This window comes from Neodiprion pinetum, chromosome 6 (assembly GCF_021155775.2).
Source record: "Neodiprion pinetum isolate iyNeoPine1 chromosome 6, iyNeoPine1.2, whole genome shotgun sequence".
In the NCBI taxonomy this organism is placed as follows: Eukaryota; Metazoa; Arthropoda; class Insecta; order Hymenoptera; family Diprionidae; genus Neodiprion; species Neodiprion pinetum.
Window position 1 is genome coordinate 20,505,109 of NC_060237.1, and position 243,793 is coordinate 20,748,901.

A 243,793-nucleotide genomic window follows, 5' to 3' on the forward strand; every position below is an offset into this window, starting at 1 on the left:
ACGTTTGGACTTTCACTGAATGTCCTAGTCGCGGGAACGTGACGTCTGGGGAGAGTCTGTGTTGGGACAGAAGTGGCCGAAACTGTTTACTTGCCAGACCCAGATAAAATTTGAAAATCTTTCCGTTGAAAATAATTCCAAAATCCCGGGTGTTAATTTTAGTTTCTTATTTGTGGATTGGGCGTACTAGTGATACCACGTTAGAAAAAGCGCGCCAAACACTTTACCGCTTGTAGCGGCGTGGAAACCTCTGATAGACTCACCCTCGAAAGATGAGCGGAAAATATCTCTCGCATTTTGAGATCGAAACTCGACATTGAAGTCTGAACCCTTCGTGGTCCACACCTCGGAGCCAAAGCGCGAACATCTCACGGGTAGTGGTCGTTAGTTTAGAAATACATTGAAACGCCAAGTTTAGTTCGGAAATTGCGTGAACCCCTGGTCAGGTCCCCCTTCGCCGAGGAATGGAATCCTCTGATCGGCTCACCCTTGACAGAGAAGCGAAGAATACCTCTCGCATTTTGAGATCGCAACTCGACATTGGAGTCTGAACCCTTCAAGATCCACACCTCGGAGCCGACGCGCGAACATCTCACGGGTAGTGGTCGTTAGTTTAGAAATACATTGAAACGCCAAGTTTAGTTCGGAAATTGCGTGAACCCCGGTCAGGTCCCCCTTAGCCGAGGAGTGGAATCCTCTGATCGGCTCACCCTTGACAGAGAAGCGAAGAATACCTCTCGCATTTTGAGATCGCAACTCGACATTGGAGTCTGAACCCTTCAAGATCCACACCTCGGAGCCGAAGCGCGAACATCTCACGGGTAGTGGTCGTTAGTTTAGAAATACATTGAAACGCCAAGTTTAGTTCGGAAATTGCGTGAACCCCGGTCAGGTCCCCCTTAGCCGAGGAGTGGAATCCTCTGATCGGCTCACCCTTGACAGAGAAGCGAAGAATACCTCTCGCATTTTGAGATCGCAACTCAACATTGGAGTCTGAACCCTTCAAGATCCACACCTCGGAGCCGACGTGCGAACATCTCACGGGTAGTGGTCGTTAGTTTAGAAATACATTGAAACGCCAAGTTTAGTTCGGAAATTGCGTGAACCCCGGTCAGGTCCCCCTTAGCCGAGGAGTGAAATCCTCTGATCGGCTCACCCTTGACAGAGAAGCGAAGAATACCTCTCGCATTTTGAGATCGCAACTCGACATTGGAGTCTGAACCCTTCAAGATCCACACCTCGGAGCCGACGCGCGAACATCTCACGGGTAGTGGTCGTTAGTTTAGAAATACATTGAAACGCCAAGTTTAGTTCGGAAATTGCGTGAACCCCGGTCAGGTCCCCCTTAGCCGAGGGGTGGAATCCTCTGATCGGCTCACCCTTGACAGAGAAGCGAAGAATACCTCTCGCATTTTGAGATCGCAACTCGACATTGGAGTCTGAACCCTTCAAGATCCACACCTCGGAGCCGACGCGCGAACATCTCACGGGTAGTGGTCGTTAGTTTAGAAATACATTGAAACGCCAAGTTTAGTTCGGAAATTGCGTGAACCCCGGTCAGGTCCCTCTTAGCCGAGGAGTGGAATCCTCTGATCGGCTCACCCTTGACAGAGAAGCGAAGAATACCTCTCGCATTTTGAGATCGCAACTCGACATTGGAGTCTGAACCCTTCAAGATCCACACCTCGGAGCCGACGCGCGAACATCTCACGGGTAGTGGTCGTTAGTTTAGAAATACATTGGAACGCCAAGTTTAGTTCGGAAATTGCGTGAACCCCGGTCAGGTCCCCCTTAGCCGAGGAGTGGAATCCTCTGATCGGCTCACCCTTGACAGAGAAGCGAAGAATACCTCTCGCATTTTGAGATCGCAACTCGACATTGGAGTCTGAACCCTTCAAGATCCACACCTCGGAGCCGACGCGCGAACATCTCACGGGTAGTGGTCGTTAGTTTAGAAATACATTGAAACGCCAAGTTTAGTTCGGAAATTGCGTGAACCCCGGTCAGGTCCCCCTTAGCCGAGGAGTGGAATCCTCTGATCGGCTCACCCTTGACAGAGAAGCGAAGAATACCTCTCCCATTTTGAGATCGCAACTCGACATTGGAGTCTGAACCCTTCAAGATCCACACCTCGGAGCCGACGCGCGAACATCTCACGGGTAGTGGTCGTTAGTTTAGAAATACATTGAAACGCCAAGTTTAGTTCGGAAATTGCGTGAACCCCGGTCAGGTCCCCCTTAGCCGAGGAGTGGAATCCTCTGATCGGCTCACCCTTGACAGAGAAGCGAAGAATACCTCTCCCATTTTGAGATCGCAACTCGACATTGGAGTCTGAACCCTTCAAGATCCACACCTCGGAGCCGAAGCGCGAACATCTCACGGGTAGTGGTCGTTAGTTTAGAAACACATTGAAACGCTAAGCTTAGTTCGGAAATTGCGTGAACCCCTGGTCAGGTCCCCCTTAGCCGAGGAGTGGAATCCTCTGATCGGCTCACCCTTGACAGAGAAGCGAAGAATACCTCTCGCATTTTGAGATCGCAACTCGACATTGGAGTCTGAACCCTTCAAGATCCACACCTCGGAGCCGACGCGCGAACATCTCACGGGTAGTGGTCGTTAGTTTAGAAATACATTGAAACGCCAAGTTTAGTTCGGAAATTGCGTGAACCCCGGTCAGGTCCCCCTTAGCCGAGGAGTGGAATCCTCTGATCGGCTCACCCTTGACAGAGAAGCGAAGAATACCTCTCGCATTTTGAGATCGCAACTCGACATTGGAGTCTGAACCCTTCAAGATCCACACCTCGGAGCCGACGCGCGAACATCTCACGGGTAGTGGTCGTTAGTTTAGAAATACATTGAAACGCCAAGTTTAGTTCGGAAATTGCGTGAACCCCGGTCAGGTCCCCCTTAGCCGAGGAGTGGAATCCTCTGATCGGCTCACCCTTGACAGAGAAGCGAAGAATACCTCTCGCATTTTGAGATCGCAACTCGACATTGGAGTCTGAACCCTTCAAGATCCACACCTCGGAGCCGAAGCGCGAACATCTCACGGGTAGTGGTCGTTAGTTTAGAAATACATTGAAACGCCAAGTTTAGTTCGGAAATTGCGTGAACCCCGGTCAGGTCCCCCTTAGCCGAGGAGTGGAATCCTCTGATCGGCTCACCCTTGACAGAGAAGCGAAGAATACCTCTCGCATTTTGAGATCGCAACTCAACATTGGAGTCTGAACCCTTCAAGATCCACACCTCGGAGCCGACGTGCGAACATCTCACGGGTAGTGGTCGTTAGTTTAGAAATACATTGAAACGCCAAGTTTAGTTCGGAAATTGCGTGAACCCCGGTCAGGTCCCCCTTAGCCGAGGAGTGGAATCCTCTGATCGGCTCACCCTTGACAGAGAAGCGAAGAATACCTCTCGCATTTTGAGATCGCAACTCGACATTGGAGTCTGAACCCTTCAAGATCCACACCTCGGAGCCGACGCGCGAACATCTCACGGGTAGTGGTCGTTAGTTTAGAAATACATTGAAACGCCAAGTTTAGTTCGGAAATTGCGTGAACCCCGGTCAGGTCCCCCTTAGCCGAGAGGTGGAATCCTCTGATCGGCTCACCCTTGACAGAGAAGCGAAGAATACCTCTCGCATTTTGAGATCGCAACTCGACATTGGAGTCTGAACCCTTCAAGATCCACACCTCGGAGCCGACGCGCGAACATCTCACGGGTAGTGGTCGTTAGTTTAGAAATACATTGAAACGCCAAGTTTAGTTCGGAAATTGCGTGAACCCCGGTCAGGTCCCTCTTAGCCGAGGAGTGGAATCCTCTGATCGGCTCACCCTTGACAGAGAAGCGAAGAATACCTCTCGCATTTTGAGATCGCAACTCGACATTGGAGTCTGAACCCTTCAAGATCCACACCTCGGAGCCGACGCGCGAACATCTCACGGGTAGTGGTCGTTAGTTTAGAAATACATTGGAACGCCAAGTTTAGTTCGGAAATTGCGTGAACCCCGGTCAGGTCCCCCTTAGCCGAGGGGTGGAATCCTCTGATCGGCTCACCCTTGACAGAGAAGCGAAGAATACCTCTCGCATTTTGAGATCGCAACTCGACATTGGAGTCTGAACCCTTCAAGATCCACACCTCGGAGCCGACGCGCGAACATCTCACGGGTAGTGGTCGTTAGTTTAGAAATACATTGAAACGCCAAGTTTAGTTCGGAAATTGCGTGAACCCCGGTCAGGTCCCCCTTAGCCGAGGAGTGGAATCCTCTGATCGGCTCACCCTTGACAGAGAAGCGAAGAATACCTCTCCCATTTTGAGATCGCAACTCGACATTGGAGTCTGAACCCTTCAAGATCCACACCTCGGAGCCGAAGCGCGAACATCTCACGGGTAGTGGTCGTTAGTTTAGAAACACATTGAAACGCTAAGCTTAGTTCGGAAATTGCGTGAACCCCTGGTCAGGTCCCCCTTAGCCGAGGAGTGGAATCCTCTGATCGGCTCACCCTTGACAGAGAAGCGAAGAATACCTCTCGCATTTTGAGATCGCAACTCGACATTGGAGTCTGAACCCTTCAAGATCCACACCTCGGAGCCGACGCGCGAACATCTCACGGGTAGTGGTCGTTAGTTTAGAAATACATTGAAACGCCAAGTTTAGTTCGGAAATTGCGTGAACCCCGGTCAGGTCCCCCTTAGCCGAGGAGTGGAATCCTCTGATCGGCTCACCCTTGACAGAGAAGCGAAGAATACCTCTCGCATTTTGAGATCGCAACTCGACATTGGAGTCTGAACCCTTCAAGATCCACACCTCGGAGCCGACGCGCGAACATCTCACGGGTAGTGGTCGTTAGTTTAGAAATACATTGAAACGCCAAGTTTAGTTCGGAAATTGCGTGAACCCCGGTCAGGTCCCCCTTAGCCGAGGAGTGGAATCCTCTGATCGGCTCACCCTTGACAGAGAAGCGAAGAATACCTCTCGCATTTTGAGATCGCAACTCGACATTGGAGTCTGAACCCTTCAAGATCCACACCTCGGAGCCGAAGCGCGAACATCTCACGGGTAGTGGTCGTTAGTTTAGAAATACATTGAAACGCCAAGTTTAGTTCGGAAATTGCGTGAACCCCGGTCAGGTCCCCCTTAGCCGAGGAGTGGAATCCTCTGATCGGCTCACCCTTGACAGAGAAGCGAAGAATACCTCTCGCATTTTGAGATCGCAACTCGACATTGGAGTCTGAACCCTTCAAGATCCACACCTCGGAGCCGACGGGCGAACATCTCACGGGTAGTGGTCGTTAGTTTAGAAATACATTGAAACGCCAAGTTTAGTTCGGAAATTGCGTGAACCCCGGTCAGGTCCCCCTTAGCCGAGGAGTGGAATCCTCTGATCGGCTCACCCTTGACAGAGAAGCGAAGAATACCTCTCGCATTTTGAGATCGCAACTCGACATTGGAGTCTGAACCCTTCAAGATCCACACCTCGGAGCCGACGCGCGAACATCTCACGGGTAGTGGTCGTTAGTTTAGAAATACATTGAAACGCCAAGTTTAGTTCGGAAATTGCGTGAACCCCGGTCAGGTCCCCCTTAGCCGAGGGGTGGAATCCTCTGATCGGCTCACCCTTGACAGAGAAGCGAAGAATACCTCTCGCATTTTGAGATCGCAACTCGACATTGGAGTCTGAACCCTTCAAGATCCACACCTCGGAGCCGACGCGCGAACATCTCACGGGTAGTGGTCGTTAGTTTAGAAATACATTGAAACGCCAAGTTTAGTTCGGAAATTGCGTGAACCCCGGTCAGGTCCCTCTTAGCCGAGGAGTGGAATCCTCTGATCGGCTCACCCTTGACAGAGAAGCGAAGAATACCTCTCGCATTTTGAGATCGCAACTCGACATTGGAGTCTGAACCCTTCAAGATCCACACCTCGGAGCCGACGCGCGAACATCTCACGGGTAGTGGTCGTTAGTTTAGAAATACATTGGAACGCCAAGTTTAGTTCGGAAATTGCGTGAACCCCGGTCAGGTCCCCCTTAGCCGAGGAGTGGAATCCTCTGATCGGCTCACCCTTGACAGAGAAGCGAAGAATACCTCTCGCATTTTGAGATCGCAACTCGACATTGGAGTCTGAACCCTTCAAGATCCACACCTCGGAGCCGACGCGCGAACATCTCACGGGTAGTGGTCGTTAGTTTAGAAATACATTGAAACGCCAAGTTTAGTTCGGAAATTGCGTGAACCCCGGTCAGGTCCCCCTTAGCCGAGGAGTGGAATCCTCTGATCGGCTCACCCTTGACAGAGAAGCGAAGAATACCTCTCCCATTTTGAGATCGCAACTCGACATTGGAGTCTGAACCCTTCAAGATCCACACCTCGGAGCCGAAGCGCGAACATCTCACGGGTAGTGGTCGTTAGTTTAGAAACACATTGAAACGCTAAGCTTAGTTCGGAAATTGCGTGAACCCCTGGTCAGGTCCCCCTTAGCCGAGGAGTGGAATCCTCTGATCGGCTCACCCTTGACAGAGAAGCGAAGAATACCTCTCGCATTTTGAGATCGCAACTCGACATTGGAGTCTGAACCCTTCAAGATCCACACCTCGGAGCCGACGCGCGAACATCTCACGGGTAGTGGTCGTTAGTTTAGAAATACATTGAAACGCCAAGTTTAGTTCGGAAATTGCGTGAACCCCGGTCAGGTCCCCCTTAGCCGAGGAGTGGAATCCTCTGATCGGCTCACCCTTGACAGAGAAGCGAAGAATACCTCTCGCATTTTGAGATCGCAACTCGACATTGGAGTCTGAACCCTTCAAGATCCACACCTCGGAGCCGACGCGCGAACATCTCACGGGTAGTGGTCGTTAGTTTAGAAATACATTGAAACGCCAAGTTTAGTTCGGAAATTGCGTGAACCCCGGTCAGGTCCCCCTTAGCCGAGGAGTGGAATCCTCTGATCGGCTCACCCTTGACAGAGAAGCGAAGAATACCTCTCGCATTTTGAGATCGCAACTCGACATTGGAGTCTGAACCCTTCAAGATCCACACCTCGGAGCCGACGCGCGAACATCTCACGGGTAGTGGTCGTTAGTTTAGAAATACATTGAAACGCCAAGTTTAGTTCGGAAATTGCGTGAACCCCGGTCAGGTCCCCCTTAGCCGAGGAGTGGAATCCTCTGATCGGCTCACCCTTGACAGAGAAGCGAAGAATACCTCTCGCATTTTGAGATCGCAACTCGACATTGGAGTCTGAACCCTTCAAGATCCACACCTCGGAGCCGACGCGCGAACATCTCACGGGTAGTGGTCGTTAGTTTAGAAATACATTGAAACGCCAAGTTTAGTTCGGAAATTGCGTGAACCCCGGTCAGGTCCCCCTTAGCCGAGGAGTGGAATCCTCTGATCGGCTCACCCTTGACAGAGAAGCGAAGAATACCTCTCGCATTTTGAGATCGCAACTCGACATTGGAGTCTGAACCCTTCAAGATCCACACCTCGGAGCCGAAGCGCGAACATCTCACGGGTAGTGGTCGTTAGTTTAGAAACACATTGAAACGCCAAGCTTAGTTCGGAAATTGCGTGAACCCCTGGTCAGGTCCCCCTTAGCCGAGGAGTGGAATCCTCTGATCGGCTCACCCTTGACAGAGAAGCGAAGAATACCTCTCGCATTTTGAGATCGCAACTCGACATTGGAGTCTGAACCCTTCAAGATCCACACCTCGGAGCCGACGCGCGAACATCTCACGGGTAGTGGTCGTTAGTTTAGAAATACATTGAAACGCCAAGTTTAGTTCGGAAATTGCGTGAACCCCGGTCAGGTCCCCCTCAGCCGAGGAGTGGAATCCTCTGATCGGCTCACCCTTGACAGAGAAGCGAAGAATACCTCTCGCATTTTGAGATCGCAACTCGACATTGGAGTCTGAACCCTTCAAGATCCACACCTCGGAGCCGACGCGCGAACATCTCACGGGTAGTGGTCGTTAGTTTAGAAATACATTGAAACGCCAAGTTTAGTTCGGAAATTGCGTGAACCCCGGTCAGGTCCCCCTTAGCCGAGGAGTGGAATCCTCTGATCGGCTCACCCTTGACAGAGAAGCGAAGAATACCTCTCGCATTTTGAGATCGCAACTCGACATTGGAGTCTGAACCCTTCAAGATCCACACCTCGGAGCCGAAGCGCGAACATCTCACGGGTAGTGGTCGTTAGTTTAGAAATACATTGAAAAGCCAAGTTTAGTTCGGAAATTGCGTGAACCCCGGTCAGGTGCCCCTTAGCCGAGGAGTGGAATCCTCTGATCGGCTCACCCTTGACAGAGAAGCGAAGAATACCTCTCCCATTTTGAGATCGCAACTCGACATTGGAGTCTGAACCCTTCAAGATCCACACCTCGGAGCCGAAGCGCGAACATCTCACGGGTAGTGGTCGTTCGTTTAGAAATACATTGAAACGCCGAATTTAGTTCGGAAATTGCGTGAACCCCTGGTCAGGTCCCCCTTAGCCGAGGAGTGGAATCCTCTGATCGGCTCACCCTTGACAGAGAAGCGAAGAATACCTCTCGCATTTTGAGATCGCAACTCGACATTGGAGTCTGAACCCTTCAAGATCCACACCTCGGAGCCGACGCGCCAACATCTCACGGGTGGTGGTCGTTAGTTTAGAAACACATTGAAACGCCAAGTTTAGTTCGGAAATTGCGTGAACCCCGGTCAGGTCCCCCTTAGCCGAGGAGTGGAATCCTCTGATCGGCTCACCCTTGACAGAGAAGCGAAGAATACCTCTCGCATTTTGAGATCGCAACTCGACATTGGAGTCTGAACCCTTCAAGATCCACACCTCGGAGCCGACGCGCGAACATCTCACGGGTAGTGGTCGTTAGTTTAGAAATACATTGAAACGCCAAGTTTAGTTCGGAAATTGCGTGAACCCCGGTCAGGTCCCCCTTAGCCGAGGAGTGGAATCCTCTGATCGGCTCACCCTTGACAGAGAAGCGAAGAATACCTCTCGCATTTTGAGATCGCAACTCGACATTGGAGTCTGAACCCTTCAAGATCCACACCTCGGAGCCGAAGCGCGAACATCTCACGGGTAGTGGTCGTTAGTTTAGAAACACATTGAAACGCCAAGCTTAGTTCGGAAATTGCGTGAACCCCTGGTCAGGTCCCCCTTAGCCGAGGAGTGGAATCCTCTGATCGGCTCACCCTTGACAGAGAAGCGAAGAATACCTCTCGCATTTTGAGATCGCAACTCGACATTGGAGTCTGAACCCTTCAAGATCCACACCTCGGAGCCGACGCGCGAACATCTCACGGGTAGTGGTCGTTAGTTTAGAAATACATTGAAACGCCAAGTTTAGTTCGGAAATTGCGTGAACCCCGGTCAGGTCCCCCTTAGCCGAGGAGTGGAATCCTCTGATCGGCTCACCCTTGACAGAGAAGCGAAGAATACCTCTCGCATTTTGAGATCGCAACTCGACATTGGAGTCTGAACCCTTCAAGATCCACACCTCGGAGCCGAAGCGCGAACATCTCACGGGTAGTGGTCGTTAGTTTAGAAACACATTGAAACGCCAAGCTTAGTTCGGAAATTGCGTGAACCCCTGGTCAGGTCCCCCTTAGCCGAGGAGTGGAATCCTCTGATCGGCTCACCCTTGACAGAGAAGCGAAGAATACCTCTCGCATTTTGAGATCGCAACTCGACATTGGAGTCTGAACCCTTCAAGATCCACACCTCGGAGCCGACGCGCGAACATCTCACGGGTAGTGGTCGTTAGTTTAGAAATACATTGAAACGCCAAGTTTAGTTCGGAAATTGCGTGAACCCCGGTCAGGTCCCCCTTAGCCGAGGAGTGGAATCCTCTGATCGGCTCACCCTTGACAGAGAAGCGAAGAATACCTCTCGCATTTTGAGATCGCAACTCGACATTGGAGTCTGAACCCTTCAAGATCCACACCTCGGAGCCGAAGCGCGAACATCTCACGGGTAGTGGTCGTTAGTTTAGAAATACATTGAAAAGCCAAGTTTAGTTCGGAAATTGCGTGAACCCCGATCAGGTGCCCCTTAGCCGAGGAGTGGAATCCTCTGATCGGCTCACCCTTGACAGAGAAGCGAAGAATACCTCTCCCATTTTGAGATCGCAACTCGACATTGGAGTCTGAACCCTTCAAGATCCACACCTCGGAGCCGAAGCGCGAACATCTCACGGGTAGTGGTCGTTCGTTTAGAAATACATTGAAACGCCGAATTTAGTTCGGAAATTGCGTGAACCCCTGGTCAGGTCCCCCTTAGCCGAGGAGTGGAATCCTCTGATCGGCTCACCCTTGACAGAGAAGCGAAGAATACCTCTCCCATTTTGAGATCGCAACTCGACATTGGAGTCTGAACCCTTCAAGATCCACACCTCGGAGCCGAAGCGCGAACATCTCACGGGTAGTGGTCGTTAGTTTAGAAACACATTGAAACGCCAAGCTTAGTTCGGAAATTGCGTGAACCCCTGGTCAGGTCCCCCTTAGCCGAGGAGTGGAATCCTCTGATCGGCTCACCCTTGACAGAGAAGCGAAGAATACCTCTCGCATTTTGAGATCGCAACTCGACATTGGAGTCTGAACCCTTCAAGATCCACACCTCGGAGCCGACGCGCGAACATCTCACGGGTAGTGGTCGTTAGTTTAGAAATACATTGAAACGCCAAGTTTAGTTCGGAAATTGCGTGAACCCCGGTCAGGTCCCCCTTAGCCGAGGAGTGGAATCCTCTGATCGGCTCACCCTTGACAGAGAAGCGAAGAATACCTCTCGCATTTTGAGATCGCAACTCGACATTGGAGTCTGAACCCTTCAAGATTCACACCTCGGAGCCGACGCGCGAACATCTCACGGGTAGTCGTCGTTAGTTTAGAAACACATTGAAACGCCAAGTTTAGTTCGGAAATTGCGTGAACCCCTGGTCAGGTCCCCCTTAGCCGAGGAGTGGAATCCTCTGATCGGCTCACCCTTGACAGAGAAGCGAAGAATACCTCTCGCATTTTGAGATCGCAACTCGACATTGGAGTCTGAACCCTTCAAGATCCACACCTCGGAGCCGACGCGCGAACATCTCACGGGTAGTGGTCGTTAGTTTAGAAATACATTGAAACGCCAAGTTTAGTTCGGAAATTGCGTGAACCCCGGTCAGGTCCCCCTTAGCCGAGGAGTGGAATCCTCTGATCGGCTCACCCTTGACAGAGAAGCGAAGAATACCTCTCGCATTTTGAGATCGCAACTCGACATTGGAGTCTGAACCCTTCAAGATTCACACCTCGGAGCCGACGCGCGAACATCTCACGGGTAGTCGTCGTTAGTTTAGAAACACATTGAAACGCCAAGTTTAGTTCGGAAATTGCGTGAACCCCTGGTCAGGTCCCCCTTAGCCGAGGAGTGGAATCCTCTGATCGGCTCACCCTTGACAGAGAAGCGAAGAATACCTCTCGCATTTTGAGATCGCAACTCGCAATTAGAGCGTGAACCTTTTACGTCTCACACCTCGATATTGGAGACTGAACCTTTCAAACAGGTATTATACCTTGCTGACTTCTATTCGGAATAAAATTGCGATCATCTCATAGGTGGCAAGAATCTCTAGTTGAAAACTGCACCTGCCCCACGCTTTCGTCTCTAAGCAGGCCGTGCACCCGTAGAGTCGTTCCAGACGTTACGACGTTCTGGGCGACCCCTAAGTTTCACCGTGTACTTGTGCATGGTGACGCCAGTAGGCATATCCCAGGCCTATATCTCATCTTTATACGTACCTGCTCCGACGCCCGGCCAGGGTACCGGATTCAAGCAGTATTTATGGAGGTGAGACGAAGCTGGTGCACTGCGGTGTCTCGACACCCTGGTGGCGGCGGGTTGTACGTTTGGACTTTCACTGAATGTCCTAGTCGCGGGAACGTGACGTCTGGGGAGAGTCTGTGTTGGGGCAGAAGTGGCCGAAACTGGTTACTTGCCGGACCCAGATAAACTGTAGTAATATTTCTCATAAGAATAATTATAAAAACAGTAGTGTTAAATTTAGTTGTTTATTCGTGGATTAGGCCTACTGGGGATACCACGGTAAAAAAAGCGCGCCGAATACTCTACCGCTTGCAGTGGCGTGGAAACGAGTATAATAATGATGCAAGTCCTTCCGAATTTATATCTTTCACGTCCGGCAGGATCCCGGACTGTCACTTTCATCTCTTGCCGTCACCTCATACTTCTCGTCTCGTTCCTCTATCTGTCACGTCTTTTCGTACTTACACATGGCTGAAAAGTATCTACTCACTACCATGTGCGACGCCCCACTACTCTCAGACCTCCTCTGAACATTCCCCCATCTGATATGTCTACATAAGGTCGGCCATCGATAGTCATTCCGGAAGTTTGTTGCTCCTATCGATTAAAATTTTTCTCGGTAATTTTTTTCCATTGAAGCTGAAATCTCAAGCTCTCATCTCAATCCAATTTCATGTATCAATCCCTGTGGATTTACTAGTTCGAAGAGAAAACAATTAACATAGTCCAAATTCGACTCATATCCTAATCAAGCTTTATTTGACATCAAAAAACTGTTTCGAAATCAAAGTAGTGTTAAACTTTCCTACACGGGTGGCCCAAATCATTCTTTCGATGCTCCATAACCATCAATGAACCATTTCTCATGTTATAAATGTAGAATATTGATTATACATTTTTCCTTCAATATATTTGCAAATTACTGATTACTTCGTCGGAAAAGTGAAACAATCGTTAATTACTGCTTGCATGATTTTTAGTTCTCGAAACCCTACAATTAAGCGATTAGAAATGGATGAATTTGGCCATCGGTATGGAAAAATACTTGCAAATCTTGTTTTTATCAAATTTGTTATTTTTTACCTGAAACGAGTTTTGATTATTAAATAAATATATTTCGACGATGTTAAATTTTTATCCTTTGGGTAGGACCAGAACGCTTCGTTAGTATCTTCCAGAATCAGTTTTATACTCTCGATATATATGATAAGCTACAAGTTTTGAACATTGTAATGCATTCAGTTGTAATAAATTTGACGTTGATACAATCATCCTATGACCGAGAGATCTTCCAAATACCGTACACAGGTTTCTTTTTGTATATCATAGTGCAAAATTCGCTATTGTTCCATATTATATCGTGCCAGAAAAAAAATTCTTTAATTGTACCGTCCATTTCGATGGTGTCGAGAACTGAGATCCACCCAACACTAGACATGAAGTTATTATCATTACTATAGTTTGCCTTACTAAAGTCAAATCTGGTCAAGTTGGTTAACAAGTTGCTGTAACAGTTACCATGAAGCGCCTCCCGCACGCATTGCGTATGACTGCATTATAAAACCGCACTATTGATGTGAATTTTTGATCCTTTGATGTATAAGAAAAAAGTTATTATTATTATCATTTTGTGTTTCAATTCAATGAAAATAATATTGTGTGATGAATTCCTGATTTCGTGATTCACCTCTTCGTACTCATTCCAGTACATACGTTCGGTTATAATTTTCATGTCTATACATACATAGCTTTTATCTACACACCGGTTGTACAAGAATACTTCAATAGCTCAGCTACGAGGCGTCTAGACTCTAAGCGGGGAATCACCAAGGAAAATTGTATTTAGACGCTAGCTCTATCCGACGGTGAAAACAGGTACTCAATGCCACTATCCGTTTTTTAAAAGAACGGTTCTTTTTTCCAGTGATGAAACTCCACGCACAAACAGCATGCCAAAAGCCACCATCAGCAGCCATGTTACAAAAACTGGCAGCAGAGATGTGTAGGTCTCTGCTGATAGCACGGAAAATTCCCTAGGAGTGAGATACAGCAGATACAGAATGGAGACTTGGCTGATAGTATAGGTATGATAGACTAGGTATGATAGATATAGATATATACCGATAAGATAACCTGCTCATCGAAGTTTTTGACAGTTCATAACTCGTGTAAAGTGTGTAAACGGTGGATCGTCTCCACAAGATCTCAAACTGTCTCAAAAGTTGTGAGCCCTCGCTTGATGTTTATAGATTTTATTGACTTAAACATTTGAGGATTCCGTTAAAATAAAACAATTATCACGCCCGCCATGGCATGCTAGTAAACATCTCAATCATTTTTATTCGCATCTTTCTTCCTTTTTTGAGTGTTATTCAGGATTGTTGATGCCGAAAAATCCGCTGTTCGGATCTGATTTATGATTGGCTCACCCCGAGGGGGCAGCACTGCAGACGGCGAAGACGAGAACCACGGTTTTGCCTCATTATCTGAGTCATTCCCCACCCTACTAGTTTCCGGACCTGTATGTAAGACCGTGATATATATAGTCAATTCTTACCAACTTCACCTCAGAATATTGCGATGACGGCGCTGCTCTTAATGAAATCTAAAACTACTAAAGAACAAATTTTCGAGGACAAATTTTTTCTAAGCTCCTCCATTAGAGATGAGTCTCCTTTTTACTATTAAGCGGGAATCCATTATCGAATCGGTACTACAAGTATGGCGCTGGTATACGTATGATACATGATGAATGACTTTTCATTCGATTCACTCCGAGAGTGAACTGCCTCTCGAATGAAAGTAGGTACATATCTGTATTAATTCGTATAAACATGCCTGACAAAGGAAGGATGAAAGTACGCGCATCGAGCGGCCTTGACACGTCAAATGTTGTCCGTTAGCAATCAGCTGGCCGTGCCATTTGTTGCCAAACAAATAGAATTCACCAATCCCGGGTAGTGAAAATAAAGAAAACAAAGGGGGGAAACGCTAAAACAAAATAATACAACGATGAAAAGTTGCACATCGCCACACCATTCGCAGCAACGAAGTAATGTTAAACTTTCGCTGAAATTGACAAGTAAATTAATACCAAGAACAAGAACGAGAAACCTTACGAAAAAACTACTAGTAAGCTTTGAACGATTCGACGTATTCATTTATGCGACCAAAGTGTCGTCTAGCTTGCAGTAATTATTTACAATTTACAATAGGTGACTGCAATGTTTCAGTGTCATTGAACGCGAAACGGGAGGGAATTACATGTATCAGAAGTCTTATTCATAAAATTTTACTTCTGAATAGCGCCTTATGCGTATTTTGCATCCATGCAGTCGTTATATATCTGCGGTGCTATTTACGTTCAGCTTCTTTGTTCATTACTTCAATTACATCCAGTCATACTGCCACACAATTTCACAGTTTTATTCATTTTCATGTCAGATAAACTTCTCAATTGTAGAAACGATTGTACACTTTTGCCTCGATCAGTTTGAACTGTTGATATAATCAATGCGACCTTACTGCAGTGTAATTTATTGAGAATTAGCTTATTATTCACATAATCAATTGAGTATTTAAACGATAATAATCATTGCAATAGTTATTATTTGACAATTCTAATGCCACGTTGAAGAATTAAATATTCATTGCGCTGTTTTAAAACTTCTTTAATATTAATAATCCAATTACAGATGGCATAAAGAAGCGACTCCACGCTACATCGGCACAGACTTCATAAAGAGAACAATTCATCATGGCTGACAATAAACAGACTTATTACGATTTTGGGAACTCTGAAAGTATCGAAAATTTTTTCAACGACGGTTGGACAATAATTGGTGGAAATTGTTCAAAGAAAGATGATTCCGACGAAGGCAGTAATAACGACATGTCTGTCAGTGACGCTCAGGATACTTTTGGGGTAAGACTCATTGTATAGATCAAGACTTTGTAATTCTGAACTGACAATAATCACAGCTACGATAATGTCAGTACTTATTAGGGTGATATATTGCTCTCAGGAGAGATTTGCAAGTTGTCGTAGCTTTTAGTTCGTTTTATAAAGTACTCGATTCGGAATATTTAAATTGCAGTAATGAAATTTCAATTGACTTCAAGTAATAAACTATTCTCACACAGAGTATAGAAGTGCTTTCGTCACCTGATACCGATGCTGTGGATAATGAAACGAGAAGCGATGATGACAAACCAGTTGAAGATTCTGATGGTATATCGGTAATAACTGATTGCGATGGTGATCAGTTAATTGCAACAAAGAAATTTGGAGAAATCAATGGTTGCCGAAACCATTTGTGCAGTACGATTAACAAATTTGAAAAGACTGGAGAAAAATCAAGTCCGCAGGTATTTTCTATGTTGAAAATTAATTAAACAGTAAAACAGAGAATTTTATATTATTTCGTCAGAGAATATCTTTGTTTTCACAGCAATGTGTGCAGTAAATATTATGATGTAGTTCAATATAATCTATCGCCGAAACAATTTTAATATTGGAATTTAGTTCAGGAAAAAGTGCTGATATCCCATTCTAAAACTGGATTAATCTTTCCCTAAATACTCGTAGAAATTTATGCAACCAATTACCAAGCTGCTAATTGGTTGTTTACAATTTTATCACCACTGATCCATAAATTTGCAAAACCTCTATTATTGCCATATTAAGAACAATACATACTTTTACATCAATATATTTCATATAACACAGATCCTCACATTTACATGCCTATGTAACAAAATATTTCAAAACTCGTTTTTTTAGGTTGGAACGATTTTGAACTTTGTAATTGCCTGTTCATTGGCAGCTATTATTGGACTTGGTGCAGGCCGCATCCTTAGAATGGATGACGAGTGTCCTATTACGAGTGCCATCGATTTTCATACTATAAAGGCAGAAAGTGACATGTTGATTAATCGAATAAAAGAATTAAACGAAGGTAAGCTAGAGCAGATAGAATATAACTGTACTCATGCATGGGTGACAAACTACAAGAGTTTTTTTAAGTGACTGACAGCATTATTTGTAATTTTTTTTTTCTACAGTTAAAAACGTTCTCGTCGAAATAAAAGCCAGTATTCTGCAAGTGAAACGAGCACAAGAAAAACTACCCATCCGGGGATCTAAATCAAGAACAAAACGTTTCCAACAACGTGAGAAACATTTTAAAATTTCAGACACTTACATCTTCGATCCAGATACTACGATCTTGGAACAATTACAAATATCACTGAACACATTGTGCTCTGTTATTGATGATATCAACCCAGAGAATGACTTTATAAGTTTAGACGCATCCAAGACACAAAGCATTGTTACTGATTTGATTGAATTTAAAAATATTGTACACACTGTTGTGAAAGAACTTGGTAATACAGAAAGGCCAAAGCAGATGGAGTTTATGAGAAATGCTGAAACGAGGATAAGAGATGTTTGCGAATCGCTGCTCACCGATTTAACTTATACCATACATGGATTGACTATGAAAATTCATCATAAATTAAACAAAGTTAGGCACAAGTTGAACAAGAGATTGTGCTTGTTGAAAACGTCTGGATCGTTGGATGAAAAGGTGTCTCAATCCTTAGAAGAAAATAATTCTTTTCTAAAGAGCTGCGACAGAGTATTAAACGTTACCTTAAAGCCAAATGCACGTTCTATAGAAACAAAAGAAAAACGAAAATCGAATCGAAAAATTTACCCGAAGACTACAGGTAAAGCAATAGCGAGCTTATCCGAAAACTCGTCTTCTGGAACTGAAAATGATTTTTCAAAAGATTATTCTAGCGACAGTTCAATGCCAGATTTGACTTACAATTACAATAAAAATATTGATTTTTGGAAAAAAAAACCAAATGTTCGCCTAGAAGGAAAAGACACTAAACAAGAGTCCGGGAGAATTCTGTTAGAGAATGGCATAAAACGGGGTAAGAAGAGAACCAGGATTATGAAATCAAGCAGAGATTCGCAAAGCTGTAAAAATTCTGTGATGGAAATATTAGTGCCAGCAGAAACTTGTCCTATGAGTCAAAACCTTTGGGTTGAATTAGAATCTATTTGCGATAAAATGGTCAAGCCTGAAGTACCAAATGCAAAAGAAAAACCGTTGTATTCGACCATTTTAAAATCAACAAGCAATGCTGTGCCATCTGAGCAGGGAAAATTGGATGAGGAAAAACCACATAGTGTCAAGTTCCCAAGTGAGGTAAGAAATTGATGGTTTGCGAGCATTTTATTTGTAATTTACACCTTGGGAAATCGTGTGAATTGATTCGTTAAGTAATTTGCTCTCCTTCTGAATGTTGTTTTCAATTTTGTATACAAAGGTGAGCGCCGAAGAAAAGGATAACTTGCGCGAGACAAAGCACGATGTCACCCCAAGTGAAAGTGATATTAATGTACTACAGAATGTCAAGATCATGAAAGAGCAGTGGAATGCTAACATTCGCCAGTCGGTTGTACAACATGATGTGGCTCCAGGATTCCAAGAATCTCCATTATGCGAAGAAATTTCAGAAGAAGTATACAAAGAAAAGCTGTTACAAAGCAATGAAAAAATTCCTTCATCGAACGGGTCTCTCAAACTCTGTCGAAAGGGTGAAAAATGTTCCAATGATTCTACTACATCAACTCAATCAAAGAAAAAAGTGGTATCTAATGACGAAAACAAAGATAATAACAAAAAACGCAAGAAGAAGCGCGGTAAAAAGTGGATAAAAACACAGAACAATTATGATACTGAAGATTTAAAAAAAGTTATGTATAACGAAAAAACTTTGCCGCCTCCGAAGATGAGGCCTACGAAAATTCAAAAAGATTCAAAAAAGCAAAACACCAATCAAAAGAGTAGTGGTCAGTTATCAGGCGATTGGCAACTACAAAGGTAACATGATTTACAAGAACTTACTCTAAATCGACCAGTATTTTGTATTCCTATAAATGTGTAAACTCGAAATTTACAGATCTCATGCTCGGGAGATGCATCGTGATGGTAATCATCGCTCTGAATGGTTCTTCGAACGTGCTTCTTCGCGTCAAGATGCTCGAGAAAAGGTTTTTGCGAAAGTTGGTTCTAAATGTTATGGACCAGACAAATGTCGATCGAATTCCAAAGAACGAATAGATGATGAAGAGTCTTACGATTACTGGGTCCAACCAAAGGAGACAAGAGATCGAAAGCATTGGGGTGGCCGTGCCGGTTTCACGGCAAAAAAGATGGTCAAGATGCTTCATCGAAAAAATATAATGCAAACGAAACACCATTGAGTTACGAAGTCTAAGAAAAAACTAAATGCATATAATACCTATTCTTTAATTCTTGTTCAAAAATTTGTACTTTAAAATCTATACTATATTTTATTCTACTAAGCGTTCAAACATATGGCTGTTATTATACAATAAGTAAGGAAACAAATACTTAGAGAAAAACCGTCTATACAGAGAAAAGAAAAAATTTCAGAAGCTCTCTTGGTGGTTAATATTTTCTCAGTTGAATTGTGCGATAAAATTAGTAATGATGCATTTATAAATTGTTTAAAAAATTTTGACTGTTTTTCGGTAGACCCTTCATTTTGAAATTCCTGAATGAATCATTATTATTTTAACGAAAAAGTTGATTTGTATTTCTGCAATTGTCCATTCAAAATTTAGGCATATTGGATACACTAGTCGGAGTAACTAATATTCGTTAATATCGAATCTTTTTTTAAAGAAGTGCTCAACTAAATGATCGCTAATTCAATAATATGGAAATGCCAATATACCTTATAAAATGCTCAGCATTACCTTTTGGCATCTACACAGAGATATGATGATGGTATTATCTATATTTATACAATATAACTTGAAATAAAAATTTATTATTGAATAATCATCTTGCACGAAAGAATATTCATATGGTATCGAGAAGTTATTATGGAAATACACTTATTCTGGTCATTCATTCCACCAAACCGTTAAGTGGAAGGAATTTTTCAACGTGAATGATCTTTTAAATTCAGGAGAAATCACTAAATCAGCTAAAATGAAATTTGGTTGGAAAATCTAATGTTCAGTAAAGAAGGGCTACATAATTTTGCGAACTTCTACGAACTCCGAAAATTGTAGCCACTGAGCCTTCGGAAAGTCGATTATTCCTGTAATTTCTGACAAAACTTTCGGAAGCTTCATTGCTTTCCAATTGGAAAACACTCATCTTTTTTCCAACAGAAAAACAAAATTATGTTCATCCTGGTGATTTCGAAATTTGCAAATACATCGGTTTTCCACGTGTGTTTCGATATTTCGGCAGTTTGGGAATCTACCGATAAGTTAGTAGACTGTGCTTACCCGAAAAATCCCGGCATTTCTTCACAAAATATTTCAACCAACCAACCGATCAAAGTGTGGTACGTGATAAGCGATGGCATTCGCGGCTCGAGGATTACGAGTTTTCTGTAAAATATACAATAGCAACAGGTGCGGAACGTATTCAACGCTCCGTCAACCGATTAGAAAATTATCCGTCGTTCAGTCAGCACAAAAATTTTATTACAGCACCGATCGTGAGTACATTGCGCTAACGACATAACCTCAACCTTGCGAGACTTTGATAAACGAATTTAATACCGTAGAAAAAACCGTTGAAAACTCTATTTACTGTTCTCGTATCGGCGAATCTGCATTACTACAACTCTGCATTAAAGCTAATTTTAATATCACAATTATTTTCCGTATACTCTGTCAAAAATAAGCTCTGCAAATTAGCACGTGAGGAATTAAGCCTTTGGATACGTTTTCGTCACTCAAAAAAATGTAATTCAAATACAATGAGTGTTTTTTACAGCTGAGTGTCATCTTATTCTGAACCGCTTGGGAGGGAGGCTAACTTTAATCGTACAATACAATCAGTAAACAAACGTTAAATGTTTTCCTTGCAAAACAAAATATGTGAACTTTTTTTTTTTTCAAAGTTTATCAAGAAATATCACAGCATTGAATTAATTTCTTAAAGTTATTTAAAGATAAGGTAAAAGCTTGCTTGTATTCAGTGTGTTACATTAGTGAGTTTATTTTATTCGTGTTTCATTAGCAAACCGTCCTGGGATAGCTGGGAGTCTTACAAACATACAATCGACAGTTGATCAAAATTTAAAACCCGTGAGTGCAACAGGTGGTCAAAATGAAGAGTCGAGTCAAGATGCGGATCAGAAAAAACAAGAAGCCGAAGATAAAAAGCAGCGAGAACATTCGTGGAAAATGATGAAGTATAGCTTTGCATTCTTTGGAGTATCGATGGGTGTGATGGGCTCTTTCTTAATTTATGAATTAGCTAGACCCAATGTTGACGAACAAGGAAACATTATCGAAGATGAATTCAGTAATTTACCTTACTTCGAACAGTTGTACAAGAGACTACGTAGGGAACTAAACTACTACAAAAAAGTATGATATCAAGGCTTTTTTTTGTTAAATTCAATACCCCTGTTCTAATCAATCAACAACATCAAATCTGTTCATACAGCTTGTTCAAGAACCAAGTAGAGAGAAGTTACTACCAGATCCATTGAAATATCCTTATATGCAACCTCCATATACCTTGATTCTTGAATTGACAGATGTATTGGTTCACCCTGATTGGACGGTAAGCATTTACTGCGTTATTCACTATGACAATGTAAATAAAGTTCTGAATTACATTCTGTGACTACTATGTAGACCATGCAAAAGTCGAATCATGAAATACAATGTAGTTCCATTTAATTTGTCGTTGAATATACTCCAATTCAATAATTACAACCACTACTCATCATGAGATGATAATTCATACAACTTTCACTCTAACAAACTGGTCATTATTTTCTAACAGTACCAAACTGGTTGGAGATTTAAGAAACGTCCAGGAGTCGATCAGTTTTTGGAGGCTGTTGCACCACCTCAATTTGAAATTGTGATTTACACAGCCGAACAAGGAATGGTGAGTATTTTATACAGCATACTGTGCGTTTACTTTCTGAAATATTTCTTTACGTATGCAAAATTTCAACAAATTTCAGACTGTTTTCCCCATCTTGGATGCTTTAGACCCGCAAGGATATATTATGTACAGACTGGTGAGAGATGCAACGCGTTTTGTGGATGGGCACCACGTCAAGGATTTGGCTGCACTTAACAGGGATCTCAGTAAAGTGAGTTCAATACAATGTGTAAAGCATTGGAAAAAAAAAACACTTGGCAGGGATAAGAATTGATTCCAAACTAGAATAATAATAGTAAATAAATAGTTGCTATAAAGAGGCATATTCTAAGTACCTGTTATGTTTCTTCATCTTGTATCGTTTAATTATTAACTATGATTTACATGCTTTGATTTTCTTAGGTAATCGTAGTCGATTGGAATAGCGAAAGTGTGAAACTCAATCCTGAAAATATACTGAAGCTTCCAAGGTGGAAAGGGAACGATGATGATACGACTTTGTATGACTTAGCTGCATTCCTCAAAAGTATGTTTAAATTAGAAATTTATTAAATGAATGCTAGATCACTTAACGATATTTCGAGATAGCTTACACGAAAATGAGTTATCTGCAAATCAGAAAGTTGAAATGCTGTAACGCAAAATTCACCTTTTTACAGTGATATCAGCAACAAATGTAGAAGATGTGAGGGATGTTCTTAATTACTACAAACAATTTGACAATCCATTAGAAGCTTTCAGAGAGAACCAACGAAAACTTTTGGTAAGTAGTCACTATTTATATAAAAATAATCAAATTGATTTTTATGATTATTTAAAAACACAGTCTACAGCAATAAATTTACAATAGATTGAACGAACGATTTACTTTTCTTTAGCTACAAATGGAGGAGGATGAACACAAGTCATTGAAGGACGACAATAAAGTGCTGATGTCAAAATGGAAACCATCATTTTTACGGAATCGTTAACGATTGAACGTAAAAGGTGGAAAAGTGCAATATTTTTTGCATTTACTGTCAGAACGTGTACGCATAAATCACATTTCATTATCGCCCGTGACTTTCTGGATCAGAAAACCAGTTTGAAAATGCTATAATGAATGAAAACTCACAGTTACTTATTGATATCCAATCATAAGTTGAATAATTTATTTAACGTGTTGTATTGCTTAATACAACATATTTTGTAAATAAGAATATACAGTAATTGTAAACCATTTCAAAAATTTATTTTTTGACTTAACCTATGCTGTAACATTTACCAAAATTATTTCAGGCCTTCGAAGTTACCAGTTTCCTATTAATTATTTCTCACTGTTTTATCTCGATGCAAATTATGATATATGCATCACTGAAACTAACAGTTCTAAAAATATTAATAACAATGTTAACATTTCATCGCCATGGACTATCACTTATGCTTCGATTTTAAGAATAAAAAAAGAAATTTCGATTCTCCGACTCGAACATAGGTACTCATTAAAAACCAGCAATGTAGTTTTTCTTTGTAGCCAATTTTTTCCGAGATTTTTTTGATTTGGGTACATCATAACAGGATTGCTCATTCTGAGTGTTATCAAAAGTATACTGGGGTGGTACATTTTGAGATACGCTAATCAATTCTTGAGAAAGAATTTCGTTTGATTCGTTTATTATCGATGTGTCTTCTTGGGACTGTGTTAGATTTTGTGACTGTGTCGTACTTTGAGAGGGAGTTTTCTTTTCCAACCAACTCAACACTTTTTGGTGCGGAGTTACAGTCAAGGGGGCAGAATCCTGTCGTATGTCCCACATTGCTAAAAGTTCTGGGGCGAAAATGTCAACGTAAGAATTTAATTCCTCCACTGACTGAAACCACTTCGGTTCATGACATCGTACTTTTGGTTCCTTCTGTTCCAAGCGACGATTTTTATTCCTCATTTCTGGTGAAAGATATCATTAGAAATTGAAGTAACTGATTCAATCTTGCTTACAATAATAAATTTCGATTTAATCATTTTTCCAACTCACCATTGAATATATGTTCCATACTTGCTTTTTCTGAGATTACTAAGGGCTTCACAGTTTTACTCTGTGCTAAACATGCTTCTTCCCAAGCCTCTAATGCCAGTAGAGAATTTGTATTCACGTCTGAATCATTTCCTGAAATCTTCTCGTGCGTTATGCACTGGTAAAATATATCACCTATATAATTTGAGCCATATAAAATTATTAAATTTCTTTTGTTGAATTCACAAAAGTTACTAGTATGCGGTTACACGAAACTTATTGTACCTATTGAATTCTGAGTGAACAGAGTCACATCATTTCTATCGTTTAGATTCAACACAGTACCAGCATTGCAAAGTTCTAATCTGTTTCTCAGGTTCGGTTCTAGACATTTTCCTATGTCTTGGCATGCTTTCAAAGTTTCTGACGTACTTGGCGGCATGTATGGCAAAGCATATGAATGCATTTTTGTGTCGTTTGTCCAATTGTTAATAATTATTGAATTTTCCCCAGCCAACTGGCTAGATAAAGTGATAATCTCTTCACCATTTCTGTCAATAGATGATATCATTACGTATTCATATTAGTTATTTAAAAATAATGTTAACCACCGGAAGTTGGATGTCAAAATAGTTTTCCAATTTATAATAGCTTAAGTGTGGTGGGTAAAGCATATTTGTAGAGTAATAGTTTTATATTTTAGTATGTGATCTTGTAACCAAATATACGTACCTTTCTATAATCGAAGAAAAAACTGGAGGACTTTTAAACTGGTGAGTCCATTTCTGTACAACACTTGAATTTCCAAATCGACTGTCGCACAACAACAAGCTGTGATATGTTCCCAAGTATTGATGAAACGAATTCTGTTTGCTTGCAGAATTCACAGAAATCATCTCACATATTTCCAAGTTATGCTTCGGACACAAAGTCAAAGTAGGCCCATCCAACGGAATCTGTCGAAACCATGAAGTTTACGTAATATTTGAGAACAGCGAAGAAAATATGATAAAGGACAGCAAGGTCATTTGTAAATCTTACCCGTAAATCAATATAATATAGACAACACCTGTCAACAAATGTTATCAAATTTGGATCTGATTTATTGAATTTTATACTCATCCAATTATCTGGCAATGTTCCATGTTTCGGCATTGTTGTGCAGCTCAAACACTTCCTGTTGAATACATAAAGGAAAATTATTATCATTGATGATTGGTAAATTAAACTAAAAAGTTGTTGCTCAATCATCATTTCATAAGCTGAGGAGACAATTGTTCAGAACCAGCTTTGTTTATGAGAAACAAAAGAAATTACGTTTTACTCAAATCTTTGAATTCCACAGATCGGGAACTATTCACTACACAATATTTATTAGACTCAATCAGATTTAAGTCCGCACTGATGTATGGCAACTCTGATAGCTCCTGGTGAATTTCATTCAGTTCCAATTTTTCCTGATCATCCCTCAGGGAATAGAAGTTACAAGAGTACTTTTGCCTGCCGAGAATCCTACCTGAAATACAATTTTTACCAAGAAAAAGTTACTCATTAGACAGAATCTTTATTATAAATTCTGTTATGAATTTTTCCTTTAAAACGTGTTTGGCTTGGCAATTGATACTCTACAGATCAAAATTGTTGTGTACATTACATTAACTTGAACTTCCATGCGAAAAATAGCTTTTTAGTTGAAATATTAGATTATCAACGTATCACTCACAACAACGCCCTGCAGTAACGACATGCTTTACTTCATACAAGGTACTTCTGAGGTCACATTTTCCTGCTATTCTTAAATTTGGCTTCCACGATGAATTTGGTTTCTCAATTAATGGTGCAGCAACTGCAATGGCAATTTTTACTCAATCCTTGGACCTTTACTATGGTACAATTATCGATCAAATATTAATTACTTCCATACCTAATTCATTGGCATATGGAAAGAGCAATATATTTCTATCAAAGACACACAAGTTGTCTAAAGATCCACCTGTATAATACCAGTTATATTCCTGCAACAGTTAATATATGTTCTCAACAACAAGTAAATCCAGCTTCAACCAAAAACTCATTTCAACTGTACTAAACAAATTTATTAGTGTAAAAATTGTAAAATCTAATGAAAGAAATTTTCTGTTTCTTTAGACAATTTTTTACCCCTTCAAATTCAGGATCTGGATCACACTCCATTATTTCAGCCAACTTAGCAACATATCTTGGCACCGATGATTCTACTGTATCTTTTCCTATTTTTGTCCACTTTAGATTTGTCTTGTGGCAAACTTTCAGATCTGAAAAAAATCGAGATTAAATGAATGTTTTTAAATTTTGGTATAATTAATTTGCACTGTTTTTCTCAGTATTAAACTCTAATAACATACCTTTTCTATGTGTTTCATGATACTTGATTATTTGATTGACATTGTCCTTGATTTCAGATTTAATTTTAAGAAGCTGCAACGCTGGATCACTGTTTCTAAGAACTAGGAAAATTGTTCTAAAGTTAAGAAGACGACAACTTTCAGGGAATTTTTGGGTAAAGGCTACAAACTAAACTGCAGAAGAACTCACCACACTGAGGCAGTCTTGCCGGGGGTAATAGAGGCTTTGGTAAATTTGCATCGTAGGGAAACTCTTGAAACATATTCATAAGATGATCCTCGTCATAATTCTCAACGTCAGGATTTTTACTTAAATTATAACCAGGAACTATGTGATGTGGATGACCATTGAGAAAGCTGTTTTTCAATTTGCCTTGCAGGTTATTTATTGCACGGCTCAATAAAGTTGGTGCCTTACCGTTTTGTTGAAACATTATAACGATTCAAACATACCATAAGCTAGTGTAAATACAATCCTTCAACAATTTTGCTAGAATAAATTTACAAAGAATACGTTAAAACTGGAGTGTGGTGTGAGTGTTTAAAATCAGAAACTAAAGGTGAAAATACTGGAAAACTAACCTGCTTTTCTTTATAATTTTAGATATTCGTGGATGGTTTTAAAGTTGTTGAAGACATTTTTATCACGTTAATGCGGTAAATTCGGTAAAGAACATCGCCTGTTCGTATATTTCATATTCTGTACCAACGCCTGTACGAATGAATAAAGACGCGGGACGCACGTGGGATCATAGCGTGGTCTTACATACAGCTTTGACTGAGATCCTCAGTCAACGTGCTTCAGGAATTTGCGATGTTTTTGGAATAGTTTATAACGTCGGAAATTTCATCGAAAAACAAACACGGACACGACCGGCTGACACACACGTGTTTCGCCGAATCCGTGTTGTTGAGTAAGTGCATTTCAATTTTTGGAGTAATTTTTGTTAAAGGTAATATTGGATAAAGATGCGAGAGTTTTAGTACTGTTGATAGATACCATACCCGAAGTTTACGATGAAGGGTACTTTGCAACAATTCGTTCAGCGTACGTTATTGAAAATTTACGAAGTGAATCGCACGAATAGGTTATCATTTGTGACTGCTCATAACCTAGATAAACAATCAAAAAATCGAAAGACAGGTTCCCGAGAAACGAATGACCAAGAAAAGGTCGAACGAGACAGGAAACCCTTACATCCGTATAAAAAAATTCACCCTTGGAAATCAATCGAAAACTTTTCCCAAGACTTGATTGACAATGTTATTTACAACAAAGGTAATGTTTTCCGTGTTTGTTATAATAAAAAAAAAAAAAATTTCACTTATATAGTCTCGCGAGATACTGTAAGTATGTGAATTCCATATTATTTTTATTATTCTATTTGGTGCTAGATGGTGTGGTTGTTCTTAACAAACCGTACGGCATTTCCAACTTTTCGCGAGAAATAACGAGTGAAAGGACAAAATGGAAGCCTATGGCTGGCATATCCAATTCTGTCAACTATACGTTGTTAGATGTTCTTCCGAAAATATCTCAAGACCTTGGATATCCATCGCTCAGTATTGTCAAATCTCCTGAAAGGTAGTTGCAGAGAATAATTTCTTAACTTCCCTAAGATAACTCACCGATCTAGTATCACAGTTTATACTTGTTGAAAAAATCCATGTGTAATTGATTTTGCCAAGCAGTAAAATTTCTATTCTTTCCAGATATATTAGTGGCATTTCAATCCTAGCAAGCGATGAAAAAAAAGCTTATGCAATAAAGAAGGCTTTATCTCGTGCCCAATGTGCTAAAACATTTGCACGAAGTTATTGGGTTGTCACGACTAAGCTACCTAGAAGCAATAGTGGGGAATTAAATCTTGCCATAAGAAAGAAAGAGAGCCCGTGTAAAACTTACAAGCAGGTAGACATCTCATAAAATTATCTGATTAAGCTTTAATCTTGTTATCATTACTAAAGACAATTTTATTGTTCAGATACCTGTGATCCCATTAGCCATTCACTACTGATACCGAATCCATTGTTCTAATTTTCAGCCAATTATTGTGACCAAATGGGGAGAAAATGAAGTGAAGAGAAGAGAAGTGAAAACGTTTGATGTTTGTTATCGCACAATTTCAACTTCGGATGGGAACTTGTCTGCCCTAATGGAAATTCAATGTTTTACGACAAAATGGCACGCCATAAGGGTGTTTGCTTCGACTGTTTTGGTCAGCCCCATTTTAGGCGATAACATTCATGGTTCTCGGGTGAAAAAATTAATGGGATCGTATATGCATATAAGTCCTTTTGTTGATGCGTCAAGGCAAATACCGATACTACAGCCAGAGCTCTTAAAAAAGTTGAATTTGCAACAGTCTCAAGCAGTCATAATACCTGCGCACATTCACTTGAGAGAAATTACATTAATGTCATTTCCATCTCGTGGGCAAGATCTGAAGCTTGTGGCTCCATTGCCGCATAGTTTTCAATGGACTTGTGACCAGCTCCAATTCAAAATTCCAACTGGAAATGAGGAAGTTCATAATGAAATGTCTGTTGCTGTCGCACAGTAAAAGTCCATGTGTTAAATAGGGTTGTATCAATGTTTTAGACTGTTTTTCAAATTTTTTTTTGACAGTACAATTGCAATTTCATGGTATTGAACTTGATAAGTACGTTCGCAGACAACTTTGCATCTTTATTACAAAGTAATAAGAAATTTTCCAGTAGGACGTCTGCACTAATACATCGAATTTATTGAGTAATGTAGTTACTACTTTTAGTTTATATGTATGAGGACAGTGTTCAGAATTGATACAGAATTATACCCATGGTACAATTAATTGTGATTAAATTCACGAAATGCAGGTAATTTAATTTGCCGATTATATGCAGTCTTTATTGTAAATAGACATCAGTGGTAGAAAATATACATAAAATTGGTCACACCTGTGAAGCGTCGAAAATTTATTTATTGCAAGGACTAAATTTTTACAGTGATAATTATGATACCATCTAATAATCAATTGTTTGTTTTATTCAGTGACTAAGGACATGTCTCCCTTTAAGTATCCTTCGCATTAAAATTCTCCGCCCATTTGGTGTAGACATTCTTGTATTCCAGCCATGTCTTACAATTCGAATAGTTTCTCTAGCCTTTGGGAAGTGCCAGCGGATCTTGTTCCTAACAGGAATTAAGGCCCAGGTTCCTCCTGCCGTAGCATTGACACTCGATACACATAATCCGTTTGTAATCCCTTTCAAAGATGTCGAATGGAGTTGTTTTCCAATGAATGAAGGAGCAATTTGCCTGAGATGTATAAGATATGCTGTTAATACACACTATGTAATGTCTTACATCGTGATTCTACGCTATAAGTGCAGTCATTTACTAACCTAAAAAAAATAGGTTTTATTTAGTTTCACAAAGAGTAACATAAACCCACACTGCTCACCTGGTGGCATTGAAGAGCGTTGATACCAATGTTCCGAACATTTGTTACGGCTATCACACAACACTGAAACAGAATCGAAATGTTACTTAATTTTCAAGCTGTATCAGCTGGCTTGCGGTAAGGTTTCTTTAGGCTGGATTATCACGGGCCTCAAATTAAGGCGACGAAAACTTGACACGGCAGCGCCATGCCGTCAGCGCCAAAAAGACGCTCGACGCAACGGCAAAATTATGTAATATGCCGGCAACTGTTTCGCGAATCGCAGCAGACAGCAGCTGTGAACAGCAGTACCATGAAATTACCAATGCTAACGGCGTATGCATTTAACCTCGTTGTTTCATTTTGTAACGTGTTCTCAAACACGTGTTGTGGGTTTTAAAATGATTTGGGGGCTCTCATAGTGCGTGAAACAAAGGAAGAAATATTGGTATTTGTTAGTTATTTTTCAGTGATAAAAGATTAGTAGAAAAGGATAATTAGAGAGGAAACGAAGAAGGAGATTGTTTTGAAACCTAACCTTACATTCGTACACACTTAATCCCATACTCTTTGACTTAAACGAACGAAATGAAGAACTTGAGAGTGTTGCAACAAAGTTACATAGAACTCAAAAATTTGGAAGCTAGTCTCGATTCCGAAGTCCTAACATCATTAACAGCAGAGAGTCTTTGCTGTCTCGATAACGACGGTGGTGGTTTTTATGTGTACAAAAACAACAACGTTTACCATATCGCCACTGGCATATTCGAATATTTTCACGTTGGAAATGAAAATGTTGTCGATTCAAAGCTCGTGGGCTTCGCTTTTTGTGACAGTACGCGACAGATTTATCTGGCCTATTCTTGTGGAAGACTTTTCACCATCGAGATCGATCTCCCAGATCCACAGGCGGAATTTTCTGCGCAAATCAACGAAGGCTTGTGTGCCATAAAATTAAGCCCTGATCACGAAATTATCACACTTGTCACAGCAAATGATACCGTTATTGTAATGACATCTGGCTTTCATGTAATTACTGAGGTAAGCCACATTTCTTTTTATATTTCTAGCGGTAGCTCAAACTTTTCTACATCAGTTCTCATTTTTTCAGTTTGACTTAAATTCGACCACATTTGGAGAGAAACAATTCGTGACCGTCGGGTGGGGCAAAAAAGAGACTCAGTTTCATGGTTCGGAAGGAAAATCTGCTGCCAAAGCTAAGCCATCATCCATAGAAAAGTCCGACTCAGACGATGGACCACCTCGAGTTTCTTGGCGAGGAGACAGCATGCTCTTTGCCGTTAGTTTTCTTACAAAGGAAACAAACATTCGATTATTCAAAGTGTTTAGCAGGGAAGGAGTCCTCCAATATACAAGCGAGCCTAGCTCAGGACTAGAAGAAAATTTAGCGTGGAAACCATCTGGAAATTTGATCGCAATCACACAGAGGTTTCCTAACAAGCACGTTGTATCATTCTTTGAAAAAAATGGTCTGAAACACAGAGAGTTCACTTTACCATTTGAGCCCAAAGAAATTATGGTTAGGATTTAAGAATAGAAAATTTTTCAACGTACACATTGTAAATATAAATTCAATTAATGCAATGCTAAACCTTATACTTTCTAGGTAAAGGATTTGCAATGGTCCACGGATTCAGATATCCTAGCAATTTGGTGCCTAAATATAAATGACGGTAGTACGCGCGTTCAGTTGTGGACTGAAAACAATTACCACTGGTACTTGAAGCAGACTATATTGTTCTCGAAGAATAATCCACTCTTGCATATATCTTGGAGTACAGTATCTGGATGTGAAAAAAAATTGCTCATTTTAACAAAGCTAAAATATTTAGTCTACACTTTTTGTTGGACTGTTAGCCACAGTCGAGGCACAAACCAAACTGATAAAGCCCTTGTCGGAGTTATCGATGGCGATCGAGCACTTCTGACAGGTTTTAGAGACGCTGTTGTGCCGCCACCTATGGCTCACCAGGCTCTACAAATTGACGAGCCCATTAACGAAGTTGTTTTTGCACCTGAAATTCAAAATAAGGATATCTGGATGAACTCAAATGTTTTATTCACACTGTTAGATAATAATCAGTTGGCATTTTATAAACAGGTCAGTTTCCAACATAATTTTATCATAGCCTAAATGAACGAAATAGATCTTCGACCTTGTAATTTATTGTACTATTCGGCTTAGGTACCAAACCTTGTGGAATATGGCCATATCAAAACTTACAAAATCGAATGGGAAATACCTAATCCGATTCCAGAATCAGTGCCATATTCTATGCATCACTATTTGTGGTATAAAGAAGATACAATTTTGTGCACGGCACCACTAGGGCTCAATTCTGTACTCTGCATTATTGATATAGATGGTATCAATCCTGAAAAGAATGGTCGTCTTGTTGTGCGGTGTGTATTCGATCGAATAACATGTTTGAACAGAAATTGAAGATCAGTTTGACCCACTTCTATAATCCTTGTTTTATATTTATTTACAGAGACGTCCACACAGTTACAGGTGCTATTCAACACATTGTTTCCAGTCCTGATCCAGACCTAGTTTACATTGTTGCCGAGGGTTCTATATTAACATACAGCAGAGGCAAAGGCGTTAACCCAACAGGGATAACTCTTAATGAATCTTGCCACCAAGTGGAGGTGATCCAAGTTGATGACAAACATATTGTTTTATGCCTCAGCGAGAAGTACTGTTTATTTGTTGATGGCAAAGAAATTGCTAACAATATAACCAGCTTCTTTGTGCATACGGAATTTTTGTTATTAACCACACTCCAACATGTTTTGGTAAGCATTGCGCTGGATGGCAATGGATTCCAGAAGTTATTAACACATGATCTGACTGTTGAACCAAGAGAAGGTACAGATAACGAAAAAATGGTCTCAGGTGCGTTATTGCGTTATTTTGTAATCATATTGATTCGTTTCATTTTAATCACATTCATTGATAATAGAAAATAAATGCCAGACAGTGTAATCGAATACATTACATGATGTCACTATAGGTTTGAGTCTGAGGCGTGTAGAACGAGGATCAAAATTGATAATGGCTGTACCAAAAGATACCAGAACTATATTGCAAATGCCTCGTGGAAATTTAGAGTGTATTCAACCCAGAGCTCTATCTCTATACGTTATTGGTACATATTTGAATGAGTTGAATTACCATGCTGCTTTTGATTTGATCCGGAAACAGAGGATTAATTTGAATTTGATATTTGATCATGATCCAGATTTGTTTATTGCAAATGCTGAAAAGTTTATTGAGGATATAAAAAATCCAAACTGGTTGAGCCTGTTTCTATCAGAATTGCAAGAAGAAGATGTTACCTCTACAATGTACTCGAGTTGTTACTCCCGCAAAGCAAAACAGAACCACATATTGAATCAAGTACCTAGTTCTACAGATAAGCTGATAATTTCTTCTGGCAAATGTGAAGAAAATTCGCCAAGTAAAAATAAGGTCGAACACGTTTGTGAACTTCTGAGAAATCATATGGAGGCAAGACTTGATGCAGACAGATTGCTGCTACCGATTCTTACTAGCTTGGTAAAAAAACACGAGGTCAAAGATTTGGAAGCAGCTCTGGTGAAAGTGAAGGCGATTAAAAAGTTGGAAAGTCAATCTGAAGCGAAGCTGCACAGTTCATCGGAAGAAGCGTTGAAATATTTGCTGTACTTAGTTGACGTTAACACATTGTTTGATATTGCCCTTGGAATGTATGATTTCGACTTGGTGATGCTCGTCGCAGCAAAATCTCAAAAAGACCCTAAGGAATACGTCCCGTTTCTAAATGATTTACGACAATTGGATGACGATTACATGCGGTTTTCTATCGACGTACACCTGAAACGTTATGAAAGTGCTTTGAATAATATCGCAAAGTGTAAAGATCGTTTTGATGAATGTAAAATTTTGATTAAAACGCAAAATTTACATTCCAAAGCATTGAAATTGTTTAAATCAAACAGCAAAGAGTACAAAGAAATCGCTGAAATTTACGGAGAATATCTCATCGCGTCGAGAAAATTTCAAGAAGCAGCTATTATGTTTACTCGGAGTAATAATCTCGTTAAAGCTTTGAATGCTTTTAAGTTGGCTGGGGATTGGCGTGAAGCTATCGTCATTGCACAGGAAATGGAGTTGAGGTGACAATAACTTCTCACACATTCAAATATAATTATCTAAATAGTTGACTCTTAGGATGTGATTGCATAAATTTTTAATCACACATCTTATCTGGCACAATCTATCTGGAGATTTAATACACCAGTTTCTTTAGTGTTACAGATTTGCAGTGTTTATATCAGGATTTAGTAAGGCAGTTGAAAGACACCAGAAAATATGCTGATGCTGCCATTATTTTAATGCACTATTTGCACGAACCCGAAGACACTGTTGCTACTTTGTGCGAAGGCAAGCTGTGGCACGAAGCATTGAGGATCGCTTATCAAGTAGAGCGCCTGGATATAATTGGTAAGGACATAATAACAACTTTATAGCTATGCCTAATATGGTTGTTCAGTGACGACACTATACAATAAAAAACTATACTTTATTGTTTCAAGTAAACTTTTAATTTGCATTTATGCACCCAATTATCTAATGATACTGTAAATCTTTTGTAGAAACTCACATAAAGCCTGGTGTTCAAGAGCATGCTGACTACATGATTTCAAAAATTATTAAAAATCAAACAGATTTTATCAAGTTCAGAGAGCGATTGAGCATTGTTAGAGCCGAGAAGTCTCTGAAAGAATTGCAACTAAGAGATGTTGGTGATGGAGATCACGAGTTCAACCCTGTGATGGGAGACTCTGATTTGTTTAGTGACACAAGTAGCATTGCTGGATCAATGACAAGCCGTGGGTCTCAGTCTTCTAGACTATCTGGGTAAGTATTGAAATTTTTAAGCGAATTGTTTAATTGGAATAATTAGCGTGGTTACAAGTATTTCAAAACGTATTTATTGTATAAAATTAAGATATGTTGTTTAATATGATTGATGTATTGTTCTTCCACTTCTATACACAGAAAAAGTTATCGATCTAGTAAAAACAGGAGAAAACATGAACGAAAACTTCACAGTTTGCGTGAAGGCAGTATATACGAAGATTTAGCTCTAATAAGTGCATTGCATGGAATCGTAACAACAACTTACGCAGACAGAGGTAATTCACTGTCATATCACCTTCAAATATATCATGCAATCGTTTGAAAACAAATAAATGCTTCAATCCATTACATTCGATTTCTTTCAGCGGAGATTAACTCACTCATGAGGATATTGCTGCGATTCTATAACGATGGTTGTGCAGAAAAGTTGCAAAATTCGATGGAAGAATTATTGAATCAAATTGAAAGAGGAAAACTGGAAATCTGGTCTGATTACCTGCATAATGGTTCTACAGATTCTGTAAGTGGCTCGATCATTTTCCTCCAGAAAATTACTTATTTACATTTTTCAAAAGTGCTGTTGCCTTGCACCTGGTATTTCTTTTTTTATCACGATCAAGTTTTCAAAATTATCAATTGAAGGATTATTTTTTGGCCATCTTCTAACGTTACTCTTCTTAATTCACAGGCACTGGGTACAAATTTCGAAAGTTCTCAACCTGGACAAGGAGACGTACCTGAGCCGTCTTTGGGTAAGGATAATAAATCGTTGACACAATAATGATAATTGATTGAAATTGTGACGTCTCTTTGAGTAATTTTTGGCTGAAGATAACATGCTTAGTGGAGATTTCAACTGTTTCAGAACCGCATTTGCGGTATCCACCTGTAGCAAATCCCAGTATCTGGCAACTCGAAGTGATATCATCAAAGCCAAAGTCAATATCAAACACTTAAAAAAAAAATGGTTCTCTTAAAAAAATGGGAGTTTGAGTATTACTAAACGAACTACTGAACGTGTAAATCGCTGATTTTTTATTGAGTCAGTAATTGATTTTAAGTGATCATGGATCGAAGTGATTAAGTTTTGCTGACCCAGCAAAGAAGAAGTCGAATAATTTATTAAAGATGATATTAAGTTTTCTTTTCCGACATAAAGACAGTGGTATGATTAAATTTATAAAATTTCTGGAATAAATAACCATACAATACCACAAATCGAAGCTTGGATTGATATATGATAATAATTGTGTTCAACGGTGCTCGTAGAACGGTAATTATAATATTGCTATATCACTTCATATTTCGATAGTTTATTTATGTTTAAAAAAATCATATAATACAAAGGCACGTTTCTGAATCCACTGGCAATACTAACTCACCAGATAACTATGGAACATGCAAATAACAAAGTCGTAATTATCATTTCTCAATCCTGTTCTTCGCTTCGCTTGCCCTTGTGGTTTTTAATGTGCCCGTGTCCGTAGTGATCGTGGCCATAGTGTTCGATTCCATGACTATGACCGTAGTGATCATGACCATGTCCGTAGTGGTCGTGGCCATGTCCGTAGTGATGGGGCCCGTGACCATATCCATATCCGTGACCATGTCCGTGTCCGTGTCCGTACCCGTATCCGTGATCAAAACCGTAGGGAGACGGTGGGAAAAAATTACCATGAAATTCACCGTGCGACGAGTGAGGGAAATGAGAATGAACCGGGAAAGGTACGGGAACTGGAACGACCTGCGGATCAAGGTAAATAATAGTTAGACTTTAGCTCGAAATGCGTTATTTCGATTCTGTGATACCGAAATGATACTTTAGGTGAAAGTGTTCGGCGTCAGTGGTCTAAATTAATTTTATGCCCGGGTGAAGATTATATACATAAAAATATTTGCGAACCGCTAAACAAAGTCAACATGGCCGCCGTCGGTACGCTTGCAATTTTTTTTGGAGTTTACCGTTGTTTTCAATAATCACTAGTTATCGAGCGCTCTTTTACGAGAAACAAAATTACGGCAAGACTAGTCTGGCCGTAATCACATCTTTCTTGAAAGCCTACGAGCTGTGAATTTAAACCGTGAAACTAACGTGCTATACACACGTCATATACACTTCACCCACTAACGAACGACGCACATACATTTAGGCGTCCAAAATTCTTAAATTTTCATTAATTAAGTTCGCTCGGGTACAAGTGACGATCTTACCTGGGGAACGGGAACCGGAACAGCGACCGGTTTGTGTATAATTTTTTCTACCGGAACCGGAACTTCGACTGGTACATGGTAGGGTTTGTCTACGTAAACCGGGACCTTTTCCCGGACGTAAACCGGCTGCGGGACCGGAACAGGCTTTTCTAGTATCACATGTTTCGTTATGTAGACTGGATACGTTTTGAGGATCGGCTTTGTGTGAACATTCAAAAGCGGCACGTGCGGTTTGTAGATATGTAGATGATTGTGGTTCCACCTAATTAGTACCGAAGTAATGATCAGTTATGGTTGTAGCTCACTGTTATGCAACGGGACTAATTGGGAAAGGAATAATTATAGTCAGAATAAAGAAACTCATCGACGGTTCTAATCTCGTGTAAGTACAATCATTGTCCGACTAATAATCTGGTTTAAGGGATCGATTCTGCCCGTTTCCATTTGTTTGTATTCAGTTTGTGTCTAGAAAAAAAAAACCTGGCTCGCAATGAGTTAGAATGTTGTACGCAAATCACATCAATCATTCTCTGATTTACCGTACACCAATTAGTTACTCGTCAATTTATTTGGTCAATTTATTATTTGGGATCGGCTTATACGTTGAACTCATATATCGCGAATATCTTCAATTCTCGAAAGTAAAATATGCTCTGCTTTGAGATTGAACTTTGCGAAACTGAAATCCGTCGTTTTCAAGTAGGAGCACATCCGCCACCGATATGTTCATTTCCAAAAAGTGTTAATTTCATCGAAGGAGCTGTGCGTTCTACAATTGAATGCGAATCATAAAATTTAAGCCGTTGTGGCCAGATTTTGAGTCGACAAGTTTGAGCGTGAAAAAATGAGGGAAAAATGGTAATACCGAAATTCGTTTCATACCCTTCGAAGTGTTGCTTGTGGTAGTCAAACCCGATCGACGGTACTTTTATCGGCTTCCATGGAGTTTCACCTGCTGTCCAAGGTTGACCGTGCCCGTAAGAATATGGGTTTCCTATTCCGACCCAACCATCGTTGAGGATTCCTCTTTTCCGTTGCTTCTGTTCTTCCGGATCCGCTGTTAGGGCGAAGCCATACAGAAGGACGTTCAGTACCTGAAACAGGCCGGTGGTAACTTAATCCACAATTCATTGATTGACACGGATTTTTACATATCGATACGGGTTTAATCAAAGTGAATCTGACGCTTAATTGTTGTAACTTTCGGTTCCCGTTAACAATTCCCATTTACGTATCCTTTTATTATTTCATTATTGTAAATTTTTGATTTTTTTTTTTTTTTATGTCTGCAGTCAAGAAGTCGACCAAAGTCTTACAGATCAAAAATGATCGAGATCAAGCCGATCGTGACATCGTCGACTGAATCCTTACCAAGACCTTCAGCATTGTATACGACGCTCGGCGGTCTAGTTCGGTTTGTGCAAGCTGGAGACATTGGTAGCTTTTATATTTGCCAAGGAGTGGTCCATTTCCTACAGAGATCCCAATTGACCGGTTAAGACATGCGGTATACGTATTCTCCAACAGCGTTTTACGGACATCCTGCATTTCCGTAATGGATATCCACTTCATGGCCGGGTATCGAATGGTGGGATAAATCTCCGATCTAGTTTTGCAAGCTATACTAGATAATGAATCGATCTACTGCTTTCCTTCCCAATGTTACTCACAGTTACATTGCGAGTCGATACTAAGTGACCTCGCGTCAAGTTCATCTCTAGCTTTCATTCGGGGTTTGAATAGTTAATTTACCCAATAACGTGTGTTTTCTTAACACGTGTTGGCTACACCGTGAATGATTTATCAAAGGTGCGTTTGACAGTTAACGTTTTAATATTTATGGATGGTTTTACTGATGCGGAAAGGTTGGATTCGTTATTCGTCGATTATGGAATAAAAGCATGGATTTTTGAAGCAATTGCTCTCATCATTTCGTGTCAATGTTCTCAAATTAATTTTAGAATGATTGGGCCCCGCAGTAAAACAAATAAACAATCACATTCAAAAATTAGTGAGACTAAAACAATCATGCGAAAAATTCCAACACTATTATTTGCGCCAATCATATATGGTGAACAAAAAAAAAAAAAGAATGACTATGCAATAAAAATGAATCCGAACCAAATTGACCAATAACACTATTGGCTAAGACAACGACAAACAAAGAAAAGGTTTCTTAATTAATTATTTTTTAATCCGATTCGAATTTTTTTCTTTTTCATATTAATCCTGAACGGTTGATTATTGAGCATCAAAAAGTGATTTTCGGTTAGGCTTACCTGTAAATCAGCTCATAAAATTACATATGGACTGCCAAGTTAAACTTTGTCATTATTATCTCGGACTAACGATTAATCCATCCTATAATGAAAGATTCCCATTTTACCTGTCAACCAAATCACATCTGACGAAATTAACGCTACGTTTGTTTTATTGTCGATCGATAAAATTAGATACATCTTCCACTGCCTTTCGAAGCTTATGTACAGAAATATCTACGAAGTGAATAACGAGCCTAAGTGACGTGACTGACTAATTCCGCCTGTTAATTATACGATCATGGAGGTATTTCATCGCCCACTAACCTACTTCCGGGTTTATTATGCGACGTGGTGTCTTTCACATCCGGTGAAACTGTACAATAATTTATCATTCATTCGTTAAAATGATAACGTAGTTCCACATCCGTTATCGGTTTTCTGCAGCATCAATTTTCTCGGTATATTGCAAGTAAGTTCCCTCAGGGGTTCGCAGGAAATTAAAAGAAAACAACAATTCCGTCCGGCGCGTGTTTGTTCCAAGTACTCCTTCGATACATACCATGCAAAGCCCTTCGCCATTGATGTAAGCAAACATAATATGCGCATCGTTTTCTTCACCCTCAATGTTCCAAAATAAAATATGAAGCTTGATCAAAGAAACCTGCTGCGTTTGGAATAAAGAGCGCTGGTCTCAGGCAGCAAACTTGATGACTGCTTCGTTAAGTGGGTGCGAATGTATACGACAAACCTGAACGTAGGTACCTTCCGCGTAGGGAAATACAGGAACTTTCCTTGCTTTCGTTTTCTAATTCCAAACCCCGTCAAGTTGATCGACGGGTCTGCGTCAAAGGCGAGTGCAACTAGTGCGTTTCATTTTTGCAATATCACTTGCGACTTCCGTGCTTGAATTCTTTATATGATTTCCGGAAAAAATTCGTTTTTTTTTTACAGTCGGTGCAACTTTCGTTAAATATACTTATGACGTGAAAAAATGAACCATCCTGTAGTCAGACGGTCATAATGACGAATAAAATTAATAAAGCGCATCGATTTTTAATCAATCAACCTCTTTAATTGTCTTTCTTGCAAAAGTGTGAGAAACTGTACAGGAAAATCGAGAGTATTTGTTCGCATTCTTAACGAGTTGCAGTCGCTGTCGTAACTCGCATTGCAATTCGTAAGTGCATCGTGCATTATGATATGTATAGTACATGCGATTAGAAGTTGCGCCGCGTGGGCGGTTCACCGTAACGGAAAAGAAACGCACTTTTGGCCGACACCCAGGATTAGAAATAGCGAAAGTTAATCAAATCGAATCGAATTGATTTGGTCGTCGGTGTCTTCCGGACAATTTTCACCGCCGTATAAATACACCGGGGACAACAATGACTCTCATCACATTTCACGGTTGTTTCTCGTACCGCGAACGCTGTGGTGGTGTGGCTTGTTTCAAGAAAATATGAAGTTTACTTGGGTAATTGAATAAAATAATTAAAAAATAAATAACAACAAAACAAATTTCTCTGCATTTGGCTCAGCGTATAATTTTATAAATTAAAAAAAATTTATATGCATCTTGCAGGAGATTTGCGGAGTGCTTTAGTTTTAAATTCTCTGATCTGAAGCTGCACGATCTGTGATCGATATAAACGTTTTTCCTGCTCTTGGTATTACCGGAACGACTAAAATCGCGAGAAGAAGTGAGGGATATTTGTCAGAATTTCGTTGGAAAAAAGCGAAAGAAATTTATACGCGCGTAAAAATCGTTTTGTTTATAGTTATGTGAATTGAAAGTAACGAACTTCCCACAGGGGAGGACTTATTGGATTATTCTCGTTAGCAAATCTGGAGGTTAATAACGTGAATTTGTGCTAACGATTGTACATGAATCTCTGAAAAGTTTGTATAAAAAAAAAAAAAAACCGTCGAAAATCCGATCAACGGTTTAACTTTGATGGCCTTTCAGAGCCGACGTAATTCCGACCGACGAGAAAAAAACCAAAAATGGTCTTATTGTACAAGTTACTACGTAACTAAAATCCGTAACTATTTTTGTTTCTTATCATAACAGATCAACATCGGGTACAAAATGAGAATCAGTTCTATAGCTGTAACTAGAAAAACTACAGTACGTGCAGCTTACGCTGTATTCTTCTCGAATACAGTCACTCGTACAATATTTTCTTGTAACTATTGCGTCGATTTGATGTTCATGAATTATTCGCCGGAAAGAATGCTTATTACTACTAAAAAATGTAGTAAATATTTGCTCGCCACAAGTTTTCGTGCGATTCCAATAACGTTTGAATCGTTAATAAGTAACGGTAACCATTACGCGATAATTGCTTGGTATAACTATGTGGAATAAAAAAATTTCTCATTGCACGTCAGAAGAAAACAGTTATGACAGATTATTTCCTTTCACTCTCTGCAAAACTACAGGTGTTGTGCCTGACCTTGACAGCGACCTTGGTCGCCGGGGTGGAAAGACATGAGAAACACAGTCGGAAGGGGGTGAAAAAACACGGAAAACGAGGTGTATTCGAGCTGGGATATGGACTTCCGCAGCAAAGTGGTCCAGCGTCAGTTTATGGTCCACCTGCCGCAGAGCCTGCGCCAATCTACGAAAATCCGGCACCTATCCTTCAGCCGGCTCCATCCCCGCCTCAACCCGCGGGACATCCGGTTCCGGTGAATTTTCAACCCTTGCCGGTACCTCGTCCCGTTGGTGAGTAAGAACCATTGGCGTGAAAAATGGAGGATTTTTTGAGAAACTATAACAGCAAGCTTTTGTTTTTTGTTGATTCAAAAGTGATCATACGTTTTTGTCAATTTTATTTGTCGAATAAATGTACGATTCTCAAGCTACGATAATTTCCCTAACAAATCAAAGAAAAACAAATTGGTAGTAAAATAAGAAATATTAATTTCAGATCGTTTTAAGTTGGTCATATATCGAGTACTTACTTATCAAATTATTATATTATATTAGGAAAATCTCTTTAGATTTTTAGAAATAAAAAATTCCGAACCTAGCAACGAAAGCTTGGATATCGATGCTTTGTTTCGAATCACATCGGAATGGTTACAAATATAATATATTTGTTCGATTTCTCTCTAAAATTACTCGTATTATTCAGGAAACTATTTTGCACAGTCCAACTATAAGGACACTTTGTTTTATTACGTTGGTGTTGTTGAATATTTAGTTTTTTTGTGAAGATCGTATCGGTGTTGTGATTTTGATAGACAAATAGCAATATTGATTTGACTGTTGTGAAAAAAAATCTCGACCAGAGAATTCGTAAAAAATAGTTCTTTTAACAAAATAAACCATTTTAAAAATTATTTGAAGCAACATATCGGTATGCAAGGTCATAATTTCAGTATTATTTGCGGTATTTTAAGGAAAATATTCGGAGTGCGAGTATCGCGTAATCAAATTAAGAAAAAGTATCGATTTTCAACTCGCCAACCTTTTCCAGTAACCCGACTCCGTGGTGAGTTTGGTCATAATTGATCAAAAGTATACATACCGACAAATAGGTGGAAGCAACTTGAGATCCCAGATTTTAATTAGAAAGAGGATTTGTATACATACGCTTCGTTCGTTGGAATATTGCCAGATCTATTATCCTATACTGGAAAAATGAATCCTTCAAACTCTCGTCTTTAGACAAAATTTAGCGAGCAGCTAATTAGTTATGTCGATACCATTCCTGTTAGACAACTGTTGCAATTATTTTTTTTTCGTGTCAAAAAACGCACCTATTTTTTACGATTTCAAAACTCTCATAACTCGTCAGGAATGAAACCCGAATACGAAACGTAAAAATACGAGGATTAAATCCATAACGTTATCGTACAATAGTCATGCATTTTCGGCAGTACCGATGCATAAATTCGCAACGTTATATGACGGAAGTCTCTGAAATTCAGTATAATTGTAACACAACGTTAAAATAATTTAATTTTTCAAATTCATTTCAGCTTTCGTAAATACTTCAAATTTACAAAATTGACATTACACTTCTCACCTTATTCCCTCTAAGATAAGACTTTCTATAATATTTCGATTCTCTTCCAGGTCACCCGCTTCCCATAGCAGCTCCAGTGGGACTTCCGGCGATTCCAAATTTTCCGGCTCCTGCACCGGTAGTCGCGCATCCGGTTCCTCAGCCGGTTGCCGTCAGCGTCCCGATTATCCAAACAGTGACGAAACACGTCGGTGTTCCGGTTCCCGTGCACGTCGACAGGCCAGTCGCAGTTCCCGTCGCCGTTCCTGTTCCCAGGCCGTATCCCGTCCACGTCGAGAAGATTGTCCACGTTGAGAAGCCGGTGCATTATCCTGTCCACGTCGACAGGCCGGTAGCCGTTCCATTCGCTGTTCCCGTCCTGAAACCCTATCCGGTCGAGAAATACGTCCATGTTGACAGGCCGTATCCGGTCCACGTTGCGGTTCCGGTTCATATACCGAAACCGTATCCTGTTCCCGTTGCGATTCACACGAAGCATTGGAAACCGGTTGCACAATACGGCTGGTAGACTACTGCAGCGTGTTTTTCCTTCTTACCCTGAAAAGTTGTTGTTTTTTTTTGTTTTTTTTTGGTATATTATTAGAAGTAGACAGCTTCTCGCTCTATGGGTCCGATGATTTTATTGAGGATGAATGAGACTGGATGAATCAGAAACTAGGAAAAGAGAAAAAATCTGTTGAAACGTTTATTCGCATCAATGATGGTGCACGAATAACAATGTCGCCACTATGTAGTAAAAATGTTTTAGAACAAATTTGTATGAACGAAACTGAGGTACCAACGATTCGAAAAAAGGTTTTATAATTAGAGCATTGAAAACGATTGATCTCTGGTGTTTTCGATCCGGTTTTAATTCTAAAAAATAAGTTAAAAAATATAAGAACCCCATAAAAAACATCAGAGTTTAATTATTTTTGACGTATCAGTGTTAAAACTTTTTCTCAAATTGTTGATATCTTAGCTCGTATTATTCGAATTTTCTCAGATTTATTATCTTATTACAAATTAGGGATGTTGTTTCATTCGCGTTCACCATTATTGGCACAAATAACAGTGTCAGAGTTTTTTTTTTGAATGTTTATATTCTCTTTTCCTCACCTTTGATCTAGACGGTGAAGGTTGTTCACTCTCAATCGCCATGTTCAAACGTACTGCACTAATTCTCTTCTACACGTAGATCCGTTGCTATTTGTCTTTCCGTAATCCACTAGTTAATTGTAGCTGGTCTGCAACGCGGTATTTATTTCGTGTAGCTGGAGTATTGCAATCAGAAGGGATGATCGATCGCCTCACGGTTGACAACCCTCGACGGCCCGAGCCGGGGTTAATACTTTAGAGGGATGAGGCGCTTTGACTCGACCAGCTTATTTCACCCGCTGAAGAATCAATCGACTGCGGCTTTAACAGTAGGTCATTCATTGATCAAGGTCTTGCGCTAATAGATTGGCTTTTGTACCTATAGTGTTATTGGATTTTTAAACTAATTTCAAACTATAGGTAGCGATCTTGAATTGATTCGATACACTACGCTTTTGCAGCGTTCCTTGAGTTGGTGCAGGGATACTTACAATTTTTATATATATAATATATATATACATATATACTCGATGTTTAATTTGAAAAGGTTTCCTCAGCCGAGATATTGTGTAGGTACGAAACATCGTGCTAAGCTTGTAAGCCGAATTTTCATTACGGTTTAATTGATCAAGTTTACAATATTTGTGTTGCACCGATTTCAAGATTCTCACGTAACATGTTAGTACATGTCTGGATGTCCGTCGTTATACAAATTTTTCTTTATTAATTGGAAGAGACTGAATTTGATTCAACGGTTAAACACACAGTTGAACAGAAGTTGGTATACAATATTCATTGACAATGTGTACAATGTACATATATTTAAACATTTACAAATATATTTTACATTTTTATATCTATCCAGTATTCGTAATCATACGTGTTTGTGTGTATATAGGTATGTATATTATAGACCGGTAAGTTTAAATATAATTTGCATGTTTGTAACAAGAAAAATTGAACAATTGCTGTTTTATGTTTATAAAAAAAAAACCGGGGCAACTGTCCCTGTTATGTTATTATAGAATCTTATTGGTATAGAATCGAAGAAAACTTACGATCAGTCGCATAGCCTCTAGGTCGAATATTTATTAATTATTGAATACTGTGAATACACAACCGATCTTGTCTTTACGCATTGCGAATTTTTTTTGCCATTTCGCTATCAGAAAACATAATTGGAAACAATTCTGCAGCTTTTTCTTCGCGACTACCGTCGTCGTGTCTGGAGGTACCGGGTTGCGAGCGTCTAGAAGTACTGCGCATGCGCAGCGGCGGGAACCGCGCGCCGATCGCGGGAGCTCGAGCGGCGCAGAAGCGAGCACCGTCACTCGCGACTCGGAGTCTGAACCGAGCGGTACGTCGGACAAGTTTGTCTCCGTCGAGCGAAATTCGCAGCGACCCTTCCGCACGTCGCACACGAATAATGATAATATAGATAATATTCTTCTTATAGTTTACGTCCCTTTTCCAGTCTCGAAATGTTTACGAATTTTGGCTTTCAATATATTCTAGCCACTGGCTCAGAGTCGTGTTAAAAATTTTTGAATTCTTTATTATGCTATTTCACCTTGATCTTGACGATCCGGAACTATTACAAACAGGATCCAGCTCTTTACTTATTATCCACGGTGCATATAAAACTACGCATGATAAGTGCGATTGAAAAATAAACCAATTTTTGAAATCATGCTTCTATTATCGGTTCAAAAATTTTGCGTCAAGAAGGGCAGAGTACCAAAATAGTAATGGATTAGAAATTTTTACTATGAAATTCGAAAACTTGAATATTATTCAACGTGCTGCTACAACTCTTCCATTTTTTTAAAAGTATACCGAAGAAGTATCAAACAAAGCTCCCGCTAGTGAAAATTTTAGAGCTGTAAAAAGATCATCGGCGATTCCTTCTTGGCTGCGAAGCTCGGCTTCCTTCGTTCAATTGCGTTTGAAATGAAAGATCTTGGGTAACAGCACAGCTTCGCTCGCGCAAGCGTCCGATCGCGTTAAGGGAGTTCTAAACATACGAGAATTAACATTCAGTTTCCGATAAAATTTGGCAATTCAATATATTTACGTATTTCAATTCAATTTCAATTCAAAATTTTGTATCGCTTCACGGGATTGTTTATGAGATACCAGCAAATATGTCTTCGCTCATTTCACACGTATTCTCACGGAGGAATGGCCACGAGAATTGAAGTCATCGATTAAATTTGTAACAAAGTGGCATTGATATTTCGTTGAAATATTTTTTGGCAGTAGAAGCGAATTATGTAAAAATAATGTATACATGTCTGAGGTTGTATCCAGCTGTGCGGGTCATAAGAGGTTGTGACGTGGCAACAACGCATCACATACGTAAAACATGAAATTGCTGTATTAAAGTTACTTTTCGTCTATAAATTCAAAACAGAAAAAAAAATGTATTTTATGCGTGACAGATCTTGAAAGTATATATTATAAAGTAAATATACGAAGCTTTCACAATAACGTGATGCAACGTAATTTTGACTAGCCACGTAACACCGTTAAAACTTCCTTAATACCTCGCGTCTGGCTCGCTTTTTGCGTGTGCCTCTACATTCTTCCATCCGGTTCTTCCGCTGGAAGATGTCGAGACCGCATTACCACGTCCTAGGATTATCCCTCGTAGGCTTCCGCGGACTCTTGGTCGGGGCCCAAGCGGCTTGTCCGCATTACGGAGCTCACGGGTCACTGAGAGCCAAGGGAAACACTTTCGTCTTACTCTCTCGTCCCCTTTTCTCACCTTCCTCGCGTGTGCGATTTATTCGTAACCATTAGGTGGACAAGTCCCTTATCGTATATTAACGATTCTTACGAACTTGATTCTCACTTCTCTGATACAATGAAAGAAAGAATTACTACACTGACAATGAGTTAAATAGTTTAACGTTGAAGCGTGTACGGTAAATAAATAACTTGTTCGAATCGAGGGAAATAGATTACATGGCGTATGAACAATGGAATTTGATTTCGAAACGTAACTTTAGAATTGTTAATCCATTGTAGGTTGGAGCGATTGTGGTTTTTTACACACTGATATCGAATTCTTGTACCTGATGTACTTTTCAAAATTTGAGGAAATATACTCTCTAAATTGACAGAAGACACATCGGTGGACGTTGAAGTTCTACTTAATAAACAACCGGACAGTGAAACGTAATTAAGATGCGCATTCCCGCAATCCGAGTGAATTCACTGCTATTTAAAGTAATAATAATTCTTCGCAAAGTTTAATAACGCGACGTTGGATAAATATCTGTATAGATATACCCCGTATTTATTCTTCATTAATCTAGGGCCTAATCGTATTTCTATAATATCCAATTATAAGTTTACTTGTTGATGGGAAGATAAATTTTATCCAAGCTAGTCTTATTTACGCTCCAGTAAAATCGACGCGGCTAATCCCGTTCTTTCTAAATTTTCGGTCACCTTCATTTGTCCGCAAAAACAAACGTTCCACACGTTCGACGCCGAGCAGTTTTGTTACACGATCAGTTAGACCTTAATAATAAAGAGATATTACCAATTTGAAAAGATATTTTATAATAAGAACAGCTCCAAAAAGCCCAAAAGTCAAGATAGAAATAAACAACAAGAATAAAAAAAAATGCTATGAATGTGATCGGATGCTGCTAATTTGGAAAGTCAAGCTAGCAAGGTTTATTTTACACATATATTTTCTTCCAAGTCCAGCAGTCGGGATCGTTGAATAACACATGTAACACGGACAGGTTTAATTACGACGTTATACCGGGAGCCTCGAATTATGCATGATATATCTGGTAAACCTCTGATTTCGGAACTTTCGTTTAATGAAAGCTGCGCGCACCGAATTAGTTGCTTTATCGCTGGAATGAAGAGCATGAAATATTTGTGAATCTTGTTTATTTTGATTGGATTGCTCGTTTCCTCAGAACGTTTACATGACTCGAGTTTAATGCTACTGTAGAAAACTACAATAAACGTTTTGTAAAAACATGAAATTTCACCCACGTGATGTGATAATTTTCATGAGAACATACGCAATTTTGTATCCTATTTGAATCTGTTGCCATCGGTAGAATGTTCTCAGATACTTATATATAGTTCCGATAAAGTTGGAAATAAGTGTTTTCAGAAACTTTTATGCTTCACCATATTGATCCGTCAAACTTAGTAGCATAGATTCCATAGTCATCGTAGTGTATATGTAATTAACAAAAGTTGTTATTCCTATACAAATCAGGATTTTATCGTTGAACTCGTTAAATCCGTTATTGACATCACTTGTGTATAATTCTTTTATTTTTGATTTTTTTAAAAAGTAGTAATACTCTATTTATTCGTCTGTACGAAAAAGTTATCATCGGACGAAATTTCGTATTTTTGGTTAAAAATTTTCGGTTCTAGTGATCGTAAATCCTTCATTAGCATTTGCTATAATACGTTTCGAATTCTGAAAATCGCATAAAGATGCAGAAACGATTCGATCGCATTGCATTTCGCGTTCCATTTCTTTCGGCATTTATTTCTATCGTTACGGCAAAGAAATGCCCCAATTTGAAGGAAGGTCGAGGAATATTTCTATTTTCCTTTATCTAATTTCGCTCTTCCGAATGAAATTCAAACTCGAATACGATGAAAGCCAGCGATGAAAATGGAGATAATTCGTCCTTTGAAAAACTGTTATTGTTCTCTTCAGAATAGTTTATAAATTCCGCGTCAACCGGGAATGTCGGCTCGACAAGGTTTGGAACAATATTATCCCGTTGAATTATGCATCCGTCGGAACGACGAGCAATATCGGGATTCGAAATGGAGGGATCATATAATTACCGAATAAATAAGAGATGCCGCCATTTGCGAAGGTCTTTGAAAGTAGTTTCCAGGGAAATTCACTTATCTTACGTACATCGATTCACGATTAAATTGCACCGACGCCTCGAGAAAAATGAAGCAAAGCGGAGAAACAAATATTGTGAACGAATACGTAGTGAAATATATTGTTTGTCCGATAACACGTCAAGGTTTTCCCATTGTATCGAAATCGAAGGTGATACAGTAATTAGTTGTAGTAACAGTTGCGGTATGCTAGGAATTCCATGGTCGTCTGTATTTATTTATTATAGTCTATATTTATTTAGTCTTCTCGTACCTTTGAATATTTGATATGAATAACGGCCACTTATCGTATCGCTATTTACAGACCTGTGCAAAAATCTTACAAAAGAATGGTATATTCAAATCGAACTGTTCTTGGAGCTCGCCTACAATTATTCTCAAGGCTTTTGAACAACTTTAATCTGCTACGTGAAGTGTCTATACGCACTGCACGTTTATACACATTTGAACAGTGCTAATATACTATGTACGACAAGTAAACTTGTGGAAAAATTCAAATTCAAGATAAACTCGAGAACAAACGTCCTGATCACGCCTATCATAAATATTACAACCACTCTTAGTATTTTGTAAAATGAAACGAAGGTGGTAACGTAACTTATACCGGGTAACTATAACCCATGTCGAATCGTTCAGTGATCGCGTTCCGGAGTCACATTAAAGTGATTATATGACTTGACTTGACTTGAATGAAGTGATTATGATTCGGTAGGTCTGCATTAGCGATAATTCTTTTCCTCGCTGGTAGGCAACCCAACATACTGTGACGTTTACTTGAAAATACCTGGTATAATTGAATATTATCAGTCGTCGCTACTTAAATTTAAGCAACCGTTTAGGGTATTTTGAAATGGTAGATGATACGTTCGTGTAAATAGCTTCGTATGATTTTATAATCATATTTTGTATCAAAACTTTGGAAAATACCATTAAGAATTTATGTGGAAACATTGAATAAAGAAAAATACCGATCACTCGTATTGCTTGTTATATAATTGTTATTTGTGGTCGGTATCGTCGAAACAAAAATGATCGGACGGCCATTTTTCGACAGCGAAAGGAGTCCGGAGGCTCATGTCCAACGTACTTCTTATATCGTTCGATAGGTGTGACGAAATTAAGTTGTGAGGTTGTATAATCGAAAATCAATACGTGTCTTGTACTTTTTCCACTTAATTTATTACCAACGATCTACTTATAAATAAATATTTCAACATATTCGATTTAAAACTAAAACAATTTGTAATAAAAATTATTTATAGGTAACACAAGTAGTTTTTTTTTCATGAAAATTAATAAACAGCTAACCGTGCATGACCAAATCGAAATTATTTCCACGTCTGCGTAAAAACAGATTGAGACGAACGACGTTCAAAGAGAGGAAAAAAGATTAATAATCAAAATAGTAGGTACAGAAGCAAGAGAAGTTGAAAATAATAAAAAATTATTTCCTCAAAAGTTCTTATTCGCCGCAGGAACTTCGCAGAGGATATGTATAAGATATTAAAATGCTGAAGTTTTACACGTTTCTCAAGGATCACGCGTATGTACATATATAGAAACGTTTATCCACAAGTTTCGTCCACTCCTATACTACACACTATATACTATATAAATATACACGCGAATGTTACGGTACCTACATAAAACAAAAGTTACGTCATGTTATTGGAAAACTTTCGATTTTTAAACACATTTGCGTGTGTGTCACTAAAATTGCTTACACTAAAACTATATGCATATACAACAAACATGTACACATACATGCGATAAGAATTATACCTATTTCTAATTTATAACGTAGAAGTAAAGAGAGAGAAAAAAAACAAAATTCAACACACGAAATATTATGTATAATATATCGCAGCAGCGTGACTGCGGCGCTTCGTTCGGCACATCGCGTTGATTTATGATAAATTCAATACATGTGTACAATATAAATTATAAACTCTATATAGTATATACATGTGCACACAAATTTTTTTTTTTTTTTATTCACAGTGGCTACCTACCGCTTTACAATTTTATTGCCGCGTTAGAAAGCGCGACGTTCGACACGCGCAGAAGAACAGCGCCGATATTAGTGGCTTGCAATGCCTCTATAAGATATAATAGCTTCTCTTGCAGCACGCACGCTACGTTATATCTTATTATTATACGAAGCGGTGAAATTCGGATCACCTTTCCCGCTACGGTTTTATTCTCAATGCATATTGCACATTACCAGGTGCCGTTGCTATAGAATAATAATCATCGCCGCAGCACCAATGTAATACGTGTAAACTGTTCGCAAAATTTATACAAACCTGGCATATATGTATATGTATATATATACATATGCATATGCATGTAAGTATACGCTTGCGTAATAGTCCAAGTTTTGGTTCCACTCTCACTTTTCACGACCGTTTATAATTATATACATATGTATTACATGTAGAGGCCTGGCGGAGTTGGCATTGTGACTATCGGTAATAGAATATCGTTCACCGAATGTATCATGCGTGTACGTACTTCCTCTCCGCGCAGGAACACACATATTTACACATCCGCGTGTGACGGTGTCCGATTTGGACAGAGATCACTTTCGTTTTCGTTAATTGTCGTTAATTGTCAGCTTAATCGTACGTTTCCTCTTCCCACTATAATAAACCTGGGTCAGTCATCAGTCGATTTTCATCTTAGCGATGTTTCCTTTAGCCACTACTAATCTCAGAGTGAATTTCTTCAGGGTGTAAACGAGGATCGTAACGAGGCTCACGTAGAAAGCAGCTACGTCGATTGAATAGTAACGAATCGTCGTCATGTGCCTATGTGGTATAAATCATTCGTTATAAAGTTGATGGAAAAGTAGAGGATTTGCACAAATGCCTCGATTAGATGTGATAACGAGTTACCCTCGAAGTCGGGGAGTGAATTTAAGATAATTTAAAAGCCACTTACGCGCGAAACTTGCCGAAATATGCAAAACTCACCTGCTCGTACTCTTAACGTGTTCAGCTCCGCGATATTTCGCCACGTGTTCGACCCACCAGGTAGCCAAGTCCTGAGGTTTTATCGGCAGGTCCTTTAGCAGGATGCTCTTCTGTATCGCGGCATTTCTGTAAGGGTTGCTCTTCGGGGAAGCGACCTTTAAAATTCCCTCGCGAAGTGCAGTCGCCGAGATGCTGGCGAGGTCCATCAAGAGTGCGTAGCCTTGTTTCTCTGATTCGGTAAAGAAAATGAGACAGTAAATAATAAAGGGGGGGTATCGATATCGATGAAAGCTTATGCGCGGAGAAAGAATTTAAGAGAGTGCCAAGACTGTCGCTCCAAGTGATATTGGTACGAGTTTTTTTTTTTCTTCTTACGTAACTTGCAATCACGCGTGACTGCGGTGTGACAAGTTGAGTCTTACGAATTTGCAACATAATATTGTAACACGTAATACAAATTCATCGTCGGTCACGTTGCGATTGTTGTTCGTCGAGTAAAATTTCAATTCTGCTCAGTGGTGACGAGAAATCGATGGATACGAATTAATTAAGGGGATATACATTCGAGTAGAGGACTAAAAAAAATTTATTCAATTCTATCGAGGTTTGTTTTATTCAAAATTTTGCCGATTCAAGTTTCATTTACGTGTTTTCTCTCCTTTTTTGTTTATATAAGCAATTAACGGCTAGGCTCTGTAATTGCCAATAACGTCAGCCGTTTCGCTTGGTGAGATGTTTAGCGGTGGCCACGATATATCGAAAACGTCTAAACCGACTTACTTCGATTAATTTTGAGACATTATTCTTGGATTCTCTTTTCCACGATTCCACTTCTTTCAAATCATTGCATACTTTCGACGGTTACGTTTAAAAACGTCGTAGATGTTTTACGAAATATGAAATCTCAACTCAAAACAGTCGTCATAATAGAAATGGATTGTGACTAAGAGGACAAAGTATCCAAGAGCACTTTCTCCAAATTTTATGTGAATAGTTTGAGTAGTTTTCGGTATACCGCGGGCACCATAAAACGTAGTTATGTCATCGAGCGACGTGGTTGACGTTATTAAAAATAACCTTGCTTCCTATCGATCGATTCCGATAAAAAAGATATGTAAACGAAGCTCGATCTACATACCCTCGAATAAAGGAAACCCCAATCGATTCGAATATAATTGGTTGCCGAGATATGAATTCCCGATTTTCACCCACTTCGTACCCTCTTCACGTTCGGACCTTTCCAACGTGTTTTTAAAAATTTTTTACCGACACATCTATAATCCACAGCAGGGTTCAACCCTTTCAGTCACAATGCGATGCTCAGCGTCCCACTTTATAAATTACCACGTCCTAACCTTATCGCAGTTTATTTACAAATTCGGTTACAAGTTTCGTTCAGAATCATCGAATTTTGATAGTTTTTTTCGATTTTACATCCGATTTTAAATTGGGTCCGCCATATTGGATTTTGAAATGATGAAATTCCGGTTTCGGATTCGTCACGATCAACAAAATTTCGGCCAAATAATAGATAACAAATACCGACCGGCCTGCGCTGCGTTTCCGTCGTGATCGCAGAATACCGGAAGTACAAGAGTCGGCGCCCCGTGAAAGGCGGCTTCGTGTAGGGAAAGAAGTCCTCCGTGAGACACGAAAGCCTTGAGATTGGGGTGGCCCAACAACTCTTGCTGCGGCCACCACGCGGCTATCCTGACGTTGGGGGGAAGATTTTCTATCTTCCCACCCTCCCACTTCCAGACGACGTTGTAAGGCAGAGTAGAGAAGGCGGCGATGAAGATTTCGCGAAGAGCGTCAGGCATTCCAGCCGCGTGCACCGAGGAGCCCATCGATACGAAGATGAAACCTGAAAGATTATTTTTTCTTGAGCCGCCTCCCTTACTTTCGACCCTTGCAATTAGAGTCTCGAGATTCCGTTCGCGGATTTTCGCGAGGCGCAAAGACGCCGCGTTATCGCCTCGTTACCGAGCTCGCGACGCTTCTCGACGTTCGAGGACCCTCCTCGTCTCTTCACTTAGCCTCGAATTTCCCGAAAATTCCTCCACGGGGCTTCGATAATGGAACGGTGATCGTGCCAAATGATCCCGGAAATTTTACCACCGCGAGAACTTTCCACGTTGGTTACGACAAGTGCGATGTCAAGAAATCAAAGACCAACCACGAACCGTCGTTACGTCATCAATGGCCTCGATGCCCCCTGCAGTCATCGCCTTTACGTAAGACGGACGTTCATCCCGGACCAAGAAAGTAGTACAGATGGAAAATACCTCGCAGGTGGACAGTTTTATTCATTTACTTATTTTTTCTCCGCAAAACACACGCGCGTAAACAAGTGTGACATAATAATACACGTTTGATATACGTTGGATTCGCTAATTGTTCTGTTATTTTTTTTTCTAGAAAAATATACCCGTTTTTACGAATTTTGACTAATTTTGGCGAAAAACTTTGCGGATAGTACAGATTTCTATGTCATATATTAGGACAGAAATTTACGTCATCGACTCTAAATATGACGAAGCAGAAATTACTTTCCATTAATCACGAGATTTTAATCGGTATAGTATATTGGAACAATAATTATAACCACAATGGCACCTTGTTTTTTCATTCATTAAGTGTCATTGAATATATTCAATGGACAGAACGAAACGTTACGAAGCACGGGTATACTTATGTACGTAAAAATTTGTAACAAAATCAGAAAGATTTCGAGAGTCGCAGAGAAAAGCACGAAAGGTCAGAAATTCGTTTCTGCGAGTTTATTATCGTCGTTCACGCACGGAGATAAATTACGGGGAGAAAAATTTCTCGAGAGAAACAGAGAATGAAAGTGAACGACTCGCGCATCGTTCGCATTAATTTTACCTCTTCGCAGAAATAATTCAAGTTCCGTGCTGAGCTCCGTTGCCGGTCTGCAGTGCAAACATGCAACGTTCACGACGTTTTGCAGATGTGGAAGAGAGTCCGCGACTGTGTAGTGGCTGTTTTGAAACGTCAATGGTACGTCAGCTATCAGATCCCTGACATCCGGGACGTCGTCGCCTGTAATTTGTGCGAAACGGAGAGGTGAACTTTGTTAGTATTCCGTTTACCATTCATTCACACCCATTCAGCCACGCCGCATAATGGACGAGTTACAGCCGAGTCTGCAAATAGCTGAGATCGCGTGTTTATCAGCTATTATCACGCCATTATGCAGGTACATCCAAAGAATTTATTCTGTGTTTTATCGATTCACGGTGTACAAGAGAGGATGAATACCGCGGTCTATTAAGAATGAAGCTGACGGATCGCAAGTCTCATTGAATCAAATGTTGAAAAATTTCCAGCAGCTTTATTTGCGCCAACGACGATGAACCTGAATGACACAGCATCTCCAATTTTTAACAGACGTGATTGTAACTGAATTCGCATAACACACTTTAAAATGTCAACGATCCGAGAGAAGGTTTTACAATTTCAGTGTTGAAATTAATGAAATGGCGGTGGTGTTGTTTGTGAAATTTCTTACCGTTTACCTCTGGAAATTTACACGGTGAAAATAAATAAAACCAAAACATCAGAATCGGTTTAAAAACACCAGAGCTCAATCATATTGAACATTCTAATTTTAGAACCTTTTTCAAATTGTTGATATCTTATAGCTTGTGTTGTTCGAATTTGGTCTGGTTCGCTTCTACTGTACAGTAGGAATGTTGTTTCATTCGTGTTTACCATTATTGACGAAAACAACGTTATGGGAAATTTTTCAGTCGTTCTTTTCTTCCTTCTTGACTTAACGGCCAGTCGACTCATCCTCAACTACTAGAATGACGTTAAAAATTTCTCCGAAATCAAGTTTCATCGCCTATTTTCAAGACCGGTGAACTCGTTGAAACAAGAACGTTTTCATTGTCATTGTTTTTGTAGGTACGGTGTAACTGTATATCTGACAATTGTTTTTTTCCCCCCTTTTTTACTATTGTACACGTATACCGTCCTCGGTGTAACACTGTACGTACTCTTTCACTTCACTTCCGGTATTTTTCTGGGTTACAACAAAACAAACCTCCAGTAAATTACTGTGCTGTTGTAAATTACACCGTGAAATATTATATTGAGAAATTACTCCAAGAATGGCGGTACAGAATAATTACTATAATACGAATTTCTGTACGACTGTCATTTGTAAATGTCCACATTAGTGACAAAGTTCATTGAATGAGGTGGGAAAATTTTCTCATGAAAAGTTGTATGAATAATACAATACGCATGATTGACCTGATTTTTATTTTTTTAAGCTTGTATTATTAGAACAAAAAAATGATTTCTTTGAAGCAGCTGTGAAACATGTCGCAAACTTGTGCTCAGAGAAATAGTTTTTACTCTCCATGAAAGATAATTTATAGTACAAGAATACCTAGATTCGTTTCGAGGGATTTATAAGGAGTCCTGTTCAGAAGGATTACGTAATAATTAGAAAAGTGCTTACTAAAGAGAACTTTTTATATGCAATTTGATGCAAATGAAAATATTTTGTCAAACAGTTTTTGCCGGTTTTTGGTTTCTTTTAGAAAAATGCTTTATGCGCGCCATAAGAAGCGGGCTTCAAGATCATCGCGTCACTTTTAAAGATCTCGTATTCAATTATTTTGTATTTCTGACGTTGAATTGCATGAAAAAAAATGGACCGGCATGAGTTCTACAAGTTTTTGACAAGCCACCGACGATTCGAGGGCATGAATAGACCGCGGTTTTCAGAATGCAACGGGGTTCCTCTTGACGCAAAAACATACCTAATTGTTTCCTCAGAATAGGTTGAAGGTAGCCAGTAATCATGACCCAGTGCATCACCTCGAGGGTCATCAAACACGCGACGTTGACGATTCTCCGTATGAAATTCATGTCTTGAGTGAAAGCCTTTCCGAAGTACGGTGTGATCGACCACGGCGACGGGCTACCCTGTCGAGTTATGGATCCGGTGTAGAGGGCAACCTGCAAGATAAAACGACGTTTTTGTCTTAGCGCGACATCTCTGGTTTCCAAGTTTATCAATTTCATTCCTAATCGCTGCGGATTCGTTGTAGGAAGCGGTAATTAATTTTACGCGCAGTAACGAACCTTGCCGCACAGACGCTTCGCAATCAGAAGGGGGGATAAGTAGGGATCAACGAAATCTCGAGAGATGCTTATTAAGCGAAAGATTAAGTCGAATAACACCCAACGCACCGATCGATATACTAGAGATAAGAATAAAGAAGATGAAGTAGGGATACGAAAGTTCATTTTCTCAAGCATGGATTGTAAAATTATACGTGAAGCAGAAAATGAAAAGCTTAAACCATCTTTTTTTTTTTACACATTCGTTGCCAGTTTCATGGTCTTCGTTAAAAATATCACGGGATGCAGTTGTCCGAGCACAAGAAAATTCTGTACCATATTCACGGTACAATAGACACGAGTACTCTTTTTATCACGTCTCTCTCAACCGGTAAACCAGATTGGGTTCTTTTTCCCTGATACCACTCGGCGTGTTCGTCCTTAAATCTTTACGACGAAAACGTTTTTAGCCAATCTTCGAAGAAAGGTGTAATGCAAACTCAGAAATTGAACAATAGCAAAGTCTTGAATTGTTGTTCGAGTGCGAGCTGAAAGTATAGCGCTGTCTGGAGTTCTCTCTTGTAAAAGTTTAATGAATCTCTCAGACTTTCGGTTTCTCATTTCCGTTGCAGTGATTCAGGTACTGCCACTGATTACTTCCGAGCCGTCCCAATGTTACTAGGTCGCATTACAGACTGCAGGATTCAGTGCATGAGCGTCGAACAAGCATCTTTTCATTCCATTTAAACAAATTTTTATTCGTCTACAATTAACTTGCGCCATCGTGAAACAAATGCATGGAGGTCGTTCGAGGAAGATGCGAAAATTGGTGCAGTGACGGTTCAACCCAGTTTGAATGACCGATCAATCAATCCTGCGAGAATCAAAACGGTGGAAATTTTTTCAAGTTACAAAAAAATCACCTAGCCTATTTTCGGTGCCTTTCACTGTGCAAAAAAATTTCTGTACTCTTGGAACTCATTGTCGGTTGAAGATAATTGCTTCGGAATAAAAAAAAAGTCTTTTCGAATTCTGGACAAAGTGACCGCGGTCGAACTAATTGGCCACTCTCGTCACTCGAGAATGAAATGAATAAAATTTTTACCAGTGATAAACCATGAATACAGATACGCTAGTTTATCATTCAAATATACAACGTTGTACTTTTTTACAGTATGCGACGTCTAGCTGTGGTAATCAGTGACACAAGATTGGGTGTATCGTCCTTAACTTTATCATTTAAATGAAGAGGTACTTCACTTGCAGGGATGCAATATCGCAGCAGGGATAAATTCGAATAACTTTTGCATGTTAATGGTTTAATTATCTCTCATAATCGAGTTTCGTCTATAATCAGACGGGAAAGTTTCAAGCATCAAAGAAGCCTCGCTGGGAAAAATATTTTTTATTCACGATTCACAAACATATTGTGTACTCTCTTCCTACGATGTGATCGTATTAAAGAATAAGGTTTGTACGCATAAAAGTGCGTTGAAAATGATCTACCGCTTGTGTTATGGAAAAAGATTATAAGTGAAAATATTTTCAAAACGTTTGTAAAACATTTATGCAAAGTTTATACGTCGGTAAAAACTTTAGAATCTATTGTAATTTAGTCGCTCGTGTAATCCTTCAAGAAAGGAATGGTCGTTAAAATATTTATACGAACGATATTCGTGTGGAACAGTTGAGGATATAAAAAATATAAACAACGGAAACGTTTAGCTTAGAATATCGACTCGAACTATTTATAATGTTAAATACTTACAGTAACAAACATACCGTGTTGAACATTAGATCAATTCGATCGTAACTTTGGACAAAGAACGCACCTAGGAACCAAAATGTTGTGAAATATTTTCATGTACTCGGCAATTTGAGAGTTTGTCAGCCGAGTATCCGACACTGTACAAATAGAAAATGTCTGCAAAGATACCGTTGCGGCAAATGAGGAGGTTCAAGGTCGGGTAAATATGTCAATAAAATATTCTCACTGTGTTCAGCATGATCGTTGGCACGTTCTCCTTGTGCAGAATCGCCAGTAAACATTCCGGATAAGTCCCGTCAAGCACCGCGACGTGCCATCGAGCTCTTGGATCTCCTTCCGGTTTCCTGAGGGAGTTAAGCGACGTCTCGTCCTGCAGGAGCGCTTCGCAGGCTTCCCATCCGTACCGCATCGCGTCCCAGGGTGAGAGAGGAAGTTCGTTCCGGAATCTCGATCCCACCAGATCCCATTCGGCGGTGTAGTTTCCGACGTAGGCCTTGAAAAAAAGACAAAAAATAGTAAAAAAAAAAAATGAAAATTAAACGAAATCGTTCGCATTAGATCATAAAGCGTTCTGGTCTATTTCATCTTCCTCCCGTACAGCCAGAGCGTGTATCTATGGATTAAATTGCTCCGTTATTTTCTCTCTTTGGTAATTCTTAACCGTGAAATTGATTCGACGCAACGTTGTATAAGCCTGTATTGTTATCACACTTGTCAAACTCTCGACGAGGGTGGCAAGAATAATAACAACGAAACTCCGTTCGTCGCAGGATACGGCTCGCAGAGTGTTGCACATACTGGCGATTCTGAAGCAACACTTTTTTCCTCGAGCCAAATGTCATTCGGTAGTTGAACACGTTTTATGGAACTTGTGCGTATGCGCTTATGCCCGAAGGTTCGTCGGTGATTGCCGATTGGCAAATTTACCACGGAATTTAAAATACACGCGGAAGGAATGCACCTGCCGTGATTTGTCTTCTATTCCAGTGTCGAAAAATTCCTAAAATAAAGTGTGATTCGACGAAGCCAAACGTGCTTTCCCTCACAGACACACTTTCTTAAGCGAAATTTCTTCATTATTTTATTTCGTGAGGTGTCCAGTGCTTGACTTTTGTTCGTCAACGCGTTGAAAATCAAGACTGTTAAGAAAGACACATTGAATCGGCCTTGTTGCCACACGCGGTAACATACAGGGAAAGCAACGTGTATTCCGACGGGAAATAATTATTAGTCAGCAGACCCATTCGCAAGAACTTCTTCCAAGTTTCTCCAGAGCACATACTACGACATTTCGTTTACTCGTAATATCTGTAAACGGTAAAACGGTAAATTAAACGCCGGAAGACGAGCCTTGACTTCGCTGGGTGGTCTTGAAAATGGCTTGGAAGAGAAAAACCCAACTCCAAATACAGAGCCTTGCGGGAACTTGGAAGAGTCCGGTGAGCACCGGAAATTCGCAGCGAGTGCAAGCGAAAGAAGGGAATCCCTTTTGTTGTACCCTTGGTACGAACGTAGATTGAGACGTTAGTCTGGAGTTGAGATATAACCCACCTCTAAAACGGGAGGCACAAATTCGCGCAGTGCGTTATTTGCTGCGGGGCCAGTGAACGCGCTGAAAAGGGTTACGTTGTGTCCTCTCTCCTTCAGAATAGTACCAAGGGCGACAAACGGTACCGTGTGGGACTTTGTGCCTCCCATCGTGGCCAGCAATACATTGTAGCTTTCCGCTGGTTGCGGTGAGGAATATACGAAGTGCAGGCAGGCAATCAACAGGTGAACGAGTTCACGACCCATGATCAGCGACAAGGTTGAACTTTGAACCAACGAGCTTCAAAGTCATAAAGTTGAAGTTAACCGCTCTCCACTATTCCCTTAGACTTTTGCCTTCCGTTATCCTGCGGGATGTGGATCACTGCAGAACGGTGACGTTTGGTTTGTTCTCCGAGTAATTGTGTAGCAGATTTTTTGTCAGATTCGCACTTGTCACTGCGGATACGATTCAGCGCAGCGAGTCTTTCCTGTTGGATAATAACCGTGGATTTTTTTGTACGCGTATCGTTGCTGTTTCCACTGCTCAGCACTGCGTTCTAGTAACCATTTAGTGATTCATCCCTGTATTTACACCAGCGTTGTTGACAATGGTTTTATTTCTTTAGACTAATGAACCGCGGTTGGGTTCATCGCCGCATTACCGGTACCGACAAACAAGCACATAACTTCACTCGCGGTTTTTAAACGCGGGTAAATAACTCGAATCGGGGGTTGCAGATTAATTTAGACAGACCTATTATTACCGTTGTGATTCCACTAACGCTTCGGCCCCGTTACGAACATTTAGCAACGAAATATAAAAACGTGTATGTCGTGCATGTGTCAATCGATTGATCAACTCGGCTGTTTACTTTCGAAACGTTAAAATACGCGAAAGCAATTATACTGGAGCCGTTTCTTTTTTTTCCACCTATTACATCGACGGGAGTGGGAGAATTACAAGGAAAAGCAAAAAAAAAATCAGATATGCACATGGAAGTGTAAACGCGTATGGAAGTTTCGTTTGTTTCGCGGTTATAAGCGAAAAGTTCAAATCGCGGCGAGCGTGAAAGTGTGACTGGCCAGCAGTTTCATTATCAGTTGAGTCCAAGAGAGAGTTAACCCCACCTTCGGTGGTTCTTCAGGCCCCCCTGACCTGGTCCTGGTTCTTCGCAACCGTCAGGTGAACACCGCTCAGCGATGACGCGCCTGCAATACTAGATTATACCTGATCACCTACGCGCGTTTCGATTTCATTTACATTTCTCGGTACACGTACAATATCCTTCCGAGCTTGACGAGTGCCTCGCACAATTTTTCCTCCGCGACGCTTCTTTGGTATAAAAAAAGCTCACGTGACTTACCCGCTTCTGCAAGGTTTAACGCGTTATTATACAGCTGCGGGGTGGAGCTCGACCTTTTGAAAATGGTTATTAATTACTATCCTCGTAAATATTCATCACGAGTGTATGCCTACTTATACCGCCAGTTCTCACGCGTCTTGTTTCTTCCTTGACCATCCTCTCGCCGTTTGTCGCGCAACACGGACGGAATCTCTTTCTGTACGTCCATGTCCAAGCGATAACTGCATCGCGGGCTCGGGGACAAGTCGTTGCTGTTATATACCTGATTCGCTTACGCACGTGGGTTACCTCGCCGTAATTTGTCTTTCTAACTGCAGTAACCCGACCCGTTATGACTATTACCGTAATACTCGTATTCTGGAATGAGTGAAAGAGAAAAACGAGAATTGTGAAAAATTTATGTGTATCACCGAGTCAACTTGTTCTGGATAAACCGAGCGAAATTAACTCGCGTATGACTGCAGATAAATTCCCCTTGCAACTAATTTTTTCTTTTTACCCTGTTTCTAGCTGTCGTTCTTTTACGTTAAGTTCACCAGTTTTGTAATTAAATCATTGAGCAATTGGATTATACAGCCGTCGGGAAGAAAATTAAACTTCTTTTTTTTTCTCTCCAACGGAATGTCGGAGAGGAGACGCGTCGGGTTCGATGGACGATCGAAGAACGTCGGTTGTTGTCGGTTTTTCTTCATTTTTGTGTAACCTCAGCCGGTTGCGCATAGCGGTATTATTGTAGAATCGATTTCGACGCTCTCAGGTACGACAGTGTTCAAACGCAACGGCTGTTACATGCTCTACCGGTCATCGGACGATTCCAAAAAAGTCAGGTACACGTGTAAAATAGTGCGAGAAACCCGACACAACTCCGCACGTCGAATGTGCTACAATGTAGGCATATTATACGCAAGTGGTAAAAAGTATGACACGAATTTACCCGTTACCGAGCTACAGGCTGTTGGACCGTTAAGTTTCTAGCAGGCTCATCACCGCGATTCTCGAATTTCAAGTACGTGTGGATACTTCCGTCAACTATGACCACCGCCTGCGTGTATACACCAACAACCACATGCTGCCGTATGTGCCCACGCACTTATGCTCCTAGAGCCTTGAACGCGGGGAATGTGCTCGACGTGAGAGGCTCGATTTTTGCTCTGCACGCTCATTCATTATAGCTGCAATCCATAACCTACCTTTCATCGAGAGGCCAATCTCGCTTATACTGGCCAAAGTCTTGAGATTTCTGCAGGCTTTCAACGGAGGGGAAATCGGTGCTGAAATATTCTTGCCATAATCCTGTCGGGTGTGAATAAGCTTTGGGTAATCGTCGAATGCTGGAAATCATCTTAGAGCCGAAATAAAATCGCAAGTGGCCGTCTCAGCAGCAGCCATTTTGGATTTTTCCCGTCTACTGTTTTACCACGCGTATTACGATCACTTCTTTCTTCTCCTGCAATTAACCGTAATCGTGGCTTCGCGTAGTAACTCTGATTTTATAAGTCTCACGTACGTAAAACCGCGATCAATTCCGAGAAACGGAAAAGGCTGCCGTGCAACTTTATATGTAACGAAGAGGAAAGTTGGTCGAAACCGGGCGGTTCGATTCTCCGGTCGCTTCGTTTGTGCAACATCAATGAGTCGGGTAAAGTTGTAATAGAAAAATTTCGAATCGGTACCGCGAATACCGTTCAACTCTGAAATCACATTCGCGTGATCCTTGCGCGTAAATGCATGCTGTGCGATCGAGTCACGTATAATTTCGGGATTGAAACGTACGCGGTGTCGACCTTGCCGTGATTCGCAAAAATGATTTCCAAACACGCGGTATGCAAATGACTACCGTTGTGTACGTATAACCTGCACCGGTCTCGTAAATTATGGACCTACTGAAACAATTTCGTCAAAAATTTTAGAAAGTTTTGCCCGCGGCCTACCGATCCACTCGATCAGCTGTGTAGACTGAGAACCCATAGGTATACAAGTAGGTATGTATCACATATCCATGTCCGTCGACGCTGCACCTTGCCTGGAATCGACTTATCGGTGATCTCCTTGCATTCTGACGATTCGATGCCATCGATTACGTAACCAGCTGCAGTATGGTACGTACGTACATACATACTTGAATAACAGTTGTGTAAAGAGCCGTTTAAGTATATGGAACGAGGGTTCGAGGTTTGCAAAGGACGAGAAATGCACAGTTTTTCAAATGTATATATATATATATATGTATATGTATGCATGTGTATCATCGGTGTGTATGATGTCTTCAAATATAGTATATATATATGCGTGTGTATATTTGATTATACACGATATTGTATGTACAATTACATGTAGTATATAATATATAGATATGTAGGTACTTAGCTACGAATATAATACCTTATTTATTTCTCATGCATGCCTGGCCCCGTTATACATTTTACATGGCGCGTCCAAAGTTCCAACTCATCCTTGAAATGTTAATACAGTTAAATCTGAAAACTATATCGTGACGTAGGTATGTATTACAATACTGCATATAATGTATTATACGTACCCTCGAGAGATACGCAAAATGAAGTAACTCTTATTGTAAGTATCTACTGGCACGAACATTTTACATATTGTATTCTTTGTTTCATTGTTATTTCGTTGTAGATTCTTCACGTTACATCGATCGATATCCATCGCGGTCGTCGACAATATCGACAAATTCGATAAACGCGAACAAAATTATACCGTCACGGTTGATATCCGTATAGTGTTTTCTACAGTAATTGTAATTATTTTCTTTGAGCCTCAGGTTTGAGGACAGATAAAAATTCTACCCACTGAACATTGCGCGTTGCAAATTTCTGTAGACGCATTTGAACAAATTGATATAATTCATCGCGCTGTGATAACGATCCTTATCGTCGGCGATAGAGGTTGAAATTTTTCTTCTCATAATCAAATTTTCACGTCACGTACAGAATTTATCCGTGAGCTATAAATTCTAATTACGCTGTTACGGATAACTCATTTACGGTAAGTTTGAAATACTCTCCAAGCATGGTGTGGCTATACAATTGCAGACAACAACGGAAAAACTTTGTCAAGAAAATTCTATGACGAAACGACTATAACATTATGCGCATAATAATGCAGTAAGTTCTCATCGTCGGAGTGATTAATCATTAAATAATGAATAGGCATTTCCGCGTACAATGATTATAAGAAGCTGCAATTCGCAAATTTCAAAGCTCACTGCAGTAATTAAAACGCGCTCTGTTTTACCACCCGCAAACTCTATATTATACATTAGTGTTGAATAACACCCGCTATTATATACGGTAAAATATATGTATATGGCATAAAAAAGAAATAGCATAAACAATGTTTTAAAATTCACTGCGCATAGCGGTCAACACCGTCAATTTTTCCAATGTTCTTTGCCACCTTACGGTTTTATTGTGTTTATTCGATTTCCAACAGATAAGAACCCTAATTAATCGCGTCGCGTTTTGTCAGCGCCAGAAGGCATTAAAATTACTACACGAGGACAAAATAGTTGTGGAACTAATAGTTCTTTGATAAAAATAGACCCATTATACGTATATTTATATATATATATATATGTGGCTTCGGAAAACACATTGGTATAATTTATTATTATCGAACGCAATAGCGTAATGGATTGCGCATGATAATCGTTTTATAACAAATATGTACATATATATGTATATATATATATTATACGACGAAGTTGATCGAACAATTAAACGAGGCACGCGAAGGTCGGTCGATTCTCCAGGTGTCGATATTTGTTTATCGACGATGCCAAAAACGGACGATTTGATTAATACATGCAGTCGCAGTAAATGTTATAATATACCTACCTATACACGTCATGTTTAAGGTAGGTATGTATATTATATCGAGGCTTAGTATCATCGCACACAATTATAATTATACTCATGTGATTATATGGCCGCTTAATTGCAAATATATAATGTTATTGCGACAATTAACAATTGCAGTAAGTTAGACACTAATTTTCAACCGATATTCATTCGCCTCACGTCACCAGCGACGCATTGAAATGAAGGATAAATTTCAAGCGCTATATATCGTATTCTGAGAGTGAAACTCCCGCTCCGTGAAGGAGGATAAAAAGAGTATTAGACGAGGATCAATTATCCGAAGTGACTTATATTAGGCAATGAAGAATAAAAACACAAATGGAATTTATAGTACATGGGTAATTGGTTAATTATATTATGGGCTTGAAACTCATGATCCGAGACGTTTTACTAACAGCCGTATGTCGGAACAGAAATTTGTCTCTATGTTATAAAAATGAGGTGAACGTAACGCGAGGCTGGTAGAAACTTTGTCGCTCTTTGTCACAAGACACCGTCCTTATTTCTATTACCCGCCATGCCGCTAATTATACGGTACAAATATTATTCATCTTATAGGAATGATAATCTCCGTGCAAATCTTGCCTTATTCTTTTTAACCCCGTGTTAAAGCCGGCAGTCCGTTGACCGCCGCGCGTTTCATTCGACGAACGCGTCTGGCTGTTCATTTTTGTGTTTCTCGTCTAAGAGAGACCTTTTCTTCGTAACGCGGATAGAAGCGAGAAAAAGAAAAAGAAAAGAACAAAAAAAAAAAGAAAAAAAAATGGGTAAGAAACGTGACGAACATTATTCCTTCTCAATTTGTATGGGATTAATGCCCGCTCGATTACTGGCGCTCACTCCCGTGTGTTGACTAATCGTTGCTGGTCTTGTCGATTCCGACATTCCTAAGAACTTTTTCATCACAGTACGGAATTGGCTGTTCATCCCGGCGTATATCAACGGGTTATAGCAGATCGATGATTTCGCCAACAGCGCCGGAACTATCGCGACTGTCGGGCTTGAGGTCACCTGAAACTCGTAAAATTGAGATAAGTATATCGTTAATCGATGAATTCAATTGAAAGAAAATGAAAATGTCAAAATGCTAGCAATTGTCGGAATATAATTACGCTGAATTGTTTACAGGCAAAAATTGTTACTTCGAGTTAATCAGGTTCATTATCGATCGCTATATTCGTTGACTGTGCTGGTTGCATATACTTGATCGATTGGTTGCTCCAATTTGATTTAATATATTAATTAATATATTGAATATATACTTGATAATGTATTCTTGTTGAGAAGACAACCGAGTCATGATTTATTTTCACACCTGACTGGATCATAGTTTACCCACATTTTCAATTTTTAAATCGCAAGCATTTATTATCCGGAATACTGATCGCTGGGGAGTATATTAGGGTGGATTACCAAAAAAAATTCTTTTCTTCAGTGCTGTTTCCTCGTAAAACTGTTGTTTATGGTGAAAAACGAATCCCCTGTAAATTTGAGCTTGAAGTTGAGAATTTTTCACACTATATTTTCACTACAATTGCATTAAAAGCATACCACAGTCCCACCGAAAAATCATTGAAATCTAAATTTTCGACTCCAGCACTGGGATAACACTAAAATTGAAAATATTTCTTACTCCATTGAAATTACACTAAAATCTAAATTCATACTTATAACTAAAATCACACTTGAAATCTACTGAAATTAAATAATACGGAAATGTTTTATTTTAGAAAAATCTTATATTTTGGTGATACCAGGGTGGATTTTCCGATTGTTATTTTTGTGAAAACGCAGTGGAAAAATGTCACAACAACACCGAAGAATTGAGTGGAATTTGAGAGATTACCTGGGGTATCGCCGTTTTCAGAATAAAATGAAAAAACACTGTAACAACATGGCGGGACCAAATCCTCGAGGGGAGAGAGTCAGGTGGGATTACAAAAGAAAAATAAAGAACGCGTGCATAATGCAGGTGAAAATAAAAGCACCTTCCGAAATGATCGACCCGCGAACTTTTGGAAATTTATGAAGCGAAATTAATTTTAAATATTTCAAAGAATTTCGAAGCGGGTTCGAGTCAACAAACAACTCGGAGCGTTATAAGGTATAACGAGGAACTTTCCGTAGGCAAGATCGGAAAACTCGTTCGAAACTAGGCGCAGTGTCCGTAATAAAAATGCGGCCCGTCCTTATAGAATCTGTAATTTTTATTCCACGTGTCACCCTGAGACTCCTTTAAAAGTCCTCCGATCCTCGTCACCCACATCGTCTGGAATCAAACTAGTCGTATTCGCGATGCACGAGAGTGTTCAACGATATATCAGCCGCGTCTGTCGTTTCGTGCTCGACCTTAGCGCTGAGATCCGATTTGGCTCGAATTGCTTTATTTTTTTTCACACTCCGTAAGGCCGAGACTTGTGATGATAATGAGGAACATTCGTCAAACGTTGCGCAGGTTTTTTTCCTAGTGTAATAAATAATGAACTTGCAGTCATAATATTAGACGCCGATGAAACGGTGACCATTCACGATAGACTGAGAAAAATTGAGTAATACAGGTATCGTTGAAAAAACTGTTAGAATATTGTTGGAATTACGAAGAACGAGGTACGCCTAACCATTTTGCGCTATTGTCGATCCTTTTTCGGTAATTGCAACGCAAAATCAGTTTGTCAGGTTTACTCTACTTTTTTAGTTGAATTTTATTTTGTCGTTCTTGGCCTACCTGCAAGTACTGCGCCAGCAGGGCCGATATCGAGTAAGGTGTCCAAGCTATCAGGAAGGCTATTATCATAAGAGCCACCATTTTCGTAACTTTCGCCTCGTATGTGCCTCTGGAACCTGAAAATAAACGTCTCGGTAAATTTGTTTGAACGTCAAACGTTCATTTTTTATCTTCCTTTTCATTTCTTAAATCAACGACTACGATCGTTATTATTATTATCGCTTCAACAACGCCAAAGCTTTCTCGCAAAACCTCTAAATCACGTCCCAATGTCACGCGAAAGAAGTTAGTCGGCTGTTTATAGCACCAATTTCGCGGTATGCCGAACGCTAAGTTATCGGTTAACAAAATTGATGTTATAACGATTGTACAAAACTTTAAACATGCCTGACGACAATTCGTCCAGCAATGAATTTCCCCAATGACATTATCCAACCGATAATTGATTCAACGATTATGCATACTCTGAAGTCGCACGGAAGCACCTTGAATTATATATTTGTTTAATTATGCCGAATCGGTGCAATTATTCAAGCAGGTTAGACAAATGAATCCGTTAAGTACCTATGCGTTATACGATAAAATATTTAAGAGACGAATCTTCGGCTCGGAGTAAATGAATCGACCCACCGGCTCTCTTCCTGACCTTCCTCAGCGTTCGTATTATCTCAAAGTAGCTCCAGCATATCAGAATCACCGGGACGACCAGACCGAAGAAGAAGAGAAACGCGATGTAGGTGTCGCTACCGATCGAAGGATCGTGGACTTCCCAGGATACGCTGCAGGAGAGATTTCCGGCTTCCGGTCCGTAGCTTCCCCATCCGCAGAGCGGGGGGATCGTCAAGGACAAAGTGTAGATCCAAACCCCCGATACCAGGTACGAGGCTTGCCTGTACGAAAGTTCAACAGGGTACAATTTAATTTCCGCAAAATCGAAGGTCTTCCCTTGGGAGAGCTTCGACTAGTCGCGGGTATAAAGATTTCGACACGTTCGTGACTATTTCATGAACTGCTCGATTTTTTTATTCCGACACAGGCTTTCTCCGACTCGGCTGATCTCTCAAGGACGAAACGTTTCCACACCCGTAGAGGAACGAATTTGGTTAAGCTTTTGAGATGATATGAAAATCAGAGGATCTTTTAGCTGGAAAAATTTTTCGAAACGGCTATTGGGGAAATTGCTTTGGAAATAGCAATCGATAACTTCGATTCATTGGCGTTTATTTCGAGTGATTTACGTCGATTTCCGTCTCATCGTATATTTTTTCGCGGTTTCCGTCATCGTTATCAATGAACTTGTACCATCGTTGAATATTTTTAGGGGTTCACGGATTTGATAGAATCACAGGTAATCGTAACAAATCACAAGAAGCCAACGGAAATCATTTTATGAACTCGGAATCGTAGAAAGCACGTGCTAAGACAGTCTTCAAAGAAATGCCAGTAATTGAATGGAAGTTCCTTTGATTTGCAATATCATTTGGAAGCGTTGAATTGATGCGATTTTCTCGAGTGAATGCAGGACTCCCGTAAATTTGCCAAGCAAAAATTTTCTCATCGAAGAATTTGTCGGTAGTCTCAGTCCGGGAATTTGACACCATTGTATTGTGCATGGAAAAAAGATATAATCAAAATTTCCTTTCGTTTGGGGATGAGCTTTCTCTTTTCCCGAGAGTTGGAAGCTTACGATTAATAGATACGGTAATTTGTTCGTTTCCACACGACTGTCATATCCGCAAGTGGCAATGATCTATCGATGAACTACGGAATGACTTTTAGCAATACGCGAGGGTGAAAAGACTCGAGGCACACAATTGTAATGATTAAAACGCGACGATCAGGTTATTCACTTTAACCGGGAGCGGAAAATATTTTCGGAGAATGAAATTCTTAAGGTACAGACTGTGACTGAATAGCGGAAAGATGCGTAGGTACGAAAAGATGAAACGAACGTTCCTTGGAAATTCCATTTTTCTTCTCACCGTGAATTTATGTGAAATTGAACGATGAGTTTGTTACTGAACGATAGACGGTCAGACGCGTCAGTGCTGTTAAAGTTCTGAGGAGCATTTTTCTTCTGATCATTTGAAACAAGAATCTTAAGATCTTGAGCCAATGTTAACAACAGGCCTGCAGACTGTCCGTCCTGTAATCCGCAGGAAGGAGGCTTTAAAGGCGGATTGTGGCCGGTAATAAAACACCTTTTGAAATATTGCAGTAATCCCGCATTCCTCCTTGTGAATTCAAATTTCACGATCGCGAGATTCTTCCTCTATTCGTATACTTGATACGCAATTACGGAGCGTGTTTCTAAGGTTTCAAGAGAATTTCGATTGTAATACCGCCAAAAATAACCGTCACGCTTCTATCGGCCGTGTTTAATTTTCCCCACGATTTCACGAACAATCTTCCGTATTATTCGAGCACATTCGTAATAATTATAGCGAGGCCTGCGAACCCATTAACCGATACTTCCAGGGTAAGGTACACCCCGAAAAACGGATTTCTGAACCCAGCTATCGGGTTTCGGGGAATACGATTTATCAGGACTTTGTTAATCCCTGGAATACGAACTACTCGGACATTCGACGTTATTTTCAATTCGCTGTGTACGAACACGAGTGAAACTTTCCACAGAACAATATACGACGAAAACAACCGGAGTCTGTTGGGAAATTTCCATGTGATTATCCGGGAAATTGCATTGTAATGCTGCTTCTGCAAAAAGTCGAACAATTTTCACGCATGGTCAGATTAGAGCTCTTCTTCCTTTTCCTCCCAGTCTATTTCATGCGGTAAATTATATGAAACTTTTCCAGAATTACATTTAAAGTGAATTCACACGTTTTTTTTTTTTCTTTTTTATTATTCTCGCACTTCGTTTTCCAGTCAGAATACCGTAATTGTTACAATATATTTACCTACCTTATGGTGAAAGCTCTCATCGGTCGCGTCACAAGCAGCCATCTTTCTATCGCTAAAACGGTCAGATTTCCAATGCTGGCCAGCCCCAAAGTTGACATGAACCAAGCGTACCTGCATCCAAAGCAGAGAATTAAGACAAAAACAAAGACTTTTATTTCTTCAAGTCGTTCTTCTGGGTATTATTATTACATTTTTGTGCGTAAGACGAGAATTGTACGAGCTTGATAACTGCAAAAGATATTTATGTTTTCGGATGTGCCGAATCCAAAAACTGCTTTCATTTCCCTCCATCGCGTACAGTTTTTTTGCAAAGTACGAGATGTTTGCGGAAAAAAAAAAATAGCGTAACAATAATGAAAAAACCACCATTTCATTACAACGAACTAAACAACGCTTCTTATAAAAATGAACAAATTATTTCTTCGTGAAATGTACTTGACATTCTGTGGTGTTCATTATTTTCGCCTATAAAACCTTTTCTTCTTCTCTTTGGTACCTCTCCGAACACGCGTCCGCTTTCCATTTTCTGCTTCCCGTTTCAGCTCCACTTTGTACTTATTCTTGAATCTCACTCTAATACATATTACATGAAGGCAAGATTTTTAGCAACAAGAATAGAATATCAGATTTCGAGTTAAACGGGAGTTTCACTCTAAATGAAACTAAAAACACGAGTTCAAGAAAAAACTTGACGTGATAGAATTTTTTGAGTATGTTTCCCGATTTCAGGGAATAAAAATCTACAAGAAATAGTGTAGAAAACCTGTGGAGTTTTTGGTTTCAGGCCTGTGTAATTAAAATCTTCAGCTTACGCTGTTTGCAATTAAAAAAATCCAACAGTTGACCAATTCCTACGCATGTATATTACAAGTATGTATGTATAAACATAAATATACATACTTATTTATATATTGACGCATCGCGAATTATTTATTCATTCATTCTTTCGGCCATGCAGATGTTTTCGGGCGATACATTTGCAAGACTTACCCAAAGATCGAAGAACTCGGTAAATTCGAATAAATTTGAAAACTCGATATGTACCGGGAATCGAGTGTTTATTCATGCAACTTCAAGAAAAACAGGCCAGGATTAAGGGGACACGATACCTAAGGCTGCTCTACAAAAAAAGCCCGAATCTCGGTCCTGCAAGTTCCAATAGGTGAAATTCAAAAAGTTAAAAAGTGGCGACAGAAAATTAAAGCCACTAAGGTTAAGAAAAACATTTTTACTATAATAATACTTCTCTCGTGTACTACAATATTGAGTATTAACTTGAGTTATATTTCTTTTTTTGGCGCGCCTTAACGCGGGCCAAATCATTTTGCACATTTTTTGTATTCCAACGTTTGTGTTCCCAGCTTGAGGCTTGGTTTGAAAAAGCATTCTGTTTCGACCGGTAGACATTTGGACGAAACATCGCTAACGGCTAATTTTTTCCCTGGTCGATTACATCGTCTCTGAATTTGCATTGCCAACGTAATCGACTAAGGAAAAAATTTGCCGTTTACGATATTTTATCCGCACGTGTACAAACTTCTTACACTGCTTGCAAGAAATTTTTCAAAATCGGACTAACCCGAATTTTTGAAAATCTCGGTGCTATTTTGAAAGATTTGATTTTGCAGATTGAAGGGCTGAAAATTTCGATGGCATAAGGCTGTAACCTTTTTAGCCTCACGGTTAATACGCGCCTGAAGAGAAGAATGATAATAATATGTACAGTGTATGCACAATGGAAACGAGAAGATGAACATAAAACAAACAAATTCTGTTGATTTTGATCGTTGTAAATCATCAGTCGAAAATGGGCAATAATTTAAGCGTAATATTGTTGCATAAACATCAGTTCGGCAATGAAGTTCGCTAATTAACGAAGAACTCGGCGAGCCGCCTTTATTCCAGCATTTGGTTAACAGAGATGTGGAAGTGGGAAAATAAATAAATAAATGAAGGAATAATAACAAAATCCTGTGGTTACTGAACTCGGAAAAGTATTTCTTTTGATCATGACTAATTTATATAAACAGTCGTTGTATAATATGCGACGTATCTAACTTTCTCAAATTCGAATCAGAAGGGATATCTCAAGGGGTTCGCAGGATTCGTAGCCACATACCGTATGTAACTATAACCGAATCAAAAGAGTCAAAGGCCCTATTTGCAGGTATGGAAAGTACACTGATTTTATCGCGCATTTCAACCCCAGCCAAAGTACAAGCACGCTTCATGTTCACACGTTATAATAAACAGCTACCTGCGGACTTACTTGATTCCAATGAATTACGCCCGTAGTAATATTACGGGTACGATACAGGATGTACAATATAATATGTATAATATATGCTCTTAGAACGCCGAGGAAAAATGTTCCTCTGCAGACAGTTATCTCGGACTCGATGGAACGTTTTGTTTCTATTTTGTTTGAGAAACTTCGATACTTTAATCAGAGAAATTATTTGTATAATTATTTTTATTTATGCAGTGGCAAAGAATTTCTTTCCATTCGGAAAAGTTTCATTCGGTCTTATGAAATACTTTTGTGCAGTTTGCGATTTCTGAAGAAATGGATTCGTATAGGCATCGTTCGATATATTTAGAATGTCATTTTATCTTCCAAGCTGTGGAATCGACGACGCGAAGAATTCATTGAAATTAAATCGAGTGAGGCTGTTTCAATTCGAATAAACATCAATTAAGGAGGTTGGTTAGCCAAAAATCGACGCTTTTTATTAATTTCATTTCGAGTTGGTCATTTAGATTTGCAAAAATAAATAATTCTGGACTCATCTATATTAGCTTTGGTATCGATGCTTCGTTTCAAATCACATCCGAGTGATTGAAAATCTGGTACATTTGTTCGAATTCACCCTAACGATAACTCATTTTATTCAGGATACTATATTTCAAAAAGTCTCTGAAACAGATTTTCGTTCGCTTTTACAGTAGTCGATTCAGCAAAAATTTGGTAAATACTGAACGGATTACTCTCTTGAAATAAAAATTAAGAAAAGTTGTCGTCTTTGGCCAAGCAGCCTCCTTAAGTCATGGAAATTCAGTAAGGGAACATTTTACACTCGGTGTTAAAGTGAAGGCATAAAAATCGCGAGAGACGTGCGTAAAAGTGAATTTCTTAATAACGACACATCCGATCGGCTGCCGTAAATGGACTCGATTGTCAAAAGCTTTTAATTAAATCGTTTAAAGTCACAGCTCGACGAAAGCGGATCAAGGTTGCAACTTCGTGCCGATTCGCGGCTGCCGATTGCGGAGGATCAGAATCCAGAATGAAGAAAGTCCTCAGGCACAGTATAGATACGATTGAATCTCATGAATTTTTCGCGCAGTTATTCACCGCGAATTATCATTTCTAAACCAGTCGACGGTTTCGTGAATGGGACAGATCACTGTTCATACTCGCGTTGCCGTATAATTAGATAAATACTTGTAATACGGCAAAGCAAACTGAAGATTACTGTATTATTACCGCGGTTACGTTTTTCTCTTTTTTTTTTTCAATTTTTTTTTATTTTCACCTCTTCTTACGTTTTACGGTCAAGATCTCGTCCCGTGATTAACGGCTTGCCAATCTCGCCTGTGAATGCGAACTGCACGCACATTGCGTAATACCTGTAGTATTTAGCTTCGTACAATTATGTCGTGCAGGTATCTCTTTATAACCTTGATACATCTACGATTGCTGTGTAATTTACAAGCTGTTCAAGCGAACTGGTTTAACTTCACTTTGGTGGATGTTGAAATAATTATAAACAGGTATGAGGTTGCGACGATTTCAAAAGAATCAATTAATTGGATTCGTCTGTCGAGAAATGCAGAAGAAAATTTTTGATGATTTCGGTTTTTTATTACTAAAAATTTCATGACTGCAGAAAGTGTGATGCATGGAGCCTTTTTGAGAATACAACAATATACATATAATTATTTACTGGAGCTGAATTACGTTAAAAAAAAAATAGGAAATTCACAACGCTACCAAGGATTGACTTTCTAATATGCGGCTAATTTATTGAAAAATCGTATCGTAAATATAATACCATAAAAAAATCATAAATTTAATTACCAAAGACAACCCGTGTAGCCCCAGTACCATCTTCCAAGGATTGCAGATACGGTTGGAAACGGAGTACCGATAATTGATACGCAGAAATCGCCGATCTACAACGAGAAATATTTAACTTATACATGTGTAAGAGTTCAGTTTATACCTCAATGCTGCGAATTTATGGTTTCTTTTAGGACGACGGCACGTTTTTTCATTTTACATATAAAGGCGTAATTATTTCAAAGAATTCTTAGGCTGTGCTTCTTGTGCTTGCACAGTCGATCATAATGTAATAATATTTCGGGCGTATCTCCTTTTCGCAGGAAATATGTTTCGACTACATAATACTTTATCTAATCAAACAAAGAGCGGATGAAAAGTTACAAGATTCAATCGTGGAGTTGATTAATATTTTTTTTCCACAATTTTTCTTATCTGTCTCAATCTTCTTAAACAAATGGCTTCAACGATGTTATGTACTTGTGTTTTTCTCATATTTTTCCATTGGAAGAGAGAGCCAAACTTGTTGTTCAACAAGTTTCTTCCTTTTCCAACCGCATTACATTCGTTATCGTATATCGGTTATCGAACAGCAAGGTAGCACGTGTGCAACAGCTGGAGAAATCGATGAAGTAAACTGCAGCCTGCAAGCACAACATAAAATGTCACGTGTATGCGATACCGATTTGAATTATTGGCAAAGGTCCTGCTTAAAGCGGTTCCAGGCTGGCCAAAAGTCGATCCGTTTTTTAATCTTATAACCAGATAGTCATGCGTCAGGTGTTATCGAATTGTTGTGTTCGTCAGTTAAATTATATAGGGGCCCACAATTGCCGGCAAATTCATACGGGGAACGTCACGGAAATAACCGAGATAACCCATCACGTCGACATTCGTTTCAAATCCTTTCAAAATTGTTGCGAATCAGGTAGATTCTTTAGATTTTATTCTACGATGGGTTATTTTATTCGAAAGAATATTTTCAACAAATTCCCCGGAACAGTTCATTTCCAACCGGACGGCGTGGTTAAATATTCAATCCTATAACATTGCGCCTAGATCGATTACGATCAGTAAATGGCGATTAAATTGATCACTGAAAAAAGTAATATTGTTTCAATTTCTGTAGAAAATAGTTTTCTGAACTAAATGTGCCGTCGTAGAGTTGAATGAAAAAACTCGATTAATAATAATTTTGAGGCATCGATATCCAAACTTTCGTCTATAATTACAGTATTTTATACTTTTGAATATTTAAAGAGATTCCCATAGCTCATGAATATGATACCTAATTCAACCAATAATCAATGCGTGACTATCACGTGTTAAAATTAACGAAAAGTATAAAAACGAAAGGTATAGATTTTCTTTCGGTATTGCGACAATGTTTTTTTTTTTTCACGAAGGATAAGCGCATGCCCATCCATAAATGTAAATTACCCGCGGTTTGTTTTACGCACAGTGCTTAACATGCAGTCAGAGGTGAAATTTCTGCAGTCAGTAATTAGCACATCGCGTCACCGTGGGGTATTTTGAAATTTTGCAAAAGTTTTATAGTCTTCGCAATACGCGGTAAATTAATTAACACTGTGCATTTAACAGTGTGAAATTTGCCAAATTGCGTCGAATTCAGACTTACAATAATAATAGAAGTAAAAGCAATACACACCGCGTGTATTTTGACACTCACCACCAAATTCAGCAAGACCACGTTAACCGGCGTTAACAAAGTTTGCCTATCTCGGAGAATGACGAATATCACAGTCATATTTAAAACCGCACCGAGAACACCGATCGCTATTAAAACACCCGCGGTAACCAGATACGTCGTTTCTCCCACATCCTCCACCTCCTGCTCCTCAATCCCGTTGCTCGCATTCAGAGCGTCAAGGGACATTCTGGGTTATTAGAGACGGGCTTATACGGCACTCGACGGAACAAGACGTCTCGAACTCTCGTCAACTTGGTACAAAATTTTCATTGTTCGCCATACAACAACTCCGACCAAGTTTCGAAGCTGTATCGTTATCATTTCGACCCGAAGAATTTATTTTCGTTTTACCATCTCAAATAGGCATTCGTTATACTCGTCCCTCTGTGCGTGTTCGTATAATATATATATACTATTGTAATTTCATTGAGGGGGTAAAATCATCAGAGTCGAAAGTATTCGGAGTATATATTACGCGAACGTGGTAAGCAGAATTGAATTAGTGTTTTACTTGTAAAACTTCCCGCCGACTGTCAGTCCAACGCTGCTGCATGAATATCTCAATCGAATCAATCGAAATTAATTAGGCACTCCAATTCAATTCTACGCTCTTCATTTTCTTTCATGAAATACACCTTTTCATTTCATTGATTTAATAATCGCCATGAGTCCTTGCCGATCATAAATGAATTTTTAAACAATTATTTTCCGACAATAGCGATTTCTTTCTTTCTTTCTTTCTTTTTTTTTTTTTTACATCAGTTTGGTTAGCAAACTTTTTGAACACCTTGCGAATTTGTCAACAAATTATTATATTTAGACGAGGGTTGGATGTTTCTTCATTTTTAAACGAAAGACAAAGTTTACCAAACAGACGACCGAATTAATTTGTTGAGAATTCATATCTGAGATAAGAAATTCCGTACTGGACAACACGCGCTGCATACGCAACACGTGGTCAAATTCAAAGTATACTTATAAATTGCCTCCGGCGCGCACAAATTTTCGACGGTTTTTTTCTATGTAATTTCCTTTCCCACGGACACTGGCAAAGACGTGTAATCAATGCATTAAAAACATGGCAAAAGCCAAGGCTGGATATTAAGTATTTGTCTTAGATTTAGTCAAATAGTTGTCAGTTATTGTGTACGCGAAGGAAAATTGTTCGGCTTCTAATTATACTTTTCAAATTCATAAACAGGTAATATACATATAACAAGGTTCGTAAACTTGTTACACGTGCTCTCAAGCTTCGGTGATAGGAATTTGAAAACAACGTTTGTTGTTCTCAAACTTACAGAGATAATAGTTGACGATAAAATTGTCCGTATAATTATTTACAATTTTTTCCATCGACGTTATTTATTCATGATTCGAAACACTATTTATCCCTTGACTAATCGAACGCATTCATATAATTTTTCACCCGTTATCGCAAAACACGTATTGACACGTGCGTTTGAACGGCACGTGCGAGTCTCAAACAAGGGGACAAACTGGTAGCACACTTCGGATGACATCCCTTATATATCAAGATTTCGCCCGCGTATAACCCTCCGCGCTATCCGCAACCCCCGTTCGAAAGATTCATCTGCGCAAAATCTGCCGCCTGACTGGCACGCACCGCCAGCGTCTCTCCAATATTACGTTTTAAAAGACGCGATTTTCTAAATCCTGTACAGCGTGGGGTAAATCGTTGGCGGTGTGTATTACGTAAGTCAAAAATCAGCCCTCAAACGACGGCTTAGGAGCTAAGGACTGACCGTAATTAGCGCAATTATTAGCTCACGATATTGCATACGTCTTTGACAATATCTAGTCTAGAGTTTTATGAAACAGCAAATATTTGCCCAAGTTTAATAATATAAGGGACGACGTTTGTACTTCGAACCTGCTTCACTGCCGCAGCTTATCAAACGTGGGATATTAATTTTTTGGCAATTATCTCACGGAGAAGATGATAATCATAAACAATGAAGATGAAGAAGAAGAAGATGAAGAACCACGATGTAATTAATTTTTTGAATAGTGTTGCACACATAGCTCTTTATGTACTTCAAAAAGCAGTAAATTTTTTTGCAAAAATAAACGCACGCATCACAGACACCTATAATTACATAATTGTTAAATTAAAAGCAAAATCAGGTGTAAAAATGTTGCAGCGGGATTGCTTTGTTCCTATATTCGTTCCTATACGTATAATCCCTGTTTAAACATCCGTTTCGTAGACCTTCTGTCCGGAAAATACGCGCGCTTCTCCACCATACGCAACTGTTACATAACAATTCGCATTCCATCGCGTACGTAATGACATAAACATTTAGAAACCTGAAAGTCCGGTAAGCGGTCCATGGAAAGAAAGGGAGAGAGTTGATTTGAGCCGTGCAGCGTCCACGGTATACAGTGTGATGTCTTTCGGTTCCGGTAAAAGTGAAATCTCCCGATGCCGTTTTGCTTTTTCCTGCCACCGTTGCGTCTTTATAATACATAATATCTGTATTATATTGGAACAGTATGCGTATAGCCGGTAATTCGTGTCAAGTTTTTTTGCCTTTTTTCGCAAATAAACAACAGAATCATCCTGATTCGCCTGTGGCTAGGCAGCTCACCTTACTTTTTTTCGGTTTGTTAACTTTACGACTCGACACAGAGAGTAACACCGGTTGCCTGTGCACGGGCGGCTTTATCGTTCGACTCATGTTGACTGCATTCCTGATCAAAATCCCGTGTGGTACATTTTTCATTTTATACTTCCGGATTCGAATATTACACAAAATGATTCTCTTTTTTAAGAATCTTATATTTACACATCACATGCGTGAAAATCGTAACGCGTTTAACGATTATTATGTAACTCCAAAGGCTCAATTTGAACGCCGTGTAAGTTTTTAGGAACGTGATTTTTTTTCTTATACTCATTGATCGGTCTTTCACCTTCGATGTTTTTCTTTCTGCTTAGGGAAAAAGGAGATAGAAAAAAGCAGGCACTGATTGTTAAAAATCGACTCTTGACATGCGGTCGTTGTCTCATATTTATGTATGATAAATAAGTTCAAATTGCAGGAGCATGTATTTGTTGATATATTGACAGAATTTATAGTAAGCGTTATGAGAAATGCGTATTTCAATTTATTTACCGAAAAGAAGACGTTCGAAGAAAAATATGCATCACAGCTGGTATCGATACCCTGGTGAAAGTATAAATTTTGTCGCTCATAAATTTATTGGCCCCGCTTGATCAGCTCCAAGAAGTTGGATAGTTCGATTTGTAACTCGAACGAATGAAATTTTTACAAACATTGCTACGGCCGATTGATTATTCCCTTGATTTAGCCCATGGAATACATACCGTGTGTTACATAACTGTACGAAATGTTTTTAGGTAAGTTCATCTTGTGTCATCCAATTAAAAGAATAAATCGAAACACATGTGGCGTGAAAAAAAGAATACAAAATCGGATATCACAGTTACGTAAAACAAACGAGTTTTACTTCTGTCCCAAAGGTTTATCCCTCTGCAACGATAACGAACATCGTGGACGATTTATCACGTTATATAAAAGTATTCATTTTTTACCGGGTAAAAGCTTTCAACACACCAGCCTTCATTCAATATCAAGAAATTCAAATCTATAAACAAAGAATGTATTTTTCGCAGTAATTTATACATACTTCGTGATAGTTTCTTGAAAATTACATATTATTTCTTAATTATATTTAATAATATTCATTACACGTTTCACATGTCTTCGGTATCGCTATCAGAATCTTCGTCCATCGCTTGCCGTGCTTTCGTTTCAGCCTCTGCCTTTATCTCGAATGGCACACGTTCGTGTCTACCGTTTGTGTGATTTCCAACCCAACTCATTTCCAACTCAAATTGTTTGTCTTTCAATTCGTCGTGCAGCAAGTAAATTATCCTTGCTGCTTCTCTGATCAAATCCTTACAGGACATATCGGCAAGTTTCAATTTTTCTATTTCTGTTTTGGCAGACTGTTTTGCTTTACCTGTGAAAAAAAAATTGTATACAAAAATTACTGCCATTTCAACATTGCACATGATCATGTGATCGTCGATAGTCACCTTTATCAAAAAAACTAGCAAATTTTAATAAGTAACTGAAAATTCTACAATATTGTGACATTAGTTGAGTTTGAACTTGCAAAAATTTGATAGTACTGTATTGTTTCAACTCTAATAAGTTCATACTACGTAGTCTCACAAAATCTAATATTTTTTGCTGAAATTTGCTCCAAAGTTATATAAAAAAAATGTATATATATTACATGCACAGAAAAAAGAAGTGATGTAGTGTATTAGTGACAAACTTATTGATTTAAGTCAAGGAATAAAAGAAAAAATCTTTCAGCTTAGTCAGTAACAGTCAAACTGGCAACTTATTTACACTTTCAAACTCATTTGCAAGATGTAAAAGAAGCGCAATACGTACTATCTCCTGACACGAATGTTGCTAACATAAATTCTTACCAATAGCACATCCGTAATAGCCATAAGAAACGCCGGATGGATCGATCATGTACATTACTGGGCCATCAGCTTCATATGCTCCGATTATAACCGAACAGCCGTAGGGCCGTACAGCTGAGTATAAGGTATAAGCGTGCATGTACATTGACACACGGTCATTCAAATATTTCAGAGGTATTCCTATGCCGTACTGAGCCCGGTAGCTGGCTGCTTCCGTGCGTGCAGTTTCAGCGATTTGTCGTGCATCGGAAGACAGGCCAGAAACTGCCATTCCGACATGATTATCTATATTGAAAAGACGCTTGTTAGCGCCAGGTTCATAGAGCTTAGAGGTGACGAGTTTTTCAACAGCAAATACGACCCCATCTTTGCCACGGAGGCCAATGACGGTGCTGAAAAAAATTTCATTAAAATGCTTATTTTAATTCATTCATTCACTTCTTATTTTCAACAAACATGCTTGATACCGTCAATTATATTTATGATGATGAAATTTTAACATACCCACTATTTTCTACCGCTTTTTGTGCGTATTCCACTTGAAAAACTCGACCATCGGGAGAAAACTGCGATGCCGAGAGATCGTACTGTGAATTTTAAGGTTAGAATCGTCACAATTGGCTGGTCAAATATCAGGAAAGAACATAGATTTTTAATCGATTTTTAATAGTTTTACGTACCCCTGTTCCTATAGAACTCATCCTTGTTACAGTATATTAAAAATTATTATTTCTGCACAATTAATTGTATTATTTATTTACACGCGACGCGGCGTGAATAAGCAGAAATCAGAATTCAATTGTCAGAAGCAAAACCACGACCACTCATCCGTGGTACATGTAAAGTTGGTAAGAAGCTGCAAGTAAACAGGCGGACGACGCTGCAGCAGCTTCGATATATTCGCTACGCTATGAACCACTGTGAACACTTGAAAACGACAAAGACGGACTCGATAATATCTGCGCAGCACAGCTATGACGTCATTGGGAGCCTCAGTTATCCAACTCTTGTAAACCGTAAGCCAGATTCAACAGAAGCATTTAAATCAGTTGGTATTTGATTACTGATAAGATTATTCGGATTAAGGGGAGAATAAAAGTTGAAATTACGCTGTGTTACAGGTGTTTGTGAACGTTTAATATCAGAGTAAAAAGAGTTACTGGTAAGTCATTACTGTTCTTTTGATACGTCGTCGCCTTCTGTGATTGCGATCTTCGCCGCCAGACGCGCAGGTCGAGTTACTGTTCCAATTCCGTATATCAATTCTGCGCTACGCTGTCGCATCCGAGAGTTAATGTTTGTAGTTCGTGGTAAAGAATTGTTAACCTTAATTCTTTAATGACAGTCCATGACAGTTTACAAGAGACACATAGACTGATTGAGTGCTTAAACAACCTTCGTCCGATATTCGTTTGCGCTCGGTGCTTCCTGTGCTGCGAAAATTACTCTCGTACTGTCGTCCGTTAAATTGGACGATCGGATGAATATGCGGCTGTGAGTGACGTGAGTAAAAACGTCCGTTTTATTACACACATTCAAGTATACAATTCTTTCGTGTCTTTTCTCTTTGCTTTTCCGGCTTTGCGGTTGGAACGTAGCCTGCGTCTTTCAGCAGGATAATTCACAGATGATATATTCAAGGTAATCGCATCTCGCTACCTGAACGGAAGTATTTATTCATACCTATGTATGAATGGTAGTTATTTCTATCGTTTTTCCATCCCTCTTCATAAATCACCTTATCAGTTTATTATGTGTAAACTTATCACTCGTTACGACACCGATAAGATTTGAATTGTCGATAGTTACAATGCAGGTGGTATGTACTAATTTCATGAGGTTCTTTAGAATTTTTGATATAATGTCGGCATTCCTATAAGCAATAGTCAACCATGGCATTTTTTGGACTACAATATTAATAATCATAACAATATTAACAATCACACAAATGTTATAACTAATAATTAATCTACTCCTTTGGCTCTACAAATCTGTCTTATCATCATACTCAGCAAGCATTAAATTCGCTGTTCCTATGCTCACAACTGCTGTTCAAAGCTATCGATTATAATATTGGAGACTGTTCCTTTTTTTTTTTTTTTTGTCACCTACATCCACACTTGCTCTGCTTCTTAATTGTTACCTTATGTTTTGTACGCACATTCTCTGCGCTTAAGTGCATATAGAAAAGTGATGTATTTACCTCCTTATTAGAGAATCACGTTGATAATAAAGCTATAATGAGGATATGGTAATATTGAAATCAATTAGACATCTATTTCATCATGATCTGATAAAAGTCTTAGGATTTTGACCCTTAGCTCTCTGACTTGAGAACTTTTTTTACTTTACAGATGTCGGGTAGTATTGTAGAATTGGAATAGAAATTTGAATCGACCACAATGGTGGTTCTGTGGTCGGGGAGACCAGGCTGGCTCGGAAAATTAGGCGTCTTGCTGCTGATCTCTTGGCTTTTAGTTCTCATTTTATCAGTTTCCTACATATTCAAGAATAGCCCATCATCATCATACAGCGATAGTCCAACTGATAGGGATCATGCTCAAAGATTGGCTCAAATAGTTAGTGATTTTGATGTTCTTAAGAAACAAAATGAAGCTCTCAAAAACATCATTTTGGGGTAAGTCAATTCCAATCAAGATCTTATCATTTTTGTCATTTTTACTATTGTTTGAAGTATTCGTAATCGATAATAACGATAATAACGATAAAGATGAGGTGATAGTGTAACATGTCTTTGTTGGTAACGTTTTCCTGCGTTGATATTCACTTGATATTGAGAAGATTTTAAGTTATTTACGTACCAACGAATTGTTACGTAAATAAGTACTCGTTTGTCTTGTACAACCGTGAAACATATTTAATGGCAAACATGTATTGGTTCCATAAAGACTGTCATTTGATTTTTCAAATTTATTTCATCATAGCGAGGGTTCGAAACACATGCAAGGGGACCATTTGGGTACGCTACAAGAGAGATTGGATAAGGCATCTATTTATTACGATTTATTCGAGCACAATGGGCGTCAAAAGCCTCCGAGAAACGGTGAGCCATCTTTGGAATATGAACAATTGAGACGCAGGATACGAGACGGTGTGCAAGAAATGTGGTAACTAAAAATATTGATTTATAATCAGTAATAAACATTGTGGATTATCTGAATAATTCAGTATAGCCATAAATGCGTCTTACAATCAATGACCTTGTTTGGCAGCTAGTCAACATTCATTATTATCATACGCATAGCACTATTCATTTAAATTTTCTTAGGTACTATGTTAACTCAGAGTTGAAAAATATCAAGAAAAATAATTATGACTTCACACCTGAACAGAGAGATAAAGATATTCAGGATTCACTGAAAAACGTTTGGGAGCACAAAAAATCGCTAATATCAGATATAGATAGATTAGCATTGGTTGATGGATATCAGGATTGGCGGGAAAAAGAAGCCAAAGACCTATCTGACCTTGTACAACGGAGGTTTAGGTAAGTATTCATGAAGTATCATCATGCATGATGTCGAAAATTCCTATCGAGCTGACTAATTATCAAAACAATTCCATCAGTTAGCTATACATTGTTCAACATATACCAGGTGCCATGTTATTATTATTCTTTTTAAGGTATTTACAAAATCCTAGTGACTGTGACAGAGCGCAAAAATTGGTATGCAGCTTGAACAAAGGATGCGGCTTTGGTTGTCAGGTAAGAATTGGGACTAGTTTGAGCAACTAATTTTTACAGTACTATAATAATTGTGAAGATTTTTGAACGTTGTGGTTTTGGATAAGTGGAATCTTGTATTTTGTAGATAAAGTTCTGAGAAATCACGATGCTGAAAAGTTCATAAGTGTTTAAGTATTCGTAAAATGTTCACAGGTCCATCACGCTGCCTACTGTTTTTTAGTGGCATATGGTACAGAAAGAACTTTAATTCTTAAGTCCAGAGGCTGGAGATATCATAAGGATGGATGGGAGGCGGTTTTCAAACCTGTCAGCGATACATGTCTGTCACCTACAGGTGGATCTCATGCTAACTGGCCCGGCGATGCAACAAAACAAGTTGTTTCATTACCGATTGTTGACAACGTGTATCCAAAGCCTGTATACCAGCCACCAGGTGTGCCAGCAGATATAGCACCTAGATTGGAGAAACTGCACGGTCATCCCATTGTATGGTGGGTTGGCCAGGTCTTGAAATACTTGTTGAGGCCGCAAGAAAATCTTGAAAGAGTATTAGAGTATTCTAAGGAGAAGATGGGCTTCAAATCGCCGATTGTTGGGATTCACGTTCGTAGAACGGATAAAGTTGGTACAGAAGCTGCCTACCATGATATAGATGAATATATGTTAAAAGTAAACGAATATTTCGACCAGCATGACATAAAGCTTGAAGACAGGCGAGTGTTTTTAGCCAGCGATGATCCGAAAGTAATAGTAACTGCGAAAGAAAGGTACCCTACCTATCAGATAATCGGCGATCCAGAAATAGCTAAAACTGCATCAGTATCTAGACGATACTCAGATTCGTCTTTGCAGGGTATAATAGTTGATATACATTTGTTATCGTTGTGCGATTATTTGGTGTGTACATTTAGCTCGCAGGTATGCAGAGTTGCTTATGAAATTATGCAATCGTCTCATCCAGATGCTTATAATCGGTTCGCCTCGTTAGACGATATTTATTATTATGGAGGGCAGAATCCACACCCGCACATAGCCAGGCTGGACCATACCCCGCGAAAGAGCAGCGAATTAGAATTAAAAATTAATGATCCAATAGAGGTCTTTGGTAACCACTGGAATGGTTACTCCAAGGGACGTAATGTACGGATAAACACGGTTGGTCTATATCCAAGTTTTAAAGTTAGGAACCCCATAGAGGTTGTTGATTTTCCTAAGTATCCAGAAGTCCCAATCGAAGCGAACAACGAGCAATGAAAAGTTTCTCGGACTGAAGGTGAGACGAGATATTGGGACATGAATATGACGGATATTCTCAAGTTAGTATCCAAGACAGAAAAATAGGACTGTGTAAATTCGTGAAAACAAAGCGAGTTTAATAAATTTAAAAATATTATGTACACTTTCTTTTTGAGAAACCAACTGTGCAAATTCTTGAAAACAAAGCGTGTATAATAAATTAAACAACATTATTAAACACACTTTGTTATTGAAATTTTGTACAGTGCTTGTCTTATAATTATTGATTGTGATTATACAGTGCTAAATTCCTCTTGTTAAATTTGACATAAATTAGGATCATGTACATATACAATTAAGATATTTATATTAAAATTCTGGAAGCACTGTTGCTAAATTATTAGAAAATTTAAGATATAAAACCTGCAGACAAAGCGATGTATATTTTATCAGTTATAACAGAATGCAAATAACGTGACATCTGTGCCAACGCAGTTAAAATATTGCGAGTTAATACTACCTGAGGAAATCGATACATATATTACGCGTGAAATTGTACAATTTACAGATTTTCTAAATACTATTGGACTACATAATATATTTGATTGAATAATTTATTGAACAAATTCATAAAATATTATTTGTTTTCGTTTTATTAGTGTTACATGAATTATTGTTAATATGGAGTTGATATTTTTTTGTGCTCTGTATATAGAATCGACGGATATATACCCAAATACTGAGTAATCAAGAAAGATACATTAAACTGGGATGATTGGAACTTGTATTATAAATTCATACTAATGCTTACACATGTATATAATCATGCGGTTACTAGAAGGGCGCAGCAGATCAAAACAGAAATAATCGAATTATCACAACACAACAGATATAATGAACAAAACCACAGCCCATCTGTAAGTATTTCTGAAATTGATTGTTAGTAAAAAATCCCAAATTTGATGGCCAGCAAAATGTTTTATATAAAAACTAAACATAGTGTTACGTTATACAAATCATCAGGGCTTGTACATTGCGTTAGTCATTATTTGATATTTAATGCTAATCGATAAGATTTTGCTAATATTACATATATTCATATATATTTAAATATATATGAATATATGTAATGTTAGCAAAATCTTATATATATATGGCCTCAGGTCTTTACCTATAACCATCATATTGGGGAGTTCCCACCAATTTTTTGGACCCTATTCTATAAAATTGTAATATATTTTCTACCTTAATCCGGAAATTTGACGAAAAGAAAATTAAAAAACGATTAAATTTTTACTATACTGAACAATTGAATTGAAATTGCTATTAAATAATAAATATTTCATTACCGAACACGTAGGGAGCTTGAAGAATTTATGATTGAAACTCTTTACCTGAAAAATTAGTGGTAATTCAATGTTAATATGTAATAAATGCAGAAAGAAGATATTTTTCAATTTCAAGTTATTCGTATGTAACACCGTGTTGGTGTCTGTGTTCCGAAATACATTACGTCAGAGCTGGCAAAGAGAAGCAAGAGAGCGCTCGCGCTCGCGTTTTTCGTGTTCCCGATTTTGTAGCTCCTTCCAAGGGGCTCTACTTCCATCACTGTTTCCGATACGAAATTGGTTTTTGCAGTTTTTGGAAATAATTTTCGAGGTGCATTAAAATGTTACCGACTAATACTCTGTCGTTTCCAGCATCACGGAGGCTGTAGATGTTCCTAATTTGTTCAGATTCAACTTTTGCCACAAAGGTGTTGTGTATCATTCATTGCTTTCTCAAAATAAGGCCGAGTATTGGTCGGTTACTGACATGAGTCTATGTACCGACATGCATCTCGAAAATTAATTCGAAAATTATATTTCGCGACTGAGGGTATTACGAATTTTGGGGGGGGGGATATGAAAAACGCAATTGTGGGCTCGATGTTCCGAGCACGGAGTGATTGAATGAAAATCCAATATGGCCGCCATGTGACAGCCGTCTGGTTTGTCCCGTATTTCATGCAGTGGAAATGATAAAAATTGTAGTTCAGTTCGACAATCAACAGCTAAAATGTACAAAACTACGTGTTCCAATATCCGAGATGTATTTTTTCTTTGCCGGTGTTACGGAAGTGTGAGGTATGGTGAACATTACGTAACAAAATCTATATGTCAGTACGATGAATGGAGGTTATATTATGTTGCATATCCTAGTTTAGCTGTTATTCAACTTCCCATGTAGGACGATCACTGCGTATATTCCAAGTTGTAAAGTTGTTACGTTTTAGGAACCAGTCTAACCATTACGATACACTGTGCATCAAAAATGATGCTACACAAAAAGAAATCCGTGAAGCGTTTATAAAACTATCGAAAGAAGTGAGTTTACCGTCAGAGTTTGATATGATTTTCGTAACATAAGTAAGCCGCTTTATTCTTCATTGCTAACATTCACTTCAAAGACACGATTGCAATACAAATGTGAATGGTTATCGGTATTTGTAAATGTATCAGTCTACCAAATAACCGATAGTCGAATCAGGTTTGTATTTCAAATAATAAATTGGCTTTGGTTTTATGATTTCTCCAGCTCAGCATACCCCTTCAGAGCTATCTTATCTTAATATTGTTCCAGCTCCATCCTGATGTGGGAGACAATGGCAGCCATACAAAATTTGTAAAAGTAAATGAGGCTTACAGAGTTTTGAGTAAGGATTATACTAGACAACAATACGATAATCGATTAAGACATGGATACACATTTGTTCAACATCCTAAAGGAGAGCAAACTTACTACGACGCTGAGCCAGTGTAAGGATCGTTAGTTTTTATTTTGAAGGATCAATTTCATGTTTGGGTTCCCTGTTTCTCATTTTCTTTCGTTATTGAAATTCAAGTTCCATGTATCGTGGAACTATTCATTTGGAATCATTTCCCGAGTGAAATTTTTCTCATCGTCAGCTACATTATTCTTAAAATAATGAGGAAAATTGCCTTTGGATTCATGACTTTCCCTGATGTGGTTTGCAATTTCCACATCTGTTCCATACTTCCATTTTTTCACAGTTATCGAGATCCAGTATATCAAGCAGCTCATAACCCAAGAAGAACTGAATTTCATGATGATTACTATGGAGTAAAGGGTGTAAGTCGTTTTTCAAACGTTAAAATAGCATTGATCTGTGTAGCATTTGCCTCTGTGATACTTGCACTTGAAATGATGATAATCCGCAAGTCTGTTAAACGAAGTCAACAATACTTGAAAAATCGTAGTCTTGAAGTCGAGGGTAACTATAAGAGGACACGCTCCTTGATGGCGACCAGGACTCGTCAAGAACAGATAGAAATTTTGCAGCGAGAGTTTGACCTTCAACACGGTATTCATGATTTAGGTGCAAACGAAAAATAGGTAACGAATTTTAGGAAAATCAAGTAAAATAAGAAATAATCTATTTTACCTACCGAAACGTTATCGAGGCGAAAGTACTAGTTAGTGTAGATACAAATCTAGCCACAGATTTGAACTGTGAAGAAATTTAGGCAATTTAGGCATAGCAGGTGAAAGATCGACGAATTAGTCATCTAAAAGCGAACGAAAGAGAGAAAATGAAGTTCTGGCTGTAAGATGCCTTTGGATATCTGTTTCTACCGCATTTTGAATTTATATATTTTTTTCTCTATAAATTTACCATCACCGAGTACCTAATATAGCTACACTGCAGGCTGTGTCCATTTATGTTACAAATAATAGTTTTTTACCCGTGTACAGTAAAATGGTGATGTAACTGAAATATACAAAAGATTTTAACCGTATACGTAAGTGCGTATATACATACTTATGTATATATTAAGCATTGTTCTTTATTTGTGCTGAGATAAAAGTTGAGTAAAACTTTTCACAATGCTGTGCAGAATTAATTTTAATAAGATACCTACTTATTTACCCTGCTGAATATTAGTTGACTTTCTTCTTTCAACTTTATCATAAAGAAATTTCACTAGTACCGCTGGGGAAATTCTTATAATATAATGAATATTATGTGTAGTGTTTTGTTGAACGTAAAAAGTGTAATATAAAGTTGATCTTCTTTTCTCGTACAGCTTTAGTACTCACTTCAACTGCAGTCACAGTAATTATATAATTGACAGTTTATTATATACAATTATTATACAGTCTTAAATTATTGTAGTGTTGGGATAAAGATTTTCCTGATCTGCTATCAGCGATAACAATAACAACAATAATAACATTATAATAATGATAATAATGAAATAAAATAATTTAATTCAAAGTTTTTGGGAAATAATAAACATTTTATCTGTACAATAAATTCAAAAGAATCGAAGGGCACCTTGTCCAGATTCGCATAATTATATGTCAGTTTGAACGACATGCTTACGACGAACTATTCCACGCAAAGCTCTCAAATTTTTTTAATGTAAGTTACGATTGCTGCGTGTGGATCAGATGGTGTAAAAACTGGCTTCCCATTTTCGTCAACGTATTCGGCATACGGGAGAGCGTAAGTGGTTTCGAATCCGAGTCGCTGACACAGCTTTCCCGAATAGAAAGAGCTGCAATCGCATCGCAAAACGTCGAAACCGAGATCCTTGGCCAAATTTCTATACAATGGAAGAAAGAAGAAAAATTATAAGTATTATCGATCGATAAATGTACGTTGCGATTTTTTTCTTACATTAAAAACAGTACAGTAGGTGAAAATCTTCGAAACTGAAGGTTTGGTCATCTATGCATTTTATCACATTTCATAAATATAAAAACAATAAAATGCAAAAACCTGCACTGTTCCCTTGGATGGCGAGCACGGTGTGATATTTATGATAAATTAACTCAAGGATGGAAAATGAAGGCATTTATAAATAAATATTGTAAAAACCACTTCCCCTTTTACCGAAGTTACAAAAATAGGTCAATTTAGGTCAATGACTTTTTACTCTTCTTTCCGAACGGATAACGGAAGTCGGTGCTGCAAATAATTGACCATATCAAGAAACACTCTATTTGTCCTTTCTACCGTAAAATTAGCAAGTTAAATTTTGTCATGGAAGTCAGGAATTGATGAAATACCTAACACGAAAACTGTCATATATTGTTGATATTTGCGGAAATTTTCCATTTCCAGCGAACAATCATTCTTTCATTTTATACAACATTCGAGATAAGCATGTATTCTTTTGTGCAGTTACTTACTCCGTTCTTTCCACCAGCGCTTTGGCCACACCTCTGCCTCTCCATGTTCCGTCTACAGAAACTATTCTCAATTCCAAAACCCTCTGATCGGGGAATTTTTTCGCCAGGCCAGCTTTCGTGTCTACGTGACTCAAGAGTTTCAAAATTTTTTTGAATTTCGGATTCGCACAGTTCGTCACGTACTCAGGCTCCCCTTCCTTGGGCGGTTCCATTACTCCTGATAAGAGGGGAGAGAGGAATAAATAATTATCCAAGGTAGGTAGATTGCATTAATAAAAAACATATATATATATATATAAATTGGCAAAACAATCGATTTGTTGAAATTAGAAAAAGTGATATTCGACCAAAACCAATACTTTTCTTGTATCATCAAAGGTGATGAAAATTAATAATGTACGTATTCTTTCTTCTTTCATTTGAAACAAATTAGAAGCAGAAACAACAGGTTGAAAAAAAGGATACTCTGTGACGTCACCCATCCTAAAGTATATCTATGTATATCGAAATAGGCGAAATTTAATTCCTTATAACTTCTGCAATTATCATTTATAACGGAGATGAAAAATATATGACTCAATTATTTTTCAATTCTCTACTTTATGCACGTGAAAAGCAAAAAATGAATTTCCCTTTCGCAGTTCCATCGCTTATATTACTCTTGGGTTTTTTTTTTTTTCTCTCTCTGCACAACCGCACGAATATGCGCGAATGCGTAATTTTTCGGCAATATCTTACCGTTGAGTAATACCCCTATAATTTCACCAGATGAGGAAACGGCCATCATACTGAGGTTGTCGTCGATGCTCGACATGCTGTAATCTTCGAGTTCAACGCAGGTGCTGTTCTCTCCATCGGGAATCAGTTGGATTGAGTGATTCAATGGTTCGTCTCTGAAGAAGAATCGCCTAAGGAATTTCAACACGTTCTCTTTGTCTTCGGCGGTAATTATTCGGAAATGGTAGTCCATTCCCCCTCTCGCCGAAGCCTTGTCCGCCAGCTGAAACGGTCATTCAAGCAGGTATGTCAACTATTATCAGTCTCTGTAAATATCTCTCAATCGCTGAAGAAGGAGTAAAAAATTTCAGGTTTTCAGACGAAAATTCGTCAAACATTTTTTTTTTTTTTTTTCGTTTTTGATTTTTGTGCAAAGCTTATGTGGGATTTCCCAAAATCACGTGCAGCATGTTCACAGAAAAATTTCAATAATGTTGGAGTAGAGAAGAAAACGAGGCATATGTCTCGAATTGCTCGAAAACTTTGTGAAAATTAATTTTCAGCTGTTTTACATTTATTTCGTTTGCTTTAACTATCAATAATATCATAATCGCTACTCTGCATAGATATATTGGTTAATTTTTAATAATTTTACTCCAAGCATAACTATTCAACTGGTTTCTATGCAATATTACGCATTTGTTTTTATCATATATATTTATAAATCAGTCTCACGAGTTCTGACTTCCGGTTCTTGAAAAAATTCAGCAGCATACCATAAAATGCGAGATGTGACAATAATTAAAATAAAAATAATAAAATCATGTCCATGACAGTTTAGAATTATATTTTCTTTCTGCAAACTGTCTATTACGAAAATATTCGATAAAGTGACACCTGAAAGTATTAATTGTAAATTATTACCGTAAACTAAACTTTCATTTGCCTGTATACCGGATATGAGGCATTTCACGTGTAATTGACCTGACCAAAACCCATTTACCCTCTCAGAACTGGTTAAAGCTTTGTAAAATATTCTCAATAGTACGGGGAAAAAAAGAAAAAAATTTCAGCACGCAAAGAGTCCTCTGCAAAATCAAAGTAAACAACGTATACTGCCAAAATTTTTATTCATTTAATGATGTCTGAAGATTTTGTAGGTCAATATTCGATTTTGTGTCGACTCGTGAAATATCCGGAAATCATTAGATGAACGTAAATTTCGATTGTGCACTTTGTTTCCTTCGAATTTGTACCGTAACCACTTGTTGTCCTTGAAACTTTATTTTTCTTTTCTTTCAGAATTTCATTCAGAAAAAAATTCATAGCTACAAAAGTAAATTCGGTTTCACGATGAAATTTATGCATATTTTCCTACACTGACAAATAAGTATTCTCTGAAATTTTCAGCGAAAAAAATTTATCGTCTCCGAAAAATCTTGAAAAACTCTAGTGTTTTAAAGTTTTTATCAACTTTCAGGGACCGCTATGTTCCTTTACGTATTGCAACTTTAAAATTCACTCGAAACTGAAACTTTTCCATTCGCAATTTTAATTCTTTTTATTTACTATCGTCTGTACTTTTCGAATTATACCGGATTGAAACTCGGACGTTGTTCATTTTCGAATATATTTTGTCGGCTGTTAACATCAATGTTTAGCTTTTTTCTGAATATTATATGGGCTGTGTATTGAAAATCCGATATGAAACGAAAAAAATATGCCAGTAGAAGTACCAAGTTCTGATTCTACAGAGATCAACAGATAAACTTGACAAAGCCACCGTGATATAATTGTTGCAAACTATCAATACCGAGTAGAATTTTATTTTATTTTATTCTTCCTGTGAACCTTCCTATTATATTCTGAGCAAGGATTACAGATTATAAGTTTTAATTTTCTCTCAAGTAGAGCGAGTTATCCACTGTCATGATGAAAATTACTTAAGCAGATTTACGGTGTAACAATGGGGATTGGCGCGGTTTATTAATATAGGATTATATCTTCATTAAGATGCCTCGCGTAGCGGTTATTATTTAGTAATTAATTTGAGGAAGAGATTTGATAACGCGTATATTAAAATCGCGCAGGTATTAGCGATGCTGTTGCGCGTTTGTTTGTAAATATTTCCACGCGGTAGATGAAAGATGAAAATGTGAAGTCTAGGCAAATATTTACAGCTTCTTACCGAGTATCGAGATATTCTCGGGGCATCTTTAGCGAAGTCAGTCTGGTGCTTATCGTTGTTTCTAAGCGTGGTTGTCTGCATTTTTGCAACGAGTTGAGCCTCCATTTTCAAATTTTAATAACTAACGACAAGTTGAAACTGCGTAAAGGAAAGCTGGGGAAGCCGTTCGCAAAATTGGAACGAATATCGGAAGAACAATAGGAACGACGCAAGGAAACTCCGAAAGCCACTTTCACTACTCTCATCAAGATCTTGTATCAATACGAAACGAATCTTTTCATCGAGAATTCGTAATGGTTTGAATACCACAAACTCCCTGCGTAAAATATAATTAAGCTCCTTCGCATCAGGTGTTGTCGCGATTGGTAATAATGTGGTACTGCGGCGAGTGATATGAGGCGTTCTCTTATATAGGCTTTAAAGCCTGTCGGGAAAAGCCATTCTTACGGGTTAAAGGACGAGGCTTGGCTATAGTTTTCGACTGGTATCGTTTCGCTAACGAGATCACTGGGGAGATTACAGTTGAGGTCGACCTTACACGCCCACGAAAGGATACGGAAATGAAGAAACTCGTAATTTGCTTCACGACAGCCAAAGGAGTTGCCTGGTAGTTTATCCTGCGTTAACGCGCGTCCTCGAGAGATGAATTATGACGTCACGATGCCGTTCTGTACCGGAACTGGATCTTTCGGCAGTAATAAACGGACCTACGAGTATATCGGCACCGAAGACGTTTTACGCACTTGTGCATTTTTGTTTCCACATTTGTCCATAACTTTTTTATACAGTGCTGTCGATAGGGAGTGATTTTTATGCAAAAAGAATATTTTTCAACATTTTATCCTGTAGAGTTAGATTTTCGATGCTTGTGGAGCGTGCGTCGAGCGCCGAGCAGTGCGGTAAAAAAAAAGGTTGGCGCATGCGCGCCACAGAAATACGCTGTTTTACACACTAGGGTTTTCCTTCGCGCACGCGCATTTTCGAATAAAACAATTTTACGCACTGTGTAGTCGAGCGTAAGTTTACTAACCTCAATTTTAAACGCTGCCGGTGGCATTTTCGGTGCGTCTCAGATCAAACTTTCCGCGTAGACTGCAAAAAATATCGGTGCGGATACAAGCGATATTCGAACGAGTGTGGCTTGCGGTTTGAGCCAAAATCGTACTTGTTACATGATATATACTATTCGATGTATGGTAAAAAGTCAAAATACCTTCAACGAGTTTTTTAGTTGTTTGCTGTAATATGTCCGTACAATTTTGAGTGTTACAACTTTTGACCCGGGTTCGGAATTACCGGTTTGAAAAATCTTGCCGGAAATAAATATTAGATCGAAAATTCCACAATTTTCTTTCTATCGTGCAAAATCCGGTTACATTCACCATTAATAATTTTGCTAATCCGATTATTGTTTGTATAATTTTTATCCATGATATTCGCCATGTCATTTTGAGTTTCACAATCTGGAGCTGAAACTCGGAATTGCGGGCCTAGAAACGTCGATGATTAAATTTTGTGAAACCGAATAATATTTTTAGATTCTGGTTCACGGTCGGTCGAATGAACAGACTTCGCGATTCTCATTTTTAATTTGGCGCTTGATTTTAGACAAAGACGTTGCCATCAATCACTCCAAGGATACATTATCCAATCCATCGGACAATTTTTAAAAGGTATAATGTCAGAGTGCGTAAAAACACGGTTATTCTTACATTTAGATTCATCCTGGCGACTTAATCTGATCTGCTCTGATACAGAATATTCCTATTCGATACAGGCTTAGGTCGCCTCATTAAAGCGTCATTGTATTATCTTGTATTACGTTACCTTATAACACACATTATCATTTAACAATAAACGTCTCGCGATCTTCCTCTGAAATTCTCTTGTGCTATCGAGATTAGTCTCTATGTATTCATTTCTTTTTCTTTGACACAGACACTTCAAAGTCGTTCATTTATTCAAGCAAGTGTAATTTTTGCGCACGGTAAATTTTTCGTAAATATATCTGGTTTTTCTTCTGGTACAAAATTTCGGTATTCAGAACTTTACCCGAATTATTATTATTTTTTTTTTTTTGTTTCACTTTTCAACCAACTACAGTGCGATACCCACTTGGCTACGTGTCTCTTAGGATAAATCCACGTTCCTAAGAGAATTTGATCCTAAGAAAACGTTGAGATCAATTTCCTACAAAACAACCCTGCGATCATATTCCCCCTCAAAAAGCGAAGGAAAGAAGGGAATTGTTTTCACTGAAACTGTACCGTCGTGTTGGATGATTTAGGATTCCCTGGGTGAATTTTTTGTAATTCGCAACTCCTAGTCTATAACCATAAATGATATCTTGAGAATGGATCAACGGATTTGAATGAAAATTGGTACTCGAAGGTTTGTTTGGTGGCTATTCACGAATTTGAGGCTAGAAACGCGAAATTCAAAATAGCGATTCCAATGTGGTAGAGAAAATCAAAAAATATTTAGATTTTGGTAGAATTTAGTAGGCGGTAGTTTTTTGGGTCAACGATAGAGAATCAAAGGTCAGATTTCCAAAATTTGTAATGATGGTTCCATGATAGTGGTTAAAAAATTTTTAAAATCGTCATATTTTCATGTAATATGGCACTTGAGGACTGTTAAATCGTCAATCACGAATCTGATTTTGTGAACAAATTTTTATTTTTCGTATTGGGCCGTTCTTTCCGAAAAATATGACCTATTGTTTTTTTGGTGTAAAAATTATACATTTTTTACCCAGCTGAAAAGTTTTCTTTTGTATACAACATTTGCGAGTTTGAAACGATTTAATATTGGATATGTATAAATTACAATCACAATTTTTTCGGTGCGGGGAAATGACAATGAATACGTGTGGAAGCTAACGTGACAGAAATAAATAAATAAAAAAATGGACGACAAATTTCGGTAATATATACAATAAAACTTTGTTTTTTCCTGACTTTTCAATTCGTCTTTCGAACTCGCTATCGGCTGCTCATATCCAAAATACGGTTTTTCTATTTAAAATCAGACGTTAATTGAAAAATCTCGAAAATGAAAAGATCGTGGATACGGACCTCGGGGTATGTGCACAAGTATACCATACATGTAACCATGGTCAGTTACATACTACACACGGTATTCCATGTGAACCCGACAGAGATTATCCCTGACCGTCTTACGGACAGACATGGTTCCTGTATGTATAAACTCAACTTTCATACGTTTTTGCAATTACAACTTTGTTCAGAAGTTTTTACTACGTCGTTATTTATCTATGAATTTCAATGTATTCAGGATCTACCGCCGTTTTTTCTATCTTATTCTGGTGTTTCGGTCAAGACCCGAGGATAGTTTGTAAGTAGCTCCCAAAACTGTACGGATGAATTTTTTTTCCCTCATCATTCAAGTGTAATTGGCGAGAAATTTAACCATTGTTGGTGAAATAAATAGCCTGCAAACATAAGACTGATTACACTTTCCTCAAAGGATTAAAATTGACGTGGTATATTCGTAATCTTGTGATAGGAAAACAACGAGGAAGAAAAAAAAACTTTCGCAAATAAGTACCTGAAGGGAATTTGAAAAAATGTCACTGCTCTTGAAAGTTTGTGTAACGATATGGAAAAAAAACACATTAATTACGCGCCAAATGGTCAGGGCTAAGCCTTGGCCGAGTTGGCACGGGATACACCATATATAATTCGAAGGACCCAAACGTGGAACGAGATACCGCGCGGATGTACATATGTACCCTATATATATACACCTATATAGGTATTATATATAGTATTATATACATATAGTATATATAAAAGCGAAACTAATCGAGCAATCGTGATACTGCCAAGGGTTGAGTTGTAGAAAATCAAAATGCGAACAAAATGAGCTTTAGAACGACTCGATCGGATCATTGGTACCTGAGAAAACCTCGAAAAACAGTAAAAGTCTTAGTTTTTATTTAAAATTTCATAACGCAGTCATTTTTTGAGTTGTAACGCAGGTTCTTCAGGCAATAGTAGTGATTGGTGTGTTCTTTATTTGTGCATAAGACAGGTGCTGTCGGATGAACAGTTTGTGCACGATTGCGATTTGAATTTTTCAATCCCCTTTAAAACGAGATTGGCGGATGCGCACAACTGAAATGCACTACTTTTCATACTACGGCTATAATTTGCGCATGCGTACTTTCGAATAACTTGATTTTATACACCGAGTCATTGAGCGTAAGTTGCCTAACGTCAATTTAACGCGTTACCAGTTGCACCGAGACAACTCAAGACGAATGAAATAATTTCGTTCCTTGTTGAGAATATTGAAATTAAATAAAAAACAAAAAAAAAAAAAAGAATACATAAATAATAATAAAATGATGAATCGTGGTATCACGGGTTGCAGACAATGTTTCTACGTTGAACCTATTCTAAAAATCGCGAGGGAACAAAACCTGTGTACTTGAAAAAAAGCAACCCGGCATCAGAAATAGTGGAAGAAAATTTCAAATTCACTGTGATGTTTGTATATTTTAAATAGAACGAGTTAGCTGTTTATTTCCGTATAGCATAACCGTAGTTCACAATAATCAACTTGTCAAAACGCATTAGTGTATCACAGTGATAACTGAAGCGATTAATTAATAGTCGCGTGTACGAGATCTATGCACAATATACCCCGAGCCCACAATGTTACACCTGGTTTCTAATAACTTGGGTAAATTTGATTGCTCCGATATTTATCTGTACATAAGCATGCGTAGGTGTTGACAGTTTATAAACGACAAACATTTACAGACAAATATCCAGCATATTAATTGCTGAGACACCCTCGTTCAATTATCACGGTAATGCTTATACAATTTACACAATATTAACCATATCTAATCCAAAGTTATACACGTACATTGGGCAAAATATCCAGCTCTGATTACTCAATTATTTTCGTTTTTAACCATAGCCGAATAATACTGTATTGTATAAAAAATGATAATCAGTTTTCTAGTTTTAAGAAAAAAATTTATCATGCGTTACTGTATTCTTTTTGATTACGCGATCTGGTGCTATATTTTCTTGCGACTATTGCGATAGTCTGATGCAGGCCCGGCGACAAATTTATATTTAGACCTTATTAAATGAGCAAAAAAAAATTGAAATTCTTATGGCTGACAACTGTAACCACACTAAACACTTATTCGTGCCACGTTTTGCAATTCCGACAATATTTAAGCGGTTATTGAAATGTTCTTTCAGCTATACAACATACAAGAAACTCGCACACCGAGTGAACAATATTTATTCGCATAACTCGATGGTTGATATAATACGCTGATTCGCGAAGATAATAAAATGTAACAGAGGATGAATAATCCTTGGATATATACGGTGTCATGGTGTCAGTATGTCCCAGAATTTCGGATATACTCCAACTATTATGCTAGGAATCCCATCGCTTTCAAATAAATTAAATCCTTTCTCAGTGTGTGCGGTACTTACAAAGCTTATTCGCACGTTTAAACACTTTTTCCTGGCCGTTTGTCAAGCAATTATCTGAATTATCATGTTTCTTTCATCGATGTTTCTCGTGCATATCCGGCAGTTAATAAACAACGGGTGGATAATATTTACATGTGTATTAAGCATTCTAAAATCCATCAACGCAAGTTAATACAAGATCCTATAGACATATGCGTTAATTCGCGACAGCGGTCAAGTTGATAGAATTACGAGTAGCCTAGATTTTCCGTGTGACATATCACTTGGTTATCCTGTACAGCTGGGCTTCCAATAGCGTGCGGACAACTTATACTATAATATTACCAGCCGTGTCATGTGAACCGGTTATTCCGGCACAATCGTGTCGGAAGTGAGAAACCGTAATCGTTTTAATACCTGCGATAACTCGATCTGCAATCATGCTGCAAAAATTCAACCTCTTGTACGATGCAGGAAAAAAATTTTCACTCATAAATTCCTTAGAAATTTTCTAATTTATCACGAGTATGGCGTTACTTTTCATTTCTTTTCTGTTGTCCGACCATTTGTCCTGGAATTTCAACTGAAAATTCTCTGTCTCTTTTAAGGTGTCGTCACTTTCCGTGATAAGAGATTTTCTAACTACTACAATATTGCCGGGGTGAGTTTTATTTGATACACAGTTATTCGATGATTGTAATTTAATGCGACTCGGTACCAAATGTGGTAACAAGTAACTATTTATTAGTTTAATTATTGCAACATGAAATCTGTTTGTTTAGTTTACTTCCTTTTTTAACTTAAATACTCGTAATGCTTTTTAACATCGGTTGATTGTCACACCGACATCAAATTATCGCAATAGTTACAACAAAAAAAAAAAAAAACGGCAAGGTTAATCTCAATTAAAAATAACTGTCACACTTATTAGATTTTCTGATTCCACGCAGCAACAAAATTCATTTTAAATTAGCACCCGGAAAAATATTTTTCGGTTATCGTAAAAAATGAGAACAGTCAAGAACTGCATACTAACCACAATCAGATTTTTAATCTCGTTCTACTCCGAAATCTTCCAATCATTCCTCGTACTTTTCAAGCAAGTTCCGGATAAAACTTCGGTATTTTCAGCATAAATTGCATAGAAACGAAACTTTCGTGCGGGTTTATAATCGCGGCATAGCGCCACAGAGGTGGTCAGATTGCACGTGCAAACGAGTTTCTAGTCTACAGCTGATAAACCGTGTAATTATTGCAGGATACACGGATTCAGATGAAATTAATTGACCCGGCCGGTTTTTGGGGCAAAAAATTATGCAAGGCCACCCGGTCGCCAATTTTTTCTGTCTTTTCATCGGTGGTGTGAATTCGGTACTGTACGTATAACGGTTAGTCGTGCGATTTCTGCATCATACACATGTGGAAGTGAATTTTGTTCGAAATTGTTTATCTATTTATAGAGCGTTGAAATTCGCGGTGGGAGACACGTAGAGAAGAGAGCGATAGCTAAGATCAAACGAAAGGCAAAATATTTCTCCAACAATTAACGTACTGGCAGTTGTGGTTCTGAATTAAAAAGCAAATGTTTTTTTTTTTTTTTTCGATATTTGATTTTTGTTTTTTTCGTATTCTATATGTATACTATACAGCGAAATAATGTGAAAAACAAGCAAGCAAAGCTCGGTAAATATTCTAATAATACTACGATATGCATTTGCGAACACTGCGTAACGGTATGCTTGCAGAGTTCCCAAGAGAATATAAAGTAACGCGCCAAAACAGGATGCTACCCATTTGCGCTGGCCAAGTGTTCGTTTTCATTATCCAATCAGCCGATCATCGAGCGTTGGACTGTTATCCCTCCAATAAATAACATCGTTGAAGCGGATAAAGTGAGACCGGAAGTTATCGGATTAACGTGATATCATATACGTTTAATTTTTTATCAAGATCGCGTGCATTTGCGGTGCACAAAATTTACCCGGTAAATTAAGCAGTTGCAAATTTGATACTGTCTTGCAAAAAAAAAAAAAAAGAAGAAGAAAAAACAACGAAAAAAACGTACGCGAGAATCGAATGAAATCAAATCCGTCGACGCGGAAGCTGATCGAGTTATACCGTATTTGAGGTTTTTATTTTCATCCCAAAATTTCATCTCATTTAAGTTTCTTTCATTTTATATAACTTTCCATCAAGTTCTTCGAAACCTTTTACAACGACCCAAAATCTGTATCATCGTGTTTCAGTAGGTGATAAATCATTCGGAAACTAAACGTACCGATTAATTGGTCGTATAAGGTTCATGGTCACATTGAACGACTCTTGCAATCCTTGAGGCGGGTACGTACGAATATAAATGTAACGATAAACGGGGGAGGTAAAAACGTACAATCAGCAGGCACCATGCATGTAAACAAATGCGTAAGAAACGAACGGCATCCACATCGTAGAGTGAATATATTATTGTACAGAACGGTGCAGCGGGTGATAAATCATTCGAAAACTGAACGTATCGATTGTTTGGTTGTATAAAGTTTAAGGTCACGTCGAACGCCTCTCGGAATCCTTGAGGTGGTTTAAGTGAGTAACAATATATGTTAAGTACGGATCAGACAAGCGGTAAGGGCATGACCAGTCGAGAGAGGCAACTCTAATTGTCTAAATAAAAAACAAACGAGAATGAATTCAACAAAAGTACTCCACTTACAGACAGCCGGCACTGACCGAAAACTTGATTATATTGTAGCCGGAGCGAGAAATAAATGAAGTAAAATTAATGAACAGAAAAACAAAGCGGCGTCCGTTTCTATAATACTTCGCGCATTCCTTGTTCACAGCTCGTTACAGCCGATCCAGCGCTATCGACAATTGCGGTGCGGTAAAAACTGCGAAGAATTGAGGGGAAAAAAACGCATACCCGTAATACCGGTAGTTCGACAGCCTTGTTGGACTTTGTTTGCTTAAGGATATTACATAATACTCTGATACGTAATTTTTAATTACATTTTTTATTTCCCCGCAATGGTCTGACCATTGGTTTTTGATATAAGAAAAAATTCGTCCGAATTATAGGATTATTACCTCAAAGTATCCGACCTTTTCCAACTTATTGTTAGATATAGGATGTAAAAAAGTACAGGTTACTTGATTCAGTTTTTTTGCTGAAATTTCAAAAATAATATTGAGCACGTTCTTATCTTTAAAAATGTTTAGAATTTCTCTACAATTTTTTTTTTTTTTCATATCAAATTATGAACCGAAGACGAACTCCCAAGGTGTACGAAAACGAATATTTTGTCGTTTGTATTGCAACAAAGCCAGTCCAACTGTCAAACCGTATTAAATGATTATTTTAAAAAATTTAGCGAAAAAAGTGAAATGAATATCATTTTGACAAAAATTATTCTTTATACCTTATACTAGCAAATAATAAAAAAAAAAAATTCACACAATCTAAAAAGGTCTAATGTTGCAGAATTAATCTACATTCTGGATTCGCACGATAGATTCTTTTCTTGGTACCCAAGGTCAATGATAAAAAAATATCCATAGATGTTTGCGTTTCAACCCTTCGACGAGGGAAACATTTATCGAACAAAACTTACGTTATACGTAAACCATTTGCCAGAAGCCAAAAACAAAACGAGGAACCACTTTGGCCATCTGGCAGAACTGCAATTATCAAGAATTAATAGGCGTTAAAAATAAAATAACCAATTAAAAATCAATGGCATACTTACTAATTTGACATAAAAGAACAACTTGAGATCAATCGCTGAACCTACTCGTAAATTTTTAATGTAAAGAAAGCCAATATCTTTAATATACCATAAATATATCAGAATGATTGGCAATTGCTGTAGAGCTGTGGCATAAAAAGGGAGCTAAAACGTCGCGACCACATTTCCCATGGCTGTTGTACGTCGTTTTTACATTCCTGATGAGCTTGCCCTGTCTTAAGAACTGCCCATCTACCAATCCAAGAACTTTATCTTCAACAGGTTAAGGTACCTTATAAGGTATTTCTCCTACGGCGTGCATCAATCAAGAATAATCACCCCATAAAATCAGCAGCTGAATGTGCCTTTTTGTTTTATGAGAAAAAGACCTTTGCACAAGGATCAACTCTCGCAGCAGCAACTTCACAGACAGCGAGGTTTCAGGCGATATTTTTTTTTTTTTTTTTGTTACCACTCGGTCATTTAAAATGCCTTAGAAGGAGAGGCGAGTGTCCTGATCATCGTTCGAACGCGAACGCAGGGTACGTGCTATACGTGGAAGAATATGGCTTATGCTTAATCAGGCGGAACCGAATCGACCGATGCGATTATAACGCTTATCGAGGCGTAAACTTTGTAGTAAATTTTTATTCTCAATTCTATCCAATCGCGAAATATGTGCAATACGTGTCATATTGAGAAAGGAAATTCTGCCCCAAGAATTTTTTTAGTCGGAACCGCATGCCGTGTATATATGTAGATATATCCGCATTCGTAAGTCGTTAGAATTCGTCGATTACGTAAGATGTATATTAAGTAGTTATATTATAAACCTAATCGGACAATCGCGAAACCGCTGACAAAAAGTCGATTGGCTTTGACAAGAAGTCATTGCAAGGCTTTGTACCTACACAATAGATGATGCAATTCATATTTTTATCAACGAAAAACGAAGGAGGTGAACGGAAATGAGTCACGGCAAATTCGACCAAAACAAGCTGATATATGAACAATTTGAGAAAAGTTTTTATGATCGGAATGTTCAAAATGATGTCGAACGTTCTAATTATAAATGATATTTTCTCACGTTGCTGATATCTTAGCTGATTGCGTCATTAAAATTTGTCAAGATTCATTTATATCGCATATCTAGTATAGAAACGTTGTTTCGTTCTCGCAAATAACATGACCGAGAATTATTCACGGTTTTTAGAATTCCGTACCTCATGAGGGAAAAACGGAACCCTTGTAGGATCACTTTGTTGACCGTCTGTTTGTCTGTCAAGACCCAATTTTTGGCCCGAGTTACACACGATAGTTTTTATAACAAGCGAATGAAAAGTGGTTGGGATTTGTGTGGTAGATTTGCGGGACGCGAGTAGCTAAGTTTTATTCCCTAGGGACGAAAACGATCTCCCAAGGGACGAAAGTAAAGCAATTCTGGTCTGCGCATGCGCAAACGTATTCTTACAACACCGAGATGAAGTTGCTCAAATTCTCCATTGTCCACTTTGCATGCACGTGTCATAAAAAATATTTGACATTGTAATTCAAATTCAAGCATTCAGAGATCAAGGTTGAATTAAAGTTTGCCGTTATACTGCACGAGATTCGAATAGTACAATAATATGCAATTGCAATTTGGCTACCGCAAAAACTTGTTATTTATTTGTCCTTCCATTAATATATATAATGATAATTAACAATGATAATTTATTGCCAAAATTAACTTTAAACGTACAGTAAGCTTACATGTGAACATGACAACTAATATTAAACTTGAAGATAAAATTAGACTGCACCTACACTGAATAATTTAACCATTAGAATCTTATCGTCAACAGTATCAAACGGTTCCGAGTAATCCAAAAATGCAACAATAGCCGGCCTGCTTTTACACAGTTTCTCATATATAGATTAGGTCACTAAAGCAACGACATCATCGGTGCTTGTTTCTTTTAAGAAACCGAATTGGTCAGATTATCTTATGCGTTTCAGAAAGAATTCATACAATACTGTAAAGATTACCATTTCAAAAACTTTGGACAGGTTGGATATGAGTGAAATTGGTCTATAATTGCTTACTTGATTTCTATGGCCTTACTTGAATATCGGGATTATTTCAGCAGTTTTGAATTGCCGTGGACAGATTGCATCACTGATAACTTTATCGATGCCTGGCTGTATATGGCGATCGTATATATACGTCATGGCATTTTTAATCCGGTTACATTACGCGGATGTGCGATAATAATATTGACACAGTGTCAGCTTTCGATCAGATATTCGTTATACATTTGCAAAACTGCATGCGTAATGCGCTCAAGTGATGAACGCATTGTCATCGTTGGCTGTGGATCAATCGAGTAAGGCTGAAAAATATGAAAGGTCTTTATATATTGAATATTATTGAACGTCACGGTTATGAGCGTAGGAATGATACGCGATACATTTAAGTATGTCATTTGAATATGTGCAAAACTTAGCATACGTAATTACCGACGGTGATAAGTCTGATACCGGTGTATTTAATTATAGGTAAGCATTTATCGGTAGCATATTTATACACAGGTATACGTATATTTATATATTTTTTTATTTAACACTGCCCGTTTAAATTATACTTTTATGCAATGTGTGTTTAAAACGTTATTCTTACAATTAATTAACGATAGCTATCACCGTCAATTATCGTGGAACTCTACACATGTATTATAAATATACAATATACTCGGTGACAATTTTTCATTCTTGTATATCTCTGTTTTTTTCCATTTCAACGATTAGTTTCACTTTTTCGCTGCACGCGATCATTAATACGCCTTTTTGCCGTTCCCACGTAAAAAGAGAATAAAAATTAATAGATTTTATGCCAGATATATCAATTACAGTGTTTATTGTTGTTTCGGCTATTCGTGTAGCTAGAAATGGCAAACTTTACTTCAGTTATAATAAGTTATTGCCAAAAGATCGGTAAAACAAGTTGGTTTTTTCGCTTTTATTCCCTCAAATGCTACTGTTTGATAGAAAAAAAATTCCCCCCGAGAGATAAGCTCTCTAGCCCAAGTCTAACAGGTCGCTCTTTTAATTTTCATTTGCCATTCATTTAACATGGGAAAACTTGAATTTTAGTTAAAAGTTGAATATTTTTCAAATTCATACGTGGATTCTCGAAGCTGATTCTCAGAGCTTTTCTACGTAACAAAGCATATTTATCATTGTTGTATAATACGTGTACATAAAATTCATCCGATAAATTTTGAAATCTTTATTGTAACAATACATCCTATTAAAATGTTTTAGTAACTGTAACAAATAAAATTTTTCTCAGCGTAGCAATGAAAATCTCGACGTAAATATTCACACTTAATTCGTTTTATTCTTTTTGTCACTAGCGATTTTGCAGAAATTTGCGATATATCATAAAATATATTCTCCAAAAATTTTTTCCCTCATACACAGATTAAAACAATTTATAGAAAACATCTGTATACAACTTGTTCGTCCGGTCAATTCGTTGCCTAATTATACACATGAATTAGTGGGCCAACATATTCGACAGATTTATCGTCGCAGGTATCAAATATTATGTAGAGCATAATTGAATTCTTATAGCTTTGACCGTCAAAATATTCTAGGTTTCACCTGCAGGAAGGAGGGTGGAATTGAAGGAAAAAAATTTGACAGAAACAGGTTTTATTTTTGCAATTTGACAGACAAATTAGCATCGAAAATCGTCAAAAAAATATCTATCAAATGGTCGATTCTAACGTTCCATGCTATTGTTTTTCTTATTTATTTCTTATTGCGCGGCAAATTAAAAAGGAGCTTATATCCAGCCTCGAAGCGATTGGAAGAAGAAGTAAAAAACAGTCAGTCATTAGAGTTTCGCGCGGCCTTCAAAGATGTTCAAAGTCTGCTATTATTTTTTTTTTTTCTTGTTTTTTAAACTGAAATACGTACATGACATGGCCGAAAAAATTTCCGATTCATTTTTCCAACTGTTATACACACGTACCGTAACATTAGAAAACTAATAATTCTAATGACAGATTTATTGTTTCGATTTCCCACGACAAACGAGAAAACAAAGATGTTTGTTCAAGCATTTAATAATCGCACAAACTCAGGCAGATCACATCGAACACCCGGGGTTAATAACCATCCGTATAATACAGCTGCAACTGACAAATTACATAACATGACTTACGATATCAAACAAGATCGGCGCTTGCCGATCTGGCCAAGTTCGTTGGATCAAAAAAAAAAAAAAAAAAATTTTTAAAATTGACAAAAACCAATAACATTAACCCGCGATTATATAATACCTATAACACAGTCGTCGTAGATCACGAATTAATCCGGCTGTTTGTACCGGTGCAGATTCTATTTTACAAATATCGTAATAATGATAAGAATAACAGGCTGCAATGGCAAGCGAAGCGTGCAGTGGACACACCCTTTAAATTCAATGTGCACCAGCAGCCGGATCGCCTTATCCGAGCAACGTTCGTGTTGTATTCACGTGTATCCCGGCTGCGTGTAATTGAAAAATAAAAAAAAATAAAATAAAGAAAAATAAAAGAAAAAGAAACGAAAAAAAAAATAAGAATGACGACGACAAAAATTCATGCCCAAGAAATTCCCCGATCAGTTGCGTATGTACGAAACGTTGTAAATTTTAACGGGCGTTTCGCGCACGCATTGCACTCTACGTGCCTACGATTGGATAATTTTTAAACCTCCCGGCTCCTTTACCGTCTTGTTCCGGGTTCGGAATCTGATTTTATCCACGTTTCTCTTTCAACTCGTGTTTCAAAGCGAGGTAGGTAACATACTAAAGTGTGTGCGTGTGCACGTGTGTATATGTATGCATACCATTACCGGCTTATCTCAAACCGGCTGCATTGCAGTGGAAAATGTAGCAACGAAGATATTCGACTATTTTACATAGTTTTTTCTTTCGTTTTGGCGAAATTTTATCACTCGTTTTTTTTTTTCAAGTTTGCATCAACTGATACAAGATAAGACGATTTATCGGGATGATAAATCGTGTTCGGAGGTAAAAAAAATGATGAAAATCAGTCGATGATTCGATCGGTAGAAAGAGTAAGAGAAAAAAAAAAAAACAAAAATTAGCTGCACAGGCAAATGTTAATTTATCGACTGAAACAGAAATGATATATCAATATTTAATTAACGCGTAAGATGGTAATAAAGGACGATATTGAAATACTCGCTGCTTTTTTTTTTTTTTTTTCAAGAATTACAAAATTATCCGAGAATTTTTCAATTTTCATATTATTTCATACTTATCTCTAAAAAAAGGAACACTTCGTATCCGAAATCTTTTATAGACATATTCCAGTAACCTGGAGATTAGCGTTAAATTGTTAATCTTCGCGATTGAATTTTATTCACTGAATTCCGACGGCTACCTGTTGCAATCGTCCCCTTTGCCTTTGTACGTAGATCCCTTCTTGCGAAATGCGAACGCGTTGCGTGTTTCCGCGTGTGTTTGTGTTGCGTGTAGGTGTAACACCGTACAATATACCTTACAAAGTTCCGGCTCGTTACTCATTCTTGAAACTTGATTTCAGTTTCCGTGACATATGTCAAATGCTCACATGCCAAACTGATATCCACGTCACGTTTACATCCTGCGTTCTATTGTACGAAAGCAATGGGATAACGAGCAACGGCAACGGTATTACGTTTTAGACAGATCGTGGATTAATTTCTCTGTGTACCGATTGACCGAGTAGGCTCGTCTCGTTCTGCAGATCGCAAATAAATGCTGAAATAATTGCACGGCAGATAATCACTTGTAATTGTCCTTCGATCGTCGATTACTAAATGAAAAGAATTTGACCTCGGCTCCCGATTTGTCAGCTTAGTTTGTGTGTTTTTTCTTTACCGACACTCGCGAGAACAGAAAAAATTAACAAAAAAAATGCATTGTGTTCGGTAAATACCGAGAAGTTAATGTTTTATAAATCGAAATGATCTGGGTTTCGTTTCATAGCTTGACGAGTTGTCGCTCGAATCATTTGTTTTGTTCACGAAGATTGGTTGGCCAAAAATCGATATGTTTTATTAATTTTATTATTAGATACTTGCGCGTCAATAATTATTTTAAGTATGAAGATGGAGAATATTAAAATCATAAACAAAATCTTAGATATCGATATTTCGTTTCGAATTATTTCAATTATTATCTCGTTTAGACGATTACTTGCTACAAAGTTACCGAAACGGATTTTCTTTTTCTTCGGTGGTAAATCCGATATTGCGATCATTTCGTTGCTCACGATAACAAAATCGGCTTAATGTTGTAAAATTAAATATCCAACGATGCCGAGATGATAAAAAAAGGATTTTCGTGAAATATCTAAAGTAAAATAATGTTCTCAATCACGAACGAATCTGTCAGATCATTTTTTACAATTATATTCTCTATATTTATTTTGCTCATAATTTCAACATGTTCCATTTTCAAATTGCCAACGAGATAAAATTTTCCGTAATTGAGAAAAAAAATATGTTATGTATTTCTTCCACTGCATTTGACCACAAAATTTGGTACAGCCGATACGCGTATCTTTGTTTTTTTTTGTATATTGCGCAGCTGTACCTAAACCCGGAACTATTATTGGGCCTTATCAGTTGTGTCGATAAACTTCCGTAATCGATACGCCGTTGTACGCTATCGGAGTCACGCGGCTGTGACGAATTACACTTACAACAAAACGACCTACCCGGTTTTTACATGCTTACGTTTAAGGATGTAGCGCGTGTTGTTAGAATTGCCCGGTGAAAAAAGATTGGAGAAAAAAAAGTGTCGAGGCAATTATTAAAATGTGCAAAGAAATCTGATGCAGAAGGCTTAGTTTGGAACACTTTTTCTTTCTAAGATACGTAATGTTTGAATAAAGAAATCGTTATAAATTTCAAGATCAGCACCTTCACCTTCTAAGCATGACCTTGATTGCGTGATTTTTTGTTTGTCTCTATTACTTCTATGGAATTAGATACCGTAATAGGGGATTGATTCCTGAGATATCTGCCAAAGTCCTGCGTGAAAAAGGTGACGTTTAAATAGACACGATAATCGCTTTTGATCTCTTCCGATATTCTCTCTATTCGTAAGTTTGCTTTATTTATAGATGGATGAAATATTTGCAGACTATGAAACTGTATCAGACGTACATCGTTACGATGCGAAACTGTATCGTGTTTGAAATAATCCGACACCGTATGCAGCGGCGAAAGTGATTGTACGTACTTTTGGTGCTACGCAAAGTGTATCGGTATCACCTGCACCTGTGATCAATCAACCAAATCTTTCGAACGTCTTCTACCTTTCGAATAACGTGGGTGTTAAGTTCACGTATCGCCCGCAGATTGTGTAATGTTTAAAAGTTATCCACGGTTTCGTAGATTGAGGAAAATTGCATGGTAATAAAATGCGTTTAACACGAGTAACAGAATCGATTTCAAATTACATTTAATTCAACATTTAACTCAAATTCTCTCTTTTCCCTTCAACATTTTTTCTAGTAGTAAATGAAATTTCAATCGCGATAAGATTTCGCTTGTTTGAATAATTTACGGACACTCGTGCGTAATATGTACGTAAGAATCAGCAATTCGCGAATATCTAATTTCGCGAATCGATCTACCCTGCTCTAAGGCGTATAATTCCTTGTGGTTTTGGGTACAAAATGCGGAAGAAAATTACAGGCCGTGACCGCAGCTTGCCCACGGTTCTCAAACCGAATAAATGATTTGTCATTCGAAAGAAACATCACATTTATCCTTATATCACAGCCGTGCAATTTCATGTCATTTCGACTATCAAATTTTCTGGAGCGAGTTGGAATTCCTAATGGTTAAAATTCATGTTATCGTCATTGTTTCCTAAACAGGATCGAAACCTTAGATTTCAATTTTATAGAAAATATCTTCACCAAATTAAACATATCAATTATAAATATTCTCTCACTGTTTTTTTATTTTTAAAAATTTTCTCTTACAATTCATATAACGATATCACCTATTTCCAGTCGATTCCTGCAATATATTCTACAGTATACTTAATAGAATCTATATGCAGTCAGCACTTTGAATTAACACCTCGTGAATCACCTTGTATACCCAGATGACAGATGCCGCGCGATCATGGGTTGACAGGTGTGGTGATACACATCACAGCTATAAAGCAGAATGAGGACTGATGTATGGAGAAAAAGTTTTCGATGTCTCAATGCTGTCACGTTACACAGGGTGAAACGCGAAAACAAGTTGAACAAAGAATCGCGAGTATTTTGATTACGAGTGGTGACATTTTCGACGAACTTCGTTACTGGTCCGTTTTTTTTCAATGGGAAATAAATTGTCCGTGTGTGTGTATTTTTCAATATACTTTTTATACGTAGTCGAAATAGGTATCTGATTTCTTTTTTTTTGTTTTTTTTTTTCAATGCAACTTCGATTACTTTTCACCAACCGAAGTGTTCCAGACGTTGAAATGTTGCTGGGGCTAGAAAATGTAGTATCGATAACTATAATTACGTCAAAATTTTCAAGTAACAGTGAAAACATAAAATTTTCCTGCGTTACATATTCAAAGATGCCGTTTGATGACCATAAATATTAATCTGATTTATTAACTTGGTCGTGGCGAGTAACGAAATTAGTTTATTCATTGTAAATTTTGATCCCTCGTCCGGTATTACCGAACTATACAAAGTATCGTATAGTATAAAATTGCACGAAATCTGCGTACAGAATTGAATTGTCGCAGTAAATAATAATTAAACGAAATGGCATAATGTATGCAGATCAGATACGAAACGCATATATTGCATGCAGCCGATGCATTTCATGCATGTCGGAAATGCTCCACGCCGATAAGCAGGCAGCCGCCGACGACTTATAAATGGATAATTACGAATAAATTGGTTTGTCATTAAAAGTCATGTAATGTCAGGGATAACGCGGACGTAGATCACCTTGAATAACGGATTCTGCATTGGAACTTGCTATATAACGCATTGTATCCTTAATCGCTTGTACATTTCTGCGTTGAACGAGTTTCTTTTTTTCTTTAATTTTTTCTTTTTTCTTTAATTTTTTTTTTACCGTCACTGAGAGATAAAAAATACATGATTCGCTGAGCACAAGGGAAAATAAGGTTAGTTAGCAGTTTTACTCGCTCGATTATACAATCTGAACGCAAAATTTTATGAAAATTTCCACAGCTGTGTCTAAAATGTATAATCATATTTGTTTACTTTAATTTTAATACACATTAGACCTTTCTTGGTAGCAACAATTATAATACAGCGAAGTCGTGCCGAGTGGTCTCTGGTCAATTTATTCACTTTGTCCATATATATATTGAGATAGGTCGTGGTCTCATTTACTAAACACGTCTGATAGTAAATTAGCTTCGACAAATATAGTAAAAAATGCAGATCTCTGCGGTTTTTTTCTGTAAAAACTATTTCCTACGTATAGGTATGATATAGATAGATACGTATATCATGTATCAATGCGATACGTAACAAAAAAAAAAATAACCTCAATTTTACCGAAGCTTGAAAGCTATCGCGAAATTATTTCGCACAAGTTATTCAAAGTTATCATTCGCAAAATTAGGTCATAACAAGATTCCGAGATGAACTTGCACCTGTTTTCAACAGTTTAACGACGAGGGGTTTCCAACTATAAATCGGACCGTAAATTTCTATTCGGCTTTATTATTATCTTGAGGCATGATAGAATTTTATTTTCTTATAATTTTGCAGAAAATCTCTCGCCTGAAATGCGAAAAATCCTATACACGTCTATTCCTTCGTAATGATGATAAATTCTTGCCTTTACAGATTCCACAAGTTATACCTGGTTGAAGTATTGCTCAATTATACCACAATTCAACCGCATTTTGCACCTAATGCTGAGAAATAAATAAAATAAAATATATACGGTAAATCATATATGATAGAATCACCGCGTTACGGTAATCATATGATACATCGGCGATACGGTAATAAGAACAGTCTTTACATTAGGTCGTGTTCATATAAGAAAGATTAAGCAAAAGAAAAGTTGAAATTGTGATCAACGATGGTTGGCAATTATTACAGTAACTATATAATTGTACAGTAATTTTTTTATACTTCTTTCCCTCACCCTGAACGTTAAAACTATCGCTTATATACTTGCATATTATAACGGCAGGTTATATCTGCATAATCCCAGATGAAACACATAAATTACACGCCCTACCTTAGCAGAGAAAAAATGGTGAAAAAAAAAAAGAAAATAAACAAGTAATCAAAGATAAATCGTTGATTAAAAACGAAGAAAAAGTGTTAATACTGTATGTAACATATGCTCGTATGCATACATTACAGGTTTGTTGAAGTTGCGTATTTGTTAATGAAAAAAATAGGCAGATCGGTTAACAAGAAATTTTTAAATTGTAAAAAAATAAATAAGCAGATATATAAAAATAGGATAAGGATTCCTGAAGCAATGAAAATTGATCGAGAACTGTATAATCTGAGTAAACTTATGATAATGGTAAAAAAATCAATCGGGAGACGGTTTTTACAAATATATACGCACCACTTTTTTGCAGTAATTGCAGCTCCGCGTGCAGGCAAGTTTGTTACATAGCTTAAACGTCCCCTGCAAAGTCGGAGCATCTAAGTATAGACCAACTGATACGTCGCATAACGCGAAGCGGCCGATTCATTAGAATTGCAAATTCGGAACGAAAGAAGGAAAAGAGGAAAAAGAAAAGAATAATAAAATGGAAAATTTACCGGCAACATTCATAATAATGCATGGCGGAATGTGATATTTATGCACGCGTGAAACGTCGTAGTTCTGTGAACATTTGCGTGCGAATATATGTATACGGTGTAAAAGGATGTTAACGACCGCGTTTGAAAATATCGTGATGAGAGTAAGCCAGCGACGCTGGATATGGTTGTTGAAACTGAACGCCGAGAGGAAAAAATATAAATTTTCCGGTGATTGATAAATGCATGATTTGAAGGAAAAAAAAAATGCACGCTTTTCCCTTTTCCTCATTATAATTAATTATAATCGCTCTTGCGATTTTTGTCATTATTTTTCATATCATCCTTACAATATCTGTTGTTTTTATATTTCTCTTCTCCATCTTATGTCTTGGAGCTCTTTACCGGATTCTTACCCCCCGAGAAACTCTTTGCGACAACAGTCTCTTGCCGTATTTCACGTCTAGAATCATCGCACATATCGTGAATCGGATTTTTCTTACGGGCCATCTATTTCTGGCACTCTTTTCCGCCTGTAGTGCAATCATCGCTGACCGTCAAGACATTAAAGATATAATTATTCGCGCACCTTTGTTCAAGGTATTGCCAGGGTATATAAGGAGACACACGATCACAATCACAATCAATCTTTCGCAGGGTGAAACTTACCTTGTAACGTTGTTGAGAAGAGTGAGAAAATTTTTACGATTTGTGAATTATAATTATTTCTCTTCTTGTCTCTTTTTGTTTTTCGTTTTTTATTCTTTGATTTCTTTACCGCTATTAATTTTTTTCAATTTTTATCTTCAACGCCTGACGCTCGCGTCGTCGTTCTGACGACGAGGTTGACGATGAACTGCAGACCAGGATCATACGTCGGCATCGTCGGCCGTCGTAACGTCACGGACGTTCGTCACACGTGCAAGCATGGGGTTGTAAAACAATTTATCGCAGTTCGAAGCACCCAACGCACGTTAGCGCTTCGCTCCTTATTATTTTCAATCAATTAATATGGCCAACGGATCGCAATTATAATCATATTTTGGTGCACTCCCGGTGAACAGGTGTTCAAATTTCAACCGCTGCACGCCCTTCTTCGTTTCTAATTGTGGCTACTGCATGTAATATTATATCTCAGTTCGCAATTATCTTCACTTTTCTACTACTGCTGTGCGATTAATCGATTAATCGACGGTTTCGATTTATCGTTTTTACAATTAATTGATTCACCGACGGTTTCGATTAATCGATTAATCGAAATTGCATCGTAACGATTCTGCAAGTCAATCGATATAGGAATCGAAACTGTCGATTAATCGATTAATCGTACATCGCTACTTTTTACTCTTCCAGAGATATATTTTTCAGAGTACAAAATCAAGATTGTTTTATCATCTGCAAGTGATAAATTTAGTGTACGTTAATATTCTCAGTGATGACGGTTACTTGTAATTTTATATTTTCTTTTAGTACAACGATAAGTTGTTTTTCCGGTCTTATTTAACTTGAAAAAATATAACAATCAGCTGAAGAAACAGATTTAACGTTGCAACGTCCCGAAAATGATTTGTAATAATTTCCTTGTAATAACCATCAATATTTGAACAACAATTTCAACTATACTCATTTTAGTTCATACGCAATAGAACTTCCTTATAAGTATATACGGATGAAATTCTTTCAGCAGACAGTCTGTGTAACGTGTATCTTACAATATATCTCGATCTGAATATAAATGAGGTCGAAATGTTAGTCACCAATTTTTCTATTACATTTGATAAGGAAGTGGTCGGGTATTTGCACAAATGAACGCTGTTGTCCCACCCAGCGGAGCAAGGTGCCCATTTCCTAAAGAGATCGTGGGCTCTATTCGCCATTATAACTACGCACACAAATGCACACAAGCACACGCACATGCTTGTATCTCACGAGAGGCTTGCACGCGTGGCGGAAATGAGGAGACCAAGTCGAACCGGGTAGTTGTTTGAATTTAATCGGTCAAGGCGTTCGCTTCTGAACATGTACAGTAAAATGCACAAATGGCCTTCCGGCTAACTTGTTTTCGGTCCGAAACCTAAATGCGATTTCGATCCTATGTGAATCACGTTACAACGCATTACATTTTTTCACGTCAGCCGCGTCGCCAGCCATTGTCACATAATTTTTTTTTAAAATTAGCCGAAAGGTCATTTTTGCATTTTACTGTACGTCGGTGAAGTACCTTGCAAATTTGGACGTTGTCCGAGAAAACGAGAGGAGAAAACCTCGTAATAAATGCGGGCACACTGGAATGACCGCCAACTTTGCATTGCATCAACGTTCAACTTACGACTGATTTAATTAAATGACTCGCTAATTAATTCGCGAATTGAATTCCAGCAAACGTAGTTATTTGTGTTACGATCGGCCCTTCGGGTGACTTACCGAGTATGATAATTGCGCTAATTGTCCGACACAGTTGAGCATTCGCAGTGCTGATAACCCCGTGCGTACGATTGTATACCGCATTCCATACCAATTCGCCCTAGGTCTAATTCTTTGCCTCTCACAATCAGGATGAGACGGATAATTTTTATACGACTCTTCCAACTCTCGAAGTCACTCAGTTTTTTCCTCGTATTTTTTCAAATCGGACTGAAATATGTAATCAATTTTTTAACCAACGAAAGAATTTTTTTTAAAACCGGTGTTATAACGTATTTAGTTATTTGGATAATTCGAAGCGACGTGAAAAAGTCGATGGGAAAAAAAATTGTTATCTACGAGAGTCAAAACAATCGTATAAAAAATCTTCGGCCTAATACAAGAGATCGATGGTGAAACCGTAACGAAATTAGCATGGAATGCCCTACGTGTAAGATATTTATGACTTCATTTCAGTATCCTATTATTACAATGCGGATTTACACGATTAATGAAAGTGCTGTCTCGTGCAACTGTATAATACGTTTATTGTGTTGCAAACGATTGTACATTCCGTTTATAGGTATGAGATGGAAATAAATTTTCATTGATTGCGGGCCTCGTTCCACCTTGTGCCGTATTTGTACCGGTTGCATTATGCATGGGGTAATCATAGGTGGATAATTGATGCGAGTATCGCACAGTCGACAAACACAAATGCACGCGAAGAAGACGATTCAATCCGTCAGTGGAGTTATTCTTTTTTATCCATCTGCGACAGAACTTCCATATGTACACTCGCATTATTAAAGAATTTGATTGATTTGATAAGTGGTGTTGTAATAAAGGCAATTCATAGTGTATTGAGTATTTTACAGTATTTCTTTACCCATTAAATCAAACCGTCACTTCAGCTCATGAGACTTACGATCAGTGACAAAATTCTCCGTATCAATAGCAAGAAATTTGTCATAGTGACTAAGAAATGCTGGTGAAATGTTTGTCTTTGCAATATCGATTTTAATATCGTTGGCATTGCATTGAAATTTAAAATTAGTATTTATTCGGTGTGATCGATTACAGTTGTGAATACGGAATTATTTCGTTACTTCAATATTAAATCTGTTTGTTTAGTTCACTAAATTTGTTCCGTTTAACAAGACCTTAACATCAATTTATTGTTGCATCGCACCAAAATCAAAATATCGAAATAGGTACAAGAAAATATCGTATACGAGTGAAATAATCGAAAAGAATAGTAACGCATAGTTATAGATTTTACGGTTAAAGCTACGAAACACATTTACATTTTAAACCCAGAACTGCAATGTTATTCTCGGTTATTGTAAAAAATTAAAACAACCAAGGACCGCTTAGTATAAGTCACAATTACTAGAAATTTATTTCTGGGAGGATTTTTATTGAGGAGGAGGAGTATTAAAAAATGCTAGAAAAGACGTTTTATATTCTCCTCTTCAATTGTTCACAAAAATGAAAAGGTCTTATAATTTCGTTCCCGTCTTGTGTATCATGCATACCGACACCGCGACTTGACTCGGTCGTATTTGCGTTATATGTACTTTGTATTCATTACCTACACGTTGTAATCTTAAATGACACAGGATTAGCATAATTTACATTCGTGTTAATTCGAGCATATGTAGCGTGACTATAAACGTCTAAACGCGAGATACATTTTCTCATATTTTATTATTAAGATCGCGTTGCAAATTCTCGATCCTGTCGCAGAAACAAGTTCACACGTAGAACGGAGCCGCCTGAAAATTAATGGGCCACGCAATTTCTCACCCACGACGTAAAAATCTTTTACCACACGATACTTTCGTAACGAAGTTTGGAGCAAGTGATTTCTTCGTTAATTAAGCAATTTTCAAACACCTCGTAGAGTATCTTAATCGTAGAAATGAGCCTCGTTGCGCCATTCTTTGCGCGAAATAAAGAACTTTTCTTCGACATGTTTAGAACTTTCTTTAACTTTTCCGATGCTTTACAATATTTAAACGTAGAATTTTGGTTGGGAAAACTGAGAGAGCTTTTTCGCCGATCCTTAAGCAATACCTAAATATTTTTTCTAGATTTTACGAACTCATTTTTGAAGCATTTCGAATCGTGGACCTACTAGGGTTAACTACGGTCGTAAAGTCGGCTCGGATAATTCCGCAAAAAGCTACAGGCAAATAACTTTTGCAATATTTCACTTGGTACCGGCACCTGAAGTTTCAACTTGTTTTTCTAGACCATCCTTCCTACACGTGATTTATCTGTCAGCGAACTCGGCGACAGAATGCCGATTGCACCTGACTGGCATTTAAGTGGATTAATTTGAGCTTGAACCGGTTTCAAGAATTCATTGATGACGCATTCGACTGTAATTGGCTACACAGATGCACACACTCATATTCTACGGAATTCGCAACTTCAATGTTTCGATGCAAAAAATCAACGTCCGATTCATTGAGTCCTCGTGCAATTTGTCTTTGTAAATATCCTAATTCGTCAATCTTATTATTTCTGTCTTAAAGTAAACTTCACGTTACCGATTATGTGCAAATCTGGCTTCACAGTTTCGAAGATTTAAAATAAAGTAAAATACTCTTCCAAAGTTGTGCCACCATTGTCCCGAGTCTCGATGCCGCAAAATTTAGATGTACTTTTTACAGGGGATAGTTCATCGTCGTGATTATGTTACAATAATATCTTGTCTAACAAATTGTAATCCAACGATCTGTGAAGGTCGATTTATCGACCGGGAGCATAATGCAGTATAATGGATCACGGTAGATGCCATAATTACTTCGTGCAGTTACGGGGGTGTCTTGGTTGATTTCGACGTTGAAGTATATATCTCCAAATATCAAAGTCCACGTAACTCAAACGCAAAGAAGAGTTTGACAGTCTCATTGTACACGAAATTCTGAATTAAAACACTCCAACACATTTTCATTTGACGCAGAAATAAAGAAATGGCATAAATTCTACGAATTTACTACTGTGATATTGTAGTGTCTATGCCATTTCTTTACTTCTGCGTCAGATGAAAACGTGTTGCGGTGTTTTTGTTCAAAATTGTGTACAAGAATTGGGCTACTGAGCCCTTTTTCGCGCATGAGATACGTGGACTTCGATATTCGGATAAATATATGACAACGACGAAATCGACCAGAGCACCCCCTTAAGTAATGAAAATGTACGAAATTCACATCAGTATCCTTAACGAGTATATCTCCAGGTTTTCTGCATGCAGCAGTTGCCGTTATTGCAGTATTATACACATAGTGAGCCGTTAGTTATGTATAATATTATCCACGTTACATACAGAAACTATCCCCGCTAATAAGTTATTCGCTAATTGTAAATCGGAACTCCGCCGATCAGCCTCGCGTTAGATTCTGTTCGCAGTTACTCCTTCTTTCTGCTTCGTAATAAAAGGCAGGTAAACGGAAGGCCACATCTTGGTCTTGCGTTATCCTGATTTCAAAATCGTACATATTACACTTATGCGTTACAATACGGGCAACGATCATACATACATTGATTACCTACAACAAATTACCGCCATATATCAATGTGGCTTCAGTCTATAATTATATTGTATGCCACGGAAAAATATACGCGAGCTTTTACTTATCTGGCTTGATATCGTAATTCGTATTTATCTGCATACATATAGGGTATTCTAAGTCAACTTGACTTAACCATTTCACATTCGAATCAAACTTTTTTTCTATTTTGTTATTCCGAATCTTGAGAAGATTGCTTTCCCTTGGTAAAAAGTAACTTGATGTTGATTACAATCTTTTTTTGAAAACGTTGTTTAGAAATGTTTGATCAATCTTGCAAAATTAAAAATGTTCTCAATATCGGTTTAACAAGTAGAAAGAGCGTTAGTACCAATATAGATGTGACACGTGAAGAAGAATTGGTTGAAAATCTGACGTTGCATTTATTAATATGGAATGCGCCATTTCCACGATGTATCTATTAGATCCACGATAAAATCTCTGTTACAATGATGCTTGGTCGATGGCTGAGCCTCGATACCACATTCTTCGCCGTTCTCGCATTGCTTACTCATTTATCTTTCACTTTATTACTGGCAATAATAAGACTGGCAACGTAATTAAAATGTGGACAGGTATAGCAGGGGTCTAAATTGCAAACTTTATTTCGCGACGTACGGTAGTGGAAAGGCTTGAGTTTTTTATTAAACCTATCAGCTATTATGACCCACCTTTTGCAATACTATACTAGATAACGTCTACTGGCTGTTTAAACAAAGTAGAAATTGATGTCAAGGTCACTTGGAAAATTTCCAAAATTTGCTATATAAAATTATGACTTGATTAGGTAGTACCGAACTAGCTTCGTCATAATTTATTCAATTATATTTGTCAAATATGCATAAAATGAAAATAAAATCGCCGATTATTAGGAGAGTTTATTAATTTGTACAATAATAAATACGAAAAGATTTTTATGGAATTAGTGAAAAATTAATTCACTCAAACGAATTTACAACGTTGGTATCTTATTACTATAACACGGAGCATCTTGATGATAATGAATAACGCACTTATGCATCGGCGACTGTGCAGAGTGACGGTCTTCTGTCTTTATAAATAATAGAACAGCACAACGACTAAGGTCGTATAGAATTCATAGATAATTTCTGGAATTATCGTCCATCTCGATCTTTCTTCTGCGATCAGGTACAGCATTTATTCCACTCCGCTCACCTGTACGAATGATCGTGCCTGCAATGCATTATACCCATTTGTTCAGTGAACATGCCTGTCTACATATATTTCTTATCATATAATCGGTAATTGATAGGTATAAACCATACGTATGTATTAGTTTAATAACGTTTTGCCAATGATTGCAGAAATTGCCAACCTCCCCATGTGTCATACGTCCAGATTTCTTCTTCGCATACAAATTATTGGAGGGAGAATAAATCTTTACCGGAGTAGGTGGTAATTAAATTTAGTATCAAGCAGCATTTTGAAGTTGTAAAAATGTCAAAGATGCTCGACGGTGTAAAACATCACAACAAAAAATGATAAACCTACGAAAGGGCAGACGTTTGCGCCTGTAAATGTCATGTAGCGACCTTCGATAAGTTAATAATCTATAAAATAGGTTTCCAGGGAATACTTTGCTCCACGCGTTGAGTCATTACGTCGACAAGATCGTCAAGATAAAACAATAGGCCGTTAGACGTACGTACACGATTAGTATTCTAGTCTGAGTAACGATCAAGTTTTTTTTAATGAAATTGTTCTCTTTTATTTGTCGAAGGTGTGGCACCTATGATTAACGATCAACGGATTTTTTCCACTTTCCATCGACGTTTTTTTTCCCATCATTCTTTTCTTCTATCGTTTAAACTATACTGCTATACGGCAGTCAACGTATACAGCAGTCCTGCACCTTGTATACATAAACATATCATATAATTATTTGTTACTTCACCACATCATTGTCGGTAGCTGATTTGCGTAATCACTACATTCAGATACAAAAATTACAACCTACATGTGAGCTAATGTAATTTTATGCATTTACATACAGTTATTGCTGTGGACAGATTAATCCTCATGTGGGTTACAATATTATCCACATGCATTTTCAATTATGTGCACGTCAAAATCTTTCAGAAATTGTCAGAGTAAAGAAATTTTTCGTTTCAAGTTGTTCTGAAAATAATCTTGGAAGTATAGCCTTCTAAATATTCCTCAAAACCATACCTAAATATCACCTTTCCGTTGAAATACAGAAAACTAAATTCGCGCCATAGGAATTTAGCGCCTAATAGCTGCTGACTTAACAAACGTACCGGTACGGCGGGTTTCTGAATACAGGCGCCATCTGCCTTGCAGCTCACCGCCGGTATAGTTCTTGTCTTACCGACAGATTTCTGACAAGTCGGCTGAGCATTACAATTTTCGGTCATTTATTTACGCTTCAGCTACATGCTGTTAGATAGAGTCGCTTATTGACTAGTTTACCGCGGCGACATTTCGGTATAACGTTGCCCCGCGATTATGATATAAACGATGCTTCCCTAATTTGGTTAAAACATAAATACAAGATGTTTCGGTAGGCGAGTCAATTATTCACGTAAATAATCCGATTAACTATTAAAAAGTGCTGATGGATAGTTCCGAGCATTCGATATCAATTTTTCGCCTCAATATGCACCCTATTCAATTATATTTCCACTCACGCAAAGCACAACTTTGGTTTGAATCAATCTGGTAAAACCAGAAAAAATAGTTCTACTATATTGGGTGAAATTGTTTATTTATAAGAATTTAAACAATGACAGTTCTACGTATTGCGAAACGGAAAACTTCGCTAATTATGAGCGACGTTATTTACGAAACGCTGTTGCAATTTGCAAGGGTTCGAATATTTCATTTTTTGAAGTAATCGGTACATCGTAGTATAATTAACAAAATTATGCCCAATTAGCCTTCGCCTTGCGCGAACGCAATATTATGTCAGTGGTCTTCGTTCTTTAATACACTTATGCACTCTCTGTTTCTCTGCGGCATACTTATATAGAGCATTATATAGAGCAACAACTGGTTTGTGTTACGCTAAGCTTTGCACGTGCAACAGCGAATGTGAAGATTTTTTAAATATTGATAAACGAAGCGGTGAATGCGAGTGGAATGGTGATAAAAGGTATAGTGTAATTTTATTTTTATAAGTAATCATTTTGAATTCACATCAAATGGTAAAAAAATCGTCCCCTTATAAAGCGAGAACTAACGTTTCAATTATAAGCGCCATAGGCAGAGCAATGAATTTATATTGGCTATTGTCTTACGTTTCATTACGTGCGCCATTCGGCGATTTAATGTAAAGGTAAACATCGTCGACACTCATATTGCGCACGATTCAAACGAGAAAGTTTCAACCTCATTTTGAAGCGTTCTAATTATAATAATACGCATATAGAACCAGCTTTGCACGAATGAAACTCAACTCGGTGTTGACAAATGAAAAAACGAAAAATACCGTCATCAATTCTATATCTTTATTGGCCCCTCTGGGACTTTACAATTTCCCTGAATCTTAAACTCTTTTACGATCTATATTTTCAATTCTAACTTAACAGCTTTAATATTTCCAGTACCACAATGATTGACTAAACAAAAAAAGAAGATCATAAAATATTTTTAGCGAATAATATGACCGGAAAAAAACGAGAATATAAACACAAATAGAAATGAAAATGAAAAGAATACGTTGACCTGCTTGAGAAAATTAACCGGATACACAAAGATTTTTGCACGTGAAAAATGTAACGAGCACGGAAGAGAAGGGCGGGAATGTTGTCTCTTGATACCTTTCGAGGTAATCGTAAGAGTTGATGTCGGATCGAAAGATATCTACGTATAGGTATGTATAATCGGGTAATCTTTTCGCGGAGGAACAGGAGAGCGGTCGTCAGGGAGGCGATGAGAGCCCCTCCCGTTACTCGCGTCGTGTTTCTCCTGACGGTCGGCATGGTAACGTCGAATCATCTGCCCCCCACTCCTCGCTCCAACATTCTCTTCCCCTCCTTGATTCAGTCGCCCTCCGAACGTCGGAGGAGCAGGATTGACACGGTCGTCGCGTAGGCTTCTTCTCCTCGTCCCTGTGAAAAAAAATACAACCTTACTTCAAGCTGAAGTGATTGTGTCTCTACCGGTGGCTTATCTCCCTGTCCGAACTGTGCCAAGTGGTTTATCATGAGGGACATGGCTGGTAAAATGGCCGAATTAAAGTTTGAAGCACCCCTGGCTCGCTTCGAAGAGGAGGAGACGTCCAGCCTCAAGAATATCAACTTGCTGACAGGTGCGGAATGGTCAATTTTATTTTTTCTCTCCTGCCTCGACCCTTTTCATCTCCCCCCCTCCCCCCTCCTCCGCGTGTAAAGCGGCTGCTGACTGAGCTGAGCGGGTATTTGTTATTGTTCGCACTTTGCGTTGTTGGTTTGTGCTGAAGAATGAACTCCGTTTCATATGAGGCGGTAAAAAATCTCCTCGCGATCGGCTTTTGTTTCTTTATTTCAATCGCTTGAAGCTAGCCGCGAATCGCTATCCCCTCGACATAACATTCCCCGAAATGGACCGAAGTATTTATGAACAGCGACGATGCTGGTAGCTGGAATGAGGAAAGAAAGAGTGGAGAGAATGTTGAAAAGGATATCTTTTCGTCGCGAGAAAAGGATAAACGCGGTAGGGATGCGCCAAGTGATTCGGGGTCGAGAAGGGCCGAGATTCGAGCACACATCCACCTTTCGGAAAACCTTTTTAAAACAAAGTACGATCGGTCCGTGCCGCAGGTGCCGGCAGGTTGGCAGCGGCTACCTTGAGGCGCGCGATTTCGGTGAATTTCTTTAACATTTTTACGTTATGGTTACCCGCAGATGTGATCAGGGAGAATTTTACCGAATTTAAATACGATCTTCTTACGTTTATTTGCTTACTTTGTTATTTTTATCGTTGGACGAATACCTCCGTGAACTGACGGAGAAAAGTAACTAGTAGACGTGAAGATTTCACGATACTGAAGTTAGCAACGTTGGTTAGCGTATGAAAAACAAAACATTGCAAAGAAAATCTGTGGTGTCTGATGAGAATGACTTGAAATGGTTTCATTGCGGCTTACATGCGAACTGAATTTCGGAGAATTTTAAAATTGCGAAATCGCAATTTTTCGTTATAGAAAACGCGATGTCACATTAAGGTTACGAATTCGACCGCCTCGTGAAGTTTTCTGAACACACCCGATGGACACAAATTTGGGAAACGTCAAAATCCTTGGGAAGGTTGGAAATTCGAGCGAGGCGAGGAATTCATTTTAATAATAATAATGATATTTATTGCGTTAGTAGGACAATTCCTTCTTATACGCATAAAACAAGCAAACAGAACGAACCAACGGTCGCAATGATAAGATGCGGAAATATACACATAGAAGAATAGCATGATAGATAGGAAAGTTGAAAATAGAATAATAAAGTAGAACTGAAGACAAAAATATAATACGAAATTAAAAATAAATAAAACGACAGTAAAATGAATAAGATGTGCAAAATAAATGAAGTAAATAATATTGGCAAAAGTACGAGTACAATGAATAAATGAAATAAATACTGTGTATAGTGTAGAAAATTAATGATCTAGAAATTAAAGACATCAAATTCATAATTGCATCAAAGTATTTTTTATTACTACATCAATTGCGGAAGAATACAGTTCCCACTTTTGCTTCTATATAAAAAAGAATCAGAGAATAACCTGTGATAAAATTTTCGTTCCAGATTTTGTCGATCCACACCCTGTCAACTAGAACTTTTTATGTGAAATAATTTGCGAAACTCCGAGGTTTCGAATTATCTTGTTATACATGACCTGCATCCATAGTCAACACTATCCACTTATCCGCTGCTTATCTTACAGACACGTAAATTGAAAAAAATTTCATGTACACGATACACAAATTCTATGGTAATTTATTCGTCCACGTTTGTTAATCACTGCGTCCGCTTACATCGTGTCACCGCAACAGCTATTTTTCACTTCTTCACTACAAATAGAGCGAAATTATCGGTTATATATCTACACACACGTGTACACCTAGTTACACCAGCCCGATGAAGACAAAGAGATGAGTCGCCTTTTTGATTGTACGTACCGGACAGCTGAAAAATGAGGCAATTGAAGGGGGCGACTCATTCATTCCCCGCAGCAATTGCAGCAGCTGCAGCAGCAGCAGTAGCAACACCACTAGAAGCAGTTTAAAAAAGAATGAGAAAAATTTCGTTACAATTAACGGTACTTCGAAATTGCGAGCATGATCAAAAATAACAGTAACGCACGATAACTTTTCTAGCTACAGCTGAAAAACTAATTTTCATTTTCGTTTGGTTATGAATAAAAAAAAAAAAAAAAAAATAGGTAGATACTGTGAAGCAGTAACCTGCACACACCTACGAATATCTCTCGTCGTATGTCACACTAAAGTAAAACTAAAGAGCTTGACCTATTCATAGCCACTATTGTGGGTCACGGTGAGGAGAGCTGAAACTGGGGATGTAAATCTTATAGTATATCCGTTGAATACACGCGCCTGTGAATGGAACCGCGTATTTTTTCTCGGCCGGCTTCCCTCGGGTTATCGCCGCTTATCGCAGGGCAAACGACTACGCATCCTCTCCGGTAGTCTAGCGTGTAGATATAAGGTACGTACGTACTTACGCATGCTGCCTCTGCATGCAGGCTGCAGCTTAAATGCCGCCGCCGCCTGTTTGTGAGAACCGGACGGCGCGAGCCGAACACATTAACCTTTCGTTCCTGCTCCCGTTTAATCTACGCCTTTAGTGTCAACGCCTACTAATCGTCGTCGTAGCGATAAACCCTTCCTAATGTAAATCCCCAACTTGTCAGGCATGCCCTGCCGTTAAATATAATATAGAGATGAGATCAAGACTTCAATGAGAAGACAGATTCATTGAATTCGTGTGTAGAATATGTGTAATAATGCACGACGGTCAACGACGATTCCATGCTGCACGCAGCGGATCCTCTAATTCTTTTCTTTAAAAGTACCCTTTTTTTTTTCTTACCTTACAAGCACTCTGAAACTCAAAGTTTCACCTAAATTTCACATGAATTTCACTTTCTTCTTATGTTGCAGAGCAACTATTGGACGCGAGTCTTGAGGCGAATTTTGGCGAAAATCGTAACGCCAACGAGACCGGAACCACCCGTGGCAACGGTGTTGATATTCTCCAGGAAGGAACGTTCAGTCCGTTCAGCGGCAGTCTCGAGGATCTCGTTAATACATTCGACGAAAAAATCACATCGTGCTTTCGAGATTACGGCACCGATGTCGAGTCCCTCGCCCCGGTCCAAGTACGAACGCAAGAGGAGATCATGAACGAATGCCAGTAAGTAAAAAAACTTGCAATTTTATCCTATCGCATCATAAAACATCATGCAACACGTTCATCGTCACATCAAGGTGTTCTCTCGATTCTTTTATCCAAAATCTTTTTTCTGAGAAACCCAATTTTTTTTTCACTTTCTCTTATCGCCCTAATCTGTGTACAATATGAGTCAGTGAGTCAAATGTGCGAGGGTGGATCCTACAACGGATGACTTCATTGCAATAGCTAAGCCACACCGATCGTAAAATTCGCGTGCCAATATGGAATTTATATAATAAACTATAATACTCATATTGTGTACATATTTACTCATATATATATAGATATACATATATATATATATATATATATACACATACGCTATATTAGGCGAGAAATGATCTACTCCAAAAAACTCGGTAAAGACGATGTATACATATATATATATATATATTATACAACCTGTCCATTTGGAATTAAAATATTTATACGATGCGAATTATTCCTCCTGATGTTTCGCAGCTGTAAACAAGGTGCGATATTTTTTTTCCGTTTATGTTATGATAATGATAGTCGCGGACTTGATGTTGGGTTTAAAATGGGGTTAAAATTAAAATCGATGGTATACCGATAGACTTTGGTAATGAACAATATTTTCTAAAGTGTTACGCATCGCTAATCTCGCCCCTGCGTAATGCGATAATGCAAACCGTGTATGCGGACATTATTCACTCGACTGTACGGGCTTCGGCTTACAATCAGGCTAGCTATGTACGCGTGTTTATACATACACCGTGTTGCATACACTTCACGCAGTACGTAGGACAAAATCTATTCTTTATATGTGTATACATACATACATATGTATACGCAAAAAGATATTTTACGGCTTGTTGCGTTCCACCTGCAACCTTCCTGCTCATCTTTTTCCTGCCCGGCTAGTCAGTCGGCCGTATTATGTTATTATATAATACCTACAATATCTGTTGTATATCAGTAGGTTGTATACATTACATGTATACCTAAGTTCTATCTAGGGATTGGTGAAAAATAACATACTTCAACAGCTGGTGTATATATATATATATATATATCCTTTTTGCATTTAGCTCTCACTAGCATTGTCGGTGTTATCTTTGATGTTGGCTAATTAATAATTGGGGCACATGATAATCGCGAATTTTCTTATACGCTTTCTTCTCGTGCTTGCTACGCGTGCAGCTTGGAAGTATCTATTATTAACGTGTATACATGTACATAGTATGTGCGTAAATACATGCGGGTAATTCCACGCGAAATCTATCAATTTTTTAACCCTCGTCATTTTTAATTGTGTCAAAACTTTTTAAAGTAATAGTAACATTCTTAAAAGCTTCAATTTATTTATTTATTTATCTTGATTTGACTTGTTAAATCACATTGAAAAAATTTGACGGGACTTCAACTTGATTCTCATAAAGTGGAAAATGTTTTCCAATTTTTTTGCAACTTTGTAAACGTCAAGCGCTGGTTTTTACCAATCGAATATATTCCGAGTGCTCGAAAAATAGAGAAGAAAAATTGTTCCATTGTGGTAACAATCTTAGAATAAGGGATTTCAAAAAACGTGGAACTTTAAGGTTTGAATATTTGTAATTTAAAAGTGATTCCGTAAACACGATGAAATGTAAATAAATTGGAGGTTTAGAGATATGACTATTGTCTCAAATAATGTTCCAAAGAAATTGAAAACGATGGGTGTTTAAATCAGTGGATTTCATACGGGATATATGCGTCCTATATATAACTTAAAAAATAAAATGCAATTGTTTATCGGGTACACCGAACTACAGAAAAGAAAGCGTAATAAAATTAAGTCGATTCAATCTGTAAACCAAGTTCTCGTCAATGATAATATATACAGTTGTATTATACATCAGTTGTTGAGATAAAATACTATGTATATCCTATTTATATTATAGGTATATAAAAGTTGGATATCAATTACTTTTCATTCCTGTTTTAATACAATCGGACTTTTCTTTCCATCCCATGTTCCCAGGGGGGCTTAGCGTGACAAGATTTATAATACAATTATGAAAGAATGATTTATAACTCGGTGTAGTCGTATAAAATAATCACAGCGTGACGCGGATGATTTAAAAATGGACGGTATAAAGCCGATGACGTTTATCCAATATCTTAAATCGGCTGAATAAATTAAGTTGCATTTCAAGATTAAGGATATGCTATAGTTAGTTCTTACCGACTGCGTTGAATCTCTTCTATTTTGACTATTGACAGAGGCTGTGCATCGTAATGTAGAAAAAGGCATAACAGTCGTATTCTACATGCAATTCTGAACAAAAACTCACCACTAAATTTTCATTTTGCACCGAGATAAGGAAATGATATGAAAAATAAGTGATCTCGGTCACGGTTTCGTTTTTTTAGTGAGTGTTTATAATTTAAAATAAAAAATTCTTCTTCGTTACAAATTTCTGAATTTCAGTTAATGCTAAAATTGTAAAATGATGATGTTTCGTAAAAATGCATGCTCCTGTAAACTCTGCGTTACCATACGAGATACGGTATTCCAAACTGCAACGTGCAGTTTGGACTCTGAAACTCGACACGATTAGAATGCCGGGGGAACTTCGTTGTGCGGCTAAAAGAAACTGTGAGCTCTCCTTGTTAGAGGCGAAAGCATTCTCGTATTTGAATAGTCACGTTGCGCGTATAAATAAGTAACTAACCACACCAATTCTATGGTATAGCAGGCAGCCGTTCTTCTTTCTCAGAGTATTCTTACACTGGCATTGGGATATAGTCGTCGGATTTTCCGATGAGTGGGATCCGTCTTTCCAATGACGAATTTCCCTTAAAAAACGAACGAGTACGTAACACCATATAAGAGGAAAATTGGAAAACTAAAAGAAATATTAAGGAATTTACAACAAATGGATTGCATGGAAAATTAGGGAAATATGTATCAAGAAATTAATATGTTCGTCACTCAGAGTTAAGAAGTAAAAAAAAATAATTTTCGTTTCGTCTGATATTTTTACACGAGTTTATAATTGTACCGGTGTCGTTATAATTATACAGAACGTAATTCATTTATTTATTTATTTTTTATTTACTGCGTGGAGAATTTGAAATTCAAAAAAAATAATTTATCAGTTTCCTTCACCGAACATGAATATTCTTCAAAATTAAGGAAATGAATATACAACAATAGGAAATATTTCCACCGGATTTTCGTCGTGATAATTTCACTTCCGTTTCGGTTTTTCCAATGAACCTCGTCGGAAATGAATCCGGGTAATATGATTTATTAAATCGTATTTCTACTTCGATTTAGCGTTAAGGAAACGGAGGTATTTTCTTTGGTACGTTAGACCGGACATCAAAGAATTTCAGTTACATGAGTATGTATATTATCCTGTAAATAGACTCGCAGAATAATTCTCAGCAACCGCAGGCTCTGCGAATTCGTACAACGCGTATGACACATTTTATGCTTTACTGCATTTTTGGTTTGAAATATATTTGCGAATATAACGAAACCTCTAGTACATATATCATAAAGGTTTCGATACATCGTCAATTTACAGCTTAGATGAAACAAAATTTGTGGGCGTGTGTATCGAGTAAATATTCGTCTCACCCAAAGAATACTTTTTTCGGAGCGGAAACGTAGTTAAATAATTGACTTTCCATCACTGATCCGAGACGCCAGAAATAATCACAGAAGTTAATCGAGTATTGCGGTATATTTATCATTTGTAACTGAGTTGAGACGAGTTCGTTTTACGCTTAGGAGATGAAAATTGTCTACCATGCACAATTTAGACTGTTTAAAATTGCGAAATCGTTTTTTTTTTCTTCACTGAAACGAGGTCTAAACATTTATTCTCGTTGTACTATAAATCTTGCAAAAGTATAGAATTTTCGGCTCAAGTTCAACAGCTGCATGTGATTTTCTCCTATACAAATAACATGTCAAAAAACATATATTTCAGTAAATACGGTTTTATATCACGAACATAATCTTGTAGAAAATTGAATTATCTTCAGAGATTACAATAGCTTTTTTTACGTACGCGTAACTAGAGGATAGATGGCATTAAAATCGGCAATTTTTGTCACATTTTATTCAAAATGACGGACTAAAGCCAACTTCCCAAAAACACTGATGGTCAGACCTTCTCCCAGCGGAAGAAGTTTTCTCATCTGCTGAAACGTGGACCTAAATACCTATAATATCCAACGATGTGAGGCACACGCGTACCTACATGAGTAAATTATACCTTTACACCGCGGTTTATCTGACCATATTTGCAATTCGTTGTCCAGCTTTCTCTGACCGGTTTATTAAACACTGTGCACGTCGCTCTCACGCTCCGTCGCATCGGGAAGAAATGCATTGCGGTCATAGTATATAAACTTGACGTTACGCAATTATTCGCTGAACGAAAATTGATATCTTTCAATCTTCCATGCGTTTGAAGTTAAAGTATCAAGAGACTCTGCCTAGTCTCGAGCCAAGCACATTGGAAGAAAAGGGAATTACTTTAACGCAACGAAACGTGGAAAAAAATATCACAATTTTCAAACTTCGCAGTATTTTTCAAGAAGATCAGTTCAATTTCTGTACCGAATTTCAGTCAATCCTGTAATATTGCTGCACTAAAGGACCTTGTTTTGATGAAGATGCATCGTTACAATAACGCTACACGAGCTTCAACCTCTTGACTTCGTACACCCTATATAATATTTCGTAAATGTCTATATTTATATTTACCATAGTATTACCATAGTATCCATAGTATTCTACGGAAATGTTTCGCGTTACAGTTATAATTATGACTGTTTGAGCTGTGATGTGGCGCGGTAAGCGAAACGTACCTACGTTGCACGCATAATATCGTGGCACGATACTTATATTGGGTACGCTAATTGCCGAGTCCCGAAGAAGCCAAGCCGGACAAACTTGGGCAGGCATGTACACAAGGATTAGGCAATGCAGAGCTGAAGTTAACCAGCGAGTCGCTTAAGTGCAGGAACTTGTTCACTACGCGTTTCGTCATGCCATTTTTTCCTGTTTCTTTTTTCTGATTATTTCTCGTATTTCTCGTAAAAAGATTACTTTTCTATGTTCGAGACATTTGACTTCATTTAAAAGAAGGAAATAAAAACTAACTCTAATTTCAGTATAACGAAATGCGTTTCATTCGATCCAGCTGCCAAACACTTTTGACAAAAATGATTGTTCGAAATTATTTTACGTATTATATTTGGTAGTAATTCTAATAATTCATTTTTCTGTACGTGTAAAGAACGAATATTCGAATTTCTTCACAAACGCAGTTTAAATTTCACCTTTTTATAGCAAAGAACTTACCAGGGAATCATTTTTTTCGGATTTCAAGACCGTCATTCGAGTCTCATTTCAATTATCGTTTATAGGAATTAATTTTCGAAATTAACCTCTATCTTATCATCGGAAGAGTTTTTGACCCAACAAAAATCTGCCCTCTCCACAAATGGATAATATTTTTACTTTATTCACCGACCAATTTTACGACTTGACAGTAATACATATATTCCCTTAATTATCCCAACATTTCGTTCGTTTAATTCCAATGTCAACACGAACTAGATTCGTAAAAGGTTTCGATTCAAACGATAATCTTAATAATTATCAAAAATTGTTCTGAAATAAAAGAAAGTAATTGAATGTATTTCTTTTTTTCAAACAAAAATGCTGTGCATGGAAACGTATCTGATCGTCAGCCTTGGGTTCATTATTTATTACATTTTCACTCAATTAATTCAATCATACTCTATCCTTTGTCGTACTTCTGCGGGTTGTCTCGCTGTACTCTCCGGTTAGTTTTTCTCCTGCATATCGAGCGATGAGCCAGCCACCCCCTTTCATACCCGTAGGTCAATAAAATCACGCACGCGCGGTCAGAACCGCCCTTATGACACCGACACCGTTTCTTCAAACTCGGGGCTCCTCCCGGAATTACGACGTTCGTTAAATGCAAGACAAAAACAAACCGAAAATAGAAATTTAAAGGAATGAAGCAGGTTCTTTGTTAATAAATCGATACGTATATTATTTATTGAAAATTTAAATATATCGCAGTTTTATTCAACAGACTCAGGTTAGATATAGACAGATGTACAGAGTTGAGAAATTTTTCGCCCATCTCTGCTGACGCTGCAGATTCTTATTGAGAATCTTACGTATGTCTGTACACTTGACGTCATTTCCGGCTATTCACGTACAGACATACACGTATATGCGTGTGATGACCAAAGACACGTCCTCGCGGATTCCATTGTCAGGAAGGAAGTCTTAAAGTCCTGCGTGTGCCACGCGTGGGATTTTCATACAATTATATCCTGTCGAGTCTCATTACGTCAGCTCAGCTACTAGTTTATATGTTTATGTTTATTTTTTTCATTCATTTCTTACACTCGGTATCGTGGTGACCGCAGAATATCGTATTCAACATCAGTCACACGCTATAATAATACGAGGACCACGGAGTGAGTGAGACGTCACACTCGTACTCTGGATCTTCTGCAGACATTATTATATGAGGTCATCGTTTTGTGGTCGATGTTTTAACCTCACAAGTGGACTGAATTGACTCGAATTCTGACGTGGCGTTGTATATAGGTATACGTACAATGTTGCATGTATAGTTATTATGGTATACCGCGGTATATCAGTTGTTTTTCTGGTGGGTGGAAAAAACTTATTTAGGTCGACATATGCTGTAAAAATTTATGAACGAGGCGGCGAAAATTTTTTAAGATTATCGTGTGAAAAATTACAATATGGAATAGAATGACTAAAAATATAGCAAGCTAATATTGGACCTTTCTACATTTTGACTACGAGATATTTTGACTCTTATTTTAAATTTCTACAAAATAGATTCTCGCCCCGCTTCTGAAAATTCGATTCAGATATGACTCTTCTACTTTTTAATCTTTCTACATTTTTACTACCACACAAAATTTTTGAGAGAGAAAAATTTTATCATCGTTATATTATCCAGCCTTATCAAGTTGAATATTCCTCTTTTGTTTTGATCTTGGTCTACTATTAATCTGATACACCTATTCTATTCTTATAGAATACTTTTTTTTCTAACAGAAAATCGTGCACATTTACGTCGTAATCCAGCCTTTCGACATAAACATTATTATACCTAGGTACGTGCATCACGCTCTGCGACAATGTAGATAAGCATCAATGGTCGATACTGTATTATTTTGTACCAGGTTTGGTACCATTGCTGCAAGATTCTATTTTTACTAACTGCAGGTACAGAAGAAATAATCATAGTTGAAAAATATAGTCCTCTTTCCGTAATCTAAATCGCTCAAATCGTACAAATGGTATTACTTTTTATATTTTTCTTTCATTTTTATTAAAATTCTTGACAGACGTTTGAATGAAATATAATATTTTTCGAAAATTATTATACATATACATTTGTAGAAAAGAAGTTTAGCTTACTCGTCCAAATTTGATTGCAAATATTATTACACCTATATGAGGTAAATTTAAAATCAATACATCTTGAAAATACTAAAAAAAAAAATTCGTACGAACATTAATTCGAATATAATAGCATGTGCAAATTGTTAGCAAGCAAAATGTAATAATGTTGTGTCAATTTTTTTTTCTCATTATTGTAATAAATGAAATATTTTCGAGTGCCAATACCGCTCAGTCTCTAATTCTAGTGTTTTTCTCTTATTCGTGATGTATGTTGGCCTGGAATACATCTACGTATATGTATGACAATTTAAAATTCGGTATCGGTTCAAACGGTCCGGAGGTCAAGTTGTTTACGTAAAGAGCTGTGTGTGCCCAAGACCGAAGTCACTTACTCGTACTTCCAACTGATTGCAATATCACATGTTCGGTAGAATTTTCTTTTTTACAGAAACAGGAAACTAGAGAGCTGCCGTTGCGTTAAGTAAATATCAGAGAACTGAGTATAACTGCGCAATAATCATAGTACAGGGAAAATCTTAAATCTGCCGCTATCTACAAACCCATCGGAATATGTTACTTACTTAAATAAACAAGACCGTCGCTTGAAAGTTACATAGAAGAGTTAGTTCCGCTTGATAAATACAACTCGAATTGCATTTATGGAACACATTATTTAATGAACTACTAATCTAGTTGAAAAATTCGTATATCAATGAAATAGTAGAATAATTTAACGTGTAGTCAAGTCGATGAGTTTATTTGAAAAATCCTTTCCCAAAATTGTTGACTTTTTACGATTAGATTGTTTTGTTCGAATTTTTTCAGAATCATTTCTGTTACATACTAGAGGTGTTGTTTCATTCGCATTGACCGTATCATTGGCTCAGATAACATTGCTGGAGATTAGTTTAAACGGTTTTTTTCTCCTCTCTTCTAACTTCCGATTTGGGCTTTTGGACCTAGCATGACATTCTTACCGTAATCACTTTAAGGATCTTATAAATTCAAGGCTCTGTGACTGCGGTCTCTGGTGAAGGGCTCTCGTGCGTTGCGGCTAGGCTGACAAATGTTGCGTGCTCACGATCGGAGTTATCATTTATCATATTAAAAAAGAGAACGAGAAAAACACCCACCGGGATCATATGCCAGATGTAGATATTATGTTATTTTCTCTTCGTGTTTGTTCAGTGTCTCCTGACGCTCTGCTCGCGACATTATACGACTTTGATGACTGTAAAAACATTTTCTCACCGAGACCTGGGCTTCGCGCGAGATGATTATGATAATGATAATGACGAGGTGAGCACGGAGCGTTTCGAACAGAGGTTATTAATCGCCAGATTCAAAGGGACGGAACATTAATGAATTTTGCACGTTTCATATCGTCGACAACTGCGTGGAAGAAAATATTGTGATAAAGTTTTTGTACTTGATTTGTAATTTTTCATTCGAAAAATTGAAATTAGTAAAAACTAGTTTTCAGTCAAGTGGTGTACAGCAGCACGGTCAAGAAACGCGTAGCGTAACTGTTTCTTTTCCATGCCCATATTGGTAATAAGTGTCTTGCGAGAATTACGTCATTTATTCATTCATTCGCTGTATGGCAACGATGACTCATTGACGATGGCAGAGGCTTACTTCCTTCGGTTAAATACTTATTCAAATAAGTTGTATTCTGATACACTTTGCGGATGAATTGTTTTTTCCCTATATCCATGCAGTGACGCGATTTCAGCATAATTACGCGGGATCGTGAATTATCAGAATTCGCATTACATAATGGGTTTATTTTCTCTAATTGGAAGTGAAATTATTGTGTCCAGTAATACCATATGTTCCCTTAAGTGGAATTATGATGAACCTCCGCTTTCGAGGTTTATTTTTCCTTTCTTCATTGGGTTTTCTTTGAAAATGCGATTTCGTAGCATTAAAGATGTTGATAAAATACCAATCGAGTGACATTGAAGTTTGAATTCATTCGATGATATGTATTTAGAAATGAGTTTACAAATTTTATACTTGTATAATACACGTATAACTATCGTAACCATTGGACTAATAATTTTGTCTATCGTAGAATATTAATTTATGATTTTATTTATTTTTCAGAATGTGGTGGACAATCACCGGAAATTTTGGAAACATTTTGCCAATTGATTGGAGTAAATCTTATGCAAGAAAACTGCACATGCCTGCATTAAATCTAAACGAGGCACCTGTTTCACTTGAGAGGTAAATGAAAAAGAAAATTTCCAAAAAAACATCTCTCCTTTGTCATTGTCATCGCGGTGTCAACACCAGTACTACCTATTCTTAATATCATTCTTTGTGTCGTCATTTTCATTGTTACAAGTGATGTTTTACCCAAAAAGTCATTCTTTTCTATTTAATAAATGATTTTCAATCAATTGTCGTATTTATTTGTTATAGACAGGAGCTTGAGGACTTGAGCAGCGAAGACGAGGCTGTAGCCACAGATCTGGATATGCATGCCTTGATTTTATCTAGTAGCACTGACACGCACAGCCCTGAGGAGCCACTAAAAACTGCAGAAGAAGTTCTCAGAGAAATCGATGACATCATGCAGGTATTTGCATTAATAATATTCAATCAGACAGTATGTCACGTGTACCTATGAGTTTTTCAAGTACTTTATGAATGTCCGATGGATTCAATGTGTAAAATTATGCTGACTGAATGTAATAACAACTCGTTCTGATCTTTTTAAATCATGTTATTTATTCAGAGTAATTTTAGTCAGGAACTTTCTTAACTGGCGCTTATATCTTAATCATTTTTCTTCAACGTTGTAATTGCAAGATATAACTAATTTTTAATATTCCGCATTGCAGGAAAGTCCGTCAATGGAACGGTCTGCTGACTCCGAAGGATCTTTACTGGATGTGGATGAAACTTTGGAAAGAAGTAAGGAGGTTCTAGGATCACCACTCTACGAAGAAAGTAATAAGATCAAGACTTCTTAACTTGCATACTAATAACGCCTTGTCTTCATTTGTATCAAAACATTTATGTTTACACGGTCTTGATTGTAGTTGGAATTTCATGTTGACAATTGATTTCAGAACTGCGTCAGCTGTCAACTGGCCAATTAACAGAGCTTCTCGGTGAAATGGAATCCTTGGTCGGAGCGCTCAGCGAAACTTTAATAGCTGAGTTGGCATTGAGAGATGAGTTGGAGTATGAAAAGGAGCTTAAAAACCAATTTATTTCATTGCTTCTCGCTGTTCAAAATCGGCGTAGACATCACCACGTGACAAAGAAGAGAAACCAAATACAAAATAGTAATAGTCCTTTGCCGCAGCATAGATCCATACAAGATTCCAAGGTAGCCATCTTAGATTTACGAGCAAAGTCTGATTAGTACTTTGTCAATCTTGTTAGACCTATGAAATACGTTTCTAATCAGACAAAAATATATTGAAAATTTACAGTATTTGACAACAGTGATACCTTATCACATGGATAGTGGCCCACCTGATAATCAAGCTTTACAAGTCCTCATTAAGAGTAAGTTTTACAAGTTCTAGGTAACAAGTACCAACAATTACTTAATAACTTCATTCGAAATTAATAATGTGTTTTTGTTTTCAGTATTAAAGGCTATTAATGAGGATAGTCCAACGGTGCCCACATTATTAACGGACTACATATTGAAAGGTGGGTTGATTTCTTTAACCTTGTCTTGAATCCGTGCGAGATAAATACTTGTATATTTCGCGGTCCAGTTATTAACATGAGGTTGAAGTTCGTAACGTTATTCAGGCGATGAATTTTTAAAAAAACTTGGAATACAACTTCAGGATTGTCTGAAAATAAGTAAACCGTAATAAACCAAATTGTAATCATATTAAGTTATCAGTGATAAGCAATTGCGGGTGAAATAATAGCTGACTTTTGTAAGTATTTATGAATATAGCCTCTATGAATATTCATTGTTGGTATATAAGGTCTGGCAACGTACCTACTTTCTGTAAGAGATGTTGAAGATTTGCAACATAATTATGTTTCAGTTCTGTGCCCCACCTAGTGATCCACTAGTACATATCCTCCGACGTGACATCGCTGTGCTACGTATGAAGAAGAAAAGATTTATTAAGATGCAGATTGCTCCTCACTTCTTGCCATTGTGCTTTCAGCCATTGTTGTGCTGTGTGTTTAAAATTTAGGACAGTATATAATATAGAATAACAGGTACAGCTACGAATATAGCACCACAATAAATCTTATAGAAATGAGCTCTCATTGAGATTTCTCTGTATTTATAACTCGACGCGAGAAGGCAAAAATCAATGTAATGCCATCTGTAAGGTAATTGGACTCGTATTTGCACTACGAGAACTCGTTGGGCATTTTGCGGTGAGGTTTGAAAAATTGTTGTACAAGAAATTGAATAACTATAAAAATGGATAAAAAATATTATCTCTAATAGTGAATGTAGCTAATACAGCTTTAACCGTATATTGATTATGTTAATGATCTATTGTGACAAGATCGGAATTAGATAAGCTCTCTAAATACTCTTTTCTAGTCTATTAATTTATATCATGTATATGTAAATGTATATTTCTTCAGTTTATACAATCACTGCACTAGGATTACCCTTGCCACGTTTTATGGTGCGCTTGTGTAATTTGTATATTATTAACCTTACGTTTTACTCTATTTGCGACAAGTTGTGAGTGTTTCTAATTTCTTGGCAATTATTTATGTACATGTATGTGTATATATGTATATGTATACTTATGCATGTGTATATAAATATATACATATATGTATATACATATACATGTGTATATACATATATACACATGTTTAAAACTAGATTTTTACAATGAACACAGAGGTTTTAGTATATTCGCATACGGATTTCTGTATATAGGTATACTTGAACTAAAATATCCTTCTCCCTAATACGGAGTGGTTCGTAATTCGCATTTGTTCTTGTAACCCAATGTCCTACATACGATGGCAAAAATCTAGAACCAACTTAACTGAGTCTCAAAGCCCTGTTGACATAAGAGCAGCTATTCGATAGAAATTATAGTTTATAGTTTACACAGCCCATTGCATGATATTTCATTATAAATACATATGTTTCAATGTATTTAGGAATAATTTATCAAATATACAGAGGTCATGTGCAAATAATAAATGAATTCGACCGCAGTTTGATGTATTCATTAAAGCTTCAACAATAAATTTTCAGCTTTGTTACTTCTTTTATTTTATTATGGATAATCAAAAACATTTCCAACTGTTCGTACTGTGGAAGCATGGGGATTAAACCAAATGTAGCAAAAGATTAGAAACAGTGTATGTAGAGTACGGGTATTTTTCTAATAATGCAAACACGTGCCGCTAGCTTAGTTTTGACATATCTAGAATACCACGCCTTGCGAATTAGCTTTCCAGACAGAGATGAATGATGAATTTTGAGGACTGCATTATCGTTGTTGAATATTCTGTGCCTCATGGGAAAAGAAAATCTGTAACGATAAAATTGATGCACCGGATCATCGTCGACTTTAACTTTTGAAATGTCCTACCATTTCCGAACACCTCCAACCATCCTATTTACCTATATTACTAGATTAGCTATGATATGAAAAGAAAAGAATTATTCACTTCGAAATGGGATTCTATTCGACACGCGCTCGATGTATTCCATAACATTAGTATTCATAATTATTCCAACAACTTTTCATTTGCTCTCTCGATCTTGAATTTTCGTAGGCATATAATCGAAACGCTGTTCTAGCTAGTCGAGAGTGAAGTATCTACGTTGGGTAGAGAAGCAGAATTGTTTTTCGAAAAGTATTCGGATGGAGAAAAATTCACAGTAACTGTAATACATCACGGATGCACTAATTTTGAACGAGATAAAATGGATTCTCCGTATATGAGACAGTATTTAAAGCAGCCTAGTGATTTAAAGACCTAAAAAGGTGATAGGGAGAAAAAGAACGAAGCTTCCTAACACTTCGAGTGTATTTTAACACACATTTGAAAGATACGAGCAAAATTTTTCATCATCCAACTGTCGCAGAACGGCAGCGTTATCAGCTGACCCGTTAACCGAAGGATATATCTTCAGTCAACGGCTGACCATCGAAGGGCCTGGCCGCTTGAGTCTGGAATCGGCAGGAGAGATAAAGTGCGTATTTCTTGTATGAAATGTGGAAACTAAAATCATTATACATCATATCATATCATCATACATCATACATCATACATCATACATCATACATCATACATCATACATCATACATCATCATACCTAGTATTACAGTTCGAAACCAAAGTTTGAATTTTCGGATGTTCGGAAAGTGACGTCACCAATCTAAACTCGGCCAGCCGAGTTCCTCAGTCTGGTAACAACCGCGCAGTAGAGCGGACCGTTGAGAGTCGCGCTCCGCAAACTTCGAGTACCGGGTTCTCAACCTCTCGGATCCCGCGCTTCAGGTCCGCTACGTATTTCGAGCACCGGGTTCTCAACCTCCCGGATCCCGCGCTTCGGGTCCGCTACGCGGTGAAACTCGACTTCCAGGATAAGCGCTCCGTGGTTCCTGGCTCATGTTTACAATAAATTATTTCAATTCGTTTTTCGCGCAACCCCAAATTCGGTAGCTGTCAGTCCGCTAATAAAATTTCTCGACTTCCAGGATAAGCGATCCGTGGTTCCTGGTTCATGTTTACAATAAATTATTTCAATTCGTTTTTCGCGCAACCCCAAATTCGGTACCTGTCAGTCCGCTAATAAAATTTCTCGACTTCCAGGATAAGCGCTCCGTGGTTCCTGGTTCATGTTTACAATAAATTATTTCAATTCGTTTTTCGCGCAACCCCAAATTCGGTACCTGTCAGTCCGCTAATAAAATTTCTCGACTTCCAGGATAAGCGCTCCGTGGTTCCTGGTTCATGTTTACAATAAATTATTTCAATTCGTTTTTCGCGCAACCCCAAATTCGGTACCTGTCAGTCCGCTAATCAAATTTCTCGACTTCCAGGATAAGCGCTCCGTGGTTCCTGGTTCATGTTTACAATAAATTATTTCAATTCGTTTTTCGCGCAACCCCAAATTCGGTACCTGTCAGTCCGCTAATCAAATTTCTCGACTTCCAGGATAAGCGCTCCGTGGTTCCTGGTTCATGTTTACAATAAATTATTTCAATTCGTTTTTCGCGCAACCCCAAATTCGGTAGCTGTCAGTCCGCTAATAAAATTTCTCGACTTCCAGGATAAGCGATCCGTGGTTCCTGGTTCATGTTTACAATAAATTATTTCAATTCGTTTTTCGCGCAACCCCAAATTCGGTACCTGTCAGTCCGCTAATAAAATTTCTCGACTTCCAGGATAAGCGATCCGTGGTTCCTGGTTCATGTTTACAATAAATTATTTCAATTCGTTTTTCGCGCAACCCCAAATTCGGTACCTGTCAGTCCGCTAATAAAATTTCTCGACTTCCAGGATAAGCGATCCGTGGTTCCTGGTTCATGTTTACAATAAATTATTTCAATTCGTTTTTCGCGCAACCCCAAATTCGGTACCTGTCAGTCCGCTAATAAAATTTCTCGACTTCCAGGATAAGCGCTCCGTGGTTCCTGGTTCATGTTTACAATAAATTATTTCAATTCGTTTTTCGCGCAACCCCAAATTCGGTACCTGTCAGTCCGCTAATAAAATTTCTCGACTTCCAGGATAAGCGCTCCGTGGTTCCTGGTTCATGTTTACAATAAATTATTTCAATTTGTTTTCCGCGCAACCCCAAATTCGGTACCTGTCAGTCCGCTAATAAAATTTCTATAACTTTACAATCTTCTCATAATCTTTTTGGTAAAATATATCGATAAAAAAATTATATTAAACCTTACTCGGTATTTTTGATTTGTTCTCACGCTGAAAATATTTATTAGCATTCGAGGTATAACCTGAGGTGGTTGAAGGTGGTCGGAGGTGGACGAGGAGGAGGACGAGGAGGACGAGGATTTGTGCTGGGTGAGTAAAACACTTTTATAATATTTGACGGCAATTGTAATTATATTTCATCTGAAATATTACAAACTTGTCACGTTTACAATAAATGATTTCAATTCATTTTTCGTGCGAGCACATATTCAGTAGCGATGAATAATCTTATACAATTTATTGTATTATTAATTAATCAATTAATATTCTTATAATATTTAATGGCAATTGTAATTATATTTCATCTGAAATATTACAAACTTGTCACGTTTACAATAAATTATTTCAATTCATTTTTCGTGCAAGCACATATCCAGTAGCTATGAATAATCTTATACAATTTCTTATATTATTAATTAATTAATTGATATTCTTATAATATCTGGTGGCAATTGTAATTATATTTCATCTGAAATATTACAAACTTGTCACGTTTACAATAAATTATTTCAATTCATTTTTCGTGCAAGCACATATTCAGTAGCTATGAATAATCTTGTACAATTTATTATATTATTGATTAATTGATTAATTACATTAATTCTTACACAATATTTTTGATGTGTTCCTATACTAAAAATATTCATTACTATTCCAGGTATCACCCGAGGTGGTCGGAGGTGGACGAGGAGGAGGACGAGCTGGACGAGGAGGAGGACCAGGTGGACGAGGAGGAGGACGAGGTGGACGAGGAGGAGGCGGGGTGGGTCGTGGGAGAGGACCTCTCCTCTCCTCAGAGGAGGGGAGGGGGAGGGGCAGGGAAGGGGGAGAGGTGGGCGGGGAGGGGGAGGGGCGGGAAGGGGAGGGAAGGGAAGGGAAGGGGTGGGGAGGGGAGGGTGGGAGGGAGGGAGGAAGGGAGGGAGAGAGGGAGGGAGGGTGGGAGGGAGGGCGGGAGGGAGGGCGGGAGGGAGGGCGGGAGGGAGGGAGGGAGGGAGGGAGGGAGGGAGAGAGTGGAGGACGGATGTCGATGCGAGCCGTTCGAGTTAATAAAGCAGTACACCCCCCCCTCTTGCGCCCACCCGCCCGCCCGCCCACCCTCCCTCCCTCCCTCCCTCCCTCCCTCCCACCCGCCCGCCCTCCCACCCTCCCTCCCCCGCCCCTTCCCGCCCTTTCCCGCCCTTTCCCTTCCCTTCCCCTCCCTCCCCTCCCCTTCCCTTCCCTTCCCTGCCCCTCCCCCTCCCCTCCTCTGAGGAGAGGAGAGGTCCTCTCCCACGACCCACCCCGCCTCCTCCTCGTCCACCTCGTCCTCCTCCTCGTCCACCTGGTCCTCCTCCTCGTCCAGCTCGTCCTCCTCCTCGTCCACCTCCGACCACCTCGGGTGATACCTGGAATAGTAATGAATATTTTTAGTATAGGAACACATCAAAAATATTGTGTAAGGATTAATGTAATTGATCAATTAATTAATAATATAATGAATTGTACGAGATTATTCATAGCTACTAAATATGTGCTTGCACGAAAAATGAATTGAAATAATTTATTGTAAACGTGACAAGTTTGTAATATTTCAGATGAAATATAATTACAATTGCCATTAAATATTATAAGAATATTAATTGATTAATTAATAATACAATAAATTGTATAAGATTATTCATCGCTACTGAATATGTGCTCGCACGAAAAATGAATTGAAATCATTTATTGTAAACGTGACAAGTTTGTAATATTTCAGATGAAATATAATTACAATTGCCGTCAAATATTATAAAAGTGTTTTACTCACCCAGCACAAATCCTCGTCCTCCTCGTCCTCCTCCTCGTCCACCTCCGACCACCTTCAACCACCTCAGGTTATACCTCGAATGCTAATAAATATTTTCAGCGTGAGAACAAATCAAAAATACCGAGTAAGGTTTAATATAATTTTTTTATCGATATATTTTACCAAAAAGATTATGAGAAGATTGTAAAGTTATAGAAATTTTATTAGCGGACTGACAGGTACCGAATTTGGGGTTGCGCGGAAAACAAATTGAAATAATTTATTGTAAACATGAACCAGGAACCACGGAGCGCTTATCCTGGAAGTCGAAAAATTTTATTAGCGGACTGACAGGTACCGAATTTGGGGTTGCGCGAAAAACGAATTGAAATAATTTATTGTAAACATGAACCAGGAACCACGGAGCGCTTATCCTGGAAGTCGAGAAATTTTATTAGCGGACTGACAGGTACCGAATTTGGGGTTGCGCGAAAAACGAATTGAAATAATTTATTGTAAACATGAACCAGGAACCACGGAGCGCTTATCCTGGAAGTCGAGAAATTTTATTAGCGGACTGACAGCTACCGAATTTGGGGTTGCGCGAAAAACGAATTGAAATAATTTATTGTAAACATGAACCAGGAACCACGGAGCGCTTATCCTGGAAGTCGAGAAATTTTATTAGCGGACTGACAGGTACCGAATTTGGGGTTGCGCGAAAAACGAATTGAAATAATTTATTGTAAACATGAACCAGGAACCACGGAGCGCTTATCCTGGAAGTCGAGAAATTTTATTAGCGGACTGACAGGTACCGAATTTGGGGTTGCGCGAAAAACGAATTGAAATAATTTATTGTAAACATGAACCAGGAACCACGGAGCGCTTATCCTGGAAGTCGAGAAATTTTATTAGCGGACTGACAGCTACCGAATTTGGGGTTGCGCGAAAAACGAATTGAAATAATTTATTGTAAACATGAACCAGGAACCACGGAGCGCTTATCCTGGAAGTCGAGAAATTTTATTAGCGGACTGACAGGTACCGAATTTGGGGTTGCGCGAAAAACGAATTGAAATAATTTATTGTAAACATGAACCAGGAACCACGGAGCGCTTATCCTGGAAGTCGAGAAATTTTATCAGCGGACTGACAGGTACCGAATTTGGGGTTGCGCGAAAAACGAATTGAAATAATTTATTGTAAACATGAACGAGGAACCACGGAGCGCTTATCCTGGAAGTCGAGTTTCACCGCGTAGCGGACCCGAAGCGCGGGATCCGGGAGGTTGAGAACCCGGTGCTCGAAATACGTAGCGGACCCGAAGCGCGGGATCCGAGAGGTTGAGAACCCGGTACTCGAAGTTTGCGGAGCGCGACTCTCATGCGTCCGCTCTACTGCGCGGTTGTTACCAGACTGAGGAACTCGGCTGGCCGATTTTAGATTGGTGACGTCACTTTCCGAACATCCGAAAATTCAAACTTTGGTTTCGAACTGTAATACTAGGTATGATGATGTATGATGTATGATGTACGATGTATGATGTATGATGTATGATGATATGATATGATGTATAATGATTTTAGTTTCCACATTTCATACAAGAAATACGCACTTTATCTCTCCTGCCGATTCCAGACTCAAGCGGCCAGGCCCTTCGATGGTCAGCCGTTGACTGAAGATATATCCTTCGGTTAACGGGTCAGCTGATAACGCTGCCGTTCTGCGACAGTTGGATGATGAAAAATTTCGCTCGTATCTTTCAAATGTGTGTTAAAATACACTTGAAGTGTTAAGAAGCTTCGTTCTTTCTCTCCCTATCACCTTTTTAGGTCTTTAAATCACTAGGCTGCTTTAAATACTGTCTCATATACGGAGAATCCATTTTATCTCGTTCAAAATTAGTGCATCCGTGATGTATTACAGTTACTCTGAATTTTTTTCCATCCGAATACTTTTCGAAAAACAATTCTGCTTCTCTACCCAACGTAGATACTTCACTCTCGACTAGCTAGAACAGCGTTTCGATTATATGCCTACGAAAATTCAAGATCGAGAGAGCAAATGAAAAGTTGTTGGAATAATTATGAATACAAATGTTATGGAATACATCGAGCGCGTGTCGAATAGAATCCCATTTCGAAGTGAATAATTCTTTTCTTTTCATATCATAGCTAATCTAGTAATATAGGTAAATAGGATGGTTGGAGGTGTTCGGAAATGGTAGGACATTTCAAAAGTTAAAGTCGACGATGATCCGGTGCATCAATGTTATCGTTACACATTTTCTTTTCCCATGAGGCATAGAGTATTCAACAACGATAATGCAGTCCTTGAAATTCATCATTCATCTCTGTGTGGAAAGCTAATTCGCAAGGCGTGGTATTCTAGATATGTCAAAACTAAACTAGCGGCACGTGTTTGCATTATTAGAAAAATACCCGTACTCTACATACACTGTTTCTAATCCTTTGCTACATTTGGTTTAATCCCCATGCTTCCACAGCACGAATAGTCGGAAATGTTTTTGATTATCCATAATAAAATGAAAAAAGTAACAAAGCTTAAATTTATTGTTAAAGGTCTAATGAATACATCAAACTGCGGTCGAATTCATTTATTATTTGCACATGACCTCTGTATATTTGATAAATTATTCCTAAATACATTGAAACATATGTATTTATAATGAAATATCATGCAATGGGCTGTGTAAACTATAAACTATAATTTCTATCAAATAGCTGCTTTTATGTCAACAGGGCTTTGAGACTCAGTCAAGTTGGATCTCGATTTTTGCCATCGTGTGTAGGACATTGGGTTACAAGAACAAATGCGAATTACGAACAACTCCGTATTAGAGATAAGGATATTTTAGTTCAAGTATACCTATACACAGAAATCCGTATGCGAATAAACTAAAACCTCTGTGTTTATTGTCAAAATCTAGTTTTAAACATGTGTATATATGTATATATGCATAAGTATACATATACATATATACACATACATGTACATAAATAATAGCCAAGAAATTAGAAACACTCACAACTTGTCGCAAATAGAGTAAAACGTAAGGTTAATAATATACAAATTACACAAGCGCACCATAAAACGTGGCAAGGTTAATCCTAGTGCAGTGATTGTATAAACTGAAGAAATATACATTTACATATACATGATATAAATTAATAGACTAGAAAAGAGTATTTAGAGAGCTTATCTAATTCCGATCTTGTCACAATAGATCATTAACATAATCAATATACGGTTAAAGCTGTATTAGCTACATTCACTATTAGAGATAATATTTTTTATCCATTTTTATAGTTATTTAATTTCTTGTACAACAATTTTTCAAACTTCACCGCAAAATGCCCAACGAGTTCTCGTAGTGCAAATACGAGTCCAATTACCTTACAGATGGCATTACATTGATTTTTGCCTTCTCGCGTCGAGTTATAAATACAGAGAAATCTCAATGAGAGCTCATTTCTATAAGATTTATTGCAGTGCTATATTCGTAGCTGTACCTGTTATTCTATATTATACATATACTGTCCTTAATTTTAAACACACACCACAACAATGGCTGAAAGCACAATGGCAAGAAGTGAGGAGCAATCTGCATCTTAATAAATCTTTTCTTCTTTATACGTAGCACAGCGATGTCACGTCGGAGGATATGTACTAGTGGATCACTAGGTGGGGCACAGAACTGAAACATAATTATGTTGAAAATCTTCAACATCTCTTACAGAAAGTAGGTACGTTGCCAGAACTTATATACCAACAATGAATATTCATAGAGGCTATATTCATAAATACTTACAAAAGTAAGCTAATATTTTACCCGCAATTGCTTATTACTGATAACTTGATATGACAATATCCCCTTCCCGCCCCTCCCCGCCCCTCTCACGTTCCACCCCGCCCTACCTACTTCTGCTCCTACTCCTACTCCTACTCCTAATCCCACTCTTACTCCTACTATTCCTACTTCTACTCATATTCCTACTCCGAGTCCTATTCCTACCACTACTCCTACTTCTACTCCTATTTCTACATCTTCCCCTGATCCTACTCCTGATGCTGATTCTACTTCATCAAATATTGTAAAAATGTCAAACTCACCGAGCACGAATCCTCGTCCTCCACCTCGTCCAGCTCGACCAGCTCGACCACCTCCAACCACCGCCAACCACCTCGGGTTATACCTGGAATAGTAATAAATTATTTCAGTATAGGAACAAATCAAAAATATTGTGTAAGGATTAATGTAATTAATTAATTATTTAATTAATTAATTAATAATGTAATAAATTTTTTCAGCGCATTGATAGCTACTGAATATGTGCTTGCGGGAAAATGAATCGAAATAATTCAATGTAAACATGACAAGTTTGGAATATTTTAGATAAAACATAATTTCAATTGCCATCAAATATTATAAAAGTGATTTACCCACCGAGCACAAATCCTCAGCCACCTTCTTCTCCTAGTCTTCCTCGTCCTCCTCCTCGTCGACCTGCGACCACCTTCAACCACCGCCAACCACATCCAACAACCACCGCCAACCACCTCGGGTTATACCTAGAATAGTAATAAATATTTTCAGACTAAGAACACATCAAAAATATTATGTAAGTATTATTATAATTAATTATTTAATCAGTATGTAATAAATTTCATTAGCGCGTTTAAAGCTACTGAATATGTGCTTGCGTGAAAAATGAATTGAAACAATTTATTGTAAACATGACAAGTTTGAGATATTTCATATAAAATATAATTACAATTGCCATCAAATATTATAAAAGTGTTTTACTCACCGAGCACAAATCCTCGTCCTCCTCGTCCATCTTGTTCTCCTCGTCTTCCTCGTCCTCCTCCTCGTCGACCTGCGACCACCTCCAACCACCGCCAACCACCTCCAACAACCACCGATAAACACCACGGATATACCTGGAATAGTAATAAATATCTTCAGTATAAGAACGTATCAAAAATATCGCAGGAGTAATAATATAATCAATTAATCAATTTATAACATCATGAATTCTATTAGCGCATTCATAGCTACTGAATTTGTCCTTGCGGGAAAAACGAATTGAAATACTTTGTTTTAACGTGACAAGTTTAAAAAATTTTAGATCAAATATAATTACAATTACTAGTCAAGGACCTGGACAGCCAGAACTACGGAGCGCTTGTCCTGAAAGTCAAGTTCCACCAGGTAGCGGACCCGGAGCGCAGGATCGAGGAGGTAGAGAACCCGGTACTCGAAATCTGCGGAGCGCGATTCTCATCCGTCCGCTCTACTGCGCGGCTGTTTCCAGACTGAGGAATTCTGCTAGCCGATTTCAAATCGATTACGTCAAGTGAAAAAAAAGTTTGGGTGACGTCACTTTCTGAACGTCCGACATCCAAACTTTGGTTTCGACCTTTAATACTATGTATGATGATGTATGATGTATGATGTATGATGTATGATGATATGATATGATGTATAATGATTTTAGTTTTCACATTTCATACAAGAAATACGCACTTTATCTCTCCTGCCGATTCCAGACTCAAGCGGCCAGGCCCTTCGATGGTCAGCCGTTGACTGAAGATATATCCTTCGGTTAACGGGTCAGCTGATAACGCTGTCGTTCTGCGACAGTTGGACGACGAAAAATTTTGCTCTTATTTTTCAAATGTGTGTTAAAATACACTCGAAGTGTTAAGAAGCTTCGTTCTTTCTTTCCCTATCACCTTTTTAGGTCTTTAAATCACTAGGCTGCGTTGAATACTGTCTCATATACGGAGCATCCATATCACCTCGACCAAAATTAGCGCATCCGTGATGTATTACAGTTACTCTGAATATTTTTCCATCCGAACACTTTTCGAAAAACAATTCTGCTTCCCTACCCAACGTAGATACTTCACTTGCGACTAGCTAAAACAGCGTTTCGATTCGAAGCCTACAAAAATTCAAGATCGAGAGAGCAAATGAAAAGTTGTTGGAATAATTATGAATACTAATGTTATGGAATACATCGAGCGCGTGTCGAATAGAATCCCATTTCGAAATGAACAATTCTTCTATTTTCATATTATAGACGCATTGTTGTAGGTAATCTAGTTCGTCTCCTGGAAAATTATAAAATTTTTAGTATGCATCACGTATTAATCGTAAGTAGATCATATTTATGAATATCGTACATGGACCGAATATACATGTATACTCTTTGGTCTCTGCTTCGTTATTACATCTGATCTACTATTATTCATGATTTAAGTATACATTCTTCTCTCGGGTACCTATATTTTAATTAAATCACTGTTTTTCTACGAATGTTTGAAGAAATTTATTCTCATTAATTTCTTGTATCGCCGACAACTTGGTAAGTACACACAGGCTAAGTACTGGCTTGGGCTTACCACTGCGAAGACAGTGTTACTGGAAAGGTGAATGCAGCCAGCAGCATGTCGAAATCCGGAACCCTCTGATGTTCTGCAATAAGTTCTCAACTCTATCATTGGAACATCTCAGGGAGCGCAAGCGCACGACGATTTTCGGCTGTTACACCAAAGCCCATTAGGGCAACTGTCTTTATATTGTTCAGTCAACGGTAAGGCTAACCCTTTGCATTTTTGGCGAAAATTTTCGCGATTTTGAAAAGTGCTGGAATAAATTCTTCCATGCATTATTCCGACGTAATTTTGCAAGAGAAATCGATTAGGTGCAGTCCCAATACGCCGCAAGCAACGCATTAAAAATACGTTCACAAAATGAAATTTTTTTCGTTATACATGTGCTGATGGTTCTACGCTCTGATTGGTACGTTGCAGCGTTTCCTGGGGATCGAATTAGTCGAGACAGGATCATACAAATCGATTCTGACGATCAATCAAGTGTAAATATCTGCGTTAGGGCAACTGTCTTCATTTTTGGCGAAAATTTTCGCGAATTTGAAAAGTGATGGAATCAATTCTTTGATGCACTATTTCGCCGTAATTTTGCGAGAGAAATCGATTAAGCGCAGTCCCAACACGCTGTGAGCAACGTACAAAAAGTCAAAGACGAAAAACATAGGATTTTATCCATCATTTCTCTGCTGTTGGTGCTAGACTTTTTTGCTGCGTTTTCTAAGTTCCTTTCGGTTCAATTAGTCCAGACAAGGTCACACAAATCAAATTTAGGACCAACAATTTTTGCCAAAAAAAAAAAAACAAATTATAAAAAAGTAAGGCTAAAAGTTACAGCTGAAAAACGAAAGATTTCGTGACAAAGAAATCATTGACAATTTGAACAGGACAGTAAGTGGATTAAAAAAATGGAAGGGTGAACATTGCACAGGATAAAAAAAGTATCACTACGTACAAAAAATGATTTCCACTGCCATGCAAATCACGGTTTTGATCGAGGGTAAAACGAAAGTAAAATGGACTGTTGAAGATATATCAGCTGCAATGAGCATGAAAAGTGTGAGTCCGAAAGCTTGTCGTTATTTGAGAAGTATAAATATCCGCCATTAGAAATTTTAACGCTGAGGAGCTGAGCATTTGAAATGGTCTTGCAAGAAGGGATTCTATCCGAAATTTTGTTCTGAATCGATGATATAATGATAAATATCTATTTCATATGGATTCGCGTTTTTGTTATACGTTGTCGGAAAACTTCACCTTTTAGTAAATTTTTAAATGTTCACAGTGCAGAAACATTCAATTACGTCAATCCTACTAGGTATATTGTTATTTCTTTCTGATCAAGTAAAGTTTTTCGCACAATTTTAGGCAAAGACGTATAACTAAGTATCTATAATATGGACTTGGAAAACCTAGGTTGGAAAAATTCACGTGTCAGAATGCTTACTCCAGTCTATTACATGTATGAAAAAATGCCTTACCGATAAGGATATTTTCTCCACATGTAGATCTTGAAAAACTAAAAATGGATCACTTATATATGATCTCTGCGAAATGATTTTTTTGCATGCATTCAACTTTAATTTCAATTTAAGACTCAATTAAATACAGCTATTCAAGAAACGATGTTATCATATTTGAAAACCACCGATCGTTGGTGGGATCGGTGATGTGCGCGCGATGTTGTACCTCATACCTAGTATTCGTTCTACCATGGGGACACTCATCTCAGGCAAATTATCATTTAATATCTTTTTAGCGATATCATTCACTGAATGTAATGAAATCTGGCTCTCTCAATTATACGATCTCAGCTTTCACAAAGCATCTCTGTATGTATCCACTGAAGTACGAATAATTGGAGAAACGAGCCTAGAATTCAGTGAAAATGACCAACACTCCTGCCGTGATTACAACAGGGATATTGGATGGGATGCGGAAGAAGTAAAGGATGATCAATAAATATCTAAAGAAAATATTATAGGATTAGAAATTATATTCTTACATAGAATAGCGTTTATCGCATTATAAGATAACTGTGAGAATGGAATCATTTAGTTTGAGTATCAGAATAAGAGAAGAGCGAAAGAGAGAGGAAAGAACCACAGAAAGGATTTTCAAAACTCTGCACATGTTATGAAATCAGTTCATATATGTTTTATGGATCAGGCCAGTGAAAAGGGGGAGAAACAAGTAATTGGGGGAAAAACGAGAACAAAAATATTCAATTTTGTAAAATATATTCATGGAAGGATTAATAATACATCACCATATAACACTATTCTTGATACAGAAATTCAATTAGATTCGTAATCAATGCATTTTTCACCGAAGTTATGCCAAGACTACCTATACTGCGATTCGTTTCAATTCTTCGCATTTTTGGACTTAGGAAAAGTAGCTGCATCCGGAGTAGTGTCATATATGTACAGTGGGATGCCTGCCCAATTTTATATAAGCATTAAAATTTGTGAACATGACACCTGTGTACAGCTGTATTGCTTTTGCCATCATCTACAATCAGGCTATTGCTATTGCTTTTGCCATCGTTAAAATTGAGGCAGTAATAATCTTATGTACATATTTAATTTTTCGGTTCGCATTATAATTAATCTCCAATATTTTACTACGAGTGATTAATGATCTGTATTAGGTGTTTTATTTTGCTTCTTGTACTTGCTTGATACTATATATATATATACATGTATATATATATATATATGGATACATACATACGTACACACACACACACATTCATATACATATATATGCGTATACTTAAAATTTATCATATGTACAAAAACAGGTATTTTCATAAATTTAGAAAATATATTTAATATTTCCCTAGATATGAAGCGAGAAAAAAAGAACAGCACTTGAAGTCCAACTCTTCAAACTTATTTTTTTAATTCTCAGCTATTTATTTTTTACACATTCACACTCGAGATCACATATCGTATTTATTTTATGAATTAAGCTATAATGTCACAGAACTCTACAAACCGAGTCGCTTCAGATTGGTACGGGCAGAGGAACTGTTTAATCGCGATTTTTCGCCTTGCCAACTCTTGCTCTTGCTGCGAAACTGGCGCAAATCTGCTTCGTGATCGGGATGCCGCATAGGTCTGTATCCCTGGGGTGAGCAGAGTTCCTTCTGCTGATTGTAAAATTGTTGATATCCACCGTGAAGGAGATATACCTCTGGATAATGGAGCGCCGGATAGTGTTCCTTGTTACGTTGTCTGTCTATGTTGCGAAGGAAACGGGAAAGATTTGGTCCTCTTTCCCAGGAAAATTCACAGTGAAAAACAACGATGTCCCGCTTTTCTGCGTCCGATTGAATTTCCGGAACATTCGTCAACGGTTCGAGTAGATGCTGTTCGATCATGTCTTTGCTGAAGAGGTTTAAGGCGCCTTCGACGTGGCCTCCTTCAAATTCGTATGGATATCTGCAGTCAACAATCTTGAAAGACCTTACACGATCGGTGAACTCTCCGCGAATCAGCGCCGCCAATGTGCTCGAGGATATCGATTTAAGATCTTCGTGCTGTCCTTCGGCCAATGGAAGTATGCACTGTTTGCTGAAATCTCCGGTGAGATCGGCGTCGGTTGTACTTCTGTGAATCGCAGATTTGATGAGAGCGTGCGCCTCAGTCTCCGAAAAGCATCTCTGAAGGGACGGCTTCTGTGGGCTGGTAGTTTTCTCCGATATATCCTGCAGGCTGTTAGATTTCCTAGATCTCTTGACGAATGCTGGGCTGGCGTTTGTCGGTGGTTCAGGTCTCTTGAACGATTTTGGTGGCGGCGATACGGGCGACGAATTCATCCGTGGGCTGTCGTCGAAGGATAATCTTGACACCGAGCATATCGCGGTCGGAGATCTGAACAGGCAGGATCTGACCTTCGAGCTCTGAGGTGTGACGTTTTCGTTCTGCAGAGAGAGCGAACGCCGCATGGAAGGCTTCGGGCGGCCTTCCGGCGTTGTGAGCTCGGACTCCGTCGGCTTCTCGGCCATAATCTGACCGGAGAGAAGCGAGGACAATCCGCAGGGTAGCTGCGTGTCCTCGTCCAGATTTTCCATGTCGACGAGCTCTGTGAAACCGTCGTCCATGCTTTCCGAGCCGGATGAAAGGCTGTTGAAGAACGGAGGTCGGATGTTTCTGACCGGTGATCTATGCGGGGATCGCAACGGACTTCCGGACTCGGCGGAAGAACGTCTCGGAGCGACACCCAATGGTTCCGCAAACCTGAACTGATCCTGACATTTGACGTCATCCTTGTCAGGATAATTCGTCCCATATCCACTGTCCTGGCTGTTCGGATCCCAATCCTCCAGAGGCGCACGGGATTTTACCGGTGCGGGAAGCTAGAAAATAAATAATAAACAAATATTGTTAGATGTCGTTGAATCAATGCGTATCTACAAAGTTTGCTTAGCATTTCACAGACGTCTTATAACATTGTTGCAAAAAGGTAAAATATTAAACGAAAAAGTCTTAGGGCTTCGGCTGATTGAAATGGAAAATAATTTCTTCAATAATTATAATTTTCATCGTACAAAATATGTAATTATTTTATTCTTAACGGAACCGTCCGTAAGGAAAGCTGTGACGACAAGATATGAGAGCCTTTCGAAGTAGTTGGTCGGTTGTAAATTTACGATTGGGTTTACCTGACTTCCGGTCTGAAATCGATACTAAAATCACGTCGTCGACAGCGGTTAATCTGAAATAGCCCGGTACCTATTTAATCAAACCTTGCATGCCGAGTGATACTATGCGGACGGAAATGAATGAGCAGCGCGATTGGGGCAAGGTGCTGAATAAATTATCGAAAAATCAGTGAGCATTCGAGATCTCGTATCGCACGTGTAAAATGCATCCACATCGGTCGAAAGAACGTATATAATCGGGAGTCAGATCTTTGTATCGGTATAATACTTCCAAGTTGGCGTGTCGCTTCCCCAACATTTCGGATCTATGATCGAATGCAAATTTGATAGAGGATGTTTGTTTATTGCGGCCCGTGCGTAAACCGTTTCAAATTAAAGGGACAGCTGTACACATGAAACGCCTTTGCTCACGCTGCAGCCACGCGACGGTTTTTCACCAAATATCTGCATAATGCTGCACGTGGACAACGATACGGCGGCTAATTGACCGTGAATAAATTATGTATTCAGATTCGAGATGAACACACGCGCATATCTGTGCAGCAACGATAAAATAAAATAAATCAACGATATCTCCGCGGAAAGTGGTTGTAAAAACGGAACAGAAGTACAGTCACGGTAATATCGATGTTGATTCATCGAGATTTCAAGATATTATCAGTTCTCAATTAGCTCGTTTAAATACTTGATGGGATAAAAACGACGGGTAGAATTATAAAGAAAGCAGAAACAAAAGGCACAGGAAACACGTTGAACGAATTAAATTTTTATAACGACGATAAAATTTCACGGTTATACGCTCCATTTGAAACTTTAATCTAATCGATTTGACAAGATACAAATATAGCTTGCAGAAATATTATATAAGAAATGATACATTACACGAAAGCTGATGCAGACTTCAAGTTGTGCGCAATAAATTACCGACAAAAATTTTTTTCGATAACTGATTCGATATTTGGGGAACTTGAAAAAATGAAAAATAACGCATCATACGAGGGATAAAAAAGAGCTAATTTCTGACAGCGAATTTTTTGCGTATAGAAACTCTTATTACGCTTATGAAACTGACAAAATAGGAACGGAAGGAAATGGAAAAAATACGCGACGTTTTCACTGGTTGTTTGAAAGAGCCCGGGCAAAGTAAAATCGATAATACAGATCATTTTTCTTACCTTTCGAGGACTACTTTTGGAGGTCTGGGATCTACGGAGTGCGAATCCGTTCTCCTTGCCGGAGGAAGATGGCAGCACTATTTCAGAGTTGGTAAGGTCTTGCGACGTCATGCCAACAAGGCGACGGGCCAGCGATCGTCTTACGGTCGCTTCATGTGTCCTGTGAGTAAGTTTGAAGGCATTTTTGAAGAGTCTGAAAATAGATTGAAAAAACACCGTATTACTTACTTCAACATTTGAAATTGGGCTTGGATTTAAAAGGAGTATTATTTTTACAGAGCCAAACGGAACCCCGCTTACGGTGCAAAATGGAATTAACCATATGAAAAGGAAAAAAAAGAGAAACTCTGATCGGCAATCCCAGCGTGCTTCCTGAGCAGCCGTGTAACATAACCTAACATAACCTAAGAAAAAGCGCGCTAAAACTACTAGCAGTCACCACAAATGTGTTGCGTATTTCATAATAAATTGATGTACCCGCGTAGATTTCTAGCGAGAAGTGCAAAAATTCGGGAAAAAAAAACAAAGTACAATTTGGAGTCTACGACAAATAGAGAAGGTGAAAAAAAACTACGGATATAAAATTGTGAACGTTGTGCGGCAGGGAAAACGAAAAAAATTTTACACTGCTTTTGTGCGTACAGAGGGATAAATAGATAATAAAGCTATGAATCACAAAACTGTCTACGAATAATAGAGCGACTAAACAGAGATAGAATTGGAAGATGAAAAAAAAAAAAAAATTTCAAAAATCAAACATCCAAGACACAACCAAAGTGCGAACTCTACACAATTGCAAGGTGTTAAAATTGTTGCTGTTGATTAAATTTGAACAAAACTCGTACCGACACTGCGGAAATATTGCTTATTACGATCAATAGACTCCGTGGTTCCTTCGACTCGACTGAAAATTCACCATCTCTTTTTATCGTTTCTCGTGTAGGCCTTCTCACTAGTATATATCACCCTTCCCACTGGCCGACTCCAGGCAACTGAGAACAAGCTCGACGGTAGTGACGACCCAGAGAGAGAAATATGCCGATTACGGGGAGGGGAGAGAGACGAGAGGAACACTAGCGCGCGAACCCAGCAACGATGTGTCGATCACTTTTTGTACTAACTAATGTCTAGCTATCATCTAGCGCTCTTTAAGACACGAGGGTGATTGATCGTTGACGACACCGAATGTCCCGATACATTTCCTATCTTTCCAATTTTTTTTTTTCTTTTTTATTTAATAAATTTACCGCAACAGGTATAACCCAAGAAGACATGTTATGCGACAACAAATGTAGTTTCTGCTAGTATATAATCTGATAACAAGCAACTGCAAGATCGAACGAAATATAGAGAATACGAGACGATAGACGATAATATCGAGGCGCGAGATGATAAAAAGAAAGGAAAAAAAATAAAAAATTAGCAATAGGGGTGAACTCGATTTTCTTCACTTTACTTTTCTTTCACACAAGGTCAGATTTATCGCTTCCCGGAGATCAATGCATTCATAAATACGCGTAAATCCAGGGTATCGAGATTCTATATCCGATCATTGTACGTTTTGTAAAAATTTTATAATATTTTAATATTATACGTACAATATTTCGTATGACTCGTGAATAAAGATATCCGCAACATGTAATATACGGTACATACATGCACATATAATAGACGTTGGTTGTATATATTGTTACAAATTTATAATATACCTTGTGCAATCGTACATTTCCGAGGACGATTCCGAAACCTTTCTCCAATGCATCATTGACACAAACTATAATCACCGTTACAACGAGAATAAACAATTGTAGAAACTGATAACTGAACAATATTCGTCTGTTTATTTCTCACTATTATTCGCTTTGAGTAGTCAGAATACTTACGTATTCGAACTACACACTGCACAACTGAAAGACTACACAATTCGAAAACTGCGGGCGCAACACGACAACCTTTTTCACTTAGAAGGAAACTCACTTGACTGAGCAAACTCCGAAGCTCGAATGATGTCTCGTGGACGGGAACCGGGAGTATTTATATGCCCCGACAGCCGAAAGTAGGGATAAGGGCGGGCCAATGGGGAGCCGGCGGAGGTCCCGCCTAAACCTTTTCCCTACCGCGATAGGACTGTCGGCCCTCCTTCCTCCGAGGTATCAACGGAGCCCCTCGGTACAGCAGAAACTGCACCGGCGACGAGGAGCCGAAGCTCTGGGGGGCCGTTTATGTGTCCCATTTAATTATACTTGGGCCCTATTATCTCCGAAATCAATGCCTGGCCAAAATCGGGAGGGTCGAACGACGGCCGGATTTCGATGAGGGCAATTCGATGTGTCATCGGGTACAAAGTCCTATCATTTTACTTATTGTTAGCAATTCGCATGACGCATCGGACAAACATGGTTTTAATTATTGCCCGATCGTTAGAGATATTTTTGATGAAGAAAAAAAAAATTTAATTGCACCGGAAGGAACTTACCAAAAATTGCAGCACCCCGAGGCTCGACTTATATACATAAATATACCTAACTTATCTCACGATTCATGAGAGATCACAAAGTTCACGGTTGCAGGCAGAGATTTTTATCACCTAGATATTATAGTTGCAGACCACGAAAACCGCTTGCACACCGTACGATTCACGGATTCGATTTACTTACGGACACGGTTCGATTCGATCGGCCGAAAGCCTGCCTCGCGTTTCTATCACCGGGTCGAGCCCGTAATCACTCATGAATTATTCCGAGTTAAATCCGTGAATGCATTTGTCGTATATTTCCAAAATCTTTTGAGACAAAGCTCGGTGATGTCTGACGCAGCGATTTCTTCCCGTCTTCGGCCAATCAAAGCTTTTCTAATCACATACGGGGAATTTTCCCTTATTTTTTTTTTTTTTTACCAATCTATACGGCCAAATTTGCGAGCGAATATCGCCAAGCACGATGTACGAGAAAGCCGCGAGGCGGGGAACAGAAGAATCCCCGAAGGGCCCAAAATCTTCAGGATGCAGCAGGTACGACGACTCGAGGCCCGGTTTTTCCATTCTTTGATCACAATGCTTCACCTGATCTCCCGGACCACCCTCACATTCTTCGGGGATTTTCACACGACAGGTATCTTATACCTCCCTCTATGTCCTCATACTCCTCTGCGCGCCGCTGCATCGTAATACGCCTCTAATACGTGAATACATGTGTGCACGTACAAAACGGTATGTATGTACCGAGAAAATCCCCGAAACGGGTAGTAGCTGGATCTCCGAAATACCGACAAAGTGCGAAAAATCAAATTTTTAACCAGCCTCTGTCTCTCGATCGTTGGATTCTACCTTGTGTCCCCCCCCCCCCCCTCCCCCCTATCGCTCGCTCTCTTTTTCTTTTTCTCTCTCTCTCTCTCTCTCACTCTCTATCTCTCACACACGCCAAATTTTACCCAGTCGCCTGATATTCTAGGAGTTCGTTGAACTCTGGGAATTCTCCTGCGATGCTGTTACAGGTTCAAGTCTATCAGATTAAAGATTTTTTTCTGACAATTTATCACAAGACATGCATACTTTTACTATGTGTATTCAAATGTGTCGTAAAAATTTTCTGAAAGTGAACGTCGGAATTAAACGGTAACGAGCGTCGTCACGCGATTCCGAAAATTGAACTGCATATAACTGCACTTGGTGTGTAAAATATTTCGTCGCAGGATTTTTACATCGCTTAGATTCGTACTCGAGCATATTACAAAATTTCATACTGGTTTTCAAAATTCACCAACTAATAATACATCATCAAAAAAAAATTTCTCAGGGTATTTTGTGTATTATAAGCAGATCATGAGTGACGAATTAAGGAATTACGTCAGTGAAACTCTAGACTTTTTAAGATTTACTCAAAATTTTAACTCGTAATAAAGCTCAATAAAACAAGTGATTTCCAATAGGTTTCAATCAGTTACGTTCCATATGTGGCTAGATATTATTTAAAATAACGTCAAACAGTGGTTTTTCGAAAAGCTCCTTGCGTTACAATTCTCGTCGTAAAATTCTGAAAAAATTCCACAGTTATTGGAGGAGCGTAAGGAACAAAAGTTACAGTGGAAATTGCCACCTGACAAGTTAGCCACCTAATTTCTCCAATAATTGGTGATCGAAAATTTATGTGAAAATTATCAATTTCTACAATTTTACTGACGTATCCCCTCAAGATGAAGATATTCGGCGAAAGCACATATATCCTCGTGTCGAACAATATATCTTCAAACTAGATATGAAATACAGACGGTAGTTTGATAATCCGCGATAAGTCGCAGCGAAGAAATGAATTTTCTATAAGGTCTGACGGTACTTGCATCTGAGTATTTCTGCAATTGAATTTCAGCTTCACTGCAGCATATTTGTGTGATCGCGTAATGTTCTCGATAAAAAAAATTCACAGAGATAATTAGCGGTGTTATCGATTAGAAATTAGCGAAAAAGAAGTATACACGGTCTGCCGAGACGATGTACGGAGACCTAGGTTGACATACACATAATTCCGACTGTAAGGTTCTCGGTACTCGATCCTAATAACATGTGTGAATTGTGCACATATCAGGTATAAATTCAAGGTAAGAATAAAGTACCGTTAAACAGGGGCGAGTTAAATTTGGGGCAACCCTTCCGCTTCCTTTTTTTCCTTTTCTTTTCTCTTTCTTTCTCTTGTATACCTATTCCGAATGTCTCGGAGCAATTGTGAGAAAGGGGAAATAAAATTCCAAGGATCCCTGTAAAAGTCTTGTCTTCGCATGTAATTCTCTACAGCGATATTGCAGAACAGCAGAGAATAAGTGCAATTGATGAAATTGAAAAAAATGTATCTGATTATCCGCCGTAATCGAATACTCGAATTAAAGTTTAAAAAACAGTTTTTCGTTTGCTGTATCTGTATAAAGTATTAAACTATAAGAATTTTCACTAGTTTATCCTTACTGTAACAATAATTTGGAACAATTATCGATGTAGCTATTTCCGTATCTAAACGCCAGAACTATTTACAGAAATCTTTTCCAAGTGGTTAAATTAACGGTCGAGTAATTATCAGTTTCGAATTATCGGAAGATTTTATCTAGTTTGGGCAGCAAACTCAAGCCTTGAAATTATAACGGTAGTTCAAACTGCGGTGGTTGTATTAGGAAAATTCTGAAAATTTTGCAACGTCGTAAAACGCTCGCGCGTTGCATCGATGATTATCATGACCGCGCGAGAAATACGATACAGAAAATGAGTTTAAATAATCTAAATGATGTCAATCGATCCAGATCCTGGTCAAATTATGGATGACCTCCGGTAAAATTTCGATAATATCGAGTTTTTCGTTTTTGAAATGACTCAAAAAGATGTGATCATGACATGAAATTCTTCCACCAAAATTTAAATTACTGTAGTATGTTTGGTGAAAAAAAATGTCAATCTTCGGCGATGAAAGTGTACGCGTTTTTAATGATTTCAAAACCAAAAAACTCGACGTCATTGGAATTTCGTCGGAGTCCCCTCTTGAAGTAGCAATAAAAAATTTATACGGTACATTATTCAATTTTACGATAAAAAAAAAAAAAAAAAACGATGTTCCATAACATTTGCAAAAAAGTGATCTACGCATCGCGTCGCTTGATTATACGATTTGAAATGCGAAATTGGATCTAATTTCGTGCCAAAGGTTTGATACAGAGGAGAAGAACAGGAAAAAAGAGAAATAGAAAGTCTTGCACAGGTTCATTCGATGCTCGGGAGCCGGCGTAGCGTAGCGCCGAATAAACGGCTGTTCGCCTCGACGAGACCCGGACGAATGGCCGGAGTTCGAAGACACCGTCGAGAACCTTGCGGATTTGCCACCTGTGGGCGCCACGAGAGTCGGACAGGTAAAACTACCGCGGAATGCCGCCAGCGAAGGGTAAATGCAAATGGAAAAACGACTGGGGGAGAGCTTCCCGATTTACCTTTCCGTTCTGCCCAATTTTTTTTTTCTCTCTCTGTCTCTCTCTGGTAATTTCAATTATACTTTTTGTCGCTTTGATTCTTGTCTCCGAATTTTTTCTCCAACTTCCAAGACTTTTGACGGACGGCGCTAACGGTCTCTACCCAGGCTCTAAGTTCCGCACATTAACATCCGGCCTTCAACCCCTGCATCTCATTGTTTCATTCGCTCGAACCGAGAGGGTGTCACGGGGCGATGATCTCGCCGAGGGAGATCCTGGATCGCAAAAAGACGACGCGTTGTACAATGCGAGACTGTCTTCTTAATTTTACGCATGATCGGTGGAAATTTCAATCCGGTATATCGACGATTGACCACAATAATCCGGCAATTTATTTACAGCCGATCGCTTTGAGGTGAATGGAGAGGAAAGCTTGAGTTAAATATGACTGATAAAACGGATATCCGTGTAATGATCAAGGAAAAAAATTCAAATATACACCTCAAGTTGTATGCTACAGTCTTCGTATATACAACGCGAGATTTGAAACGTTACTATCAAACGCGACACGGGGCTTCAAGTGTTAGAAGTTATCAAGACGTTTTTCAACCCCGGCAAGCATGAGTGAAATAATCTTCTTATCGGGTCGGAGTGCCGTGAAGAATAAATAAAAGATAAGCTGTGAGTACGTCACTTGCGCGTATAAGGTAGGACAAGTGGATGATCGATCGAGATCTAGTTTGTTGAATAAATTACGTAGCGAGTTATAAGCGCGGTTTCACCGCGGACGCGTTGGGACTTTCTCCGTTTCAATTTTTGTTCTGAAATTGGAAGAATGATCTGCTATTTTCTCCGAAGATATGCAACGACTTACAGAATGAATATGAAACTTTTGAAAGTCGTATTTTTGAGAATTTCAGCTCATTCGGAAATTTTAACCGATTTTAAATCCAAATCTAACCATAATAAATTTTAATAATGCCCCAAGTAGAACAGTTAATTACTATTATTTTGTTCGCCAGAGAAATTATTCATCGACAAATAATCAACATTGAGACAGAATGAAGATTTGAATTGTTTTACGATGCTAAAATGTGAAACGGTCGTAGGTAGGTACAAGAGATGTGATTGATTGAAAAAAATATTTTTTAAATTTTCAATCCACGATTATATTTCGTTAATAGATAACATATGAAAAACCTGTTACATCTTCAGCATGAGATTCAGACATATACAGTGTGAACAATTTCCGATAAATTTTGAAAAACGATAAGAATAGCCAGTCTGCATTGATACTTCTTAGTGAAATAAGTGAATATATCCCGCAGGCATCAAAAAGCATCGGATCATTTTCATTGCCATGAAGTAAGACGAAATTACGTCCGAACGAAGGCTGGTTGAAGAAAGATCGCGACCTCGTAGAAAGTTGCTGGCAAAAAAAAAAAAAAAAAAAACCAAAGAAAAAAAAATGCATGCAAGAAGAGCGACCGGATGCAATGCGATCAAAACTGCCTCTCTTCCAACCAGACTTATAAAGTACCCTACAAATAGGATCGATTCATCCCGGTGCTTGGTCACCGCACGATATTCAGGGGCGAGTAAGGCAGGCGGACGAGCGGTGACCAAGTTAAGGTCAAACTTAAGATATTCGTCGGCGATCATCTGCTCGGTACTGTAGTCAGCAGGACGAAGTATGGGAACCCGGGACGGCGAGGCCCGGTTCTAGACTCGCTCGAATCTCGTGTGAATATTTGGGGTCCCGTTCGGGGTCGTTGGGGTTACGCGATGAGCCAATCGGGGCCCACCTTTGCAATCGGGGCCCAATAGCCGGCCGGCTACAAGCGAATACCCGAGATAGCGATACGAGTCCTCTGGGCCCCAAACCCACGGCACATCCCATTTCGCCTCTTGAGCGTGTGAAGGAATTTAACGACCCCGTACTTTCGGGGGGAGACTTTTCTTCCGATCTTTGCCCAATCGCAATTCACCACTGCCCCGCATGTATGCATGTACGTATTCTAAAGCCATACGTGTACCTGGAGATAAATCCGGTATTCGGTTCTCTGAGGAAGCTCGAGCCGGGATTTATAGGGAAAATAATATGGAGTATATATATCACTTATAATATAAACGCATTCGCGAGAGATGAAGTTTTCCGTAGCGGTAATGCAACCATTTTTACCCCGTTTTTCGGAAAATTGTCCAGGAAAACCGGGAGTAGGCAGGGAATTTCTTCTATTGGGAAAAGTCAGGGATATGTTAGGGAATTACGATGGACGAAGGGAAAAAACGTAACTTTTTATAAATTCTTTTCAAACTTCAACAATGCGTTATGTAAATTCAGCCAAGTTAACTTTCGGAAATGACATTGTTCAATTTTTAATTATTTGTGCGAAACGCCGCAATACTAGGCGTTTTTTCATCCAAATTTACATATCAAAGGTGCACAATTTCTGCTGGTTTTCGTCATAAAAGTCAACCCACATTACGTAATTTTTGTGGAAAAAGATTAACGGATTTCGAATTTTTTGTCGCAAAAAGACAGGGTATTTTGTTTGAACAAATTTTTCGCCATCCTGATACAAAATTTCACGTTATATTATCTCAATCGTGTAGTCCACGATTCGCAAATCGAAATTTATTCACGATTGAATTTTTCGGAATTTGAAAGTGTCAAGTAAAGAAATCTTACCTTTTAAAAAATCCTTTTTTTTAGTCACAGAGTCAACTTTTATCGACACGAAAATCAATATTTTTTTGAATAACAATCTCCCATCACGTGACCATGGATATCTGTACCATCCGAGTTTGACTCGGTCCCGTAAAGCCGCAGATATTGTGGAATGTGGAATCTAGATGGGTTCACAGCTCAACCAATATGGATGAATTTCATCGAAGTTATGACATCCTCTATTGTCTGCCAGATAATAAACCAAAGCCTTGTCCCATCTATGGGTATAGGCGCTCATTACCTAGGTATACAGGTATATTGCAATGCTAGTTACGGCAAAACAGAATATGGAAAATTGCTTGAGTCAGCAGTTAAATGCAATTCTGAAAAGTCGGTTTATTGTTTTGACAAATTTTCGCTATAGGTAATGAGGTCCCGGTGATCGACGCCTTTTCTGTTTACGACATGCTCATAATGACCATTGCGGCTTGTCGTCTCCTCCCTTGACCGGCTTGCATACAAGTCGTAAAATCCTGCGAGGCAGGTAGGCTGGTGGACGGATAATAAGGTCTAAATAATCGAAACTAGCAATTACGCAATTTAACTAAAGGACTGGCGACGCTCTCTGCCAGTTCCTTAATTGTCCTTTGCCTGACTAGAAAAAATCCTTTAATTGGGGGTGTTGCCATTTCCGTACAAAGTCAAATTGCCAAACGTACGCGTATGACCAACATGACTAATTGCAGACGTTCTGTAATTTGGGTAGCACTAATTTTTCCATTCCTCATTGCTGAGGTCTTTTTATTTACAAATAACGAATTTGAAGTTTGCAACGTTACATTTTTAGGAGAATTCGTTATTTTGCAACTATGAAATTCTCGAAATTTCAGTAAACCGCAATGCAGAATCAGCATGATAATTTTTTGCAAACTGGACTGCTTTAAAATTATATGCGAATTATAATTACAGTTATCGTTGATTTTTTTTTTCTCTTTGCATCATTAAACTGAATTTAGATTTTTTAAATAATCAAATTTTTTTTTTCTAAATAGTCGTGTTAGGGACATTCCGAAAGTGAATTCAAAACTCGTTCAAATATCAGCGAAACTCTGCTTTGATTTTTTTCTACGAGTGAAGGAAGATATACTAATTCAAACTGAAGGGTGGCACGGCTAAACGGTGTAAGTGAAATCATTATGATTTTTGAGGAGAGTAAAATAACTGTCCAAAACATTGATCACTTGATTTATAAAAATAAAATCAAAAATACTTTTACAGTTTCTCAAATTCTTTCAAATGGCCTAAATCCCGATTAAACATGGCAATCCACCTTCGACGAAATGACTGGCAAGAATCGATTTTTTCCCATGTCAGTGTACCTAAATCAACGATTCCTGCCAACATTTTCTTAACTTTAGAAGCTGATTAGAAACACAATTGCGATATCAAAATTATGAAACAAGAATAAATCGAACGCTTGAATCTTGAAGAATAAGATCCGGTTGTGGATTTTCAAATTTGTACAAATTTGAAAATATTACAGAGCAAAGTGGCAAGCTAGGGAGGTTCGAAAACGGTGTAAGTGCCAAATTGAACATAATTTGTTCATAAGATTGTGAAATTTTACCGAAAATACAGTAGAACAGTAAAGTGATTCAATTTTATTGAAGTAGATCCTGATAGTACAGTCTAGCCTGCGGAGGCATGAAGCGGAGCATATCGGCGATGTCCTTTTTTATTTCGGTCGTGACGTCAAGCGATTTCGCGAATTTTCAACTGACTAGAACCCATATGAGGGCTAGGCTGATCGCTGAGAAAGACCGATTCACATCTATTTCGTAATTTTGATGTCGTAATTGCATTTTTAATCAGCATCCAATGTATAAAAAAAAAAGTTGACACAAACCACGGACTTACAGTGGCACGGAAAAAATCGATTTTCGTGAGTCATTTTCTCAAAAACAGATTGCTGTATTGAATCAGGGTTTAGGCTATTTAACAGAGCTTGAAAAAGTCTGAAAAGTAATATATAATATTTGTTTTAAATTAATCAATCCAATTTTGAGGCAGTTTCTTGTTCTCCTGAAAAATCATAATATTGGCAGCCAAGCCGTTTTCCCGTGCCAACTTTTTATAACATCACGAATAAAGTTTTGTTAACCATACCGTTTCGCAAGAACGAGCGTATGGATTGTTTTTATAAATTTTTACGGCAAAAAAAAAACGTACTTTCGATATATCGGCACTTGCACCGTTTTGCCGTTCCACCCGTCAACTATAAAATTATCAGATAGCATCCAATTAGCAAAGTACGTATATTACCGACTAGAAATTTAAAAACGTCTCACGGATAGGTATCTAGTCTTAATTGCCATACACGTCAAGGCGTAATTGTACAAACGTGGTGTATGGCACGTACGGTTCGACGCATGTACCCACATCATACGCGTCGAACGTGGCATATAACGTACTTCCGCATCTGTCAAATGAGGAAAGCTTGGCTCGCGCCAACGAAGAAAATAGCAGCCCTTGGGGCCCGTCAACCTAGATCGGAGGGGGGAGTAGGGAGCAGCATGCGTGTGTATGTAGTGGCATGAGCACATGGGTGGCGATACATCGGAGGTAAATGGCGTTGTGAGAGAATTTACCTGCAAGGAGAGAAACGCCTCGCGTAAGGGCATAAGTTTATACGTCGTGAGGGTAGATCAGCTGTCGCTTGACTTAATCGCCGCGACGCAACCGCCCCGCGTACGTGTATGTATACATATATATACATATGTGTGTGCGTATGTGTAGAGTCATGCATAGCAAAGGCCTCTGTTTCCTTCCTTCCGTTTCGCCGGGGTGATTTCTTGACGCTCGATTGTTCCTCCACCGGCCTTAGGAGAGGGTGGAACTCCTACAATAAGGCTCCGATCGAGGAGCGCGGCAGAAACGTCGAGAAGTGAACTCCTCACCCCATTTCCATCCCCCTCGAAGGTCGAATGAAAACCGCCAGACCGCCGAGGTTTTCGACCGGCGATCGTGTGCGGTGTCCCCGTGTGGTGTTGGCAACGCGCTTTTGTCCAAGACTGTGCACACGCATACCTACTAACAATTTTGTGTAGGCTCGACGCAAGGGTGGGTAGGCGGCGAGCGTGTGTACCGCGAAAAACTACTCACGATCAGCTGCGGCCTCGTGCCTACGACGGAACTCTGCACGAGACGGCGAGTACGTCGCCTAGGACGACTTCAGGGGTCGGAGACCCCTTAAGCAGCTGCCCGTGTGTCTACACGGAACCGAGTTCGTCTGTTCACCGTTATCGTTGCTGTTCCTTATTGGTCTACGCCTGCGGTACGCGACATATGCTCAATTTATTACGCAACGTCTGTAATGACACTGCAGGGGCTTTTCACCTTGGTTTTTCGCTAAGGGGTTTTCTCGACGTACTGTCAAAGTTCCGCCGGTCTGTGACGAAGGATCGTCTTCCGGCGAGCGTGCTTGTCGTGAGCTCGGAATGAATCGGACGTTCTGAAACTAATTTCGACAGTCCGATAAATGTCGCGTGGATATTCGAAAATGACCATTTCTAAATGATTAGAAGCTCGTCGCCGGTCTGATTCTGCTTGTCGAGGTCTTTGGCGCTTTGGGTATTATGAACATTGTCAAACGTGTTCAATTAAGCGAGATCCCAACTTTGTCAGAAGGATTCGAAGGTGTTCGAAAAATCTGTTAAAAGTCAGAATGATGGGAACCTGCGGCCGAACGAATAAACTCACAATGAACGAGAAATTTTGCTGAGATAGTTTCTTTTTTTCAACCATTAACTGTGGATTTACAAGTTGAAACATTTTCAGGAAACTTAGTTTTCTGCATTTCAGTGACTATTTTCATCAGAACGATTACAATAGATAATCGACTCCAAATTCTCCCACTTCAAGCTGAAGTTCATTCGAAGTTCAGATTACTCCGTCAACTTTTTTGAGAGATCAATGCATCCGATCACGTATAAAATTATAATGCAAAGTAACGAAAGAAAACTTTAACATTGAAAATAATAATGTGAAACGGCTACTGCATGCGCCTCACTATCCTTCAAGCCGATCCTTATTAATCAGCGAGTCATTAATTTCTCATCAAACCATCCAACCTGTAACTATTTAGCAAAACCCCGCCGAATCCCCCAACTTTGTATCGAAGATGCATCCCGCCATTTGGTAGTGAGATTCCTTTCGAAGGAATCCATTGACGCGATTACAGATACAGCAGTTGGTCCACGAGGAGAAGAATCGAGAGGGGGAGGCACCGATGTAAATGCCACGTGAAAATTGGCCTCCGATAAGTCTGGATAGAAGACAGACGCAGACGGATCAATGCGTCTTGGACGCGGGTCAGCGTGTACGATCCAACAGAGAGGGTATCGTTCGTTCGGCCGAAGTACAGATGCTGGATTTCTATTGTGATATTATTGGCGCGTGCCGCGTGTCGATGGTCCGTCGTACCTACGTGGAGTTACGCACCGTGCACGGCGACTATATGGATGGGGTTTCCCCGGGGTTTCACCCTCCGTTTCTCGCTCCCCGCCCTGGGCCACCTTGTGCCTTCTTCTTCGACGGCTTCTACTGTCCCTCTTACGTGGCTGTGAGTTACACCACCGCTGCGGGAATCTTCGGGGCCGCTTACGCAATCCCCCGTGATCCTGAGTGTGAGTGGATGCACGTACGTGATCGTACGTTCAAAGTGTACCTGCGGGGTCTCGTGTGGTTCTCAAATTAGAACGGATCTCTCGTATGTCGGCATCGTAAGGACGGATGATCGTTGAAACACGGTAAAGGGTGGTAGTCAACAATCCCGATCGTCTCATGAGACGGACTGTGAAAGAAACATCCGGGCTATGAGGAAGTAATGGAAACGATCGAATTTGTCTTCCATTCGAATCAGTGTCAATTTTACGCACATTCGCGTGTATTGTGACTTTCAAATACTTGGAACTTTCGGTCCAGACGAAAGTTAGGTACTTTCCAACAACTTATTTCCAATTCCCATTAATTAATTTCAATCATTCCAGCATGATACGATCGCGTTTATTCGATCATCGATGAGGATCTGGTTGAACCAACAATGAGCATCACTGTAACGGCAAATGATGACCCCCGTAACGTCTCCAGACGAATGGGGCACCTTTGCAGCTTCCTAAACGGGATCATCTGTTCCTTCGGGATTCTACCCTACTACCTTCCTATTCTTTCGATGGTACAGCCGTCGCAGATGTGTGTATATAAGTATATATCCACATGTGAGATGCCGAGTACAGAATCTGCAATATGCGATGAGGAAAAAGGAAAAGAGAGGGAAGAAAAAAAAAATTTATCGAATCCCCCCGTTTCTCCCCGCTGCGGCTGTCTGCGCGGATGAGAGGTCACGAGGTCACCGGATCACGGAAGTCCTGTGGGAAGAACCGAGAACATTGGGACAGCGGCTAATCGACGACGCGCATTTCAAAAATTTTACGTCAGTTTCACCCAGTTTCGACGCGATTTCTGCCCTCCCATTTACAGCCCCTTCCGTGTTCTCAGGTAATCCGTTCTTTCCGTTCGAACGGTGTTTTGGCCAAGTTTGGAAAAAAGTTTCCGAGTGTTGGCTGTTGAACAAAACAGGTGATTCGTGATAGTGTGAGAAATTCTTTCCAGCATTTCATCACATACTCATCTGTACCCGGAATAAGTCTCGCGGAATTGATCGATTTCGATTTTCCTAAATGAATCAGTTAATTTGGACATTTAAAAAAGAACGTTTGACCGAGAACGAAAAATAGGTAAAAACGAGAAATACGGTCAGCGGCCGTTGGCACGCGACAGACTCTGAAGGGTGCATAATATCGAAGGGGGTAAAACCGGACAGCGAGTCATTACCGGGACTGTAGGTTCTGCATTTGAAGGAAAATAATAAGGCGAAAGACGGAGGGTCGTCCAACGAAGTTTCCGTTTTGAGATTGGGTAAAAATAGCGAAACTGATATTGCCATGGACGAGGAATCTATAATCGGTTGCCAGTTGTCGCAAGATTCTAAGTCATCGCTAATACGTAACGTACAGTAATGTAGATTGCGGATCGACGAAGTTATATGTTACGTACATAAAGCAAGTCATGTACGCAGACGTCGCGTTTCTCGAGGCAGACGAATGACATTGAGACATCGATCCTACGCTGCGATAACGCGTTAATACCGTTGCTTTCGTCTATCTCTGATGTTTTAAATGCCCGACGACCGAGCGATGCTGAATACCGATTTTACTGTGCATCTTCTACGTCACGGCACAAGTAGGTATACCTATGCAGTAGCGAGGAATCGATCTTCGATGATTGTAATTCAAGGTGGACAGAAAATGTATTTGGTCTTTCTTCCACTTTTGGCTATGCCAACGGTTTTACCTTGTACGTAATATAGGTGTCAATATGGAGCGTGCTGAGCGGGATTTGGGAGACGAAAATTGGGATCCAACGGTACGCGTAACGCGGTTATGAAGCAAGCAGCTGATATTTCGAGGGGTTGCAACAAAAGTCGCCAATTCTTATACTCGCTCGCGCTCGTATACCGCAATTGAAGCGGTTCACTGGTAGGTGTACGGAGTTTAGGCTTACTTGCGTGGTCCTGATTTCTCGTTTTAGGGCTTAAACGAGGTAAAAGTAAAAAGTCATGAAAAGAGGGGAGCAATTTTGTTCAACGTTACAATACGTTTCTAAAAGCGATTAGACGAACGACTGATTTGCCTGCATTTAAAAATCCATCGTACCTATATGGTTCCATTTGGCCAACAGCATTGACCAAAATCCACTACGTGCCCCGAAACTAGTAACCCGTGACATGCCCGAAGAAAATAAACCTATTAATAGACGGGGTAAGAAAGGGTATTAATTACTTTTCCCCGACCAAACTTCGGACGGGCAATTTCACAAATTGGGTGATCGGTGTTCAAAGATTACCTACAATGTCTTCAAGTTGAACTCGTTTTATTATAAGAACCGGAATAATAAAACGAGCAAACTCGTCGCGGTGAGAAATTTAAGCAACATTGTTTCGTATTCGCGAAAGCGAAAAAGCGTCTTAATGTCAGTTATTAATGAAATTTGCAAGCAGGGTTTGGCATGCACCTGTAATCTCACGGGTAATGGGCATGTCTGGCAAAGCATATCCCTCGCGTACATCGGATCGGAGATTTTCCGTTGCGCGTTTTTGACGCTGTCTCAACGTCTCGACGCCCTGCATTGGCGAATATCTCTTACCGGTCTTGTATGAAACGGATACAGCGTCTATAAAATGGAACGGATAAAAGCGCAGCGCCCGATATCTCGTCTCTAATTAAGCTCATTCAGGCCCAAGTTTTCGGGTCAACGATACCTGATCTGCAGCACGCCTCTATCTCTAGCGATGGGGGGATCCTTGATTGCGTATTGTCAAACCCCGCGCTGACATTCAACAAAATGCTTTCGGATATCCACGGCACATACCGCGTATGTACACACGTCGGCATATATTTACGTCCACGAAATAAGAATAAAAAAAACCACACCGTCAACGTCCTCCGGAAGGAACGGTTTTGTTCCGGTTCCCCGCGCCTACGCCGACGGTGTGTCTTATGCGTAAATTGTGTGCTGGCTTTTATAACTTGCTGTTGCATTTCGAACGGACGTTTGTTTATAAAATTATAGTAAACATTATCGGAGCTCGAATCGGATTCGAATTCGCATTGCAAATTACCAGGTTAACCGTTTCAACGTCAATACTATGGAACAAATTGCTACGATCACCTTTTTAGTTGCTCTTTTTTTTTTTTTTTGTTTTATTATTTTTTTGTATCTTGAAAATCTCACGCTGCGACGTAAAAATTGACAAATAAATTAAAAAGAAAAAAAAAACGTGCAAAGAACACTCATGATATTACGATGTAAAAAAAAAAAAAAGACTTCGGGACGAAATTTTTAAGACAAATGGTCTTAAATTTATAGCCTTAAGAATACATAATTATGCAATCATAATCTCCAAGCGGCAAGCATGAAATTCATGTTTCTGTGAAGAGAACAGCGCCCCATTTCGAATGCAAATTAATTGCAAGTCTATTGAATGGCAAAAAAGCTGTTTACAATATTTAAAAAAAATTTAAACATCAAAGCTGGATAATCCTGAATCGCATTCTATTCTACCCGTTTCAAAATCCAATGTGCAGGTAAAGGTACATGTATGCATTCCGTGTGCCAAAGTCTAGCGTCAGGACAGTCACGGTGAGAGTTCCGGACGGAGTCTCAATGATCAAGGAGCAACCGCGACGAACCTCCTTGCATTTTCGAACTTATTTACCGCAGCCAGACAACAGTCTGAGAAAATAATTCATAGCAAAAGAATGAAGGCGAAAGAGAGAAAAATAGAGAGAGAGAGAGAGAGAGAGAGACAGGGGAAGGGATCGATGTAGAGGCAGGGTATATACAGAGAATCGAGAGCAAACTGCCAGAACCGATCCCCCCCTCAACGTCTGTCTGTCCTGGTTGAAGGAAGAAGGAAAGAGGAAATAGCGAAGGAACCGGAGCCCCCCTTGGGAAAAGAGCAATGCCAGGATTCAGGCCCCCTTAAATTAGGCGCCATTTATATAAGGCTAGTCACCTAGTTCGGGAGGAGGAGGCTGCACGATGTAACAAAATAGGTTCGTGTGACGCGATTTCGCGAAAACGTGAATGAGAGAAGTCGGGGCCTAGCTCTGGGTTGCATCGGGTGTATTTCTCAAAGTTACCGGCAGTCGAGAGAAAAGGTGATCCGATTCGTCAAACAATGCCGCGCATTGATCTTTGGGAAATGTCAAGAAACAGCGTACTCAAGCCTTTGAAACGGAAGACAAAAAATTTTCGAGAGCAAAAAAGTAACGAGGGAAAATACGGACCGTGGCTATAATGTTGATCGAATGGTTTGCAAAAATTTTGACACAAAGGTCCGACGATCAATACTTGGTGCGGTTTCACATCGGGTCCGGTTACAACTTGCGCGAAAAAATCTCTTCGTAATTCCACCTTCTATTTTCGCCCTTTTTTTTTGTCGTTACATGTGTCGAGAAAATTTTTATTAGAAACTGAATAAGAATTCTCTGGAAATCCGATCAACTTATCGTTGATGGGAAAGTATTTCAAACGTGATTCGACATTATTAAACCTTTGTAGATTTCGGCAAGTTTACAAAACAATTATCACCTTGAATATGAAAGTGAAAATTAATTTTTTTGAACTGTCTCTCTTCAGCTCCGACTGGTTTTCACGATTTCATTACTTGAACGACTACTAAATGCCCATATTTTCAGCAATTATGCGTTGTTTTAATCCCAGTCGACTGATTTCATGCATAAATGTAAGTACTCGTCACGAGGGAAGGAAACGGAGAAAATTCTTCAAACCATTGTCTCAGGGTCCCACGCATCGTAGCCAATGACCTTTGTATAATTAGACGACGCTACTGCAATGTAGAGGACGCATCTGCCCTACGGCATACGGTAAGTGAGCCTTGCATAATTTCCAGTTTCTCGTACCTACATGTCGATACACCCGAATTCCAAGACTCGAGGTGACGCTGAGCTCTACGATTTCCCATAGTTATCGTTGGAGAGAACTATATTGGCGTTAAAAATTTATGAAAAAAGTAAAGAATACAAAAAAAAAAAAACGAAACGGTACAGAGTAACCAAATTTTGATAATGACCGGTATTGACGGACCTCTTTATCAGGGAGTTTTAATTTTCGCAAAAAAAGGAAGACGGTAAGAAGATACATTCTGAATGGTGGACCGCATGGAACCCATACACGGTGTATACAGTCGATTCTCTGGCTGAAAAGTACAGTCAGGTAAACCCCGGTCGTTGAGATGTGACCAAAGCGGACTGTATTTAATGGTTTGAAAGTCCCAAAGTAAGTGTACCGGTTATATTTCAGGTACTTATTAATGAAAAGATGCGATTAACATAGCAGTAAAATTAGCCTGGCTAACTCGCGTCGGTTCAGTTTAGAGCCGTAAGAACCGAAGTGGAAGATAAAAAGCGCATTAAATGGCGGGTGTTATCTTTTGCAGGTCAAGTCAATATGTAAGAGTAGTAGAGGTATAGAAGACGAAACAAAGCGTGTTGCATTGTCAAAGGAGAGAAACGGACTATAGTCACGTTTGAAAATTCTCGTAATTTCATTCCTGGTTCGGACTTCATGATTCCAACTTTCTGCCTCCCGCGTTCTAATAAGGATTTGGAAGTCTGGACTTCCAATGTGTCGATTAGAATGCATTTAATCTTTCCTTTGAACGGTATTATATTCGGCTGACGCATGTAACGGCAATTCATTCCATACTTCAGTTATCCGTAGGAAAAAAAAAAAGTATTTCTCACGCAGGAACCGTTTCGAACATTGTCAGCAGACGATTAGCGAGGGATAGTCAGAGGTATATTGAGGGTAAATGACTCACCTTATAGTTTGCACTCAGGACTCATGGGGACTCATTGTCCAACGCATAGATTATAAACACTTTCACAGTGTTTGCAATTACGAACCTATCACTACCCAGTAATTGAGAACTAGCGGTAAAAGCGTCTCCGTAAATTGCGAAGGCCTGTAATTGCTGACAATACGAATCGCGTAAGACTGAACGAATTACTTTCTGTTCCATCGAAACGGTTCAAGTTTGAATATTACAGACGCTATGATATCACTGGATCGAATCTCCAACTATCGACACACTCGATGTGTGATCTTCGTAAATCGCAGAGAAATTTTCATTCGAAATTAGTACCGCTTACTTGATTACCTGTGTGCTCCGTTTTGTCACACCGGTACTTCAAAATCTTCTACACAATCTGCAGTGAATGTCGAGCGCTGCAAGATTCTACGCTTTTGTTTGTCACCATTGTGATTCATCGGGGTTTGTTCTAGCGATACCGAAGAATGGTAATAATGGAAACAACGAATAACAATCTGAGTAATTGTCACGGTCGGTGAGAGTAAACTCGAAGCTGAATAGCTTGGCGTCTTGCTGTAGCGATGATTCTTACACATATTTAAAACTGGACGCCGCCAACAGTAAATATAACGAATGCAAATTCATCTCATTTCGACACGGTAAACTTATCGGCTCAATCCCTGCAATTCACACTTCGTACAAATTTTTTTTTCCTTCTACGATATGATATAAATTTAATTTTTAAAGCGATCTCTGGCCATGCATTGCAGTGATATACATTAATTAAAGCAGGACAATTATGAGAGATGCTGTAGTATGAAGTTGAAACGCCTGCCAAGCTGACGTTTTTCAGTGTTGATTGGAACAAATCAAATTCTGTCTAATTGACGGACACAATCTTACCCTAATATTTCATTTCGTTAGTCCAATTAGCAGGACCACTGCGATAGTTTCGATTAAACCGATTAGGCCGCGGTAGTGATTTTCTTGCCGAATTAATCACCTATCGATATTTTAACGTGAGATAAATGAAAATATACTATAATTAGCATAGGGGATTCCCGTAGGAATCGAGAGTTTAAGTCACGGTAAATGAAATGGGTTCGGTTTTCGGTTGGCCGATCCGCAGCGTTATCACGCCCTGACCACTTCCCCAATTATTTCTCGTTGTTTCACATTCTTATCGAGTTCCAGAGCCGTTACATGAACCACACGCGGACTTGTTACGCGACGCCGATCGTACACGCGTTTGTGGTAAATTTTAAGCGGTAGTTGGTTATGTGTCGTGCCTGTAAGTATACGTAGAGCTGCGGCACAGCGACCGCTGCGCAAACACAAGGCGGCAAACACGCGTGTAGGTAACCACCGTATTATTATACTGCTCGATCACGGGGTGTGCATGGGGGTATTTGATACCCGCCCTCTAGTCTGCAGCCTACAAATGTCGTCATATCGAACGCAATCAAGAGCGTAAAGTGAAACGGAGCTGAATGCATGCGCGAGCAAAGGGCGGCCAGGCCTTAATCAGCAGCTGGCTGCAGTACGTAAAAGAAACGGAATCATTTTAGCCGAATTTATGAAGAGAAGAACGTATTTTGGTGAATTTTTTGAGAATAATCTTCTGAATAAAATTAAACATGGTAGAGTGAAATTGAACGAATCGATATCTATTTGCATGCTTTCGTTGATAACTCCAGTATTTGGCTCTGTCCAAATGGATTCGTCGATTATTGTTGGGCGGCCACTTTCGAGCGTTTGTAACTTTGGCACGTCAATCTTCTGGCGATTCCGTGAGACGCGTGTTTCTGCATTTCGACGATAAACGAATTTTTGCCTCTATTTCGCCATTTTTAAACTTTCATGAAAACTGTGTCTTTCCGAGAATAAAAAAGCTATGTTTTCTTCAAATTGCTGCCATTTTTCATTGACTCGTCAATTTGCAACGAATTTTTTTCATGAAAATATGCGGAATTTCATAAGCTTTAAGCTTGTTTCTAGTAAACTATGATTTAGCGGAAATTCTATGAGATCCAAGAGAAAAACTGAAAGACGTTAATTTCAGGAGAAGTTAATTTTCTCGAAAACGCCACCTCGGATCATCGCGAAAATTTTATATGTTTTTCAACACCCAAATAGTTATCTTTCTGCCAAGTGGCAACGTACCATATTCCTTATTACGTCAGTTATAGCCTCGCGATGAAAATGCAATTTTTTCACTTTTTAGTTATCCTCCTCTATCTCAGAGATTTTCCAAAGAATCAGAGTTTACTGGAAACGAACTTATAGCTTATGAAATGCCGCACATTAAAAAAAAAAAATCATTGCAATTGGATGATTATGGGCAAAATGGCGCCAATGTGAAGAAACCACAGATCTTTTACTCTCAGAAAAACAAAATTTTCATCAAAGTATCAAAGGTAAAAATTCGTTTTATGCCAAAACGCAAAAATGCGTATCTAACGAACGCGGATGAAGATTGAGATGCCAAAGTTACAAATCGATCGAAGGTGGCCACCATACAATGAACGGCGAATCCATATAGACTGGGTCGTATACTATTTTTGTATTTTAAAAGATTTTGATAGCTTATGAATAACTTGATGACTACTTAACGTGGGACTATCTCGTAAAAAAAAAAAAAACAATAAGAAGCATCAATTTTTGTTCAAGCGATTTAGAATATAGTAATTTTGAAACTGACAATCAAACCGAACTCCATTTCGGCTAATAATCATCGTGAGTTTCGTCAGCGACGACTTTGGCATACCTCTTTCCAACTTCGCAGCGATAAATTCTCTGAATCAAAGGAGATGAAAAAAATCAATCGCGCTGGCGTGCAAAAGTTCCTCTCGACTTTTTTTCCCACTACATTAAGGCACGCTGCGTGTATAATAGTGAATATCCGAACCGCATATTTCGTCCTGTGGCAGCAATATGAAATTTGACTTGACGATAGCGTGAACCCCTTCTGCCTCGACGTGGTAATATCGATTGCTCGAGCCGACAGATGGGCCCCTATTCGTGGGTATCTCGCGGGCCCTTGTGGCGAACTTCACGTTACACTTATACCTCAGTGGCTCGCAAGCAGTTTACCCCTTGCGTTTTTGCATCGTAGTACGACTTCGCACTGCGGTCAGCCAGATTTTTCACCAACGTTGGATAATTATTTCCGAGAAAGCGTTGCAGCTGCTCGCTTAAATTTCATTCGAAAAAAAAAACGTCGCGGCGTGAATTGCGAACGTTTATACGTTCGAGAGGATTTCAACTTCGTGCGGGAAAATCTATTCTGACAACCACTGGGTTAAACAACGCTCACATCTAGCAGCCCATGGGGGCATTTACTCTATCAACTTCGCATGCGCGTTACAGAGTACCTTTATCCGTGTATACGGACCCGTTTCCAATTTATGACACGTGTTTTTCTGGGACATTATTCCTCCGATCAATATGGCCAGTTATAAGCAGGAAATACGCCGAGAAATCGTGCGGTCGTGGAAACTATCACGAACTGTACGTCTACGTTGATGTATCAAACTCGGAGATAAGTTTAGACAAAAAAAAAAAAAAGAAGAAAAGTAGCCTGGGTGCACGAGGAATACGTTCTACGATAAGAGATTTCCTTGGTGTCATCGTCCGGATTAATACCATAGAAAAACGCATGCCTAAAGACATGCTTTATCAAGTTGGACGTATAATGGTTCAATCTTTAAAGGGACGATTACGAGCGAGGTTTGATAAATATGGGTAAAAATATATGACATTCGGTCACGTACTTGTAATTATTTTCTGAACAGCTTGAAGTCTTGGACCGATGATCAGATCAGATTCAGACTTTGAATCCGAGTTTAAAACAAACCCGTCAAAGTTATTTGATAATTATGTTTGCAATATGTATAACCTCGAGGAAATAAAACATTGACGAACGACTAACGGAAGTGGGATCGGTGATATTATTCCAAGGCATATCGTTTATAGATTCGAAGAGATAACCAAGTGTGAAACTATGAGCCGCATCCGCAGTCGGAATTCACCCTCCTTTATAACAGTACGAGTCTTTCCGCATACGGTGGAGGGTAAATTAATTCAGATTGAAAAGCGCACGGTGCGTTGAGGAAATGATAATTTTTCTCCGAATGAAAAATCGTTGTAACGGCCTGCGGTTGTGATTCGGAAGACCGAGAAATTTGCATCACAACGTTCGAGACTTCCTGAAATTCATGACACGCTTAGCTATTTGATCGCGACGGTTTAACAATCCCCGGCAAGAGATAACGGAGAGTCTCCGCATCGCAGGGCGACAGGTGTAATGCATTGTAAAGGTGTGCCGTTTCCTTTTTCTGATTTAAATCGGTCAGATTTCAGATATGGAAACACAAGCGCAAGGCCGAGTGTATAGCTAAACATTTTTCTGCCCCTACGAAAATACAATTGTAATTTTTCCGAGGTAGGCAGCACGCGACTCTAACAACAGCCATTCTACACCGAGTCGCTGGCCTCTGCATGGGGCGTCCTCAAAATAGACAGACCATTGGATCCGAGTCGAAACCCGGCGAGGAAAAGTATTTCAGTGATTCAAACTGGCTAAAGAGGTCCTTTCGAACCAGCGAGAAGCGGTTTCTTCGAAAGAGGAATGCTCTTTGTAGACAGTTGGATTCTTGAGCCAAAGACGGTGGTTAGTATTCATCTGAAACTGTTCCACCGTCTGCGGAGCAGCACCGGCTACTTGGGGCTTTTGGAATCAAGCGATTGTCAACCTGATTAAGCGTCAGACGAAAAGGGGGCTTTGTTTTCACGCGACGGAACTGCGAACGTCTTTGATCGACTCGGTTGATGCTGGAGTCACAATCAGAAGTTGCCGCGGGAAAGAAGGATTTATTTCACTGTACGGGTGTTGGCTAATCCTCATAGAATTCGGCGATTTTAGAGAGAAGAAAACGAACGCGAGGACGCGAGGCGAAGTTTGGGTGAAAAGGACGTGACTTGTCGATGGTCTCGAAGATGGCCTGAGCTTTAAGAGAGCGATTTTGACCGACCGAACAGGAATGTCTTTTAGTCCTCACGTCCTACACGCGAGACTCGAGGGCTACCGATCCGGATATTAGCAACGTTTGTCCTCGGAGGAAGAGCATTAAGGTAGTTTCACGCCGTTTACGGGCATGCACAGATCCCAGCGGCCTCATCCCCGACTGCGCATTCCGATTTCCGAGAAAAGACATTCGTGGAATTTAGTACTTACGCCGATGTGAACCGACCGCAATTATTTTATGCGAACAGCTCCGATTGGACGTCAATGAAGAAGGATCCGATTTTATCAGCCAGAGGTCCTGACACTGTAACTTTCTTTTTTTTTTTATTTTAGTATTAGTTTTAAAGTCGGGCAATTTTTTCAAACGGGTATATTTCGTATTATGTTTTCATTGGTTTTTAATACAGTTTCTCGTCAGAGTATTAGTATTAAAAGATCTGTATAACGTCCGAATCAGAGTGGAATAAATACAAAAATATTGAAGCTGGTATCACGAATTCTTCAATTAACCAATGAATAAGTTACAACCTAAATTTGAATGATCCAGTACATGCAGCCATTAAATATTTCAAACGACATTTAGTAATTCGAGTATTTCTCGAAGCATTTTATTGTTAGTAAAAAATCAATGGCAGTGTTCACCTCCATTCTCTTCCGTTGACAGATAAGAAAAAATTTCTCATACGGTGTTATCTTCATTTATCATGCTTGAGAGTTTTTGCAGAAAGAATTATTTTGAAACAAGTTTGTTATCTAGCAACGAGACGTTCGGAATTTCGTATCACGATTACTAGAATCGAATCTAAGATTCTGCAATTGTTTAGCGGATAAATGGGCCAGCGGTTAATTTACGAATCAAGCTTACGTCACTGAGTTCGAGTAATGATATTTTTAAAAAGTAATCAAAAGCAGATATTTTTAATCTCTGCATTCACATTTCCTCCGTACAGATACATAAGTTTGAGTTGCAAAGATGCCCCGAATGGACATGTACCACCGGGGATTACCACTGTCAGATAACACTCGAGATGATCTACTTGGGACAATAGATTTAAGGCGTTAAATTAATCAGCTGATTAGATCCGAGGGCTTTTTACCTGTTACCGCGGCCGTTCCACCTCCCTCTATCTGAATAAGTGGGACCTGTCCGTCTCGGTGCGGGCCAAAGAGGGCCGAAGTTATGAATGATAGGTGCATCGCGGGCCTCAAGGGAGCGGATGAGAGCTCGAAGTTTAAGAAGAGAGGGGGAAAAAAAAGAGAGAGAGAGAGAGAGAGAGGAGGGATGAGAGATCGTCATTTCGTATCCCTCTCTACGGGTGGGAGCGAGAAAATTTCCTCACTGGGCGGCCAAACCACATTCCAAACTTCTCCTGCATCGCGATCCTCCTCCTTATCCCACCGGAGGCTCTTGCCTCCCTCGGTCCCTCTTTTTTCCTCCTTCTCTCTCCCCGTTCCCAACCCCGACGAAGTATAGGGCGACGCACACGTATACGGAAATTAATCGGTAGTTGGAACCGTATCCGCCTTATACATGTAAATCTACACAGAGTCTTCCTTCGTGTTCATTGTATGCACCGCTCGACCTTGGTCATTACGGAATTAGGATAAAGTCGTAACTCAGTGTCCCTGGGCACCGGTTGGCTTTTAACGATTACCTTGAAACTCCGGATCTCCTATTATGTAACCGGCAAGTTGCGCGGAACCATGCACTTTTTGCACACGGAATTGGTTCCCGTCAAAGTATCAGATTTGGTTATTTTCAAACCCAACTGTCTTCCTTCATACGATTGTACTTGCAGATGGTTAAAAATCAGTCGCAGTTTGACGCTGAAAGAGAACATGTCGACTCAATGAATATCCTCATAATTTACTCAACACTTCTTCAACCAATCGACCCTACCATGGTGGGATGGTTGTTCGGTCATTCTACCAAAATGTGATGCAGTACTACAAGCTGCCTGTAGTTCAAATGAAAATTCCTGCCGGCGTGAGTTTCAAATTGTATTTCTGAAACGGTTCCATTGAGTTGAATTTTGAAAAGTTGGAAGTGAAATTTAGATACTTGGGTATCGAATTGCATGAAATTTCGAATTTTCCGTAATATCAGTCGATGATTCCCGAGCTTTTCCGGGTGATGCCAATTCCACGATGGCTGGTGAGACCCGAGGATACAATCAGCCGTTGAGTTATTGAATTACATTCACCTAAATGCCGCGACTTGAAATGAGAGTGCAGTAAAGCATCAGAGGCGCAAAGTGGTTTGGTTCAATGACGAAAGATTGACGTCTCGTCAACAAGTTCATTTCATCCCGAGGCGGCGGGACCGCCGCTCGGGTCCATCATCATCGTATACTTCGTCTCTTCTCTTTCTGGGTATGAATCTCTCGGCTGTGGCCAGCGGGTCTCTTGTTCCCAGGCCGCTCAGGCGGCCGCGGCCTATAGACGTGGTCTCCCATCCTCTCAGTTGGAATTTAAATCTTAACCGTCGCGGCGACTCGTTGAAGTGGGGGAGCTTCGAAGGATGAAGAGGAGGAGGAGGAGGAGGAAGAGAAGGTGGAGGAGGATGAGGAGGAGGAGGAGAAGGAGAGCCGAGAGGGAGAGAGAGCGGGCGGGCAGAGGGAGAAGGAATTTAATGTTTGTAAACAGAAACACAAGATGTTCCTTGAACCGGAGGACGTACAGCCACGGCGCTGCGGGTGTATGCTGTGTGCATTCGTGCATACAGACGCGGCGGCGACAACGACTCGGACTCGCGGAATCCACCGACCCAGACAGAGAGGGAGAGAACGAGGAGAGAAGAGAGCAAGAGAGACTCGCGGGTTTGTTGCCAAGGGGAACCCGTTGCCTGCCTCCACGCCTTCCTTCCTTCTTCCCTTCTCTCTCGCTCTCTCTTTCTCTCTTCCGCGCCTATTTACTCGCTCCGTTCTGATATCTTCCCGCTTTTAAAGCGCGCGCCGCGTGCTCGTCCTCCTCCCTCCCGGTTAACATGATCCCTGATCGCGGTCCCACCCGCGGCTTGTTTTCCCGCGCTTCTCTTGCTCTTGTTTCTGCCTCTTTTTCACCGTTCCGCGTCTCACTTCTGCCACACTTTTTGCCCTCCCGACTCCGGTTGCCCGGGTACTAATCAATGGCGCTGTTTGTTGACACCGACGACCTTGACCTGCGCGAAGACCTGCAACCGGACGGCCAGAGGGCACATGCTACGCGTCTGCGAATATGACGTTTCTTACCCTCGCAAAAAAACTTCAAGGGGTTCGCGAACCGTAGGTCAAATTTGCCACCGCGTGCAGTCCCTATCCGCGATCCGTTCGCCGGAGGAGTTCGATACTTTTTCCTCCTTTTCTTCTCTTCCTCGAGCTCACTCTCCTCCGCTTCGAGTATTTTCGTCCTAGAGATGAGCCCAAGGATGCCCACACAGGGCGTTCAAGGGTTCGGATTTGGGCTTTTGTCCTCTCTTTTTTTCCCCGCTATACTCGCGTCGCTTCCAGCCTCTCTTCCTCTTCTTCTCATCCTTACTCTGACCCTTCCGACGACGGACCACACCTAACTGTATAAAGTATCAGCTCGGAATAGACTCCACTGTCCGATGAGGAACCTTTAACTCGGATCACCGCCGATCGAGGGCGGATGGCAATGTGAAAGAAGTTCTCGAGTCTCGAGACATTTCTAGAACCGCCGTCGAACGCTTATAAGATCAATAACGGACGTTGTACGTCTCGTTCAAGATTCATTCAAAGTCTGCCCTCGGTTATCCGTATAAATATCTTCGGTAGGAGTACTCCTTTTATCTTCGGTATTTCGTTCCGTATTTTTCTTTTTTTTTTTTTTCTTTTTTTCTTTCATCGTGAGAAGACCGAGGGCGCCAGCAACGTTATCAGCATAACGCTTGCATTACCACATATTTAGGTGTAAATTTCCCCTTGTACGTGCACAATGGAACAGCATCTCTCTGTGATCTAACCGCCGCTGCTACTCTCGCTGCCGTCTCTCTTTTCCTCTACTATACACTAATGCAGGTATACACCTAAACAGATTTCGTAAAGTAATCCCTAAACAGATACTAAGTGTCAAGTATACCCTCGAGGTATGCGACCGTACAGATAAGATTGTTTAAATGCAGAGCTCGACTGTGTCACGCAGACGCTAAGAAGTACGTCGACTTCTTCCCCACCTTCCACGTGTACGAAGCGTTAAATTGTACCGTTAATGAAATTACTGCAGCGAGTCGTTATAAAATAGTGAAGATGAAAGTTATACTTTTTTCTGCTTCAATAAATTACGTGGAATATAGCAACGAAATCAGTTGCCATTCTGCATAAAATGTCCTCGACTGTTTCAGTATGATATCCACTTGACTGGTCACTCTTTCCAGTTCTCGATGTTTGCTACGGTAAATATTTTGAAATTAATTTGAAATTACCACTTGGTTCGTAATACCCTGATTTTGATTTCCTCAAAGCATTCGAATTTTTTGATGACTGTTGGTTGACCACGCTCGTATCCAAAGGTGTACTCAAGAGAGACATTGGTTTCCCATGGAACCGGCTTACATGGATATCCGTAAGCACTTCCACATATGTCAGAGAAGAGAGTTGAACATCCGTGAAAGAATCGATTGCTGAAAGGATTCCCCGCTAATTACCAAATATCATCTCGTCCGTCGTGACGATGCCACGGAGATTAATCAGCCAGCGTCCCTTAAGTGGATGCTTGGCGTGTCGGCCTCACACGAGCGCGTACCCACACATTTATAAGAGCCCAGCCCTCGAGGAGCGCCGTCGAAAAAGCGGCCGAGGGGCCCTGTAATCAGGAGCGGATCCAAATAAGAGAAGTCCGCCGCGGCCGTGCTTTCTTCGCGCTAACTCATCATCTTCGGGGAGATTCGAGAATTAAAGTGAACCGATTGCGCCGTTGTTGCTGTTGTTACACGATAGTCGAACGCGGGGGATCGTCGACCCTTCGATATCTCGCGGGATGTTGATACCCGGGTCTGGATGCGGCTCGCTCGTGCGTTCCGCACGGCGCTCTCCTAATGGGGGATATCGAATCATATCCACCAGTCAACTTGGCCGTAAACGCTTCAAGGGTCAGGTTGCACGGACGTCAATTTCACCCGCGTGAATACGGAGCCGCGCCGGGTTCTGCGGGGTAATAAATGCACAGAGCGAATAGAAACGCGACTATAACTGCTGCCGGGTGAATTGAGAGATTCCTATACCATTCCCACCCTCAATTCCCAGTGGCAAGTCTGGGCCCTCTTCTCAAGTTAAGAGAAACACGGCATGTCGCTTGACTTTTTGTCACGTTCTACTTCGCCGCCCCGAAGCCTACTATTCGGGAGCTCCATCTCGGCTTTGACAATCAAGGAGAAACGATCCTGATTTCGAATTCCAAATACACCCCGCAGCACTGACTTCAATACGAATCTAAAACGACCCACGCAGAGAGGGTCGAACGGTGGATAATCGGAGACCGAAAAACACCTGTGTCCTGTGGAATCAAAAATTACGGAACGAATCCGGTAGAGCTCGGGAACACAGATTTTCCTTTACGTCCCCTTAGCAACAGTCTAGATACGGTTGCTAGAGATGGTGTATAATTTTTTTCCACTCTCAAGATGGATGCGTGTTGTTCCACGTGGTCTCATGACCCAAGACTTTAGCTGGTTGCATTCCTCTGCGTCCAACGTAAAGGAGGAACTTTTCCTCAACCCTCATTCGTCTCGATATAATTGGTCGGAATCAAACCCCTGATCAATCGGTAGTATACATGGTTCTTTCGTCGACTTAATTGTTAAATAAAAATCAACTCACAGTATTTATTCATCCTGCGTACGCGTTTTATGGACCCAGTCGGCGACTTGGCCTTGTTTCTAGTCCTGTTTTTGCGAACGTGATTCTGGGGCAGAGTTTAGGAGCACCGCGAGACGAGCATGAGTGAAGAGGCGAAAAGATTCGCGTCACGAGTTGAACGAGGTGTGTGTTAGCCAATTAGCACCAGTACCATACATGCGACATGCGGTGACACATGCTGGTTACGATGAACAGCCGTTGGGTTGCCAACCAACGCCGTTGAGACGAGTGAATATCGTCACAGGGCGTCGGGTGTAAAGATGGTGTTCGAATTATATGGAAACGTGACGATTCGACCTGACACCGTTCGGTGAAATGCCCGGATTGATGGAGCTATACCATTCCGCATTAGCAATCGAAATTGTCTCTTTGAATGGTCGAACTTCCGCCTGATCCCACGATCGGTATCGGCACTCGACCGGAGCCCAGCCGCACCGCGCATCTTGATCTGGCGGCTCGGTCTCGCCCCGTTTTTATCCGGGGCATGGCACAGAGAATTAAATATACTCGAGCAGACAGCCAGATATATACAGACGAGGCAGTCCGACTGAATGAATGCCACATGCGCGGTGAAAAACACTCACTTCTCCAACGGTCTCGATACCCAGCTATTTCGGACTGGATACTGTTTGCGGTACAACTCCGATTATTAACAGGCGTGTATTGCATGCGGGCGAATTAATTACAGACAGTGGACAATACTATAAGTAAGTAAGTAACCCATGAAATCTTTGCCTTTGTAAATCTCTTCTAACGCGATAATTATGACCAATTCATTTACCGTCAAAGAGACGAAGGGCGCCACAGTAATCAGTGCAGTTCAATAAAATGGTTGTCGTATCTCCGATGAATTGCCACGTCGTTAATGAGGTAGGAAAAGCTCGACAGTTGCGTAAAAACTGATAGTGAGAAAGAGCTGAGCGGATCATGGTTTGCTAACGCGAAGACTATAATATCGGCGAGATATTGGCACCTGGTTTAAACGCCGGTGAAACGAGCGTGTGGTTCGCGGAACGGGGATTATAGAGGTTCAAATACAAGGAGCGGGAGGACCTGCTCTACGCCCGTGTCTGGGGCCCGGCAACGGACCGGGGTGAGTTTTGGGCCCGACAAAGGGTCCCGCCCAACACGTGGCCCCCACTGGATCGAGGGCCGTGAAATGTAGCTCTGACCTCTAAAGCGTCTTCCAGCCCGAAAAGGGAATTTTTATAGTATAAACGTCGTGAGTTTTACTGCGTGTAGCTAAGTAAGGGATTGGTCTAGGTTTCAATTTACAAATATTACGTCAAGGTGGCTGCCTTTTTCAAACAACTGACACTAGGCTGGTTATAACCCGGTCGGAATTATTGCCCAATCGTTGTCGTGGTGTTCGCTGGGAAGTGGAACCGAGTTCCAGGAACTTGGAACCCTGCTCAACCATCAACACGGACGTAATGCGCGAACTTGAGAAGGTTTCTGGGTTAAAAAGTGGACGAAAAATGCGCGGACAACGTTTTCCAGGAGATTCGAGCCTGCAGGCTATCCAAAAGTATCCCAGTAACGCGTTTCCTGAATACACCATTGTCGCCCTCTAATTATAAGCTGTTAGATCGATCGTGAAATTCGTATCTACACGGAGTTCAGTAACTCGTCACAAGCGAGCATGCGATCTCGATGTTTTTAACCGACAAAAATTCCGCCAGGACAACATTATAGTCGTCCTGAAGATGTGAAGGATGCCGCCAACGCGCCCCAGGTCCCGTCAGGTATTTTAGGGTGGGGTCCATAGCTCGGACCAGGGGGCCCCCAACAGTCTCCGTTGAAGAGCTCGACTTGATAAAATGGGCTGATAGCCTCCGGAGACCCCGTGGAGCGAAGTGGGCGAAGGAGCGCAGCACGCATGCGGAGAAATCACCCTCATAGCTAGTGGCACCCCCAAGATGTACAGGTTTTGGTCACTTGGTCAAGCCATAAACGGCGCATGTCGCAACGGAGCGAAGATACGCGGTCGAAGACCCGGACGCGGCTATTTTCGGCGTGTGTCTAGTTTAAGGCCTTCGGTATTTCCTGCTTGGAGTTGGCGGAAATTTCAATACAGCGGTGAATTCCGCGGAAGGCGAGAGTGAACGCTGCACCGTCTCTGGAGCGCGAATCTCGTTTGCGCGGATCGGATGGCGGGGATAGACCGCCGCGGGAGGAACGGTTTCCCGCCTTTTTTACTCTCTCCTCTTCCCGCCAAGTGAGAAGTGAGAATTCACCGCGGACAGGTATCGCGTACCTGAGTCGTCGCGGTTAGGTTTATAGACGAGAACCACCGGACGACCAGAGGAGAGAAAACGAAAAAGAATAAGGAGACAAACGAAATGCTATCTTGTAGACGGCGAGGAGGTTAGCTCGCGACTCCAGCGCTCCGACGGCGAATGCGTGAGGTAAAGAGATAAACAAACGCTGTGTTCGCCCGTTCGAAGGCGGTTGAGCAGAATAATGGGAAATCAAGGCGCCAAAATGCCCGTATCGAATGCTTTGACCTCTCGATCCACTCCTTCCAGGTTCGATAGCACCCCGCGAACCCACGCGGTTGCTATGCGAAAGCGCGGGAAGAGAAGTTCGCTTATTATGCCGAGTGGCGTTCGAGGAGGGCGCAGCAGCAACAACAACAACAACAAGAACCAATTTAAAATCGCTACGCCGGTTGTTTGGTTCGAGAAAGCCGGCGTGGCGGCGGAGCTCTGCCCGTTGATGGGCTGCGGCATTTATAGGTTATGTTTTTGTTTGCAGGCCGGTCCTCCTCCGACCGCCACGTCGCGTAGAGCCGCGGGAAGGCTCGACCTCGTCGTGTTGCTATGGGGACGGTGCTGAAGTCGGTTCGCCGAGGAATCCCCAGCTATCGCGTTCCTCTCGCGCCGAGGCTCGCCTTCTCCGCGTCCTGCACCACCCGAGAAGAAGGCGGAGGTGGTTGTGGTGGTGGCGATGGTGGAAGGAGGAGGCTGCCCAGAAGACGGTTATATTACCGCTACCACACAGACTGCTCATGGGAAGTTCTACACACACGTGAACTTTGCGTCACGTACTTAACGCACTCCGTCGACGTACATACCTGCCCATCTACATGCTCGAACGACGGGCGCCGCACACTTCTTCGCCTACGTGCGATTACGCATACCGACGTATTCGTCGCGGGCAAGACCGATGTACGTAGTAAATACACGCGTACAAGTTATAATACACGGGTAGGACGAACCCCTACGTGACCACCTACCGCAGCATCCACCATTTGGCATTCGTCGCCCTTGCACTGCCCACACCGAACTCACTTCGCCGCTCCGCTGATGAGCTTCAGTCTTCTGCAGCGAAGAGATTCACGTGTAAGTTCCAACGTAAAAACCAGTTCCATTTGAAAACTATACTTACCAGTACCATAAGCCCGGCTGCCTTGCTCCGGCAAAAGAAACTGGTTAAATAGTGAGGCTAGATGAATGCTGGATAAGTGGCGAGAAGAAACAACCTCGGACATTTTTCTGGAATTGAAGAATTTCCATCGGTGTATGGAGACCGTGCAACTGATGCTTCATCGTTCGACATTGACTACTGCACCATTCGAATTAATAACCCCGCCTCGAGCTGGACTCGCAAGAATTATATTTCGATTATTATAATCTAACCGTCCTTCGGTAGTTACGGAATCATGTACGCCACCGTTTATTCGCTACTACAGTCCAGAATTCTTCCTGAAACTACTACTCACACCGCGTACGAACGAAGCATACGCTTTACTCAGGGTCATTCAATAGATTGAACGACTATCAGATGCAATAGTTCATATTAAGCTTGGCACTTGAAACCAACGGTTGAAAGTAATAATATCGACTTCTTGATCGGACAATGAATCAATCCCATGTAGGGGAAAATATCGATTCAATTCATTAGAAATCGTGTAGCTATACCCAGGCAGCATAGAACTGAAAGTCACCAAAAAGTCGTTTAAAAGATGTCTTATAAACCATTTTTTACACCGATAAGACATCCTTGCCTCCAAAAGACTTTCTTCGCAGCTTTTACATGGCTAAAATTTTCAGACGAATAAAGATCATCTAACCGGTAAACTTTTACCCATTTTGAACGGTCAACCGATCTCAGCTCGTTAACTGGTTAAACGATAGGCTAATCAACTAGATTTACTATTTCGGCCGGTCAAGCCGGTTAAATTGTCAATCCTACCGGGTACCTCCTTATTCTACTAACATTACTTGTATTACATGAGAAACAAGAATGGACTCGCTGGTCCAATTTTCTGCTGTTAAAGCGAGAAGTAAAGGAATTGACGGTAGTAAATTTTAAACGATGAGATAACTCGGTTCGTTGTCAGTATTTATTTCAATTTTATTATCGCTCAAATCGGCAAGCCAGTATCATAACAACGTCATAACTGTACCCGGAGAACATTTGTGATACTTGCGAGCTGTTCGCGACGACTGAGAATGAAGTATTCTTCGACGCATAAAATAATTTTACGCCCTGGCGAGTTACCCGGGACGAATCGGTAATTGGTATTGAAGGCGTTGAGTGTTTCCTGGTTCATTCCGTCTGATCGGATGAGTCCAGATTCACCCTGAAATCGTTGGCTTACGACGATTAGCGAAAATGAAATTACTTATTCAGAATCCTATTCGCATACCGCACACATCCGTATAAATGATGTGTAATACGAGTATGTACGTAGAGGCGTGAGCTATACCTAATAAAAATAATTCTCGACCGTTGCTCTAGACTTTGAACAAAGGAAGGCTCTGTCCGCCAAATAAAAGTTTCGGTGAGAACCAGTCGCTCCACACCTCGTTCTACCGGGCTTATCGCATTCAGAGTTAGTTTGAACGGTTGATCATTCGTTCTCGATGACGGCGGAGTTTGTTCCCCAGATTTGCAGCGACCGGGTTTCGATGATGATAAAAGCATTGACCATTTGTGACCTAGACGAAGGTCGCGCAGGGTCAGCAAAATAAAGAGCGTGCATTCCGAAAGTGAAGACTCGAGTACGTACTCACTGCACGAAGAGTTGCAATTCCTGCCCTAAAGGAACACGTCGCTGAAAGTGGTATACGAGCGTGGCGGTAGGAAGGAAGCGTGGTTGAGGTAGCAAGTAAAGTAAATTACCCTGAGGTAGAAATACTTCGGAGTATAGCTAAGCCGTACCGAACGCGTCTATGCAATGGAATACATGCGTACATACGTGTGGGGGAGAGGAAGGAACAACATATGGCTATCTTACAGGTGTAATTGTTTGGAAAACGTGCGGAAGTGTGGAAGTGGTACGCGGTGAGCCTTGACGAGGTCGCAACCTGGTCAGAAAAGGTTTTGCTCGTGGAAGAGGAACCTGCTGCAGTTATGATGCGCGCGTTAAGAACCCGATGACAATTGCAGGTGTGAAATTTCACAAAGGAGTCTTATCGGCTTGAAAGATAAAAAAAAAAAAAAAAAGAAAAGAGCGAGAGAAGAGAAAAGAAAACGAAATTGATCACCATGGGTCTGATTATTTTCAGATCTAAGTATTTGGAAATGAAATAAATTGGAGTAACGAGATATTTAACATGCGAATGTGGACCGACGACAGTTAATTATAGCACCGACCTTTCACGATTTTCAAAGTCACGGTTATTCAATAAACCAGTTTCTAACAAACCTGGCCACGTTGCAGCGGCGGCGCGATTTCTTTACAAGACTACGACGACGGTAGACTTTGGAACGTTTCGAGGAACCACATTTGAACGGGTATAATTTATGCATCGTCCGAAAATTATTACCGCTGTGACGTCACGGGCTGGTTAAGACTTTCAGTTCACGTGAGAGAACGATCTTATACGTAGGCTCAGTACCGACAGGTACTTGACTCCTGGTGGCATGGCGGTTGCTCAGCTGACGCGATACTCTGAGCCAGCGAACTTATCACGGCGCGTTTCACGCTTCCCCGTATACATGCATTCCTCGTGTCGTATACACAAGTATGCCTCGTGGTACGCGCATGCCTATGTGGACATGTACAGTGCGTGTGGATGTACCGGAGAAGGACAAGAGGACAGAAGGAGGGACCGATATATGAATGGGCTGCACGCGTGAGAAAGGCTCTATCGTCTTTCATTGAATATCTCGCAGCCTGTAACGTTCGCCGATAAGCGGGAGCGGCTCCTTCTTTCTTTCAACCCAGTTTTTCAATAACTTTATACTTTTCTGTTGTTTTTTTTTTTTTTTTGTTTCTTCGTTCCTAGTTTTGAGACGCGGAGAATCATATTTTTACATGCTTCTTATAGGGTCTGTCATCTAGGAAATGAATAGCACCTACTCAAGGAGAACGATGAAATGAATTCTCAGTCAAGGTAAACTGGTTAAGCTCAGCAGTTCTGCAACATCAGTAAGGAATTCAACATTTTTATTATTTGCTTCTCAGTCTAAAATGAGAATAAGTGAAAGATGAAACGCTTTTGAGATAAGCTAGGAGTCGCGCAGTTTCGATTCTTCTAACATATTCAGCTTCTTCAACGCTCACAAGTTTTACGATTCTACTTAAATTACAATTCATGCTAGATCGTCGGTGTTAAATTGGCAAATTATCCTACCACCTTTCTGGCTCTCTTTCTTGCTTCCTGACGTTCTTTCCCTGTTCTTATCTCTGTCTCTATAGACATACATGTGTATACCTATATACATATAGGTGTATACATAATTCGGAAAAATCGCACAAATAACGAGAGGTAACAGCCAGCGTGAAAGCGGCGAAGAACAAACAAGCCTATAATTTCTGAAATTATCTGGGAAAGAACTATCTTGGCTCATCCCCGAAGTTGGGAAGCTTGAATATCCGTACTACGTAATTTAATTCTGCCGATCCGAGCTGGATCGTCGTGAGGTAAAACTACACAACCGTCGGCAGACAGGAATATCGTTCTCACATCGAATAGTAACTGCATAGATTACACAGTGAGGCAGAATGAAGGAAGAATAAAACATATACATACATGTATAGATATGTTTATGTACATCTCGGAATTATTCCGCTGTTAGTTATACATATATATATACATATATGTAACGTGATATCTTCACGGTATGAATTAATTAGGGTTGAAACGACAAAACCGACTTTCATTAAGCGTATCTCAAAAGTTTTACGACCGTACTGACGGCCACGAGCTCGTATGGTGAAGAAGTCCAGAGCCAATAGTGCCAAGAATCAAGACACGCGGTAAAAGAGGAGAAAGAAGACGGCGGGAGAACGTGCTTCACAGAGATACTGAGAAAGAGAGGAAGTTACGCAATCTTCAACCGCCACTGGACCAACACACATGAAAATCATACGTGATCGTCCGCAGCGCGGGCATCCACGCTCATCGACACGCATGCCAAAGGGTAAAGATATGATGCAGTAGACTCGAGGTTCTTTCGTGTTTTGCTTCACGTGTCACAGTGCCGAATGCGCAATGAAAGGAGGAGGAAGAGAAAAGCCCGAGAAACACCCAACTGCGCGAGTCGTCTCGACTTCTAAATCATTCCAAGGGTGTTCCGTGATCGGAGAATAATTTCAATATCGTTTCTCATTCCCGTTCGTGACAAGTTTCAGTGTGCAGCGAAGCTTCACGTACCGTGTACCCTTTGCGGGTCCGTCCGTTGGTTCATTCCCCAGCCAGAATCATCGCCCCCGTGCGATCGCCCCGATAGAATTTTCAAGAGCAAGTTGACGGAGCAGGTGAATCTATACCTGCGGGACGGGGAGAAGGAGGAGGAAGAGGATCTTCTCCTCAAATTTCCGCAAACCTCCAACGAAGCTTCTGCGCCATGCAACTGTCTATCCAGACTTGGCCCGCCCAGGGAAAGAAGCAACGTGATTCGGGTGTCATCATGTCATGTCGGCCCCGTTTCGGGCCTCGTTTCACCTCGTCCGGAGGAACGAAGAATTTCTTAGAACGGACGCTGAGACGCGAAGGATCTCGACGCTTGCTGCATAAATAATCGCCAATTGTTATTCCCTCAACACATGTGGCTTGCGGCACGCTTCGCCGATAACAAAAACCTCCCACCAGAACTTTACCGGAGATATGGTCGTACAGAATTATCTCCGACGTTGTAATTAAAATAATAGGTATTTACCAAAACGGCGAAACTTTTATGGCGATTAGACATTGGTTTGAGAATTTTTATAAGGATTGAGAGATAGATGATGATGATGTTTATTATGCCCTAGCAAGCTTTGAAGGAAACGTATAGAAGCGTGGATACACCAGTTATAACTTACAACACAAGTTCAAAGATTGAGCAAACGAATGCCCGGAACAAAGTTAACAATAATAATAGTAAGTACTACTAACGAGCACAAATTATGGGTATTGCAACAAAGGCAAAGAATAATCAACTAACCAGATAGTTCATTGAGTTTCAAAGTGAATTACAGGTAGACCAATGTTACGCCTATGCAACATCTGCCCTGATTTAACCTGCACAAATTTGTAAAGCAGAGATTTCGCTTTTCCTCTTACAGAGAGAAAGAGAGAGAGAGAGAGAAAATTCAGCGACTTTGTTAAGACCCAAAAAACTACAAAAGGCATTCCTACGAAAGGTCCGCAATGTCCCGCATAACCTAATAAGGCAGAGTAAGATTTTTGCGAGTCTTGCCTTCCGCCTATGTCGAGTTTCAACAACCTGTTCGCAGAAATTGGGTGTATGGGTGTGGTCCTATAGGTCCAGTTGGCCGGTTCGGCGGGCAGCTGCATTTACCCCTTGGGTTTGTCCTTAGCAAAACGAGCCGAGCAACTTCCTCATTCCTCAAATTCTGTATCGAAACTTTTTTACCTCGATTTATCTCGACTCTTCTTTCCCGGCCAAATTAATCCCGCAACCTTTCTTTCGACTCGACGATATACGTACGTGCGTTATAAGACAAGATACCAACACTTCTGCACATAGGACGATGTTTCGGTGGTAACTGTAAGTCCGAAAAATCTCGCAATCGTTGCTGCATGATGCCGTTTGAGTAACAAGGGTAAAAAGTGAATGCAAGTCTTTCGCTGAATTTTTCTCAACTCGCCGTTAGCCAAGCCTTGTTAAGCCTTGATATTCCTGGAATTTATTCTTACTTGAAGAAAGCATTACAGTATCAGAGGGCTGTACAAATTTTCTGAACCTTCAAATCATGCGTAAAATAATCTCGACAGGCGTGGGCAACGGAAGCGTACACGGAGAATATAATAGGTTTTATTGCCGTCTCATCGCACACGCATAACCGCAACAATGCAATTGTTACAACGTCACGGATCTCCTGCCAGGTACGATGCGGAGCTTTGCAGGGAGAAGGTTATACGTAACAGAAAGTCCAATCTCAGTAGTCAGTTAATACAGCCGTCTTATTACCCATCGGATGATGTGTCGGTAAGCTTGGCTGCGCCTCAAAGTTTTTCCTTGATAACTGCAGGCTTGATATAAGTCTTTTTTTTAACGAATCGTATGTTTCGTAGATTTCATTTACTATCTTTTTCAGAAGGGCGTATTGAATGGAGAGATTTGAAATCATTCGGACGTAACAAATTGTCGTGACCCCGGTGATATGATGTAAACTACGAACATGCATTTGCTCGGTAGATGCCTCGTGTATTTGACGGTATACACACTTTGAGTATCACGACTGTTCTTCGTCAAGTCAGAAACGTGAGAGCGTGGAAAAAAAATCGAATCCCCTAACAACAAAGTTGATTTTAAAACCAAAATATTCAAATACTTGTCAAGCACACAATTTCGAGTCACTCGAGCAATCTTAACAAAGGGGAAAGAAATCGTTTGCCTTCGAGCCTTGCAAAGGGAATGCTGTAAGGCACACTATACAAACGAAGGGTCGAATAAACGGAGATATTTAAATTAAATCAAACGTCCACGAGGGAAGAGAAAGTTAAAGGACTGGAGAGAGGAAGCGGTAATAAACTTGGGGTATCCGGTGTGAGGTCGGTCGGTTCCTACAAATGAAACCAACAGAAATCAAGGAAGTCGGTGGATCGCGTGAAAAATTGACCATTTCGAATTTACCACGGTAATACGTAACCGATAGAATAATCGATGGAGGGAAGAATAAAGTCTGTGGATGAGTAGCTGGTTCGATACTTGGATGGGTGCGTAATTGCTAACCTCTTTGAGATAAATCTCTGACATATTTACAGCGCGTATTCCGGTTGAGTCGAATAGCTTGCCTGCAGGTACCAAAAGCTGATGAATGACGGAAGTTAATCGGGTCAAAATAATCAAGGCACCTACGCCTACAACTTGGGAGTTTCCTCAAGTTCATTGTTCTACTTCCGTTGCTTTTCAAACCGAAACCCTGCTCGGACCATTGTTCATTTCTATCAACGCCTTCGTGGCCATTGCAGTATTGCAGACTGGGAATTATCCGGTACACAAAGCGCATACTGAAAACCCACATTCTCTGTACCATGAGCTATTTAAATGCTACGTTTAATACGTTACAGTCAAGAGGGTTAGGTGCCCTTGAAAACCGTGATACACGCCGTTTTTCAAACATTATTTTTGAAGTCATGAATAACGATAAACACTAAATTTTTGTGAATCTTGAATTGTCCATTTATCAACCTTATTTGTATTTGAAAAAAGTCACTCAGCTTCAGTAACCAAAAACTTGTTAACAATAACGTGCAGTGTTCTCTCAAAAACCGCTCCAACGATTCGGGTGAAAATTTAAACTAAGATAGACAGTGAAATTCCCTACAGCGTGTTGAGAGCAGACTTTGAAGAAAGTTCTGCTCGAAGTGAATATCTTCCAGGTTGCAGAACCGTTTTCTTTTTCTTTTTTTCTGTTTCAGATGATTCGGGTACCCTGAATCATGTTCACGGTTCAATGAAGCACCGCGATTAAAGTTGATAAATGGACGATACAAGTAAAAAAAAAAAATCAAGTGTCTATCGTTGTTTATGACTTCAGAAATAATGTTTGAAAAAACGCCTGTCTTACGGCTCTCAAAGGTACCAAATCCTCTTTAATAGCAACGCTTCGCACCGCTCGCCATTGTCTCGTAGACTGACCTTTTACCTTTATTGTAACAAGTTCCGTCTCTTTCCAAAAACCGGCAACCTTTTTGATCCACACACGCTCCTCTCTCTCTCTCTCTGCACCGTCGACCGCCTCAGCTGGATGTTCATTTTTGTTCAGACATTGCATACCGCCGTTAAGATTGCTTCGAACGTTAAAAATGCCTCGTATAGAGCACTTTAAGATATGTACTAAAAATCGTTTCACCAAAACTGTGACGCCCATTTTTTGTTTCAGCGATGACGAGCTTTTATATCTCATGGTAAGAATAAGCAATAATGACATCGTAGAGACGGGTATGTTACGTGATGACGTTTTCGTACTTGGTCCAGCTCGTGATGCAGCGACTTACAGGGCCGTGTATACATAACAACACATTTTGCCCGGCGGAAGTGACCGCCAACTTTCCCGCCTTTTCGCTCTTTCTTCTTTTTCATTGTCTTCTGTCTTTTTTCATCGGGGAGAAGTGTAAGCCTGAACTACGCACTGGAGCCGGTTGGTATGGCACAGCGTTAGAAAGAAGAAAAAGGCGTTGCAAGTTTCACAGGACCTTGTCAAGTGCCTTATAGCCAGAACCTTCTTGGAAATTGTTGAATCTGGCCGCGTTCTCCTTCTGGCAAACGGTCGTTGATGGTCTGATGAGAGAGAGGGTATGCATCACCGGCTAGCTGGCAATTTGTATTATACGTGCTCCCTAACCAGTTAAAGAGCCACTCTCCCAGTGCAAATTTCACATGTGGTTTGAAGGATGATGAGAGGTCCGCTAGTCGGATGAAGATGCAAAGTAGGGGAGAGCTGGTTCGACAAGCCGAACGCGGTACGATTGCAGCATCATGCATCACTAAATTTCAAATGAAACCAATCAAAGAGTTTATTGAGAAAAATCGTTCTGAAAACAGTCTAACGAGAAATTTCAAGTTTCGGAAGCTCAACGGTACAAAAGTTATTGCCGCTTATTCTTAAGGACCGAGTCTATACACACGGCTGACATAATTTTTTATAATTTTCATGCCAGACACCATTTTGCTAGACGAAAGTGATCAAAATTGAAAGTAAAACCCGTAAAAATGAGTTGACACAATAACATGCTGTTTTCAATAATGAGGCCCACCTACTTATTCTGGTTTTCATTTCATTTTTCATTCTTTCTTGAATTTTCATTTTCTTCCTACTCTCTCCGAAATAGTTGTGCGTGCGTGCAGGGTATCTGTTGCACGTCTATGGATTGTTCACCAGTATAAGGCTGAAGTTAGTAACATTAGCGTAACGAAACATCAGTAAAAAAATCATTATTGCGCAATGTTCGAACGACTTTCAAGGAGTTGGCCTTGCAAAATATGAGTCCCTTTCATACATCGTGATTTACTAAATTTTAGACCTTCTTAAAGGTGCGAAGTAACGGTTTTTCCTCAATATGCATCGTTACAGTAACGTTACAAACTTCATTCTCATTCACCAGCGCATATCTCAGATGGTGCAGTATTCGGCTATGCAAGCTGTTGTACGTTCGTGTGCTTACTCGTACGCAAGCATAGCTAAAAAGGGTGGAACCTTTTGTCGATAGGACCAGTTTTAAGAATATTTGCAGGCGTTCTATACATCAAGTTTATTTGAATCGTACGAAATTTTTGTATTCGCCGGACGCGCGGTTCTCCACAGACTGGACGTCTCGCCCTGCCCGAAGATATTACCGTATGTCGAATCGTTTCTCATCTGTATGTATATTTATTCACTAAGGTAGCAGGATTGTTTTGTTGAAGGGATTCTTTAAAATCTGAACAAACCGTACTGAGGGGAAGAAATGTCAGTGCAGCATCAGGCAGACGTGATTCGAAGTTGAAGTGGTCTGAGAAAGTTTTTTTTACTTCGACGACAGTCCCGATTATTTGCCAAAGCACGGTTCAAGTGCCGCACGTTGTACTCGATCTGTCCATGAGTCAGGAGATTACTTAATTTTTGTTTATATTCTACCTTGGCGGAATGGTTCGGATCAACGAATAAACTTTCCTCGATTTCCTAATGAACGCGGGGAAATTGTAGAGCTTTGTTTACATCGCAGGGTTAATATTCTCTACACGCATCGACGCGACGATGCCGTCAAATTCAATGGCGTTGATGTCCCTCGAGCACAGGGAGCCCCGTACGTGTAAACGAAATATCCGTTATTTGTTTAAAAGCCGGTACATGTGCATTGGAGGGGGACGGAAGACCCGGTCGTCAAGCGGTGAGACGTCAGGACGCCGAATGCCTCGGCGGACTGCCGAACAACAAACGTCAGGAAAAAGGACCCGGCGTTTGTCGGACATTTTTAAATGCCCGGACGCGTAGCAGGCGGTCGTTCGGCCCGACCGACGGATCTCCTGGGAAATCAGCTGACCCATCCGTAGCCAAAAAATTCCAGGATACACGCCGAGACTTTTGTTGAACGTACCGAAGAACCTCGTTTAAAGTTCTCTTTGTAGAAAACTGTGAGTTAGTAGCACAACCCTTCGAGCACAATGCGCAAAAGCGTCGATGGAACTGGTTGGTCCGTATCATTCAAGATACGACGATGTCTTCGAAGGTGCACCGTCATCGCATATCTTCAAGACGTACGTAAGAAGGTGATAAAAATTCGAAAAAGTTTCCGGTTGATCGAGCAAAAAAATTGCGCTCTGAACGTCGGGGGTAATGGGAGGGGATTTCTGTTGACGAGAGGTTATCGCGTTGTATCGGTTGGAAGAGGATATGTAAGAGATGAGATGAGATTTAATCTGAGTAAGTTAAGTATCGTCACGGTCGAAGATCATCTGGCCGTTGGAGCGCAGGACGAGGGAGGCAGGTACGACACAACTCGAAACTTGCGCTCTGGTCATCGAAGACACAAACAGACCGGACAAAGAGAGAACAGAGATAAGCCGCCTGCACTGGCCGTAACGGTCGCCGCCGCTGTTCCTCTTGAAATATTAAACCTATTCTTTGCCCCGCAAACGCTGGCTCCTCCCGTGGGTCCAAGAGCGAAAAAAAATTGCTTCTTCTCAAAGAAATTTTTACCCGAGTCCAGTTGGAATCAGGCAGGAAGTGGCCGATCTTTTCGGAGAAACAGGCGCTTTCTGCTGTGTGGATGCGCGTCTAATTCCCAAAGATTGTAAAATATTTTTGCAAGATGGGGTTTCGAAACTGTGTTCGTACACACTATCGCTACTAAACACATCTAAATGGTCCGTGAAAGAACCGATTGTCGACAACATCGCGATTCAAGAGGATGCGGGACTACGTTCTGAACATTTTAAACATTTCAAACACCGCCAGGAAGTTCGTCGGCCATTTCCACTGGCTGTCTATGCGTGAATGCATATAGGTTCGCTTCGACAAACTCGAAACTGTTGTCTTCGTAGCACGATGTCCGTTCAGTATCATGCTTGGAAAGGCATTGCACGACTCTATCGCATCCCAATGTTCGTTGGAGTTCATTACAAACCGGCACGACGCTCAGCGAGCATCGCAGAGCAATTTGTCGACGATGTTACAGCGATGACCACTCTCGTTAACAAGAGTAAGTTGTTATGCCTCCATAATGAAGAGCATGAGCGGTAATATGAGCTTACAATAAGGATCCCACTCCCTAACGCTCAATCTACATTCTTTAGGTTATTGACGTTCGGTAAGTAGAGTAATGAAAGATCAGGAGCTCAACGGCATTTAATGTTCGAAAGTGCGAAACGGTATAGTGGGATAAACGGAGCTTTGCTTGTTCGATTTAGATGAGAAAAAAAAGATGAGTTAATCTTACAACTTGATGCACTGTTGATTAAATGTCATACAGTTTTGGATAAACCCAAAATCCGTTTTTTTTTGCGGTAAAATCGTTTCAATTAGACACCCACGCGATCGCAGTTTGGTCCAGCGATGGGCGGTGTCACGTCTCAAGTTGAGTACGGTGTTTCTATTTTCTATGGCGCCCCCTGGCCCGCATAGCTTCACAGCTCAGTGACGGTGCATAAAGAATGGGCCGAGAACCCAGTGCAGGCCTCATACGAGCCCACGAAGTTTTCTTCGAGAGAATTTCACCGTCTTAGAAGCCGGCTATACTCGAGCGCCAGGTATTTTTGGGGCCCAAATCATTAGCCGCCGCTTAGAAGACGTACGTTTGTTGATATTCGGAGCCCTGCCCCTTCCCACACTCCTACAAACGTACCTCCGTAGCCCCAGTAATTCTATAATGGTGCGCAGGTTATAGGATGCAAAGAAATACCGAAGCACTAACACAGTAGTGAGTATTCCTTAAGGTGAGAATCGAAGATGCGGTTTTCTCGCTCGAGTTTTTCTATTCGGTTCCAAGAAACGGGCACTGTTCGCGAAAATTGTAGTGCAGTGTAAAGATTCTCTGCAACTGTTTAAACTTTAAACATACACTATCGGTGAGGAGAATATCTCACTCGGACGTAATTTTTTGAATCTCGATGAGATTTGGACCAGCTAAAGGTTGTCTACGGGGTTCCATGAGGTTCCAGTCAATTACCTGTGAGAGAACGAGTTACCGCCATGTATCTTGACGGTGGTTCCCATAGTTAGAAACCCGTAAGATAATTGTCCCGGTTCTCATTTTCTAATCACGTTCGGCCCACACAGCAACGGCTTTCAAAACTATTTGGGCATAAATTACGGAATTGTCTCGGCCTTTGGGTCGATGTTTCGCCATGGCAGCCTAGTGTTTTCATACTCTGCATACATACTATTCTATTTTCCAGGGCTTCGAGCACAATACGGAGCAGCGCAAGCGGCTAATAAGGGGATAAGCGTAACGAAGGGAGACCTTGCATTTTACGAAAAAGAAAGATGCATCTCTTCGACCAAAAACATGACCGTTAATCACGTGTCACCGGCGTATGTTCTTTACAGTGCGAAAATAAAGTGATGGGAAATCAATGTCAAATTATCAAGGACAACCGGCGAATCCGATAATTGATGCTGAACTACGGTGAGAACTGAATTTTTACCTCTAAAACAACGCACGGATTTTGGCGGGAAAAGGCGGCTTATCCGGAGGTTGAGAGTTACTGATAAAAGACGGCAGAAGGACTTGGAGGACTGGGGATATAATATCTGTGAGCGCATCTCCCGGGTACACCAGCCAAACCAGCATCAAGATTCTTCTTCACACTTAGGCATTAAATGACGCGGTTGACGGTAGTTTCGGATCCCTTTAAACCCGCAGGTCCCCGAATCCTCCTTGAGAGCTGTGTAACTTGCTCAAAGCACTACTCGTGACCAAACATAAAAATACCTTCGTATGCGTCCAACGATTTCACATGGTGCATGAACGTTAACGTTGGTATATAAGCACATACGCGCTACGTGGCGAGACTAGAAGTCTTGAAGTAAGTTTAGACGTTTGTGGCGACGTGGCGGCGCCTGGGGCGGTGATTATCGATAGAACAGAGTACCTGTAATCTTTAAAATAATATGAAACACCCTTGGACATTCGTGCAATAGGTGCTACTTCGTTATCGTTGTGTACAGGAAATGAGATTTTCCCTCCAAAAAGCGGCGGAGACTCTCAGCTGACTAAGGAGAGGCCGCTCAGCTGGGGGAGCGGTATAGCGGCGGTCGGTTCTGACGTCCATTTTTAAATCCCTCTTCTCAGTGATTTAAAAGGCCCGATACCGCCGCGCCTCTATCTCTCTCTGCCTCCTTCTGGACTCCCCGCCTTCTCGCTCCCAAGCGAAACCCCACGGTCTGAAGGCTTCCTCCTCAGAAAGGGCCACCAGGGCTCAACTCCGGGGACCGTAAAAACTTCATCTCTCGCTCCGCCACGGTCCCACACTAACCCTAGAGCGAGACGAGCCGAAGAGAGTGGTTGGCGGGAAAGAGAGGAACGTATCAGACTCTGTGGTCTGGGCCCGTCTTGCTGTTGGTCGTTGGTCATGTATGCATCACTAACACATCAGAAGCGAGTGCCTGCGGGCGTCGAGAGGTAATAATTACCAAACTAAATGGTATTTGGTTCGGATTTCGTTTCAGGGAGCCCATTTTCCGCTCGCGGCTGCTTACAACCTAGAGGAAAAGATTGTCGAGATATACCGAGAAACAGTGGATAATTTTTCCCGCCAAAAATCGACACGAGGAGAAGGAAGTCTGCTCACAACCACACCAGCAGACGCCCCTTCACTTCTACGGGAAGAGCTCTTGTGGCCGCCTGAGCTGCTCCCGCTGATAAAATATTGTTGAAGGATGTCAACCTGTTTGTCCCTCGAGTAGGTAACAGGACTCCCAAGACCCGGAGCCCAGCCTTTCCCAGGATGTCTCAGAATGTACCATCGCCCCCACATGCGGGCAACCAACGAATGAGTCCTTTCAACTCAGAACTCAGAATCATCTCATTCCATATAGGAGCGTGTATAATGTAGGAGGAGTTAGAATTCCGAAGGACATCTAAGGTGATCTATTACAAATTCCCTCTCTAACCGCCGAGATGTTGAAAAGTCACATGAAAATCTTGACTTCGTAGTACAATTCCTGAACTGTTTTCAATTCTTCCTAAATTTTGGGAGGACAAAACCCCGACACTAAGGCTGAATATTTCACTGTGGTTTTGTTACCGCTTTAATTGCGTCGCGGAATGATACACACACTGATTATTTGGATCCTCGCAATAAGTCGAAGATGTCCACTTATCACACATGAACCTTGAAGAGGTGAAAAATGTAATTTATTTACATCCTGCTTACCACTTCGACCGCGGTTTGAGACGATAATGCGCTTTAGAAAACCAATCTATCATTCATCTTCACGGGTTTCGGATACAGGATTTCGTAACAGGTCCCATACAGCGTAGGAGGAATGAATAGGAGAAAAGATGAAAAGAATAGCTGCTGGCGCAGGTTCTCCAGTTCCAAAGGGCAGGTACACAACACCCCCGGTACCGGCGAATAAGCCCGAAGCGCGGGCAGGTACTACTCAAAGTGGCCAACATCTTCCCACACCTACCTGCCGCCAACTCCAGCCGCCTCCTCGAGGAGGTTCAGCTGAGAATTCTGATTGGGATCAACCGTTTCACTCTCTCCCACCCCTCCTTATAGGCGGAAAAAGGCTGTTTGCGCTTATGACGTTTTTATTGAAAGATCCCTTTAAAAGATGTTTCGTGTTCTCCGGGCTTTCGGTGCAGTTCCCGGCTTCCACTGTCCCCCGAGGAACTTCTCGAGGGTTGGGGAGAGGGCTGGTAACCCGAGCCACACCCTCCCCCTGGATTAATCTTTCGACTCCGTTTCCTCAGCGTTCGAATGCCAAACTAGAGTCAAAGTTTCATTATCTATCGATGGAAGAAACTCGCGAGGCTGAGACTGCAACCGGCTCTTAGAATTTTACTCGGTTTTTCATACCTGTAGCCGAAATTTTGTGTGAAAAATTTTGAATTCACAGAATATAAGGGAAGAAGGACGAAAAGGAAAAAGGCGGGAGAAACTTAAGCTCGGAAGAACGACACACATCTAGTATAAGACACAGACGCTGCACCAGACACAACACACTGATCAGCTGAGAGGCCTCTAGCCGGTTGCCTGACAGTGTTGGCGGGAAATCTTAACCAATCGGAGAACAGCTCACTCCCCCGTCGGCCAGATCTGTTGCCAAGGAATCCCAAAGAATTGTTCCTGATACTTCGAACTTCTCGAATCTGGGTAAAGAAAAATTTACATTCATCGAGCTTTGTACCGACTTCCAACCACACATACCTAGAAGTCGGACTCACCACACTTTGAAAACAATTTCTTTCTTTGTCCGCTCATTTCTTTGCTGCTAAGAGAAAGAGCCAATTTTATGGTGGTGGCGATCTGCACAAAATCAAGCGTTCTGAAAATTCTTGAAAAACGATTGAAACTCCAGTCTAAACTGGTTTGTCAATTTCATTGAGATCTCAAATGGCCCTACTATATAGTTGACGCAGTCCCCCATATGATTTTAATTTTCTTTTACCGTTCTTTTTTTTTTGGGTGTGATTTATTGCGCCCTCATCGCAGCGTCCGTGATCTTCCTATTTGCTAAGTATACAAAGTGCACATGCAATGGGCCAGAGATACATCTACAAAGGCTCCAAGTACAAACATATTATTATCTCCCTGAGTAGATAGCGTTTAAAGTCCGCCTTCTTCAGATATTACAAGCTCCCTATCTCTCTCAAGTCTTTCATGAATCCGAGAATACGAGGCGCTCTTCACCATCTTCGGAGGATCAGCTGTATCTACATCTTTTCCAAGCTGTGCCTCAAGATAACTGCACCCAGTCAGCCGTCATTTGTTCAACCGTCTACCAAGTGTTCGGTAACTACATCAGGATTTGAACATTTTTCTCTTACATACAACACATCTCACGTGGAAAAAAAAACTCTTATCTATTTTCTTATCCCACACGTTCGGAATTCGCTCAAGATGAAATTTTGTATGTTGCAGGAAAAAAATCGTTTGAGTACAATATTCAGGATTATTATCGCACTGTTTCAGGATGGTACAAGCCGACCGGCACTGAAAGGAAATCGGAGGCGCAGGCCTTCGTTTTCTTAATAGGTACTGTTTGTTTTCAGAAGTTCACTAGCAACTTCCTGCCATGCCGCCTGGAGTGTACAGCCGAGAGCCAAAATTTTCTTTCCATTCCTGCAACCTTGCTCGCTCAAGTCTTTACTGTCTCGTACCTGCTCCTTACAGCCACCGACGCCAGTCTCGAGCCTCAGCGGCCAACTCACACATTGGAATCATGGAGAATTTACAATTCGTTAATTCTTCACACTTCTACAAGTTGATTTTATGGATCCACACAGTATACAAAACGTCGTAGGACTTTTTTTGTTCTGATTTTTTCTTGTTTTATATTCATTCTAGACTGTCTGAGGCAAGACAACTTCTTCACAGAGCGGGAAAAATTATTAACAGTGTAACCTGCGCACGATGAAGAGGGTTCCTTTAATAACAAAAAAACAACTATGATCCAAAAATAAAAATAAAAAATACCACCGCCGATGCACTTTTTATGGAAGTTGACCCAGGGACTCCGCAAGGAAGTCAAAGTCACCTCGAATTCATACGAGGTCTTCTTCCTTCTCTCGAGAAACATCATCATGTCCCGGCTTTACAAGGATGACGATACGAATTCCAATTTTTTGCCCCACCCCCCTGAATGAAGTCTATACTTTACAGAGCCTTGCGTGGCGGTGGATTCAAGAATGAGTGTGATACAGATTCACTTTTACTCGACAACTGGTTATAGATATATAACCAAATAGAGTAAAATATAAAAGAGAGAGAGAAGACGCTGGTATTTTGCTCGAAAACTGAATCGACACTACGGGAAAGAAAAACTTGTACGATACGTATTTGTCAATGATAATCTGGAGAAATCCTATGATCTGGTCGATTTATCTAACGGTGGGTGTAAACCGAGCGTGGGACTGCATTAATTGGCGTCCTTTGCGGCTCTTTGAGCCCTGGACCCTTCGGGTTTCTCGGCCTTTCGACTCGACTACCAGGCGCCAAGGTCTATCCACGACACATACGCGCGGGGAGAAAACAAGAGACAGTCGATACGCGTGCAGGTCGAAAACTCGTTTAAGCAAGTGTGACGCCTCCCAATGGTCGATCTCTATAAAGCAGTCGCGGTATCGATTCCTCGATTCCACCATCTCCGCCAGACTTCGTGTCCTCCTCATTTGCTTTCGCCCATTGATAGTCACTCCTCACCCCTTACACTTTCATCCACCTCGTGCTAACGCGAGTCCTCACACGGGCGGTTCTCTGTGTTTCTCAAGGGGATGTCGCAGAAGAAGAATATACATTTAACCGTAAACCGCAACGGTGAGACGTGGACGTGAACTACCGCGTTCAAAGATACCAAACAAGTTCCGCTTTACAAACGCGCCCCAATGTGAATATGCGTTACAATAATACGGTACAACCAAAAGGAGTTCGTATGTCGTTGCGTATATGTACACGGGTATAAACTTATCCACCCACTTATTTATTTACCTTGCAGATATGTACATGCCCTGCCGAGGAAGTACATAGTTAAGAAACAACGGAGAGCACGTACGTACGATAGCCCACATAACCCGACTCCCCTCCCCTTCAAACTACCAGCAACCTCAACTCTCGAGCTATATGGTTATGGAATATAAGCCAACCACCCACATCCTGTCCCTGCTGAGACTGGCTGGTATGAATTGCAGTCCAGTACTACGACAAGGATTATGAAGCATATAGTTGATGCCTGTACTTGTTTGTTACCATTATGCCAGAATCGAGACGTATTGTGGTACTCGGACACTGTTATTCGAACGTCGTTAAGGACTTCGAGTTCAATGTATCGAAAAGGAGGTTTTTCTTCGTCCTATCATTTCAGTCGAGGGACAAAGACGGTATTATATGTACTTTTACTATTTTCCTCTCCGTTGACTGAGATTCTAATCAACTATAACGCATAACGATTGAAGCCGATCGTTACGGTGGCGTTGTTTTTAGAAGCGATTCAATCCGGGGAAAAACTATCCATGCAAAACACAGGTGCAAACGGTTCACAGTGATAATTTATAACTGTAACTTGTATAAGGGCACAACGCGATATTCTCCGTACAGTATTGTTGTTTCCCACTTTTCCATACTTCAGATTGTAGAAGAATTGATGGAAACTTGACACGCGCGCGCGTGAAGACCACACCGCGAGATAATCGTTAACCGGGTATTCTAGTTCTGCTTGTAAATCAGCCACCCCATTAGCGAGACCTTTTAACGACCGCCTCAGGAGCGAAAGAACGGCGACCATATTCCCAGAGAGAAATGGTTTTTGCCACGGGATGTCACAGTTTCAAGTAAAATTCCACCCTGGAGCCCGTTTAAAATTGAAACCCTTTGAAGTCCTGTAGGCTGTTACAAAAGTCTGGTGAAACGTTTTTCATCGCCTCTTCGGGTGACACGGATCATTTTCTCTCTTACACCACGGCCAACGAGACCGTTGACGCACAGAGACGTCGCTAACTTGGCATGACCAATGTACTTGCGGTACCTACCTCGAAAAAAGCCAGGTGCAAATCTATAATCTTTCACGTACAATATACCTGATCCATTCAATGTGAAATAACATACTTGCAAAAACTGTCGAATAATTTTTTCTTTCCCAAAAATTATATCCCAGTGCAGCACTCGAGTGTTTCGACTGGTATACCCAGAGATCCTTATTCTCGTAGTCCTTGGTAAGAATGAGAGAGTCAGCAATGACTCGCCGCGCCGTTTCGTTTGCCTCGTCAGTGAGTTTGCAAGTTTCCACTTTCCACTAGCAAATCGACTATTTTGCTTTCTCGGTAAAAAAAAAAAATAAATAAACGGGTGCGAGATTTTTCATCAGAGTAATGTCAACCGGTTTCGTAAAAATTTTCGTCAAGCATTTCCGAAACAAATGATCAGGTGAAAAAAAATGACGGTGAAAATGAATGAGATTCGAAAGAAAACATCGAAAAATAATCTGAATGCTGAATCGTACCCAGTCACGGGGGGAAAAGTTTGAATTATTCACCGATACCAAATCTCCGGACATTTAAATCTCGTGAAAAGAGCGAATAAAAAGTGAATTATTATTATATTCAGTCGGGTAAAAGGGGAAGAGAGATATATAAGTGTGAGCGGTAACGCGCCAGGGCGTGTGCGTCGTGTATTTTGCGTGGGCACATGTCACGCATTGCACTCGCGTGTGCGTCGAGGAGTCCTAGGTGGGCGTTATTCCTGGTGGGGGAGACGGCCACGTCGTTTTGCTCGGTTTTTTAACGGTCGCGGCGCGAGAGAAACGCTGGGAGAGAGAAACCTAAAGATTGGAGTCTGAGAGCGAGGGAGGGCGGTCGGGGAGTGGGAAGCGAAGGATCGTTAGAGATGAAAGAACCCACAGCGATACAAATAAACCAAGAGTATTTTCTCTCCCCGGTGGCTCGTGTACAGCGGTACTCAAACCCCCGTCGAAGAATTCACAACAAACGGAATTGTTGTGAAAAATGGAAAGGGATTAGCCGGATAAAAAGATGACCTTTTTTTTAAAAAAATACCGAAAATTTGAAAAAACACCGATGAACATTATCGTTCGGTTTTTGATCCGAGTCCAAGGTCCCGATTCGGATAGCGATCCTTGAAAAACAAAAGAGGGATCAGCGGTCACGTTGCTTACCGGGGTCTATGCGGTGGTGGAGGACGGGCGGTTTGGTGGGGAATTATAAATTTAGATGAGCGCCAAAGCTGAAGTAGAAGGTGAGCCGAGGGCTAAGGCCAGATCGGGAACGTTAAAAAGAGAATAGAAGGAGGCGAGGGGCGAAAGAAAGGAAGAAAGAATGGACGGAACAACCAAAACGAGAAATAAGTAAATAGGGAATTAAAGAATCGGGCAAAGAACTCGGCAAGAAACACCGCGTACCTATTATACGAAGACTATAACGAAGAGGCAAGTTGCTTCGTAATCAGCTGCTTCAAAAGAAGCGCGATCACTCTCAGTCGTTGTTGAAGATCCGTAATGTCAGATTCAGCACCGAAATCGTCCGACAGTCTGCACCCAAATGCAACAAAGGTATGAACAATAGCCATGTGAATGCGGTTGAGTGAAGAACCAGAAGGGGAAAAGGAAGATCAAAACCGAGAAGGATGTGGTGACGGTACGAAGAAGATAGCGGGCTGAAAACGGAGTAGAGGAAGACGATGAAAGGTAACGATCATTTCGAACTTGGGACTCTGGTTATATAACGACAACGTAAACTGGCAAAAGGCCGGACGACTTGTGAAAATATGGATACCCATCTTCACGAATCCGGGCGCGGAGCAACAGCGGATTCACTTACGAAGGCTCGATGGCTGCTCCGGAACAGCGAAACTCTTAACGTTCAACTCTACGACGATCGAATACACACTGGCGTCTTTCCATCCGCTGCGCTCAGAAGTGATAATTAGTAAGATACGCAGGAATCTCGACAAGAGGGTCATGATGTTTGATCTTGAAGTGAAAAGCAAGTCGGAAAAGCGCTCGCATGCCGAAGTGTAAGCATGGCCATGCAAAAAGTGAAACGCACAAACTCCAGAGTGTACGGAGCATTGACTTAAAATGATGCGAAATTCATTCTCTTCGCCTCTCGAGAAAACAAAGGAGCTGAACCTGCCGACTCGCAAAACAACGAGCTTATAAAAGCCGCGAGGTATTGAAAAGCATATATCCGGCCCAGGCATCCTTTGATCCTTCGCGGAGCAAACCGCGTCGGTTGCATCACGGAGTGTGAACGCGTCAAGAAGACTTTCCTCTTGAAGACGAACTCTGACCATCGGTAATAGATTGAAATTGACATGTCCGTGAGAATTGGAAATATCCATCCATCCATCCATCCATCTCGAAGAGCTTCAAGTTCGGTAATAAATCCAAGGTCACATTCTTGGCTGGGTTAGATTTACGAGACCATTTCCCGCCGGTACCTACAGGCCGCGACTAAACACGGATTAAAAAAGTAAGCAGACACTGGACGTATGCTGCTGTGTACGAAGAAGCGAGAGGAAGGGGATCTCTTCTTGAGTTTGTGAATGAATGCAGAGAAGCCCGGGCTTACTGAATGAAACGGCAAATACTACGAAATACGCACGCTTAGGTGGTCAGAGGTATTTTTGTCGGTGGGATGTACACACCCGGCAATGTTTTGCACGTGTGTTGATCCTAATGCGGGGCCTCGTGAACATGCTTCTAGAAGACGCAGACTCGCTTATGCTGCTTCCTCGAATTGTAAAACCTCGAGTAGGTACGGGATGGCATGGCGGTCTGGTCGTACGGAAAAGTAGGCACAACACATTTTCAAATTGGTCAAGTCTTTACGCCCCTTCACAGATATTTCAATGGAATTGTGTCACCTACATTTCGCACAAATCTTGTTTTTTTCACTCCTAGACTCCCCGGAAATAGTTTCAAGTTACAACTCGCTCATGTGCAAATCTTAACAAGAATCCCATTCGGCTAGTCCTGTGAGTAAATACTTCAGTAGTTTTATCCTTATTTATAGTCTCTTCAACCAGTGGTAAAAACATTTGCCAAAGAAAGACAGTGCGCGAAAAGTAACGTATAATAATTTCACAAGTTGATTCCTTTCTTTCTCGGATCTATCTACCAAAGTGTTCAACTTTTGCAGAATACGTTGAAGATCTGATCAATTCGAAAAATTCTGCGTTAAAGAACGGTTCGAAAGATTGAAAGGACACGAGGTATCGCAGGCCACAAAAAATTCGTGCCGGCATTTTCGAGTTTTCGACCTTCTAGGAACTCTCTGGATATTTACAGTGCCCACAGGACCACAAGACGTTATTTCTCACTGTCCCAGGACTATCTCTTACCTTCAGAGCCTCCTATGTAATTATACGATCAATGGCACCGGTTCAATCTCCGGAAAAGTTACAACCCACTAAATTAAATACATTACAGATATGCCGAATTCCCAATTACGATTAGACAGAGAATCAATTTGTTGGTAAAATTGTGATCTGGGTCCAAGTTTTCATCCCGACAAGGTATTTTATTTAACGGACAAACGGCGGTGTGTACCGTGTGAATTTGTCATGGTGATATAGGCATGTGTACGTTGTATACGTGCGCGGTTACCTAGATCGGATATTTAAAATGTAAAAGAAACTGGCTTTCACGAAGACAATTATTATGCCGGGCCTCGTCGTCACTGGATCCAGAGTCTAGACGGTATACATTGTAGATCGACTTTGTTACTCGGTCCAAGGATATTTGGATAATTCATTGATAAGTTAGAGGTGGTCTTGTTTGTCTACTGTCATCTTGCAGCAGAGAGAGGGAAAAGGTAACGTGTGTCACGAGGATTGAATGGAACGTTACAGCCAGGATAATGATTGAGGAGTAGGAGTCTGAGACCTCCCATCGCGCACACAATCATCTTTTTGAGGAAACGCATTGAGCTTATCGTAGTTTAATCGGTAAGGGTCTGACCACCCGGACTGCAGCCTTGCAGGCAAGCGAAAAGTTTGCAAAGTAGTAAAGGTTCAGTTGTTTGAGGGAGGGTGGAGCAATTTTTTCTTGGCGGCCAAAAAATTGAAAAGTTAGGAACCTTGAAGCTTGTACTGTATGAGGACCATTTTAGTGGGTATAGGCATTCATAAAAAGTCAGGAGTAGGCCGGTTTGTTGGTGGGCTTCAGTAAGTGAATACCTCGCGGTGAACAAATGATCGTATAAAGGGGTTTCCTTACTCGACATCCGGTTTATACCACCGAAACTTTCTTGCTGCAGGAAGTATCCGAGATGTATTACAAATACACACCTCTTTCACCCTTGAATGGATAATTTCATTAACCATGGTCAGCCTTACATCTTCTCGACTTTGTACTTTCACGCAACTTTGACGTACGAACTTGAATGACAATGAAAAAATCAACTGCAATGTCCGAACAAAACGAATAACTTTAACTTTGTAAGAATACGAGTAAATACAACAAAGAAGTCTCGAAGCATCAATTTCACGAAACACGCCGCAGTTGCGGTAATATGAAAGGTGAAAAGTGTCTCAGTGCACATGAGTGGACCGGATGAACACTTTATTAGGCAATGTAGCGTGTGAAGAGATTTTCGTTGGGCGAAGACCGATGATCTCGGTACTTTATACGCTCCTGTAAGAATATTAATTTACATTAAGTTTAGAAGCCAATAATCCACCAATCGATACTCCATCGGTACAGGGTCTTCCGCGAACCACGATGCGGATACACTGCGGTTTTGACAACTGATATGCACATCCGATCTTTTATGACGAACATCGACGTCCAAGAAACTTGCATCCTCTCGCAAAGTAAGAAAAATGCATATAAAAGAAAGGTCTTTTACAATCACGACGGGAAAAAATGGATTTTACGAGCAAAGGTTTTTTTCATTCTACTTTCACCCAAAAGAACAAATGACAAGACAACAACAATTAACCAAGTTCAACGTAAAGTGTAAACCTCCGGCAATCATTGCGGGTGTTTTTCATACACTTGTAAGCAAAAATTTTTTGGACAGCAACCTCACGCGTGCACAGTGACCCTTTCGAAGGAAATTTCACCCTTTGACAATCACGGTTTATAAGCTTTTTAAACCCTTCTTTACTTAAAGAGTTGCCTCGCGTTTAAGAATCCGAGATTACCACAACAATGTGAATAATTACAATACGAATAATGGAAGTACGCCTAAGCATCATTCAATTTTCATTCTAAGGATACAAGAGGGTAGGCAGCATCAGTGTGTAGAAACCCCCGCGACAGAAACGCCCCGATTCAAAGAAACCGAAATATGAATTGCAGGGAAAGATTTTTAGCCGGACAGTAAAGAATGGTATTATCTTATCTCGAAACGCTGAAAGAGATTCTGCTTTGTGGTGTGAAATACGTTAGTCCACCGCCACCAACTACCCGACATTGTTGACCAGTCGAGAGGATCAGCTGACCCGGTCCAGGCTTTCCAGATGCCTTGAACCGCAAAATTTTCTCAAGCTACACTGAAACAGAATTCCAGTAGGTACCTGTTTTTTCCCGCGTAAATGGAAATACCGTTACTTTTAAACCTCCGTAACGTTGAATATTCCTACCGAAGAAATAGATGTTCATATTTGAAACACGTGCGATGAAAACGCGCGATGATCAAGCACCCAATAAAATCTCCGTATCGAGATTTTGACTGGAAAAAAATGCTTCAAAACTTAAATCTGAACGCCGCGAAACTCAACATCAGGATGTTATGCAACACTCGCGATCAATTATTTCTTAGGAAGATTAATTAAAGACCCGAACAGCATTCCTGGAATTATTCAAGCACGGTCTTAGACTCGAAAGGAAGAATATAACTATATTAATAGGGTGAGCATTCTTTTTCGAAAGTTTTAGGTCAATACCTTGAATAACGGTCGGTTGCGAAAAGTCGCTGTTTTTATGGTTGAAAAAAAAAACGAAAAAAAAAACCATACAGATATTCAAACTCATCACAATGCGACGAATAAAGCGGATTGGTACAGGATAGAAGGGAGTGACTGAAAGGCATTTTCATTCTATGGCAATACCTCGGTGTAGGACTGACCACGATTGTAAGGGTGGGTATAAACGCGGACAACCCTAAGCAGGAGCAGAGCGCGGCGCCTCGTTGCATCCTCTGGAACTATAAGCTATACTGGATGGACCTGACGAGCTAATTGTTAAATAAAAGTATAAAATGTACGAAAGAACTCGACTCCTTTGTGAAAAATCGTACCTGCCTCATTGATCCTCCTACACGCAACTTATATCCTGCGAAAGTATGCGTGTAGGTTCGGCTTCGTTTGGTTTTGCTGCCTTGCGTCAGGTTGGGCCAGGTTACGAGTCTGTCTATCTATCTATCTATCTGCACACTACCACCAACTGCATCCATTCGAACCATGGCTGCCATAGGTTATCCGGTCGTGTTTTGTAGACTTGCGCGTTGAGGCTCATGGGAACTGGCTAAAAATCGTATTGTCCTCTGGCAGTTTCTCCTGGGTAGGAAACGAGGACTCCGGAGTATTCATGCAGGATTCGTGTTCCTGTACTCATTCAGCGACCGCGCAAAGTGTCTTTTCGGCCTTGCCTCGCAATGTTCCCACTAGCAATCGACAGAGTTTCTTTGTAATACTTTCCTAGAACTCCTTCGATGAGAAGAACCGAATTTCTTAATGGAAATGCCCACCGACGACTGCAGGGCGCCGAACAAGGCGCCACTGGGAATTCGTGGGGATCGAGGGTCGTAGAGATCCTTGGAATGCAATGGATATCAAATTTTCTCAATACAATCTCCCACGAACGGGATTTCGAATCTCATGAGAATTGCTACTGCTCCTCAATCGTTTCCAAGCGCCTTGTCAAACAGGCTAAATACTTTCATCTGGGAACCGTTCAGGCTCTGTGAAACTACCGATAAGTCGACTACACGGGTTTAGGCATGCGATTCAAAATTATATACCTGAATGTTACTTTCATCCTTCGGTCATGTGAGAAAATGTTTTCAACATTATTGGTCGAGTTTAACAGTGGAAAACTGACCGTTACAACCAAGTCCAACCCTGTACACAAAGTGTAATAAGTAAAAAAAGTTTTCCCTGAAAGTTGACTGTTGGATTTTAATTTTAATTTGTTTCGTCCTTACAACGATGGCGTAGTACTTTTTACTCTCATATCAGAATCTCAGCAACACTTGAATGTGAAAAAGCGGGAAAAAATATTTAAAAAAGGGAAGAAGATGGGTGTTTTAACATTTGACCGAGCAAAGTACCACCGGCATGTCCGCAGTAGTATAGGTATAACCTAATTTGTTCTGCCAGCCAATTAGTTTTCTTCGTTAACGCTTATCTCACGGAGTAGGAATACACACGCAGGCGGTATATAATCTTTAAAGATGGCGTGTCGGCCGGCGGCGCGGCATAAGCCGCTTTTACCTGACCCGCGGTCAACCGGTAGGTACCACGCATGCAGGTAATATACCTGTGTGCATAGAGCTTTCTTGAATTGAGATGAACGGTTCGAGTTTAAGGCTGACTGCGGGAGTCCTGATTTCTCAACGTACCATCGCTGCTGCACGAATAACGCGTTATCGGCATGGGAACATGAACGAGCCAGACCTTGTCCCCGATTTAAATCCCCAGACGGGGAAGCAGGATTATTCTTATAGCACAGGTGACGCAGAAATTGTAAGTACAGAGATACTCGCGTAAGCAACAGAGTCAGAAAATACACTAGACTATGGAATTTTAAAACATGCTCACCTTTGGTTTGTCTGGTGATTCGAAGCCTCGGCAACTGGTGACCCGGAAAAATCTATAATCAATAAAAAAAATTACGGTCAGCTGGATGACTTACGACAACACCCGAGTTTTTCCAAATTGCACTTTCAGCCCGCGATTAAGAAAAAAAATATATTTCACTAACTCTCAATTTGAAAGAGTGCCAAATTTCCATGATCAAGATACTAAATTGTGAATAGCTATTTATATATTTTTTGGAGGGATATTTTCCACCAAGTATTTAGACCTTGACCTCCATTCTTCTCGTAGCTTACTATGGAAATTCTAATCCAAAAGAAAAAGAAATTTAGACTACAATTAGTCAGCTCGGAGGGCCCTCGGGCTAAAAAAAAACGCTGGCCAGGACTCCAGACAAAACCATCCCTTATCTTCGAGAATAAGGTTCCAAAGAAAAAATGCGGTAACAGATCGAATACACGTGGCCCGATCTCTTTTTTATTGTCTACTCATCTACGGTGAAAAGTCAGGGAGACATATATTATAATGTAGAAAATTCCAAGGAGTTGAGACCTCGCATTTTCACATAATTATCAACAGATTTAAAGAAAATCAAAAAATTTCTTTGATAATGAATCTTGAGTTGGCGATGAATAAATTTTATTGTTTATGATCGAATGAAACAAAACTTGCTTACGCATTACGACGAACATATTTTGAATTGGTTCGTAAGCAAATAGAATTTATTTGCGATTAACAAAATCAACCAGTTTTTCCTAGGAGTATACAGAAATTGGCCAGGGTTTAACATACGAACGATAAATATGGCCCGGTTCGCCGTTGCATACCATGGGGTAACATCCCCTCAGCATTAGCTCATGGTAATGTAAATCATAGAAAAATCTTTGGACAAAAGAATCTTGATGACACGTGACCCCCTCTCACATGTGCGCCCCCATATGTGGCGCATCGTTTTTGTATACCTATATGGGGGATACACCACCCCGTAAAAAGGCATAAACCGCATTTGGCCTTCGGCAAAATCTGGCAAGTGTGCACGCGGCATGAACGAAATAAAAATAAAAAAGAAAAGCGGGACATATAACTTCCACTTTTATCCGCAGCAGGAAACAAAGAAGCTGATCGTGATATTGCTTGAGTAATACATGAAATAACGACGTTCGATCAAATCGGTGTTGATATACTTGAAAGTCGAATTTCGTAAGCGACCATTCGGCGAAAACAAAAACTTGTTTGCACAAGGTTAACCAAGGATTGAAATTCTTGAGAATCGCATGTTCAAAATTCTACCTTGAATGACAATAGATAATTATAATTCTAATCGCCCGATTATTGTCAGTTCAGGTTATTCTCGAGATACTGTAAAGCCCGATAAGTCATGAAGTTGGAACGGACTGTATTGAGCGAAAATCCTTGATGTGGTTTGCAAACGATTTTTACACTACATATTCACATTGAACGCGTTACGACTCGAGCCCTCCGCCGCAACTTCCGGCCATAACCGTGTATAATTCATACCTGACAGGAGAAGACAGCCTCGAGCAGTATTGTTTCCCAAAACTTTCTCTACTCTTTTCTCGAGCCAAGATGCTTCGGGAATCGGTAAGAGGCCAACATTTTAACTGCCCCCAACGGATTCTAAAGGCTGAACAAAAGAGGATCGCTGACTAGCTGGATCAACGATAAAAATTGTTAATAAAAAGACAGCAAGAATTTGACAATCAGCGGACGAAATTCTTGCTGCTGTTGCTGATGTAAATCTTGCTGTTGTTGTTTTTCATTGTTTCAACTTATGCACTCCTGGAGACAAGAAATTAGTCAAAATATCGTTGCTAGCCGGGTCAAAAGTGCGCAATAAAACGATCATCGCGCAATGCGAATGCGTGCACGACGTCACAATGCGCAGGATAAAACGGTAGGTAGTCAACACACGCGCAGACGTGAGTTGGCGCGTGAATCATGCGTGCGGGACAGCTGCTCGCGTATCTTTCCCCTATCAGACACCCCCTCGGTCCACCCTATGGCCACCCTATGGCCACCCTATGGCGGTACAGTCACCCTCCCCATCCGACCATATGAAAAACGCGGTTGAACACGATATCACGCATCAAACGCACGCTGCGCGCATCCCGATATTGTATACAACCTTACACGCTGCACATCTCGGAAGCTTCGTCGAGGGCTGGTGATATTCGAAAGCGGTTGCAGTGTGTGTATAAGAGGAGTACAGACAGGGGGATGAAAAATCAATTTTACCTCTATCTATGTACTATGTATTTTATGTATTTATTTTTTATTTTTTTTTTTTTTTAGCACAACTATTCTCAATTAGTTCTCTGTAAAGCGGTTTGACCAAGTTACTGTCTTTCGCTAAATTAAAAACCATGGCCAGCATCATCGGAAATGAGACGCTCAAGTAACTGACTTGTTGTTGGGATTTATACCAAAATTGGATAGTAAGTTTTTGTGTGAATAGAACTCTTTGACTTCTTGCAGGCAATATTTTGTTATTAACATTACAAGAATTGACTCATTTCGGTGACACGTACCCGTAAAATTTTTCGTATATAATCAGAATAGTTCTGACCGTTGTAACCACGTATTGAAGTTTGCTTGTTCGTAGAGCATTGCCTCGTTTCTTTCACAGATTGTAACGCCCAACGGCTAAAATCCTAGTCCCGAAACGTGTCAAGGAGTAATAACTCAATACGAGGTCAAGTGGAGTGAAGTATGACCGTATAAGTTGAAACGTTACGTGGTAAATTGAAGCCTTGTAAGCTGACCTGCTCGTAAGTTATACCACAATGAACGAGAGTGAGCGTTTCAGTTGTTGCCCATACTTTTGGCGTGAATAAAGTAGTAAAGCGAGAACTGAATCGGTGTTATTTAAATTCAGTCTCGAGAAATGCATAGAAGAAACATTCGCTGACGCAGTGCAATGTGTGAGGTCTCGTAACCCAATTAAAATTATTTCTTCACCGCGAACATACCTGCACGCGCAAGACCGAGCTGGATTTGACAGGTACGTTGGTCGGTCGATTCCTCCCCAGCACCCAGCCGGGATTTTCATCCCCAATATCGCGACCTGCAAACTCGTCAGCTCACGCCAGACTCCAAGGTTCACGGGGGGTGCAAAAGAGACCCTCTCCTCGAACCAAAATCGGTCACGGACTTGCAACGTGCTTTGCGACACCCGTACGAACCTTTTACACGGCACAAAGGGACCAGGGAACCCCCAACGGATTCAGGGTTGTTCTTGTTACAGCGACGGGGCGGCGGTCCGTGGGTGGAGAAAAACTCCGGTATCACGTGGCAGGCACATGCTAGAAATCCCGCGTAACGTAAATTCAAGAACTAAGTTTCTGCTGTGCACGGATTAGAGATAAGTGGAGATGAGCGTATATTGGCTTACTGATTGATCTGTTGAATCCAACCGTCAAGAGCTGAGACACGACTTCACAAGAACACAATCTGGAAAGGATTTGATCAAGTCCACCCAATTGTTGAAACAACAGTCATTCGTCAAGTCTTTTCCAATCTCGCGAAACAAATCTTTTTTCGTTACATGCACAAATGTAAAAGTCCCGTCGTACACATTGTTATACGCGATTTTATCAAAAACAGTTAAAGATGTAAAAAGCAGGAAAAGTTAAACCCAGAATATCATTCTACAGTCTCTGTTCTCGACATGCGAATGAAATTTCACAATCAACAAGCTAAAACATCCGAACGCAAAGCAAAGTTTTTCTTAAGTCAGATTTAGATGTAAAACTTATAACGCATCCAGCAGACAAAAATCTCTCTCTGCATATATTTACACCAGACCTCACATGTGTCACCCTAACGTGTTATTGCAGGAATTATGTGGGAAATGGGAGAAGACGGGGATAAATGGAGGATTTGATCCTGCATACAGCGTCGAATGCACGGGAGCAAACCGTGATGAACGTAACTGACGGAAATTTTTCTACTCTCCTCAACTTGAAGATGTGCATGATAAAATTTCATCTTTCACCCCCCAGGTGCCCTCTTATATTGCATCTTGTGTGCACGTTTGATACCTTTTTAATCGATCGACACAACTAGCAATCAGATCTTCAAACCAAATGTTAGAACGTTTTAAAGCATTTCACCACGGTCACAAATGAAAATAAGTAACTAATCGTATTTTGTCATGCTCATCGCCAGATACTCAAGTCCAAATCGAGAGATCTGGTTCTGAATCGAAAGATCGTCCTATTTTCTGCTGATTTTACTGAAATCACGTGGTAAGCTAAGTTGAAACTTGAAGAAAGGAATGGATGACCAGCGTGTTTGTGGTAAATCTTGGAACTTTGTCCACCTACGCCAGTTTTCCCGCGTTTTTTTCACCGGTGCACCGAAAACTCTTGGTCTCATCCTCTGTCTGGAAGTCAGGAAGATCACTTGGCTCAAGTATGCTTGGCTCAGCCGATGCTAAGGAACAGCTGACTGCTCCTGTGTTTACCGACTGGGAAGTACCAAAGGAAGTCCCAGTAACCGATCCCTTGGCAGCCGATAGAATCAACCACGGAACAAGCTGGATACCCTGATTTCTTTCCTCAAGATCAAGAGGGTGGAAGTTGTCGTGAGTGGTGGTCAGCCAGAATTATCGACGAGCATACCTTGGCGAGAGGGAGTTGGTGGTACGAGTCTGGAATAACTCAAGGAACATCCAGGCCAACGTTTTCTCGCCATGAAGTACATAGCGTTGATACCCGTTCGATTGGCAATATCTTTCTAATTATTAATTAACTTCTCAGTTCATTCGAAGGCATTAATTAATAGCTTGGAAAATTTACTGAACATAACCTCTATCACTGTCGTGATCTGACATTAGAATGGAACATGATACGAACATTTTTGAGTATAATTTCGATAACAACAAACATGAAAAAGGGGCTGAAAACGTATGTTGACAATGATTAGTTGAAACGACGCTCTGGAATGACAACAAATGATAGTTCCTCGATACCTCAACAATTCCCGAACACCGCCCACGCGAATAAATTCATCATCTAGATGACACGTGACTCGGCGAAAGTGGAATCAGCCAAGCTTGGCAGCTGAACGAACATTCGAATAAGGGAAACTGGAGCGCTTTTAGAGAGGAGACACGTGTCTGAGGTGTGATTTGATTTTCTAAAAATAGGTGAAACTAGGAAGGGAATTTCCTGAGAAATGTACTGCAGGATCGGGGACGAGTAAATGGAGCGCACATGGCACCGCGGTTCGGTGTTTTTAAGGTGAGGGTTCCGCTCATGTAGCCCCCCATCAGACATCCGGAGGAAGTTATCGCGCGCCGTTGGCTGCATGGCTTCTTACACCAACACGTGGGCCTTGCGCGACATGTTATAACTGTGTGTATCAATATCACAACCACCCTGCAGGGTTTTATACTCGCATCCGGCGCGATGCGGCAAGCCTGAAATTTCATAAATATTTTCAACTACGGGTTATCACAGCTTTGGCGCCTGACAAGAGGGTCACATAATTCACAGACACGACACACCCGGTGGATCCGGAGCTGCTGCTGAAAACTGATAAACTGATAAAACTGACGCCGATATACGATTAACCACGTGATCGATTTACGGGCAATGAACTCTCGCCTCGGAAAATACACGATTATTTTACGATTGTAAAAGAAAAAAAAACTGGAGTCCGTAGACTCGACACTCTGGCCGTGAAAGATTCAAATTTTTCGTACCAGGATTATGCTCATCAAATATAACGTGTATGAAAAAATGTGCATAATAATAGATTCGAGCATTGTTTCTCTTTTTCTAGATTTGTGTACGATCAAATTTCTTTTTTTCTCCATCAAAAATGATTATTTAAATTTGAAAGAAGGTCTTGAAGTACTAGTTAAAAAAAATTATTTCAAAATAGGATTGGATTAAATATCTCCGGAACAATTTTGGAGTCCCGCGTTTTTAACATCATGCAAAATGAAAGCGAGCCAACATGAGTTTCATATATAAACATTTTCAACGCGTACGTCATAGGATAGACTGTCAGATGCTAACGGTGAAGAAGAGAGACTTGGGATGTCCATGCAGTTGGCAGAATGTTGTTATGGGGCCTTATTCAAATGTAAGAATTCATTCATCGTGGCCCGCAGACAGGCGAATGTATACGAACAGGTATACATAATACATATAGTGGGCGTAAGTGAAGCAAAAGGGGCGCAAAGTAATTGAGCATCGTATACGAAGGAAGCGCTTTCAGCTGTGATTCCTTCCTTTGGCTAACGTTTCTCTTCATCCTGTTTCCACCAAGAAGCACGCGCCATGTCCGGGGCGCGTCTATCTTCTTTCTCGTTTTATCATCTCTTCCGTCTCTTTCGAGAAACAGGTGAGTATACGATAGACACGCAGTTCATGCGACAAAGACCCTTATTTCCGCCTCTACGACACATCTTGCAATGACGTCATATCGTATTCTTCAGCGTTTTTCCTCTCTAACCGTTTTAATTTCTTCACTATGAGTCGTCGAAGAAGTTGCGGCTAATTTGATGAAAACAAATTTGTGCTAGTTTCTTCTAGTTATAGAACGTGACATAGAACGTGACAATTGGTACGACCAGTATACATAGGTTTTCGCTTCCCGACTCAATCTGTACTCTCTCTCTTCTCCCTAGCTGGAGTAAAAATAAATACGAAAACGGAGGGATCAAGAAGATCCTGTAGGGGTTGAATTTTTCTTCTAGAGGATGCGCAGAGCATACTATTTTTAGACAAAACCGTTTCTTAAACATTGAAATAGTCACTGGAAGGGGCGGCGGGGGGGAGGGGGGGGCTAAAAATAAATGACAAGCGTAATAAACTCGGAGCAAGGAAAGCTGTACTTTGAAAGACAAAAGTTGAAATTGGTAGAAATTGAATCGCTTTACTTGTTCCAATTTCTCTCTCAAAGTAACGGTCAGCTAATTCTATGTCAACTTTTGATCCGCTCTCAAGTACCGAAAATCGAAATATGCATTGCACAGTAACGTCGCATAGACCGTTCGATCGTCGAAAAGATAGACGTAAAACATCAATTAAACATAACTTCACACCTGGGACAACGCTGCTGCTGCACCAAGCGGATAAAAAGACAGTAGAAGAGAAGAGGTCAACAAACTATTCATGATTCATGATCGAATGTATAATGGAACGTAACGAGACGACTACACGTCTCTAGGACTGCACGCTATGCATATTATGCACACGTTTATCACACCAGCACGAGTCTGACATGACAATAAAAAGATTTTCACGCCGGCAAGTCAAATGGGTGAACTGTTGCGTATTCTTCCAGCTGATGAGGTGCAGAAAATATATCCGATTCGTTGACGCCTGCCCGTCGTAGTTTCTTTAAATTTATCAAGGTACAAATCATTCGTGTAAAAAAAAAAAAACATGTATGAATTCGAAACGATTTTCTAATCAGGCTGAGTGGTGATGATCATGATCGATTAACAGCTGGAAACGCGATTCGTGTGTACCTACATGGCGGTGGTATTTGAGCGATGATGAATAACTTGATCCGTTAACTTCTATCTTGAATGTGCCCATATTATTCGATACTACGTACGAAATATTAGGCTGCGAATTAGATATACCTACCCATATGTAGGAATAATAATCGTATGGAGTAGGCAGGATCAAACCGCCCGCACACCGAACTATCCGAGCATTGTAGGTAGGTACACGCATAGAGCTGACTACGACTAGACAATACCGCGACTACCGTGCACGTTTGATTGCATTTGATACGGGGTGATATGTAGGGGGGGGAGGGGGGGGGGGGGGGGGGGGATAATAAGGGACCAAGAGCGAGGGAGCAAATAAATAATCGATAGGTATAACAGCCACGCGAAGAGAAAGAGGGTTGGGCGAGAGAACTGTGTTCGTTGACTCCTGTTTGCGGCACTGGCGTAGCTCACGACTAGTACAGCAAAATGTTAACCCGTCATTGAGTGAGATGTTTTTTTTTCGATAAACCTTGGGAGTATCATTTCTGTGCCTTCTTAAGGATACTTTGATAGGCGTGTTATACAGCGCAGTTCGTCAAATGGTTTGCGTTTGAAGATGGTTAATTCCACTCGATAGTTGAGTAACCCTTTTCAGTGTAACGTTATTGGGAATATCGATGCATGTAAAACAGGGCGGAACGGCGCATGATGCTGTTAGAAATGATCGAACGAGAGCGATCGGTAGATTGAATCCACACAGGTGGCAAGTTCGATGGAAATGATTTGAAAGGTAGGAAGAGGAGGTATGGAGAAGTGGCTGGTTCCATGGATCCCATGGAGTGCGTCAGCGTGGCAGCTGAGGAGGTAAACCTTGGCAGTCTACGACAATGTTTCGTGGCACGAGCCTCGTCCGAGGGTTGGGGTCACGGCGCTCAAGGTATTACCTACTACAAGTATACGGTATGCATGGCTATAGGGGTGGCGTGTATTGAACTGTGCCAGGTGGTTCAGAGCCAGTCGCCCTTATTCTTTCGCGGCGTATGCGTTCATCGGTGAATGAGTGCGTGCGTTGGTACACAAGTGCGTTTACTACACTCGATGCTCTGCGTGCACAGTCACTACGTATATCTGCCGCGTATGTGCATGCCATGCCTACAGGCAGGTTTGAGCGTGTCGAGGTGCGTGCAAAGAGGTGGGAAGAGGTGAAGGCGGAAAAAGTAGAGAAAGTACACCGGAACGATCTTGATTAATAAGGGACAAGAACAACAAAGAGGGGAATACCCCGGAACAATTTGTTGTGTACACTGTCCTCAGTTTTCAATTATAGGTTAAAAACATTCAAGTTCATTGTTCAATTCATTATTCGTTTTTGGGTCAACCCTCCACCTAGCAAATATACTTCCATTAGATTTTTGTGACGCCTACACGAATGAAAAATATTGTGACAGATATGAAAAGTATTTGGAATGACTGAGGACACGCGGAATTTTTTCGGGTTATGCTGGCAAACTGACACTGTGTCATGATTAAGGGAATAGTAGGTACTAGGTATAGAAAAGAAGGATGTGATGTACCTGTGAGAAGTTCCGATCGTTGAACTTTGATGGAAAACTAAAGTTACTGCTACTACTGTAATTCGATAATGGACTTCTGATGGGTAAATGTAAGCTAGATAGTTATTTGAGAGTGAGATATGGTGAAATTATAGCTAAATATTGCATTGATCTATTGATGTATTATTCGAACTCATTTCGATCAAACTTGATCGATCGAAATTTCAGGTACTTTCGCAGACACTCATCAGTCATGGTACGACTCACTCTATTCGTCTGGTTCATCATTTCAATTCTATCAATAAATATTTCACATCAATCATGCAGTCATAGATCATAAATTGACAGTAAAAGACTAACCTCAACTAACAATAACCTTGATTTGACAACTCCGGCAAAACAGAAGTACTCACATACGAGTCCCGTATATATATAACAGTCGAGTTGTTTTCAACCTCGAACCTTCGATTGTTCGCAATTTTTGCAAAAAGAAAGGGACTCTCGTACAACCTCGACTAGTTTAACCCTGACGCTGGCGATCGAAGCTACATGGTCGAGTTATCGATTGCTAGGTTAGCAGTCCTCGTCAACGGACTGCAAGCTGCCGTTACAGAGTGTATCGGCACAGCAGTAAGCACCCTGCAGACTACCTAATGACCCCACGAAACTAAGAGAGCGAAACACGCGTCCGTGTGACACGCGTGACACGTGCCACTCGTCTCTCAGTAAGACAGTTAATCACGCCACTGACTTTCTCTCTCTTCCTTGCTCCCTATCGTTCGTTAGATCTTTGCTTCTATGATATTATGCGAATTTTATGACACTGGTCAATTGGTTCTTACTCTCGCTTCCGATACTTTTCTATACACAAAAGGACGAAACTTGACACGTTACAGCTCATCGAAATGCGGGTTCAACAGCACAAATTTTCCAGGGTAAACAATGCTTGGGAAGATAATTTAAAAAAAAAAACAATAAGCTGCTATTCCAAGACATATACGAGACGTAACGTTCGTCCCAAATTTGCATGGTGCAAGGTGACATACTTTTGTTATGGCGTTCGTACTAGTTGCATTAGACCCTATAATATAATAAAGTAAAAGTACTAATAGATAACTTCAACTTTTAACACACGTGTTAACCAGTTAGCCACAGGGTATGCGTCTCCTACCACAATCCTCTGAGCTTCCTTCCTCTCTCTTCATTCTTCGAAATGAAGCTAGCAAGAAGTCAAGTGACTTCAACACTTCTATAAAACGGAGTTCGAACATCTAACGTTATTTCGTTGAAAGGACTGGGTAGAGGTCGTTGACCTCGTTCAAAGGAAACATGCCTCCGAAGCTATTGCCTGTGATTTCACTTCGGTCTCGTTGGTGTACCGCATTGAGCCAAGTACAAGCGTCGATGATCACGGATCGACAGAAACAAAGCAACCAACTAACAACCTCACCGGTTTGTCGTAAACAGAGACGTGGTTTTAATGAAGGTACCGCCGCTAATTCAACCCAAAACGAAACGGAGGCGCTAGGCACATATGCTGACATATGTCGCCCCGTATCGGCGGCGCGTGCTCAAGATATTGTAAGAGGATCTCGCAGCTATAGTAGCGGGGCAAAAGACCCGGGGTGCCTACCGGTCAACTTCGTGCAGGGGCTGCTCGGGGGCGGCGCGGCTTCCTGGTTACGGACGGTGACTCCCCCGGTAAAACTTTGCCTGTGATGCGTATGCGTGTACGTGTGTGTGTATTTGTGAGTAAAACACTCGCAGCATGCGAGCAAGCGAGATCGTTGCACCAGGTCGACGATTGCAACCAGAACATGGCACAGCAGAGAGAGAAGAGGAAGAAGAGAGGAAAGGGGGAACGAAGAGGGCCATGTGTTCCTCGAGTTGGTGTGTATGGTGGTGAAGTCTTTCCGTGGAATTGCCGAGAGACTGCTATAACAGGTTGAGATCCGCCGACCGTGAACGCCGGAATGCACATACTGACAGACAAATTTCATTCTCGATTATAGCTCATCGCGATATGGAACAAAATCCTTAATTCGATACTTCATCGCCTCGGAAGTTTCGTGAACATGATTGACGGAGAAGGTTGTATAGTATATGTGTAATTTAAATCCAGAGAAACTTTATTTTTTAAAAGAAAATTTTCAACCCACGCGTGACGACGATTAGTGAAAAAGACCGAACCGTCGCAGTGACGGGTTGAAGAATTATTTCACGCTCGATTAGAATACTTAATTCTGTTATAAACAACCCATCCAATAATCCATCTACTAAAATGTGGGATTATCTGGTACTATAGGGACAAAATAAGCGAGTAGCTATTAGCTACGGCCTAATTCCTATTTAGTTTCTCCTTCCCCATTAATAATTCCCGCTCAATATGTACCTACCTTCCTGTTCTCTCACACATGTCCGCAACACGTTCGACGATTAGGATGGAACGTGTTCAATTTACACACACGTTTTCAATGTGTTTGGATAAAACACACACACACGCGCGCACACGTTGTCAAGCGTGCCGCTCGTTCACGTGGGGATAGGTATTCACTAATGCAGCGACTATTCGCCATGTGCAGACTCCCACGTGTCTAACGGTCGCGTTTGTGTTATCGAAGGACACCGGGAACGGAGGGGCCTTCCGAAGCCCTGATAGGCATGATTCACTAGCTCTCCTACAGCCACGCGCCACAGACCAATGGGAGTCATATACCCGGATCGACATATGTGGCGCATCCCGGCTAATTTGACCCTTCGCTTGTCGCGAGTGCAGGGCACGAAGGGCCGTTACGAATGGAGTGACTTCGCCGGTTATGAATCGATTTCATTTTTTCTCTATCCCCCCTTCCCCACTCCTTGTCCGATAATCAGTTTGGTATTGCCGTTTTCTTCACCCTCTCGTTTTTGTTCGCGCAGGAATAGAGGAGTTCCATAAGAATGGTCTGGATGGTAGAGCGTTCAGAGATACATGATCACGTGCAAGGTATAACGGGCGAGCGTCGTTGTGATAAGAGCAACGCCCACGTTTCGAATGTTTCATGTATTTATACTGCAGATATGGTATTAGGAGAGAAAACGGGCGAGCGTGGCTTCGTGTCTGTAATATAAAAAGTCACCTTATCACAGATATGGGAATAAAATTAACCGACCACCGAGCTACGCGGTTAACTTGTGAAGCGCTTCGGTGCACAACGTTGCGCGGTTCGTGCTTTTTTTCTGATTTCCTAGTTTCCGCATTTTGCAGGTGATATACCATATGGTCTATTAGAATATATTATACGTTTACTTCTCGCGGTATAACTACACATGCCGTTGAAATATTTATTTGCCAATCGTTGGGAGAAAAAAGAAAAATCCATAATCTGTCGTTATCAATTTAGAATTTATTAATTGATATTTAATTAAATTAAACGATTAGGGAATCTTGGCAATTGAATACGAGCACCGCGATAATTGTTGAATGTAGATGCAGTAGAAGAGGAATTACCATTTATGCCTATAATACGTATACGATTGAGTATAATAGCCCATATGGCGTTGCATGTGTTCTCGTCATGTGAATACAGCAGTTAAATGGTATAGATGTTCACCAAACCAGGACTATCTACCTGTGCCATGCCTTATACCTACCTACGGAATTTGAAATTTATTCTAATATAATACAGTCGGCGCTTGAAACAATATGGTCGGTGCATGCGATTATGCATGTAAAGCACTTGTTCAATACATAGGCGATGGCCGGTGCGCGAGGGAGTTGTGAAAAATTCCGGTAAATTGAAATTTGGGCAAATTTTGTGATAAACGGTAAAATGCGAGATTGGCAACGCCGTTAAGAAGGCGTTGATTAATTTTGTCGAGGCCGTTCAGCGCCGCTGAATCGTGAAGCAGAAGCTCAAGTAATGAAAAAAGGAATAAGATAGGACAATTATAATGGTCGAAAAGTGATACCGTGTCTTATTATAGGTGTGTGGATAATTAATCGAACCGTGAGCCGGTCGCGCATAACGAACCGGCGAATGTTGAAGGAAGGGGTTTCTTGCAGAGGCTTCCGTCCGCCAACGGAAGGAATTCACCTTGGAGCTAACGGAGCTGGAAGGCGCGCGCGTTGTAAAAATTTATTTGATCGAGACGACGGGACGTTATTATACAACGTAGCGCAAAGGAGTAAAACGCATGGCGGGATCAAGGTGGGCGCCCGGAATGAGATCCTTCTTTGGTATATAATATATCCGTTAAGGGATAAATTTTGAAATGAAATTAGGGGATGGATGCTGGTTGCCGTTGGGTTTTCGTTACCCAAGTTCAGGGGGACGGGACAGACGACCTTCCTCCGCACCCTTATGAAATCAAGATATCTACTGCGAGCCGGGAATACGTCGCAGGTATATCGAAGACTCCTCTGCATCGATTGACTCCTGCAAGCCGACGTAACGGACTTCCAGGACTTCCCGGTCTGGTTTATTGTCAACCTCTTTTCCGGCATCGAACGTGTTCCGTTCAGTAGTAGGTACCTAACGCAGTTACATAGAAGAAGTCTCCTACAAAGAAGTATTCCTCAAGTGTGAGTACAGAAGTATGAACTAACTCCACAAGTGACGGTGATATTTTTTTTTTTTTTTTTTTTTTTTAGCAATAAAGTCGCGGATGTTTTCTAAACTTGAAAAAACACACCACCACTCAAAAATAACCGATTCGTCCTTGAGGACCAGTGAAGGCGGTGGTACTTGAAATTTCATTGTCGTGCGCACGCTGCGGCAAAAACATTGAAATAGAGTTTGTGACGTAGTATAAAAAAGAATGAGGAAGAGGCGGAAGCCTTTGGGATGCAGCGAGTGCGGGACGATGAGCCGCGGAGAATCCGTTTGGAGTGGTAGTAAGAGCAGATGATTCCGGCACTTTTACGGATCCCTTTAAAACATGCAAATGCATCACGGTAGGTAGAGAGACAGTGGAAAGCCTGTTCGCCGGTCTGGTTTACCTGCGAAAAAGGCATGGAGGCAGACAAGGCGCGCGTGCACCGGTTTCTCCTCCCAGTGTATGTACACACATCGTGCCGCGATGATCCTCCTTCGGTAGTTTGATCCTCCGGCACGTGGAGGAGCACCTCCCACAGGAAGACGACATCCTGCACCTTGTGCCCCGGCACCTCGTGTCCTTTGGCCTTCGCGTTGCGCGCACTATGCGCTCGTGATATGCAGATATGCAGCCTGTACCTTCGTTTCATCTGCAGGACATTTCGCAACAATTTCTAACAGTGAGTTACGTGGGCGTCGTGTCATCTTCTGGATTCTAAAGTGCAGGATAGATTGCGAACGACGTTCTTGGTCTGCTTCGTCCACGAATTATAAGGATGTGGGAATACCGATCGAAAAAAGATATCCTATATCACACTTTTGTTTTATTTTCCGAGTGATTACTCAAGTCATTCCATTGTCAAAGTTTGGGAGATGGTAGAGTTTACAAATTTGCTTGCGGTTGATTCTCACTAGCTTTGAAGTTATGGCAGGGTACTCCTTGGCCTACTCCAAAATCCCGCGTTTTTTGATAGTTGTTAATTATCCTTTTCAAACTTCTCTTAGCAATCAGACAAGCACAATCATGAACCCTATCTTTTGCTAGATTTTGAAGAGATTGCATGGCTGAGTAGAAAAATTCTCTTGGCCGATTCCTTCGTTCTCCTCATTCGCATAGTCGCCACCGAATTTCAATTCCATATTTTCTCTCGCATAATCAATTCTACAGTTAATTTTGAAAATCGAGTATATCCATGAATTGAACCGACCGCCATGACATAACCTAAACTGTGTAAAGCCCTGATTCATGGCGGAAAGTATGTACCAAATCATACACGATGTACCCGTAGGCACAGTAAACTGGGTGATAATTTGGCGCCGGAAGTCTGTCTTTAATTTCTTGATTTCTCGGAGGCATAACCGCGCCCGTTTCGAATCCGGTACTTATTACTTCCATTATTCCAGAAACATATATATGTGCGTGTGTGTGTGTGTGTGTGTATACGTATACAGCGCCGTATAAGGTTTGGGCCGTAATTTTCACCGGGAACGGCACAATGGTGACACCTTGTCGCTATTGTCGACCGTCGGAGCAGTAGACGTGGTGAACACATGCGCTCGCTCGCGCGAACCTTAAGAATACACTGCGCTTATGCACGCTAGCAAAGCGTACGTAGTGCAAAGAGAGCCGAGCTCGTGCTCCCCCGAAAACGGTGTCAGACAGGGCAGCGGAGGGTTGCACTTCGGGACCCAGGGACCCGAGGGAGTTGGGGACCCCGGGGATCTGGGGAACCTGGGGGACCTGGGGGACCAAGGCGAGGCGCAGCCGGCACGTGCCCAACGAATTTTTCACCCAACGGATATCCGAGGCACCGCGAGACGCCCCGGGAAGGGTCCTCGACCGAAGGAGAAGAGGAACTTGATTTTCAGAATAGCTTTCGAAAATTGTCATCACATGCAATTTACCGAACGGAAAATCCAGAGGCCGTAATCGTTCGGGAAAGTTTATTTATACTCGAACCTCGAAATTAAGAACTTGTGTCACGGACAGCCCGAAAACCCAAAATCTGTTGAACTGATTTCAAAAAGACCACCTGAAGCTAATAAAGTCGAATGTAAGTATAAATTACGTCCCAGTGAAGCAGGAAAAAATTGTTAAACAATATATTGCAGCTGTGAACGCTTTGCTATTCACAACGTCAGAGAATTCACATTATTTCATACTTGTTTCGTTAAAAAAAATTTATCTGGCGAGTCCAGTTTTGAGGGAAAATAACTCAGTTTGTTCGAAAACGAATTATGTGCAAATTGTCAGAGACAGATATTCTTTCGTTAACCGGACCGTTGTTAAGAAAAATCCGATACGCATAATCGTCATAATTTACAGATGATAAACTTACGATTCAGCGAGAAATACATCATTCTTATCAAAAATCTAATTCAGGCGATTTGTGGAGAATTCATTTACGAATAAAATATTCTTCATCAGAATCGAAAATATGATGTGAATTTTTTCAGCCGGTCATAGTGTAGAATAGAGTAACTCGTCTGGTGTTGATAAAATGCGATCATATATTTACAATTAAAGTTACGCATTTTTTCGTATTGCGAGGACTTTTTTACTTCAACACCGTTTTGGTCTGACTTTAGAGTAAGAAGATAATGTGAAGAATAAATTTGGTTTATTTTTCTCGCTGTCATCGCCTGTCATACCCAAAACACTTCACTCCCATTTCAATTAATTTTACAACAAAACAATCACTTCGTTACGAGATCGCTTACGTATTTTTTTCTTCGCTCTGGAGTACAATATTCGAAGGCGCTTGAAATTGCAGGCGTGCAAGAAACAGTATAACACAAAAACCAGGATGAAGATAGAGCAGGATTGCAACAATTATCGTCGTCATTCCACATGATTGTATTTATCCATCACGTCTATATTTGCAAACAAGATTCGACGAGTTGCACGAGCAATCTAAAAACAAATCTGCTTGGGGCCACGATTGTACACAAAACCCATAAACTCACCCACATCCACAGCCTCGCGAAAGTGAAATGAAACTAAAACTTTCGGTCTTTCCCGCCACAGAGTCACGTGTCAAAATTGTTCTTTTTGCGCTGTAACGACATTATCGGATGCCGCAAGATTCGGGAAACCACAGGGCCGATACTTCTACCAAAAACTGGGCACAATTCCGAAGATTAAGCGCTCAACTTCAATATCGGATTATTCTAGTCAGCACAAATTTTCAAGATCTGCACAGCTGCAGGAATTCCGTATAACGCGAGTAATATTTTCATCCCCGCCGGGAACCGCGTTGCTGATAAAAATGCAGCGTGTCGACGTTAAAATCAACTTGAGGCAATGTTATACGTCGTTGTCGTCGTACGGTAAGGTATCAGATTCCTTTCGCAGGAAACAGGCCAACCAACCGTGTGAAGCATTTGCCAACTGGAAACTGTCTTATCTTAGGTAAACACGAAAAAACCGTTTGACAACTCCGCGAACTGCGACACAAGTTAGCGTTTCACACGTGCTCGTGCAAGTTTACCAGACTCCGGACGATGCGTCCTGCGAAACGAATTCGGGACTTTTTTACAATTTCTATTGAGAAGTTGGTTAGAGGGGATTTTTGCCACCGAACCGAAAACGCGGCAGCTAGAATTGCAATTATTGTTCCTAAAATTTTCCCGCTCTGTGTTCACGATGCAGCCCGCGAACAAATTATTCCGGTTGTGTAAAAAGTTGATTAGTTATTCGGCCCGCGACCGTTAAAGGTTGCCAAAGTGCATCCTTCGTCTTCGGAAATGTTGCGCTACTTGCCTTACCGGCCTTACAGGATATGCTGATGAGGCGGCGTGACGGCCAGGTTGCAAAAGCCGTCCCCCTCAACCCTTTCAGCTATATACTAGATAGTTAGGTACTTTAAGGATCCTGCGCTCACGGGACATTTAAATTTTAAATCCCGATCGGAAAACCATTTCTCTCCCAGTCCTCCGAGGTAAGACTCCATTAGACTGCGCGTTCTCTTGGTTCTTCTTTCTCCGTACGTCTGTTGACTTTTTATACGTTTCTTTCCGTTTCTCCTTCTTTTTTTCCTTTCCTCGACACAGATACGGACGGTTGCGTATGAGGCATTCCTCTATGCCAAACCGACCTGTACGGATGACCCTCACCATGGGTGTGTTTTTTTCATTTTCAACTATGGTGTAGAGTGTATAAAATAAAACATCTTTCACCGGGTTTTAGATTGTTTGGACCACGAGTTTGATTTTTACTGCTCCGAAAAACACGAAAGCTCAATTTTCGAACGAAAAACCCCGATCAATCGGCTTCGAATTTTTCTCATGAATTCTTTGTTAAAAAAGTTTTTTGTCACGTTTTACTTACTTGTTTCGACAAACTTTTGTAAACCAAAAGTTTTTTTACTTCCATTAAGGTCTCAAATTTTCGTTTTTTAACATAAAACTCATGGCAAAAATTTACAGCCAATCAATTAGGATTATTTGTTCGAAAATTTAATTTTTGTGTTTTTGAGAGCAATAAAAATCAAACCCGTAGTCGGAAAAATCTAAAACTCAGTGAAAGATAATTTTTTCATATAGTCTACGCCATACTTAAAAATAAATGAAATTGCCGATAATTCGGGTCAGACGTAGGTCGGTTTCGGATGGAATGCCTAATATCCAATCATTCTCATCATTGGCTGTGATGTCACTCATTTTAACGTTTCATTGAACGAATTAAGTGATTCGAGGTTTCAGATCTTCATGCGTTTGGTCTAATTGTCGACTCGTTTTTTGTCAAGTTGCGAAATAGACATAAGAACGACATGTAAACGCTTTCAGTAAGACATCACGATCACCGAGAAGTGTTGAATTTTCGCAAACAAAAAGGAAGAAAACTCGAGACCAAAAGTGAAATCTAAATCCTTGAGTCGATGGTGTAATTTTTTTCTTTATCCCAGTGACCCAGTATACCAATACCACGAGATACCAATCATTCAAGAGGATGAAGTTACTTTAACGATGCATGTTTAGGAAGAATCGTTACTTCGAATCTGCTGACTTCTTGAAAGTCATTCTAAAATTCCGCAATAATGGTTTTTTCCCTCAAGTTTCGTTACGTTAACGTTACTAAATTCAGCCTCATTATCACTAAACCTCGACAAAACAAGTTCTTGATGAATTTCATCCAAATTACAAATAACGACACTCAAACATCAACGACGATTTCGCAAGCGGCTAGATAAATGTCCACTGTGGTACTACAACCCTCGAATGAATCAACGATAGCGGGTATAAAATTGCAAACTGGTCCAGGTTTATCGAATCGGCATCAAGCACGGCTAAAAAACGGTGTAAGATGTAAGATGGTAAAAAAAAAGGGGGGGGGGGGTGTTCGTTAATCCAATGGGACGTTCTTACGGAGGGTAGAAGACCCAAGCGATATAACAACGGCGGGTTTCCTCGAGCGGGATGAAAACTAGAACTCAATAAAGCGAGCCCCCTGCATGTATATAATCTCGAGTTTCGACCCGTGGTCAGCGCGCGCAGAGACACGCGACGTGGACGACGATCGTCGAGAAGTTGCTTATAAATAATTATAAGGAACTCGTGCCATATGCTACGCAGGGGGTAAGGCAAAGCAGCCCGTGACACCGGTCTCTGCGGCATCGAGAAATTCACGTCAGATGCTTTATGGTGTGCGTGCGTGTGTGCGTGGCGTGTAGAGCAGGCTGACAAGAGAGAATAGGCGATAGGGCCAACCAACCACGCGCGATTCGAGTGACTGGTTGGCCGGTGACCGAAACAATTAGGAACGCGCGAGCCAACTTGACGTGCGGGCAAAGGAGGCCCAGCCTTTCGTCGACGTCGTCGTCGCGACGTACCCCGTTGTTCCACGCAAGCTGGGCACAAGGTACCTTAACCTCGCGTGAGATCGATCCCAACAATAAGTCGGCGTGTACTCTTCAGTTTCGGGGCTCGAGTCATATGTCAGGGTTCAATTACCGCATTGTGTATAACGAGTCGCGAGTCACGGTCATTGTTTTTAAGAAACGCACAACGGGGAACGGGCTTCTTTCACTCTGACTAAGTTATTACGTAAGACTAAAAGGATTTTTCATCCCGCACGCATTTCGAGAAGCTCCGTGAATTCAAACAGCGCCAGATTTTTAAAAGATCTTTTCGGACCTTTGAGGGGATGCTGTTGTAGGTACTCGGTTTCCATGCTGATTTTGGGTGTCGTCGAATATTTCATCTCCACGGATCTCGAACGCGAAAAAGGATACAACAAAAACGTGCCTAAAAATTTTTGTTTTACGCAAAAGCGGAGAAATGACGTGAAATATACGAAATCGTGATTATTGATTATCACGACTTCGCACATTATTAGGTTTTAGATAGTTAGAGGTCTCTAAGTTTACGCAAAGTTTAAGTAATACCAACATCTTAAAGCGATTTTAGCTGCAAGAAAAATTCAGTTCGTAAAACACCCCTGTCTATGTTGGGTGAAAAAAAAAACATTTTTGCGTTATTCGGTCAAGTCAATGCATCCTGAATACAATCACGACATAGCAACTAAAAAATCTAAACTTGAAAAAGGACCAAAATTTATAACTTTTTCATAAGCACCAACTTCCGCGGCGAAGTAAATTTTTTTAAATATCAATTGAACTGAATAAATTGTAACATTCGGTCGAATTGTTCTAAAAATCAGGCATCGAAAGATTACAAATCCAACCTGATCGGAAAGCTTGCGACAATTGCATTTCTTGCTCCTACTTGCTGTACCGCGTACCGTCCAAATGGGAAAGTAACTAATTCATCAATCCAATTCACTTGTAAACATATTTGTAAATTCGGACAAATTACGATGAGATTGGAAATTCGAAAAAAAACTTGTCGCTTCTGCAAGCCGTTCTTTCGAGATCTTATAATAACTAGATTTTCCAGCGTTTTCCGATTCTTCATTGCCCACCTTTTCATCCCCGACCCCCGAAACCATACCGAATATGAAAAAGCCGTCCAAAGGTGAAAGGACTCGCAGGTTGAAACAATCGGTTCCCCAGCGCACGACACGTACCTGCGTTAGTGTAAAACAGGTGGATTTGACTCTAACTGACAGTCACCGCCCCGACACGTAGGTATAACCATAGAACTGCATTTCCACCTTGCGTAATAGTGCGGCTGAATTTTCCGTTGGACACGTAGAGAAGCGTGGCACGAGCGAGTCTAGCTTCGCCGAGGCGAAACCCAGCGCAAACCCCTCCCACTCTTCTCGACGAGGATAGTAAGAGCAAAAGGGGCCCGGCCGCCTTGATCAACACGCTTGTTGGGGCCTCACCAGGCAAGTGTGAGTGTAATTCCCGCGTGGCTAGGCGAGTTACACAATCGCTACGAAACGGTCAGCGAGTGTGTGCCTACAAGGGTAAAACCAAGTGAGTGCGGAGCACGACGTGTAACGCAAAACGCAACGTACTATGGGGGCAGCGAACAAGAACGGGGCGACATGTGGCTTTCCGTTGAAACGCCATCCCTAATAAGTCGTTACTCTCGCTCCCGATACCACGTTAAAGCGCCAAAAAGCCATATAATACGGGTCTCTTTTTCCTTTTATCCTATGCACAATTTAGCCAGCAAGATAACGACAAACGAAGGAAAACTTGATACATGGTGTAAATTGGGGCCAGAGAGATATGAAGGTCAATGATCGGTGCGTGGGACGACGACACGTTTATTTTCAAATCATTCTTTCTCTTGTTGTTGGTCTTCCTAGTGCACACAAAAACCCCGATGAGATAATTTGATATTCTTTTTTTTTCTTTTTTTTTACCCAAAGACAGAATAGAAATTTCAGAAAAGTACACGCGGATGACAATCGCATGCAAACAATTACAGAGTCGATCGACTCTACGCCAATGTCGTTGGGAAATTGACATTCATGATACCAACCACAAGAATCTGAACACGGAAATAAACCTTGCGTATAAGGTACCTACTTCTGTTTTTCCTTTTAAAACGAAACTCAACAAAATCCCTTTTCCTTGTATACAAATGAGTATTATATAGCTAGACGTCGTAAGGCTCGTCATTTGAAGGATCGAGCCCAGCCAGGCGAGCCTTTTAAACTTTAAATACCCTAGCCATCCCTTTAAATTTTTCGAAGAGAAAGACGCTCCAAGAGAGACAGCAAAAGATGGCGAACTTGGTGTGCATTGCAAGGATATAAAGGGTGACAGACAGGCAACGGGTTAAAAATTGTTCTAGTGGAAAAAACGGAGAGTCGTCGATTTGGCCATAATTACAATTTACCGTATCCCTCCCCCCTTGTGAATTATTTCAACAAATTTTAGTTTACAAAGAAATGAAACTTGGATCATTTATATAAGATTTTCTTTTATAGACAGAGTAAAAAAATCCGAACATTTCACACTTGTACATATAATGATTTTCAGTACGGACAAGATTTGTTCACGTACCTCAGAGTCTCTTTCTAAATAGCAAAAAAGAAATTGGCGCACCGCTTGCGGCAAAGAGAAGTCGATGAGCATCGAGGAGGAAACCACCTCCACAAGTTGCCGCGATACGCGCTCACACACGGTTTTGGCAAATGAACAGCTGATTCCTGCTGGCTAACGGTCTTGCGGGGGTAGGTCAGTGCCCCAGGCGGCCTCACCCCCGGGGAAGCCCGTCCCGGCCCGGGTCTGGGGTGCGGAAGGTGACGGCGACGGTGACGGTGAAGGGAAGGGGGACGGAGTGTAAAGGTGGCGGCGCACCTTGGCATAACTGCAGCAGCAGCAGCACGACGCCCAGGTAGATGCGAACGCGTGTGGGTTAACAGACACGAACGCAGGTAGAGAAATCGTGTAAAACACGAACGTGAATACACAGATGCAAAGCCATCGGAGAGAAACACGGTCGCGCCGATATTTCTCGGTGTATGAAAGCAGGTGAGCACCTGGCCGAGTCGGGGCACGAACTACTTGTTTCCCTAAATCCCGGGGGGTTCTCAATTCGAAGTCGAGGTAGAGAACGGAAGGAATGAAGGAGAAAAAATTTTAGGGGAGGACAACCAGTCTGATCGCGGATCCTCCCGTCGGGTTCGCCAAAGCATTTGTAACGACGCGGCGAGGAGATGAGACACCCTTCTTTGTTCTTGCGGTTCTCTCTTCGTTGATTAATTCGCGAGGTCAGCTGTTAGTCAAACCAGCTGTAAACACGAATGGCTGTTGTCTCACTAAGCGAGCGTCATTAATACGCGTCAAGAATCTCTGCGTCGTTACGACGACGAGGGTCGTCATCCCCTGCATCTTCGAACCAAATTCAAAGTCCCAAACGTGCGTTTCGACTTGCCGTTTAGCCAAATCGTACACGTGGATGCGATCGGACTTCAATCGTGCAAATAAACAAATTCTAAGCGGGAGATAAGATGATACGAAAAGAAAAAGAAAAAGAAAAAAAAAAAAAAAATTGGAGGAATTCCGATGCGAGCGAGTATTTGCCGATTGTCTTTATTTTAATTTGAGAACTACTGCCATTTTAAGACGTGGCACGGCCCGTGGAGGCCCTCTGCGGCAGACGTCATCGGGCCCCCCCTTCAAGGACGGGGAATCCCTCTAGCCTCATCCCATTCTCACACCGTCTCTTCCCGTCCGCTTGTCCGTCTGTCCGTTCTCTTCTTTCGTGAAGCAGTCTGGACGCGATTCGATGTGTTCGTGCACCGCGTGTAGGTGTGTATAATGATAATAATGAGTGAATTCGCAAGACGGGGATATTGAGGTCTCGTTTCATCAAATATTCTTTAGCGTAATTTTTCAATTTGAAAAATTTATACATTTCACTAATTTTACGATGTGTGAAGAGACGAAGATCAGCTGACGCGATGTTTTAACATTCTTTTCTCTTAATTCAACTGAACACGTTCACGGTGTTTGAAAATGAAAATCGGTAACAGTTATCTGTTGACGATGAAAAAAATAGCAGAGAAAAAATAATACCGATTCTACAATCAAACTGTACACGCGACGATAATTTGAATTACACAAAGTATTGTTACACGTCATGACGCGTTGATTCCTCGAGTCTTTTCGTTTTTAAATTCATTGATACGTGTACACGCAATATGATGAATCGATTTATCAATTCAGACTTACAATCAAACATTTTATTACTTAACCACATCTATCAAGAGATGTTTCACAACACAGAATTTATCGCAAGTGTAAGCAACTTCAATGCGAAACATGACTTTATCCTAAAAAGTAAAACGTGAATTGTATTGTGCACGGTAATATAATGTATCCGTTAAATTGGATGAATTTCGAATTACACACGTGTTTGAACGAACGATAATTTCAATCGGTCGCGAGAGAGTGAATCGGTAAACATACATCCAAGTTCAATGACAAAGTGAGCCATTCGTACAGAATCGAAAACAAATAACAACGTGGATAGGAAATTGGAAACCCATATTAAACAGAACGATTGTACTATGATTTTACAAATAAGTACACACTACAGTCGGTCATGGTTTGCCATAATACCTACATTAAACTGACGTTACGTGAGAATATTATTTCATAACTCACCCAGCTTCTTCGAAATTTCGTCGATGACATAGGTAGCAAGATTTGCATCGGTGCGGCAGCGTGTCGGCGTATCTCCGCTCGATATAGTCGACATGTCAAGAGCGTTGACGATGGTGGTCATAGGTGAGGCGTCGACGTCGTCTGGAGCAGTTGATTTAACCTCTCGTTTAGCTTTTTCACTGTCGTTTAACGGCGATAAAACGCCAACGTATCTCCGTCGCGACATGATTTGATTCGTTCGTTGGTTATTTTATTTATTTATTTTTATATCTTTTTTTATTCCTTTGACGTGTGTATTATTCTTATTTTATACAGCGCGAAGTTAATCGACCGTTCGCGACAAGGTTAGGGTAGAATATTCAGGAGTACGTTATCATATCCTTCGTCGTTCGTTAAATTGTTAAAACTCGTCAAATGTAATTATATAACTGCGTTTAATTAAAAATCGCAACGTCGTTTCGGCAGCTTCGTTAGTACGGCTATGATGAAATTACGAACTGTAAAGAGAAGGGAATATAAAAATTAGAAAAGGTCAAGAAATTCCGTGCAAAAATTTTATCCTATTTTTCTTTATCGTTGATCGTTGTTGATTAAAAAAAAAACAAAAAAAAAACATTCAAATTGCAGAAAATAAGGCATTATCGTAATTCCTTGAACACGGTTTCGCCCCTGCCACGTCGTACTTGAGTAGCGACATGTGTAACAATCAGATTGCACACGTATGATACCTAGGCACGCTGAAATTCAAACGCAATGTTTATCACAAGTCAACAGATTGGCGGAGGTGTTCGTGGTGCTTTGGATAACAGCAGCTGTTCACCGACTTCCGTTTCCGTCTTCTAACCAACTCGATACCGTAGCGACACGCGTTTCAACCGACATCAAATGAGAATAAACGAACGAACAATATTACATGTAGGAATATGCAGGGTAGGAATTTTTACTCGAATTTCGAATGAAAATATTTCTTATAATTGAATACGGATGTGTGTGTATTACGCGACACTGCTTATGAAAATATCTATTCTCTTTGACGAAACGGCAAATTTTGGTCGAACAAGCGATCGAGGGAAAATACGTGTGCCCCTAAAAATTAAAATTAGAATTGAGCCGTGAAGAGAAAGGAATAACGAGAAAAAAATCAAATGGGCGAGTGAATGATTGCACCGGTATAGTTTATTAGCTGGTATATAGTCTCGTCCGTCGTTTGGAAACATCGATTAGCAAAGATTAATGACTCAATAAAGCTGGTCTTTCGCTTAACGAACGAGGAAAGAAACCTAACCTAACCTAACACTAACGTGTGACAGAGGCCAGATTTACAGAGAACCGAGATCCCCGAAGGTTGAAGTAACGCGGGTATGCAAAAACGAGCGTAAAAACCAAAAACAATACGGTCAAAAAGATTACCTGAGACGTCCGTTTAAGCGGGTGGTCGAAAGATCCATCGGACGAGAGAACCCGGCGCACAAATAACCACATTCAGGCGGGAAACGTCATGAGAGAAACGACGCAATCAATCGGACGGGGAAATAAGTGAAGGTGGACAGATGTAGAGCAGGATAGAGAAGAAGATAAGGACGTAATCGTTAACAAAAGCCTCTGTGTCTCTCACCTATCGTGACGATGCGTGTAACATGTTAAGCGACACTGCGCACTGGAATAATATCAAACCGTGCGCGATATTGAGGCGACAAAAAATTTAGTAAGATGAGGACGAGCAGGGCACGAACGATAACAATGAAGGTGAAGGATGACGGTGATGATGATGATGATGATGACGACCTAACGGGCTAGACCGACGTCAACACGAGGCAAGCCGCATGGCTGTAGAATCGAGACTGAACCACCCGCCAAACGCGATGCCGACGGTTTCGGACATCAGCGATAAACAAGAGAAGGTGCCTCCTGACTTCGCCTCGCCGGCCGGCTTTCAACCGTCGTTTCGGTCTGCTCGGCTGGTCCATGCTGTGGGAATTCGCAAGGGCGGGACCCTAGCGATATAGCGATTATACGGAGAATCGCGCGGGCGGCCGAGTCTCGATTCCCCCCCACTCCTGCCGACAACTTTGACAACAAGCTGCCGGTGTACGAACGCAATGTGACTACTTCGCATGCCGCGACACGAGGCGACGGGGGACCTTCCTTCTTTCTTTCTTTCTTTCTCTCGTTCGTTAACTCCTCTGCTCTCGTCTCCTCTCCTCTCCTCTCATCTTCTCTTTAAACTTTCAACGGTCGTTCGGGTAGCGACGAGATGGTGACGAAGCCCGCGGCGCCGCTCGCGCTCACGACCTGCTCTGTCGTTTATTAGACGCACACGCGTGCAGCATGCGTCGCGACTCCGAAGGATGAATGAGTTCGATGAATGAGCTTCTACCGCGGATTACACCGCGGGCATTCGAGATACCCATTAGCCCTCGAACGATCCTCTTTCCCTCGCGGTACAGAGTTCAGGGACTTTTGTTTCTT

General features: G+C 40.2%; 15 protein-coding genes and 3 long non-coding RNA genes across 40 annotated transcripts; 9 read left to right on the top strand and 9 right to left on the bottom strand.

Moving 5' to 3' along the window:
- The first annotated feature begins 13,864 nt into the window (after positions 1-13,864).
- On the top strand, positions 13,865-19,635 carry LOC124222552 (titin homolog). 6 transcript variants are annotated; one of them, XM_046633677.2, is made up of 7 exons: positions 13,865-13,882; positions 15,494-15,723; positions 15,942-16,166; positions 16,582-16,756; positions 16,863-18,022; positions 18,144-18,700; positions 18,780-19,635. In XM_046633677.2, the coding sequence occupies exons 2-7, from the start codon at positions 15,556-15,558 to the stop codon at positions 19,081-19,083; spliced, it is 2,589 nt and encodes an 862-aa protein (XP_046489633.1). In that variant the 5' UTR covers positions 13,865-13,882; positions 15,494-15,555; the 3' UTR covers positions 19,084-19,635. The 6 variants fall into 6 exon arrangements, with proteins under 6 accessions (XP_046489633.1, XP_046489631.1, XP_046489636.1 ...); XM_046633675.2 differs by lacking the exon at positions 13,865-13,882 and adding an exon at positions 14,618-14,850; XM_046633680.2 differs by lacking the exon at positions 13,865-13,882 and adding an exon at positions 14,618-14,930 and having other exon boundaries at positions 18,225-18,700; positions 18,780-19,634.
- A 450-nt stretch (positions 19,636-20,085) lies between these two features.
- On the top strand, positions 20,086-23,235 carry LOC124222555 (mitochondrial import inner membrane translocase subunit TIM50-C). The gene is made up of 8 exons (XM_046633684.1): positions 20,086-20,360; positions 20,888-21,240; positions 21,320-21,439; positions 21,665-21,772; positions 21,852-21,983; positions 22,175-22,298; positions 22,432-22,535; positions 22,651-23,235. Exons 1-8 carry the CDS (start codon positions 20,219-20,221, stop codon positions 22,741-22,743), a joined length of 1,176 nt encoding a protein of 391 aa, XP_046489640.1. The 5' UTR covers positions 20,086-20,218; the 3' UTR covers positions 22,744-23,235.
- TAF1C-like (TATA box-binding protein-associated factor RNA polymerase I subunit C-like) lies at positions 22,740-27,128 on the bottom strand. Its single transcript, XM_046633681.2, has 12 exons — positions 26,730-27,128; positions 26,338-26,637; positions 26,148-26,249; positions 25,924-26,057; positions 25,688-25,778; positions 25,487-25,609; positions 25,081-25,279; positions 24,805-24,940; positions 24,496-24,719; positions 24,049-24,314; positions 23,785-23,958; positions 22,740-23,696 (listed from the first exon to the last, which is right to left on the bottom strand). The coding sequence occupies exons 2-12, from the start codon at positions 26,579-26,581 to the stop codon at positions 23,254-23,256; spliced, it is 2,136 nt and encodes a 711-aa protein (XP_046489637.1). The 5' UTR covers positions 26,582-26,637; positions 26,730-27,128; the 3' UTR covers positions 22,740-23,253.
- On the top strand, positions 26,999-29,094 carry LOC124222556 (mitochondrial mRNA pseudouridine synthase RPUSD3). Its single transcript, XM_046633685.2, has 4 exons — positions 26,999-27,426; positions 27,543-27,732; positions 27,861-28,059; positions 28,193-29,094. Exons 1-4 carry the CDS (start codon positions 27,165-27,167, stop codon positions 28,709-28,711), a joined length of 1,170 nt encoding a protein of 389 aa, XP_046489641.1. The 5' UTR covers positions 26,999-27,164; the 3' UTR covers positions 28,712-29,094.
- Positions 29,078-29,813, bottom strand: mRpL34 (mitochondrial ribosomal protein L34). The gene is made up of 2 exons (XM_046633691.2): positions 29,594-29,813; positions 29,078-29,448 (listed from the first exon to the last, which is right to left on the bottom strand). The coding sequence occupies exons 1-2, from the start codon at positions 29,632-29,634 to the stop codon at positions 29,178-29,180; spliced, it is 312 nt and encodes a 103-aa protein (XP_046489647.1). The 5' UTR covers positions 29,635-29,813; the 3' UTR covers positions 29,078-29,177.
- Positions 29,814-29,847: 34 nt separating this feature from the next.
- Elp1 (elongator complex protein 1) lies at positions 29,848-35,702 on the top strand. The gene is made up of 12 exons (XM_046633672.2): positions 29,848-30,613; positions 30,684-31,112; positions 31,200-31,694; positions 31,779-31,996; positions 32,086-32,492; positions 32,611-33,754; positions 33,889-34,082; positions 34,235-34,499; positions 34,641-34,777; positions 34,868-35,022; positions 35,191-35,254; positions 35,368-35,702. The coding sequence occupies exons 1-12, from the start codon at positions 30,161-30,163 to the stop codon at positions 35,457-35,459; spliced, it is 4,053 nt and encodes a 1,350-aa protein (XP_046489628.1). The 5' UTR covers positions 29,848-30,160; the 3' UTR covers positions 35,460-35,702.
- Positions 35,703-35,880: 178 nt separating this feature from the next.
- On the top strand, positions 35,881-45,274 carry LOC124222557 (zinc finger protein 512B). 2 transcript variants are annotated; one of them, XM_046633686.2, is made up of 3 exons: positions 35,881-36,258; positions 41,417-41,702; positions 43,062-44,118. In XM_046633686.2, exons 1-3 carry the CDS (start codon positions 36,016-36,018, stop codon positions 43,517-43,519), a joined length of 987 nt encoding a protein of 328 aa, XP_046489642.1. In that variant the 5' UTR covers positions 35,881-36,015; the 3' UTR covers positions 43,520-44,118. The 2 variants fall into 2 exon arrangements, with proteins under 2 accessions (XP_046489642.1, XP_046489646.1); XM_046633690.2 differs by lacking the exon at positions 35,881-36,258 and adding an exon at positions 39,950-40,448 and having other exon boundaries at positions 43,062-45,274.
- Positions 43,423-45,748, bottom strand: LOC138191198 (uncharacterized). Its single transcript, XR_011177537.1, has 3 exons — positions 45,147-45,748; positions 44,110-44,409; positions 43,423-43,548 (listed from the first exon to the last, which is right to left on the bottom strand). It is a non-coding gene; the product is annotated as an uncharacterized lncRNA (long non-coding RNA).
- A 4,416-nt stretch (positions 45,749-50,164) lies between these two features.
- Ugt50B3 (UDP-glycosyltransferase family 50 member B3) lies at positions 50,165-61,443 on the bottom strand. Its single transcript, XM_046633682.2, has 7 exons — positions 60,391-61,443; positions 59,066-59,332; positions 56,768-56,966; positions 54,858-55,034; positions 53,518-53,835; positions 51,972-52,200; positions 50,165-51,806 (listed from the first exon to the last, which is right to left on the bottom strand). Exons 1-7 carry the CDS (start codon positions 60,631-60,633, stop codon positions 51,662-51,664), a joined length of 1,578 nt encoding a protein of 525 aa, XP_046489638.1. The 5' UTR covers positions 60,634-61,443; the 3' UTR covers positions 50,165-51,661.
- A 2,511-nt stretch (positions 61,444-63,954) lies between these two features.
- Positions 63,955-78,509, bottom strand: LOC124221636 (melanopsin). 3 transcript variants are annotated; one of them, XM_046631826.2, is made up of 6 exons: positions 77,021-78,509; positions 75,349-75,443; positions 71,268-71,378; positions 68,973-69,232; positions 68,343-68,458; positions 63,955-66,628 (listed from the first exon to the last, which is right to left on the bottom strand). In XM_046631826.2, exons 1-6 carry the CDS (start codon positions 77,225-77,227, stop codon positions 66,404-66,406), a joined length of 1,014 nt encoding a protein of 337 aa, XP_046487782.1. In that variant the 5' UTR covers positions 77,228-78,509; the 3' UTR covers positions 63,955-66,403. The 3 variants fall into 3 exon arrangements, with proteins under 3 accessions (XP_046487782.1, XP_046487781.1, XP_046487783.1); XM_046631825.2 differs by having other exon boundaries at positions 76,970-78,509; XM_046631827.2 differs by lacking the exon at positions 77,021-78,509 and adding an exon at positions 75,811-75,967.
- A 2,161-nt stretch (positions 78,510-80,670) lies between these two features.
- On the bottom strand, positions 80,671-82,393 carry Prosalpha7 (proteasome alpha7 subunit). The gene is made up of 4 exons (XM_046631655.2): positions 82,211-82,393; positions 82,035-82,117; positions 81,531-81,922; positions 80,671-81,049 (listed from the first exon to the last, which is right to left on the bottom strand). The coding sequence occupies exons 1-4, from the start codon at positions 82,229-82,231 to the stop codon at positions 80,781-80,783; spliced, it is 765 nt and encodes a 254-aa protein (XP_046487611.1). The 5' UTR covers positions 82,232-82,393; the 3' UTR covers positions 80,671-80,780.
- A 439-nt stretch (positions 82,394-82,832) lies between these two features.
- FucT6 (alpha-(1,6)-fucosyltransferase 8) lies at positions 82,833-87,771 on the top strand. Of its 4 annotated transcripts, XM_046630205.2 has the most exons (7): positions 82,833-83,033; positions 83,129-83,171; positions 83,885-84,168; positions 84,476-84,658; positions 84,820-85,038; positions 85,176-85,257; positions 85,432-87,771. In XM_046630205.2, the coding sequence occupies exons 3-7, from the start codon at positions 83,933-83,935 to the stop codon at positions 86,491-86,493; spliced, it is 1,782 nt and encodes a 593-aa protein (XP_046486161.1). In that variant the 5' UTR covers positions 82,833-83,033; positions 83,129-83,171; positions 83,885-83,932; the 3' UTR covers positions 86,494-87,771. The 4 variants fall into 4 exon arrangements, with proteins under 4 accessions (XP_046486161.1, XP_046486162.1, XP_046486160.1 ...); XM_046630206.2 differs by lacking the exon at positions 83,885-84,168; XM_046630204.2 differs by lacking the exon at positions 83,129-83,171.
- LOC124220860 (dnaJ-like protein 60) lies at positions 87,253-90,927 on the top strand. 2 transcript variants are annotated; one of them, XM_046630216.2, is made up of 4 exons: positions 87,253-87,392; positions 88,751-88,841; positions 89,098-89,273; positions 89,529-90,927. In XM_046630216.2, exons 1-4 carry the CDS (start codon positions 87,370-87,372, stop codon positions 89,869-89,871), a joined length of 633 nt encoding a protein of 210 aa, XP_046486172.1. In that variant the 5' UTR covers positions 87,253-87,369; the 3' UTR covers positions 89,872-90,927. The 2 variants fall into 2 exon arrangements, with proteins under 2 accessions (XP_046486172.1, XP_046486171.1); XM_046630215.2 differs by lacking the exon at positions 87,253-87,392 and adding an exon at positions 88,145-88,601.
- LOC124220859 (arylalkylamine N-acetyltransferase 1) lies at positions 89,631-94,964 on the bottom strand. Its single transcript, XM_046630214.2, has 4 exons — positions 94,580-94,964; positions 92,413-92,674; positions 91,675-91,891; positions 89,631-91,085 (listed from the first exon to the last, which is right to left on the bottom strand). The coding sequence occupies exons 1-4, from the start codon at positions 94,682-94,684 to the stop codon at positions 90,887-90,889; spliced, it is 783 nt and encodes a 260-aa protein (XP_046486170.1). The 5' UTR covers positions 94,685-94,964; the 3' UTR covers positions 89,631-90,886.
- Positions 92,554-140,664, top strand: Unc-76 (fasciculation and elongation protein Unc-76). Of its 4 annotated transcripts, none has more exons than XM_046630212.2 (9): positions 92,554-92,695; positions 127,703-127,955; positions 137,554-137,676; positions 137,875-138,031; positions 138,297-138,405; positions 138,528-138,790; positions 138,897-138,972; positions 139,057-139,122; positions 139,476-140,664. In XM_046630212.2, exons 2-9 carry the CDS (start codon positions 127,942-127,944, stop codon positions 139,490-139,492), a joined length of 825 nt encoding a protein of 274 aa, XP_046486168.1. In that variant the 5' UTR covers positions 92,554-92,695; positions 127,703-127,941; the 3' UTR covers positions 139,493-140,664. The 4 variants fall into 4 exon arrangements, with proteins under 4 accessions (XP_046486168.1, XP_046486166.1, XP_046486167.1 ...); XM_046630209.2 differs by lacking the exon at positions 92,554-92,695 and adding an exon at positions 124,577-124,855; XM_046630210.2 differs by lacking the exons at positions 92,554-92,695; positions 137,554-137,676 and adding an exon at positions 124,576-124,855.
- A 7,079-nt stretch (positions 140,665-147,743) lies between these two features.
- Positions 147,744-150,802, bottom strand: LOC138191112 (uncharacterized). Its single transcript, XR_011177419.1, has 6 exons — positions 150,693-150,802; positions 150,310-150,491; positions 149,974-150,106; positions 149,610-149,734; positions 149,276-149,358; positions 147,744-148,859 (listed from the first exon to the last, which is right to left on the bottom strand). It is a non-coding gene; the product is annotated as an uncharacterized lncRNA (long non-coding RNA).
- Positions 150,803-153,784: 2,982 nt separating this feature from the next.
- LOC124222504 (M-phase inducer phosphatase) lies at positions 153,785-243,178 on the bottom strand. Of its 6 annotated transcripts, none has more exons than XM_046633547.2 (5): positions 242,940-243,178; positions 241,325-241,821; positions 217,189-217,240; positions 157,409-157,601; positions 153,785-155,927 (listed from the first exon to the last, which is right to left on the bottom strand). In XM_046633547.2, the coding sequence occupies exons 2-5, from the start codon at positions 241,548-241,550 to the stop codon at positions 154,557-154,559; spliced, it is 1,842 nt and encodes a 613-aa protein (XP_046489503.1). In that variant the 5' UTR covers positions 241,551-241,821; positions 242,940-243,178; the 3' UTR covers positions 153,785-154,556. The 6 variants fall into 6 exon arrangements, with proteins under 6 accessions (XP_046489503.1, XP_046489502.1, XP_046489507.1 ...); XM_046633546.2 differs by having other exon boundaries at positions 242,735-243,178; XM_046633551.2 differs by lacking the exon at positions 242,940-243,178 and adding an exon at positions 242,492-242,513.
- LOC124222508 (uncharacterized) lies at positions 157,446-158,488 on the top strand. Of its 3 annotated transcripts, XR_011177420.1 has the most exons (3): positions 157,481-157,570; positions 157,687-158,208; positions 158,352-158,488. It is a non-coding gene; the product is annotated as an uncharacterized lncRNA (long non-coding RNA). The 3 variants fall into 3 exon arrangements; XR_006884025.2 differs by lacking the exon at positions 158,352-158,488 and having other exon boundaries at positions 157,446-157,570; positions 157,687-158,184; XR_006884026.2 differs by lacking the exon at positions 158,352-158,488 and having other exon boundaries at positions 157,514-157,574; positions 157,687-158,184.
- Positions 243,179-243,793: the final 615 nt, after the last annotated feature.

Excerpts from the sequence above, each read along its gene's own strand:
- LOC124222555 (XM_046633684.1), top strand. The coding sequence starts at position 20,219 with ATGGCATTCGCGGCTCGAGGATTACGAGTTTTCTGTAAAATATACAAT. Across the intron at positions 21,773-21,851 it reads ACACAGCCGAACAAGGAATG|ACTGTTTTCCCCATCTTGGA; the intron begins GTGAGTATTTTA and ends AACAAATTTCAG. Across the intron at positions 22,299-22,431 it reads CTTAGCTGCATTCCTCAAAA|TGATATCAGCAACAAATGTA; the intron begins GTATGTTTAAAT and ends ACCTTTTTACAG.
- LOC124220859 (XM_046630214.2), bottom strand. The coding sequence starts at position 94,684 with ATGGAGGCTCAACTCGTTGCAAAAATGCAGACAACCACGCTTAGAAAC. Across the intron at positions 92,675-94,579 it reads CGAGAATATCTCGATACTCG|CTGGCGGACAAGGCTTCGGC; the intron begins GTAAGAAGCTGT and ends TGACCGTTTCAG. Across the intron at positions 91,086-91,674 it reads GCGCTGGTGGAAAGAACGGA|AAATTTGGCCAAGGATCTCG; the intron begins GTAAGTAACTGC and ends TCCATTGTATAG.
- mRpL34 (XM_046633691.2), bottom strand. The coding sequence starts at position 29,634 with ATGTTCGGAACATTGGTATCAACGCTCTTCAATGCCACCAG. Across the intron at positions 29,449-29,593 it reads ACGCTCTTCAATGCCACCAG|GCAAATTGCTCCTTCATTCA; the intron begins GTGAGCAGTGTG and ends TATACATCTCAG.
- Unc-76 (XM_046630209.2), top strand. The coding sequence starts at position 124,750 with ATGAGGGACATGGCTGGTAAAATGGCCGAATTAAAGTTTGAAGCACCC. Across the intron at positions 137,677-137,874 it reads GCACCTGTTTCACTTGAGAG|ACAGGAGCTTGAGGACTTGA; the intron begins GTAAATGAAAAA and ends TATTTGTTATAG. Across the intron at positions 138,791-138,896 it reads GATCCATACAAGATTCCAAG|TATTTGACAACAGTGATACC; the intron begins GTAGCCATCTTA and ends GAAAATTTACAG.
- Elp1 (XM_046633672.2), top strand. The coding sequence starts at position 30,161 with ATGAAGAACTTGAGAGTGTTGCAACAAAGTTACATAGAACTCAAAAAT. Across the intron at positions 31,695-31,778 it reads AGTTGGCATTTTATAAACAG|GTACCAAACCTTGTGGAATA; the intron begins GTCAGTTTCCAA and ends TATTCGGCTTAG. Across the intron at positions 33,755-33,888 it reads GCACAGGAAATGGAGTTGAG|TGTTACAGATTTGCAGTGTT; the intron begins GTGACAATAACT and ends CAGTTTCTTTAG.
- Ugt50B3 (XM_046633682.2), bottom strand. The coding sequence starts at position 60,633 with ATGGGTCGTGAACTCGTTCACCTGTTGATTGCCTGCCTGCACTTCGTA. Across the intron at positions 55,035-56,767 it reads TATTCTGAGGAAACAATTAG|GCGACGACGTCCCGGATGTC; the intron begins GTATGTTTTTGC and ends CACAAATTACAG. Across the intron at positions 51,807-51,971 it reads CACGTTAAGAGTACGAGCAG|GCACATGACGACGATTCGTT; the intron begins GTGAGTTTTGCA and ends TATACCACATAG.
- LOC124222556 (XM_046633685.2), top strand. The coding sequence starts at position 27,165 with ATGAAGGGTACTTTGCAACAATTCGTTCAGCGTACGTTATTGAAAATT. Across the intron at positions 27,733-27,860 it reads ATTGTCAAATCTCCTGAAAG|ATATATTAGTGGCATTTCAA; the intron begins GTAGTTGCAGAG and ends TATTCTTTCCAG. Across the intron at positions 28,060-28,192 it reads CGTGTAAAACTTACAAGCAG|CCAATTATTGTGACCAAATG; the intron begins GTAGACATCTCA and ends TCTAATTTTCAG.
- LOC124222504 (XM_046633547.2), bottom strand. The coding sequence starts at position 241,550 with ATGTCGCGACGGAGATACGTTGGCGTTTTATCGCCGTTAAACGACAGT. Across the intron at positions 157,602-217,188 it reads AATCACCAGACAAACCAAAG|ACTCTTCAAAAATGCCTTCA; the intron begins GTGAGCATGTTT and ends ATCTATTTTCAG. Across the intron at positions 155,928-157,408 it reads CCAAAAGTAGTCCTCGAAAG|CTTCCCGCACCGGTAAAATC; the intron begins GTAAGAAAAATG and ends TTTATTTTCTAG.
- LOC124221636 (XM_046631825.2), bottom strand. The coding sequence starts at position 77,227 with ATGTCCCTTGACGCTCTGAATGCGAGCAACGGGATTGAGGAGCAGGAG. Across the intron at positions 71,379-75,348 it reads GGCTACACGGGTTGTCTTTG|GTACGCTTGGTTCATGTCAA; the intron begins GTAATTAAATTT and ends CTTTGGATGCAG. Across the intron at positions 66,629-68,342 it reads TGCTGGCGCAGTACTTGCAG|GTGACCTCAAGCCCGACAGT; the intron begins GTAGGCCAAGAA and ends TACGAGTTTCAG.
- LOC124222552 (XM_046633677.2), top strand. The coding sequence starts at position 15,556 with ATGGCTGACAATAAACAGACTTATTACGATTTTGGGAACTCTGAAAGT. Across the intron at positions 16,167-16,581 it reads GAGAAAAATCAAGTCCGCAG|GTTGGAACGATTTTGAACTT; the intron begins GTATTTTCTATG and ends TCGTTTTTTTAG. Across the intron at positions 18,023-18,143 it reads GTGTCAAGTTCCCAAGTGAG|GTGAGCGCCGAAGAAAAGGA; the intron begins GTAAGAAATTGA and ends TTGTATACAAAG.
- LOC124222557 (XM_046633686.2), top strand. The coding sequence starts at position 36,016 with ATGACTATGACCGTAGTGATCATGACCATGTCCGTAGTGGTCGTGGCC. Across the intron at positions 36,259-41,416 it reads GGAACGACCTGCGGATCAAG|GTGTTGTGCCTGACCTTGAC; the intron begins GTAAATAATAGT and ends GCAAAACTACAG. Across the intron at positions 41,703-43,061 it reads GCCGGTACCTCGTCCCGTTG|GTCACCCGCTTCCCATAGCA; the intron begins GTGAGTAAGAAC and ends ATTCTCTTCCAG.
- FucT6 (XM_046630205.2), top strand. The coding sequence starts at position 83,933 with ATGGTGGTTCTGTGGTCGGGGAGACCAGGCTGGCTCGGAAAATTAGGC. Across the intron at positions 85,039-85,175 it reads CTTGTACAACGGAGGTTTAG|GTATTTACAAAATCCTAGTG; the intron begins GTAAGTATTCAT and ends ATTCTTTTTAAG. Across the intron at positions 85,258-85,431 it reads GATGCGGCTTTGGTTGTCAG|GTCCATCACGCTGCCTACTG; the intron begins GTAAGAATTGGG and ends AAATGTTCACAG.
- TAF1C-like (XM_046633681.2), bottom strand. The coding sequence starts at position 26,581 with ATGTTTCAACAAAACGGTAAGGCACCAACTTTATTGAGCCGTGCAATA. Across the intron at positions 26,058-26,147 it reads TCATGAAACACATAGAAAAG|ATCTGAAAGTTTGCCACAAG; the intron begins GTATGTTATTAG and ends GATTTTTTTCAG. Across the intron at positions 24,720-24,804 it reads TATATTATATTGATTTACGG|ATTCCGTTGGATGGGCCTAC; the intron begins GTAAGATTTACA and ends TGGTTTCGACAG.
- LOC124220860 (XM_046630215.2), top strand. The coding sequence starts at position 88,534 with ATGTACAAAACTACGTGTTCCAATATCCGAGATGTATTTTTTCTTTGC. Across the intron at positions 88,602-88,750 it reads CGGTGTTACGGAAGTGTGAG|GAACCAGTCTAACCATTACG; the intron begins GTATGGTGAACA and ends GTTACGTTTTAG. Across the intron at positions 89,274-89,528 it reads TACTACGACGCTGAGCCAGT|TTATCGAGATCCAGTATATC; the intron begins GTAAGGATCGTT and ends ATTTTTTCACAG.
- Prosalpha7 (XM_046631655.2), bottom strand. The coding sequence starts at position 82,231 with ATGAGTTCTATAGGAACAGGG. Across the intron at positions 82,118-82,210 it reads TGAGTTCTATAGGAACAGGG|TACGATCTCTCGGCATCGCA; the intron begins GTACGTAAAACT and ends TAAAATTCACAG. Across the intron at positions 81,923-82,034 it reads AAAGCGGTAGAAAATAGTGG|CACCGTCATTGGCCTCCGTG; the intron begins GTATGTTAAAAT and ends AATTTTTTTCAG.